General features: G+C 41.1%; 1 protein-coding gene, 1 long non-coding RNA gene and 1 pseudogene across 9 annotated transcripts; all 3 read left to right on the top strand.

Annotated features, from left to right (window-relative positions):
* Positions 1–56,978: 56,978 nt before the first annotated feature.
* TLE4 (TLE family member 4, transcriptional corepressor) lies at positions 56,979–208,147 on the top strand. Of its 8 annotated transcripts, none has more exons than XM_020903218.2 (20): positions 56,980–58,024; positions 58,860–58,957; positions 60,018–60,081; positions 61,295–61,339; positions 96,229–96,291; positions 110,409–110,483; positions 136,848–137,049; positions 138,284–138,300; positions 187,536–187,655; positions 188,632–188,685; positions 189,180–189,332; positions 190,767–190,899; positions 191,273–191,466; positions 191,967–192,043; positions 199,823–200,072; positions 201,509–201,756; positions 203,124–203,271; positions 203,987–204,137; positions 204,501–204,577; positions 206,453–208,147. In XM_020903218.2, the coding sequence occupies exons 1-20, from the start codon at positions 57,980–57,982 to the stop codon at positions 206,558–206,560; spliced, it is 2,322 nt and encodes a 773-aa protein (XP_020758877.1). In that variant the 5' UTR covers positions 56,980–57,979; the 3' UTR covers positions 206,561–208,147. The 8 variants fall into 8 exon arrangements, with proteins under 8 accessions (XP_070336413.1, XP_020758886.1, XP_020758877.1 ...); XM_020903214.2 differs by having other exon boundaries at positions 136,845–137,049; XM_070480311.1 differs by lacking the exon at positions 56,980–58,024 and adding an exon at positions 58,366–58,568.
* Positions 208,148–242,158: 34,011 nt separating this feature from the next.
* On the top strand, positions 242,159–249,339 carry LOC139039484 (uncharacterized). The gene is made up of 4 exons (XR_011492758.1): positions 242,159–243,263; positions 246,184–246,336; positions 246,489–246,604; positions 249,148–249,339. It is a non-coding gene; the product is annotated as an uncharacterized lncRNA (long non-coding RNA).
* Positions 246,613–247,379, top strand: LOC110143647 (coiled-coil-helix-coiled-coil-helix domain-containing protein 2 pseudogene; annotated as a pseudogene).
* Positions 249,340–288,358: the final 39,019 nt, after the last annotated feature.

Below are 288,358 nucleotides of genomic sequence, written 5' to 3'. Positions count from 1 at the left end.
ATGCCCAAGAATGGGATTGCAGGGTCATATGATAGCTCAAAATAGTACCTACTTCTGAATTAGCAGCATCACATGACTTCCTACCAATGTTTTGGTAAACAGAATAACTTCTTTCCATTAGAAAACTGGCATCAGTGCTATGTCTCATAAAATCAAAGGCTTAGATAAACATGAGTGAATATAGCTGAGAGTTTGATGAACTCTCTTGGGCTATGGATCTGCATAACAGGATGTGGAATGGAGGGAGGCGCTGGCTCTGTACTTTGTGGCCATGTCTGTGAACCTGCAACTGTCTCTTGTTGATGGGTGTAATAAATGCATGTAATGTTCTGCCTTTAAGATAAAGTCCATGGCTGAGTAATATTCCATGGTGTATATGTACCACAGCTTCCTCATCCATTCGTCTGCTGATGGGCATCTGGGTTGCTTCCATGTCCTGGCTATTATAAACAGTGCTGCGATGAACATTGGGTTCTAATGAGATGGATGAAACTGGAGCCCATTATACAGAGCAAAGTAAGCCAGAAAGATAAAGACCATTACAGTATACTAACACATATATATGGAATTTAGAAAGATGGTAACGATAACCCTATATGCAAAACAGAAAAAGAGACTCAGATGTATGGAACAGACTTGTGGACTCTGGGAGAAGGTGAGGGTGGGATGTTTCAGGAGAACAGCATTGAAACATGTATATTATCTAGGGTGAAACAGATCACCAGCCTAGGTTGGGTGCATGAGACAAGTGCTCGGGCCTGGTGCACTGGGAAGACCCAGAGGGATCGGGTGGAGAGGGAGGTGGGAGGGGGGACTGGGATGGGGAATACATGTAAATCCATGGCTAATTCATATCAATGTATAACAAAAACCACTGTAATGATGTAAAGTAATTAGCCTCCAACTAATAAAAAAATTAAAAAAAAAAAAAAAAAGATAAAGTCCAGACTCCTTGACACAGATCCAAGGTCTGTGGGGCGCTGGGGTCTACATACCTCTCACCTCACATCTCACTCTTCCCCTTAGTTCTCCCCTGCAATCCTCTTGCAACCTAGGTGTGACTCATTCATATTGACTTCCTTGCAGTTCCTTCAGGATGCCAGGTTTTCACTCATCTTGCCGGCTGCAACTTGCTTCTTTCCTCATAGCAACTTCATTTTCTATTCACGATTCAGCTTAAGTTTCCTCTCTTGGTATGCCTCGTTATACAGGGCTATGACTGGGATTAGATACTTACCTGAGTTTTTGGTCCTATAAACTTGAGCAGCATGTAAGAGCCAATCTAGAAACATATTTATTTGACTATATGGATAAAAATGTATATACTACCATTATCTCACATACTCATCATCTGATCACATGACCTTATGTCTCCTTATCTTCTCAGTATAAGAACTAAAGACCAAAATAAAAGTGCAAAAAAGAAAACTAACCACTAATTTATTCATTGCTTAAGTCAGCAAATAATTATTGAATACTGACTCTGTGCTAGGCACATGCTACACATGAGGGATATAACAGAAGACAAGAGAGGAAAATTCAAGAGGTTTATTCCCTTGTGAAGGAGACAACCAAGTCAACATAAAGAGGAGGAAAATGGGGTAAATTTTTAAATTACAGTTGAAATCAACTCCATAAAAAAACAAAAACAAAAAGCTTACAAAACTCCAGAACACTGAGAGTGGAGAATATTTATCTCAGTGAGAATTGTCAGGGGAAGCCTCTTTCAGGTGGTGACAATGAAACTAACTTTGGAAAAATTGAGAAACAAGTCAAGATTCTTACCCTAATACAGTTCTGAACCAGGATACTTAAACCAATCATTATTCTATTCAATTTTGTCTATCTCATCAGTTCTCAAAGTGTTATCCAGGGACCAGTAGACTCCTCCCTTTCAAAGGAGCCAAGAAGTCAAAGCTATAATACTAAAAGATCATAATTGTAAAGTTATCTTGCCTCTTTCACTCTCATTACATCGTGATAGTGTGAAGACTTCCAAATGCTATGTGACATGTGATGTCACAATAGATTAAATGAAGAAGCTATCTTTTACTAAAACAGATATAAATAAGATTTGCAAAAAATGTATAACAATGCCATTTTCTCACTGAATATTTTTATTTTAGCCAATATGGATGTGTTGATAAAATATGTATTCTTTATGTTAACATGTAATGAGTTTATTATTGCTATCTCATAATAGTTTAATAAATACTTTAAAGATCTGCCAGTTTAATTTCTCTTATGGTAAATATTAACCCACATAAAGTAGTTCTCAAACTAGTGTAAAGGGGTCCTGAGACCAAAACATTTGGGAACTGCTGGTTTAGTTGGTAGAGTAAACGTCAGTTAAAAAAAAAAAATCAGTAGATGAAATGAAGATACTTTAGATGACATATATAAAATGATTCCTTACAGCTCTCCAACTCTGAACACAAAATGACAGCATGTGCCTGGGAATGCAAGTGTTCAAACATCTCCAGTGTTCCTAAAAGTCCAATGTTTAGCAGGCTGCAGACAAAAGACTCTGGGTATTTGAGTAAATGTGGTCAGGGCTCCACAGGGAGGAGGGTTCTCAGCTAGTTATTTGGTGCCTTGTAAATCCAGCCTGAGCATTTTCTATTTTAATTGGGAAAAGTTGTAGCCTCTTGCTCATAGCACAAGGGATAAGAAACCAAGCATCCTTAAGGGAAATAAAAATAGAACCAACTCCTCAGTTTAAATTTCTGGAGTCTTTTCCTTGAAACGTTGCCTACAAGTTTCTCCCAGCCAATTACTCTGCACCAGGAGTGCTAAGTCACTGTCCAAGATCAAGCCTAACTCCATGAAATAGTCAATCACTCCATGCCGCTGCCTGCTCCCTGGGCTCCATGGAGCAGTCTCTTCATTGTATTTGAGTCTGATTTTCACTTCCATTAGTGAATCTAAACAGCCACGAAATAGCCAGCTATGAAACTGAGCCATAAGATCAGTAATGGATGAAATGTTTCTTCAACATTCATTTAAAAAAATTTTTTTCAGTCTTCTGTCATTCCAAAGAAAAATTATCTATTTCTCTCTGTAAAAGTCATATTTACATTGTACCTGAAACTAAATGAGAAACAGTGAACAACAAAATAAAGTATCCCACCAAAAAAAAAATTAAAAAAAACAAGAAATAGCAATGTGTTTAATTGGCAGACTTGGGGAGAGGCTATTCTTATAGCCTTGTTTAATGTACTATACTCTAAGAAACATATTTGCACCAGATTTGCAAGTAGAAATTTTCATATTACTTTGAGAACCCTTCTGTGTGAATTTAACCTTTTGCTAGGTTTAACTTTTCCTGTAGTAAATAATCCCATGCAGATTTATAAAAGGTAATATACATGAAAAGTGCCTTCTATTGTAAAGACATATACTCATATTTTGGATTGTTATTGTAACTAAGGAAATGAAAATAAACTACGATCTCTTTAAAGAAAGGCTATTGACAGTATTTCTATTTAATTCTTTCCATCAGTACCTAAAGTGTGCCTTAATGAATCCAGAGTCTCCTTTTTCTTGACTAATGGAACATTTCTAGACTGAAACCTTGGAGTATATATGCCATCAAGTAAACAATTGTAATCAGGAACACTCTTTGTTTAAAGACTTTCTAAGTCTTCCCTCAATACTAATTAATCTATTTCTGAAATATTATCTATTATCGAAGTTCTACAATATGCAACCCCCTATGTACCTGAATACTAAAAAAAATAACAGTTTGTAGATCTTAAGACAGAAAATGAAAAAACTTTACTACTATATAATTCATATATATTTTATATAAATTTGATTATATATTACATATATAATTATTACATTATAATCACTTGAATTCTATAATTATTGTTTATATCAAGAGATACAGTTTATAATTATAAACTATAAAAAGATAGTTTATAATTATTTATATGAATTTCTTTGAGTGCATTGATACATTCTCCAGAGCCAGACTTTCTAATTCAGATAACCAATGGGTTTTCAGAATTTTAGGGGAAAAAACATGAAAAGGCAGGCATTAGAATACAAACTCAAAATAATTGTCATTGCTATTCTGAGGATTCAATTTATTTGAACAAACTTGACTAGTAAAAATAATATTCAATGAATATGAAGATGTGGCTTCCTCATTGTGTTTCCCTGAAATAGATTATTAATAATAGTTTGGAAGACATAAAAACACTGTAAGATGAAACTACATCAAGTGAAATGACTCTGTTTTTAAAGACTATGAACAGTTGAATACAAATCTGTCAACAGAATTTTATAAAACTTGTCAAAAGTGGTATAGATGGTAGGTATGCAGATATATAGATAGATAGATATGGCAAGCTTCACCTATTAGTTCAGTTCTGTCACTTAGTCGTGTCCGACTCTTTGCAATCCCATGGACTGCAGCAAACCAGGCTTTCCTGTCCATCACCAACTCCTGGAGTTTACTCAAACTCATGTTCATTGAGTTGGTGAAGCCATCCAACCATCTCATCCTCTGTCATCCCCTTCTCCTCCCACCGTCAATCTTTCCCAGCATCAGGGTCTTTTCTAGTGAGTCAGTTCTTCATATCCGGTGGCCAAAGAATTGGAGTTTCAGCTTCAGCATCAATCCTTCCAGTGAATATTCAGGACTGTTTTCCTTTAGGACAGACTGATTGAATCTACTTACAGTCCAAAGGACTCTGAAGAGTCTTCTCCAACACTACAGTTCAAAAGCATCAGTTCTTCAGCGCTCAGCTTTCTTTATAGTCCAGCTCTCACATCCATACACGACTACTGGAAAAACCATAGCTTTGACTAGAATGGACCTTTGTTGGCAAAGTAATGTCTCTGCTTTTTAACATGCTGTCTCCGTTGGTCATAGTTTTCTTCCAAGGAGTAAGCGTCTTTTAATTTCATGGCTGCAATCACCATCTGCAGTGATTTTGGAGCCCCCAAAAAAAATAGTCTCTCACTGTTTGCATTGTTTCCCCATCTATTTGCCATGAAGTGATTGAACAGGATGCCATGATCTTAGTTTTCCAAATGATGAGTTTTAAGCCAAATTTTTCACTCTCCTCTTTCACTTTCATCAAGAGGCTCTTTAGTTCTTCTTTGCTTTCTGCCATAAGGGTGGTGTCATCTGCATATCTGAGGTTATTGATATTTCTCCTGGCAATCTTGATTCCAGCTTGTGCTTCTTCCAGCACAGCATTTTGCATGATTTGCTCTGCATATGTTAAAGAAGCAGGGTGACAACATGCAGACTTGATGTACTCCTTTCCTGATTTGGAACCAGTCTGTTGTTCCAAGAAATGCAAAAAGGCAAAATGGTTGTCTGAAGAAGCCTTACAAATAGCTGAATAAAGAACGGAAGTGAAAGGCAAAGGAGAAAAGGAGAGATACACCCATTTGAATGAAGAGTTCCAAAGAATAGCAAGGAGAGATAAGAAAGCCTTCCTCAGTGATCAATGCAAAGAAATGGAGGAAAACAATAGAATGGGAAAGACTAGAGATCTCTTCAAGAAAATTAGAGATAACAAAGGAACATTTCATGCAAAGATGGGCTCAATAAAGGACAGAAATGGTATGGACCTAACAGAAGCAGAAGATAGTAAGAAGAGGTGGCAAGAATACACAGAAGAACTATACCAAAAACATCTTCATGACCCAGATAACCACCATGGTGTGATCACTCACCTAGAGCCAGACATTCTGGAATTCAAAGTCAAGTGGGCCTTAGGAAACATCACTACAAACAAAGCTAGTGGAGGTGATGGAATTCCAAGTGAGCTATTGATGATGCTTTGAAAGTGCTGCACTCAATATTCGAGCAAATTTGGAAAACTCAGCAGTGGACACAGGGCTGGAAAAGGTCAGTTTTCATTCCAATCCCAAAGAAAGGCAATGCCAAAAATGTTCAAACTACTGCACAACTGCACTCATCTCACACACTACTTTTGAACAAAGTAATGCTCAAAATTCTCCAAGCCAGGCTTCAACAGTACATGAACCGTGAACTTCCAGATGTTCAAGCTGGATTTAGAAAAGGCAGAGGAACAAGACATCAAATTGCCAGCATCTGTTTGAACAAAAAAGCAACAGAGTTCCAGGAAAAAATCTACTTCTGCTTTATTGACTATGCCAAAGCCTTTGTGTGGATCACAACAAAGTGGAAAATTCTGAAAGAGATGGGATTACCAGACCACCTGACCTGCCTCCTGAGAAATCTGTATGCAGGTCAGGAAGCAACAGTTAGAACTGGACATGGAACAACAGCTCTCCTATAGTGAACGGAAAACCATCTTACAGTAGAATGCTATATACGTAAAGGGCATGATTGAATTTATGAAATCACATTTGCCAGCTATTATAGAAATAATTGATTCAGGCAAGAGTCATCAAAAATGCTAATACTGGCAGATCAAAGTTTGATTATAAACAGTATATTTACATAGTCTTAAATGTTTCTCCACAAATTGCTTTTACTCATCAATTAACAGGAACAAAACACATATTAACTAAATTTACAATGAATAAACCTGGAAAATATCATCTAAAGTAAGTTATAAAAGTTAATGGCACTAAGAATATGGATATCTTGTACCTGCAGAAATGATGCTCTGAGAAGAACAGACTTCAGTTCTATGATACTTCTGACAAAAATGCACCAGAAAACACTGGACAAATCAAAACTGTGGGACATTATACAAGATAATTGGTTTTTAGTCGTCCAACATATCAGGGTCAACAAAGACTAGGGAAGACTCACAAATTGTTTCAGATTGTTTCAGATTGAGGAAGAATTAAGAAGTATGAAAACTAAATGCAATGTGTGGCCTTGGGTTAGATCTTATACTTTGTAAAGGAAATTAGTAGGACAATTGGCAAAATTTGAATAGATCTGGCTTCCCTGGTGGCTCAGATGGTAAAAAGTCCACCTACAATCCAGAAGAGAAAGCAATGGCACCCCACTGCAGCACTCTTGCCTGGAAAATCCCATGGGCAGAGGAACCCAGTAAGCTACAGTCCATGGGGTCGTGAAGAGTCAGACATGACTGAGCGACTTCACTTTCACTTTTCACTTTCATGCATTGGAGAAGGAAACGGCAACCCACTCCAGTGGTCTTGCCTGGAGAATCCCAGGGACGGGGGAGCCTGGTGGGCTGCCGTCTATGGGGTTACACAGTCGGACACGACTGACACGACTTAGCAGCAGCAGCAGCGATCCAGGAGACCCGGTTTGACCCCTGGCTCAGGAAGATCCCCTGTAGAAGGGAACGGCAACCCACTCCAGTATTCTTACCTGGAAAATCCCGTGAAGAAAGGAGCCTGGCAGGTTATAGTCCACATTGTTGCAAAGAGTCAGACACAACCAAATGACTAACACTTCGTGTATAGATTAGCTTAATAATATTTTTATCAGTGTAAATTCCTCGAATTTAAAGATTTGACTATGATTATGTGGGAGAGTGTTCTAGGAAACATATATTGAAATCTTAAAGGGCAATAGGGTATCATGTCTGAAACTTCATCTTAAAAGGCTCAGGAAAATATAATATATTATGCACACCCTCTTGGTGCCTGTGTTATGTGTATATGTATGAGGGTGGGAATGGTAAAATAAATGTCCTAAATTGTCAGTATTTGTGAACCTGATTGAAGGATACACCAGAGATTTTTGAACTGTTTTTTCACCTTTTCTGTAAGTTTAATATTATTTCAAAATGAAAAGTTAAGGTAGAAACTCAATTCTCCCCCACCTTTTAATAAAAGGACATGAAATCATGCTTTTATGATCATAAGCACACACAAATACAAGAAGCTATGGTCCAGAGAGTCTAGAAAAATGATTCAGGATAGTATTAAACTATCAAAATATAACAAGGAAAAAAGTCTATTTCACCCAGTTCTGTCTCTCAGGAGATGGATATCAAAATTTGGGTTCCAAATTTATATCCACTTTTCTCAATTCAATTTATTGATTTCTAGTCTCTCAAAGATTCATTTTGGCAGATTGCATCCCTTTCTAGTATTTCTCAGTGAGGCCACCTTCCAAACAGCCCTCTTCAGTTTTATAAATGTCCTCTACATGACCACATATCATTTCCCTCTTCTGTAGAAAAGCAGAGAGATTTCTAAATTCCTAGGAAATTTCTAAACAATGCCTAGTACTTTAATTTGAGGTATTGTGCCTAAAAATGATCTCTTTTCTCCCCTAGATTTTGGAGTTAAAGTAGAGAAACTTCAATGTTATGCAGAAAAGATACTGAGTAGATGCTGAATATCTACACCTCTGTTTCTTTACAAGATAGGAATGTAATGCAGCCAATTTCATGTTTTCTCTCTGATTTTCTCTAATTCTAGATATTGAGTTTCATGATTAAAGTTCCTCTGGGTATGATGTTTTTAAGGGAATCTTCGTAAATCTTAAGTTTGTTGGTGTTTTAAACTACAGTAAGTAGTATTTTCTCTGTGCCACTTTCTTCTAAATTTCAAAATTCCTGATCAATTAAATTAGAACTTGTGTTTTAGAAGGTTAAAACCTTCTCACTCAAGAGAAACTACATAGTGTTTTTGCTGTGTTGGGAAGATAAAGTCATTGAGTGTTAGTATAAATCTGGTCCCAGAGGTCCCAGTTAGATTCAAGTTGATGATGATGATAATGCTGACGATAATGGTGGTGATAGTGAGGGTGATGATGTTGATGAAAGAGGAAGGAGGAGAAGGAAGATAAAATAATGATGCTAACTGTTATAAGTGCTAACATTTGAGAACTTACTTAGGCCCTCCTTTAAATGTCTTACACGCCCTTGACATGGTCTTTAAAATAATCCTATGAAGTAAGTATTATCATTATGCCCACTTTACAAGTGAAGAAACAGGTTAAGTCGCCAGAGGTCACAGAACCTAAAATGTGGAGCCAGATTGCAAACCAGGTCAGTAGGTCTCTTTCACCTTGACATGTTGAATTAGGAGTTCTTGCCTCCTCTATCAACACTCACCTGCTAGATTTCCTGACTTTTCAAAGAACCCAGGAGTTGACTGTTAAGAATGTTAAGCCTGTCCACTGTTGCAGTTCAGATATAAGTAGATAGGTCTGACATACTTCTGAGGAAAGGGGACTACGGAAGCAAGATTGTAGGGAGGGTGTGTGTGTCTTTTTGTGTCTGTGCGTGTAACAGACAGAGAGACAGAGGGAGGTTGAGATTCATAGATGAGGGTAAACTCAGTAACTGCTTAAAGGGAAAGGCAGCAGTGCTTCTACATATAAGGGCACTGTCCTGGAATCCACCCTAACGTAAGAGTCAGGAAAATGTCTCTGCCTTGGGAAGATGAAAACTAAATTGCGAAACTGAAAGAAGAAAGAAATTCAGGTGAAAGTTCAAGCAGTTCTGCTGGGTGGTCCTCTCCGATGCCCATTGCAATTGAAGAGGGGGACACGAGAGGGGACAGGCATTCGCCGAGGACAGAGGGTAGAGCAGGGAGCCCAGTTGTCTTTGAGGTAGAGGATGCGTCAGCTCCACTGTCTAGGCAGCAGAAGAGAACATTAGCAGCCAGGTGGCATCAGAGAAGCTCAGCATTCAGCCACCAAGTGAGGCAGGCTGAGCAGAACCACATGACAAACAGCTGAGGAGCAGGTGCATTGCCTGGCACTTTTCACATGAGGAAAGCTTTCTTGGAGCCTGAACTGATGCCCAAGAAAGCAGAAGGCCTGAGTTCCTCTCTTTGAGAGGCAGAAATTCTTGAGTTCTCAGCCTTGGGAGTAAACTCTTAAAATGACTCGTTCTCAGACTCACAGCTCTTGGCACCCAAGGACATTTGAGTTAGCACTAACATTAAGCAGACTCTTTTATTAGATTGCTTCCTATTATTTAGTTCTTAAGATCGCTGATTCTACTTCATAATTTTCTGTTATAAAGACGATCCAGGAACAAAGAAGCAGGCAAATTATGAGCCTGTGCATTTTCCTGACAAACCGGCCAACCATCTAAATGTAACTGATGATTTGCTATCTTTCATGCTTTTTTCCCAACTATAGGTAAAAATTTGTTTAGACATTTAAATAGATCTGGAACACTACCATGACTTCATTCTTTCACTCATTCGGCAAACATTTGTTGAGTGCTTACTCTATGTCAAGTAGCTGATACATACTGTGAACAAAGTTTGTAGTGTGGGGAGAGAGATCATTAACTCAGTGCATAATTAATAAGTTAATTATTAGGGTTGTTAGAAGGCACAACTGCTATGGAGAATAGAAAAAGTAGAGCAGAGTAAAAAGAATCAGGAACCACAGGCAAGGGGAGATTGCAGTAAGAAATAGTATGAATAGTTTTAATTTTTATTAATGGGAAGGCTTCCCTGGTGGCTCAGATGGTAAAGAATCCTTCCACAATGTGGGAGAATGGGCTTTGATCCCTGGGTTGGGAAGATCCCCTGGAGAAGGGAATGGCTACCTACTCCGGCATTCTTGCTTGGAGAATTCCATGGACAAAAGAGCCTGGTGGGCTACAATCCATCAGGTCGCAGAGAGTTGGACACAACTGAGCGACTAATGCTCACTTGCTCACTTAGTAATAGGAATAAGTTACAATTGTTTAATCTGACTCACTCCCAGCCTGTCTCCAAACGTGCTGCCAACAACCCATTGTGAAGTTGTCCAGATCGGAATTTCCATTTGGGATAATTTAGCTGGAATCATTTAACTTATTAAATGTAATTATTTAACTTTGTATATTGTGGTAAAAATGATGATATGTTATAGAATTGCCTAGTTCTAGAAATTAAACAGTTTAATTAGAAAACTGTTGACTGCTCTTCTCACAGGTAGGAAAAACAGATTCTGAGATTCTGAGTGATTTGCCCCAAATCATTCAGTCATTAAATGGCATAAAGAGAAATATATCTTCATCAAAAAAAAAAAAAAGTCTTTTTTGTAGACACCATTTTCAAATTCTCTGTAATAAGATTACTCTTCTATTTCCTGTTTAATTTTTATTCCTCATTCCCACACCATCTCTGATTCACCCTATTTCTCCCAGCCTTGGCCCTTAGTTAAGTAGGGGTGGTGATGGAGGGGTGTGTGTGTGTGTATTCTTTGGGTATTTCTTTACATAAGTACTAGAAAGTATGAATAAATTATTCAATCCCTTTTAAACACAAAAGCAACATATGGACACCATTCTGTACTTTGTTTTACTTAGTGGTCATCCTAAAAGAGATCCCTTAGGTATTCCCCTAAGTTCTCCTGTTCCTATCTTGCAGTGAAGGACATAATACTAGCAGTGATATTTTCTTGGCAGAGATTGGGACTATGGAAGGGTTCTTGAATCACAGTTTCAGTTAGAAAGGCTGCAGTTTAATTCCAGACAACAGAAACCTGACTTACAGAGACTCGAACAAACTGGCGTTTTATTTCTCTCTTATAACAAGAACTCCCCAGGCAGGTGGTTGTTGGCATCAAGTCAGTAGCTCAAAAATGAATCAGGGACCTGGATCTTGTTTTTTCATGCTACCACTCTTGAAAGTTGGCATTTATCCTCTTGCTGTTGCTTTGCAATTGTAAAAACCTATTGCACCTTTGGGCATTATCTACATTGGAGGGGCGGAGATTAAAAGGCCACTTTCTCAAGCAGCTTTCAGGGAGGAAACTCTCTCTGCCAGGCCTCCGTTATACCCCAGAAATGACTGGCTCTGTCTGAGTCACGTGCCCACTTCTAGACCAATCACAAGCCTAGAGTAATAATGTCACCTTGGCCCATATAAACCCGTCAACCCTAGGAGCTGGTGGTGGGATCCTAACCTCCCAGAGATGCAGGGTGGTTTTTGTTTCGTTTTGTTATACCTCCTCCTGACCCAAGCGCTTCCCAGGTGGCACAGTGGTAACGAATCCACCTGCCAGTGCAGGAGATGCAAGAGACATGTGTTTGATCCCTAGCTTGGGAAGATTCTCTGGAAGAGGAAATGCAGCCCAGTCCAGTGTTCTTGCCTGGGAAATGCTATGTCCAGAGGGCCCTGGAGAGCTACCGTCCACAGGGTCGCAAAAAGCCAGACACAACTGAGCATGCATGTGTGAACAAAGCAGGGTTCTTTTAGCAAAAACTAAGAGGGATCAAGAATGATTATTAGGTGGGCAAAAGCCAATATCTATCTCTAGCAGTCACTGCTTATATATTTTAGATCTTAAGAAGTATGAGGTTTCTATTAGCTATTGAAGGTCTATTACATCTTCTCACACCCCACTCATTGTTTCATTAGGAGTCCTTACTTTAATATATTCTTTCAAGAACATAGATTTAAAAAAATTAAAAGTAAAATTGTATGAGAACAAGAAAATGAAAACAGATGGGGGAAATTTAATTTCTTTTGCTGTCTATGATGAGAGGAAAATAGGAGTTCTGTACCTGGATAGATTGAGAGTATGTCAGAATAAAAATCCATGCTCTATTAAGGCTATCCCAAACTACACAATAAATACAGATCAAATAAATATATCCATATCCTAGCTCTGTCCTTAATATGTACTAATTGCAAAGGGAAAAATGATTAACTTTACAGTAGAGAAATCTGACAGACATCACTGTAATCAAGGGACCAAAGTTAACAACATTAATAATGGGATCAGTTGAAACCCCATGTCACCTGAAAGGATGCATGAGCAGAATAACTTGCCAAATATGTCTAACCTATATCTAATCATCAGGAAATAGCTGACAAGCCCAAATAAGAAATATTCTACACATTGCCTGGCTTGCAACTATCAAAAATATCAAGGTTGTGAAAGTTAAGGATAGACAAAGAGGAACTGTTACAGAGTGAGCAGAGACTAAAACTCAGTGACAGCTAAATGCAACATGTGATTCTGACTGAATCCTTTTGCTGTAAAGAATGTTATTAAAATAATTAACAAAACTGGAAAGGAGACTGGGGAGTAGGTGGCTGGAACAAACTGATTTTAATTTCCTGATTTTGATGTTCGTATTAATGGTATAGCAAGAGAGTGCCCTTTTGTGGGGGAAGGAGGAGGAAATATACACTAAAAGTATTTAAGTGATGGAACATTATGTCTGCAACTTATTCTTGAAAAGTTTGGAAAGAACAAGGTTTTCATATCATCTTTGCAGGTTTTCTGTAAGTTTGAGATTGTTTCAAAATAAAAGCACTCCTCTTTTGTTTTCGTTTAATGATATATAGAGATGCCAGTTCTTTATAATGACTGCATTATAGGGCTTCCCAGGTGGCGCAAATGGTGAAGAATCCACCTGCCAATGCAGGAGCCACAGGATATGCTTGTTCAACCCTGTGGGTCAGGAAGCTCCCCTGGGCAAAGAAATGGCAACCCACTCTAGTATTCTTGCTGGGATAACCCCACGGACAGAGGAGCTGTCTGGGCCACAGTCCATGGGGTCACAGAGAGTTGTATATGACTGAAGCGACTGGGTGCGCACACACACACACACACACACACACACACACACACACACACACAGTATTCTGTTACAGGGACATAGCTAGTTTTCTATAGACAGACATTCATGTTGCTTCAATCTGAGGCTATTACATCCTATGCTGCAATGAATATTTCCATACCAATACTGTTTTGCTTTGCACATGTGCCACTTTATAAAATAAATATCTAGAAGTAGCAATTAACTTATTTTAAATGGAAGCCATGTTATAAGATATATATCGTTGTTTTTGTTAGTTCCTAAGTCATGTCTGACTCTTGCAACCCCATGGACTGTAGCTCACCAGGCTCCTCTGTCCAAGGGATTTCCCAGAGAAGAATACTGAAGTGGGTTGCCACTTCCTTATCCAGGGGATCTTCCGAATCTAGGGATCGAACTCTGTTTCCTGCATTGGCAGGCAAATTCTTCACCACTATCTGAGCCACTAAGGAAGCCCCAATACCTATATAGTGAAGTGAAAGTCACTCAGTCATGTCCGACTCTTTGCGACCCCATGACTATACAGTCCATGGATTTCTCCAGTCAAGAATACTAGAGTGAGTAACCATTCCCTTCTCCAGGGGATCTTCCCAACCAGAGGTTGAACCCAGGTCTCCCGCATTGCAAGCAGATTCTTTACCACCTGAGCCAGCAGGGAAGCCCAATATGCATAGTGCACAATGCAAAATGATGAAGTATTAGCTAAATGTATTTTTAGGCTGGTTAATTTGGTTTAATAATACTTTCATTTATTGCTTCAACAAATATTTTTTGGTTCACTGCTGTAGAGTAAGTTCTATATCAATTCTAGAAACAACCCAAATCTTTTGCCTTCAAAAGGCATGAAAGTTTGAGAGATCTAGCAGGACAAATTTCATTAATTTAAAAAATTTTCCAATTTAAGATATGTCTTTATATTGATAATTTTTAAGTGGAAGAAAAAAAGAATTAGTAATCTTTTTTTGCCCTTGAGGTATATAGAAAAGTTTTGCCAATGTGGAAAGCAAACCTTTTTAAAAAATTTGGATACTTAACTAAAATTACTTATCAGCCATCATTTTACTATTAATATCATATTCATTAATATTGACATTGTTAAGTCATTTCAAGTAAGTCCAGTTAGACATTTGACACACCTATTTCTCTATTTTTTTTCCTACATTTTAAGGTTACACTGTGCTTCCTTAGATATAAGTTTTGTCAACCCACTCATAAAAGATTGAGAACAATACCCATCTCTTCAAGAACAAAATATTGTTTTCAAGGTTGTTTTTTCCACATCTTCTCAGAAAAGAATTCAGAAGTAAATACATTCATAAAAATGTTTCAAGCATAAGTGGAGGCCACTAAAGACACCACTCTAGGAAACTGACACTCACAGAGCTGACAAATTGCATAAATGGCCTTTTATGGTATTGATACCAGCTGTGCAGACAGAGGAGGCCCTCTGTCAAGAATTCATCAAGGATCCACAAAATAAATAATTGTGCAAATCTCAGACTATTCTTAGCCAGCATGGTTAAGGAGCAAATAATAACAAACAATTAAGCCTCCAATTACAAGGAAATAATTCTCTTAAGGTCAAAAAAGTAATTCTTCTAAATTGAGGACCTCAGTGAAAAGGTTTTGAGTTGGATCCAGAGTTGTAGTCCAAATCTTAAGTCAAGCTCTGATTTTTAAAAGATAGTCAAATCCCTGGTTGCGGAAGAATGTAGTGGTTAGGAGTATGGCACTGGCTTGGAAAGGTATCTTTACAATTTTATAGTGTGAACATCCCATGGGTCAATGATATACCTTCTAGGAGTTTTAGTTTCTTCAGCTATTTAAGGGAGAAAATAACATAGCTCCTCTGTCCAAGGAATTCTCCAGGCAAGAACATTGGAGTGAGTTGCGATTTCCTCCTCCAGGGCATCTTCCCAACCCAGGGATCAAACCGGGATCTCCTGTATTGCAGGCACATTCTTTACTGGCTGAGCAGCCAGGGAAGCCCATTTCTAAGACCTAAACAAAAACCTAATGTATCTAGTCTTAAATTTGCATATGGATGTGCAGCTTGATTTTTGTTGGACATTGAGCAAGTCATTAAAGAACCGCCCTGAGCCCGCTTTTCCAGCTTTACCTATCTCCACACTTCCCCTAGTAACTTAAACTTCAGAAAGGATCCCCATTAGTTCATGCTGTAGTTGCCCCTACTGTCTCACGTCTGTTCCTCTTCTATGTTCTTCATGATCAGCTCAAGGGTGACATTCACCAGAAGTGTCGTCTGGCCACTGGCTTTTCCACCTGGCCAAGTTCAGCATGTGCCTGTGTGTGTTGTAAGCTGGCTTCTGTTTGGTTTATTTAAAGTCCATGTTTTTTTCCCCTTCACTCTCTTTTTCCTCCACATCCATCCTGAAACCTTATGCAGGACAGAGGGAGCTCCCAGCTGTTTTCTTTCCATCAGTGTCCCAATTGGGCGTGAGGAGAACTGAGGCGGGGATAGGGAGAGGTGGGGTATACAGGAAGTGAGAGATGCATGAGGATGAAGAGGCCCATTGGGGTCAGACTGTGAACTGCCTTACATATAAAGGAGTTTGCCTAAATCTTAAGGGGAAAATCTTATGGCGCCTACAGAGGGTTTTTTTTTTTTTTTTCCATTTATTTTTATTAGTTGGAGGCTAATTACTTTACAGCATTGCAGTGTTTTTTGTCATACATTGAAATGAATTAGCCATGGATTTACATGTATTCCCCATCCTGGTCCCCCCTCCCACCTCCCTCTCCATCCCATCCCTCTGGGTCTTCCCAGTGCACCAGGCCTGAGCACTTGTCTCATGCATCCAACCTGGGCTGGTGATCTGTTTCACCCTAGATATACATGTTTCGATGCTGTTCTCTTGAAACATCCCACCCCCGCATTCTCCCATAGAGTCCACAAGTCTGTTCTATACATCTGAGTCTCTTTTTCTTTTTTTGCATATAGGGTTATCATTACCATCTTTCTAAATTCCATATATATGTGTTAGTATACTGTAATGGTCTTTATCTTTCTGGCTTACTTCGCTCTGTATAATGGGCTCCAGTTTCACCCATCTCATTAGAACTGATTCAAATGAATTCTTTTTAACGGCTGAGTAATATTCCATGGTGTATATGTACCACAGCTTCCTCATCCATTCATCTGCTGATGGGCATCTAGGTTGCTTCCATGTCCTGGCAATTATAAACAGTGCTGCAATGAACATTGGGGTGCATGTGTCTCTTTCGGATCTGGTTTCCTCAGTGTGTATGCCTAGAAGTGGTATTGCTGGGTCATATGGCAGTTCTATTTCTAGTTTTTTAAGAAATCTCCACACTGTTTTCCATAGCGGCTGTACTAGTTTGCATTCCCACCAACAGTGTAAGAGGGTTCCCTTTTCTCCACACCCTCTCCAGCATTTATTGCTTGTAGACTTTTGGATAGCAGCCATCCTGACTGGCATGTAATGGTACCTCATTGTGGTTTTGATTTGCATTTCTCTGATAATGAGTGATGTTGAGCATCTTTTCATGTGTTTTTTTGCCATCTGTATGTCTTCCTTGGAGAAATGTCTGTTTAGTTCTTTGGCCCATTTTTTGATTGGGTCATTTATTTTTCTGGAGTTGAGCTGGAGGAGTTGCTTGTATATTTTTGAAATTAATCCTTTGTCTGTTGCTTCATTTGCTATTATTTTCTCCCAATCTGAGGGCTGTCTTTTCACCTTGCTTATAGTTTCCTTTGTTGTACAAAAGCTTTTAAGTTTCATTAGGTCCCATTTGTTTATATTTGTTTTTGTTTCTAAAATTCTGGGATGTGGGTCATAGAGGATCCTGCTGTGATTTATGTCGGAGAGTGTTTTGCCTATGTTCTCCTCTAGGAGTTTTATAGTTTCTGGTCTTACATTTAGATCTTTAATCCATTTTGAGTTTATTTTTGTGTATGGTGTTAGAAAGTGTTCTAGTTTCATTCTTTTACAGGTGGTTGACCAGTTTTCCCAGCACCACTTGTTAAAGAGGTTGTCTTTTTTCCATTGTATATCCTTGCCTCCTTTGTTGAAGATAAGGTGACCATAGGTTCGTGGATTTATCTCTGGGGCTTTCTATTCTGTTCCATTGATCTATATTTCTGTCTTTGTGCCAGTACCATACTGTCTTGATGACTGTGGCTTTGTAGTATAGTCTGAAGTCAGGCAGGTTGATTCCTCCAGTTCCATTCTTCTTTCTCAAGGTTACCTTGGCTATTCGAGGTTTTTTGTATTTCCATACAAATTGTGAAATTATTTGTTCTAGTTCTGTGAAAAATACCGTTGGTAGTTTGATAGGGATTGCATTGAATCTATAGATTGCTTTGGGTAGTATAGCCATTTTGACAATATTGATTCTTCCAATCCATGAACACGGTATATTTCTCCATCTGTTTGTGTCCTCTTTGATTTCTTTCATCAGTGTTTTATAGTTTTCTATGTATAGGTCTTTTGTTTCTTTAGGTAGATATATTCCTAAGTATTTTATTCTTTTTGTTGCAATGGTGAATGGTATCGTTTCCTTAATTTCTCTTTCTGTTTTCTCATTGTTAGTGTATAGGAATGCAAGAGATTTCTGTGTGTTAATTTTATATCCTGCAACTTTACTGTATTCATTGATTAGCTCTAGTAATTTTCTGGTAGAGTCTTTAGGGTTTTCTATTACAAAGGGTTTTAGTAGAACAGTGGTAAGGATCTGATATTTTATTTAGGAAGATGGCCGGGTGCAGTGAAGAGGATAGATTGGAGAGATGGAAGGATGTCACAAGTGCAGATTGGACCCTGAGAACAATTCTTGCTGCAAGAATTCTTCCTTCTCCTCTTCTTTGGGTTTGACAGGAGTTGGTTGGATGGTGTATGGGCACAGGGCAGTGGCCTGTGTCAGGAGCGCTGGAGACTTCCAGAGCATCAGGGGGTGGGTGTCAGGATCCGTGAGGCATGAGTCAGACTCAGCAGTGCAGCCTCTCCCCAAGCTCCCCTCTCAGTCCTGCTTTCCTTTTAACAGAGAAGGTGCAGGTAACACAAAAATTCTAATGAAAAAATAGAATTCGAGAAACAAGGAAAGACAACAGATAAAGAAGGAGCATGCCTATAAAGCTAGTTACCACTTTGCACATGGACTCCATGCAAATAGGGACTTCTGTCTCAGTGGTTCTCAATTTTTAGTTGTGCCATAATCACCTGAAGGACTCATTACACCGAAGAATCCATAGTTCAGATTCTGAAGGTTTCGGGTGGGGCTAGTAATTTATAACAGTGGCTCAGACAGTAAAGAATCCACCTGCAATGCAGGAGACCTGGGTTTGATCCCCAGGTTGGGAAGATCCCCTAGAAGAGGGCATGGTGACCCACTCCTAGACAAGTGTTCCTCCAGGACAAGACAGAGAAGCCTGGAGGGCTACCACCCACGGGGTCACAAAGAGTCGGACATGACTGAGCGACTAAGCACACAGTACATTTACAAGTCTAACAAGATCTCATTTGAGGCCGATGCTGCTGGTCCAAGAGCCACACTCTGAGAAGCTCTGTTCTGTTTTACTCTTTTTGATCCCCTCCATGACCTGCATTATTTCAACAGAAGAAGAAACAGTTATTGGAAGACTAAATAACCTATCCCCTGCCCTAGGTAATAAGTAGAAAACAAAACTTTGGAGCTAGGTTGTGTTTGGCTGAAAAGCCCACATTTCTTCCCCCCTCATGTTCCCCTTTCCTCCACAGCCATCCTAAGACCTTATGCAGGACAGAGGGAGCTCCCAGCTGTGTTCTTTCCATCGTTGTCCTAATTGCCCACAGCTATTAGGAAAGAAAGAAAACTATTCCTTCTTTCTGTGTTTTGTACAATATGTTCCTTCCTTGTAATTATAAAGAAGGCTCATTGCCCTGAGATATTTCTTCTGCATTATATTTTTTTCCTGAATTGTTATAAGCACCAACAATAAATTTTGCCCCAAACAGGAGTTGATAACCCTCCTGAATTTCCAAAATTATCTCTTCAGTATAGTTCTCTTTTAAAATGGAAGTACAGTTGATTTATAATATTGCATTCATCTCAGGTATACAGAAAAGTGATTCAATAATATATCTCAGTGTAGTTCTTATTGGCATAGTTTAATATTCCTTGAATCTAGCTAGCATTTTTATCTCTGTATTTTGTAATAAATCATCAAAATTTAATTTCATAAATCTAAATTTAAAAAACCTAATGTATTCTTCCTCTTCTCCTCGCTGTCTCCTTTTCTTTTCCCTCTTTCTTCCTTTCATTTCCCCCTTTTCATGCCTCCCCTCCCCCTTTTTTTTTCATCAGGTAGGGCTGAGCAAGGCAGATAGAGTGGGGGAGAGAGTAACCCAGCTTGGGATGTTAAAACTCCAGTGAAGTGAGGAAGGTTCCACACTGGGTCCTGATGGGTGGCCCCATATGTGACGTTGCCAAATTTAGCAAATAAAAATGGAAGGCTAGTTAAATTTGAATTTCAATTAATCTATGAATTATTAATATTTTTAATGTAAGCTTATTGGCCACAATATTTGGAACACACACTTAAAAAATTGTTCACCTGAAATTCTAATTTAACTAAATGTCCTTTATTTTACCTGCCAATCTACCAGTGTGAGATGTCAGAACCCAAATATCAGGGATGAGAAGGGTATGAACATGGGGGAAGGACCAGTAGGGACAACAGCTTAGAATAGAGTGTCAGCCAGGTGAGTTGACAAGGATGCTCCTAAAATAGAAGGAAGATGGCCCAAGAGATTGCTTATTAAGATTGATGCCTACTGTGAATGATGTTGTGGATGGAAGCTACAAAGTTGAAAAGGAGAAAACTAGAATGAGTCCTATATTGTAGGATTGATATTGGAGATGCAAGTGTGAATTCAAGGTTGATCATTTGAAAACGTCACATAAGTTGGCTTTATATGCATAGACTGTCACTGGAATATGCACATAAAAGTGCAGCAGAATTTACCTTAGGGAGTAGAAGTAAGTGGTTGGGGCAATAGATGGAAAATTGCTTTTCTTTATATTTCCTTTGCTACTTTTTAAATTTTATGCCACGTGCTCATATTACCTGCACTGGACAGTATTTTTTTTAGCTATTTAAACATTTAAAAATAAAATTAGATCTATTTCAAACCTGAATATTAGAGGTGACCAAGAACTTAATAGGTTTGTCTAGCCAAATTCATGAATTTAAGATGGTATAACTGAAGACAAAAACAGTTAAGTGACCTACACATTCTTTTTCATGTTCTTTCCCAATATCTCAGGATACTGAATATATTTCCCTGTGTTCTACAGTAGGATCTTGCTGCTTACCCATTCTATATATAATAGTTTGCATCTGTTGGCAACCACAAATCTGTTCTCTATGTCTGTGAATCTGTTTCTTTTTCATAGTTAAGTTCTTGTCATATTTTAGATTCTACATATAAGCGATATCATATGGTACTTGTCTTTCTCTGTCTGACTTACTTCACTCAGTTTGATAATCTCTATATGCATCCAAGCCACTGTAAGTGGCATTATTTCATTCTTTTCATAGCTGAGTAGTATTCCATCTTATATATGTACCACATCTTCTTTACCTATTCTTCCACAGATGGACATTTAGGTCATTTCCTTGGGTATTGTAAATAGTGTTGTTAAGAACATAGGGGTGTACTTATCTTTTTAAATTATAGTTTTGTCTGGATATATGCCAAGGAGTGGGATGGCTGGATCATATGGCAACTCTATTTTTAGTTTCTTGAGGAACCTCCATGCTATTTTCATAATGGCTGTACCAACTTACAGCCACCAACAGTGTGGGAGGGTTCCCTTTTCTCCATACCCTCTTCAGCATTTGTTATTTGTAGATATTTTAATGGCCGCCATTCTGACTGGTATGAGGTCATTGTAAAAACTCATTGTACAAACTGCAAACTTTTCATTTGTTATAACTATATTAGCTTTATTTCATCAAATCTAGGAACTCTTTATGTTCCATAAAGAAATTTTAAAAGTGCTATAGCTAATGGAAAGATGGCAACCACTGTGATGTGCATGGTGGTTTCAGACGTGTTAAAAACATGAAAAAAATACACATCTTACAGTTAATGTAATATGATAGAATTTACCAAAAGGAAAAGATACAGAATATAAAAGGTCGTCCAATGGTAATTGAGAAATAAATGGGCATAAGTGAAGAAAATGAGGCTGACATTTAAAAACCTTACAAGAATGGGAGGGTGGGGAAACAGGAAGATATAATGGGAAGTAAATAGCTCAGTCTTTGTATAATTTGGAGCAAGAAAGCATAGACAGTTTGCACACACTTGTAAGTACACAAAAAAACATAAAATAGAATTGGAGTACTTCTGAGGAAGACATGCACTGATGTCAAATAATTTGGCCAGAAACTGAAACCCACTCCCTGTTTTATAATGACATGTCAATGGGAGGTGGCAGATGTGCAATTCTGCATTGGACACAAAGAGGTAGGCAACACCGGGGACCACCCAGGTGGGATAAGTGTAGAGACCACCTCTGGGTCAGCACAGGAGTGAAGTTGAAGGGACAGCAAAGTAAGAAGAGGGATTTATGAGGTCTGTAGATAGCTAAGTCTGAGCACGAACGCCCTAGAGAACTGTAGACCTGTCTACTTCTTCCATTGACCCTGATGAGATACAGAAATTGAAAAATAATGTGGTTATGTATTCAGGTAACTTCCCCCATACCATAAGCTAATCAGCACCATGTAACCAAAGTTGAATTCTGAAAGGAGGGAACCATGTTTCCGGAGGGATGCAGAGGCTTTCCCTAGTGTCCCAGTCTGGGATGAGAGGGGTCCAAGCAGTCTGTGGATTAGATCCCCAGGAGAATGAGGTTGGAGAGTAGGGTGTTCAAGAGGGAGTAAACACTTCATTGAGATGTTGAAAGAATTAAGTGAATGACATTACCACATCTGGCATGTGGTAAGTGTTCAATGAATATTATATATTGTTAATTTTTTTTAAAAAAGCTTTGTCACCCATAAAATACTATACAAATACTAATATTGTATAGCCTGTTTTAAACATCATCAGGATTAGATTCTGATTCTTGATGCTCACAATCTAGACCTCTTTGCAGCATGCCACATTATGCTTATTTCATGCACTATTACTTTAAATTGAACCCTTTTTCAATAAACTGCATCATATAAACTTGTTCATAAACAATAGTTTTGTGCATGGTGTGCTGTGTATCTTTCAGATATTTCCATAATACATATACACAATGTAATATAAGAACATAGATTTTTCTTTTAAAGAGCAAGACTTAACAGTTTCTCCTGAATTTTATTCTGTCATTTGACTACATTATATTTCTGATGTTCAATTTGTACTGAGTACATTATGGACTTCTCTAGGGAACAGAAAGAAATTTTTTAAGTAAACATAAAACACTGTGATAAATCAAAACATGTGAATGAGATTTCTGTTAAAAGAATGTTCCACTCAGTTTTGAGACTTGAAATAGACCTCTGTCTTTAGCATAATAAAAACCATCCACCCAAATGCAACAAAAAATTATAACTTATTTGTTATAGAAATAATGCATAGGCTTATTTTTAAAGGTTAGTTCCTATATAAATACAAAGGGAATCTTGCTATAAACTAATTGTGATGAAATTTAAAACACTGTAAATTCTGTGTAGTCTGATTTAAGCTGAAAATAAGAAGTGAAAATTTTTTTAAATCCATACATAAAGACTTGCATCATAAATGAGCCATAGTGTCTCTCATGCTGAAGACTCAACTGTATTCTAAATATCACAGAATATCAACTCCATATCAGGTCTATGGAAGTATGACCTTGCCTAGCCCACTCACAGCTGCATTCCTAGTAACTAGAGTAGTGTCTGTCATTACAGGGCATAAATATTTCTTAAATGAATAAATGAATGAACAATTCACATACACACTCAGTGATTTAAGAAATCCCAATCATCAGGAGATTGGGATTAGCAGATGTAAACTATTATATACAGGATGGGTAAATAACAAGATCCTTCTGTATAACACAGGAAACTATATTCAATATCCTCTGATAAACTATGATGGAAAAGAATATGAAAAAGAATATATATGTATAACTGAGTCACTTTGCTATACAGCAGAAATTAACACAACATTGTAAATCAATTATATACTTCAATAAAATTACACACACACATATATATACCTCCTGATTACTGATTATCAAAATACAAAATATAAAAACAGATCATTAGGGAATGATAATTTAATATACAAAAAAGTCCCATGAGCTTATAAGTTTGGCACAGGTCAAAGTGCATCAGTGTGCACAGAGGTCTGGAAATGTCAACTCAGCCAACTAACCAATTAGATTTAGGAAGTCACACAGCTAAGCCATTTACCTTCTCTGGTTTCAGTTTCTTCACCCCTAAACTGAAGGGCAGACAGACTAGAAATATGATTCTGAAGACTCTTCCAATTCTAAAATTCTGTGATGCTATAAGTATAAAAGACCCATCTCTAAAGCATTTATGAGTAGGTTTACTAATTTTTTCCTTGAGATGAAAACAGAGAAACTTGTAGCTAAATCACTATCAAAATTGGCAATGTGGTAGAGACTTCAGGGTGTCCTCCAAACCTCTTCTCCCATTTCTGGGCACAAAGTGTGACTGCATTTCCCATTCTTCCTCTGCAGTGTAGTGTGGCCATGTGCCCACATGTCCACACTTGAAGGACAGACTATTAAGAAGTGGTGTGCACCACTTTGAACCGTGGCTCAAAAAACCATCCTCATATGCTCCGCCACTCCCTTCCCCTTCCTGATGTCTGGAATCGTGACACCGATACCCCGCACTGTGCCTCAGACGCATGTCTAGAGAGTCACCATCAGTCTGAGCTCTGAATAACTCTGTGGAGTAGAATATCTACTCACTTTCTTACCCTGAAATGTTGGGAGACAATTCTCCATGGGTCTTTCATGTTTCTCCATGTCCTGTGAGCAGAAGCACTGGCCACCGTTTTTTCAGGCTATCTTTCCAAGATGTAAAGACAGTGAACAGCCTCAGAAGATGGAGATAGTGTCACCCATAGAAGCAAAGCACAGGTTGCTTTATTGTCCAGTGTAGTTAATATAATATCTCCCTCTAGGGCAAAGAGCGTCTTTGCTTGCAACTCACTATGAAAGATGCACGTTGCCTAAGCTGAAGGATTCTTTCCTTGACTCAGACTCACTCTGTGTGCAGTGTTCACTTGGGACACTTCACATTGCCCCGTGGGACTTGGAGAACATGGAAAAATAACAGAAACATGAAGCTTACACTGCTTTCTGTGGCATGAGTAATCAAATCATTTGTCTCTGACCTGGACATTTTGTGTCTTCTGCCAGCTTCCAGAAATCTGTGGTAGGCTAACTCGTGAGCTTGTGAATAGAGTAGGATCTCAGACTTTCACAGTTTTTGATACTTACCCACCTTAGAAAAAAACCTGGTGTCTTATCGGAGCAAGCCATTACATTTTGGGTGTTGTTTTGTTTTGTTCTGTTTTAGTTTTAACTAATACAGCAGCAGTCACTTTCCTACTGAAAAATCAACAAGAAATTAGAATAAATTCCCAGGTGGTGCAAGTGGTAAAGAACCTGCCTGCCAATGCAGGTAGACATAAGAGACATGGGTTTAATCTCTGGGCTGAGACCATCCCCTAGAGAAGGCCACAACAAACCACTCCAGTATTCTTGCCTGGAGAATCCCATGGACAGGGGAGCCTGGTGGGCTACAGTCCATGGGGTTACGAAGAGTCTGACACGACTGAAGTGACTTAGCATGCGCCTTATCTTTAGTCAAATAAGATGATGAAAATAAACTATATGAGTCTGTTAGGTAAGGAATTGAATTAGGTAAATATTTTCAAAATGTGTTCAAGTAGACACTAGTCCTATCAAAATAACTTGGTGAAAATAATGCACTGTATCCAAATATGTTTGCAATACACTCACAGTTTGTAATACACTCCAGCTCGCGCTGGAGCATCAAGCGGTCGAGAGGAGAATACACCACATCCAAGATCAGGAGTGGCAGCTGCACTTCGCTGGACTGGTGGCGTGGAGATAATCCAGGTCCAAGGTCAGAGAAACCCCAATAAGACGGTAGGTACTGGAGCAACTGTGAGGAGATACCCCACGTCCAAGGCCAAAGGAGAAGCCCCAGCAAGATGGTAGGAGGGGCGAATTCACATTTAGAATCAAACCCCATTCCTGCCAAAGACACTCAGAGGGCTCAATCAAACCTTGTGTGCACCAGGATCCAGGGACGCCACAGAGACTGAGACAGAACTGTGTTTGAGCGTCTCCTGTGGACGTGCGGGTAGACAGTGGTCTGCCACAGGCATAGAGGCTCTGGGCGCAGCAGACCTGGGTATGGCATAAGCCCTCTTGGAGGAGGTCACGATTAACCCACCATAGAGCTGCCAGAACTTACACAGGACTGGAAAATAGACTCTCGGAGGGCACAACAGACCCTTGTGCACCAGGACCCAGGAGAAAGGAGCAGTGACCCCACAGGAGACTGCCCCGGACTTGCCTGTGGGTGACCAGGAGTCTCCAGCAGAGGTGTGGGTCAGTGTGGTCCTGCTACAGGGTCGGGGGTACAGAGTGTAGCAGTTCATCCATGGGATCTTTTGAAGGAGGTCACCATTATCTTCATTACCTCCACCATAGTTTGGCCCCAGGTAAAGAGCAGGGAGGGAACACAGCTCCACCTATCAACAGAAAATTGGAATAATGATTTCTTGAGCATGGCCCTGCCCATCAGAACAAGACCCAGTTTCCCCCTGAGTCAGTCTCTCCCACTAGGAAGCTTCCATAAGCCTCTTATCATTCTCCAGAGGGCAGAGTCTGAAAACCACAATCACAGAAAACTAAACAACCTGATCACATGGACCACAGCCTTGTCTAACTCAATGAAACTGTGAGCCATGCTGTGTAGGGCCACCCAAGACAGATGGGTCATGGTGGAGATTTCTGACAATTTGTGGTCCACTGGAGAAGGGAATGGAAAACCACTTCAGTATTCTTGCCTTGAGAACCTCATGAACACTATGAAAAAGCAAAAAGATAGGACACTGAAAGATGAACTCCCCAGGTCAGTAGGTGCCCAACATGCTACTGGAGATGAGTGGAGAAATAACTCCAGAAAGAATGAAGGTATGGAGCCAAAGCAAAAACAACACCCAGTTGTGGATGTGACTGGTGATAGAAGCGAGGTCCGATGCTGTAAAGAGCAATATTGCATAGGAACCTGGAATGTTAGGGCCATGAATCAAGGCAAATTGGAAGTGGTCAAACAGGAGATGGCAAGAGTGAACGTCGACATTTTAGGAATCATGAACTAAAATGGACTGAGATGGATGAATTTAACTCAGATGACCATTATATCTACTACTGTGAGCAAGAATCCCTTAGAAGAAATGGAGTAGCCATCATAGTCAACAAAACAGTCTGAAATGCAGACTGTTTGGATGCATTCTCAAAAACGACAGAATGATCTCTGTTCATTTCCAAGGCAAACCATTCAATATCATGGTAACCCAAGTCTATACCCCAACCAGTAATGCTGAAGAAGCTGAAGTTGAACAATTCTATGAAGACCTAAAAGACCTTCTAGACCTAACACCCAAAAAAGATGTCCTTTTCATTATATGGGACTGGAATGCAAAAGTAGGAAGTCAAGAAACACCTGGAGTAGTAGGCAAATATTGGCCTTGGAATACAGAATGAAACAAGGCAAAGACTAATAGAGTTTTGCCAAGAGAATGCACTGGTCATAGCAAACACCCTCTTCCAACAACACAAGAGAAGACTCTACACATGGACATGACCAGATGGTCAATACTGAATATCCATTGGAAGGACTGATGCTGAAGCTGAAACTCCAAAACTTTGGCCACCTGATGCGAAGAACTGACTCATTTGAAAAGAGCCTGATGCTGGGAAAGATTGAAGGTGGGAGGAGAAGGGAACGACAGAGGATGAGATAGTTGGATGGCATCACCGACTCAATGGACATGAGTTTGGGTAAACTCCAGGAATTGGTGATGGACAGGGAGGCCCGGCGTGCTGCAGTCCATGGGGTTGCAAAGAGTTGGACACAATTGATCGACAGAACTGAACACAGTTTAAACTTTTTCCCCGTCCCTCCCTGGAGAGTCACAATGCACATAAGTTTATTACAGACTCTGAGAAATCCTGTAGTAAAGAAAATTATTTGCATTATTTAACCAGCAGTATTTCCTACATTTTTTCAGCATAACCTCTATTGACATTCTAGGAGATGAGCCTTCCGTGGAATACACGGGGGGAATGCAGGGCTAGATCATTTCTAAAATCCTTTTGCACATCTATGATTCAAATGTCTGAAAATAAGTAAGAAACACATTGTTTCATGTATTAGACAAATGTGAAGTACAATCAGTGCTTCTTAAACTCTAATGTATCCCAGGGAATCTTGTTAAAATGCAGATTCTTATTCAGATCTGTGTAGTGCCTGATATTCTAGATTTCTATTGCCCAGGTGACCTCAGTGTCACTGGTCCACAAACCATTTTCGAGTAGCAAGGAACTAGCAATACAAAATAATAGTCATACTCATGATGATTAAGGCATTAGCAAATTGGCAGATAAGGCAATGCTACTGCAAATTTTTACTATATATTTTAAGTAAATGGTCCACACTTGTGAACAATATTAGACAATTTAGGGATGCTTTCAGAATTTCTCAAAATTACCTGATGAATTTAGAGACCTGTTTACTTACTAGAACAGCGTGTCAGTGTGGGGTTCTGCATCAATGTATAGCTTATTTCCAATATAGAAGTTCAAACACAGGCTCAGGCTCTTCAATAAGGCCGCTAACAGTTTGTGATTCAACCCAGGAGAAGGGATTTATTCGGCCAGATTTCAATCTATATACTCTGGATTAAAGATGACAAAAAAATTTTTTCCCAGAAAAATTTCTTTCTTTGTTTTGTTTTCTCCTAGCTCAGCTTTGAATGTTGTTGACCTATGTTTCAAGAATCATTTTCCCCACTCTGCTCTAACGGCTCTAAAGCAGATTTTTTTAAAACAAAATATAAAGGCAAAGCATGTGAGATCAGGTGGAAAGGTTATAAGGAGATGTGCTTATAGGAGCAAAAAAAACTTAAACCATCAGTGAAGTTACCTCCAACAACGAAAACGAGAGAAAGTTTGACATGTGCTAATTAGGGAATTTGATATGTGTGAATTTGTTTCCAATTATGAGATCTGAGTCCAATAATGAATTCTTTGAACCTGTTTCCAAAGTAACATATTTGGTCCTATAATAAAATTTCATCCCAGTCTCTAAGTAAAAATAATTTGCCACCTTCATGATAGTGAGAGGGAAAATGTCAAAGAAGGTACACTGCATGCTTTCAATGGAAAAACTAATTTTAAAAAAATTTAAATGATAAAGGTCTGTGTAAAATGCATGATATTACATGAAATAAGAATAAAAGAACGTGCATTGATCCTATGAGTAGACAATAAGAAAATGAAAGCAGTTTAGTACATGGGGTGATTAAAGCTTGAATGAATTTTTCTTTCATTTTTCTTTCTCTTAATACTGGATTTTCACTATTGATAGACATTATGTTATTTAAAATGGGCTTCCCTGGTGGCTCAGAGAGTAAAGAATTTGCCTCCAAGGCAGCAGACCAGTTTGATCCCTGGATCAGGAAGATCCCCTGAAGTAGGAAACGACAACCCACTCCAGTATTCTTGCCTGGAGAATTCTATGGACAGAGGAGCTTGGAAGGCTACGGTCCATGGAGGTCACAAAGAGTCAGACAGAACTGAGGGACTAACACGTTCCCTTTTTTTCACTTGTTAAGACAGCTCTTGCTGATAGATCTGTATAAACAGTACCAGTTACGTTAATGGAACTTGGAAAAACACTGTATTTGTTTTGTTAATTTTTTTAACAGTCAATGGGAGAAACATTGAACTTTATGCCAATGTGCTGTGTAAGACTAAACTATACATAAGGAATAGACAAGGAAACAGCAGAAAATGGATGGCCCAGCTAAAGGGAACTCAGTTCACTTTACAAAGGTACTTGTTTACAAAGGTGCAGTTGGTCAGGGCTTGGGGGAAGCAACGGGGTTTAAGGCAGTTCTTTGGGTTGGGGTTTATCAGACAGGGAACTAATGTCACCATTGGGCTTGTCTCTGGGACCCCTGTGGGTGGCTAAATGGAAAGGACCACTGAAGGAAGGAGGCGTTCTGGCCGGGGAGGTCGGGGGGGACCAAGGAATAGATAACCCAACATCCTGTTCCTCCTGCCCTCTCATGTGCTGATGCATCCTAACTGTAGATCCCAACCAAAACCAAAAGACAAGGGAGCTGGTTGGTGTAGGTCAGCTTCCTGAGCCCAGAGTAAGAAGGGTAGATTGCGGACCTGGAGGGATAAGTGAAAGAGAAGTAGAACAAAGCGCTATACAGCAGGGCAGGAATGGGGTTTGTCCATTTACACATGTGTTCACATGAGGGCTCATGCTAAGTGCTGCAGGCTAACGCTTATGAAGAAAAACATGGCTAAAGGCATTTCTGAAAATCTGGAGCATTGCATAAGCATGTTTATTTCTCCTCATGTGCCAGAGTGCCCATGCTGTGTTTGCTTGGCTGAAATAAAATGTTCTAAGACATCCTGCACTCTCCTTTGCATTAATAGCAGGAGCTAATGGATCTTAAAATAAGAAGGCTCTCGCTCTGACCTTTGCTTAAAAATCACTCCTGATCACACCTTTATAGCAGATTGGTGGTAGTTTAATTACTAAATCATGTCCAACTCTTGCAACCCCATGGACTGTATCCTGCCAGGCAAGTCCATGGAATTCTCCAGGCAAGAATACTAGAGTGGGTTGCCATAACCTTCTTCAGAGGATCTTCCCAACCCAGGAATTGAACCTAGGAAATGGCAATCCACTCCAGTACCCTTGCCTGGAAAATCCCATGGACAGAGGAGCCTGGTAAACTACAGTCCATGGGGTTGCAAGAGTCAGACACGACTGAGCGACTTCACTTGCCTGCATTGCAGGCAAATTCTTTACCGACTGAGCTACGAGGGAAGCTCTAGCAGATTATACATGCATATGTGTGTGTATAAATATGAAAATGAATAAATCACTTTTATTCCCTCAGGAGACCCTCCTGACTTCAAAATTAGCATCCCCCCTCTAAAGATACTTTACAAATTTTTTTTGCTAGAAGTGTAAATTAATGATAATGGTGATGATGATGATAGCTACCCCTTATTGAATGTTGACTATGTGTCAAATTACCTGCTGGTTAGTTACTATTATTGTCTCTTTTTTAGCATCATATGGATGAAGAACTGAGGCTAAAGGTAGTTCCTTATTTTTTGTAAGTCACATGACCAGAAATAAATGACTAGCGTTTGGGGGGCCATCAGACTACAGAGCCCAAGAATTTTTATTTATTTATTTGGCTGTTTTGGGTCTTAGTTGCAGCACACAGTATCTTCAATCTTCATTGCAGCATGCAGGATCATTAGTTTCGGCATGTGAACTCTTAGTTGCGGCATGTGGGATCTAATTTCCTGACCAGGGGTTGAATCTGGGGCCCCTACGTTGGGAACACATAGTCTTAGCCACTGGTCCACTAAGAAAATCCTCAGAGCCCAAGATTCTAAACACTCTTGCTTCTTTCTCTGAAAACAGTGCATTATTAACACTTTAATATTGAAAAAGATGACTAATGTTCTTTAAAACTTTTGCTTGAAAGCTAATCACATAAAATGCAAAAGAAAAGACATCAGAGGCAGGGTGAACCGAGGTGAAGTGTCAGCCAAGGAAGAAGGTTCTACCTTGATCTCTGTCTACTTGCAATCCCCTGCCAGTCACAGATGTTCTCTGTTCTGCACCATTCCATCTAAATTGGAATATTTGTCCTCCCCTTTCCTACATGATTGCTCTGAACACTGGTAGCTAAGTTTGATAATTCCACTGAATCTATATTAAAGTCCTGAAAGGTGCTAATAGAATGGTTTTGCTGTAGGCCTTAAACTTATTCCATGTCAACTTTGTTCAATGAAATTCTGAGAAATGTGATAGAATTGTGCAATGTGCATATGGGCATATTGCATCTGTCAGTGTAAACCAGCTTTACTAACATGTTAAGCTGCTTTTATAAAACATACTGATCCACCAAACCAAATATGGAGAGCCAAGTATTATCCATGTTACTGCATAGATTTCAATGCTCCAGATATTACAATATTATAAAGAACTAAATCATAATTCTCACTCTACTTTGGAATACCCAGGATAAATAGACAATTATACATTATTGAACCTTGATACTTCTCCAACTCTGGATGACTTGGCCAGTTTCTGTATCAGATGATAGCCCAGAAAAAGATATAAAAATGGAACCCCTCAGTAAGCCAATTTAATGACTTGCTAACAACTTTGACAAAAAGGTTAACAATGAAATTAAAATATTTATGTAAAATGACATATTGAGGTTAACAGTGGAATTCAATTATCCATGCTATCCATTAGCATGGAAGGCTGAGATGTTGCTGTAAATTTCCTGAAGCTTCGACTGCCCCATAGCGTAAGCCATATTTAGCAGAAGAGATGAGAAAGAATGCACTGGCTCCAAACTGATCAGATTTGCCTTGTGGCTGTGTGCCACTCTGTGCTAGTGCAGATGTGTGAATTGTAGGCTGCTGAAGACAATTCTGTTATGTTCCTTGTTATTGCCACAGGCTAGAGGAGACTTTATCTGGGCCAGACCTGCATTTCTGAAACAGCTTCATGTCGTGGTGACGTGTGTAGTAAAGTTTTGCCACATTGGTATCTGCTCTCTTTTCCCCCAGGTTTCCTTTGGGAAGCTACTCCATGTCTAATCTCAGATCATGTGGTTGAAATGGAGCATATGACCCACATTTTGACTACCAAAGCAATGAATTTCCTTAGTTGTGTTGATTCATTTGAGGTGGACTCATATACTGGGCCTGCCCTAACATCAAAATTCCATCCCTCTTGGGCACATTGATTGGCTTAGAGATATGGGCATAAACCCATGTTAATCCAACCATGGTTAATTCAGAGTCTTGGAAAGGTACACCCCTCAAAAAGTCTTTTCTGCCAGAATGACTGGCACTATAATAATAATATATAATTATTATATATCATTATATATATTATTATATAATTATTATAAATATATATAATATATAATATATAATCTTACAGTTATGGGGCACCTGTATGGAGTTTAAGAATGAAGCCCATGAACATAATGTAGAAAAACTGGAGAATCTAACACCTGATAATGTTGTTTGAGCCCCTGGATCAAAATAGGCCTGAAGAAATGAGTATTGCACTTTCAGTGATATTAGTTACTTTATCCTTCTTTTTGAGATTGACTTGAGGTTTCTGTCACATGCAACAGGAGAGTTCTAAATAATATGCCTCCTAACTATATTTAGTCTCATCTTCTAGTTCTTCTAGAAAAATCCTATTACTTGATCTAGCACTCCCTTGTGAAAGAACATTTAATGATGTCCCTTCAGAGCTAGTCCGACAGGCATGATCCAGTCTAGGGCTTGCCTTGGCTGGCTCGAGCATGTGGCTTAGCAACATGAGGCCAGTTGGGAGGAAGAACAAATAGGACTCAATGCAAGTGATCAGGAGACCGTAGCCTGCTTGGGAAAGGAGAGTTGTGGCATCTGGGAACAGTGCCCTGTGGTCATTTCTAAAATCAGGAGTGAAATAAATATGGACAACTGAGGACATGAAACAAATATTTCAGAGATGCAACTCTGGGAAATAGTCTCCAAAAGGAGCCGTGGCAGCCCTTGGGCTCGGTGAGCTGCCCTTGGTCCGCTGGTCCCGTCCGGTGGCCCAGAGCTCACTTTGGACAGCAACCATGCTGAGCCTCACCTAACTCACCCGGCAGGCGAAGGCAGGCCGCTTACATTCCCCCTGTGGACAGTCACTCAAGAAGTCAGATGGTTCCGACTCCGCCCCACAAGCCCTTTAGTAGCTTCCACTAGAAGTAGCAGAGGCCGGAAAATAAGGTAGCTGCCAACAGGTGCAGCAGGCCTTCCAGCCCCCGGAGTGGAGTTGTATGCCTTGGCTTGGAAAACAACCCCGACCTGGGCTGAAATCCCAGACCCGCTAGGAGCGAGTAGTACAGTCTTAAGCAAGGGTTTAAATTGTCTATGCCTCAGCCTTCTCATCCACAAGATAGCTCTTCCCTCAGAAGTTAATTGTGAAGATTCGTGGAGAAAAATGTATAAAATGCCTCACACGGAGAAGTGCTCTAAATCCTCTCTCTCATTACACCCCTACACTGCACAGAAACTGGATGTACCATTTCCTATCCATGGCTGGTGCTCTCTGTTTTTCCACATTCCATTTTTTCCCCTTATGTTTCCCTCCTGAAATTCTACACTTCCATTAAAATTTAATTCAAAAGCCATCACTTTCATGACGGCTTCCTTCCAACTAGATGGAATCTTTCCTTTGGCTCTTGCTTTTCTGTAAGAGATAGAAACTTCCTTTATATAGGACAGGAGTTCTTAATCCTGGCTGCATATTAGAACCACTTGGAAATCTATTAAAAAATATTGATGCCTGGGCCCCTATCCCAGAAATTCTGATTTAGTTGGTCTGAGGTGAGGCTCAAGCATCAGTATATTTAAAAAGCTCCCTAGATGATTCTAATGTACAGTCAAGATTCAGAACTGATGGTTGAATGAGTATGTGCTTAAATAATGTTTGTCAATGAATCAAGCTAAGATATTAATGGCTTAAAGTTTTAATAGACTAAACTTTAAAAACTTGCATTTTTATTAAAAGCAATGCAATACTATGCCTGAAGAATACAAAGGTAAATAATACATTTTTTAATGTTTAACTTAAAGGAAGGAATCATAATTTCACTAAGGAGGTACATAAGAGCTGCGAGCATAGAATATGATATATGAGTAGTCACCTAGAAATATAGTTATAGTATTTTGGAGCATGAAGCAGGGAAATCCCCTAATTTAAAAGTAGCAGAAAAAGAAGAGTAAAAGAAGCCTCAGTGTAGGTGACATTGGGCTGAGTGTTGAAACATGAAAACAGGTTTGCAAAGTCAGGGGTGGAAAGGCTTTCCAGGCCATATAAGGAGGTGTCAAAAACCATGGCTCATTCCAATTCATACACCTTTCTAAACCAAAAATTGAATTGCTAGTAGAGAAAATGGCAACTCTCTGGCTAGTTCTTAGTTGTGAGAGGATGAGAGGATATTTTGAGGGCAGAGGTCTATGTCTCAAATTATGCCTGTAGCAGACCACCTCAGTTGCAATGGACCAGCTCCAAATGCAGTTATTTTTTCCAAAAACAGAGAATGAGCTGCCTCATAGGAAGGATGAGTGTGACATGGTTCTGGAATAACTGTACCAGGAACTGGGGTTCCCTAACAACTCTATCGTCTTCCTTTCCTCTTGCTTCTCTCTGAATGTCAGTTTCACAGTTGCAGGCTTAATTGTCTATGCTGCCATGGCTGATGTCAACTCCTAGATTCACAAGTTCCTAGCTCTTGCACCTATATAAGCATTTTGAGTAACCTTAATTAGGTCCTGTCCTTTGTCTAGTTGTGGACAAGGAGGTTAACCTCTGATTAACCTAGCTGGGTCAGGTGCCCATCTGTCTGATCACTATGGCCCAGGAAGCAGAATCAATAGAAAGATGTCAGTTCAGTTCAGTTCTGTCGCTCAGTCATGTCCGACTCTGCGACCCCATGGACTGCCGCACGCCAGGCCTCCCTGTCCTTCATCAACTCCCAGAGTTTACTCAAACTCATGTCCATTGAGTCTGTGATGCCATCCAACCACCTCATCCTCTGTTGTCCTCTTATCCTCCTGCCCTCAATCTTTCCCAGCATCAGGGTCTTTTCAAGTGAATCAGTTCTTCGCATCAGGTGGCCAAAGTATTGGAGTTTCAGCTTCAGCATCAGTCCTTCCAATGGATATTCAGGACTGATTTCCTTTAGGATGGACTGGTTGGATCTCCTTGCAGTCCAAGGTACTCTCAAGAGTCTTCTCCTAGAACTGCCATATGACCCAGCAATCCCACTTCTGGGCATACACACCGAGGAAACCAGATCTGAAAGAGACACGTGCACCCCAATGTTCATCGCAGCACTGTTTATAATAGCCAGGACATGGAAGCAACCTAGATGCCCATCAGCAGACGAATGGATAAGGAAGCTGTGGTACATATACACAATGGAATATTACTCAGCCATTAAAAAGAATTCATTTGAATCAGTTCTAATGAGATGGATGAAACTGGAGCCCATTATACAGAGTGAAGTAAGCCAGAAAGATAAAGACCAATACAGTATACTAGCGCATATATATGGAATTTAAAAAGATGGTAACGATAACCCTATATGCAAAACAGAAAAAGAGACACAGATGTACAGAGCAGACTTTTGGACTCTGTGGGAGAAGGCGAGGGTGGGATATTTCGAGAGAACAGCATCAAAACATATATATTATCTAGGGTGAAACAGATCACCAGCCCAGGCTGGATGCATGAGACAAGTGCTCGGGCCTGGTACACTGGGAAGACCCAGAGGAATCAGGTGGAGAGGGAGGTGGGAGGGGGGCTCAGAATGGGGAATACATGTAAATCCACGGCTGATTCATGTCAATGTATGACAAAAAACACTACAATATTGTAAAGTAATTAGCCTCCAACTAATAAAAATAAATGGAAAAAAAAAGTCTTCTCCAACACCACAGTTCAAAAGCATCAATTCTTTGGCACTCAGCTTTCTTTATAGTCCAACTCTCACACCCTATACATGACTACTGGAAAAATGATAGCTTTGACTAGCTAGACCTTTGTTGGCAAAGTAATGTCTCTGCTTTTTAATATATGCTGTCTAGGTTGGTCATAACTTTTCTTCCAAGGAGTAAGCATCTTTCAATTTCATGGCTGCAGTCACTATCTGCAGTGATTTTGGAGCCCAAGAAAATAAAGTCAGCCACTGTTTCCACGGTTTCCCCATCTATTTGCCATGAAGTGATGGGATTGGATGCCATGATCTTAGTTTTCTGAATGTTGAGTTTTAAGCCAACTTTTTCACTCTCCTTTTTCACTTTCATCAAGAGGCTCTTTAGTTCTTCACTTTCTACCATAAGGGTGGTGTCATCTGCATATCTGAGGTTATTGATATTTCTCCCAGCAATCTTGATTCCAGCTTGTGCTCCATCCAGCCCAGCATTTCTCATGATGTACTCTCCATATAAGTTAAATAAGCAGGGTGACAATATACAGCCTTGATTTACTCCTTTTCCTGTGTCAGGTTCCTTTTAAGTGAGGCTAGTGGTTAAAATAAACATTTCTTAGAAGACAGGGTGAGTGTTGCTTGTAAAAGAACAGAAGAGTATGGGCACATCTTAGAGATAAATCTCTACCACTATCCATCTCTTGGTCAATCAGCTCTCTCATATACCATCTTCTCCCTATGTAAATAATTCCCCCACAGCTTCTGTAGAGGACTGGTTGCAAAATTACTCTTTGCCCTCTACCATGCCTTTTGAAACTACTTCCATTAACAGGTAGAGTCTATTTCCCCATCCTTTGAATCCAGGCTGGCCTGCGACTTACTAAAGCCAACTGAACAGGATAGAAGTGACAGTGAGCTACTTCTGAGCCTAGGCTCGAGAAAGCCCCTGTATACTTCTGCTCTTCTATTAGAACTCTGCCGCCAACATTAGTATGAACCCAGGCTAGTCTGATGGAGGATAAAAGAGCCTGGAGGCAGAGCCAGATCATTCTAGGTGAGGCCATTTTACCTGGCAAGCCCCCCACAATCCCACCAGCTGAGGCTGGGACTCATGAGTAAGCTCAGGCAAGATCAGTCAAACCCAGCCAAGACTGAAGAGATGCCCAAGCAACCCACAAATTCAGGAGCTAAATAAATGGTTGTTGTCTTAAGCCACTGGATTTTGTGGTTGTGTGTTAACAGAATTTTTGTGGAAATAGATAACCAATATCACCACCAGTTTAATTCAATAATCCCACATGTAAACACAGATGGTATTCAGCTCACCTTGAAGCAAGTAGCTGAATGTCTAGTATCACAGAGTGATGTCTGTTCTTGTCTGTTAGGTGCAGATGTGATTTTTAAGATATTAATATTTAGTGGTATCAGAAAATTAGGAGAATGACAATCAAAACTTGCCACTTAGAAATGGGAGATGGAGAAGCCACATGTAGGGGAAAATGCTAACCCTAGCACTGAGCCTTCCTGTTGATTTTTGCCCGGGAATGTTCGATTTCCTTTCAAAGTGGCCCTCAGGCATTCTACACGTGTGGCCTTGGCAGAAGAGTGATTCCAGCATCCCCCATATACACACACACACATACACACACACACACACACACACACACACATCCCACTGGTCAGGGATAATAAGATAAATGATGACTTTAGTAGGTCTCATTGGTATCTATGTATTGAATCATTTCCCTGGCAGTATATTGAGTTCTTTAAATGGCCAATCTGGTGGCTCTGGTTCTGCCAGCTGGGAAATTTTCCTTTTCCATTTCCATCAGCAGCAACCGTGAGAGAGGCTTCGGGAAGTTTCAACACCTCAACCATCCAGCTCACCTACAATGCATGCAGATGGAAAGTTCTAAGGATTTCCTCAGGGTTTAAACTCCTGTGTTCATATTTGAGATTTCTCTGGCAACACCATAACTTTCTAGGTGCCAGAAATGTGGTCCAGAAAACAGAACATGACTTTTACTTCTTTCTCCAAGCCTCTGTCTGTCTAGGCCTCAGTTTAAAGAATTAGATCTCTGCCTCTGTCTCGTGCTTGGAAGGGTAGATGGAGAAGGGAGGCAAAACTAATCTCTCTTCGAACCCCAGCTAATGCTTGGGAGGAGTCTGCGACATCAGACTTTCTAATTCCCCTGGCATTTTGCCAGTATGTCACTTTAGCTTGGGCTGAGAAATAGATTTTTGCAATTTACCAATGCCTGGATATCAGTCCTTCAGCCATATAGGAACACTAGAGAAGGACAGGAAAGAATTGGTTTAACAAAGCCATTTCTCTCTCCTGCTGGTCAGCTTTCAACAGAGGCCAAGCATATCTTTCTCTTGCAGCCCCATAGAGTACCCAAGAGGCAGCCCCGACACTCCACCATCATGACATTTTCTATAACATCTTCCAAAACTTCAGTCTTGATGGAGATGGTGTTTGAATTCCAAGAGACTGTAACTACAGCTTAACCCATAGCTTCAGATCTGCTTAACAAGCCAGGATTTAGGCCACATTCTTGGAAGATTTTTTGGAGGAAGAAGGGTGCTTTTCCTAGAACTTCCAACATTCTGGGAAAACAAAAGAAATCCTTGACTACCAGAACTCCATACTGAACATTACTCCTCTAGGGTTGCCCACTAGGATTGATTGGTAGGACTGCTTTCAGTGCTGCTTCCAGAGGGATTCTGAGGAATGAATGCCATGATTGATTAGTTATGTCTGGGAAGGTCAAGAGATAGGCAAGTAATAGGACATATGTCATGTTTCGCTCTTCTTGTTTTACATCAATTAAGTGTAAGATCAGGTCGGCTATGTGGCTTTGTCTTTACAGGATAAGAATTAAAAAATTTGATAAGCCTTTGAGATAAAATTTGAGAATAGGCTCATATGAAAAAACCTTCACTTCCAGGTAGAATACCTTCACTTTTTGGAAAAACTATTTCATTTGCATATATAAATCAACACTGTCTACAGAAGATTATATTTGCACTCCAGATATGCTAATGCCATCCCCAGTTGAAACTGTCACATACTTAAAGGTTACATATTTTTTTCTTTTTAAATAAAAAGTCAGATAATCACTGTACACCTCGAGTTCTATTAAAATAATTTCATCTCTTTGAGGCTCAGATAAAACACCTGTTCTGCGTGCATCTCAGAACTTCCAGTATTGTGATGATCAGATATACTTTGAATACTTTAAAATACTGTATGAAAGTTATTTTTATTGTTTTCTGCCTTGAAAATTGTGACACTCTCTGTAAATTATTTTCACCCTCATGAACTTTAAAATTTTGGCTACCTAGCTTTGGTACTTCCTTCTAGACTGTTCCAGTTTTCTTTTGGGGTAGCTCTCATATGCTGTGAAGATGGCCTTGGCAGGAGGGTGATTCTTGCTCTCTCCATCCACACAAAACTGGACAAGAGTGGAGGCACCACTCATTCCTGAGACTGTCGACATGCAGGCAGATGAGGAAGTTCAGCAGAATCTGGTGCTTACTTCTGAGATACTGGCTCTAGAATATGGGTGGAAGTCAGCGGCAGCAGCAGATGTGGTCCAGCCTTCAGGGAGGCTGTGATGGAGGCCATGGCCTCATTCTGAGTTGACTATTCTTGGGAGTAACTGTGGCCATGGCTCCTGATGCCCAGCTTGCCTCCTTGTCTTCTGTCCATTTTCCAAGTCACATTTTCCACTCTCCCATTAAACTCTCAATATCTATGAGTCCCTGTCCTCTTTTATTTTACATTTTCATATATGTATTGCAGTCATTTCTACAGCAAAAAGGAGCCAAGAGTGATGTAGTGCCTGAGAGGAGCAATAAATGTGGACCTCAAACACAGGTCAGTGTCTTGTTTATTGAGCCTGAAAGGTAGTAAGTGCTCAATAAATATGTGTTAAATAAGTAAGAGTAGGGGATAAAATGACCTCTGACTTCTGTACTCTAATCAGCCATGTGCTGATCCCAATTCAGCTCCAGATAATGAGTCTGAGATCAAGTTGGGGACAGCCAAGCTGGCTGCATCTGTCCTCTTTGATGAGGGAGGGAAATCTTTCCCACAAACCATGCTCCTGGCATCTCCTGCTTCCACCTCTTTCAGCACCTCCAGTTTCCAGGGTAGGTGAAAAGTCATGTATCCCCCCTGGGGCTGGGTACTACGTTGCCACAGATATGGGGTTTTGTCAGTAAGGAAGACATGGGTGACTAGATATTGGTTAAGCAACAAATGATGTCTTCCAGGAAAAAAAAATCTAACACAAAAGAGATAATAATCCTGGCCCTCTGAGAGTTAGAAACCATGTGAATCTGGACCAAGGAAATGGGAAACCTTCCTAACGAACATGATCTCTCATCCCCATGGTCCAACCTCTCTGCTCCAGGCCAAGCAAAATGTCCTTGCATAGGATGTGCTAAGTCTAAAGATGGGGCCCTACTTTCAGACACAGACATGTAAGCTCTGGCTGGGGAGGAGGACTTATTTCTTCAGAGGAACCAGAATTACTATAGCTGACCAAGGTCTTCTAAGTCTCAAGGTTTCTACCTGTCAGCAGTGATGACCCCAAACTGCTCGGCATCGAAGGCTCCAGTCTGTGGTGTGTTTTCCGTGATGCAGCTCTTCTGGCCAAGTGTTCTTTGGGCTGCCAATAGTCCTGCCTAATCCTTTCTGAAGGCCTTAAAGGGCTGCTGCAGATTCCTGTCCCTTCAGCATGGATGATCCCAGGGGAACCCCACTAACCCAGCAGTGACCCTTGCCACTCTGACCTCTCCCAGAGTTCTGTGCCTCTGACCACAAGAACTAAACAGTCCCATACTATGCCCTGCAGATGCCCCAGACACTGGGCCCAGGGGGCGGCTAATTGGTTTTTTACAAGCCTAAGATAATTCAGACATTTAAATATTGATGTTCATTTCTGGGCAGCTATAAACACAAAAAGGGGAGAAGAATACGCTTAACTATTTCCTCTCAGTCGGTCTCACTGTGATAACGGTTCTCAGTCAATAAGACCAGCTTTCTAAAAAGGGGACTCGTTTGCATCAAAAGAGATGTTCACTGTGCTCCATCTCATGACAGAATGGTCCATCGCTTGGTGTCTACTCTGCCCTCCCATATATTGGGGTGGCAGGAGGGCTATAGGAATCCTGAGCCCGGGGCTGAAGGCAGAATAAATATATATAGCAGCACTCAAGGAAGCACTTCCCAATAGGCAATGAGACTCAACCGAGGATGGGGTTATTAGACAGCAGATCAAGAGTAGGAGCCACTGTCTTCCTCTCTTTGCAGCACAGCTATGAGGAAGGACACAGGTGGGACTTAAGATGCCAGGGGTAGATCACAGAGCTGACACATCCAGAAAGGAACCATAGTACCAGTTCTATCCCTCCTCTCCGATGAAGGCATTCTGCACTTGTCTTTTTTGTCAGGCCCCCAAAACCACTTGCCCATATGTCCCTAGCATCTGCTCACCTTTTTTTCTTCTACTATTTTGTACTGTTTCATGAAAGTTCCCCTCAACAAGCAGACAATAATTTATTCCAATGCTGAGATATCTGTTTTCACGTGTGTTTATTATATTAAAAGCTCATAATCTACCCATAGGATCCTCTTCTTCCTTAACCAGGATCAAGGAATACTATTAAGATGAAGAAACAGTGTTAATGACAGCATCCTTTGGTTCAATTAAAGCACCATTAATTTGACAATATAGGTCGTAGAATTGCAATTTGCCAATTTTCGCATGATTGAAAGATGGTCTCTCTCTCACAGACTTATGTTAATGGCTACCTTATATTCGCTTTCCTGGTGGTTCAGTCAGTAAAGAATCAGCCTGCAATGTAGGAGACCCAGGATCAATCCCAGGGTCAGGGATCTTCCTGTATTCTTGTCTGGGAAATCTCATGGACAGAGGAGGCTGGCGGGCACCAGTCCATGGTGACCCAAGAGTCAGACATGACTTAGCGACTAACCCACTGCCACGTTATATTTTGTACAGTTTTCATATTATCACTCTCTAAATTCTAGGCTTCATCATTCTAGAGTTCTAGAGTCACATATTCACTTATAGTACAAATCAGATGTTAATAGAAAGCACAGTTTCTTTCATTTTTCTGTTAACTGATCCCTTTTATAAATGCTTAACTGGGTAGCAAGGGAAAAAGAAAAAGCTCAGTTTCTTTTAACAACCCAGAAGATTTCATCTTCTTGATTAATTTTTATACTCTTTCTACCTAAATGCTCTATTTTGGAAGAAATACTCCATCTTTCAGATTTCTGCTTTCCTTTCCCTGTTTTCCCTGGGAGGGCCTCTCAGCAGGCAGGACATGGGGAGCGGTGGGGCTCTGTGGCTTTGTGGTGGTTTAGGGTGACCGGGTCTTTGGGTCAGCAGAGTCTACCCTGGATCCTCACGAGGTTGGCTGCAGAGAAACTGGCCTGGGCTGCCCAGGAACCGAAGACCACGGAGGCTTGGTGGCTCTCCTTCTGGGAGGTTCTGCTGGGAACTGATCGTGGAACCCAGGGCTATCGGGACTGCTGGTCAGCATTCTCCTCCATCTGAATCTGGAGCTGGTCATTTCCCTGGTGACTTAGTCCCACGTTGCCCTTGCTGGCGCTGAGGACTCCCAGTGGAAGCTGACTCAGGCAGTCTTCTCCGAAGTCCTCACTGATGCCCCTACACAGCGATTGCCTTCCTTCTAGAAAGTTCCTGTCAGACTCTCCTTTAACTTTCCAGACTCCCCTTGGCTCTTCTGGGTCTCATTCATGCCATGGAGAAGCAGACAGCAATTCAGGAGGCCCGCCTTCTGCCTCATTTGGGGGGATCTGTGAGTTTACTTGGCTATGGTTGCTCTTGGTTGCTGAGGGTAGGTGCAAGGTTCAAGCCTCACAGAGCCCCAGGTAGAAAGGAGAGCAGAATCCCCTCTCTTCACCTTTTCACTCAACTTAGTACATTTTATTGAGTCAAAGATGCCATTGCTTTTAAGATCTACCACTGTTCTATATGCTGCTTAAAAAGTAAGTGTCTAGGAAGATCCATGTACACGTCCTGACGCATTCTGATTTCAGAGAGGTGAAAACGCGAAAATCTGTGTACATGAAATGAGTGGATAGTTCGTGCATAACATGTGTTCCTGTCCAAAGAGCGTTGCCCCCAGGAAGATGGAGGCATCTTCTAACCCCTACGAACCTTCCTCCCTTACCTCCTTTTCTCCACAGCCCCTCCACAGTGAGAGGAGTATGGTGCGGGCTTTTTGTTTCTTGTCCCTGCATCTCTCTGTTACTCCAGGGCAGAAAGCTTCATCACCTAGGTTCCCCTTTCCATGGACGAAACTCATCTACTCAGTTCTGCCTAGCTCTCCATGAGATTAAAACAGTGAATCTGGAAAGTCTTCTGTTTTGACAAGGCTTGACTCTCGAGACTACATTGACTTTTGACCCCCTCAAAAAAATCCTTTTTTATATCAGAAATGAAATATTAGATTTTTTTCCCCCCTTTCTGAACCATTTCTATAGAAATCCCTAAACTTCTAGGAGGCATGCTCTTCGGATGCCCCTGGCAGAATGAGGAGGAGCTCAGTTTAAGAAAACATGGAACAATCAAACAAAATCAAGCACATCAAACTATTATTAAAAAATTAACCTGTTCCATTTTTATCTCACCACAGGCCTAGCATGAATCAACAGGCAAAACTGAACATGTAGTAAATTCTAGCAGAAAAACAAAGAATGAAGATAGTTTACTTGTTCCCATAGCCCCTTCTTGTGAATACTTCTGAAGGTGAAATTTGTATCATTGATTTTCCTGGCAATTTCCCATCAAAAAAACTAAATTTTTCAAGGGACCCACTGTGGATGTTGACTTAGTAGTTGACCTCTTTGCCGTTTCCAAATTGATAACATCTCCCCCACCAAAATAACCCCTGAGCCCTGCACTTTTTGTATTTCTTCATGTAGCAATCTTTGGATGAAGGTGAATATTTGCTTCTTTTTGCTATTCTAGTATTAGTATTTCATAGGCAGGAAAGAGGTTACACGTGAAAACTGTTATTATTATCTTGTGTAAATGTGATTTTTTTAGTGTTATTTCAGAGCAGGCCAAAAGAGAAATTCCAGGGGCAGGATCTGCCATAATGTAGGGGTTTTGTGCTGCCTCTGAAGCTTTTTTCTTCCTGGCGTTCTTTAAAAAGAAACTTTATTGAGATGGCTGGTGAGATAATAGGAGTGGTTTCTCTGGCCAGGTCTTAGCTGGCTATACAAGGAACAACTACCTCTAAGGGCCTTTCTCCTGGCTAGTTTGTCCCAAGACACTGCCAGAAGATCTAAATATAAACTTAAAGCAGTTGTCAGGTCAAGAGCTGATAGTCCTATGAGAACACAAAAGAGGTCACAATATGATGACATTTGCTTGTAAATAGGCAGCTAAAAGAAGTGAAAAACCACAGAATCACAGGGATGTTTTCCTTCATAATTTTTGTTCACCAAAAGCTCATTAATTATTTCTCTTTTTTTCAGTTACAGTGTTTTAACCACATGACTGTCATTTAAAACATGATTTTAAGGGAAACCATCATATTCCTTTAAATATATTCCTTTATATATTTTGAAGTGTAATTTTTACCATATTTAGGGCAAACGTGTGTGTGTGTGACACTAAATCTCTAGTACCCTTGACTTTAATATGGAAGTCATCAAAAGTGGAAGCAAGTGAGTGTTGCTGAAATGTACATCACCGAAGTTTGTTTTGGATAGTGACAGTGAGTCAAGCTATGAGCAGTTTTACAAACTGATCTTTCGGATCCAAAAATGAATGGAAGGTTTTAGTTAAAAGACATTTGCATTGTATTGGAGGGATTACTAGAGATGGAACATCTTTATAGTATTAACTGTTAATGACTTTTTCTAGCTGCAAGTATGAACCAATATTTTCTCATCAGTTTTTAAATGCTGCTTGAAATGACTCCGATGCCTTACTCTGAGTAGCATTTCCCACCAGAAGGTTAATAGGCTGCAACAAACAAAAAAGGCCAGTGAATCTGTTTGTTACAGTCTACTTACTAAAGCTGTGACTACAATACTCCAGTGCTGAAGTCAGTGAAAAGGCATCATCCAAATACAATCCAAGGAAAATGCAAGCTGATACAGCACAAAGATGCTTTGTTTAAGAATGGCAGAAATTTCCAGCAACTATCTGTAAAAAAAAAAAATGCAGGATGGGAGGGAATGTAATCAAATAACAAAACAAGCCCAAACTAAAAGAGAATCTTTATAAACCAGCACAAGGACACTTTGTTTTTAAGTGCACACAATGAATTTTAAAGATCTTTGTTCAGAAGGGAAATAAAGTATTATGAAGGACTGACACATTTGATGGATGGATGGTTTCTGAAAAACCACATTATCAATTACTTTTTCCTTGTTTGGCTCCAGTCCAGTAATTTTTATTTGAACAAGCCACATGCTAGCATGGTTTTGATTGCAGGAAGTGACTGGTTGTTGTTAAAGACTACTATTTCACTGATGAGCTTATCTGTTCCTCCCCCTCCCCGTTCTGATGGAACTCTGATATGAAAGGCACAGCTTCAGTTGTTATAAACAGAGTCGGGGATTGTTTGGCAGACCCACCCGTGTTTTGCTTTCAGCCTTCCGTGGTACAAACTGGACAATATATTCAGCAGCGCTTCAGAAAACAAACACTTGAATTTGGCTTATTTCTGTCTTTGACTTTGATATGAAAATTTGGATTTTTTTGACATTCAAACCCCTTGTAAATCTAAGTTGTTAGCAAAAACAGTTCTGAAAAAAAAAATTTTTTTTTTCATTAGACATCTATCTCAAGTGAACCTTTCTGAGAAAAAAAGACTCTTTATGAGACAGTCAACCTAAAATGTGTCAAGGATCTTCTCAAACAAAGGGTGTCTTGTTCTTGCTTCACATATTTTTCATCTAATCAAAATAAGTACATTAGAACATTGCTCATTGGTCTAAACATAAGAAACATAGCTAATTAAACTATACTATTAGGTATTATCAGTCTTGCTCTGTAGTTAAAGAAAGATTTGGGAGTAGCCATCAGCAGGCAGGAAATTATCTATGAAATCAACTGTTGATATTCATGGGGTGTGTGTGTGTGTGTGTGTGTGTGTATCCGCTATTCATGATAACTTCCTTTATGATTAGATTTTTTGCATGTTACCATGCCTGAAACTTAAACTATTTCTAAAGTCCCAGGATAGTATTTTGACAATAGGCTGTGGATAGTTGCTTGAGTATGGTTCCTAGTTCTTTATTTTAAATGCGAATTTTAGTGACTACTTCCTCTAATGAGAATTAAAAAATAAAGGATAAAAAATAAAAAGATGGGCTTAGCAACTGGGTCATTTGATTAATCGGAACATGAAAATAATTTGAATGAATTAGGACTTAATCTTATTCAGTGGAGGAAATATAAATTTAGCAACCATTTGCTGATTCACTGGTTCATATCAAAATTCTCCTAAAGAAAAACCCCTAGCATAGCAAGATTTACCAAATGTATTATTAACCACAACTTATTCCCTGAAAACAAAATATATTTTATATCAAAATGATGTATCTAAGTGTCATACTTCTCTCTGACTTAGAAAAGGATTGTTTGAAAATGGCAAATATAAAACAAAAAACTCTTCTACAGAAATAATCTTGGGTTTGAAGCTTTTTTTAGAATGTAGATTTAAAAAAATAATTTATTTCATTTTGGCTATGCTGTGCAGATTTTCTGTAGTTGGGCAAGCAGGACCTACTCTCTGGTTGTGGTGTATGAACTTGTCATTGCGGTGGCTTCTCTAGTTGTGGAGCACAAGCGTTAGGTGCACAGGCTTCTGAACTTGCAGCACATGGGCTCAGTAACTGAGGCTCATGGGCTTTGGTTTCTCCATGGCATGTGGGCATGTGGGATCTTCTGGGACCAGGGACTGAACCTAGGTTCCCAATATAGGAAGGCAGATTCCTATCCACTGTACCACCAGGGAAATCCCCTGGGTTTGACTATTACTCTGTAGTGAGCAGGTTGGGTGGGTTTATGCAAGTTAGGGAACCTGTCCAATAGTCCATGGGCTCACCGTTAAGATGAAGATGAAATAGAGGTAGATCATTTATATGACAATGTCTGGAACACTTAGTAAATGTTCGCTACCAGTGGGGTTGATTACATGTAACCTAACTGTGAAATAAATACAGGTCCTTCACAGTACATAATTGAAGGCCATGAGGGAAGGTTCATAATAGAAATTACAGGCTTTCCAGTCCCCTAAGTCTTGACAATCAAAATGTAAAAAACAAAATCACACATTCCTTTTTATCACTATTTAAATTTCCAGTTGACTTGACTAGTTAGTACTTTATTTGGCAATTCTTTCTCCCAAGGGAACATTTCATGCAAAGATGGGCTAAATAAAGGACAGAAATTAGTATGGACGTAACAGAAGCAGAAGACATTAAGAAGAGATGGCAAGAATACACAGAAGAACTATACAAAAAAGATCTTCACGACCCAGATAAACACAACGGTGTGCTCACTCACCTAGAGCCAGATGTCCCAGAATGTGAAGTCAAGTGGGCTTTAGAAAGCATCACTATGAACAAAGCTAGTGGAGGTGATGGAATTCCAGTTGAGCTATTTCAAATCCTGAAAGATAATGCTGTGAAAGTGCTGCACTCAATATGCCAGCAAATTTGGAAAACTCAGCAGGGGCCACAGGACTCGAAAAGGTCAGTTTTCATTCGAATCCCTAAGAAAGGCAATGCCAAAGAATGCTCAAACTACATACAACTGCACTCATCTCACATATTAGCAAAGTAATGCTCAAAATTCTCCAAGCCAGCCTTCAACAATGCCTGAACCATGAACTTCCAGATGTTCAAGCTGGTTTTAGAAAAGACAGAGGAACCAGAGATCAAATTGCCAACATCTGCTGGATCATCAAAAAAGCAAGAGAGTTCCAGAAAAACATCTGTTTCTGCTTTATTGACTATGCCAAAGCCTTTGACTGTGTGGATCACAAAAAATCTGTGGAAAATTCTGAAAGAGATGGGAATACCAGACCACCTCACCTGCCTCATGAGAAACCTGTACGCAGGTCAGGAAGCAACAGTTAGAACTGGATATGGAACAACAGACTGGTTCCAAATAAGAAAAGGAGTATGTCCCCGTGCTTATTTAACTTATATGCAGAGTACATCATGAGAAATGCTGGGCTGGATGGAGCACAAGCTAGAATCAAGATTGCTGGGAGAAATATCAATAACCTCAGATATGCAGATGACACCATCCTTATGGTAGAAAGTGAAGAAGAACTAAAGAGCCTCTTGATGAAAGTGAAAGAGGAGATTGAAAAGGTTGGCTTAAAGCTCAACATTCAGAAAACTAAGATCATGGCATCTGGTCCCATCACTGCATGGGAAATAGATGGGGAAACAGTGGAAACAGTGGAAGACTTTATTTTTTGGGCTCCAAAATCACTGCAGATGGTGACTGCAGCCATGAAATTAAAAGACGCTTACTCCTTAGAAGGAAAGTTATGACCAACCTAGACAGCATATTAAAAAGCAGAGACATTACTTTGTCAACAAAGGTCCATTTAGTCAAGTCAATGGTTTTTCCAGTGGTCATGTATAGATGTGAGAGTTGGACTATAAAGAAAGCTGAGTGCAGAAGAATTGATGCTTTTGAACTGTGGTGTTGGAGAAGATTCTTGAGAGTCCCTTGGACTGCAAGGAGATCCAACCAGTCCATCCTAAAAGAAATTAGTCCTGAATATTCATTGGAAGGACTGATGCTAAAGCTGAAACTCCAATACTTTGGCTACCTGATGTGAAGAGCTAACTCATTTGAAAAGACTCTGATGCTGGGACAGATTGAAGGCAGGAGGAGAAGGGGACGACAGAGGATGAGATGGCTGGATGGCATCACAGACTCAATGAACATGAGTTTGAGTAAACTCTGGGAGTTGGTGAATGACAGGGAGGCCTGGCTTGCGGCAGTCCATGGGGTCGCAGAGTCGGACACGACTGAGCGACTGAACTGAACTGAAGCTATGACTTTGTATATATTTGGGCTTTTAAAAATTTATTTATTTTTTATTTATTTTTTTATTTATTTTATTATTTATTTTATCCTTACAATTTATTGAAGGATAATTGCTCTACAGAATTTTGCTACTTTCTGTCAAACCTCAACATGAACCAGCCATAGACACACATATATTTTATATGTGTATTTTAATAATTAGTAAAGTTCTAGTTGTGTATGAAGTAGCTTTATAGATAATAAAAATTTAATTAAACTTAGTTTCATGCAACTTTGATTATAAATTTTCCTAAGAATTGCATAAATAATTCAAAAACATATGTGACTAACATACTTCATTCAACAAAAAGTGAACTGTCAAAACTTAAGTGTCAGATGTGTTTGTGTGAGACTGTTGTCAACACTCTGCCCTTGAATGGATAAAAGACGTACAGTTAGGATATTTTTTGCCAGTGCAGTTTTTACTCTCTAGTGTTTACTTTTTTTTTTTTTTTTGATCTTCAAGGAGATTTCTGAATCTGACTAATTTTTACAACATGATTCACATGTTTACTGTTTCTGGAGCAAGATGTTAGTGAATACTGATTGCTGCATAGCAATCTAAATGTTATATAAATGTTTCTAAATACAACTTGCAATAAATATTTGACAATTCTTTATTTTACATTTTCAATGTCTTATTAAAATATATATGACATTACAATCATAATAAATCATTTCTTACATGATTAATACATATCTTACAATTTTTCAAGAATATGGAATCCTCCCAGGACTGAAAAACAAACTGTTTCCTTTCAAGAAAGCATAAGCACCAAATTTCTTAAGTGTGTAAAGGAGAAATGGTTGTCTATGCTACTGTTTAAATCCTTGATGAACGTCACTCCTGGAGGTTATAAGATTATTTTCAGCATGGTTTCCCTTTTAAAAGCTTTAATTTCTATTGAAATTCTCTCTGGCTAAATTATACAAAAATGCCTTGATTTGGATTATAAACTGAGAATGGAGAATAAGTGAACAAAAATTAGATTCAGAAATCAACCCTAAGCTACAAAAACACTGCAGTCTAGTAACTGTGCTGGGAAAAGGTATGCCAATTATTCTCTTGTTAACTGTGCTGTGAAATGAAGGGAGATGAAGAAGTGTGGCTAGACTGATCAATGGACGGGTGGTGTCTATGACTGAGCCCTTCAGAGGTCAGCTCTAGTGGAGTGGAAAGAAGTGGAATCTGAAAGCTCAGGTTGATTCCAACTTGCTTGTTTACTAGCTGTATAATCTTCAAGAGGCCATTGATTTCTCTGAACATCAGTTTCCTCATCTGTAAAATGGGATTTTAATACCCATCCATTCTATCTTCTTGCTCCTTTGCATACTGCTAATACCAGAGGTAATAATGTGTGGCAGTTGTAGGTAAACCCTCATGGCCCATACAGAGATAAGGTATCAGATGATCTCTCTTATGGATCTATTTAATAAAAATCATACAAATCTTTTTCTACCTAAAACCAAGCAGCAAAAGTGGGGGTGTCTCCATGAATGAAAACTTCCCAGAATATCAGTCTTTTCTAAGCATAGTAGTGCACTGGACCGGAGTTTACACTGTGGATGATGGTTCATTCACACTATTTTACATGGATTTCTATTAAAGGAAGTCATGTGATTTATCAGAATTGTTCCAAGCTGCATAATAGTTGAAGACAAGTCCTGAATTGAATTATGGCAGTGGGAGCCCACATAGACTCTTATGGTTTTGCTCACTTTATAAGACAACTGATCCATTTTCAACAAAGTGAACTGCTTCTACTTCTTCCAAATAACATTCACCCCAGATTGCTTTGGAAGAGGGAAAGAAAAGGTGATCAAGCTTGGCAGATGATCTTGAATGTAGACCTGTTCTATATGACCAATGCAAGTCCCAAATTATAAAACAAAACATTTTTCGAGCTGCAAATGTTTGCATTTAGCATGGAGGGAGCATATACCTCCTTTATGGATGAGATACCATATGGCTGAAATCAGAAAGGTTAAAAGAATAGGCAGAATTAACCAGATCAGGTTAATTGTGAATTTTCACAATTCCAGTGAAAATAATACTGGACTTTCAAGAATTATTTTCTCGAACAAAGCAGTATGGAATTGAGTTATACTTTCCTACCCCTACCCCATTCCCATGCTCCCATTTTCAGAAAGTAAATGCACAGTTTTTTCTCTGTAATATCTACCTGCAGGCTGTTGTGATAGTTAGCACCGGTGAGAGCCAGTGTGAAGACATGACAAGAGCAGCCGAATGGGTGTGAACCCTGCTGCTGTGAAAAGTAGAAGGACCCGAGCTTAAGCACAGTTCCTCTCTTTTGAACTGCGTTTCTCAAGCCTTCAGAGACTCTGAGGTGAGAGGCTGATGGGAGGAAGGGAGACAAATTAGCTTCCTGCAGCCTTGGGAGTCCTCGGGTTCAGCTTTTGCCCAGTGGCAGCTGCAACACAGTCATCTACCTAATTCACCCTCCACTTTTATTTTAGCCAGAAAACATCTGCTGGGAAAGGAGTAAACCATGCAGGTGGGGTGAGGTGTGCTTAAATTGCATAAATTCAATATCCACTTGTGGAACTCAAGTTTCGTACAGATATGAAATAAGGAGGTAGAAGACAGAAGTTGTGATCTCTGCTTCAGTACTTGCAAGCTGTATAACCTTTAGCAAGTAACTTCTTCCTGAACCTCAGTTGATTAGTCTTTAAAGTGGGTATAATAATACTTTATTTACTTAAAGGCAGAGGCTGAATGGAGCAGAAAAATCTCTTGAAGTTTTCCTCTAGACTCAAGAAAAGATAATGTGAGTATTTCTCAAGTAAGAGGGTTGTTTTCAATAGTGTGTTTCTTAAATATGATTTGCTTTATCAGCTTGGAGTATAAAGAAACTCACAGCTCCTTTTAAATATTCAGACTATTAATTGTTCAGACTAGCTCGAAATTCAGGATCTCTCCAAACACTCTGAACTATTGCTGACATAAGGTATGACTGTTAAAGACAGGATGCCACTCATCATTCCCACACACTCAGCCATTTTTCCTGAAGCACCGCATTAGTCCCAGGGTGAGTAAGGTGAAAGAAGCTTCCTATCATCAACCAGGGGTTCTTTCAGAATGAGAAAGACCCATACTCTCTGCCCCTGGCACCTGGGTCATCTCCTCCAAGAAGCCTTCCATAACCTCCCATCTAAACGAGTTATGCCACACCAGCCTCACCTACCCACTACCCTGCTTTATTTCTCTTCATACCATGTACCGCCACTTTCACATTTTGCTACTTGCTACTTGTTCAACTGTTTCTCTGCCTCCCTTGATCAGGATGTAAGCCCCAACAGGGAAGAGATTTTGCTTATGCTGTTTATGTATCAGTCTGAGTCCAGTTAGAGGAAAAACACATAGTAATTTGAGCAAGGAAAGTTTAGGATAAAGAATTATTAACTATGACGGGAAGTGGGAGTAAAGTGGGATTGGTGAGTAAGAGGTAAAGAATATAAAAATAGCAGATACACGGAACAGCCATTATCTCTAGGACTGAGATAGATGACTCAAGAAACAGCCTCCCCAAGACCCATACATAATCTACGGCTGAAATCAAGACCTTGCTCAAGAGGGCACAGCTGGAGTGGGCGGGCCCTGCTGGAAATCTTGCCTTTCTGGCAAGATCCAGAAACCCACATTCCAGACCTTACTGGAAACACATCCTCTGAGATGCCAGGGAAAGCTGTTTAGGAAGATGTCTCATCAGGGGCACTCAACTCCAGAACCAGTTAAGGAGGATCGTGGAGGAAGGTGCTGGCTGCCATGTGCTACTGATTTTCACCTGTGTGTAGGAACCTGCTGGGCTTGCACACCAGAACCAGAAACATCACTTCCTATGTCTTTCCAGTCCCCTCTATTGTAAAAGCTTTGGTACCAGGGGCAAAGGAAACTATTTTAAGGGCCCAGATCCATATTCACAGAACAGGCAAAGAGGATGGATACATTTGGAGCTGAGAGGCGATAAATCAAAACTAGCCACACTTACTGCTAAATTCCCTTATCCTGGCACATATTAGGTGTTCAATAAATATTTGATGGCAGAATAAATTATTTAGAGAATATAAGTGGAAACAATATGCTTGCTTTGCATATCACTTTAAGATTGAAAGCCCCTGGCTTAGCTTCTAACCTGAAAGCTGCTTCTGAGCCTCAACCCCACCCCCACTCCCCAACTGTGAAGTAGGGATAAGACAAGCCCTCAAGTGATGTCAATAACTTGACTCAACAGTTTGGGAGAACTGCAATGACAGAAGCACAGCCAGAGAGCAGAGGAGACACTCTGTGTTGGGACCTAGGCTGGGCTATGGGTTGCTTCACTTGGCATCTTTCTGAGACATCCCTGTGAATTATGTAGATCTGCAACATGGTTAAAATGTGAAACATATCCAAGTGATGCATTTTAAAATTACACTCAATAAAAAATAAACATCCTTATTTCTCCAGCCAGTATTCCATTGACACAAACTGTCAGAAGAGATTGGGACAAAGGTCCCTAATACAAGTATTTGATACTTTCAAACAGAGCATAGTTTCCCCTTTGTCCAGTGACCCCTTCAATGGCTTTTCAGGTTCTCTTATCAGGATTCTCATTCCCTGTCCTGGGAAATAACTCACAGAATTTCCATAAATATGGCCTAAATGATGCCGAATCTTTCTGTATTGACACAGCATGGCTTTCAGTCACTAATGCCATTAAAAAATATTTACTGACCACCAACTATGTGTCAGACATCATTCTAGGCATTTGGAGTGACGCTGTGAATATAACCAGGTCTCTGTTCTCATGGAACTTGCCAAGATTCTGGCTAGAACTTCCTACAGAGGCACTATGGGCAATTTAACAAACTACTGAAAAACTCCAGTGGGGTGGGAGTAAATAGCCAACCCTAGAATAATTGCTGATGTTCTTAGAAGATTCACTGTCCCAGTGTAGAAACCGTATCACCCAAGTCTTTTAATTTTTGTTTTTTGTGTTGTTTTTCAGTCGCTAAGTCCTGTCTGATTCTCTGCAACCCCATAGATTGCAGCACGCCAGCCTTCACTATCCTTCACTATCTCTCAGAGTCTGCTCAAATTCATGTCCATTGAGTCGATGATGCCATCCGACCATCTCATCCTGTGTCACCCCCTTCTCCTCCTGCCCTCAATCTTTCACAGCATCAGGGTCTTTTCCAGTCAGTTGGCTCTGCCCATCAGGTGGCCAAAATATTGGAGCTTCAGCTTCAGCATAAGTCCTCCCAATGAATATTCAGTGTTGATTTCCTTTAGGATTGACTGGTTTGGTTCTTGGGAATGTTTCAAAATAGTGCAGTCCAATGGAAATATGTGCGCAACATAAAGTAAGAAGGAAATGGCAACCCATGCCAGTTCTTTCCTGGAGAATTCCATGGACAGAGGAGCCTGGCAGGCTACAGTCTATGGGGTCGCAAGAGTCGGACACGACTGAGAGACTAAACACACACATATTGAGTTATTTTACTTTTTTCTTTTTTTTGTGCTCACCCTTCAAAGCTCCTTAAAGTGTAAGTGTAGATGCAGCACATCTCATTTTGGACTGGCCACATTTTAAGTACCCAAAAGCCACCTGTGTTTGGGTACTGGACAGAGGAAATTCAGAAAAGGCCCGTGGAGTCCTCCATGTTCTTAATTTGGGGAGGGGGAAGAGATTTGCTGAATCAAAACATTCTGTGAAGTCTAGTCGCAGGATTTTAGTTAAAAAAAAAAAAAATAGAGGAAGGTGAAGACCACCATAGACTTCCTTAAAACTAGTCCTTTAAAGTGCCCAGCGCGGAGAGAGGCTCATAGAACGTGCTAGGTTGGACAGTAACTAGTATATTTATTGGATTTGTCCACTGAGGCAAGGGATACTATTAAGAAGAATTCTTCATGAATGCGGAGCCGTCTCGGTCAATGTCTCAAATTAGAGGAGGGAAAGGACACTCAAAAATACACATCCAAAACTCAGACCTTTTAAGTTAGACACACACACCCTGCCCCCGCTTGATTTTATCTGAATTCCTCCCGCCCCTCTCAAAGTTGTAGGCTAGCTAGGAAAGATTGAAAGCCTTACGGCTTCCCCTTAACCCAGGGAGCTACCCCTCGCTGGACGAGGCAGGTGGAAAACCTGCAGGTCCCAGGCTGTCCCTTATCGCCACCGAGTCCACTCTTACTCCTTAGCTTCTACCATAGGGATGCCCTCCGCCAGGCTCCAACCCCCGGACACGCCCCCACCTTTCCAGCCCTGGTCCCCAACCGTGGCCGACCCGCCACCTCTCGCTTGGCTTCCTGCCCGTTTCAACCGCGACTAGCTCGACTTGCTCTTCCAAAAAAAAAAAAAAAAAAATCGGGAAATGAGGGGCAGTATTCTTCCTGATGATCTGGGAGAGGGAGCATCTTGGGGCGTGAAGGGCCGTTTTCTTCCCTGTGGCGGGGACCAGCATCTAGATGACACTATTTTCCCCGCTGACCAACTGATAGTGTGCGGAGTGCAGGTGGCTCTCTCGACAAGGTTTCTCTGGGAATCGGGCGACCCCTGCCCACCTCGGGCTTCCAGTCCCACCCCGAAACTCCACGCCGACGCCCCCGCGACGCCCAGTCTGAGCGTCCTGGGGAGCTTCCTTGCAGAGTTGCTTGGGGAAGGCGGCCCCACTTCGGGGTTAAACGGCAATCACAGCCCGCTCGGGACTCGGAGGGCAACCCCCACCCCCCTCCTCCCGCGTCCCCGCCCCCCACCCAGGTCAGCGTCTTGCAGCTCAGTCTCGGGCTCTGAACAAGAACAGGGGCCCGAATCCGCGTTCACACGGAAAATTATGCCGGCTCCAGCGGCGCGTAAAATTGATGTGAACCGAACGAAGTGGGATCGGCGTGATCCTCCCTCTCTTGTCTCAACAGGGGTTCCGGAGCGTTACACAAGGCCGAGCTTGTCTCTTTAAGGAGACACTGGACCCTAATTAGTCCGCATTCCTGGCGCGGACAGGAGCAAGGGGCCGAGGATGTTTGGGTTGGTGGGGGGTGGGAAGGAAGACGAGACTCGGAAGATCTTCTGACTAACTTCCAGTCTTACCGCCCCCTGTACCCTCTTTATTTTGCCGCCACCACCGCCACCAACATCCAGTTCTGAAGATGCAGCCAGGGCAGCAGCAGCAGCAGCCGCCGCTGCTCCCAGGCCCACGTTACTTTGATTGACAGCCGAACAAATGTTTCCCCGGTTCGAACGCTCGCGCTAAGGAACGTCAGCCAAGGCTAAGCTCCGCCTTGGGCGTGCCATCTCCGCCCCGCCTCCGCTCACCCTATTTCGTTGCATTCATTGGTCCGAGCCACGGACGACGCCCAGGCCCCACGTGGGTTCCAGCCCGGCCGGCTCCTCCCCTCTAGCTCGCCATTTGTTAGCAGTGAAATGATGGGCAGTAACACAGAACGGCGATTAATGTTCAGCCACCTCTGATTGGTTGTTGGAGACGCCTACCGCGCCGGGGGTGGGCGGGACGCTTGGAGAACCCCCTAAAGTGGTCGCGTGGCCGGCCGGTGATTGTAGTCAATTTGGCTGAATCCTCACCTACCGTCGCTGGAGGCGGACTACATCTCCCGGGATGCTCCGCGGTCCCTCCAAGGACGGTTGTGAATATGTATCAGAATGTTAATGATTAGCGGCTGCTAAATTTGGTCAAAGAAGTCACCTACACAGAGTGTGTTGTTAGAGCTGTTCTGAGCGGGTGTTTCAGCTGTTGGCTGCTTTCTTCCCCCTCTCACACACTTGTATATTATTTTGAGGTGCTGTTCGCAGAGTTTGAAAGGAGAGAGAATTAAAAAAAAAAAAAAGCCGCAAGCGTTTCACTCTTTTATTTTTATAATCCCCTTCAATTTGGGGTTAAAAAAAAAAGACAAGAAAACAGGAAGGAAGAAAAATAAGGAAATGAGATGTGGTAAAAGAAGCTAAAAGGTGCCTTTTAAAAGATCGTTGCTGTGAGGTGAAAAAAATCTCCAGAGAAACCAAAAGCACCGCCGAGACCTCTTCCGAACCAAAGGAGTTTGTGTTTGCTTTTAGGAAAGAAGAGAGAGATCATTCATTCGGAGGAATAACAACCAATTAAAAGACAAATAAAAAAAAGTTTGGAGTGGGACGCCGAGCGAGCCAGCGAGCGAGCGGGCGGCGCTGCCGGCGGGCGCTGGGGCGCCGAGCTCGCACTTTCCCGTCCCGGGTGAGCGGCGCGGCCGCGGCGCCGGGCTCGGCGGGCGCGCCTCAGCCGAGCGAACGTCGGAGCGTTGCCGCGGGAGACGCGCGCCGGACAATGCCCGCGGCGGGCCAGTGACGCCCGCGGGGAATGCGGAGCGGTTCAGCCGCCCGCACCCAGGCGCCGCCGCCGCGCGTTCTTGCTGCCCGCGTCACGCGAGACCCAGCGGGGTCCGGGACCGTCCGAGCCGCCTCTCGGACCCGGCCGGCCGCCGCCGCCGCCTCCTCCTCCTCGGGGCCATTAAAGCCAATGAGCCGCGCACCTCTGCCCAGCGCAGCCAACTAAATCGGTTTGGATGATTCGCGACCTGAGCAAGATGTACCCGCAGACCAGACACCCGGTGAGTGCGGGCGGTGGGGGCGCGGGCTGCCGGGTGCCGGGGGATTCCCCGCGTCGCCCCCTGCGCGCTGAGTTGTGTCTTTGGCCTGAGGGGCGTGGAGGGCGGCCCAAACCCCGCACGCAGCTCGAGAGTCGCCCTCCACCCCCCGCCCCTGCTTTCCCTGGGCGCGGGGGCACTTTCGGAGAGGGGGTGCGGAGAAGCAATTGAGTTGTAGCCATTTTCTTATTGTTGTCTTTGAAGACCCTGGAAGCCGCGCGGAGCTGTTCGCCGTCCCCGCGCCGCGACTCCTGGAGGAGGGGTGGCGAGCGATGGAGGAGGCGCGACTCCGCGCCGGGGCGGGGAGGGCGCCCTCCGCGGCGGCGCGGCGTGTCCGGCGGCGGCTCGGGAGTGCGGGGCGCCGGCCCCTCGCGCCGCGGGCCCCGGGGATCAGCGAGCCAGCCGACGGACCGACCGGGAGAGTGGCTGCCGCGTGCCCCCTCCCCCGACTTGACCGCGGCCCGACGCCATGGCGCGCGTCCCCCCGACGGGCCAGTTTCGATTCCGGGTGGGGAGGCTGTGGGCGCGGTGCGCCGGCCCCGGGGCCCCAGCCGTTGACGTGGGAAGGGAGCGGGGTCTCGAACCCGCGGGGTCCCGGGCTGGCGCGAGAACGGGGGGCCCCGGAGCCAGCCTCGGCCCGGCTGTGTGGCCAGGGGAGGGGGCGGGAGGAGAGTTTTCCTGGTTCTTTGCCTGCGATGACACCCCCCCCACCCTCCCGCCAGTGCCGCGTGGTGTTTTCTCCATCTCTCTTCCTCGCTTCTGCCTTTGGCTAATTAAATATTTTATTGTTGTTCTTTAGGCACCGCATCAGCCTGCTCAACCCTTTAAATTTACAATTTCCGAGTCCTGTGATCGGATTAAGGAAGAGTTTCAGTTCTTACAGGCTCAGTACCACAGGTAAAGATATTGACTTTAGCTGATCCTTCTGTTTGCTTAGCTCTTGTCTTCCCCCAACATACACCCTCCCCCCGTGTTTTTTTTTTCCGCCACCACAAAGGTATTACCATGTTTCCTTGTGGGCAGAAAGGGCACGTCAAGGCCTCTTTTCCTTAGGCAGGTGTAAAGAAATGAAGCGTTTCCTCCTTTTCCCGTAAATTAAAAAAAAAGGCCGAACAATCGAAACTGGGGACACTTGGAAAACGCTGAGGCCAAACTTTCAATATTGATTTATTGGGGCCAGGCGAATGGACAGTTGGGAACATTCTGGGGCCTTTTGACTTTCTTGGTCCTTTATTATTCCGGGCTTGATTCCTTCTTTCTGCCATTCCACTGAAACCGAGAGCCCAGAGCCTTAGGAAGTCGCCAAGTAGACGATTTCATTACTTTTATGCTGAAAAGATGTTTTCCTCTGAAGAGACAATCATTAGATCTTACAGTACCTTTGAAATATTTTTCTTTCGCTGAATTTTTAATGGCTTATATTTCTTACTTCATAAATTACGGAACCAAAACAAGCCACTGAACCTGATCCACGCCTTGCCCCTGGGTGGTGGTATTCAACTTGTCTCTGTTTTGGAGGGAAAAAATAAGACATCATTCATAAGACATGGTTGATTCATATTTTCATTAATCTTTTTGTGGAACATTAAAGAAAAAACTCCCTTGTGCATTTTTAGGGGACTTACTCTTGCTTGGAGATGTAGGCATTATTGATGTTTATTTCCTCCTTCATGTTGTATTTAGTGAATATTATTCATTTCTGAATGAGATTCTGGAGTTAATTGGCTAGAGGGTTTTTTCTTAAGCAAAAACCCCCACATTTGATCCTTGTTGAAAGGACAAGCCCGGACTGGTTCCACTCACCCTTTTCTCTCCTGCCTGTTTTTCAGTAATGAGGGTGGTACTTAAGATAGTTGATATGGTATTTTGTAGGTGATGATTTAGAGGCGGGAATGTGTATTTGAAGGATGTAAGTCAAGATCTGGGTTGTACTTAGATTTCCTTATTTCTTGAACAGCCTGAAGCTAGAATGTGAGAAACTCGCCAGTGAGAAGACAGAGATGCAGCGGCATTATGTGATGGTAAGAAAACTGTGTTGCAGATTCAGAGTACCTATTAGTTTCGGGTACCAAAAGCTAGAAATACGTTCAGATTGCTGGAGGCTGTAGGGTTAGAGGATAGTTGCTGTGCAGTGCAGTTGAAGTTGTGGGAATGTGACCATTAGCAACCTGTAATTCGAGGATGTTATAACTTGCCTCTGACAACCAGCTTTGATTTGAATTTTCGAAAAGTTTAGTTGCACAGGGTATAATTTTCTGTGCTTTGTTTTTACAGATTGAAAAAAAAAAACCTCATTTACATTTCGTTTAGAGTCATAGGCAAAATGTTTTTGTGTTAGTGGTTTTCTTTGTTGTTTATTGCTCTTGCTTCAAACAGCTTTTAACCAGGGAATTTTTCAGTAAACTGTTAGTTTTAAATGTTTTAAAATGTTTTATTTCTTTTAAACAATGGTGAATAAGAAAAGACACTAGACATCTTTTCAGATTTTCCCTCCCCATTCTTCCTCTACATTGTATATTCCTAGTGTGTGTGTATTTGCGTGTGTTTTGTGGGTTTTCAGTTTCCCTACTGTTGAACTGTGGATTGTTGTAGCCTCTGTATAACCGATTCGTTCTGCCAGAATTTCTTTAATGCCAGTTATACTACATGTTTAAAACAATCAGATCTGCTTTTTCAGAAGTATTACAAGTGTATTTTTACGCTTGTTCATAAAGGCTCTAGAGTAACTCATTCATTTCCTATCAAGCCTTTTTCCTTTGAATGTATGAACATGAGTATAGTGTCCTTAAAATGAGAAATGAAACTCTGAAGTAGCATCACCTTTTCAAATAGTTCGTGTCAAAGCCTCTGCATTTGTATGAGGTGTGTTGTTTTTGTTATTAACTTGCCCGCTGTGCCTAGGAATTAGAGTCCATAGAGTACCACATTTTCATCAGACCTTTGTGAGTCATCTGCTTGTGATGTATAAAGATCATTGGAGGTGTTAAGAATACTGTGTTTGAGCTTGTTTTTCTTACTTTTGTGAGTTATTCTCTTAGATTCTGTGTCTTAAGGTGGCTTTTAGTTTACTAAGCTGAAGATACTCAAAGAGTGTTCTACCTGATGTACCACCATTGGAAGGATGGATATTTTGGTTTAGGCAAGGCTTTTATGTTTACTTGGGGACATTTTGAACAAACTAGGAAGCTTGTTTGATGAAAGGCTCAAAATTAATTGCTTTTCCTTCTTTGACAGTATTATGAGATGTCCTATGGGTTGAATATAGAAATGCACAAGCAGGTAAGCTATTATTTCTTTGTATGTGTTTTAAATGACAGTAATACTGTGCACTTTAAAAAGGAAGTTGTATGTTTTGCAGTTTGATTCTGCATGTTTTTGTGGCCACCTTTATTTTAAAAGTCCGTGTACTGGAGAGAATGCTCTTTATTCAGGTGTGGTTCCTCCTCTGTTTAGGATATTATCTTCATTTTAATCATTTAACAATGTAATTTAAGGTGTCTGAATGCATATTAAACTTTGTACACTTTCAAAAGCAGGGTGCTGAAATTTTAAAATGTTTTCTTTTTGTTTTGAAAGAATTAATTTATGTATTTTGAACATTGCAGACTTGCCTAATGAAAGCTTTTCTTGGAAAATATTAAAATGTAAAATTGTAAATTCTCTGGAGTTTTCCTTGGGTTGGTGTGAAAGAATGGGTAGAGGGTGAGCTGGGAGGATCAAAATGAAATCTGTGGCACTACAAAAGAAACTGATGTAAATTCCTTGTACTGGCCCCCAGAGACAACTTAGTTGGGTCTTACCAGGAACTGTAGCTGTTTCTGCCAAAATTTGCACAGACTACATGAACCTGATAGGAGGATGTGATAAGGTTCAACCCTGGGTCTTGAAATCTAACAATTAGTTCTGCCAGAAAAAGAGAAAGAGGGAAGAAAAAAAAAGGTTAGTCCGAAAGTGTTGAGAGGTATGACTGAACCAGACTTTTTTTGCAAGAGACTGAATAAAATGGCTTGGTTTAAGTTTCCTAGAAAGAAAAATAGCATATATGTATAAATACTGTCTGGCAATAATAATATTAAGAGACATTTGTTTTAAGTGTTCAGTGAAAGTGCTTCAGATCTGTGTCATCAGCCATTTCGGAATAGGTGTGTATGTGTTTACCTGCTGGAAAAAGATGAGGGAAAAACAGTGCTTTTCTTCTCTTATATTCATGGATTTCATTACCTTCTAAGATGAAAAAATGTAAAATGATCACATACTGTTAAGCTCTACCATGTATGGATTCCTTTTTCAATATGGTTAATTATTACATACTTAAAACATACTCACATCTTTAAAAGATGACTGTTAGACAATAAAAGCAGTCAGATAGCATTTGAAAACAAAAAAGTTGGGGGAAAAAAATTGTCGTTACATTGATTATTTCAGATACTTTTTTTTTTTACTTCATGTGCTGTTTGGTTATGTCAATATTAGCATTATAGTATAGTTTGTTGCATGTTAAAATTCTTTATTATTTTAGCATCCTTGCCATGTCTGTTCAGATAAGTCATGTAAATAACTCCTGCTTAAACAAAATCCATAAAACTTATGCTTGGGTTAGCTTGAAGCCCCTTAGCTCTACCTTACATAAATAATTCACATGAAAGATACTGTTTGTTAATTATGCTCAGTACATGATGACACTTTAGATCTGGATCTTGTGCATGTCCGTCCCCCCCCCCCCCCTTTTTTTGGTCCTCATCCACCACCCAGTACTAATTAGTGTCTTTTTAAAGATTGGACCAGGTGATTAATATCCCTTTATTTCTCCTCCTGTATCTTATTACCACTTAGTTTCCAGATCTCTTTATACTGTTTACAATTCTGAGAGGCACAGAGCTTGTATTTGGCTGTATGTATTTCTTTTAGGGGGCAGGAGGTGCTCGATAAGATCCCTTAATTTTGCACATTTTATACTTCTGTAATTCTGTCATCTTCTTGTCCAGCTGGCCTCAAATGCCATCCATTTAAAATTGAGAATGGACTACATTTTCCCTTTTTTTCTCTTGCTTTTAAATTCAATCATATCAAGAATCCTGAGGGCAGTTTATCACATTATGAAATACAGACAGCCCTGCAAACCACCTACTTATTATATTTTCTTTCTTTCCCCCCTTAAGCACAGAGGCATATCTGTCTTTATTTGTTTTCCTAGGCAGACAGCCTTGGTTCCTCTTGGCCTCTCCTCCAGATGCACTCGCTGGATACCCTCGTAATGGAAAGCAGCAATAAGGCAGGGAAGTTGCCCTGCAGCATAATTGGGCCTAGTTCTCAAGATCGGGTTAGGCTTATTCACTTATTAGATTTATGTCTCTGAAGGGTTCAAGAGCAGGAGTCCCTGGAGTCCTTGGAAGTACCCTAGTAATTGGTGGCCCTGATATTTGAAACCTTTGTGTATTTTTTGGTTAATGCTCCTGTTCTTGGCTGCTGCCAGCCACATAGTATTTATTTTTAGAGAAATTTTTCTCTGGAACAGAAAATGATGGCTGTGCTGGAGTCATGACTCTGTGACTTAGCAGATTGATAAAAGGATAAAAGCCCAGAGCAGTGACAAGCAGGGTGGGGGGTCCAGTATTTATGGTCTCTCCCCTTTCTGTATGATGTTCATCCTCAGTCACCCTGTGCTGATTCTGATGGAGGACTGTAAAGTGAAACCTATGGGGAATTTGTCATTCTGAAATGAAAGCTAATGTAATTAGTACCAATTAAAGTACATTTAGTAAATTGGATTTAATCTTAATTAAGCCTGCATAATGTTGCCAATTTTTAACAATTATGTTTGAGAACATAATTAATTTAAATTTTGGTAACTGAGTAAATAGCATTAGTCTGGTAGAATTAGTTAATTTTTTTTTTTTTTTTTAAAGGGGAACTCAGTGACATGACATGGAATTAGAGCATAAAATATGAATCTAATTTCTGGTAATCTTTAGTAGGATCAGTAGAGCTGAAGTTGGGAGAAAACCCAAAAAAGTTAGAGTGGAGTGTTCTAGGCTATAAAGTGAATTAATGTTTTGCCACTGTCTTTAAGTTCTAGCATGAAAGTGAAGATGATAAGTGGGACATGGTTGGAAATGGCACATGTTTTGTTGTGATTTCTTCATAATGGGATTTTTTAAAATAAAAGAACATTGGCCTTCATTCCCTAAGGATTTCCCTCAGTTGGGTATTTTTGTTTTTTTGTTTTGAATGGGACGGGTGGTGGCCAGTGGTTTAGTTGTTACTTTTTTTGTCCCCTCCTGCTGATTGTTCCTTATACATACAGAGTGGCTTCTAAATGGGTCAGTGACCGTGGGCAGAACTGGGTGGTGCGTTCTGTTGATAACATTGCTAAATGCTGCTTGTTGCCATCCTTCACCTGTAACGCTGTAATTAAAGAAGAGGCCCTGATTTAATCTGACAGCAGGCAGTTACCACTTTAAAAAGTGAATATTGGATATAGATTAGGGACAATGGATATGTAAATTCGACCTGTAGGAACTGTAAATGGAGATGAACATACTACATTTTGAGAACATCTATGATTTTCTCATAGTTAATAGTCTGCAACCTGCCAACCTCTTTGCATTTAAAAAATCAGCTTAGTATTTGAATTTTAGAAATCGGAAAATATTAGAAGTCTGCAACACTTAGAACTTGCATTCTTATGTACTACACACGTATATGTACATGTCTCTGTCTTTGTATGTGAATATATACATGTTTTGGAGAAAGAAATGGTGACTCACTCCAGTATTCTTGCATGGAAAATTCCACAGACAGAGAAGCCTGGTGGGCTACGTCCATGGGGGTCACAAAGAGTCGGCCACAGCTGAGCAACTGAGCACCCACACGTGTTTAGGTTGCACATATATGTGTATATATACAGTTGTTATTTTTTTCCAATCAGAGCAAGCAAACTCCTGTTTCACTATAAGCCATGTAAATTTTATTACAAGACTTGGGCCACAACCATTTGAGTGCTGCTAAAATATTAATTGAATAGAAATGAAAGGGCCTTGCCAACTGATAGGATATCATAATCATAGCCTCTCTGGTCGATGGTAAATGATGATAAATGACATTAGGAACCTTTTAGCAAATTGTAATAACTACAAGGAGGGAAGCAGTATGGATTTGCATTATATCTGATACCCTCTAGTACCAAGTGGATTGCCAATACTGCTTGTTTAGCATTTTCTAAGGGCAATAGGATATTGATTTCTGACTTACAAGGAACAGCTCTATTTTCACCATTGAAAAGTATTGCAGGTTGTTAAGAAGAAATTGACTTGAAGAGGCCGACTGCTGCCCATCATGGAGCAAATAAAGCAAAACTGCCGAAGCATGGTGGAGCAGCGAGACGGGCCCTCAGCAATTTGTTGCTATTAATTTACCATGCTCGACAGCAAATCAATCGGCATCTACTTCATCTGCTGGAGAAAATGCTGTCCAGGGCAGATAAAAGGCTCGGCATGGTACAGAGAATAGACTGGATTGGCCAAAAGGAGGCTGCAGTTAATGTGTAAATAAGTGAAATCAAGGCCACAGTTGCAGAGGAAGCTGTTGTTAATTAGGTTGGTGCTTTTTCGTGAACTATTTTAGAAAGCAGCCGAGGATTTGGAGAGTAAAAAGAGATTTATTGAGGTTGAAGTAATACACAACTGGCCTGGCATTCCAGCCTTGAGTGTACTTGATTCTAGGGCGCAGTAAATTTATCTGGGGACAGTGCTTGCAGTGGAAGCAAGCACTTTGTTTAAAGTTCTGTTTAGACCAGGTTTCCCATAAGGAAACTTTATTTATGGAGCTTTACTAATTTCTTGTAGGTGTCTTGTCTTAGACTGTATATGCTTGGATTGGAGTAGACGCAGGAGTAGGCAAAAATGTGGCTGTTTTCTTCTTACGTAGTGACAGTTTTTCAGGAATGAATGTGATTGAACTCTTGTGTAATAATGAAAGGGAATTATCGAAGATGGAATGTTTCAGCACAAAGCAACTTAATAAACCAGTGAAAATTTTGCCGCCAGAACTTTCTTTTGCTGTATAAACCTTAGGAAATAATAATCTAGAGGGGCTGAACAGTGGTGGACACTGCCGGACCAGAAATTCTCAAAGAGCGATTACAAGTGAAATTTCGATAATTGTGTGAAAAGCTCCAGATATAATTAGGAGAGCATGGAGGGGAGGAGGCTTGTGTTTTTGTTTTTCATTAAAGGTTTAAAGCCACCTCTTCTAATTTATGATTACTTATCCTTCAGTAGTATTCTATAATTAACATTAACTAAAGGGAAGTCATTGGTGATAATTTTTCCCCTCCTCTCTGATTGGACATTTTGGGATGAGGGCTAGCTTCAGTCTTATTTTGTAAGTCTAGATATATGTAGATTTTGAGTAAATTTTTTCCCAAACTGAGAGGATCTAGTGTTTGGACAGTTGAAACCGAGTGTGTCAGTGCCTCGGGCAGGGCACTGGAGCTGTTGTTTCACATGTCACAGGACCTTCTAGAGCAGGAGGTCTGGAGGAGGAAATTTAACCAGTCAGCGTGTGTGCATAATTAGCATTTTCTGGATTGTGTGGGTTTCCCTCTTTTCTCTTCTTGCATGTTGGGTTCTTAGTTTTCTTTCTGAGGTTTTATAGAATATCTGAAGATTTTTCACCTGAAGCAGTGATTGTTGAGTGGAATTGGAGTTTCCTTTCAGTAGACTTGAATGTTTATTACCTATCTGGCTTGTGCTTACAGCTGATCTGGGCACATTGCCAAAATTCCTTAATTCTAACAAGGATCCTAAGAAAGGGATTATGACCCATCAAAGAGTGATTAAACAGGATCAGATCTGCACGAGGTGATACAGTTATTAGGTGGTGGATTCTGGGTTTGAGATGAATTTACCTGGAAGGGTGTGTGTTGGGGGATGGGTCTGCCTTTGTTTGGAGATCAGGCCCCAGCTCTTTTCTGGAATGGAGAACTCCTGGTAGGCTGGGCTAGTCCTTGGGTTTGCCCTTGAGCCACTGCACTTTGGGCTTATACCCAGACTCCTGGAGTGTGGGGGCATTCTCTGCATCTCTGCCTGGAGTCCGGGCCAGAGGCTTGGCCTGAACTCTTTCTCCATCTAGATTGCTTTCAGTGGGTGAGAGGGCTAGGGTCGCTTTCGCTTGGAGTCTCCCACGCATGGGGGCGAAGAGAGCTGCTTATTTATCAAGATGAGTTTGCTTCCTCCCTGGGTAACCTATTTCTCATTTGTTTACCAACTTGCTTTTCCATTTAACTTTTATCTTTTCCTTGTGGCCTCTAAAACTATGCCTGAAGACAACCGGCTGTTTGTTAATCACCATCTTGTGGGTTTTTGAAGGGGGAAGCTGGGAGGGGAAAATGTGATGTTTTGTGGCCTCTTTGTAGTTCAAAAAGAGGTTCTTAGATGCAGGAAATCGCTCACAACTCAAACTTTTAAATGAAGGCAAATGTTTTGCTTATACTGTTAAAAGACTTTCTTTGCAGCATTCAAACGAAGGGATAGTTCCTTTCTCACTGCCCCTTAGTCCCTACTGGATGGTGCTTGTTTTTGTCCCATTTGCTTTATTTGCTGGACAGAATTCCTTGTATCCTAAATGATGTTAGTTTGAGCCAGGTTGAATTAGTGGACTGAGGGATAAGATGCATCTTTTTTGATGCTGTTCCAGCCTCAATGAGGCCAGGATAGTGCAGGCACTGGCCCTTGGTTCTTGCCTTCTTCATTTTGTCTTTCCTTTCCTAGAATTGTGCTTTTTTTTTTTAACTTTTTGTTTTTGCACCATAGACTAGGTAAAGGCAATTGTGAATTAAATGTTTCAGATGTATGGTTAGAAGCAATTTGTGTTTGTTTTTAGTGAGAACGTTCTTATTTGACATGACTGGATAGACTGGCTTATGGCTTCAGGACAATAGTGATCCCTTGATGGCTCCAGAGCCAGTGAAAGGGATGTGATATTTAGATGTTTTCCCTTTCTCCCTCCCCATTCCTCCTCTTAAAAACCTCTGGTACTTTAGCCGTGGTGGCAGATCCAGTGGTCTAGTGGCTCATTTACCATCAGTTCTATGGGCTGGGCTGTTGGAGAGAAGTGGGAGGCAGCACGTGTAGGTGCGAAAAATGAATATTTACACTGATGATGACAGTTCGCAAGACTGAGGACTTGACTTCAGAGTAAATTCACTGAAAAGAGAGTTCATGAAACTGTTCACTCCCAAGAGGGAAGGGCCTGAGAAGTTTTAGTTAGAAGCAAAAATTAAGAGTCATTTTAATGTGGCCTTAGTAACAGCTGTCAGTGGTAGTTGCTTTCTGTCTGTAAAGAGGGATTTGGCTGGCAATCATCAACGCAAATCTATATGCCCTCTCTGTTTTCATTGGACTTGACCTAGTGTTTATGCCAGGCTTTGACAGCTTCTCTACCACCGAGCCCAGCTTTCCTCAGAGTTGCTGTCTGTAACCGTACTCCATGCAGGGGGACAAAGGGAAGTGTGAGTTTTCTTAGCTGGATTGTCAAGAAAGCAAAAGAAAAACATTCCCAGATGCCGCTCAGGTCCTCTGCCATCTGGTGCGTGGGTCACTTTGTCATCATTTTTGAGGATTTTGCCCACAAATACTTCACAAGTTGTATTGTGGAGGGAGCTTCTGTGATAGATCGAGAGAAATGCTGGCAGCCCTCCTGGGCTCCACCTACAGCCTGTCCGGCCTGCTGGGTCTCGGCCCCCATACTCACCGCGCAGCTTAGGCAGGAGAGGTGGAGCCGAGGAAGATGGATACTGACTTTCTGATTTCCTTGCGAGCTTCACTTCATTGATATCATTCTAATTGGGATTGTGTTTTTATTTTCGAAATAACATATTCTGCTTCTGAAAGTCTGTGGGTTATTTTGGATAAAGAGTCTGAAAATGCAAGGAAATATAACTGAAAGAAGAATAATTGTAGAAATTACAAGCACTAGTTCCCCGTAACACCTTTCTTTACAGAGAGCTTAAGGCGTTTTATATGTTCTCCTTAATCTTCCTGATGTTCCTGTAAAGCAAGTAGCAAGCTTGGATCCCTGTATTTAGTTTTCAGTGGAGTACCTGACAGTTTGCCAAGCAGTGTCATTCCACTGGCCTCCTTGAACAGATGACACCGGGGCTTAAGGGCTTAAGGGACTAGCCCGGTGTCACAGTACAGGAGGATCAGCACGCGGGCTGGTAGTCCAGGGTTCACGCGGGTCAGCGGGCGTCCAAGGTGCTGCTGGCAGAAGAGGAAACAGTAGGTTTCTTGACTTTCCTCTCAGGGCTCCCTGCACTGGCCGCACTGTTTCCAAACACCAAACAGTGCCCTTGTTTCTGGGATGTTCTTGGCTGTGTGCAGCATGAGAAGATGGGGATGCTCCTGGCCCTCCAAGAAGTGTTCGAGTGTTGCTAGAGACCTGATCCCTGTGTGTGTGTGAGCACAGAGCCTCCCTCTCCTCTCTGCTGTTTCCAGAGTCTTGCCCTGCCACAATGAAGGCTTGGGGTTGCAAATTAAAATAGGAAGCCTTTTTCCACTGTGAGCACAGCGCTTAGTGAAACTGGCTGTTTTCGCATTCCTTAAGTGTACTGTGCAAACACTAGGTATGAACTCGTTTCTGCCAGCCTCCTCGCTCCCACGTGAAGTTAAGGCTGTGTGACCACAGGGGTGCTGATGGCCTCTGCTGTGTCCCTGGTGCTGAGAACTGCGCCTGCCACACAGTAGGTGTGCATGAAATATTTGGTAAATGAGGGAGTCCCTGCATTCAGAGCGAGGGAGCCAAGAACGTGTACGGTATTTTTAAAGGTATATGGAGGTTGTAGGATAACGAACGTTGAGCTTCCAAGCCTAGTAAGGCCTAGTGTGCCTACTTACTAAATTTGTGGAAAAATGACAGGAAAGATAAAGTAAAAAGCACCTGAGTTTGGTTTGCTTTTTAGAGCAGTTAGGCTAGTTAAAGTAGAATACATATATTTTAGCATGTGGGATTTGCCTTCTTAAAGATGGAAACATGAATCTTTCCTAACTGAATTTAAAATTCAGTTTGAACATCCCTCTATCACTTGTCAGAGTGTATCTGAAGAATTCTTATACTATTAATAGGTCTGTGTACTTGTGGTTTGAGTGAGTGTGGGGAGATACTGATCTTGGCCATAGTGTGGTATGCTTAGCTAACTTCTTTTCAAATCAGTAAAAATGCAAGCTTTTGCTTCTTTTCAGGGGACAAGGAAATGAAGATATCTTAGTTTTTTATTGGTGGGGAGGGTACCGTGTCATTGAAAGTATAAGAATCCTAATCATAACAATAAGTGATTTTAGAGAGCTTGTTTAGAGGTAATATTTCATTTATTCTCACAATAACCTTATGAGGTTACTGCTCTATATTATCATTGTTATTTCCATTTTGTATTTGAGGAGGCTGAGGCACATAGAAGTTAAATAACTTCTTGAAATCAGCCTACCAGTAAGACAGATCCTCAGTTTGACTCAATTTCAGATCACTGGTGTGGTAGGTATTTCGGTTGAATCTCCAAACATTTCAGATGCTCTGTTTGGAATACTCTCCTACGTCCACCAAAGTACTTTCCTGAATCAGGGGATTCAGATTCCAGTTCTGACCTGGCCAGTACCCAGCTGTGTGATGTTGCTATGTACCTTAACTTCTCAGCACTTTGCTTTTCTTAGCTTCAAATAAGAGTGTAAGTAAACACTGAGATCTCTTAGTTCTTTTGTCTAAAATGGCTCTTCTGGTTATTTTCTATGACCCAATGGACAGAAATAGAGACTTCTTTTCAGTCTCAGAAAGTCCCTTTTAACACCTATTTTCAGAGGTTTTTGTTTTTTTAAACTCCAAAATTAACCTATTGTATTTTATATTTTATAGGATACTTTCTCATCCATGATTTTATTTAGATTCCAATAATGTTGCTAAAGCATTTCCCCATCTTTTGGATGAATAAAATAAGACTCCAGTGTTAAATGACAAAGTCACTCAGTGAATTAGTGGATGGTTCATAATTCACTGGCTTCCTGAAGGCCATCATTCAGTCCAGAGTAATGATGCACAACTAGAATAGTTATTGTAAAACGTTTAATATTAATGTCATATGGTTTCTTCTGGTTTTTTTTTTGGCCATGATACACATATTAATAGTTCTCTGATTGGGGATCAAACCTGGGCCCTGGCAGTGAAAAGCCAAGTCATCACAGCTGGACCACTTAGGAATTCCCTAAAATTAAATATATTTTGTATGTATATAATTCTAGTGCTGCTTTAAAGTGATTTGTTTTTATACTTTCCCTTTGGCATATATAGTGTTGGAAAAGTATTGGAAAATTTAATCATACAGCTTCTGAAATCATGTAAATTGAAGTGTGGTCCAATAATTTTCTCCTAAAGTGCTAGAGAAGAATTTGTAGTAGTTTATTACCTGTTGTGTGATTAGCTCTGGTGGCTCAGTAGTAAAGAATCCACCTGCCATTGCAGGAGATGTGGGTTTGATCCCTGAGTTGGGAAGATGCCCTGGAGAAGGAAATGGCAACCCATTCCAGTATTCTTGTCTGGGAAATCCCATGGACAGAGGATCCTGGCCAGCTACAAACCCTTGGGGTCACAAGAGTCAGACACGACTTAGTGACTAAACAACAGCAGCAATTAGCTCCTGGGATTAGTTGCACTTCCAGAATCCAGTGCAGATGTCAGTTTCTTTAGCTAAGGTTTACCTTGATGATACTCAGGGTAAAGCAGGCCTGTAAACTGGCTTACAGTGAATTTGAGAGCTTAAGTCATTGGGTTTCTTGCGTTGTCTTTTACTTAAGAGTTAAGTTTGGACTTTTCAACTTGACTTACAAGTTAACTGTAGGTAAAAAAAAATGGGGGGAGAGGGGGAAATGTATAATCTTGGCCTTTGATGAATGAAGGACATAGTAGAGATCAGGTTCCATCACTAAGGTATGTGCTCCAAAAGAGAAGGTGGTTTGTTCCTGCTGTGTCTCTGACACCTGAAAACAGTTTTTGGAACTTAGCCGAGGAAAGGCTGAAACAACTGAAGGGATGGTTTAATTTTTCATTTGTACTGCATCTCCTATAGTAGAGTGTCAACCATTAGTATATGAGCTTTGTTTCTGAGCTCTTAGGCAGGACTCATTTTTATGAAGAGCAACAGAGGTCTCGATGGGCTCTCCAAAGTTAGGAGTTGTCATTGCAGTTCTCTGTCACAGGCCCTTGAGCTGGTGAGGGGAACGTTTAAAATTGAGGGTTGGATTCATGTGATTTTAAAATGACCAGTGTTAGCAAAAGGTCTATTCCTAATTTCATTGCTTGACAGTAGTGGCTTGCTGTTCAGTTAAGTTAATGTTTTGAATCAATTTTATGTGTGATGAAAAAAAATTTTTTAAGAATTTTCCTTTGAGCAGTGTTAGGCTATTGTAGACAGAAAAAAAACAGAAACCAAAAAAATCCTACTATTGCCAATATTTTACAACCTAGAACCATGTGCTGTGTTGCTAATTTCATAGGTATGGCCACATCTTATGTGTCTTTCTCTAGGTTAAGAGAGTATCAGTGACTTTGTAGTTAGAGATTGTCCATATGCATTGTTGTTCCTTAGTTGCTGAGTCATGTCCAATTTTTTTGCAACCCCATGGACTATAGTCTGCCAGGCTCCGCTGTCCATGAGATTTCCCAGGCAAGAATACTAAAGTGGGTTGCCATCTCCTTCTCCAGGGGAATCTTCCCAACCCAGGGATCCCAGGATCGAACCCGAGTCTCCTGCATTGGCAGGCGGATTCTTTACCAGTGAACCACCTGGGAGGTCTGTCCATATGTGTACCTTTGACAGACATTAATGATAATACCAGGTAACAGTTGAGCACCTACTGCAAACCAGCAGGTGCGCTAGTGTTTCAGATGTATTGGTTTGTTTAAGTGACGTGAAAGTCACTCTGTGTCCGACTCTTTGCGACCCCGTGGACTTTTACAGTCCATGGAATTCTCCAGGCCAGAATACTGGAGTGGGTACCCTTTCCCTTCTCCAGGGGATCTTCCCAACCCAGGGATTGAACCCAGGTCTCCTGCATTGCAGGTGGGTTCTTCACCAGCTGAGCCACAAGGGACGCTCATTGGTTTGTTTAAATCATAGCCCTTAATTCAGGAGGGGATCTGGTTGCCACCATTGTATATGAGGAAAGTAAGGTAAAGAGAAGCTAAGAAATTTGCCCAGGACTTTACAGGGTATAAGCTGCAAGAGTCAGCCCAGCCTCAGACCCCCCTCCTAAAGGACTGTTTTTAATATGGTAAGCTTGTTTTGTTTTTGGCTTTTACATGTACCTAGCTAGCTTCTGTGTTCTGCACACAGTGAGCTTAAAAGTGTTACAAATAATAGTGAGTCTACTTTTGGGTGTATACATTTGTATCAGAAAAAGCTTTTGGTGTTCCCAGATTAGCAAATTCTTTGCTCCCTAATCCTCCTAGAGAAACGGTGTGGGGGGAGCAGTCTCCCCTTAACTCCAGCGGCTGTGGGGGGGAGCAGTCTCCCCTTAACTCCAGCGGCTTCTTCTGCCTCACTGCCCACTCCTGCTCTGGCTCTGCTTCACTAACCACACGAGTGGATGGAACACTTCTTTTTTTAACCAAGTGGAAATAGCTTTGGTCTTCAGATTCAGTTTTTAATTTGCAAAACAATTCCTTTATTTGCTTCAGGACTTTCTGCTATTGTAACAGTTGAGTGGAAACATGGGTTGAGGGTAGTTTTTCAGCCAGGGCTGCAGGGCCATGCACACTGCTGTGAATTGGTTAGTTATTCCAGGTTGGGGAAAAGTAGTATACTTTTTTGTGAAAAAGTGCACTGGGTCACCGAACCGATGGTTCATCTTTATTGTAGATTGCACTGCTGGCTTATGGCCTGATGACCACAGGCCTATATTTTTGTGCTTCTGACCATGACATTTCTAAAACAGGCACAGTACCTTTTATAACCACCTGGGAATGTCCAGAGGACTGAAAAATTATTGAGTGCCTGCCTGGGATGAGAGTTGGAATTGGGGGGGTCCTTGACTGGTTTTTAAAGTATTCACAGAGTCTTTGAATTTATATGCAAAACCATGTGCCTTTTTCTGTGGGAGAAGAGTTCATAGCCCTCATCGGTGCAGGGGGAAACCAGAACCCGAAAGGAGTTTGAGAACTATTTCTCTAGGGCGGTGCTCTTAGACAGAGCAGCTCCTTTCTCCCAAGGACGTTTGGCAGTGTCTGCAGATACTTCTGGTTGTCAGAGCTCAGAGGTGCTACTGGCATCGAATGGGTAGAAGCCAAGAATCAGCTTTGTCTGACTTCTCTAGCTCATTGTATCATCGCGAGAGAACCTGTAAAACTGTACTTGGCATTTTCAGGTGTTCTCCCTTTCTCATGATGATAAGCAGAGTTGAGTTGGTGGTAATGGGTTCTTATGTCAAGTTCAGAATGAGGATGTTACATGGTTTTCTGTAATCATCCTTTTCATTGGAAATTTCTTGTTTTTTAAGTGAGGCCAGTTTGTCTTCACTACCCATTGAGGGTCCCAGAATTAGTCACTTTTTAGTTCCTTTCTGTTGTTCAGTCACTAAATTGTGTCCACTCTTTGTGACCCGATGGACTGCAGCACACCAGGCTTCCTTGTCCTTCACTGTCTCCCTGAGTTTGCTCAAATTCTTGTCCATTGAATTGGTGATGCCATCCAACTGTCTCATCCTCTGTTGTCCCCTTCTCCTCTTGCCCTCAATCTTTCCCAGCATCAGGATCTTTTCCAGTGGGTCAACTCTTCACATCAAGTGGCCAGAGTATTGGAGCTTAACCTTCAGCCTCTGTTCTTTCAATGCATATTCAGGGTTGATTTCCTTTAGGATTGGCTGGTTTGATCTTGCTCTTCAAGGGACTGTCAAGAGTCTTTTCCAGCACCACAGTTCAAAAGCATCAATTCTTCAGCATTCAGCCTTCTTTATGGTCCAGCTCTCACATTCATACATGACTGCTGGAAAAACCATAGCTTTGACTATATGGATGTCTGTCTGCAAAGTGATGTCTCTGCTTTTTTAATCCGTTGTCTAGCTTTTCTTCTAAGGAGAAAGCGTCTTCTAATTTTGTGGCTGCAGTCGCCACCCGCATTGATTTTGGAGCCCAAGGAAATGAAATCTGACACTGTTTGCACTTTTTCCCTGTCTGTCTGCCATGAGGTGATAGGACTGGATGCCATGATCTTTGTTTTTTGAATGTGGTTCCTTCTAGGTAACAGTTTTTCTAAAGTATTGTCTTTCAGTAGCCTTCCTCTGTTCATGCTGAACGGTGCCAGTGTTTCCACCATTTTCTGGAGGTACCTGTTCGGTTATTACCAAGATAGGACAGACTGGGCCACCTGAGAATTCAGTATAACACCTTGGCTTGATCTATTCCAACTGAGAAATTAGGGCAGCTCTTGCTGCGAGATCGTCCTTCCGCTCTTTCCTTTAGCTTCTTGCTTAGATCAGTGTGTTGTGCCTGACTTTGTCTAGTTCTGATTGCATGTGGTAAACAGAAGGGAACCCGGAGTTCTATAAGTAGTCTATGCATTTAGAATATGAGTTTATTATATTTTTAAATGTTTGGGCACTGTTCATTGAACTTGTTTTATTTGGGCTTGTTTTTTCCCCTTGCATATTCTGTTGTGCCATGCTATGAATGTAGATGATTTGGGGGAGAACACAGAACTGTTTGGAAGTGTGGCTTGTTACTTCTTAGTATGTCTGTTTTGGTTAACCTAAAAAAATATTATAGTTCACCTAAAGTGGCCAATAAAAAACATAGTGGCAATTTCACAGTTATGTGCTTGAATATTTTTTGGCCAAGTTGGGGAATCCAGAGTGCTTGTTTGGGCTTTTTAATTTTTTTGGTCTGGACATTTTAGTAGAGAAAGTGTGTCCTGCAAAATTCCAGAGTGTCCTTAAATTTTTTCCTTTATGTAGGTTCCAGGAATGTGGAGATGACAGCTCTTCCTTGTAAGACTTTAAAAAAAAAGAACAACTTTTTTTTTTAAACATTTTTTGAGGTTTCAGATTTAGGAGACCCTGGGTCAGACATAGTACATTTTTGCACAGAAGCCTTCTTAAGTAGCAGCTCATTTACAAAGGCTTTATACGGCTGACCCAGGAAGGAGACCCATGGTTAGGACCTACTTTAACCAGATCTAAGCAGAGCTGATAGGATTTCCTTACTGTCTAAGCAAGAACTCATAGCATATTTTGCATCAGTTTAGGATGTATGTAGAAAAAAGTTTGATGAGGTCGTTGTTGAATTTGTTCTGAGATGGTGTTCATGACAACTTTACAGATTTATAACTTCCAATTTTCCTTTTTTACGTGTGTCATTTTTGTTTGAAGCTCATACAAAGATTAATTTTCTGAATAGAAATTTTTAGCTTCTCAAATTGAAATATTTAGAACTAGCCCTTACAAGGGCTTCCCTGATAGCTCAGCCGGTAAAGAATCCGCCTGCAATGCAAGAGACCCCGGTTCGATTCCTGGGTCCAGAAGATCCGCTGGAGAAGGGACAGGCTGCCCACTCCAGTGTTCCTGGGCTTCCCTGGTGGCTCAGCTGGTAAAGAATCCCCTGCAGCGCAGGAGACCTGGGTGAGAAAGATCCCCTGGAGAAGGGAACGGCTACCCACTCCAGAGCTCCATGGACTGTATTGTCCATGGGGTCGCAAAGAGTCAGACACAACTGAGTGACTTCCACTTCACTTCACTTCAGACCTTACGAAGATTAAGAAGATTATAACCTAAAGACTTAAACCTGAAAAAAAGAACTGAATTGTCATGACATCGTTTATTCTTCCCTTATTGATAGAGTTGCAGAGTTAAGTCAGTAGTGCTGGACACCCCAGATGGAAGGCAGAGGCGATAGTGGCTTGTAACTGTTCATTCAACACATGCTAACTGGAGGCATGTCATACTTTGTGGAGGCCACTTTGAGGGTTAGGGTGTTAGGGGAGATTGAATGCTTACCTCCATGAGATTCTAATGCTCTAATGGCATTTGGACCAGTGTGGACAGTACGTGGCAGTGTATGATGATGACACGCTTGTGACATAGGCAGAAGAGGAGGAAGTCTTCCTGGCTTGGAAGTGATTAAGAATGCTGTTACAAGGGATGTGGGGACATTTTAGTGGGACCTCAGAGGAAGAGGTCTTTTGGACAGGAAGAGAGGAGGATTCCAAGTGGAAGGCACAGAGACAGGAAAAGTGATGTCCATGTTCAAGTGGTGGTTACAACCATTCTCAGCCTGGTTGGTTGATAGAGGAAATAATGGTTGAGGAGGTGGGTTTGGGAAGCATTATAGAAGGTCTTAAGTGCTGCTTCTATTACATGGGCTATTGAAGGAAAGTGTAAGGAAGACAGTAGGGCAGGGACCATGTCTGTTTGCTAATTTGCTTTGTTCTCAGCAACTTGCATGGGGCCTAACAGCAAATGTTCAATAAATGTTGGTTGACATGATTTGAGTGGAGAGGGACATGAAGGAGAGAGGCTGGGCTGAAGAGATGACATGTCCTGGAAAGGAGGAATCCAAGTGACCCTGAATGAGGAGTGTGGAAATGAACAGAGAAAGACCTGAGACATTGACCTCTGTAAACTCTCAGAATCAAGGTACCCTTGAGAGAAGAGACCTTGGAGGGGAAACTCGGTCTTAATTATGCCAGTGGATGAGGTGCCTAGGGGGGAGGGAGGGATGGGAACAGAGAAGGAGGACAGGGAGTTTGTGGGTTCCCATCTGCCTCCATATTAGCACCTTCCCTTCATCTCCTGCCAAATCTGTTTTCCTGCCAGAAACCTCAAGGATTCGTTTTCAGCAAGATTTGTATTTGTGCCTTTATTCTATACCCAGACCACAATGGACTTTGCCAGGCAGCCCTTTGTGGGCTGTGGTTTTTGGAACTTATCATTCTAAGGAAGGTGTTAGACCTTTGTGTCAATGTATGAGAGAGAGAGACTCTTCATCATTTTGCTTGATTAACTGCCATTACCTTTATATAGATAGAATAGTGGGAGTTTGCAAATTATCTGATTTTGGCTTTTATCCTTTTTAAGTTTGGTGTTTTTTTTTTTTTTTAAGATTAAGAATAGGTACAGAATCCTTTAAATTATTCATCAGCCATGGAAACTCTTTGTTTCAGTCATTCTTCTGTTGCTTTTACATTTTTCTGTCATTCAGTCAACATCTGGGTAGGTCAATGATTCTTTATCCTTTTTGTGTTGAGAAATTTTATGTAAACATGAGGCTGAGTCTCTGTAATTGTCTTGAGAAACGACTGTATTTCCAAAGAAATAATTATTCCATTGTTCATTACATATGAGCTAAATACCCAAATTACAATGAGTGCTTTAGTTGATGTGAATTACATGTGTGTGGTTAATTTTCTTTTTTTCCTATTTTGAAGCGTATTTTGTATTTTAAAGCCTTCTCCCTCTTTTAGGACACTTGTCTTAAGCTGGTCTAGTTGAGTGAGAACAGCAGTGATAGTAAGGAAAGTTAAGTAAACATGAAATTAAAAGGCCATAGAGTACATTTTGGTAAACCAAAATATTGCTTGGTGGCATAAAGCCACAGATCCATTCCAAAAAAAAAAAAAAAAAAACATGCGGAAATGTGGTTTTGCTGTCTGTCATGCAGTCTGTTTCAACTGTCAGAAACATGCGTTGCTTCATGGGGTATTTTTTTTAAGTCTGACCGCAGCTTTTAATTTCCTTCACTCCACCCCCACCTTTCACCACACCCCCATGTATCTAGTGCTAATTTATGGGCGTTTTAAATGTAATGACATAATCATCAATCTCAGCAAAAGTTTCTTGTCTTAGGTATGCCAAGTATCACTTCTGTACTTTGGGGAACTTTTGTCAGAACACCGCGATTGTCCTTGGTTTTGAACTTTTCTTTCAAAGTTAAATTGGATCTTTATTAGGTGGTTTGGGGCTGCTTTTTACTTTTTGGTTTTTGTTTTTGCTAAAAAAAAAGTAATACAGAGATTTTAGAAAGAAAAAGACTCATTCATGGTCCTGTCTCTGACCTAGGCAATAAGCCAAAGAGTCAGTATTCACTCTGTCTCCACTGATTGCACTGTGACTGGTGGAGAATTATGTCCCCCCTACCACCCACCCCTGCTGTCGAAAAATACTGGACGAGGTTCAAGGGTTTATACATAAAATAAACATGAGCATGCTTTTATTTCATTTAAAAGTACAGGAGTATTGAGAAGCATATACCAAAATGAAACCTTCAGTTCAGTCACTCAGTCGTGGCCAACTCTTTGTGACCTCATGGACTGCGGCATGCCAGGCCTCCCTGTCCATCATCAATTGCCAGAGCCTACTCAAATTCATGTCCATTGCATTGGTGATGCCATCCAACCGTCTCGTCTTCTGTCATCCCCTTCTTCTGCCTTCAATCTTTCCCAGCATCAGTCTTTTCTAATGAGTCGGTTCTTCACATTAGGTGGCCAAAGTATTGGCGTTTCAGCTTCAGCTTCAGTCCTTCCAATGAATATTCAGGGCTTATTTCCTTTAGGATGGACTGGTTGGATCTCCTTGCTGTCCAAGAGTCTTCTCCCAGCCTCACAGTTCAAAAGCATCAATTCTTTGGCGCTCAGCTTTCTTTATAGTCTAACTCTCACATCCATATATGACTACTGGAAAAACCATAGCTTTGATTAGATGGACCTTTGTTGGTAAAGTAATGTCTCTGCTTTTTAATATGCTGTATAGATCGGTCATAGCTTTTCTTCCAAGGAGTGAGCGTCTTTTAATTTCATGGCTACAGTCACCGTCTGCAGTGATTTTGGAGCCCCCCAAAATAAAGTCTGCCACTGTTTCCACTGTTTCCCCATCTATTTACCATGCAGTAATGGGACCGGATGCCATGATCTTCGTTTTCTGAATGTTGAGTTTTATTATATGTGCTGCAGAAGCGAGCACTGAATGTTGAGTTTTAAGCCAACTTTTTCACTCTCCTCTTTCACTTTCATCAAGAGGGTTTTTACTGAAAGTGCTGCACTCAATATGCCAGCAAATTTGGAAAACTGAACAGTGGCCACAGGACTGGAAAAGGTCAATTTTCATTCCAATCCCAAAGAAAGGCAGTGCCAAAGGATGTTCAAACTTTAGCACAATTGCACTCATCTCATACACTAGCAAAGTAATGCTCAAAATTCTCCAAGCCAGGCTTCAGCAGTACGTGAATGGTGAACTTCCAGTTGTTCAAGCTGGATTTAGAAAAGGCAGAGGAACCAGAGATCAAATTGCCACATCTGTTGTATCATTGAAAAAGCAAGAGACTTCCAGAAAAACATCTATTTCTGCTTTATTGACTATGCCAAAGCCTTTGACTGTGTGGATCACAACAAACTGTGGAAAATTCTTAAGGAGATGGGAATACCAGACCACCTGACTTGTCTCCTTGAGAAATCTGTATGCAAGTCAAGAAGCAACAGTTAGAACTGGACATGGAACAACAAACTGGTTCCAGATCGGGAAAGGAGTACATCAAGGCTGTATATTGTTTATTTAACCTGCTTATTTAACTTATATGCAAGAGTACCTCATATAAAATGCTCAGCTGGATGAAGCACAAGCTGGAATCAAGATTGCTGGGAGAAATACCAATAACCTCAGATATGCAGATAATTTCTATGGTAGAAAGTGAAGAGAAATGAAACCTTAGATATTTAAAATTCATTTGATTTACTGGTAACTGTGAGGTTTCTCTGACTTTTTTTTAAAAATGGGCAGCACAATCCTAAAGATTTTTTAGGATCTACTGTTAATTCAGCCAGTAACTTCCTGTGATCTTGACAAATCATCTAACTTTTGTGGGTCTCAATTTCTCATCCATTTCCATAAAACGAGGGAATAGGACTGGATCAGTATGTTTTATAAGGTGCTTATTCCCAGGCTCCGTAACCTGCGACCTGGGCATCAGTATTTTTCTAAACGCTCTAGGGATGTTTTTGATTTGCGGCAGGTTTGAGAGCCAGTGAACTAGAGGAGTGCTTCCAGACTGTAATATGCCTACTAATCACTGGGGATCATGGTAAAGTGAGAATGTTTCTGTGGGTCTAAAGTGATGCCTCCTATTCTCCTTTTCTAATGCTCCCGTGATGCCCATTCTGTTGGTCCAACAACCACTTTCTGAGTGTCAAGGAGCCAAAATCTCCAGAATTTTTTTCCAAGTCTGTTAATTTTTATTTCCGTGGTATAGTTTTGGTAGTGCTTGGGAGTCCATGTGCTGCTTGATTAAAAGTCTCTACTTAGGATGTCAAGATTGATAGGCAGTGTGGTGTCTCTGTGTAACTTCTCATTGCTTAAGTTTAGACAAGCATCTCTGGAGCAGTTCAACAGATGGGAACAGTTTGAATGGTGCATTGCTTAGGTAACCTGACTGAGCTTCAGCTGGTGCCTGGGGTTGTTTCATGGCCGTGGAGATGAGGGGCACTTTTCACCTCTCCCCGCTGCTCACTGAGACCCCACTCTGATAAGCGCGTAACGCTTTTAACTGCTGTCTCCTTTCTTCTCATCCTCAGTGGCTGCCCTGCTCATATCGGTCTCTAGTTCCTGAGTGATATTTTGAGTGAATGGGCAACAAGAATCGTGAAATAGTTTATTTTGTTGTAATTTAGTTTCTCATGTTGGCACGTTCTTTGCAGAAAATGAAAATTAAAGCAAGCAAAACTCTAATTTTGGAGTGTATTTTGTTGTGAAAGATGGGCAGGCATCCTTAAGCTGTGACATGTGTCATGCTCTCCTTTAATCCTGTCATCTAGAATGAGGAATACAGTGTATAATTGTGGTGTTTTATCTTTCTTTGTTGTAGCGCAGCAGCAGACTAGCAGGCAGGGTGATCTCCTGGGAAGACCCTGTGGCTGGGATGTCTGCAGAACTGATTTTAGGCCATATGACTGTGGACGCTTGTGTCTCTACACAACCAGGCAGGGCATCAGGGAATGCCCCTTATTAGGAGCTGTGTTGGAGAATTTTTTGGCCGTGAAGGGTTAGGTTATCTGTCACCTATTTTTAAGTCACAGGCAGTAAGAAGTTACAGTCTGCATTGTAGGAGAGTTGATGCTAGAGCTGTGCTCCTCACCGTGGCCCACGGGCTTGTGCAGGTCCTTCAGCTCTTTGCTGATGGTGAGCTTTAAAGAGCTTGTGCACATGCGTGCTTAATTGCTAAGTTGTGTCAGACTCTTTGAGACCCTATGTACTAATACCTGCCAGGTTCCTCTGTCTGTGGGATTTCTCAGGCAAGACTACTGGAGTGGGTTACCATTTCCTCCTCTGGGAGATCTTCCCGACCTATGGATCGAACCTACATCTCCTGAATTGGCAGATAGATTCTTTACTACTGACCCCCCTGGGAAGTCCCAACCAGACTATAATCGGTGTACTCCTCCCTTCACCAGGAATATCTTTATTGTTGAAAAAACAAAACCAAGGAACAGCAACAACAAAAAACCCCCCACCTAGCTGACTTAATTCTGACATGAGCCCATTAGTTTCTTGCTGATAGGCAACAGTTTGGGGACTTTCAGTAACAGTGCTTTGGAATATTAAATCAGAAGGTTTATCAGAGTTGTTTTATAAATTAGGAATAGATAAATTGAGGTTCATACAATGAAGGAAAGTTTAACCCCCAGAATAAAGTAAATTTAAAAGTCACTTAGGTGAAAAGTAAGATCAAGTCCAACATGTTTAAAATATTAAGGCATCTGACACAGTCACAGTAAGAAGCTGAGACACCCTGCAGCTTGTGTTTTGGTTAATGCAAAACTTATTTAAATTCTTCTGAGTACTTCTGAATTCTTAAATTTAATGACTTGCTTTAGAAAGAAATTTTGTTTTTCATTTTCATTATTTTCCTAACACAATGTATTTCTGTAAGGCTCAACTATTATCTGTAGTCTTAAATTGCTAGAAGCTTTGAAATTAAACCTGTCTTCCCCTCCATCTCTTCTCCTCTCCCCCAGCCTCTTCTTTACTCTTTACTACGATATATAAAATTTACTGCATCCAGGGCAAGTATCTGTTTACCAAGAAAAGAGGAAGAGAGATCCTTTGCCAGTAGCAAAACATAAATACCGAGAATGTCTTTTCTGGGTCACAGTGCACAAAAGTGGAGAAACAGCAGATTTTCTGGGGCTGGGTCTTTGACCTTATTCCTCTTTTTCATCAATTGGAGGGACTGTCCTTTATTATTACTGTGCCTGGGAGTCTGTCCTCCCACCCCCTTCTCGATCTGGAACTCTTCCCCCGTGCAGGATAAATTAGTGAGTGATGTCTTCTTAATTGAGAGACAGGAAGAGCCCTAAGCTTCAATCGATACCTAACAATACAGCTACTCAATTTGTAGCACTATCTAATCTCAGTCTGTCTTAAAACAAATAGTACTACATACCTTAAGGGATTATATTAATAAGTCTACTCATAAATATTTCTGCCAATGAGATGTGGGGCAGCATTATTCTTCCCATTTCATGGTTGTAGAAACAGAGTCCCAGATCACTTAGGGTTTGCTTAAAGTCAGTGGTAATTAGAGTCTCCTTGGGATTTGGGACTCCACAGTTTGTCATTCACAGTATCTGGTATGCTTTGCAGAATGTTCTGCCACTTGAGTCTGGATTCTTCCTGTACCTTTCCATAACTGTCCCCCCAGGTAAACCTTGAAATCAACCTTGTTACTTCCCTATCTTAATGAATGGTGGCACCATATACAGGCTTTACACGTTGAAATCATGAATTCCTTACTTCCTCCCATTGCCCAAATCTAGTGATGTCACAGCGGGCTGCTGATTCTTCCTGTGTGGCCTGTCTCCTTCCTTGTCGTCCCATTATTCCCCATCAGACCCTTGCTGTCATGCCAGGGGGACAGCTGTGCTAGCCTCGAAGCTCATCACCCTGTCTGCAGCCTTTGCCTTCTCTGCTCCCTTATCTGGGCTTACGGGAGCTCTGGGTATACTTCTGTGTCTATCGGTATTGTGTCATTCTTTAAGGGCCCTTCTCCACTCCAGGCAGTCCAGCCAGTATTTCCAACATGGCTCTAGCCTTTACAGCCTTCACCTAGGTGATCTTGTCTACTCTCAGTAGATGAATCCTCATTTTTTCCCCTACAGTCTGGATCTTTCCTCTTAGACCATTGCATGTAACCTAGTCCTCCTTACCCTTGAATGTGTCACAAGTGCTTAGACTCAACATGTCCCCAGATGACATCCTCCCCCACAAACCTGCTTGTGGTCCTGTGATCTTTATCTCAGGAAGTGCCAGCACCAGCCACCCCATCTCTCAAGCCAGAAACCCAGAGGCAGGTAATGATTGCCTTTCCCTTTCATAGCCACACCTTGTCAGTCCTCTCGTCTTTTGCTGTTCTTCCATACTCCCACATTTGTCTCCTCTCCAGCTATCTGATCATGGTGCATGGCTAAACCAGTTTACTCTTCTGTGGCTTTTTCTGTAAAATGGGGACAGAGGTCATCCTCTTACATTGTTCTCCACTGAAGTGAAATACCTGGCTGAGAGGAAAGCATCTGCATGTTAGGATGCGGAGGATGATACTGATCATGATCATGAGTAGTAGTACCTTTACCACCGTATTTAAGATGACTCACCGTGAGTAATCCGGTTGTCTCCTAACTGGTCTAACCATTTTGGAGATAATCCCAGTACCTTGGGTTCCTCTGGACCTGCCTATTCAGCCTTATCTTGTCCCCTTTCCCGAGTCCTGTTTGTAGAATCTGAATGTCGAAGGCTGTTGGCTGATCCTTTTGTGGAATGTTCTTGAGCTTTTCCCTGCCCTCTCTCCTTTGTCTAGCAGACTCACTTCAACTTTACTCAGGAAAAAAGTGTCTCCTGTGAAAGCATTGAAAAATGCCCTGCATTTTGTTTTTTCTTGTGCTTGTCTCATTTGTTAGATTATGGGCTCTATAAATCTTGACTTGTTCTTCTCCTCTTTTTTCAGAGGGTAACATAGTGCCTGGCAGTATACAGATAAGTTTTGAAAAACTAGGGAATTACTGCGGCTCACATGGTGTTGCTCTCTCCCCGGAAAGTCACAGTAATGACTTCAGCAGGAAGGGGTTCCTTCCACCCTTCCCCATACGTTGTTGGGCCTCTCTGTGTACCTCCTAGGTACCACACGCTGTCTGTGACTGCGTTTATTTCCATTTAGTCTTCATCTGTACTAGATTATAAAAACTTCAAGTGAAAGTTAAGTTGCTCAGTCGTGTCTGACTCTTTGCGACCCCATGGACTGTAGTCTGCCAGGCTCCTCCGTTCATGGAATTTTCCAGGCAAGGATACTGGAGTGGATTGCCATTTCCTTCTCCAGGGGGTGTTCCCGACCCAGGGATGGAACCCGGTCTCCCACACTGCAGGCAGACGCTTTGCCGCCTGAGACACCAGGGAAGCAGAAACTTGAAAGGGTCCAGGTCAGTGTGGCTTCACCTCTGATCCCACTGTCACCCCCAGGCTAGGGCAGCAGTGAATGAAAGAGCTGATAGCTGCAAATGCCTTGTTGAATTTCCTACACTTGTGGTGCAGTGGGAATTCACACTGGTCCTATTCTGAAATTGTTTTTCACCCTCCATCTTGCCTCTTGTGGTATGTTTTGTGGTTATAAAATCTCTTCTGTCCTTCCACAGCCACTCCAACACAATCTGACAAGAAGCAGGGTGGAGAGCAGAAATGCCCTGGAGTGTCTTGACCTCCTGTCTGGTATTTATCATAGCTTTCCTAGGAATCGTCCTTGATAGGTCCTTGCTGCCTCCCAAATAAAGTTCGAGCTCTTTAGTGTGGCATTCAAGACCTTCCACAGCCTGACCCCAGTCAACCCTTTCTGTCCTTATTTTCCACTCTTTTTATTGCATGCATCCCATGCTCCAGCTTAATGGTTTTCAATGCTGTCTGTACATTAGAATCACCTGGGGGGAGCTTTAAAATAAAATGCTGACGTGTGGGTTCACCTCTCTGAGAGTGTGAGTTCATCGGTCTAGGGTGAGGCCTGGGCGTTGGTGTTTGGGAAAGATCCACTACTAATATTACTAATATTAGTGTAAATCTAGGGCTGGAAACCATTGACCAGCTTAGTGCTTCCCATGAAATATAATCTCCTCTAAGAGCTCTGAGAAGAAAGGATTCCACAGTCAAAGAAGCTTGATTAGTCCTGCATTTTTATATATACCTTTTCAAAGATTTATCACATTGTCCATTGAGAGGCTCTGGGATGTCAGCAGGAAAGAAACCTGTTTAACTTAAGCCCTATGTGGCCATCTGACCAAGGAGTTCTTTATGTATATAATGCCTGTTAAGAACATTTGCATCGCTTGGCATAGAACCTACTTTGGGCAATGCTGCTTCCAGCCACATTTCACTTCTTTATTTGTCTTTCCTTAACCTCTCAAGTAAACCAGATACATCCCTTTCCCCAGGCTTTTCTCTTCAAGCCCCCCCGGCCCCCCCAACACACACACTTTCATCTTTTTCCTAGCGTGGTTCAGCATCTGAAATTCCTCTCCATGTACTTGTGTTTGCTTCGGCCTCCTGCCTCCACCACCGAGTGTGAACTCTATGACAGCAGGAACTCACTCGTCTTGTTCACTCCTGTATCTCCCTCCCTGTGTCAGCACCTCACGTAAGCCTGACAGATTGTAGGTGCCTGATAAATATTTGTTGATTGGACAGAAAGGCAGTGTTATATTAATGGTTTTGGCTGTTCCTAAGGTTCACATGTTTAAAATTTTTTAACTCCCTGAACAATAAAGAGCAGCTAGATAAACATTTTAAAAGTGACTAGGAATATAGGAACACAAGTAGATGATAAGTCGTGTTCTACGTGTTTAATTTTCTCAGCTGCCTGGTAAAATATTAAAGAAGAAAACACGCAGAGGTGAGTGTGAGCCTGATGATAGGAAAAATACTGTTCTTTTTCTGATTATAGAGAGCTCTGAGTCTGTGGTATGGGACTTCTTTTTAAATTAATTTCTTAAGCAGCCTGTCACTGGCAGCTTCTCCCGGTTCATAGGAATCGCACCTGTGTGAGTCACTGAGAGTTTGGATGAGGAACCAGTGAGTCCTAGTGGACTTGTGAGTGTCATATACTTCACCAGTGACGGAAAAACTCCGCAGGAACAGGCAAGGCGTTAGTAAATCTGAAGTTAAAACTTGCTAAGTGTTAGAACCCTCTTCCAGTGAGCATATTCACCCAGGTTTGTCTGGGAGTGGGGGTTGGGTTTGTGTATCTAAATCCATACATGAGATCCTGTAAGTGTGGTGCTGCAGCAATTCCTGGACCTTGTTTGGAAGGGATTCCGGTGGCATCCTCTCTAAGGGGGTCTTCCTTCTGCCGCTGTGGCCACTCTCCCCAAGCCTGGCACTGAGCGTCTGACTTCTGAGCAGGTAGATGGGCCTGAGGTCATCTACGCTTGAGCTCGTGTGTATGACCCCTGTGACCTACTACACCTGGAACTGTCAGGAATTGCTCTTACTGTGAGACCTCTGAGGGGTGCTGATGCCCTGCTAGGGCCTTCTCTTGAGCTGTTAGAATAATTACTGGTTCACTCTGGAGATACCACTGGGGAGATTAATCATGACTCACCATACACGGTGCCCTCCTAGCATGCCATCCAACAAATCCCCCACCGCCAGCGGGTCAGGTGGTCACAGTCTGGTGTGAATAATCTCAGGAAGGAGTGCCATCTCCTTTGTGTTTCTCAGATGATCTTTTAAAACACACGTCCTGCCAGGGTTTCAGAATGAAAGCTTTAATCATTTACTTATCAGGCAGGAATTGTCCAGAGTGGATTTGCATTTCCTTTTGTGGCCTGCTGTGATTACTTATTATTCTTTCTGAGCAGTGTGCTGTCCTAAATGCCAGAAAAGTTGTGTGTTGGGTAGGTAAGCATACCAAATCAGTTTAAGCAGTTCTTCTCTAGGGTGGGTATCCCTTTATGGTTGAAGTGTTCTAACTATTCCCAGATAATGTTAGCATGCTTGCAAATTCCGGGAGATTCCAACCACCAGACCTAGATTGCAGTTTCTTCTGGTCATTCAACAAGTATTTTTGAGTGTTTTCTACAAATCAGGGTTGGGGTATAGACAGATCTGTCTCTACCCTCATTGATCCTCCATTCTCTGGAACCTTGCTACTCAGGGTGTGGTCTGCAGACCTCTAGGGCCAGTGTCACTTTGGAGTTTGTTTGAAGTGTAGACTCTTAGGCCCTACTCTAGCTTCCCAGGTGATTATTATGCACACTAAAGTTTGAGAAGCGCTACTGTAGTACATGTAAACAAAAACATAGCTGAGATAATTTCAGGTGATTATAAATGTTGTGAAGAAGACTGTAAATGAGCTGGAGAATGACAGGGAGAAGAAGTTTCCGAGGATGGTGAGTGAAGATGTCTGAGAAGGTGTTGTGTGGACCGAGACTGAAATGATGAGTAGGGAATGAGCCATGAGATCTGAGAAAGGTGGCTCCAGGCAGAGGGCCTCTCCCTTATCCTTCCCAGGCTTAATTTATCCCCGTTTTTGATGCCAGGGCCAGAACTCTGCAGCCCTGTGGATGGATGCACTTGCAGGCTGTGCCTGGACCTGGATGGTAGTGCACATGTTTGATAGGGCAATAGGAGTGCAGGCTGTGGAAGAGCACAACTCCGGTTTTGAAAAGAACCATTTTATTAAGTAGAGGAAACAGTTGAAGGGGATAGAAGGGTTATCTTGGCAGTGATGGCTTTGAAGAATTGGAATTTGATATAATTGGGAGGAGGAAGAGGAAACCGATGGGGGTCATTGTAGAATTGAAAGGACAAGAGAAAGGGAATTGCTGAGGAATATGGATGTAGAGAAACAGTCGGTGGAACTGGTCAGAGACCGGATGGCTGAGTGCAGAGGAAGCCTGTAGCCCAACCCAAGAGGGCAGACAGAAAAGTGGAGCTTGGCTCTTTGTGTATGAAAGGTGCCTTGTGGCTTTCTGGGGATAGGTGTACTTGAAGAGAACTTGGGAAGGCTCATCATTGTTCTTGGTTTTCTTGCTAGTTTTATTCCAATATTCAAATTCCTGTCTTCAGACATTTCTCACATACATTTGAATCATATAGATCATGCTGGGAAAAATAAAGGTGAACGATCTTGCCTTTGACTGTGTGGATCACAGCAAACTGGAAAATTCTGAAAGAGATGAGAATGCCAGACCACCTGAACTGCCTCCTGAGAAACCTGTATGCAGGTCAGGAAGCAACAGTTAGAACTGGACATGGGACAACAGACTGGTTCCAAATTGGAAAAAGTTCGTCATGGCTGTATATTGTCACCCTGCCTATTTAACTTATATGCAGAGTACATCAAGCAGAATGCTGGGCTGGATGAGCACAAGCTGGAATCAAGATTGCTGGGAGAAGTATCAATAACCTCAGATATGCAGATGACACCACCCTTATGGCAGAAAGCAAAGAAGAACTAAAGAACCTCTTGAGGAAAGTGAGAGGAGAGTGAAAAAGCTGACTTAAAACTCAACATTCAAAAAACTAAGATCATGGCATCCAGTCCTATCACTTCATGGCAAATACATGGGGAAACAATGGAAACAGTGAGAGACTTTATTTTCTTGGGCTCCAAAATCACTGTGAGCAGTGACTGCAGCCATGAAATTAAAAGACACTTGCTTCTTGGAAGAAAAGCTATGACCAATCTAGGCAGCATATTAAAAAGCAGAGACATTACTTTGCCGACAAAGGTTCGTCTAATCAAAGCTATGGTTTTTCCAGCAGTCATGTATGGATGTGAGAGTTGGAATATAAAGAAAGCTGAGCGCTGAAGAATTGATGCTTTTGAACTGTGGTGTTGGAGTACAGTCCCTTGGACTGCAAGGAGATCAAACCAATTAATCCTAAAGGAAATGAGTCCTGAACATTCATTGGCAGGGCTGATGCTGAACCGGAAGCTCCACTACTCTGGCCACCTGTTGTGAAGAACTGACTCATTGGAAAAGACACACTGATGCTGGGAAAGATTGAAGGCGGGAGGGGAAGGAAATGACAGAGGATGAGATGGTTGGATGGCTTCACCGACTTGATGGACCTGAGTTTGAGTAAGCTCTGGGAGATGGTAAAGAACAGGGATGCCTGGCGTACTTTTGAACTTGGGGTCTCAACGAGTTGGACGCCACTGAGCGACTGAACTGACTGATCCTCTCCTACTTTGGGCACAAGGACTGTTTGTCCCTTTCACTGTTACCAAGAATGAAAATGCTTAATCGTAAGTCCACATTCAAGGCACCTGTACATTTATGTCAGTGGGAAGTGGGGGGGCAAAAAAAAAGAAAACAGAGGGTAGGTGAGACACAGGAGACATCAGAAAATAGCTGGCAGGTCTTACTGTGTGATATGCTGGCCCACGAGTGCAGAGGAAATAAGCGTGTGCAAAACTTGAGTGTCTCTGACCAGTTCCACCTGATTCTGTGAAGGCTGGTCCTTGCCCCACCCCTCTGGTAGAGCTGAGTATAACCTTACCATTGGTTCCAGTATTTTTCAGACTTGAGAACTGAAATGATTTGACCTTGTGGAAGAAATTGGTGTCTGTCTGGCAAAATGATTGTCATTCTCAACCATGATAAACTATCACTCATCCCTTTAGGAACAGTATTTAAATATGATAACCAGAGACCAGAAGATGTTGGTAGGACAAGCAAATGTCTGGTAATTCCCTTAAAGACTTTCTAGGAAGCTCAAGGGGCACTTTTCTTTAAACTATTGCAGAAATGCATCAGTGAAATACAGCTTCACCTTTGGGGACAGATGGGAAGAGTTTCATGAAATGTAGGCACTCTGATACTCTCCGGGAAAGACATCATCGCCTGTGTTCCTGCACTAGCACCACACCCATGTGTCTTGTTAGAACACAGGAATGGGGAACCTCAGTGTATGCAGATAAGTGCTCACTGGGTACTTTAAAAGCACACTTAGCACGCAGTAAGTGGCGTAAACATGGGTTCAAAACACAAAAGCAAGTTGACCTTGCTTGAGTTATTACAATTAATAGACTCATTGCTACTCCCTAGGGGAGGGGAGTGAATAAAAAATATTTGATTATTGGCACTTTCATATCATTCAAGGTAATATAATTGAGTACTTCTATATAGTACCTCTTTTTTGTTAGAGGAAGTAGAATGATGAGAGCTTTTACAATTGTCTTAATACTTTTCAGAAGAAAAAAAGTCTTCTTAGTTTGAATCAGTCCTTTAGGGAACTCATAGATGTCCTGTTAAATTGATTCTTACAGTGTTACTACTTCATTATATTGCTTTATTGAGCAGTATAAAATATTTTGTGCAAAATAATCACATGTATGCATCTGGTTTATCAGCTTGCTAGCAATGCTGACAATACTTTCCATTTAAATCTAAATCTCTAAGCCTTATTCCAGTCTGGCTTTAAAAAAATACAGTTAATTTTATTTATTAACATGTTGTTACCTCTTTTGTAAAGTTGAATTTTGATAAGATAAACACTTGTTGTCAGTTTCAAGGAATACACAACTCACATGTTTTTTTCCTATGTTTATTAAGTTGGGAAGAATTTCTCTTTGGTCTTCTGACTTTAATCTGTGGACAGGCAGGATCAGTTCCAGAAATTGTACTGTTTCTCAAGTAATTTAGAACAGATCAATTACAAATCAAGGTAATTTATTTTCTGATTGAAATTTTAAAAAGTAGTCTTGGTTCTATAGTAGTAAAAGGGGCTTGAAGGAGAGAGTTGGATTTATTTGTACTTACCCTGAAAAACATTTCAGACATGTGGGGATTTTTTTTCAGTTTTTTTGTGTTTATGTATATGGTGTATGTTCTTGATAAACAATACAGTAAATAGATTCATCTTAAATTTTTTTGGCAGAGAAACTGCTGTATAAAAACAAATTAATTGTGAAATGTTACTCTTTGAGAATGTTTTCCTGAAACTGTAATTGTTTTTTTGCACCTCCCTCTCACCCCATTGGCTACTGAAATAGTATTGTTTTGTTGTTCTGTTTTACTTCAACAATACTATGTAGTAGTGTTGTTCCTGTTTTGATGAGAGAACAAAAACACAAACATTTTTTTAAACTGTTACTTTTGATGCATGTCTTTGATCAAGTAATCTGTACTTTCTCTCAAGTTTATTATGTCATTAAAGTAAGATTTATTTTTTCAGGACATCTTATAGGCAGAAAATAATCAATATAAAAATTAAATATTTTATTAGGACGATTTGAGGGGATGTAATTCAGTTCAAGTGTAGGCTTAACTAGTTTTTTGTCTTAAATAACTAGTGTAATTTGTTACAAGTAATAAAGGACTTATGTGATACAATGTGTTTTAGTAGTTGATACATTTTAAGGGATTGAATTGTGACATTCTTTTCAGTGCATGACATTGCTTTCCCATGATGCAAGGTAGTTAATAAATCTTGCAATGATTGTTGAATTGGAGTGTGAAGAAAAAGGGGCTAAATGGTTTCTCTCAGTGTTTTCTGTTTCATTACTACCTGGTCACGCTGCCAGTCTACTGGCCATCACCACTTTGGGGGCTTAGTTAGCCTGTCTGCATTCGTGTGTCGGGTGTCAAGTGCAGAACCAAGGGACTTTCCTAGAACGCCCTTTTGTTAAGTTGCCTTTTCCTAAAATATTTTGTGTAAGTGTTTTTTTTTGTTTTTTTGTTTTTTTTTTTTTTAGTGGACTGGTCATTGTTTTTGTTGGTTCTTATTGGAGGGTGGCATAAAGGTGGGAAATTATAGGAAGAGAAGATAGAATGGTAGTGAATTGAGGGTAGCAAAATATGTGTGGAATTTTTTAAAAAATATCTTGATGGATTGAGGAAGTCGTAATAAAAGTGTCAACATTGTTAATGTATTTGACAAACTATGGCTGCAAAAACAATAATTTTGTTATATTTTGGCATGAGCAATTGTTCTTTTATGGGGGCCATTAATGCTGTTTTAGAATATCACGGGCATCTGAAGGCAATAGTTAGCAGTTCCATAAAGCACTGAATACCATGATAACATCCAGAAAGCCCCACAGCAGTATTTCAGAATCTCTGCCTGCCTGTTTAAATGGGCTGTCTGTGAATGGACTTGCTCAGGGATGCATGAGCCGCTTCACCTATAAATTTGATTGGAAGCTACAGCGCTGGCATAGGCTGATGGATAGCAGATTAGAGCCCTGATTAACCATGAGATTTGAAGACTGGGAATATATTGTCTAAGCAAGACTCGTCGGATGCAATCAGAATTTCAAGTGGTCAGATGAAATTCAGATGTGTATGTGGCTTTTCCTTCCCTGGTGCTTTTTCTCCTAGGTTGCTTCTCCGCCCCGCCCCCCCCCCCCCCAACTCCCTTTCTTTCCACAAAGCTGAAAAATACTTCTTTGATGAATCTGCTCCTTACCCTAAAGCTGTCTGTCTGTTATTCATCAGAAAGCAGGTCGCAGTTCAGTGAGCAGAAGAAAAGATTTTAATAGAAGCTGTGCCAAGGGCTGTAATGCATCATTTTAGGGCCCTAATTACATTACAATGACAAATATCAATGGTGACAACAGCAATAACCTACATCCTTTAATGGCTGTGCTGGAAAAGGAGTTTGGGCCCCACGCCATTAAATTAGACTCAGTTTCAAAACATAGGCCATTAGAAGTGTGTGTCCACAGTATTATTGGCTGATCGGTGAAGCCCAGTGGAAAAGCCTGTAAATAAATGATGCCTCCCTAAAGCTGGGTCCTGTGGGACAAAAGAGGCAAAATGAGATGACCATGGAAGCAGCAGTGTTTCCGAGGCAACTTTAGCTTTCAAAGTGAGGAATGACCTGCTTAATTTTATGAAATCACACACACGCATCCAACCCCCCTGATTCCAATTAGCCAGACCAGGAAGATCCATTGGCGTGACAACTTAGAGAAATTAAGAAGTCTTTTAGACAAAAGGAGACATTTAAAGACAAAGTTTGGAAGGTTTCTGCCCCCGCCACCCCCCATTCTGTTGTGTATGTGTGTTAACATACATGAATCAATAAAAGAACTTTCTGACTTTTCTACATTTATTTTTGAGGAAGTGTAGATTTGCTTTTTCGTAGTTGCTCAGACTTAACATAGCCTCGGCCCCAAATTAAAGGAGTAAAATAAATACTTCTTGGTTTTTATTTTGCCAGATGAGTGAGTTTCCTTAGAGTAGTTTTTATTGCCTAGATTATGTAGGCAAACTAAAGAACTCAGTTTTCTTATGTGCCCACACATTTTTCAACCCTCCTAGCAAGGGACTATTTTATTTATGTAAACAACATAATGAGGAAAATATGCTTGGCAGATGGTTCTGAGCATTAGAATCATCAGTTTGGTCTGCCCCAAAGTGTCTCATTATCTTTTATTCTCTCCCCCTCCACCTCTCCCTACGAAAAGCTTAACAACCAAATGCCTCTGAGACTGGTGCTTTCAGTCTGGTGAATGCTACTCTATTTTCTCAGCTCGCGCTGGAATTTCACCCTATAACCACTGTGGTATGTTCATCCAGGTGGAGAGTGGTTTGGTGATTCCCACTGCAGCTTTTCATGGTGGTTTAAGCATTCTTAAAGGATAGCTAAATGCTCCACGGGGCCAGGGCAGTAAATTAAATCAGGTCAGCACAGTTGGGTCCTTATTCACTGCTGCTTATTGGTGCTGCGTTTTTGTCCATCCTATTAGGAATGCAGGCTGGAATGGAAAGCTGAGGTCTGAAACTTCATGGTGAATTTGTGTTTTCTCTTGGCTGGCAAAGTTTTTAAGGTGCAAGTATTTAAAAGGTCGCAAAGCCACAGAGTGAAAAGGGTTGCTGAGGAAAGAAGGAAACCTAGATTGCATAAGTAGAGTGTCGCTGTCATTCTGGTTATGACTTAGCAAGAAAAGGAGAATTTTTGTCCTCTTATAAAATGAGGAACTGGCTGTGGATGGAATTTATGTAAGAATGTCTTGGAGATAATAATTGCTTTTTGTTTTCTGTTTCCCATCAGTTCTTGCCTCTCCTTTTCCCTACTCCGTTATTTAAAAATAAGCCATTTTGATAGATGTTAAGTGAACTTAATTGCAGTCATCTTTTCACAGTTTATGTAAGTCAAATCATTATGCTGTACACCTTAACCTTATAGAGTATTGTATGTCAATTATATCTCAATAAAACTGGAAAAAAATTTTGTATATATGTGTATAAAAACCCTGTGTCTACATGTCACTAAACTATACAAGGAGCCATCTGCTAATATAAATTAAGGTGAAGATCAGTGAAGCTCTGGGTATTTTTTATAGAAAATGTATTGGTATTTCTTTTTTATTTTTAACTTACTGTAGCATGCTATTTGTCTAAAATTTGAACACTTAAAAAATTAATAGAGAGTAAGCTATTATCTGACATTATTGGAACTTTTGCAGCTCTATAGTACAGTGGTAATTGATGTTGCCGAGATCAGTCTCCATATATAAACAATTGCTTTTTTGCATACTGAAAACCCTGATGGGGCACATTTGGAAGTTTTAATGGTTGAGGAAAACATGGCATTTCCCAGCAGTGTATAACTAAGGATCTGAATTAATTAGGTCATGTGTGGGTGGGTTGGGTGCTGTTCTTTTGGAAGGTTGGAGACGTGATCATGACATCCCAGTGCCGATGTTTAAAGCAAAGGCCACAAATGTAGAAGTCCAGTGAGTTATTGAGAAAAGTTGGGGTGTAGGGAAGGATGTATCTTTACAATCTAAACTCCAATCAAGGTTTTATAAAGAACCACATAGAATGAATAAGGGTCCTGTTAAACGCTTTTGAAAACAGATTACAATTGTGAAAATTAAATTCCTTTTTATGTCGTCCTGCTGCTTGAAGATTGACTCTTTAAGATGAATGCTGGTTAATAAATTGTGGTATTAACGTGGCACTGTTGTCCCTGCCTCCTCCTAATGGGCTTGCTGATGATAGTTTGCCTCTTCCTTAGGAAATACGCCTACTAGAATATAAAGTGTGTTTTAATATCATCCTGCTAATATTTTGGGAATTTGTAACCAGCTGACTGTTCTCTTTATTGCTTTTTTTTCTTTTTTTTTTTTCTTTCTTTTTTTTTTTTTTCTTGCAGGCAGAGATTGTCAAGAGGCTGAACGCTATCTGTGCACAAGTCATTCCTTTCCTGTCCCAAGAGGTAAGGCAGGTGGTTTCAAGCATTGGGCTGGAAGGTACCGATTTAGTGTTTTTGCAGATAAAACTGACTCTTTGGCCTTGTCTGTCTCTTGGTGTTTGCATGCATATTTCTAAGATACAGTGTTCGCACTCCAACTTCCACACCTTATTAACATCCATTGGAATATAGTTGTTTTTATATAATGGAGTATTTTCTAATGTGCTAAGCAAAATTCAGTTGTTAAAATACTTTGCTGTTGTTGGACTACGTAGTGTTGCTCAGAATTATGATTTTGTCATAATGGCATCTAATAGGGCAGATTGAAAAATTGCCTAGAGAACAATAGCTGGTTCTACACTTTAGTCACTGAGCATTAAGAATTGGCAGAAGCTATAGCAAACAAAGGCTTTTCATAGTAAACAAGCTAGTGTAACTTTTGGCCAGCAGCTTTTCAGAAGTTACTTCTTACTACCTGATGAGCTCTTTACATGGTGGGTGCCTTTGGGAAAAGACACAAAGGATGGGCCCAGTGGGCTCACTTCTCAGTACCACGGCCTTCACGCCTCACCACGCCCCAGCGTGCAGCTCACCTTGCTTGCTTCTGCTCCTACTGGTGGACGTGTGCACGCTGCCCACAGGTGTGCACACCCACAGGTGTGCTCAGGGTGGGATGAGGAGGTGCATTTCTATTGCATTGTGGCTTCCTGGTGGCGCCCCTCCCCCCGCTTGCTTGCTTGCTTTTATTAGTTACAAAGTTTGGGTACATCCCTGGAGAGGGAATTTTTGCTTCTGGACTACTGAATTCTTCGTTTGCTCAGGTAAGATCAGCTGTGAGAAGGAAGAAGCTAATAAATGGAGTAGCCGTATGCCTTGCAGCCACAGTGCTTGATGCCGTGGGCTGGGAGGCAGCGAGGCACTTTGCTCCCCACCTTTGATTGGGTCACATTGCTTATCAGGAGGGCAGTTCACCTGCCTGCCTGCCTGCCAGCAGGCTTGCGCTGAGGTTAGCATGCAGCCGGTTTGTGAACATGCATGTATGTTAGAGGTATGTGGGTCCCCGCCTGACTTGTTATTCGGTCATTAATGGGTTAGATCTCAACAGCCATGACGACCATTCAGTGGGAGTATATCCTTTAGGGCTCTCGTATTCACAAACTGTGGACTTAAATTAACATCCTGAATTCAAATGCTTTTGTGGATCACAAACAACAAAGGATGTATTGTCTTTCTCATCCTTTAGCTGTGACCACAAAATCACCACCCACTGTATCCCCATTTACCTATTTCTACTCAAGATTTGCTTGTTGACCAGATTAAGTGGAATGGGGAAAGGCACTGAAGGGGCCTATTTGCATTTCTTTAGGAAGCCTGGCTGCCCCTTACCTGATCCAGACCAGCCCGAGTCTCTTCTTTAAGCAGCTCTGCTTTATGGAGACGGCCAGTGGGAAGAATGTGTAACCGATTGTGCTCTGGACAGGCTGAGGTGTTGTTCCCCAAGGCAGAGGGAGAAGTCTGAATTTTTCTCGGGGTGGTGTTAGATTTTAGACTTCCGCAGGCACAGACTCCTACACATAATTAGCAATACAGCTTATTCCTGTGGCATTTTTTGCGGGATCTGTGGGGTTATGTTCAGAGGTGGGAGGAGATCGTGGGGTGTTGGTGGAGCTAGCTCATTTGCCAGTAGGTCTTCTCCCACGTGAGTTATGTTGTTTGTGTGAGCAAGCCCGGTAGGAACAGAATGTGTAATGGCAATGGTGCTGAGCAAGACTGGACTGGAATTAATTGGCTCAGGAAGTCGTACCCTGTAGAGGAAAGCCGGAGGGAGATCCTGGCAACTCCTTTCTGCTTTAAGCTGGGAGGATAGGCGTCGTAATCTCACTGCTGTTTATTTCCCTAATACTTTTGACATTTCTTGGTTGAAATCCTTAACATGTGTCATGAATGACCTGTGTCACGGTTTTCTAAGTCCTGATTCTGTGTATGTCTTCTCTTCTGCTTGCTTTGGATCTGATTGGCTTTTCCTTTTTTAGTTTCCTAAGGTGTGTGTATATCCTTTAGTGTGTGGGCCTCTGACATGTTTGTTCCTGTCCATTCCAGGCCTCTGTGATGTTTTGTGTCTGAATACTGCCCACCTTGTTTCCTCTTCTGGGCATTCTCTGAGCATCACACTCCTCGCTTCTATCCTGAGGCCAGATGGACTGTAATCTGGAGGGTGGGGAGGAGACAGGTTATTAGAGGAAGATGAATTCTATTTCCTGTCTCTTCAGAGGCATGGAAAATCACTCTTGCATGGCTGCAAGCGTCACTTGGTGCTGGGACTGAAGGCTTTTAATCTGATCTCTTAACACCAGCTCTCTGTGTGACAGTCTTGCTGCCAGGATGGCAGCTGCAGTGTTAGAATTCATTGTGAAATATTATTATTTAAAAAGTAAATGAAACTAAAAGTAAATAAAAAATGGTTTTATTTCTAAAAGTGTTTAGAAAGAAAAAAAGACTAGTCCTGAAGACTATAGTGTGTAAGCTACAGGACAGTGATTGGAGCCATTTTTTGGAGTTTCCCAGGAACAGAAGGTAAATTTCCAGACATCTAAATAAGTCTATTTTTAATTTAGCTCCCCTGTGCTGATTAATGTACCTGTTTAATATCGCTTGTGTCTAGGGTATTGCATTTTCTAAAGTTAAAAAAAATATATATAATACTGGATGACAACTATTGAATAAATTTAGTTTTACCTGCAAGACTTTTGGGGGGAAATAAGTTGTATAATTACAGCTCAAAGATTTGGAGTATGTCTACGTATATAACGTCAGAGAAAATTATTTTCTTATTAGGTTTCACTAAAACACTTTAAAAAATTATAGCCCATCTCTACTTCAGTGATGTGCTTACGGCACTCACAGCTACTTCCAGAGTCCCAGAGATATTGCCAACTGTTTACATGAAGTGAGTAGTCATCTCTTACGACTCTTAAAAATTTCACCAGATCCTTAAATCAGAATTTCAAGAAAGCTATGAGTGAGTCCTCATCTACCTGAAGCTGCTCTTTTCTTCCACTTTCTTTTGGCTCTAGGTGATGGGTAAGACCTCTTTATATCCTGTGGCCCTCAGATTTCTTCTTTAAAAGGCAAATCTCAAAGTAGTAAATGGGAAGTTCTCTGTCTCACTTCAGGTCTTGTTCGCTGAGGAGGAACTGTAATCAGCTTCCTGTTGGCAGTTCCATAAGCAGGAGATGGCCAGGGATGATGATGGTCACGTCTGAGTGCAGTGCTGGGCTCCCTGTTTATAACCCAGTTAAGTTGGGTGACCTTAGCAAGTGATTTGCCTCTTTAAGCCTCCGTTTCCTCATCAATAGGATGATGTTAATAATAGCATGGAGCACATATGATTGCTGTGAGGAATACCTGGGATTGTCTGTGTGCAGCTTGGCACATAATAATAAGCAGCTATTGAGGCTGACTGGCAGTAGTAGCTGAGCAATAGCCGAGAAGCTCTGAGTTCCCTTCTAAGAGGACCTGGAGCCAGACCTCCTCCTCTTTTACTCACTGCTCTTTGGAAGAACGAGTATTGCTTATCTTCCTCTCTGATGTCCTTACAGAGGAAAAAAGTATGAATTAAAACAACTCAGGGCTGTGAACTAGCTGAAAATTCAGTGAGGTAGCCTCAAGGGTGATTCTCTTCTAGCTCCCAAAAATAGTTTTCCCATTTAGCAAACACCTGTCTCTCCCCAGCCAGCAAAGATCCAAAAGGGTGACAGCTCTTCAAGGTGTTCAACCTGTAGAGCTCAGGAGATGCAGTGATTTTGGATGGGGTCTATGTCCTACCCACAGAACTATCAAAAAAAAAAATTCTCAACCCTGTTGGGAGACTGGCTGTTTTAAATACCTGGCGGCTTAGCTGGAGTTAATTTTGTTTTTCCAAGTAGTTTCTGTGGATGAACTCTCTTTTTTCATCAGCGATTTCAGGATATAGCCTGAAGACCCTTAGGCCTTAGGAGCCCTCAGCAAAATTGAAGAATTCCTTTAAGTATGGGCTTATCTCCCATGTCCCCTTGCCCCGTTTCCAGGGACATACGTTTAGGGAGATTCTAACGTAGATTGAAAACTGTGTGCCACTCGTTACACCCTGGCAGCAGGGCACAGTGTTTCTGCTAATTTGGCGTTTGCACCAACTGTGCCTCTTAGTGGCTTTACACTGGGAGAGTTCATCTCTGTGAGTTGTAATATTCCCATACATGCTGAGAGGAACTCCTTTTGCAATGTGTATCATATGTATTAACATGTAAAGCACTGGGGAGAGTAAAGGCCAGTAGTTGTCATTGTTTCAACATTTTCTGGGAAATGAATTTTATTCCAGCTTATTTTGGGTCCCAAGGCATTTGGAGAGGAGGGAGGGACTTGATAAACTGGGAGGAGTTGTTGAAGGTAATGCTTCCAAAAGGGCTGGCTGGCGGTCTTCCTGTGAGGTGAGCTTGGCCTGCAGCTCCAGGGGCTGCTTCCAGCAGTGGGTGGTTAGCTCCACACAGACCATCTTTCAGAACAGAGGGAATACCATCTTTCAGAACGGAGGGAGTATTTTTTGGAAAACCAGTAAGTATTATCTTATCCTATTAGATTAAGCATTAAGTAAATATCGGGCACTAGCTAAGGATCTTACTTAGAAGACATTTGTGCTTTTTGGACTTTGCCCTCCTTGGATTATAAAATGGAATAGTTTATCTTTGAGATGGTTATAGAGTATGTTTCATGGTGACCAACAGGTGTTCTTAAGACATTTGAGAACTTCAAACCCCTAATAGATTATAGGTCAGTAGATGGTAATGTATTATGTGATAGTTGAAAGTCTCCTTTCCCTAGAGTAGTGTGTGTATTTTTCAGAAACTTGTTGCTCCCCTAATAAGGAGCAGAGTTCATTGAAAGAATTAGGTTATGCATGAAGGAGTGTACTAAGAGCCCAAGGACAGGCAGACTTGGGACGAGATCCTGGCTTAGTCACTTGCTTCTTTGATCATGTTGAACACAATACTTTTATTTTTTTTTGGATTGAAGTTTTCTCATCTGAAAAATGAGACACCTGTTCTGTGGGGTTACTATATGAGGACTAGTGATCATGTAAAAGACCTTGCTGGGTATCAGGCTCCTGTTAAAGAGACTAAAGGAATAGTGATTTGGGCAAGTTTGTTTTCCTCTCAAATAACAGTTTGCATAGAAGCACCTGTAGCTAATTTGGTGACTCCACAATATTGGAAAGTCAGCTTCCTTCTGTATTGATGTTCATCATGCCTAGCCACCACCGCATCCTCCCCCAGCCAGCAGGAAGGGTGAGACATGAGTTTTCTCTTTTTTAAGGACAGGTGTGAATGCTGCTCCCACTTGTGCTCACTTTGCAATGGCCAGTGCCTAGTTATGTGCCCGTAGCTAGTTGCAAGGGAGACTTGGAAGTGTAGTCCTAGCTGAGTATGCCCACCTAAAACTTACACTAATGGAAGAGAAAGGATTTCAGGAGACAGCTAGCCACTGTTTCTAGATACAGTGCTGTGCATGAAATAGCATTATTATTATTGCCAGTGTTGATTTGAAGGGAAGTTTGTTACAAACTTTATCTCTGACTGTATAATCATTACAACCCATATTTTAGCAATCACATAAAAGATAAAATAATGCATAGTTCTTGTTATAGAAATCTCCTGCAGGGTCTAAACTATAGGGAAAAGAGTCACCCATCAGGTATTGTTTGTCATTCATACGCCCACAGAGGGTGTAGAGGAACCTGACATGAGCAGTGATGGGCCCTGTGGGCTGTCTAGATCTAGATGCACAACCTGTGTTTATGCCCATACTTTATAAAAAGCACAGAGACTTGTGAAGACACCTCTCTGTTGAAGAATGGAATATAGGAGGTCACTCATAGGCCTGCCATATTTTATAGTAGCCTTGCTGGAAGGAAAATGCCACTTGAAACTGGAAAAGTTGTTGTTAAGGAAATCGCTTCTGATAAGTGGAACATTTGTGAACCCTTAAATTATATCTATCTCAGACATACCCCTCGTCTATCTCAGACATACTCTTGTACATACATCTTGTCCTTGAGCTGGAGAAAATGGGATCAAAATTTTTTGATAGTTTCCTTCTCCTCCAAATCATGGAAAATAAATTAGATAACTCATTCTTGGTTTTGTGGAATTTTAAGACATCTCAGAAAAAGTACCTCAGGTTGATTGTTTTGCAGCATCAAATTTGATCCATTTTAGTGTCTTGGACTTCAAGCCATTTGTATCCACAGCCTGAAGTAACCTGAAAGGTATGTTTGTACCTTACTGGACAGGGTGAAAGAACAGGAAGTGGTCCCTTAGGACCAGTGGCTTCCCAATTCCCATTTATTAAACCATGGTCATCATTAGATTTGGAGAGATGGCATTATTCATCTTTAACCTTGTTTTCGACAGGTTGTTACAGCTTGTTTCTAGGGCATTCAGTGCCAGTTCCCCTCCTCCTCTAGACGTCTGCAATTCCTTTGCTAAGGTTTTTTATTCCTCGAGCTCTTTAGGCAGAAAGCAGGCTTCCTGGAGGCGGTAGAGGAGCCCAGGTTGGAGTGAGCAGCTCTTTTTGCCTTGCGTCTGTGAATATTAACTTGGGGGGAGAAAAAGAATTCAAATCATTATTTTGAACACATTTTAACAGAAAAGCTCTCTGATCATTAAAACCTTTAGAAAAAATTTTAAGCCTTTTTACTTTTATTCTTATATTTATCTAAAGGAACGTTCTAACTTGAATGCTTTTGGGGGCAAATTTAATTTTAACTCAAAACTTTTTATTTCCTAGTTAGCTTTTCTAACGAGTAGTAGCACCAAGTAGTTGTGTTTGCTCCAGAATTCTGTAGGTTTATTTGGGTGATCTACCTTGCATTTAAATAGTAGAAAATAATACACAATTATATAGTAATTGCAATTGTATAGTACCAATACCACGCATTTAAGTTCCAGTAGGCTAAGATAGCCAGTCAAATCAAATGACACATGAATTTCTGTTTCGTTATTTCTACTTTCCATAAATTTGGTCCTTTTAATTTGATGAAAAACAAAACCTTTCACTGTGTTATGAGATAATGGTTGTATTTGTAGTACTGTTTTTTGTTTTTGTTTTTGGCACCCAGCTTAACATGATACTGAATTACTCTGAACTGCATTTTGCATGTATAGAATCATTGTAAAATAGAAGTTGAAAAATGTGATCAGTCACTTTCATATTGCGCCTTAGGGAGGAAATGAACTAAATGCAGTGGTTACATGCACTGGTGGCAGTGTTCTCGCCTCATAATGGCACCAGGTTAACTTGTCTTATTCCTTGTTAACTTTGTAAGGAATCAATGGCTTGTGGATAACACGGTTTGATGTAGGAGAGCTTGGCTGAAATCACCAGAGATCCCCTGATAAGTATGCAGTGACACCTGTAAGACCATCTTCCGAGATCATTCATTAAGTGCCAGCAACCTTCACTGGACATGTCTGCTTTGCAGTCAGTGCCATTTTATCAGTGTTGCTAATGTGTTGTGACAGTGCTGTTATGTCTAAGGAATGTCCTAAAATGACTAACACACCTGGATTGGGGCTTTAGCGGATTTGGACCAGTTTTCTACTTTTTACATTGGGCAACCTTTCATTTAAAAAACATTTTTTCTTAACACTGAGTGAGGCATCAGAGCATAATCCTGTCCCATGTTCCATGGTTGACTAATTGGCTTGTTCTGCATGGTCGTGTATTTGGATTGACAGTTGGATACTTGGTGAGATCCTTATGGTAGCATCATGACCTGCTTCCCCTTAGGAAATGAAAGATGGTTCTCAAGAGGGAGAACTTTTTTTCTGTAGGCTTTTCTTGCCTTGCATCTGTGAATATTAACAAGAAAAAAATAATTCAAATCATTATTTTGAACACACTTAATCAAATGTGGGCCTCCTTCCAAAGGCAGCAGTGCCAGCTCTTATCAATGTGTCCAAGAAAATTGGTGCATATTTGAGAACCTGACTCATTTCTTTGACTTTTTGTTAGGTAGCAGTTGGATTATTACTGGACCTAAGCTTTAAGGTACCTTAGGTTAGAGCTGCATTGTCCAGTGTAGTAGCCATAGCCGTAAGTGACTATCTAGATTTAAATTAAGGTTAAATATGAGTGGCTTTGTGGCTCAGACAGTAAGGAATCTGTCTACAATGTGAGAGACCCAGGTTTGATCCCTGGGTCGGGAAGTTCCCCTGGAGAAGAGAATGGCAGTCCACTCCAGGATTCTTGCCTGGAGAATCCCTTGGACAGAGGAGCTTGGTGGAGGGCTGCCGTCCATGGGGTCGCAGAGAGTGCACATGACTTGAGTGACTGATGCTTTCCCTTTGACTTTTCAAAGTTAAATATCATTAAAAACTCAGTTTCTCAGTCACAGTAGTCACGTTTCAGGTGCTCAATATCCACCCATATGTGGCTAGTCACTACAGCACAGATTAGAACATTTCCAGCATTGCAGAGTTTTGTGTTGGAAGGCTCTGGACCAGTAGGACTTATTGGACATATCAGTAAAGAACGCCCTGCCTGCATGTGAGTGAGAATGAAGACGCCAAGGCCACATGGTCTGTACGAGAAAGACACAGGCGACAGTTTCCAGAGTGTGTCCTGAGAGCCAAAGTTCCACAGCCGAAATTGTTTGGAAAGGCCTGCATACGTATTTGCCCTCTTCTTGAGATTTGAAACTGAGCAGATGAGCAGTTTGCCTGGTGTTAGTTGAGTTAAATCTTGTGAGTTTTAAAATTTTGTTTTGTGTAAATAATACCTAATTTCTTAAGGGACTAACATTTCTTGGAATAATATTTAGGAAAGACTGACTAGAAGGATTTTGGTTAAATTTAAAGCTTATTTGTGTTAGTAAACTGCTGAAGAAGACTCAGTGGGTTTTAGTCTGACTTAATAGACATGGAGTGACACTTTTACTGGGGTTTGATCTGCTTAGGATCCACTTGAGTCTGGATGGGCAAGTTGGGCACACCAGAGGAGTATCTAGAAGGATGGGCCTCTGAGAGACAGTGACCTCGAGATGTTTCACCTGGAATGGAGAAAATTGAAAACATGCATCATGCCATTCTCAAATCTTTGAGGTGCACTACTGTGGAAGAGAAATTAGAGGCAAATTGGGTGGGAAGAAGTTACAGGGAGGTCGAGTTCTACTCAATAGTAGAGCCCACTGCCCCAAAGTGGATAAAACTTGTGCATGAGGTTGTGAGTTCAGGCCCCAGTATCTTTCCCCTTAGAATATTGCATTAGCTCTCTCCCTCTAATCTGGTTCATCCCCCTGTCATCCAGCTTTGTCACTATTAGCAGATCCATCTGACTAAAATGCAGAACTGATAGCACTCAGCGGCTTAAAAATTTTAAATAAGAAGTATCTTCCCAGGGTAGAGTCCAGCTTCTTGGCCTGTCATGCAGAGCTTTTCACCGTTTGGCCTCCTCCTGCCTCGCAGAGTTCACTCCCCACTGGTATGTGGTTCTGTGGAGCATGCCCGCACCACACTCAGATGACTCCACATGCCTACTTCTGTTGTCCTTTTTGTGAACACCTCTTCCACGTGAAAGAGTTTTCCAGAAGTGTCTTTGCTGTGCGCAGGAAGGGCCTCAGAATCCTGCTTTGCCTTATGTTTGCAGCTTTGTCCCCTCCCCCACCGTCCTTCTGCAGCCACACATTCTCTCTGTTCCCTGATGGGCATGCTTCTTTATGCCTCGGGACCCTATCCAGGCTGTTCCGTCGACCTCCGCTCCGCTTCTCCTTGCTTTTTACTCACAGAACTCCTCCCCATTCTCCTAGTCTTAGTTGTTCGGTCCACTTCCTTAAAGAATCTTCTAGAGCTCTAAGGTTTGATAAGCTGTTTTTCTGATGAGCAGTTGTGTAGCATCCTGTAGTCATCTTTGTGGAAACTATCTTGCAATTGTAATTACAAAACCTCTTGAGTATTCACTGTCTTGTTCATTAATCTCGGTTCCTACCACAGTGCTTGACACAGTAGGTGCTTAATAAATAATTGAATGAATGAATAAGAAAACAAAGCCTTTCCTTGTTGCCTCAGGAATTGTTCTGACCATTCCTGCTAATAATCTTCCCTTGTTTAAATTCTTGTATTATAAGATGCTCTGTGTGAATTGTGTGTGGGGGGGAGGGACATGACGTGTGTGTGTGTGTGTGTGTGCGCGCGCGCGCGCGCTCAGTCATGTCCAACTCTTTGCAACCCCATGGACTCTAGCCCTCCAGGCTCCTCTGTCCATGGGATTTTCCAGGCCAGAATACTGGAGTGGGTTGCCATTTCCTACTCCAGGGGAGCTTCCTGACCCAGGGCTCAGACCTGCATCTCCTGTATCTCTTGCATTGGCAAGCAGATTCTTTACCACTGTGCCACCTGTGGAAGGTATATGTGTGTGGGGGAGTGGCATTATCTCTTGCTCACTTTTGCATTTCCACATATCTGGAGGAGAAACCTAGCTCCTTGTACATGTCTGTCCTTACTACCCCCATCAAAAAGAGAGATAATAAAAAAAATTTTTAAGTTGTGATATAGTTTTTTAAATTAAAGGGTTTTTTTAGATTTTTAAAATTTTTATTGTCATGGCCCAAAGTATTGCCATGGCAGGTATTGCCCTAATGGTGTCCTCTGAGAAACGTATGTTCAACATATAAGGAATTTATATTCTAGTGGTTTGTAAATGCCTGATTTTCAGTAGGCTTTATTGGACTTATCATAAGCTTGTATTATTTTAGTCTCTTTCTTGTAGGAAAAAATGTTTTCAGTACTTTAAGTGCAAAAGGTAATTTTATGATGATGAAAGTAAGTAGGCAAGTGATTTAATGTATAGAGTTTCATTTTACTAGTCCTTTTTTACAACCATGCATGTATTCCCTAAATCACAGAATTTATTGAGATGTAATTTACACATCATAAAAATCATTTTAGGTGTGCAATTCAGTAATTTTTAGTAAATTTCCAGAGTTGTGCAGCCATAATCAAAATTGAAGTATTTTTGTTTGGGCTTTTTTTTTTTTTTTAGAAAATGATAAATCACAGTATTTTAAAGAATAAATATCTGAGCCCCCCGCCCCCCTTTTCTTTTCTCTTCCAAATCCGAGTTGGAGTCTTGTCTCTCAGAGAGCCATGGCTTATTAATACATTCCTAGTGGCTCCTTACTTGGTGATACTGATAGAAAGTTCAGACTGGGAGTTTGTATCTGAGTGAGCAGCTTGAGCAGTGAGACTGGTCACAGGACTCTTCCTCCTCCAGATTTACTGGGGCTAGAGTGGCTGTCACCACTTGCGGTGAGGCCACAGAGGAGATCGGCAGGAAGTGGGAGAGGAAATGAGATGTGGGTGGAGTGGGAGGAGAGGAGCAGATGGGGAAGGGGAAGAGAAGAGAGAGCAGACATAATGGGAAAGCCATCACGGTTCTAAGATGTGAAAACTTGCTGTATCTTCTGAGCCAGAGAGCTTACATGTTAAAATTTGAAAATGGAAAAACAATGCCTCTTTGGGTGCACTTGTGAGAGTGTTCTGGGTTTTCTTCGTCCAGTGTTCATTCTTTTATGATCATTTGCCCTTCCTGCTGCTGCTTCAGGGTGTGATACAGCGTTAACCGTGTGCTGAGTGAGCAATGTCGGGGTGTTTCTGGTGCTTTCAGAACTCACAGGGAGGGTGCATTCTTTGTCTTAGGGAGCTCCTGTTGAAAAAGTCCTTAAGTGCCAGTGCCACATGATTCACAGTTGTAAGCAGAAATAGGGAAGTAAAATCCTGAACCTACAGGTAAAGTTCAGTTGTGGTACTAGCCCATGGCCATTGCCATGATAGAAAAGGAAGGAGCTGAATCATGACTTCCATTGTCATTTTAGCTTTTTAGCAAGTTTCTATAAAAGCATCTGATGTCAGTGTTACGGTTCACTGGTGTGTTTCTGGTTTTCTCAGTAAACGTACCTGATTTTAATGCCAAGTCAGAAAGAAATCCCCACTGCCTAAGGCATCTTTGCTCATCTTGGCAGTTGGAATCCAGTTTATGAAGCACGAGTTGAGTGATCGTCATGGTAGAAAGGCCCTAACTAGATATATTTTCTGCATTTCTCTCTCATGGAACTGTTCTTTGAATACTTAATGTGAAGGAGATGATATTTCAGTTACATGGAAGTAATGTACAGAAATGGCACAGGGTGAGTGCTTTTAAAAACTTAAGTTTAACGAATGGGTGCATGAATGGAATGAGATATGTGTGTTGGATAAGGGTCCATGTATTCCTTTGGCTTTCAGTTTCTTGGAAGTTTTGAGCAGCCATTGTTGGGTGTTGGAAAGTAAAAGGTAGAAAATGCCATAAAAATTTTTGTCCATAAATTCACTTTGAGTATTAGCTAATTCCCAGGATATTCTGCAGGGTTTTTGTTTTCTTGTTTTTTCTACTTTGTAAGTGCTGCTAGTTTTCACTATGCTGGCACCCAGATTTATCCTAAATCTAAATATGAGCTCTGTGCTTGGTACATGGAAGCTGTTCAGTAAACTTATATGATATGGTTAGGTAGTCTTCAGAGGAGAACTGTGACTGGCCATTTCTATCACCTATGCCTCTCTGTTCCCTCCAGTGTTTTCATGAATCTTCAGGATTTTTACTTTCAGAGAAGGAGGAAAGTGAATTATTTCACTTTGGCAAATATTTTAAAGATGGATGGAAATAGCTATCAAGATTTTGGGGATTGCTTCTGAAGCTCTTGTTTGGAAATAAACTCTTGCAATTAAAAGAATCAAGGTATAATGCACTGATCTATTACTTGACAGTTTTCTTTGCTTTATTCATGGGCATAAAATAAAGATTAGGAAATCAAGAGTGAAGACACCACATGTAGATAAACTGAAGCAGTTTTCTTTCCCACATCACCTCTCCCACTACCACCTTACACAGCTGGGAGATGGAAGTAGTGGTCACCAAGTTTATCCCAGTAACTGTGTATTTGGGGACTTTGGAATATAGTATTAGGTAGGTCACATATGACTGATGGCCTTGCTCTTTCTGTGCATTAAGTAGTATGATAGCTGAGCTTCATATGCACAGACCAGTAGAGAAATTAGTACATTTCTCAACTGGAATCAACCAAAAGGAGACTCTCCCCAGCCACACAGGAGTACCTGTTTCGTAGCACCGTCTCTTTGGCTCTTCGTTTACCAAACCGAGTTGAAAAAAGTACAGGAAAGACCTATTTTAGACTGAATTGAGTATGTACTAGAGTGTTCAAGTGTATTTAGTTAGGAATAATATTTACATTTTGGGGGTACTTGTATAAGTACTTGTGTATGTCCAGGTATGAGTGCCTCCAGGCAGAGACTTCTATGACATTTAATTTCTCTTATATTAGAAAAATTACTAAAATCAGATATTGCTCTTTCTCTTTAGAATTGAATTGTGGTCAGAGGGATTTTCCTATATTCTCCATCTTAAGTTTTCAAAAGAAAAATAACTTTAGGATTTTAGTTTTCCTATTGCATTTAAAAGGAATACCTGAAGTCCTTAAACTTTACTGTGCTGCTGGCAAGAGTTGTACATTTTTAATATCTTTTAAATATGCAGCCCTTCCTGACAGAAGTAAAAATAAGAGCACTGAAACATAAACATTGAAGTCTGTGTGTCCTTCTAGTGTCTTCTCTAGCAAATACCAGGTGGAAACTTAAAAATAAGTGCTTTTAGGAAATATTTTCAAAACATATTTTTTGTTGGTGGCAGAGAGTAAGGTGATATAGAGAAAGCAGGTGGGATGGGTGGTTTTATTTTGTTAGTATATCGGAAGATGTTGGGTCACAGTGTCCTACTGACTCGAAAGTACAATTTAATTGCTTCTATCACTTGTAAGCGAGCATCCTTCATGGGGGCACAGGGATGATCCCTGCGATTGGATGTCCAGTTACTCCTCAGCTCTGTAGACACAGAGGTACCCTCGACAGTCTTCCACCACTTGGGGCTTTTATTTGAATATGGAGACCCCTTGAATCCTGTTTTGCATGTAATTAAAGTTAGAGGACATGTTAGGAAAAGCTGTTCTTGACTGACCAGAAAGCAAATAATTGTATTCTGTTTCTGATCTTCATTTATAGCACCAGCAACAAGTGGTGCAGGCTGTGGAGCGGGCCAAGCAGGTGACCATGGCAGAGCTGAACGCCATCATCGGGGTACGTGGCCTTTCCGTCTTGGCTCTGATCATCTCAGTGTTTGTCGCTGGCTCTCTCGCGCGCTCTCTTTAAATTTTGTTCAGTCAAAGAGGCAAAAGGCAATAGAGGATCCCATAGTGAAATGGAGCACTTGGCCTTCAATCTCACCAAGTTTGATGGCTGCCTCCGAAACTCTGGACACATTCTCACCAATACCAGTTGACATGTTCCTGAAAATTCTCCCCGTAGGGAGACTAGGTAGTTCTTTTTCATAGTATTTCTTTCCTTCACAATCAGCCTCTATCGCTAGCCTATTGCCAGTCAAAAGACACAGATTGCCCTAATGTTAAAATGACCTGATTTCTTTTATCTTTCCTCAAAAATGGGTTGTCTTAATATCATATTTAGTGAAATAAAATATACATTTTCACATCTCTCTGCTACTCTTCCTCACCTTTGATGAGTGGTTCTTAAGGACTAGTGTCCATTTGTAGTAAAAATGATAGATGAATTGTGTAGCTTTTTGCAAAATCAGCGGCCCAGTTGGAAAATCCCTCCCAGTACCAGTAATGCTGCATAGAAATCTTGCTGGAATTCATGGGTTTGAGCAGCTACTCCAAATCCACTACATTTTTGTTCTCCTCAGTTAAGGTAACCAGTAATAAAAAAGGTGCTAAAACTTAGAAAGGCAAGAAATCCTAGCTGACAAAAAGCACAATATTCACATCTCTGTTTATGCAGCTGTTAGGAGTGGTTCTGTAGATTATTTTAATGAAGACATGTCAACTGTACTTTACTCTTTCTGCCCCCCGCCCAATACTTTCTTTTGTGTATAGATAATACACAAAAGTCTTTTCTCTTTTTTTGCCCTCAGTGTATCAAACACACTTTGAAATGCTAATTATTCCATTTACTTTCATTAAAATTCAAATTGCTGAGTGAAGATGCGGATAAGGGTCGCCTGATAATCAATCTGAAGTGAAGATATTGCTTCAATTATGCCTCTGTCTTTTAACAAGGAAATCAGAACTCTGGGATGGCTGCCGATGGTTGTGGAGCTATAGTCTGATTGCAACTTGTTTTTTAATGGGCTATTTTGAGCTCTATTTTGTGTCCCTCTGACCACAAGAAAATACTGGTAGTAGATTAGAAGGCATAGTAAATGGAGAAGAGTAACCTTTATTTCCTTGGAAGTGCCCGTTGGAAAGAAGAGGATGAATCACAAGCCATGTAGAGACTCGTTTCTTATACATTTTCTGTGTTCTGGGGGTAGGGTAGAGATGAGAGATAATTACATTTCACAATTAGTTTTTATTTCCAGAAATTCCAGAGAACGGCAGTGTAATAATTTTTTTTAAACACTGAGAAAGCTTATATTTTCACGTTAGCGTATATGTACATACCAGCTGTATTTGCTTGAAGCACTTGTTGTCTTCCTGTTGGAATATAGTTCGGTTACCAAATCTCTCAAGGTCACTCAGCATAGAACCTGTTTTTCTTACCTGCTATCCTGTCTCCTGTTGAAGGAGAGAATGTGTGGGTGAGGACCCATAGGAGAGCCTCCTGGGTCATTTCTGGTGTGGTGTTTATTTTTATATGAACTTCTGAAATACAGGTAGCTAGCCTACCTCATGTCTGGTGGGCAGCCTTTTCTGGAATGCTTTTTTGTTTCTTTTTGAGTCTTATTAGTTACTGTCTGGACAGTGGTGAGATTAATCTAAATCAAAACTGCATTGTTTTGTGTTGGATGTTGCTTAAAGATATGAGGGAAGATATAAAAGCAGAACAAGTTCCCTTTCTTTCATCACATCAAGTATATAACACTGTTTTATATCTCTTTCATTTTTACATACTTTGTTTTGAATGGGATGGCAGATTGCCTTTTCTCAGGCAGAAGATGACTTGTTAGACTGTAGCTGAGTAACTGACAGACATATTGTGCATATATGGGTTTAATTATTAAAGCTAATTTCATTTGGTGACCTAAAGACTTATTTGAAGAACTAAGTCAGTAAAGCTGCACGCTATCAAAGCACTGTGTGCTATAGTTTGTGGATCTGGTGGCAATTCCAAATAATTTGTATCTGAGCTGAAAATGGAATCAAAATCACGTAATCTGTTCTGAAAAACAGATTGCAGAAATAGAAAAACAAAACCAGCAGTTTTGGGAAATCACAAACCAAGTGCGAAGGGAAGAGCCCCATCACAACCGACTCACTTGATGCATTTCTGTGGCTGCTGTTCGTCTTCTTTGTTTCAGCCCCTCTTAGCACCTCGTGTCCACTACCTTTCAGACTTATACCATTGTGTCCCTCTATATGCACCTACTGTTCTGGGCCCTGTTAAGGCATGGCTGTGTTGTGAGGTGGTGATATTTTAACCTGCTGCCAAAAGTGACGAGGGGTCAGTTTTAGATTTTTGTGACTTAATTTTTAGGTAGTCAACAGTGATTTTCTGCACCAAGGGAACTTCCCCTCCTGAGAGGCAAAGGCCCATCTAAGCCCCTGCAGACCTTCATTTATTTGCCACTGCATATGTATCTGTTTTATATGTAGGCACACCATCCAGACAAGTGCAGATGTTCCCCAATTTAATGAAATCTGATGAAGCACCTTTTTAACTCTGCAATATTATTCTACCTTCGTTGGTAAATGAGCCAAACCAGTGATCCATGCAGTTTAAATGCAAAAAGCTGAAGTGAGCTTGAAACCTGGAGAGGCGGCTTGTTCTCTTGACAATAAGCTAGTTGTGTTTAATGGAATGAAACACAGTTATAATGATTTCTTTCACAGGTCATGTTCAGTTTAAAACTGTTGATAGATTGAAATAAGTTAAATATCATTTGTCTTTTATTTATAAGGAAAAAAAACCCAGGGAAAGGCCTGTGTTGTTTTCTATAGTTAATATTTCCTGTTTTGCTTTGAATTGTTCGTTTTTCCCATTTCCTCGAAGCTTTCCCAGAGTTCCTTCAAATGGGCTGTGGGAATGTTCTGCATCTAGTTAAATCATGTCATGTGTCCTGCTAGCCACTGTGTTTTTAAATTAGAATCTCTAAGATCACACTCTTGGAACAACACACAAACTGTAGTTTTAAATCAGTAATATGATCTAATTAGAAATGATGTTTTCATTTCCTGTATTATTAAATTGAGTCATCTGACTATCTTAAAATGTTCTTTAAATCCATTACACTATATAATCAGCACATGCTGTGTGAATGTGGTTATGCTTAATAAAGGAGGCTAAGTTGGAACCTCATAAGAATTTCACGAAAGAAACTAACATTAAGAGAAAAAGTTTTGTCACTATGGACATTGGAAAAGGAAATGTTTAGCCTGTAAAAATAGAAATTGGGGTTCCTCTGGATTCCTTCCTTCACTTTTTTAACCTCTTTGAGGAAAGAAATGATATAAATATGCATTTTTTTAAAAAAAGCACACCCCCTTAAAAAATCCTTAAGAACAGGTATGCCATGGTGTTGTAGGAAAATGCAGTTTAGCACAAGAAATGCTGAACTTCAATTTTTAGCAGTGACATTTTAATGATAGGAAGTCTGCAAAATTATTTGCCATCAATTGTGAAGGCAATAACAAGCCTTGGTGGGTTTTCACACTCTCTGTGTTAAGTGCTTTCAGAATGACAGCGTAAACTGTGTTAGAGAACTCCAAGGAAGTAAAACTGATTAAAATGTTCATGCTTGAATGGTGCTGATGGAATAGTTCATTTGGACTTTCTCTACCTCCTGCAGCTCAAGCTGAAATATTAAAATTCAGTGGATTTAAATCTCTCTCCTCTCAGCTCAGGAAAAAAACATTACATTTTAATAGGTTTTAAACCCATAATTCATTGGTTTGGAGCAGCACTATTAAATCTATTTAAATATTACTTGTATTACTAAGGAAATGATTTAAATGACTCTGCCTTTACCATTCTATGTATTTGAGTTAGTTTAAAAAAAATAAAGACAATGCCCTCGGGGTTTTTCCCTTCTCTTAGCATTTTGTGTTCTCGTCCTTGTCATGTGACTGGCTCTTAAATCACACACACACACACCCCATATGCATTTCAGATTGGCATTACGGCTCGACCCCTTGCAGTATGACAATTTTAAATGGTATGTCCTTTTTCCATTACAGATTTAAAAACAGCCATTTTAAGTTTCAGAGACATTTAGATCCACCATTATGATAGTATTCCTTGTTGTCTTTATAAACTAACTAGCCATTAGGCAACAAACACCCCGACAGATAAGAATATGTGTATGTGTTTTCCCCTTCTTTACATCATAGCCTCCAGTAGCACAAAATTTGAGATAGAAATACAACTACTCTTTTTTTCACAAAAGCAAAATTAGAGGTATCTGAGAGCCATACTCTTTCTCTTCTGTGTTTGCTAATAGAAGGCTTTCCAGAGGTACTGTTAGTCTCGCAGTGGTTATGCTGTTAACCCTTTGGGCACAGATATCTCCGCAGTGAGGAAGCCCTGTTACCCTTCCTGGGCCCACCTTACTCTCATACCCTGCTTATCTACCTTTCTCTCTAGTCATTGCCATCACAGGTTTTCCTGTGGCTTGGCAACACCTCTCCTCAGCTGACTGGGAGGCTCTTCTGTTTCCCCAGTCCTTACTGTGGGGATCCACTTTTCACTTCTGCGTGTGAGTGCGAGGGAGTTTCTCCCCACTGTGGGATCATCCCAGGCTCAGGCAGTCGAGTGCTCCCCTCCTCTCCGTTTGTTGGGTGATTTTGAGGTGCATTCTGCATACAGTGCTTCACTGAAGGTTCCTGCTGGATGGAGCTCAGTTGCCTGAAGTAGTGATCGACTACCTTGTTTTGAGGTTTCCTCCTTCCCTGATCACTTTGCCCAGAGCCACTCCCGTTCTGGAATCACTTCTCCAGATGCAGCCATGCCTTGTCCTGGAGGATCTAAGAAGCTCCGTATTTGACCTCATAGGCCTCAACCTCTTGAAGGGGACTTTTTGGTGTAGGCAGGTGATTGAACTGAAGTGCCACAGTCATAGTTTGTTTTCTGCTGTGAGTTCCATGCATGAAACTTTTTTTTTTTTTAACATCTCAGCTTTTACCTTATTTTTTAAATGACTACTTTTCAATGAACTGACAGTAACTGAAAGCTACTTTTCAATGAGCTTCCCTTTCTTGTTAATCTCCTATCTGATTACTGTTGGGTATTTTCTAAATGTATATAATACGGAATAAACTTAAAAACAGGCTATAAAATAGATTTGTGTTTTATCAGAAATTGTTATTCTAGCTTTGTCATTACTAAACAGGGTGCCTGGAGCTTCAAGTCTTTACAAAAGTGCTGGCCATTGGCTACTTGATGTTCACAGATTGATGGGATAAAGGTTGGGGGTAGGGGGTTGGTCTTCTGCAGTTGTAGGGCTTTGCTTACCTGCTCTTACAAAGCATGATAAACATGATTGTATTTAAGTCAAAGAAAGCAGTTTTAACATCATTCTACACATTTCTCCATCTTATATTGGTATGTCTGCCCTCACTTTTTTTTTTTTAAACTTGTTCATTTATTGTGGATCAGGGGATTGTGTTACTGAGTGATGTAGCTATAATCTAATCTTTGTGCTATAATTTGATGAGGCTCTAAGAGGCAGTAATTTCCTTTCATAACAAAGACTCTGATATATTTAAGTAATTTTTTAACTCTGTCTCTACTTCAGAACTCTCTAGAAAACCTAGGTACGGAACAGAATTTCTAATTTGTGTTTATGATATTCACTCTGTTGATTTCTGTTACAAAGCTTCTCTAGAAGAAATTTCTAGAAGTTAGTCAGGTTTGTCTTTATTTGTTGTTAACCTGACATGCTACTGTTCTGCTCTTGTTGCAAGAGAAGCCCTTCACTCCCTCCTTTCCCTAATAAATGTATTTCCATAGCTCCAGGTAGAGTTAAGCAAACAGTGTTAGAGGAGCTGCAGAATGTGTCTGGGTGGGTACATGCCACTTAGCTTAAAGCACTTGGGCTTTGGCTTCCACTAGAAGAAAGTGGAGTTGGGTATACCCACCTGCCTTTCATTCACACCAGTGCACAGCAGGTTGAGCCTGTGTTGGGGTCCAGAGTACTAGGTGGAACTGTTATACAGAAAAGATTTCACTCAAGGCAGCTTGCAAGCTTGCACACTGTTATTCCTTTTTTTATTGGTTGAGAAGTGAAAGTGTTAGTTGCTTGGTCATGTCCAGCTCTTTGCTACCCCAGGGACTATAGCCTGGCGGGCTCTTCTGTCCATGGAATTCTCCAGCAAGAATACTGGAGTGGGCAGCCATTCCCTTCTCCAGGGGATCTTCCCGACCCAGGGATTGAACCAGGGTCTCTTTCACTGCAACAGAACCTTTACAATCTGAACCAGTAGGGAAGCCTATCTCCACCCTGGATCCCCTCCTCCCCCTACCAAGTTTTGCTTCCCCTTTTCTAGTTCACTTACTGACTTCTTCCCAGTAATGTTTCTACAAGCAGCATCACCAACTAACTCCCATGTAGCCAGACCTGTTCCCTCGTAGACCCAGCCTGCTTTGTGTCTCTCACAGCTGGGAGAGAGAAGACAGGCTCCCCACCAAACAGGCAATTAGAGGATAGATGCCTTAGACTAAGTTTTAAGGCCTGTTGGTGTGTGTCCTCCTCAAAGCTCTCTAGGATATCAATCTACTTAAAAATGCATTTGTGATCTTATAAGGACTTTTGTGGACTAGTAAAAATAATTTAATCATTACATCAAGTTGTTCATTCATTGCAGCCTATCAAAGAGGCACATTTCATTTTTACTTTGAATATTTTTAAATGTTTTCTGGAACATGTTCTGAAAAGATCCTCAGATTACATTTAAATCATTTTACTAAGATTTTGGTATTTGTAAACTCTTTGGTTTCACATTTTACCACATGTAAATCAACTTTTATTAGCACATTTTAATTTCAATAAAATGTTAGTGTCCAAGGACAGCAAAATAGAGAAACAAGTAATAGAAAACATGGTAAAAATTAGGCTATATTTATTTATAAATTTGTATTTTTTAAAATATTTGAAATAGGGAGCATTACCTACTCTTATTAATATTATGTATATTTTTAAAATTTATCAAGATACAATTTATGTGAAGTAGAATTTACCCTTTAAAGCTTATCAGTTCAGTTCAGTCGCTCATTCGTGTCCGACTCTTTGCGACCTCATGAACTGCAGCACGCCAGGCCTCCCTGTCCATCACCAACTCCCAGAGTCCACCCAAACCCATTTCCATTGAGTCAGTGATGCCATCCAACCATCTCATCCTCTGTTGTCCCCTTCTCCTCCTGCCCTCAATCTTTCCCAGCATCAGGGTCTTTTCAAATGAGTCAGCTCTTTGCATCAGGTGGCCAAAGTATTGGAGTTTCAGCTTCAACATCAGTCCTTCCAATGAACACCCAAGACTGATTTCCTTTAGGATGGACTGGTTGGATCTTCTTGCAGTCCAAGGGACTCTCAAGAGTCTTTGCCAACACCACAGTTCAAAAGCATCAATTCTTCTGTGCTCAGCTTTCTTTATAGTCCAACTCTCACATTCATCCATGACCACTGGAAAAACCATAGCCTTGACCAGACGGACCTTTGTTGACAAAGTAATGTCTCTGCTTTTTTAATATGCTGTCTAGGTTGGTCATAACTTTCCTTCCAAGGAGTAAGCATCTTTAATTTCATGGCTGCAATCACCATCTGCAGTGATTTTGGAGCCCCCCAAAAATAAAGTCAGCCACTGTTTCCACTGTTTCTCCAGTGATGGGACCAGATGCCATGATCTTAGTTTTCTGAATGTTGAGCTTTAAGCCAGCTTGTTCACTCTCTTCTTTCACTTTCATCAAGAGGCTCTTTAGTTCTTCACTCTCTGCCTTAAGGGTGGTGTCACCTGCATATCTGAGGTTATTGATATTTCTCCCGTCAATCTTATAGTCTTATGCATTTTGACAATCCAGTACAGCCTTGTGACTACCACCATGCTCAAGATGCAGAATATTTCTCTCCTGCCACCCCAAACCCCCTTGTTCTTTGTGGTCAGTCCTTCTTCCTACCCTAGTTCTGGCAACTGCCCGTGATGGTTGTTTTCTCTCCCAAAGTGATCCCTTTTGATACTGTCATATAAATGAAATTATGCACTGTGTAGTTTTCATTTTCACTTAGCAAAATACGTTCGAGATTTGTCTGTGTGGTTTCCTATATTGGCAGTTTGTTTGTGTAGCTGAATAATATTCCATTGTATGAATATACCGGTTTGTTTTAGCCACTCATCCTTTGAAAGGGACAGTTGGCTTATCTCCAGGGTTTGGTGATTGTGAATGAAGTGCTAGTAAATTAGCATACAGAGTTTTGTAAATTTTGTTGTTTTCCCCAGAAGTTGTCATGGTTAGTATATGTTTAAAGTAACTGATACGCTGTTGTTCTTATGACTGACACAGGTTCCCAAAATGACCATCCTGTTTTTCTGTCTCACTAACATGTATGGAAGAACCTTTGCCCCCCATTCGCTAGCACTTGGAGTAGCAGCTTTGGGGCATTTTTAGCCATTTCCAGTAGGTGTAGAGTAGTACTCGTGTTTCTGTGCATTTCCCTAATGACTAAAGATGTTGAGTGTCTTTTTGTGCTTACTTGCCATCTCTGTATCTTCTTTGATAAGTATCTGTTGAAATCTTTGCCTGTTTTTCTTCTGTCCATTTTTTAAATCATTGAGAGTTTAAAAAATTATTCAACATAAGAACTTTATGTATTTTTCAAATGTTTTCTCCCAATCTGTAGTCATCCTTTAATTTTTTTTGTTAGTGTCTGTTGAAGACCAGGAATTTTTAACATTGTCTAATTTATGACTTTTTTTTTAAATGAGTCTTAATTTTGATGTTGTTTCTCAGTAAACTTTGCCTCATCCAAGGCCACAAATATTTTTCTCTTATGTTTTCTTGTTACTTTTAGAACTATGATTCAGTTTTAGTTAAGTTTTGTTTATGTGTAAGATACGGGGATTTGGGTTGAGTTTCTTTTCTTTTTCTTTTCCCTAGGTGACTATTTAATTCAATTTTTCCCACACCATTTGTCGAAAATCCGTTGACTGTCGTGTGGGTCCATTATATGGACTCTTACTTTGTTCTATTAGCCTGGGTGTCTCTTTTGGGGTTTCTTTTGCCATTGATGACACATTGTCTTGATTGCTGTAGATTTCACTACTGCTAATTCCCTAGTCCGTTTTGTGTTTTGTGTTCTTTTTTCTTGATTGCCTTCTTTCCCAGGACCCCTCAGAACTGTAGGCCTTAACTGTCAGTGTCTGAGAGGCTGGCTGATGGATGAATGGGCAGAGCCCAAGCTCACCAGCACAACTTGGTCTCCTTTTAAAAACGGCGTCTGCTGTGCCTCTGGACTCCGTCGCTGCGGTGCCTGCTTCCGCCGTCTGCCGGTCCCCAGTACTTGTGCTGGCCTCCTGCAGCTTCCTCCTGATCGAGTTTCTTGTTTGTGCATCTGTCTTTGCTTTCTTCCTCCTGCACACAGCAGCCAGAGTGGTCTTCTTCTAAAATAGTAATTGAATCTTATTGCTCCCCTGATTATAGTTTGTCTCTGATGGCTGTTTATTTTGGTTAGAATGAAGTCTGAGTTTCTTATCATGGCCTGCAAGTCTCTGTGTGAGCTGACATTTCACCCACCTCTTGGATTTCACATACTCTTCACTCTCTTCATGTGACTGTCTTTCAGCCCCGTTGGTCTCTTTCTTCCATCCCTGGCCACCCCAGGCATCTTCCTGACTGATCATGCATTAGTTCTTCTACCTTCTATAGAACCCCCATCCTCCATGTCTTGACAAGGTCTTCCTTATGCTCCTCTGTAAAATCTCAGCTTAAATGTCACCTCCTGAGAAAGGACTTCCCTATCTGGCAAACTGTAGTAGCTCTTTCACACCCAATTGATTCTCTGTAAAGTAGCCTGTTTTTATTTTCCTCAAAACTTTACCATTTATTTGTTCATGTGTGTTTGTGAATTTCCCTTCACTTGCAGGTGGGATCTTGTTCCCTTTTAGAGTTATGGTGCCTAGAACAATATGGAGCTTATTGTTTTCAATAAATATTTGTATAATTCTCATAACTGTTCAGTAAACATGCAATAACTTGTTTATTTAATAACTTCAGTAAATATTTGTTAAATGAGCAAATATTCTATTTTGACTTAGCATTTTGGTTTTTTTGCCCCATAATTTTGAGCCAAGATTGAGAAGAAGGGAGTATGGGCTCATTAAAAATACGTAATCCTGTGTGTCACTTGTAGGGACTCTTAGGAATTTCATTTAAGAATATTTTCATCTATAGAATTCAGGGCTGGAGATAATAGCCACAAAAGTACTGTCCAGTTTTCTAACATGGTATGGTTTGTAAGCCTGTTTATTTTGATGACTGTGACATTTTTATTTTAGAACTTGAGAGACTTTTGTGTCTTTTGTGTCAGCTATTTCTCTAGATTTACATCCCTATCCTTATGTTCTTCTCCCTCAAAATGTAATTACAAATAGGCATTTATGGAGTATTTGCTTTGTGTCAGTACTGTGCTTAGCATTTGCAGACGTGATTTTGTTTAAGCTTCATAGCCACCCCAGGTGGAAGGGAGTATTATTGTCTTAGCTTTACAAATAATGAAACTGAAGCTCTGAAGGTGTAAGTAGTTTTCTGAAGGCCACACAGGGAGGAAGTGGCAGAACCGAGGACCAAACTTAAGACTGATTTCAGAGCTCACCCATTTAACCATTCTGTTACACTTGTCCCTTAGTTGTTCCCTTGACTCTGTTCTTTGACTCTGGGATCAATAGGCTCTTTATCTTGAATCCAGTATAGTATTGTCCAGTCTTTAGTGTCCAGACCTCAATGAGGGAAGTGAAATTGGGTGTGCATGATGCCCATACTAATTGGTTAGGCTAAGTTGAACTGTGTATAGTTCCACATATTGGTTGAATACTCCTGACTCATATTATGTTTCTTCATGTCTGTTGTAACTTTAGTTCCAGTTCAGTCACTCAGTCGTGTCCGACTCTTTGCGACCCCATGAACCGCAGCATGCCGGGCCTCCCTGTCCATCACCAACTCCTGGAGTTTACATAAACTCATGTCCATTGAGTTGGTGATGCCATCCAACCATCTTATCCTCTGTCGTCCCCTTCTCCTCCCGCCCTCAATCTTTCCCAACATCGGGGTCTCTTCAAATGAGTCAGCTGTTCGCATCAGGTGGCCAACTTATCTACAACATCAGGTGTTGTAGCTTAGTGTCATATATAAGAACCAAAAGTTGTCATAAACACCACTACCAAGATAAATATTTTTAACCTAGGTCTTTGGATCTTGGATTTCATGCTTGGCTATCAAGCTGTCCATTAGCTCCCTGAAGTATTGGCAAAATTGTGTGTTGGGGGGTGTGAAAGATGTACATTGTCCAGAGAAGAAATTTTTGTCTTAGGTTCACAAAAAGTCTTTAACGACACAAAAAATGTTTGAGCCTGTGCCTTAGCAAGAATCAAAAACTGCATGAGAGCCTGATACAGTACTATACTTTTTTGATAAGAGTGTAGACAGAAGGCAGTTGTCTAGAGCATCATAAGGAGACATTGCTGCATAATTGTTCAGAAACTTGTAAATCAGAAGTTACACTTACTTTGTTTCTAAATAGTGCCCAGGGGATGAGGGAGTTTCTTGAACTATTGGTGGGTAAAAAAAAAACAAAAAATCTGCATTGTGTTGGTACTGTCATAGGTATTGTGGAAAATAAGTAAACCACATTAAACACTTAATCTTGAAAAACTAATGATAATAACTGTTTGGGATTTTTTTTTTTTATTAGAAGGGATTAACTGGAGCCAGCAGCTACCTTCACATAATTGTATCAAAAGAAAATGCAGGCATGTAAATCTTTGAGAATACTTTATTAGTCTCTTGTTCATACACGCATCTTTTAAAGTTCTGAGGCTCAATGATGACTCAGAACCGGTCCCTGCCTCTTGGCCCCTGCACTTGTGATCTCATGGGATGGTTAGATCCATAGACGGAGAAATCATGTTGATGCGAAGTTACAAATCAAGCACATGGGGACACCAATTAGGACAGCAGTTAATCACAAAAGCCTACAAATAAGCTCATCAGAGGAAGTAGTGGGTGAGGGAGGGGGATAACTTCTGGAGGACCACAGCAGAGGGCTGGACCAGTATTGTGTGTGCGTTGGTCCCTCAGTCTGACTCTTTGTGACTCCATGTGACCCCATCAGACTCCTCTGTCCATGGGATTCTCCAGGCAAGAATACCATGGTGGGTTTCCATGCTCTTCTCCAGTGGATCTTCCTGACCCAGGGATTGAACCCAGGTCTCCCACTTTGCAGGTAGATTTCTTTACCATTTGACCTACCAGGGAAGCCAGCAAGGGGGGATATAAGTAACTTAGAATGCATAGAGTTTGCCAGGAGAGTTGGGAGACTCCTATTTTTGAAATTATCTCATTCCTTTATGAGAAACCGTGTACTTTTTCTCTCATTTCTCTATCTTCAGAAAAATTTTATCCATCCTACTTGGGAAAAACTGCTTCACGAGATCTAGTAATATTGCAAACTTAAATGATGATGTTGATCTAATAAGCAAGGCCTAGAGCTAACCGGATCCCCTAAAGTAAAATTTAATGGCACGTTCTTGAATCCTTTTTAAGGCAGCTCCATGGCTCTTCTGTTCTGTGAGTCTCATGCATTTTTTTCCCTTGACAGAGTCAAGTAAAGGGGGAGAGTTTATCTCGGTGCCCAGGCTGTCTTCTGTGACTGACAGGGCCAGGGCCATTGTGACCCCGGAGCCAAGTGGCAATCATGTGTATATATTTTTTATTTCCCCAGATGTTGCTCTAGGTTGACCCAAAGCAGTTTATGGACACAGTTAATATCTGAGAAAAGAAACTGTTGAGGGCAGGAGTACAGTTCAAGCTGCTGCCTACCTGGATTGAAAACTCAAACTTTGTTTTGAGGTTTCTTTCAGCTTGTATCCTCAAATGGTCTACAAGCAAAGATAATGTCAAGGCAACTTTTTTGGTTGTTTTTTCAGGCTGAACCTGTCTCCTACTCTGGAAGCTAAAACATCCAGGTGCTCCATCCAGCCTTCCTCACAGATGAGCTGTGGGCATTAACCCTGTCCGAGGCAATGAGATGTAAAGAGATGCCTTTCTATTTTTTCCCTCTTTAACAGAAAGACCCATGAAGAGAAATTGCTTTCTCTTCTCTGGCTTGGCTGTGTAAGGGCAAGTTAATGTTCAGTGTGCGGCAGCCATTTTGGGGGGAATGGCCTGTGAGAGGGATCAGGAAAACCAGAGATGTTGACCCAGAGCCTTGATATTGGTATCATCCAGCCAACCCTAAACTTGTTATGTGAGAAATAAAAACCCCTGTTATTAGGCCACTTTCACCTGGGTAGTCTATAATTTGCAGAGGAACTGTCTTAACTGATATACTGTTGAACCATGGTGATTCTCCATACATATCAGACAGAATTGGCAGCCTAACCTTTAACCAGTTGGGGGACCACTTAAATGAACTCTAATATCTATACAATGGCATGTACTATACAGCCATTACAAAATGCTTTGATGTAGTCAAAGCATTATTTAGGGGTCTGGGAAAATGTTCTCTGATGCACTGAGTAGGAAAATAATAATTTTAAACTACAGATGCATGATATTATTTTTTCTCTGATGCTTATATATGCATTGAAAAAATGCTGGATGGACTCATTAACATAGTTTCCTTTGGGTGGTATGATTATATGCGACTTTAAGTTTCTTTCCATTCTGCTTGTTCACATTATACGTAAAACTTACCTAATCTTAAAAAAGCTATTACTGTGAGCCTAAAACTACTCTATAAAGATATTAATTAAAAATTGTAAAGATTGTACTTATAGGTTCATTTCTCCTCTCTTCTGACCCATGTGAATAAATAGTACAACCATCTACCCAGTTGCTTGGGGTCCATCTTTGCTTTGGAAGCCCAGGTGGCACAGTGGTGAAGAATCTGCCTGCCAGTGCAGAAGACACAAAAGATGCTGGTTCGATGTCGGGGTCGGGAAGATTCCCTGGAGTAGGAAATGGCAACCCACTGTAATATTTTTACCTGAGAAATTGCTGGACAGCAGAGCCTGGTGGGTCCACGGGGTTGCAAAGAGGTGTGCACAGCTGAGCACCCCCCACATATCTTTGCGAGGAATCTTGAATTTCTCCTCCCCTTCTCTTTCCACCTGTGTGTGTGCCTGCTTGATCAGTCATGCCCGACTCTTTGCAACCCCATGGACTATAGTCTGCCAGGGTAATCTGTCTAAGAAATTTTCTAGGCAAAAGTACTGGAGTGGGTTGCCATTGTCTTCTCCAGGGAATCTTCCTGACCCAGGGATCAAACCCGCATCACTTGGCATGTCCTGCATGGCCAGGTCGGTTCTTTACCAGTTGAGCCACCCAGGATGCCCTCTCCTTTCATAGCTGTGTCTTTTAGTGCTGTCTCCAGAAGAGCTCTCAAGTCCTTGCTCTCTCTGCCACTTGTGCTGCTACAACCCTGATCCAAATCACATTATTTTTCGGTTTGAATCCCTTTATTACCTTCTTGCTGATCTCTCCTTTCATCCTGACCACTGTCAGACCTAGTCTCCACGTACCATTATGAATGTTTAGGTTATGTAATACTCTAGCTCAGAATGCTTATTCAGCTCAGTGCAGTCACTCAGTCATGTCTGACTCTTTGCAACCCCATGGACTACAGCACCCCAGGCTTCCCTGTCCATTACCAGCTCCCGGAGTCCACCCAGACTCATATCCATTGAGTCCGTGATGCCATCCAATCATCTCATCCTCTGTCGTTCCCTTCTCCTCCCGCCTTCAGTCTTTCCCAGCATCAGGGTCTTTTCAAATGAGTCAGTTCTTCACATCAGGTGGCCAAAGTATTGGAGTTTCAGCTTCAACATCAGTCCTTCCAATGAACACCCAGGACTGATCTCCTTTAGGATGGACTGGTAGGATCTCCTTGCAGTCCAGGGGACTCTCAAAGGTCTTCTCCAACACCACAGTTCAAAAGCATGAGTTCTTCAGTACTCAGCTTTCTTTATAGTCCAACTCTCACATCCATCCATGACCACTGGAAAAACCATAGCCCTGACTAGATAGGCCTTTGTTGGCAAAGTTAATGTCTCTGCTTTTTAATATGCTGTCTAGGTTGGTCATAACTTTCCAAGGAGTAAGCATCTTTTCATTTCATAGCTGCAGTCACCATCTGCAGTGATTCTGGAGCCCCAAAAAATAGTCTGTCACTGTTCCCACTGTTTCCCTATCTATTTGCCATGAAGTGATGGGACCAGATGCCATGATCTTAGTTTTCTGAATGTTGAGCTTTAAGCCAACTTTTTCACTCTCCTCTTTCACTTTTGTCACAAGACTCTCCAGTTCTTCTTCACTTTTTGCCACAAGGGTGCTGTCACCTGCATATCTGAGGTTATTGATATTTCTCCCGGCAATCTTGATTCCAGCTTGTGCTTTGTCCAGCCCAGCGTTTCTCATGATGTACTCTGCATAAAAGTTAAATAAGCAGGGTGACAATATACAGCCTTGACACACTCCTTTTTCTGTTTGGAACCAGTCTGTTGTTCCATATCCAGTTCTAACTGTTGCTTCCCAACGTGCATACAGGTTTCTCGAGAGGCATGTCAGGTGATCTGGTATTCCTATCTCTTTCAGAATTTTCCACAGTTTGTTGTGATCCACACAGTCAGAGGCTTTGGCATAGTCAAAAAGCAGAAATAGATGCTTTTCTGTGTCTTGATATAGACCAGTGAAACAGAGTAAAGTACTCAGAAACTGTTCCAATTTATATGCCAAAAGGGCAGGCAGATCAGTAGGGGAAAAGATGGTCACTAGGGGGTTAATTGGTTATTTTTGTGGAAAAAATGAAATTGGATCCACCTGTCTCATTATATGCAGAAGTCAACCTGAAAAATATAAAAAGACAGAACTTTAAAACACCCAAGAAGACTTTTTATCTTGGGATAGAGAGGGATTTCTTAATGGGTCACAGAAAGCTCAAACCATAAGGAAAAGATATTACTCAGTTAAAAGCACCCGTTCATCAGAAGATGTCTTAAAGAAAATGGAAATATAAGCCAGAAAGTGAGAGGAAGTTAACACATACAATTTTCCAGGTTGAGGAGGTTAACACATAGAGTTATCCAGCTTACACCAGTTATGGACAACCTAAAAGTTCAAACTTAACAAACTCATTACTGCTTAAAGCTCTCATTATTCTTAGGTGAAAGTGTGAAGTCCTTTCTGTCTATTATCTAATTCCCATATGTTGCATCCGACCCCACTTCCTCCTTGCTCGCTGGATTCCCACCCGATTTCTTTTTCTTCCTTTGTCCCCACAGGCTCCTTCCCAGTTCTGGGCCTTTGCAGCCCTGTTTCCTCGCATCTCAGATTCTCTCCTCGCAGCTCTCTGCGAGATGCTCTCCTTCTCATCCTTCACGTCTTAGTTCAAAGGTCACTTCCTCAAAGGGGCTGTTTCTAATTCTTATGAATGAACCATTACTTAGCGATTACGTCAAGGCCCCCGTAGTGAGGGAAGGCCCTGTTGGGGCGGCAGGTACTTCACTGGGCTGGATGGTGAGGACTTGTGTTCCATACTTTTCCTACAGGTATTGGCCTGTAAAATTCTGCACCCAATTTCAATGTGGTTTAGTTGGTCAGATGGCCAAGCAATTCAGCACCAGCTGGGTGTGTCGTACAGTTCATCTGGAGATAGCATCACATCCCACAGGCTAAGGGCCAGCCCCACAAGAATGCCCCTACTCCCTACACCTCAGACACCAGCCCCAAATCCAGATTATCCTGTGTTTTTAGCAGTGTCCTCATTGAGTTTAATTAATTAGCCACAGCAGCTCACAGAACTCAGAGAAACATTTAACTTAACCAAATTGTGTGTGTACTCAGTTGCTCAGTTATGTCCGACTCTTCGCGACCCCCTGGAGTGTAGTCCTCCAAGGTCCTCTATCCATGGAATTTTCTAGGTAAGAATACTGGAGTCAGTTGCCATTTCCTTCTCCAGGGGCTCTTCCCAACCCAGGGATTAAACCTGTATCTTTTGCATCTCCTGCATTGGCAGGCAGATTCTTTACCACTGTGCCCCCCTGGGAAGCCCAAACATACCAAATCACCCATTTTTTAATAAAAGGATGTAACTCAGGAACAGTCACATGGAAGAGATGAACAGATCAAGACCTGAGGGTGGGGCGCAGAGCTTCCACGCACCTTCCAAGTGCTCTGCTCTTCCCACACCTCCCAGTGTTCCACCAGACTGGTAGCTTTCCAAACCTTGTCCTTCGGGTTGTTCTGGAGGTTTCATTACATATGCATAGTTGCCCAAATCAGTGGCAATGCACTGGTGACTAACTTCAATTCCAGCCACTCTCCCCTCTCTCCCTGAAGGTCTGGTGGGTGAGACTGAAAGGTCCAACCTTCCAGTTTAGTGGCTGGTTAGCTTAACAACCAGCTCCCACTCCTAAGAGCCCTCCAGAAGTCACCTCATTAACCTAAAAAAAAGCACCTTTTATTGTTCTCTTTGCTTCGGAAATCCCAGGGATTTTTGGAGCTCTGTGTCTGGAACTGTGACTAAGACCAAATATATGTTTCTTATTGTAAATCTCAGTATCACAGCCTGGTTCAGTTTTGTTCAAATTGCAGTTCCTAGATTGACTAAGTAGTGAAAGCTGTAGTGAACATTTTTTATTTAGAAAAAGAAGAGAATAGAAAATACAGAAGTGTGCCACACATAGTGTTTGGTATTTGTTAAACTGTTGTTTCATTTTCTTATGTATTCTGTGCAGATGTACAACATGCACACATACTAGTTGTGGTCAAAAATGTTGGAAAGCAACTAATCTGTCATCTGAGGTTCATTCTCCTTCTAAAGTTCTAATGTCAACTGCAGGGTTACTGAAGAATCTAAAGTAGATAGGCTTTTCAGATACAACTTTACTTTTAAAAAATACTCTAAAATAACTAAAGAAAACTTTTCTGAGCAGGATCCTTTAGCTTGATAACTTTAATGACTACAACACAAAATGGAAGCATTGATTTCAGTAAGATAATGTGTTAAAATCTCTTCAGAAAATTATTTTTTAAATTAATTTAATTGGAGGCTAATTACTTTATAATATTGTACTGGTTTTTGCCATCATTGACATGAATCAGCCATGGGTGTACATGTGTCCCCCATCCTGAGCCCCCCTCCCACCTCCCTCCCCATCCCATCCCTCTGGGTCATCCCAGCGCAACGGCCCTGAGCACCTGCCTCATGCATCCAACCTGGACTGGCGATCTGTTTCACATATGGTCATATACATGTTTCAGTGCTATTCTCTCAAATCATCCCACTCTCACCTTCTTCCACAGAGTCCAAAAGGCTGTTCTTTACATCTGTGTCTCTTTTGCTGTCTCGCATATAAGGTCATCATTACCATCTTTCTAAATTCCATATATATGTGTTAATATACTGTATTGGTGTTTTTCTTTCTGACTTTCTTTGCTCTGTATAATAGGCTCCAGTTTCATCCACCTCATTGGAACTGATTGAAATGCATTCTTTTTAATAGCTGAGTAATATTCCATTGTGTATATGTAAAATCTCTTCAAAAAATTCTTTAAGTAGTTTTTGAACAAAACCTCCATGAAATTTTATTTCAATTATTGATTTGCTTAGAAATACTTTTCCTAGTAAACTGTGGACCAATTCAGAAAAAAAAAAAAACAATTCTAATAAGATTTCTGATGGGGAAGTTAATATAACAACTCAAGTTTTTTTCCTTTCCTTTTCTTGCTGTTATTACTTTGTTGAGTTAAAACTGCAAGTTAAGAATCCTTGGCACAGGACTCATGGAATTTTCTTCTTTACTTGTTACCTATTTTCCCCTTAAAGGTCATTCCAGAGATTTTGAGGACAAGAAGATCTGTGGTTTCAGTGTGAGAAACTTACCCTTGCAGTGATAATCTTCCTTGGGTTACTGTAAATGCCCATCTTTCCCCTGCAGTAAATCTCATGTTTTAAATCATCAGGAAAGAATAAGCTTAGATTGTAAATTTCCTTTCTTTGTTTTTTTTTTATATTCTTACTTCTGTGTATTCACTTAACTTTTAGCTTTTGCTAGAGATATTTATTCAGAGCAGGAACTGCCAGTTTTCTGGCTAGAAGGGTGCACCCTATTTCCCCCACCTCTACAACTACAGGGGAGTGGAAAGAACAGTAAAACAAAGTGTACTCATCACCTGGGCTTCCCAGGTGGTTCAGTGATAAAGAATTCACCTGCAGTGTGGGAGATGTGGGTTTGACCCCTGGATCAGGAAGATCCCCTGGAGAAGAAAGTGGCAACCCACTCTAGTATTCTTGCCTGGGAAATCCCATGGACAGAGCAGCTACAGTTCATGGGGTCGCAAAAGAGTCAGATATGACTTAGCAACTAAACAACAGCAACAACTCATGACCTAGACCTGGACTCACCAATTAACATTTTGTCACTTTTGCTTTGTACATGTATACATGCAGACCGAAGACTTAATTTGTGTGTGCCGAATTGTTTGAAAGTAAGAGGAAGACTTGATAATATTCACGCCTTAAAACATCAGTGTGCATCTCCTGTAGTTTTCCAGCATGAGCACGATGCAGTTAAGACATCCATCTATGTAGTGTATAGTTGATATGCACATTTGTCCAGAAAATGTCCTTGATACCACGTCTTTCTTCACAGCACTTGTCCCTCCATCTGTCCCGCACGTTCAGGAGCGCTTTCGCTGTGCTGGCTCTGTTTCTCACGCTGCTGAGAAACAGTTCCCAAACATTTCACTTTATGACTTTGTCATTTTGAAGATTCCAGGCCAGTCTGTGTCCTACAATCTGGACTTGTGTGGTTGTTTTCTCATGTTTGAAAGTGAAAGTGTTAGTTGCTCTGTGGTGTCCAACTCTTTGCCATCCCATGGACTGCTGCCCGCCAGACTCCTCTTTCCATGGGATTATCTAGGCAAGAATACTGGAGTGGGCTGCCACTTCCTTCTCCTGGGGATCTTCCCGACCTAGGAATCGAACCAGATTCTCCTACATTGCAGACAGATTCTTTACCATCTGAACCACCTAGATTCAGGTTAAGTAATTTTAGTAAAAACACTCCCTGGCTGATGTTGTGTATTTCCCAGTTGTATCACATTATTGTTGAAGCTAATCATCTGTGTGGATATTCTTTGACACTGAATAACCTGTTCCCCAGCAACATTTTACCCAGTGGTTTCAGTGTTTCTTGATGCTGTGAATAGATTTGGAGTAATGAAGTGGTAAATTCTAAATTCTTTTCCTTTTAAAATAATAATCTTTCCTGCCTTCCCCCTTGCTCCTTCCCAGTGAGTGAGTGAGTATGTCTGTAAATATAGACTTAGGGATACTTTTTTCCAGTGATAGCAGCAATCATTTATTGGGCATCATGCTAAGGGTTTTATTTGCTCAATCTCATAAAATTTTCCCAGCAGCCTTGGGGAGATAGGTTTTATACCTGTTTCCACATTTTACATAAAGTAACTTGAGGTCATGAAGTGACCTGCTCTTGCTCACAGAGATGATGAGGATTCTAGCCGAGTGGCTCTGATGTCCCTTCATTATGGTGCATCCCCGCGTATCATCCAGGATCTCCTTTCTCAGACTCCTCTCAGCTCCCACAGACAGGGTTCCTGTGAAAGGGCATCTTCACAGCCCAGGGAGTGTAGATACCAGCCCAGTCTCAGGTGTTTTCTGAGCTTGCTGTTTGTTTCAGAGTTTGCTGCCTTCTCTTGCCCAGCTCCTGTGTCTGGTCCCTTTCTTACTTTGCTCACAGAATAAGGTCTTCTGGTTGGGTCAGGGCACACATGTTCAGTGCCCCCAACTTGGTCAGCTGGTTGGAAGCATGGTTGTGGTCCTGAGAACTCTTCTCTGATTCTTGGCCTCTTGGCATGACCGGTCCATTATTACACCTGTTTTCTTGGGGGCACCATGGACTGTACTCCTGGCAACTGTTTTTAAAATTGTGTTGCAATCTATTACAGTTTTTATTCTTTATGAGGCTTGAATTGTCTCGAGTTTTGCCAGTGGACATCCCTTAGGGTTGACCTGTTGTCCTATTTGTCACACCTTGTTAGTCTTGCTTTCTGGCAAGAGATGGAGCAGGCTCACTTTGTTTTTTTGTTTGTTTGTTTATTTAAAGAAGCCAAGATATGGCACCAGGTGTGGTCATTGCTGCTAGGGTGTCATTACTTCTGAGAAAGTTTTTTGGTTTTTTTTTTAATCTTTGCAGGATTTTCCTGTTGATAGCATTGTAGAGTGAAGGGTGCTGGACGAGAAAGCCTCTGCTTGGTTTCCAGTTGGAGTTGTCCAGAGTTGCCCGGGGTCTGTGTAGACTGAGCCTCTCCACTCACACTGGTCTTGCTCAGGCATTGATTGGTCAAGGAGTTGGGGACATTTGATTAAAAAGAATTTCTTTTTTTCTGGCAGAAAGACATTTCCTCTGAACTTGATCCGTTAGTAGTTCTTTTTTTGCCTTCATTCCAAACTTGAAACTGTGAGGAGATAATTCTTTGTTTTAGCTTCAGTAAAAACTGTTAACAGAATTGAGGCTGTATCTACTACCTCATTGCTATATGTTTTCAGAAATAATTACTGGTTCTTTTTCACAAATAAATTAATTATCCTAATGGAGTACTTAATTTGTTTAAGCTTAAAGTTCACTCCATTTTAGTGTTTATTCTCTTGAATGACCTATCAAGGGAAATGAAAAAAAAAAAAAGATTTTTATTTTGTATTGTGGTTTGAGATAAGAGGGTGTTTTCTTTTTAAAATAAGGCGCCCAAGATAGAAGAATTTTTCCAATGTGTATATCTTTCTCTGTTTTTTTTCAATTATGGTTACATAGAGTATATTTTATTTTATTTTAATGTTCAAGTGGTACTACAGTGTATTCCCTGCTCTTTTTTTATTGTTTTTTATTTTTTCCTTATAAAGTAAACATTTTTTTTTACCCTGTTGCTTTGTGATTAGAGTGGTGTTTTTATTTAAAGATGGTCGCTAATACATTGGTTTTATTGACTAACCAGGGGTCGTTATCATTTATACCTGTCACTCTACTGCTAGGCTAGTTTCTAGGGAGAGACTTACAAAGAAGCTTAAAAATGACCACTGAATTTAGAAAGTGATTTTCTTTTATTGATATAAACATTTAAAAACCTACTAAAGTATTTCAGTATACCTGTCTTACATTTTTATCATCCATCTTTTGGTAACTTAATCTCATTTTTATTTTATAGTTTTATATTTTAAACACTTGCTAAAAATAGCTCCTTTCTATAGGATGCCCCGAGTGTGCTTTTTTGTTTAATATTTTGTATGTATAATGGATGACTTACTTATAAAATGGGTTTATGGGTAGCACCCTCTCATTTTTTTTCTCTCCTAAATTCAAGGCATAATCTATTCAACATTACTATAATTTGGATGTTGTCATCCATAAAATCTTGAAAGGACTTTATAATTTTGGTATAAAAACAAGTGAAAAATTAAAACCTCAGTGCAGTGTGGCGTTCTGGAACAGAAAAATGACATGAATGGAAAGCTAGAGAAATTGGAATGAATTCTGTGTTAGATTAATAGTAATGTACAATGTTAATTTTTTTAGTTTGATGAGTTCTCTGGGTGTGTAATTTTTAAAAATTTTTAGTTTCGATAAAGTCTACAGGTATGTAAGACTTTTTTGCATTAGTGGAAGTTGGATAGAGGATATGTAGGAACTCTCTTTATATTTAGTTGAAAATTGATTTACCAAAAGCTTTAAATCTGCGGCCGTATGACTAAATAGTGGTGAGCCAGGTGCCAGGGTACAGAGAGTCCCGAGGCTTCTGTCTTCTCCCCAGAAGGTCACAATCTTGTTGGCAAGTCAAGGTTGTCTTCTCCATAAACAGATGAGTAACAGTACCTTCATGAGGCAGCCTGTGCCAGTGAGTGATACAGGGAGTCCTATGAGATAGTAGACACATGGCATGTTTGGAGAGGCCTTTGCAGAACCGGTGAAACATGAGCTGAGCAGGATAGCTGAGTACAACTTCGATAAGTAATGAAGAGGTGGTTCTAAGAGACAGGAGCGGCCATGGATTGAGGAAAAAAGTATTGGCAGCGATGATGCAGTGTGGGTTCATTGCAGTCCAAACGAGCCAGTGGAGATTTGTACTCATCACAGTATGGGGTGCTGAGGGTCTGACTGATACGGTGGGCTGAGAATTGACAGGGTCCCAGGATGATGGGTATAGAAACACAAAAGGAAAACAAATGGGTGGTGACTGGTAACTTGAGGCAGCGAAAATTACTTAGGGGAGATGGGTTTTGTTAAACATTTTCAGTAATGCTGGACTGCCAAGTAGAATTGTATGGGAAGGAGTTACACCAGGGCTACTGGAGCATAGGAATGCAGCAGAAGGCTTAGGACTGTAGTGAACAGAAGGAAAAATCTGGAAGGAAGTTTAACAGCATTCAGAGAGGTACAAAGAGAGGCTGTGGTGATCACTTTCGGGTTCCCAAAGCAGGTAGGGGAGAGTCTCGTAAGGAGGGTATGTCAGAGGGAAAAGTGACTATGAAACCTTGAAAAATTGCTATCTCAGTGGTCATCAGTTTTTCAGATTGATGGGCCTGAAATCCAGATTATGGGGAATTAAGCAGTAAGGAGTGTGTGTGTATACAGGAGGAGGCTGTTGACCTTAGTTTTTGAAGATGTTTGGCTCTGCACAGACAAGGATATATACTTACAGACCTAGCTGAAGAAAGTAAAGGAAGGTTATTTAAATTTAATAAACATTTATTCAGTGCCAGTTATGTGGAAGATACTGTGTTAGGGGCACTGGAGAACACAAAAAGTGATTAAAATATAGTGTTTTTTTCCCCCTCCTGAAAAAGTGCTACTTAAAGTTCCTTTAGTGTTAGACAAGTGTTAAAATGCTAGAGATGACGCTTGCAAGCAGAAGAACAAAATCAGTGACAGAACCAGCAGCAGAGAGCTGGAGAATCGATGGAGCTGCGAAGGGAGAGGAAGAGATGGCAGGTGCAGGTGAGGAGTCTAAGCTTTGGAAGGCAAAAGGGATCCTCTAAGATAGGCACAGTGGCCTTAACCCTAACCCTAATTGAGGAGAAGACCAGTGTGAGAGCTATTATGAGACAGGATAGAGCACAGGTGAGCTCAGATAGTATGTGAATGTCAGTGTCTGCAGTTAGCTAGGCTATGTGTCAGATGCAGGTTCTCACAAAGCGTAGAGCCTAGGAAAGGTGGTAAGAGGACATAAAGTGAAAGTGTTAATCACTCAGTCATGTCCGACTCTTTGTGAGCCCGTGGACTATAGCCCATCAGGCTCTTTTGTCCATGGGATTCTCCAGGCAACATGCAGGCTTTTAATAAATGCTTGCTGATTGGATTCTTGATCTGAGATAGAAAGTGGCTACATGCCCATCCTGTGCACACAAGGAAGTATTAGAAGATTTAGAGGAGAAAGTGAATTGGAGCAATTTTCTGGCTATTTCAGTAGAAAAAGGTTTTGAAGTAAATTTGCCATAGGGCCTTCTTTCTTTGTAGACCTGTTTTCCATACGTTTAGAAAATATTTTGTGCTCATATTTTTGTTCACAACTAAGTAACAGTACATAAAAAATTATGAACGTGATTTTGTCCACTCAAAGACAGACGTTATTTTGAACTACCCAGTTAGGTAGCACATTGGCAGGACTTGAGCGTGAGCCTTGGTTGTTGGGGTGTCTGCCTCACTGCTCTAATCTGCTACTTCATGGATGTAAACTGGCCTTGAAAATTAGTACTTAATTTCATTGACTGTATTTTAAATATAAATAGCCAGAAAATAGGTGTAGGTTAATAGGAGAAAAGAACTAAGTAGGGCTATACTTTGACTTACATAGCCAGACACAGGAAGAGAGAACAGGGGGAGGGGGAGGGAAGTAAGAGTATTGACGATTTGAGGAGGAGAGGAAACAACACTTTCTCTCTGAAGTCTTTTAAGATCATCCTTACCAGTGAAGGGAAGCAGGAGGTGCCACCCCACACATTTTTGAGAAAGCTATTTTGTGCAGTCCTGCTTGGAAAGAAAATTATAGAGAAGACTGTTTAGGTATTACAGGATAGGCCTGAAAAGTGATTCTCAAGGTATTAATTAAAATGTAATCACTACAGAAGTTAGTCTGAGAATTTCTCAACACTTGTTCTCACAGAACACTGTTAAGCAGAGTCTTGGTTGACGGGACTCCTGTTGAGGGACATGTTTAACTTCACTGCGCCCCTGCTCCTCCCGCTCGGAAGAGGCAGGGAGGCCTGCCCACTGAGGTTCCCAAAGCCTCACTTTGCTTCGGCGGAGGTCAAGCACCCCCCTTCCAGCCTCTTGAGGGCTTTCTCCATGTGTTGCCAGTGTGTGCTGGTAAAAATGACTTTAAACTCCTGTCAGCACAGTTACTGGTGCATGCATCACAGTCCCACTCAGATAAACCTGTCACAACACAGAGGCGGCCGCTGGAGAAGAGTACAAGGGCAGGCCTCTAGCTTTTCATTCGAGCATCACTAAACGTGCGCAGAGTGCCCAATTATTTCAGCATTATTGAGCAAGCCTACAGGAGGACCCAAGCCTTGCTACATTAGATTTTCTTTAGTAATTTGCTCAAGTACCGCTGAGGACACTTAAAGGGCTTAAAACGGTGGCTGCAACCAGTTTCCTTTTCTGGGTTGTTAATTCAGGTTTTCTCTTTCAAATTAACTCTGGCCGCATGCTGTGCAGCGGTTCTGGGAGAACTGTTTAACACTAATTTTCTCAATTTTCAGCTTTTTTTTCTTCAGCATAACTGCTTTAACAGTTAGTCACATATATGTTTTGATTAGAGATGTATAATAGTGAGGCTCTGTGTTTTTGGAGACCAAAATACAGACGCTTTGTTGAGGAAATCTAATTTCAGCTATTAAAAGTAACCTAGATAATTTCACTATTTAAAAATTAGGTTATTTACAGTGCATTGCAAACCCAACAAATCCAAGTAAAAAAGATAGCGTTTCTCTGTTATTCATCTCCCTCCCTTAAAAAAAAATATTATGTATATATATATAAATGGGATGTATGACCCTTTGTATGTTTTTATAAAGGATAGATCTTTCCTTCATGGGTGCTGGGCTTTGCAGGGTCTTTTTGCACCACTTTCCTCTCCTTCTGTTGTTGAGGGGTGACTGAGATACAAGGAACAAGTTCAATATCTTTGTCTCGTTTCTCACAGCAGCAGCAACTCCAGGCCCAGCATCTATCACATGGACATGGTCTGCCAGTGCCTCTGACCCCACACCCTTCGGGGCTTCAGCCTCCTGCCATTCCGCCCATCGGCAGCAGTGCCGGCCTTCTGGCCCTCTCCAGTGCCCTGGGAGGCCAGTCCCACCTTCCAATTAAAGATGAGAAGAAGCACCATGACAGTGACCACCAAAGAGGTGAGTGATTTTCTGAGTGTCTGTCTGGTATCACCTGCTGCTGCTGAGGGTCAGTCTGGTCGTCCTTCTTTGTCCTATTTCTGGATTTCATTTTCCCTGTGACTAAACAGGATTTCCCTTGGAAGGCAAATTAATGATCGGAAGCAGTCTTTGCGCAGTGATCCCCTGTTGACTGGCAAGAGTTAGTATGCTCCCCAAAGGCAAAGGGGGATGCATTTCCTGGTTATTGCCTCTGATCCTTTGCTGCATCCCCAAGTCTAAATTAGTAATGAAGTGCCACAGTGCTCTGTGTTTGAAATTGTGAGTGGCATTTATTAGCTAATTTTGACCAAATCCATTTTGGGGGAGGTTTTACTGATAAAGGCTCACTTCATAATTTGACAGACCTAATTATTATTTTTAAATCAGGTTAGTCTGTATAATGCAGTGAAAATCTTGCAGGTAAGAGAATCATTTAGGTAGTCGTAGTAATTGAGAAGTTGGTTTAACTACCTCTCTCACCCAGTCTGTTTAGATGAAAGTAACTCATTTCTGTGTATGAGAACAACACAGTTGTTTATGTAAATGATTTTAAGTTGTGTTCTTTCTACTTTGGTTTCTTCCCTCCACTGAGATAGATGATAATGCAGACACATTGTGATCTAACTATATGTTTATAAGGTGCTTGTTAGCTTTTATTATTTAATGACAGAAAAGTAAATGAAAGTCTCTCCCAGCATTTCTTTGTGGGAATTTACTTAGTCCCACAATGGGTGGTTCCTGGTCGGAAGGGTGTGGTTATAATTAAAACCCCGTATCTCTTCTTGTTTCAGTGCCATTACCATGAATTATAATCTTGGGTAAATGATTTTTATCACATAAACATAAATTCCCCTTCTCTGATGTTAGAAACTCTGTACTGTTTGTCATACAGTTATCTTAGTGCTGTGGTCCAGAACTGAGCGTGTCTGTAAACACTTAAGTGGAAAAGTCAATGAGGAGTATAAATAAGAAGAATGTCCAGCTTTGGTTTCTCAAATGATGTCAGAGGTAGCTTGGTGCTCTGTGGATCTGGCCAAGTAGTAATTAACTTTAATTAATTAACTTTACAGAAAAGTTGACACCCGTGTCATTCATTATTTAGTAGAGATCAAATTTGACAAGTATATGGTTTTATGTAAACTAACTGGTACTTTTCTTTTTTGCTTTCTTCCCCCCTCTTGACCTGCCCTTGCTGCTGCTGTTTTGCCTATAGACAGAGACTCCATCAAGGTATGTCTCAGAGTCACAAATGAAGGAGTGACTTACATCAGGCTCTAAAAAATTTGAATAGATTTAGTAGTGGATTCTTTGAGATTTACCAAGATAATTTGGTGGGCTTCACCGAATAGTGGTGAACTGCATTTTTAGATTCTTTCAGTTGTGCATTTGAGATTTTTGAAAAAATTGGTCCCATTTCTCTATCAGAATCAAGATTTATAGACTAAGATTGAATTATAAGATCTGGCTTTTGTTGCTCTTTTTATTATATCTTTGCTATGTGAAAAAGAATAACTGCTTTTCTTGAGTTAAGCTTTGGCTGTAAGATAGGTAAAGATGGGGAAAAAATTGGTTTGTAAGGAAATACACATTTTGGGAAACAGTTCCAGCCTGCAAAATTCTTTATTAAAACATTTAAGAGCATTTTTCTTCACCGGAAAGAATTGTTTTTTGTTTTGTTTCTTAGTTTAATGACATCTTGGTTTCCAGTATAGCAAGTTATTCTCCTTGGGTTTTGCATCTGTCTTATCTGCCTCCTCTTTATAGAGAAGTTATAGGGAAAGAGGAAAAGTATTCTAGGGCCTAATGATTTGGATGTGCTTATGTAATACCATAATGGGGTATGCTAAGGATACCTGAATTTATATAGTAAGCAAACAAGAAAAACAGGAGACTGTGGCAGGAAATGAGTAAAATATGAAACTGCTTGATAACTTTTGGATCATGCACCATGTAAATATGCTACTGTATTGTGGATAATTGTGTTATGCATGCCATTTATATTTTGTATAGATTAGAAAGCAAAGGAAGTTCTCAATCACAGATGCTGTCAATTGTTGAAGCACAGATGCTGTCAATTCGTTGTATTTTACAGTAGTTGAATGTTTTAGAGCATATGCAGTTACATCTCTTGGAGCTTTTAATGAAGTTACACATACAGAAACTAAACTCTTCCCTTGAAACCACCTGTGCTGTCCCTCTGAATGCTGCTTTATTCCTTATTTTTTTTAATAATAAAAAGGAAGTAGAGTTTTTCCCCGAAGCCATTAAATGATAGAAAATAAAATATATCTATTTTACCCTTAAAGAATCTTTGTAATTTGGAAGGGTATCTGCATACCCATAGAAATGTCAACACTGACAAATAGGAACTGCACACTTTGAATTATTTGATTTTGCATTTACAGTTGTGTACTTTGTTGTGTAGTATGAGCATCAATACCTAAACTCAAAAGCTTTCTTAATCAGAGTGTAGTAAGTTCTCCGCACATACGTACTTAGGAAGTAGTAAGTAAATGGCATTGACCAGGATTTGCTTGTAGCAGCCCTTGGAAAGCCTGCCTAGTTATTCTGAGGCCGGTGACATAACCATTCCCTGCCTTCATATGATAAATACATATCTTCAGGCAGGCCAGTGAGCTAAACAGAAGCCTCCTCTCATACCCCACTCCCAGAAGACTGAAAATATTTATACTCCAGCGCACACTTTTGTGTCAGTTTCATTTTATAGTTCCTCACGCCAGAGTAGGGTATATTTTGAAATCATATATAATCATTCAAGATGAGTCTGGGAGTAAGCATCTATGTAGCTTGGAAAGCAGGGGAAAAGCAAAAGGAAATAGAGGCGGATGATTTTGCCTTGATTTATTGTGGCATGGTAGCTATAAATAGATGCTTTTGTTGGGTACCGTTTTTGAATTGAAGTTTCACTGTGTCAGGTTTGGGGCTGTCCTGTGGCTTTGCTAGGTGAAATAGTTCACTAATTTTTATAAATGTGTTCTGTGACACTCAGAAAAGCAGTTAGTTGCTTGTTCCATCGATCGTCTTCATCCTCCCATAAGTGGTTCCTGGTTAAGAGGGGCTTTTTATTATTGTCTGCTGTGTGACTGGAGATGGTTTTTATCAGCCGGAGCATGCCAGTTGCCTGCAGCTGGAGTCAGGCTTGTATGAAATAATTTATTCATGCAGGATAATGCTCCTTAACATTTAACAGGTAATGAACGTGACATAAATTTCCTTCTTGCTTTTAATTTTTCCCTTTCCTCTTCTAATGTGCAAACAGGCTGCTCTGGTACTCTAAATAATAAGTAATTTTTGGCCATCTGTCAAAAGGAAATTTCAATACAAATTTAAATTAATGGTGCCTGAAATTTTTTATAGCTCTCTAAAAGCCTCTAATGTGCAGAAAATTCTGAATCTGCTGGTAGTAATTAGTGTTGCATGTAATGAGGATGTGGGCAATGTTATACAGTCCCAGTGTAACATTTTGATATGGTAGCAAAATTTTGATTTATATGAGGTTGTGGATGGGTTTAATTGTGAGAGACAACTTTAAAATGTTTTCTTGATGTTACAGATTATTAAACAGGACAGATTTCAGAATAGCTTATGAAATATAAATTTAAACTTACTGTAAAGATTAAGGTAATTAAGGTGCTTTACCTTTAGGTGGCAAGTAAAAATGAAAGAAATTCCCTTGTTAAATTGTTGGGCTTTTTTTCTTCCTTTTCTCCTCTTGAAGGTTCTGTGGCTACTAAACCAAGTGCTGTTGGCTTTATTGATCTTGTTTTCTATAGCTCCAGTAGCCAAGTTCATTCATAAGCCTGTTATTTGCAGACTTGTACCTGACGTTTTTCAACAAGGATCTGTAGGAGCCCAAGGATCATTTTATTTGGTGAGGAGAAACCAGAATGGTGTGTGTTTGGGGCTTTTATAGGAAGGATCCAAGGCACCTGCTTGTCACTTGGCCATCCAGTACCCACGTTCATGTGCCCATTGTAAGCCCTGGATTTAGAGGCTGAAAATGGCAGGAAATAAGACCATAGTCCACTCACACTCTTAGTTGGAAGGGTAGAAAGCACGAAAGAGGTTCCTACTTCTCCTTCCTCAGTGAGAACTTTTTCAGCATCTTCTGGAGTTTCTCTTGAAAAGATCCATGTGAAACCAATGAAATATTTTCTGAGGTGATAAAACCTTCCTCTGCCCCTCCCTCCTGTATGCTGAAGGGTAGAAGTTAGTGTCGCCAGAGTGGTGACAGAGCAGACATTCCCATCTGCTTCCAGGAGCTTCCCAGTTGCTGGAGGTCCCAGTTCATGAGGAGATAATCTTTAGGTTCCTCACATCACTCTGTTTCCACCTCATTGACTGATGTGTGAGGGTGAGGATTCAGAATTGTGAAGGCCAGATTGCCTAAAACTTAGTAGGAATCTGAAATTGAGAAATTCATTTTATTACACCCCAAATGTCTATACCTCCTAGCAACAAATAGCCACCAAAATCAAGACCAACTTGGCAAAATTCACTATCACCAGCTATTGATTAGCTCCATGGCCTCTCCCAAGTTGGTTTTTTGTGCTAACCTTATTACTTCCTAAGTCCTTCTTAAGTATATTATGTATTCTTGTTTTTTTTTTCCAGCATTCAGTAACCTCCTCAAGTCAGGCCCGTGATGAATTTGCAGTTTTTTATTTGTAAAATATAGCATAATTACATTGTTTTCCTCTTAAGTGGTGGTGTTTTTACTTTTATTATTTCATTGGATTGTCTTTCCCAAAGTACCATATGCATCATCAGAGTATGATCGTTTTTAGTGATTTTGTACATTGCCAAGTGAACCTCCAGAAGCGCTGCAACATTTAAAAATGCCAGATGCAATATTTGAGTATGTTTTCACACAATCCGCCAATCCTGAACTTAATAGCTTTTGTAATTTTTGTTGGTGTAGTAAGTATGAATAGTGCACTTCAAAAAAATTTTTTACATAAAGATATTTTTCAAGTGAAATGTTTTTCTTTGGGTCTCTTTGCTGTGTTACCCGGTCCTGAATGGATTTCTTGTTTTTGTTTAAGGGTCTTCATAATGATCTGCATATTAGTTGTATGTGTGGCAATGCCTTTTCTTCCTGTCTTCGCTAGATTTTGGTATTTATTCTGTGTAGATGACTCCAGCGTCACACTTTTCTTTTTTCTTTTTTTTTTTTTTCCTTGTCTCTGGTTATTCTCTGTTGCCAGTAAAGGTTTATCAATGGAGAATTAGACTAAGGCTGTTTTGTTCAAATTGAAGTATATGATTCAGGCCAAGAAAGCCCTTTAGCCTCATTAGTTGAGTGTTACAGGTGAAAGTGGGTTTTTAGCTTGAGTTAACAGAATGGTTACTTCTGTTGGCTGGTTCACTTTATGCATCAAAATTTAATGGTGAAAGATTCTGTTCCAGGGCCTTGTCTGACCTGTGTGACTTGGTTTTTGTTCCCTTCTGCCTCTTTTTACTGTTGCAAAGAAATATCCATCAGAAAAGAGTGTGCCTTTAATATGTTTAACCCCTTGGCGTGTCCTTTGTGGGAGAAAACAGAGAAGAAGCCACTTGAGGAGGAAGGGTGGGCCAGTAGGAGAGGGAATAACCATTTAACCCAGGCAGTTGGGGTTTTAACACTCACTTCCCTTCCCCATGCACCTGTGTAATCTTACCCTTCCTGAGAAAGCTTGGTGGAATTAATTGCCTATAGCCTTTAGAAGGACACATTGTAAAAAGACAAAGGCGTAAAGTTGAAATCCATAAAATACTATAAAGAGAGGATATAATTAAGAAACAAACATCACCAACAAACTAAACTGTAGCAGGGCTTGCGTTATAGCTCCTGCTGTCCCCTTAGACATCAGGAATCTGAGAGTGTGGCGTTAAGGGTTGTGACTTGGACTCTGTCCACTCTAGCCTATTGAAAGATTATGTGAAACCCTAGTTATGCAGTCAGCCCCACTGATCTCTGAGCATGCATAGCTCATAGTTCAGATTTCACTGTGAAGGTAGTTGGTGAGGAAAGCTTTGTTTCTTTATTATTTTGTATATGATTAAAGGTTTAGAGGTGTTGAGACCTTGCCCAAGGTTACATAGCCAAAGCTGTCCTCAAAGGAGGCAATTCCAGCATGCATTTTACCCTTGTGTACTTCAGTACTTAAAATGAACACTTTCTCTAAACAATGGACATTTTTTTTGGTAACCATAATGCCCTCAATCACTTGATAATTCCTTGATAGCTTCTAGCTTTTAATATCTAGCCTACAAGCAGATTTCTATGATTATTTAGAATAATTGGTTTGCAAGAGTTTCCCTCTTTTTAAATTTTTTTCAGTGCCACTAATTTGTTGAAAGAACCTGGGCCAGCCTTCCTATAGGGTGGCCCATATTCTGAATGTCTCTGTGTACTTCCCAATGGTGTCATGAAGACTTTCTGCTGCATCGCACCAAGAAGAGTCTTTCTTATGAGGGAATGGGTAGAAGAATGGCGCCTAGGTTTGCATGTACATGTTAGTGATAAACAGTCAATGAAGTTTACTAATAATCAAGGGAGTAAAATTTTTAGAAATGTATACTGATGATCAATTGATCGGATTCTATTTGTATGCTTTTACTTTCAGACACAGACTATCATGTATTTGCAATCCAACTCCACTTTCCAAACATACATGTGATTGCTTAAAATAGACTTTTAAACATATATTTCCAAGTGAGTAGTGTCCTAGGTGCCCTCTGCTCCAGCGGAGCATGTCAGCTCCTTAGGAGCAAGAGTTTTATCTTGGTGAACCTGTGTGGGAGGGCAAACCAAGGATGAGTCGGAAGGAAATTGTCATGTTGGGTTGGCCAGAAAGTTCATTTGGGCATTTCTGTAACATGGGAAACCCAAACAAACTCTCTGGCCAACTGGTAGAATTAGGATCTCTCTAGGTCAGCTATGTGTCAATGGACAAGTCACTTAACTTCTCTGGATTTCAAAGCAGTTAGTTACTTACTACTCTAGGTATTTTTTCTAAGAGTTTGAAATGTAACTGTTTTCTTAGGTTTTTCAGTCCTGTCCCAGAAGTGAACTTTACAATACAAATCTTATACCATGGGATGTATTTCAACAATAAAGTTGGCCATACCATTAGCCAAATAAACACAGTGGTAATTATATTTCATTTTGAGTATCGAGTGGTAGGGAAATAATTTAATGTTCTAAAGTTTACCTTTCAAGGATTTGATTTTCCAAAATAAGACAGTAATTTAAAAGTAAGTGTTTTAGCATTATGCTTGCTGTTTTAGTTCTTTGTGGAGACATTTGTTTCTACCATATTCCTGTTTGGGATTACCTTATCACAGAATAATCAGGAATTTAGTACTGTCTATGGGATTATGATGCAGTAATTTGTTCAATATTGAATTGATACCTGCCTCTGGGCATGTAAGCTGTGTGAAATGTAACAGGTGCCCTAATTCTAGAAAATATGTTGTAATTGTTTGTTTGTTGAACAGATGAATAAATATCTTTAGGGCATAGCTGGTCCTCAGGTGGTGAGCATGAATGGATTGGTGATGAGACTGGGGAAGCTGTGTTGGCTGCACCCTCCTCCACCAATCACTGAGGCAGAACAAATATTAATTAACAGGGGCAGACTGGTTGTGGGATCTGCCTTCCCCAGATGATTTTTGGCAAGGGCATTTTAATTCTTTTCCTCCATAAATCAACCCTCTTAGTTACCAGACAAGCATTTTCATCCTGAAGTTTAATGTCTATAAATTTTCTTAATTAGAATGCATTTCATCTCTTGCAGAAATAATCACATCATAAAGTTTTTATTCAGCATATCTTTTTTAAGTTTTAAGGGGGCTCAATATTTATTTGTTTAAACTGGCATTTGAATTTTAGAAGCTTTTGTTTCTCAGAATGTAGATAATTCTTCCAAAAGAATTATTTAAAAGAATGCCTGACCATCTTTTTTACATTCATATATAGTAAGATTTACCATAACCCACTCTGGAAAAATCATAAAATTACCTACAGGGATGCTCAGTATCCTCACTTCTCTATTTCTTGAGTTATTTCTGCTGCAACACTTACTTCTATCCAACTTATATATTTTGTTTTATGGTGCTTTGAAGTACTTCACATCTTCTGGGTTAAAGATTCTCTGCACCTGGGGGCCAGCCGCTAACAAGGGTTGTAATTTTGAACGTGAAGAGGAGTCATATCTAATAATTACCGTGGCAGTTGCCGTGGGACATGGTTGAGCAAAATTCGAGCTTCATGAAAGAGGAAAGGAAGTTTGCTGAGGGCTGACTAATACCTCCTGCAAGAGTTTTGGATTCTTTTAAATAAACTTGCTGTTAGATGAAACTAATGAAATCATATTTCAAAACTAAATAATGCTGCTTAGATCTAGCAAATCACAACTAAATCTTAGAGTTGAATACTTAGTTGTTTTACTTTGAATCTAAAAACTGAACAAAGTAAATATGGCAAACAGAATATGATTGTATCAGATTCCTTATTCAGAACCAGTCCAAATATGTATATATCTATGTGTAATAAATTTTACAACTTTAAAAAGGCATTTTAAGTGTCAGCTAATAGAACTTTCGGGAAGTCACTGGTGGTCCCATGGTTAGGACTCTGTGCTTCCACTTGAGGGGACACAGGTTCGATCCTTGGTCAGGGAGTTAAGATTCTGAGTGCTATATGGTATGGCCAAACACACACACACACACACACACACATACACACACAACAAAACTAGTATAGGCATTTTAATTCCTGTTTATGTGTGATAGTTGTAATTCCAGTTTATGTGTTTAGTTGTAATGGGTGGCTAATGGCTAAGCCCCGTCCTCCCCCCATCCCTAGGTTCAGTGACGCCCCTGGTTTTGCTTCACTAGAAATGGGTAAAGCAGCAACATATACTTGCGTGAAGTCTCCTCATAAGCAGTCTGCCTTCTTCCCTCACACTGTTTAATATTCCATCTCTTCATCAGCCACTGCTCTTCACGACAAGCTTACCCTTTCCTGTCCCTCACCATGACCGTAGGGTGAGCTTGAGGAATTCTTTTTCAGGAAAATGGACTCCCTATTTAATTGTATCACACCCTAAGGATTCTTGAATTTTTTTTTCCCTTCCAGATCGGTACTTTTCAAGTTGCTGAGTGTTCATATTTAAGAGAAGGGGAGGGGAAAGGGAGGTTAACAGGTTAGTGATGCCACCCAGTGAGAGAAGCCAGTAGGCAGTATAACAACACCTCATTTTTATTTATTCTTCCTTATGGCCATTTTAATTATTTTAGAAATTTTCGAGAATTCATTTATCTTTCTTTAAACTTCTGTTTTCTTGAGCGACATTTGGCCTTTTGAACAACAAAATAAAATTGGAAATGCTAATGTTTTGAGCCATCTAAAGGAGAAAAATAAAAATGTCTCCATGGTAACAAAGCTGCTTTCTAGATGGCTTCCTCAGATATGCCTGAGCTAGAAGCAGATGTCTGATTTGAGAATCTTGCCTCCTTCAATGTAAACAAATAACTTCTGGGCAGGTGTTAGAAATAATATGGAAATCCTATTAAGGGGCCCCGGGTTCCTGTCAGTCACGAAGCCCGTGCCACAAAAGGGCTGGTTGTCACATAAAGGCGCGGAGTAAATTCTCATTAGGCCTGAGCTTTTCCCAGGAAATGATTGTCTCGGTGTGTTCCTTCTCCTGTGAATCTGAATGTAAGCTGTTGCTTCTATTGATCTATTCACTGGCTTTATTTTTCTCCTCTTCATTCCAGATCCTCCCTCGCCCCCGCCAGCCTGTATTCTCCCCCCTCACCCACCCCTTCCCTTTAGATTAACACTTGATCTGTGCTACTGCTCTGAGACTTGTGACATTTGTGATTTTAACCTCCCACCCTGGGTGGGGGCGGAGGGAAGTCACTCTTCCATCCCTGGGGCCTGTGGGACAAAGAACCAGGCTGATGAGTACCAAGGGCTGTCTGGAGCCACACAGCAAGAGGCAGCCCCAGTCCTGAATGCTGTTCTGTGTACATTTACTTGTAGTTTGTGTGTTATGAATTAAGCAGGAACTAAAAGCATGAAGAGACAGTGTTTTTATGAACTTTTCAATACCTATGTAGTTGTCTGGTAAGCCAATAAAACTGTGCTGTACAAAATGGTAGCCACTAGCCACAGCAAGCTATTAAATTTAAATCAGTTAAAATGAAACAAAATGTAAAAATCTAGTTCCTCGGTTGCACTTGTGACACTTCAAGTCCTTGGCAGCTGTGTGTGGCTCTTGTAACTGCCATGCCAGCGCCGCCGTGGGAGAGTACCATCATTACAGAAAGTTCTGTGGGCCAGGGAGAGACTTCAGCCTGATAAAGGCTCACTAGTTCAGCAGTTTTATCTGGTTAAAACCGACGCTTGGTATTCAAAAGCAAAGCTTTCTCCTGATGCATAGAAAATAAGGGGCATGTGTGTACTTGGTTTTGTAGCTTTACTGTTCAGAAATGGTTGATATGGTCGACTGCATTAATATAGTGATCTTTTAAATGGTTGTAGGCCTTTTTTTTTTTTTCCTTTCTGGTGGAATTGATTGAGCAGTTTAATGTGAATCTTCCCAAAATGGAACCCCAGGAGATACTTTTTAATGTTTCTAAACAGAAAGTTGAGGTGGTGGTAGGCGGGGTTGAAGGCTGTGCATAACGATGCTCTTTATAATACTCAGAAGGTTAAATGTGGATAAACACTGAAAACAAGGCTTCAGAAAGCCTCAGTATTATTATGCAGCATTTCTCGGACTGTAGTCCCTGAGACGCACTTCATAAAGCCAATAAAGCGCGCACTGGTGGTCTCCCGTTGCCCTAGCAACGGGCCATGGGGCTCAGTGTATGTGAAATGCATGAACATCTGTGAATTAATCTTTTTTAGTTTGTTCTTTTCTTGGCACTGATTGGCCCACGTGGGCTTGTGCCTGTGACACTGTGTGTGGAGGGGTAATCCGGAGCGTTCCCCAGGGCCTGGCCCCAAAGTGGATGGTGGAGCCGCGAGTGAGGGGGCCGTAGCCCAGTGGTGCGTGAAGCCGTGCGGCCGTTTGGCCGACAGCAGGCTCAGCGCTCGCGCCTTCGGGTATATAGGGAAACGAGTGAAAAATGTCCTAGTGAGTCTGGGCATTATTGGGTTTATTGGACCGCCCTGAAAAAACAATCTTTACAGAAAACTGAAATAGTCATTTCTGCTTACACCACAGCTATCCGGACCTGAAAGGTCTCTGAGTTATTCCACATACTTGCCCCAGCCCCAGTCCCTGCTCCAGGGATTAGAACCAAACCATGTTGGATTCGTCGGAATGAGACTCCTGAATTGGACGTTTAGGCTGGAATCTCTTTTGATAATAAAACCTGGTGGTAACCTGGTCTGCCCTTATTTAGAGCAATTTTACATTGAGCTGATGACAGTTCTGTCCTTGGGAGAAGAGGGCAAACTGTGCGTAAATAGAGGCACACTGAGGAGCAGTACTTCGGTGCTGTTGGAGTTGCAGCTGCTCCCCCGCTGCTGACAGGATTGTCTTCAGTTCTCGCGCGCTGCAGCACCCTCCACAGACTGTGTATTCCCTTCCTCCTGTCACGACAGATGCTCCCTTCTAAACTGCTTTGCTCATCCTCATCATTTTCAATTTCCTTCTCTACCTATTTTTCTCCTACCCTTTTTTTCTCAGCCTCCATTCTCCCTTAGGGGTCAGCCCTCTTTACTGGGGATGAAGGAAGACTACTACTATAAAATGTCTCATGCTGGCTGTGGTCTGTCATGTATAACATGTGGAGTGAGAAATTTTGTTCATAAACGTCTTAAGACAAAACTCTGCTTCCTGCTAGTCCATTTGATTTGCTTGATGGTCATTAATGTTGAGGGGCATATATATAAGTAGGAAGAACTCTGTCAATTTGTATGTTCTCCTTTGACTTTTAAAAAGGCACAACTGTACCTCTGTAGCTGAGAGATTTTCCTGATTTCCTGTTAGACAACTAAACAAAGATTATTATTTTAATGGTTTCTGACTTCACAACCTGTTGGTCTCGACAGATGAACTTGAAAATTGAGCAATGCCTTCTAAATTATTTAGTTAGTAGGTGTCAGTTTGGCAGCTGGAGGGCAAATAAGCCTGCATTGGTTCATTTGGATGCATAGTAAAATTAGGTATAGTCCTGCCCCTCAAGTTGTTTTCCTGCTAAAGTATGCAACTTGAGATATGCTGCCTTCTGAGTAGAATAAAATGCACTAAAGAATCATTCCCCTTCATTTCTTTGAGCTTCCAGTTAATCCCAAATTCCCTTAAAATGTACATGTAGAACTAGTCTGTGCTGTATGGAGGACTAGCTTCTAAAGGCGATCTTCTGAGGAAGCTGCCAGGGCTAGTGTGCAAATACATGCAAAAAAGGAACCTTTGGCAAACTTGATGGTGCCTTTTACTTTTGTTCAGATACTGTTTTGTAGGAATCAGTGAAACAGTTGGACCATAGAGCTAAAATATTATCGTCAGACTTCTGGATATTTGAATTCCACTCATTTGCTTTTCAAGTAGTTTCTCTGATGGGGGGGGGGGAGCGGAGTTTTCTGTTGCTGTCTTCAGTAAATAGCCTCTTTTCCATTCAGATGGAATTTTCTTCTTTCAAGAGTCTTTTTAAAAGTTTATCAACTTTGTAGTTGCTACTTGAAGGCAGCCTCTGAAATACAGCAGTTATAGGAAATATGAAAGACCTTTAGGAGTGAGTAGAATTCATGTCCTGGACAAGTATTTGTTTTTTGAAAGCACAATTCTTTATGCCCCAAACTAAGAATTGTTGGATACTCTTGGTAAGAAATGAACATTCTACAGCAGTAAATGGCAGTGAGTAAGCTGGCTATAGTGAGGAGAGGAAATGAGTTTGAATGAGTTTGAATCTCTACTGTTTCCTTCATCTGTGTTTGACAGATGTTAAGTGTGTTAAAAGCAGTAATTTTGTAATCTGGATGTGGAAGGCTGGGAAAGAAAGAGAACACAAATAATATAGAAGGGAAAAGATTTCCAGCCTCCTGATATTTTATTCTTACTGTATATACTGGTCCAGCAATCAGGGATAGTCCTTGAATTTTATTTTTAACTTTTTAATTCTTATTATGTTTTTAAAGTATTAATAGAAATAAAATCATACTTTCATTACTGTTGATATATGGATCTATAAAAACAAATGGTACTTAAGGGAAAATTTTTCTCACAAGATTTTCTTATACACACACAGTATTGCAGTGGAATGTTTGGTGATGGGACAATCTCAAAAGATGGGGTTCCCAAAATTGTACATGATACTTTCCTGTTAGGCCAACCCCTAGCCTTTGTGGGATCTGGTAAAGATTACAAATAGAGTCCCTCAAATCATATGTTTAAGTATTTTAAAGTTATAAATTCAGTTACTAAATATACCTTCATAATCATCTGAAAGGCCAGGTTTGAATTCACAATTCTCAGGCTCCCTTAGGAGTTCATTGCCTGACACCGTGGGCCTTCACATATTTTCTTGTTGATGCCCCAACTCTCATCAGAGCTTCTGTACACCCCAGTGGCACCGCTTTGGTCTGGGTGTGCCCACGCTAGCAGTCTTTTCTTGGAGACTCTGAGAAGAAGATTGGTTAGACTTTGCACGTGGGCCTTTGGGCAGGAAATTTCAGGGTCCGGATACCCAGCTCTTGGTTTAGAGCGAGGTAGGCAGAGGGTGTGGGTGGGTGTGTCCTTTTGGTCCTAAGAGAGGACTGAATGAGTGCCCAGACCCTAGGTTAGTCCCCTCTTATCCAGCTGTTTGGTTTGTATGTGATTTCACAAGCCATACATTTAAGAGAAAAGAAAGAGAAGTAAGGATTTGAGACTGTTACATCTCAGAATAATTTTGTTAAATAAACATCGACATTTTAATCAAAATTAGGCCAGAGAATTGACATTGTCAAATATCATCTTCACAAAAGGTACTTTTAAACTTCGCTTTGTAGGTGGAAACAGCAGCCCATTTCAGTCTTCTCGCCTGGAAAATTCCACGGACAGAATTTGTGGTGGTGGGCTACAGTCCACGGGATCGCAAAGAGCCAGACACAGCTGAGCACACACATGCAGAACGTGCCTAGCGAGGCTTTTAAACACTTCATTAAAAGTCAGCAGTTACATTGTACCTGTTCACAGTGCTCCTGAGAGGCAGGGGGAAACTGAAAGCTGAGTGAGGTAGGAGATAGTGGAGCCCCAGGGTCAGGGGTTGCCCTGAATGGCTTTTCACTGGGCCCCACCCCTAGGCTGGGCCACAGGGACGCGTGGCTCTGTAGGTTCGACCTAAAAGGATTAGTTGTAAAGACTCTGCTTTCTTAGACTAAAGATGATCACTTGGAGCCAGCTCGGGGCATGGTTTCTGTTTTCATCAGCTCCTGTCCCTTTCATGTGCTTCCGTGGTGGGACAGCTGGACGTGCCACAGAAATACCTGAAGAGCCCTGTTCAGCAGTTTACGTGGCAAGTCGTTGAATAATTCACATAACATGATTAGACAAGCACTTGTCCATCTGACTGAATTATTCTACATGTTTGCCGAAGCAGAGAAGGAGGAGTGCAGCGTTTCCTCCTCCAGAGGGTATACACTGGCCGTATTGACCCATCTAGTTATTGGGTTTCAGCCTTTTGTTGACATTGTTGTAAATGAAAGCAGCCCGGAGGAGCTCTGAGCAGCTGGGCTGGATAATTGTGAAGAATTCCTGCTTGTTGCTGTTACCCCCAGTGTTTGCAGTGGGTTGTTTGCTTTGACTTTTGTTGAACTGTTGACAAAAGCATTAGATACAAATGGGAACAAATAAAGTGGTGAGATGCCAGGAGGGCTTGGCAGGAGTAGTGGTTTTCATTCTGACTTAAATAGAGGATGTCAGAACTTATCTAGATGGGAAATGGAAGGTCGTGTCTGTGTGTGTGTGTGTGTGTGTGTGTGTGTGTGTGTGTGTGTGTGTGTGTGTGTGTGTGTGTGTGTGTCTAGAACTGTTTTCTTTTCAGGTACCTGGAAACTAGCTAGATGGGAAGTGGAAGGTCGTGTGTGTGTGTGTGTGTGTGTGTGTGTGTGTGTGTGTGTGTGTGTGTGTGTGTGTGTCTAGAACTGTTTTCTTTTCAGGTACCTGGAAACTAGCTTGCTGTTTATGTACCTTGGCTTACAGAGGTGAGAGAATTAAGAAGGCCACCGTGTCTTAATAACCTTAAAAAAGCCGCACTGTACTTATGCCCTTCAGGTGTGTTGCTGGCCAGGAATGCTATAACAAATCATTTCTGGATTGCCCCTCCCCAGCTTAAAAAAAAATGTATTTTTAATAATGGAAGTATTTTGGGTTGGAGAGATGACAGGCATGATGTGGAGGTAGGGAGGATTAAGAAAAACAGTATATGCTAAAATAGTATAGCTAGCAGAATGGAAGTCATTTACTGGAACGCTTTTAATTTGGTTTAAACAAAATACTCTTTTGTATATTCAAATGGGGAGTAGTTCAGCTGTTGTGAAGCCAGAAAATTAATGGTATTTTTAGTGAAATAGCAAAAGCATGTCAACAACATAGCTGCAGATGATAATGCTGGCACTTTATTCATGAGGAATTATCAGTGCAGGTTAGTGGACAACATAGTGTGACTGAAAATGATTGAGTGTCGGGGAAGCCACTGTCCTTCTGCTCGATGATTTTATTTTGCATTTGGTCTTCCTCAGGCTTCATTTGTGCATGTATTTTCCCATATTTTCCCTATCATAAACCAAAATATAAGGTCTTTTTGGCTGAGGCTTGTATGCATATTCCCTCCCTTAAAATGCCTCACAGTGAAGGCTTCTCTCTTTGCCTATTGACTGAAAGGCTACAGAGTGTGTTTTCATTGCACAGATGGTCAGTGGAGGTGGGTGGCCTTTGGAGAAAGGTCCCTCTGAATAGGTCTCTGGGAGTTGTCTAAAAGCACCAACTGGCAAGACTTCCCACAATGCATGAGGTGGATAACTGTCAAAGAATTTGCCTGCCTGGCAAGTAAAGGATTTGGAATATGTAGTAAGGCCAGAAAAATGTTTATAAAACCTGGGCAAAGATAGACAGAAGCTGCATTTATTAGGAAGTTAAAACACCCTCTGGGATAGTGCATTTCCATGATATGATACTGGAAATTGTACTGAAATGTATTTGAATGGTTCTGCTAAGCCGTGTCTTATGTTTGGTCTCCATTTTGGCTCAGAGCACCCTGGGTACCATCAATAAGATGTCCTTTTGTTGGTACTAGTTCACCCAGTGTCAGGGCAGAAAGGCGGCCAGTGCTTCCTCTTCACTGTGTTCTGTTCTTCGGCATTATCTGTTGGATTCTCCTCCTCTGCCAGTGACAAAAGGAATACATATATGTTTGTGTAATTGTTCTTTGGTTTCAGTTGACCAAATCTTAAGGAGTTCTAGTGGAGAAGAATTTACTGAGTATATATTAATAGAAGGAATGTTAGATTGTTTTAATCTTTGCAACATTTCTAGTCCTAGAGACTAGTAATAAGTTGGGAGGTAGGTGGCAACTTCATGGGCAGATTTGTTAAAAAGAACTGCAACTCAAATGCTCTGCAAGTTGCAACTCAGAGTGATATTTTGTTTATCACTAGGTGATCAAGTAAGTGTAGAGACCTAGATCGAAGTTCATAAGGAAGAAATCCCTGAAAAGACTGAGTTGGGGATAAATGCATCTCTTTGACCAAGTAGGTGATGTCTGACAGAAGATGGTACCCGAGGGAGGTGGTAGTGAAATCATTCTAACTTTGCAAGTTAGAATATATGCAAAGACAGTAAGGCAAGAAGTCTTCATTGTTAACAGCCAGTAGGAGTGAGAGAGATTAAGACTTCACAGACTTGACTCAGCATGATGCCAAAATTATAAAAGACCCTGGGCAAAAATAGAGTAAAAGGCTTACTACCCGTGAAAGGAATGAGTTCTAGAGCACCTCACTTAGGCCAAGACAAAGAGATGGACCCACTGCACCCCTCAGGCTGTGGTCAGGGCCACAGGGTGAGCATGTTTTGAAAGAGACTCGTTTTACAGACAGATCTCTTCCCTCCTCCTCTTTTCCCACTCACTCCTGGAGCAGTATTCATGTTTGCTGTGCTCTTAAAGGTCAAATAACACCCTTGTAAAGGATGACTCAAGTCGTCTCTTTGTATACTTGGTTTGAACCACATTGCTCAATGTTGGGAAGCCGGTGGGTGTTGGGACCTCTTCACATCGGTGCACATGACACCCTATGAACCCCAGCCAACCTACAGGTGAAAGACCATGCAGGGATGCTGGTTAGAAAAGCAGGCTGTAGACTCAGGTCTCCTGGGTTCAACCCCTGTGTTCTGCCATTTACCAGCTTTGTGACTTTGGGCAGGCTAAATCCCCTGTGTTCTGTTTCTACCATGAAGAGTGGTAATGTACATTTTCAAAGGTGCTTGTCACTTAGTAGATGCTCAGTGAATCTTGCTTTTTTTTTTTTTTTTTTAGTGTACAGTATGGATAATTTGAAAGTAACTTGATTCCATATTTTTGAGGGGTTTCACATTTAAATTAACTTGCATTCGACAGCAAGCCCAAGACTTGACAGCAGAAAGCAGAAAACTAGAAATGTGCCAGGCTATGGAGGAAGGTATTCTGAGATTAAAATTTTGCTGCAGAAAATCTACAAAATGGACCTTTGCATGTGCAGATGGTTGAGAATTAGCTTTACCTGATCTGAGCACATATTTAAATCTAAAGGGAATTTTGTGATTCCAGATAGTTCAACCTCGACTGAGAATGTGACGTGACCTTTCCATTTTTTGTTTTTTTTTGAGAACGTGACTTTTATATGTTTTAGAGCCAAAACCACTTGCTACTCCTAATAGTTGAGATTGGAGACCAAACAGAGAGAGCCTTATGGGTTCCTGTCAGCCTATATCCTGGTTTTAAAAGCCATTCCCCTGCTGTGCCAGTTGGAGAAGCTGCTCCCTAGCCTGATGTTGACCTCCTCACTTACTAGCAGAGGAGTGACCTGAGGATCGTGGCCTCTGGTCTACCTCGAGTATTGCTGGGAGCCTCTTTTATCTTCGAGTCAGATTATCTGCACAACGGCCGTCTCCCTCCAGGGCTGTAGGCCATCCCGGCCCTGTGTCCCTCTCACTGTGTGTGTGGGGGGGACATACCCAACAGGCGCTTCTTGGGCAGCCAGGACTGCCTGCTCCTCAGGTCACTACTCGCAGACCTCATCCCTGTCAGAAGGCTGGCCGGCTGGGGAAGGAACCCCATCCCTGCGTGCTAACGCTGATTTGTCTGCAGCTCCTTCTCTCCAGGCTGAGTGCACAGCAGTGTCATGAGGTGAGAGTCAGTCGGTCTTGGGCTTGGCAGGGTGCGTCTGAGGGAACAAGGACACTTGGATCATCTGGATGCAGGGGGACACAGGCCTGGGTCCTGCAGAGGCGGCGAGGGACTGTGCCCCTCCCCTCTTTGAGCGTGCGCTTCTGAAGGTGACTGTTGACAAAGGATTCTCTCAGAGTGCTGCCCATCTGCTGTGTTTCCAATAGCAAGATTAGCCTCAGTTTCTCTATAAAAACGTCAGTCTGGAAGATGTCCTATGGCCTGTGCTATTGGGGGTGACAGGTGTGCTGCCACAAAGCTGTCTTCCAGGGGTTACAGAAATAAGGAACCCCTCCCTTTGGGGAGAGGGTGCCCAGAATGTGCAGTTAGATTACTCAAAGGGTCAATGCCAACAGAGCCCAAGGAAATGTTACGTTTTCTTAGTAGGAATGACAGGCCAGAGTTCTAGAAGCAGGCTCTCACCGGGCGTAGGGTGGTGCTTCCCTCCAGGGAGAGTGCTGGCACAGCTCGGCTTCGACGGGGATGGGCAGTGAGGGGCCCTGGCAGGTAGGAGTTCAGCTGCCCACGGGGGCCAGGGCCTGTCTGGCAAAGCCTTTGAGGTGTCTTTTCAGAATGACTCTTGTTTCCTAAGAATTACCTCTTCCGAATTTTTAGAACCGTCTTCCTGGGTGATCAGTGATCACCTTTTCTGTGAGAGAGAGTACCTGAAAAGCGCCAAGCTATATTTGGGGCAGCCCATTTTTACTAGTCGCCAGGCCTTTGTTTTTAGGAAAGTGACGTCTGCTCTGAAGGCCCAGGAAGCTTTCATGGGGTCAGCTGTGCTTGAGGATTCTGAAGTATTTGTTTCTTCTTTGCTGCTCCCACCCGAGATGCCATTTTGAGAGGGTATTAGCTCAGACTTGGAATCTCACATTGGTCTGGTTATCAGAACTAGACACCAGCTGTGTTTCTTTGTAGAGATTTACTTCTGTTTAAAAGATAAGGAAAAGGAATATACATCTCTCTAGCTCAAAAAACCCTAAGGAGGAGTAGACTACTAAGTGGAAAGTTTCTACAGCTACAATTAGAGTTCTGTTACAGAAACAAGTGCAAGTGAGGGCAGGTGGGCTGCAGAACACTCAGCCCAGGGACTCAATTAAAAATGCTTTAAAAATGTAATTCCAATCAATTTGGGTAGTCTTAGAACATTACAAGATGTGTGAAAACATACCTTAAATGCCAGCAACCAGTGAAAAGGGCAGTCTCAGAAACCCTGCTATAAATTATGTGCCTTTGCCTTTCAAAAATGTAGAGGATGTATCACTGATATTCAGAATAAATATGAGAGAGAATTGTACAGTCTTTGCATCTTACAAGAAATGAAATTTTTAAAGACCTAGATTTGTTTGGCCTAAGATTCCCAAATTTTTTTCTGATTGTCACAACATTTGTTTTGGGAGATGTACAAATCAGATCTGACTGTAACAAACACCATTACAGCAAAATATCCCTATAACCACACAATTTCTAGACCCCAACCAAAAATCCACTTACTTAAAACAATAAAAACAATATTGAAGGAAACCCAATTCCATTAAGGCAAAACAAGTGGGTTTTTCCTTCATGATTTACTTAACCTCCTGGAATCCATATACATGAATTGGCAATAAGTGACTTTAGAAATGTTTGTTTACCTTTGGAATATATTACATGATTTTTAAAGTGTTGTTTCCTTTTCAGATTATTTTCTGTAGAAGTCCATAAGAAGTATTTGCTTTTGTGGGAGCAGTCCACCCCAAATGAAATGCTTCTGTCTGATTCCCTACATTGCTTATTTTGGTTTCTCTTATTTTTATATCTAGAAAGTATCTCATATATAACTTTCCCCTAAGGAAAATTCTAGTGTAATTTACATTTTACTTACTGTCAGACTCTGAAACCACAGGCTCAGAATACAGCTATAGTGATTGGTCATTGTCACCTGTCCGTAGTGTTGGCTGGCCTCTGGCCCTGGCTGACAGTTGCTTACAATCCCGGCTGTGTTGCCTTCCCTCCGAGGGATGCAGCTTACAGACTGGGCACTTGCGGCTGGTGGCTCCTGCTTCTGCTGTCCTTGGGCCCAGCACCCTGTCTTCCTCTTCATTGCCCTCCGCTTCTGCAGTCCTTTTGCATGCCACGTGCAGGGTCTGCTGCTGTCCAGGAAGTTAATGAAAATCTCTAGAAGGCAGCTTAGTGTAGAATAAAAACGTGTACTTGGTAGCCACTGTCATGGGTTCTAGACAGGTCTACCACCTGCTGTCTTTGTGATCTTGGGCAATAATAATAAAAAAAAGTTAACATGGAGGATGCATTTATTCTGTGCCGACTGAGTCCTTACAACCATCTTTCTGTTTATTCAAGACAGCCTCCTAAGTGGAGTTTACTAGTATCTCCAAGTTAGATTGAGGAAAGTGGAACACGGTGGGTTAAGTGACTTGCTGCGGTCACCTGGAAGGTAAGCAGATGAGCTGATTAGAACTAAGTTAGTCCCCAGAGTTGTCCTCTTCATCTCTACACTGGGATCAGTGGAAACATCATCCTATGTATTAATGCCTCGCTTGGTGTAGGGTTTTTATAGAGAGGATTAGAGACACGTATGAGGAGACCCAGTGAAGTGTCTTCCACTCAGGAAGACAATTAATAAATTGTGTATGAGCTTATCTTTCTTGTCTGTCAGATCCACAAAAATTCAGACTCAATGGATGCTGATTTTGTGTACCTATAATACTGGTGTTGTGATATATCCTTTTGTGTGACTTGCCTGTCATATGTCCTTAGAATGTAAGCTCTTTGCATGGGTGGTGTGTGTTTTTAATACTTTGTGTGGACTTCCAAAATGATGCTTTGAGGCCATTTTTATTTCACAGCCTTTTGGAATGTCATCACACAATCCTGTGTGTGTTTTGTGTCAAATTTCTCATATCCAGCAGATGTATCCTCCTCCTCTTACAGCTCGGAATCTGTTGTCTGATTAAAAATTATGCAGATGAAAAATCTGACAAAGATTTTAACTTGCAGCTTCATCCACTTGCTGGAGATTAATAGGAATACTCTTATAGTAACAAAATTCCCTAATTTGGGTTTTATAGTTTGATATCATTGTCATTTCATGAAGAAGCAAGGGTAGTTTTTTTGTTTTTTTATAACACTGCATTTAGTGATAATACTTTCTACCTTTAGTGTCTATAATCATTTATGATGTTTGTGTCTATGCTTCCTGCTCTTCATTAATTGATGAAAAAAAAAATGCTTGTGCTTCCCATGTTTTGGCTGTTGTTCTTATCAGCTGACTTTTGGAGCTTTAGGACAAGGGTTGAAGAGGGACCTCTTGTGTTTCATAACTTAGAAGGCCCCTGTGTACTGTTCTGAGTTTTCCTTCCCAGTCTCTCTATTCTCTCCCTCTTCTGCTACCCTTCCCCCTCCACAAAGGACAGCTTAGTACCTTTAGAATAGAACAGACAGGATAGTTGGGTGGCAATCACAGAGGAATGAATGCTTGATTCCAGTGCTGAATCAATTTGTGGAGGATAACTTGAAACTTAAGTTGAAGCCTGCATGTGATGGAGATTTTTCTTTTAAAATACCAAATTGAGGCCCTGTGGCTTGACAAAAGCATTTCTTGCTGATTTGTGAGTCTACTTGAAAAGAATTAATACAACAACATCTATTTCTGCTTTATTGACTATGCCAAAGCCTTTGACTGTGTGGATCACAACAAACTGGAATATTCTGAAAGAGATGGAAATACCAGACAAACTCACGTGCCTCTTGAGAAACCTGTATGCAGGTCAGGAAGCAACAGAACTGGACATGGAACAACAGACTGGTTCCAAAGAGGAAAAGGAGTACGTCCAGGCTGTATATTGTCATCCTGCTTATTTAACTTGTATGCAGAGTACATCATGAGAAACGCTGGTCTGGAAGAAGCACAAGCTGGAATCAAGATTGCCAGGAGAAATATCAATAACCTCAGATATGCAGATGACACCACCCTTATGGCAGAAAGTGAAGAAGAACTAAAGAGCCTCTTGGTGAAAGTGAAAGAGGAGAGTGAAAAAGTTGGCTTAAAGCTTAACATTCAGAAAACTAAGATCATGGTATCCGGTCCCATCACGTCATGGCAAATAGATGGGGAAACAGTGGCTGACTTTATTTTTCTGGGCTCCAGAATCACTGCAGATGGTGATTGCAGCCATGGAATTAAAAGACGCTTGCTCCTTGGAAGGAAAGTTATGACCAACCTAGACAGCATATTAAAAAGCAGAGACATTTCTTTGTCAACAAAGGTCCGTCTAGTCAAGGCTATGGTTTTTCCAGTAGTCATGTATGGATGTGAGCACCGAAGAATTGATGCTTTTGAACTGTGGTGTTGGAGAAGACTCTTGAAAGTCCCTTGGACTGCAAGGAGATCCAACCAGTCCCTTCCTAAAGGAAATCAGTCCTGGGTGTTTATTGGAAGGACTGATGTTGAAGCTGAAACTCGCAATATTTTGGTCACCTGATGCAAAGAGCTGACTCATTTGGCAAGACCCTGATGCAGGGAAAGATTGAGGGTGGGAGGAGAAGGGGATGACAAAGGGTGACATGGTTGGATGGCATCACTGACTCAATGGACATGGGTTTGGGTAGACTCTGGGAGTTGGTGATGGACAGGGAAGCCTGGCGTGCTTCAGTCATGGGGTCACAAAGAGTCGGACATGAGTGAGCGACTAAACTGAACTGATTACACAGAAATTAAATCTTGTTTATCCAACCTTGAACAAACCACTTTAACTTAAAACAAAAATAAAGCATGATATTGGGCTATCCTGTAAATTCAGAGTGTATAGTCATTAACAGCTCTTTTGTGACTAGGGGGTGGGGGGGCTTCATCATCCCTCTCTCTTTCATTTCCTAAGCAGTGTCAGTACCACCCTGATTAGTCATTTACTTCTCTCTCAAACATAGTTCTTAGCTTTATATTATGAAGCTCAAGTGAGGTGAGAGAAATGGTATCTTAGACTCCTGTAACAGTCACTATGATCTCATTGGATCACAGGCATCATGATGCAGGATGCTTAAATCTAGATTGCTCTGGTGGACTGGCAGGAAGGAGACAATATTTTATGCTTATTTCATTCTACTGTCATATTTGGTAGTCTGTTAATCGCCACTGGTGTTTGCTTTAGATACTCTAATTAATAAGATGCTTCACTGTTTAGCTCCCCAAGGCCTTTCCAGCAAAGGACACAACCAAGAAGTAAATAAATTACTGCTTTTGTTACCACTGAAACCATTTTGGGTCAATAGTCTAACTTACTGAGTGCATTGCATTACTTTTTAAAATAAAATATATAGAAAGAGGAGGAAAAAAGCCAACTAGGTATATGGTAGAAAGAGCACCAGATTCAGGGGAATCTGCCGAATTATCTGACGTCGGCCGTGCCCTCTATTCTCTCTCAGCCTCAGGTTTCCCACCGGGTTGCATGACCACTCAGGTTTTTCTGAACCTAGAGTTTATGGTGTATTGTATGATACACCCTATGAAGTATTTTGTTTACTTACTATTTAACAGCAGTGCATTAGTGTGCAAAAGCCCCATTGTGTTAATTTGAGCTAGGTGTTATTTTTTTATACACTCAGGTGTTCTGAATGAAATGTTGGCGCTCCTTCAGACTTGTTGATCAATACTTGTTCAGTATTTTAATTTATTTCCTGTTTGAAGATGTATTTTCCACCATAAATCCATGATACAGTGATGGTTTTAGCCATGAATCAAACAGTGGTATAATGGAAGTAGAATGGATTTGAAATTGCATAGATCTAGGTTCAAATCAGAATCTTTCTTAAACTAGTAAGTCACTCCATTTCTCCCAGTTAGATTCTTTATAATAATAATATCCATTTCATTGGGTTATTACAAAATTAAATGTTTAAAGTACCTTGCAAAGTGTTTGGCTTCTAGTCATTTCTCAGTAAATGCTAATATCATGTATTCAAAATAGTATTCTATCTAATTCAGAATTACTACTCGCATGCTATTGTTGTACTGCCTAGAATTAATTAAGTTTGTGGCATCTTTTGAAAGATATCCACGGTGGAAGTAATAGCAATAGCCAGACCACTAGAGCATCCAGACCACGTGTTGCAGACCAGCATTAGGTCCATGTTATCTGCATTTCTTACCTCATTTTCAGGGTGTCCTTTCCTTTTCCTTCAAGATATTCATTTTAATTACCTGTAACTACTGAACTTTGATAACAGCAAGGGATAAGATGACATGGTAGGGACTCTTCAACTTGATAATCACAGGTCCTGATCACTTGTTGTTATATCTTCATTGGGCTTTTTGTAAGACACTACTGTATTTTGAATTTATATAGAATTATTGATAGATTTATCTTTTATTTCCTTTTCTGTAAACAAACTTACATAGAGCCTGTACTATCCCAGAAGTTTACAGATGAGGCATCCTTCCAATTATCCTACTTCTGAATTTTGTAGGCTTGTCATTAAATTTATACCTGTGTAGTTGTACAATTGTGGGTGCTCTTTTTGCCTGTAGAATCAGATGTGGGCAGTGTAAGAAGTTCTTTACATTTATGAAATTCAGAAATTTCAGAGGGAGGATTATTGAAAGATTAACCTAACCAGATGCTCTAAGTGAAATTTCTCTTTTGAATTCCTATTTGTATATAAAGGTGAGTATCAGATCCATGGTCAGAGAAGCCTGGCAGGCTACAGTCCATGGAGTCCCAAAGAGTTAGATACAACTTAGCCACTAAACAATAACAACAACAGCAGCAACGTCATCAGGTCAGTAATTTGTTAGCACAGCAAGTAGTGAGTAATACAGTTGTGATTATAAGTGAGAGAACTGTTTTGTACTGTATTCAGTCCCTGTGTCTCCTATAGAAATTAGTAAGAATTATGTGAAGTATATTCAGAAATACATGAAATACGATGCAGAGAAGAAATTATGCGTATTTACCAAAGATCCAGGAAACATCAAGTTAGAGGTATAAACTGGTGTCTTTGACAATTAGAACCTTTGTAACCTTATAATTCTGACTCTGTGAGGCTAATGAGGTAAGGCCAAAAATATTGTGTAGGCTTTAATCTGTATACATTGTCTTGGGTAAACATACTTATTTATCAGCAGAATTCAATTACAAATTTGAATGGGAAACCATCTGCAGACCTTGTTCTAATCCTAGCTTTTCCTGTTGCAAGCTGCAGTACCTTGGACAAGTCCCACACCTGCTTTTTTACTTTGTATTAATGTCAGAGTAGTTGGACCAGGAGCTCTCCAAGGTTGTGTCTACAGCTAAAAATTCAGATTCAATCCAGGGAAAATTGTGTGTTGATGAGTTAAAAATAAGTCTCTGAGTATACTTTATCCACTGTGCTGAAAGGAACTCATCTCCATAAACACTATATTGTTTTCCATGTTGAGGTATACAAATGAGAATAGCTTATATACTTGTTGGATTTTTAGGTTATCTGTTAGATAAAGTGTTTGCTTCATGCAGGGTGCTGTAGCAGAGGCAAAGGTCTCGGGCACAGGCTTTTTTCTTCGAGTGACAGGACATTCACACTGAGAAGGTCCTAAAATCTCTAGCTTTCAGATTACTGGGTGGTGGAGTTCTCTGGGGAATTGGAGGTGTAATGTCTCTGTTAAGGTGACCCTTCTAAAAGCTTATTGCCTTTTCTAGCCACATAGCCATAGGTATTTAGTGATTCAGTGGGTAATTTATTAAGAAAGTCATCCTGCATACTTTCCAAGGATTCATTAACTTCCTACTAGACATTATTTTATGTAATTTTTAAATTTTATTTTTTTTAAATGACTTTTGGGTGGCATAAGAAAGTGTTATTAGTGAAATCTTGGTTACTTTGAGCTCACCCTCCCTGGATCTGAGGTAACCTGTTGCTGTAAAGACAGTGCCATGAGGAAGGCCACCTCGTGCAGAAGCTGGCAGTTGCTTGGTTTGGATCAGGAATCATCATATTCTGTGGTTTTTATTAAATTAAAACTGTATTTTAAAAGAGAGGGCAAGATACAATGAATTCTCAGAGTCTTTAAGATTAGGCAGGCCCCCATTTCCCTATCCACTACTCTGAAATCCAAAAATCTATGGAAACAAAGAGGGTTTTTGTTTGGGGTGTGTGTTCTTTTGACTATGGAAATACTAATATTTAATTATGGGGTGCTGTCCCACATCCTGCTACAGTAAATGCATCTTACTGCCTTTCTCAAATTCCAGAAATACTAAATTCCAAAGCTCATCTGGCCCCCAAGAATTTCCTGACGTGCAGTGTCTAAGTACAGCCTTGGGACTCCTGTACTTATCTTATCTCTAACTTTTTCATGGACAGAACGCTTTGAGGGCGAAGACCTTGTCCTTTTCAGCTTTGAACACTCCTGTATTCCTGTCAGGGTGCCTCTGTTACAGTATTCATTTGTTATACTCTTGAATAAATCAGGGAGGGGAGAGAAGAATGTTTGGACAACTTTAGCCCCTTCTCCAAACCAGTCAGTCGGCAATTTCTTGTCCAGTGTTGTAAGCACAGGTTAAGTCATGAAACTGAGCCGAGTGATAACTGAGGTTATCAGATGACAACTTATGACCTTTCTCTTGCATTTAAAAATCACTACAGTCAAAATGCTCCAGCATCTGAGAGTGGTGCACTGCCTCTCGGGGTGGAGTGCAGATCACACCCTGAAGACCCTCCATTCTCCTCTTGGCTTTTTTGAGTGCACCCTGGGGAACAATACGGGAATACACCACATTTCCTTGCAGTTATATAGACCAGACTGAGTGGGTGGGCAAGCTTTGGCCCATAAGCCAAATCCATATCCTGGTTCTGTTTGCGGGGTTGGCAGGGCGCCTATGAGCTGTAAGGCTGGTTGGTATTGTTTAGTTGCTCATGTCCAACTCTTTTGGTGAGACCCCATGGTGGTATATACATTTTAAAGGGTTGTAAACAAAAATTATGCAATAGACATCTTATGTGACCTGCAAAACCTAATAAATCTGATTGCTGTCAAGCCATTTCCAGAAAAAGTTGGCTAACCTTTGATTTAGACCATTAATTTAACTCCCAGTTTACTTCTCCCTGTCTCTAGAAAGAATTCTCTCTTTCTCATCCCTGTTCTCCCTTTAGGAGTCTGCTGACTCAGTGGTGGTTCTTCTAGGTCTTAGGTGGTACTTGTTTTGGTACTTGTTTTCATGAAGTGATAACCCTTAAAGATAGTTTTTATCCACCTTTTAAAATCTCAGGAGGAAATTTAGATGAAGATAAGATGGAGAATTAATCTGAGCATAAATAAACGTGAAGTTGAGAGTTGTTTTAATGCTCTCATGTGGAGAGAACCAATTACAGAGCTTCCTCGGTACCTGTCCTGACTAATTACATGAAGATATAATTTCTTTGATCCCTTTATCTTTGAAATTCCTTTGATTCACAAAATTGTGTACATAATTTGAATACTGAGAATTATTTAATTATTTAAAAAATATTGACTTGGGAACATATTTATTGCTTTTTAAAGATAGGGCATTTTAAAAATAACCATATCTAAATTGTGTAATCCTGAAGTATCACTGCAACTTAGAATTCATACTGTGAGCCATTCTGTTTTTTTTTCCTAAATTATTTCAGCTGCATCTATATACAGTTTTTTATATCTTGTCTTTTTACTCCATGAATTGACTAAGTGTGAATAATCTCACTGACCTTGTCATAGTCTCCTTATTTTTTGTCAGGGTATTAGTGACAGTCACTTGAGGTCTTGAGTCAGAAGCCCTGTATTCTAATGCCAGCTTTATTTCTTTCTATCTGTGTGACCTTATGTAGTCACTTACCTCACTAGAGTTCTGTTTGCTCATCACTAACATGGTGGTGTTAATACTATCCTAACAAAGTTTAGGGGAGGGCAGATACAGTGATATAAGTAGAAATTACTTGAAAATTATAGTGTTTTTCATAGGTTAGTTGGAGCTGGTGCCACAATAATGAATTTATGATAGTTTACCATTTATGCATGTCAATTCATTTCTTAATTAGAAGTTATCAGGCTGAGAACCATAAAGGAATGAGTTTACTTTTTATTTTACATTATTTTCATTTATTCCAATATGGGTAGCTTGAAAAGGAGAAAGGGGCATTTTTTTCCTACAGTGCATATTCTCAGTTAAATGATTATGTCAGTTAGCAATGCTGTGTAATAAACCTTCCAAGACTTAATGGTATAAAGTGAAAACTATTTGTTATATCTCATTAGTTTTTGTGTTAGCTGTGGAGTTGGGAAGAGTTCTTTGACCTGTGCTGGGCGGATCTTGGCTAAATTTGCTGGGTAGTTTAGAATGTCTTCAGCTCTTCCTCATGTATCTCTGTACCCACCCCTCCAACAGGCTAAGGCTTGTTCTTTTGGCAGCAGCAGAGTCCAAGAGAGCCTCTCTTTGCACTGCATGCTACTGTACCATTGGCCAAAGCAAGTCGCATGACCAAATGTGGACACAGGGACATGTGAAAATCGTGGCCACTATTGTAGTCGGTCTACTCAGTGGTCTCAGAGGTAAAGAAAGATCAGCTCAAGTGGGAACCAGATGGTAGCCTGGCATTTTTGTCATGGTGGTTTCTGTTCTTGAGAACACCTTGCATAATTTCAGTGCTTACATACTCCCCATTCCTCATCACTGTACCAGAACTGCAACAGCCTCTTGATCTGACTCTTCGGCAGAGAATAGCCCACACCCAAATGTGCACCTCTTATGTTTTAAATAATACAAAGAATATTGTTTCCAAGACAACTTTGATGAAATGTCAGCTTTCTCTAGGTTCTAAATCCACATAAGAAGCATTGTTCTCCTCATTCCTGCTGGGTAATTTGTATACTGCAGTAGTTTTGTTTGAAAACATGCCTGTTGTTCTTTGAAATATGCTTAATGCTAGATTAGAGAGCAGTTGTTTTTTTTTTTCCTGTTTATGTAAGCTCATTTCTAAAGCATTTAAAATAAAGAGCTTGGGCATGTATGGTATTTAAAAACCCTTCACATGATGTTTTTAAAACAGATCAATTTCAGCATTAAAATGTTAGGAATTCAGCCAAGGAAAATTCAACTTGGATTGTATAGCTGTAATGATAATGTATTATAACCATCTTTGAAAGTGATTGTACCAGCAGAGTTAAACCTGGTGAATTACATAATTTAAGAGTGTTTGCCGGAGCACTGTTGTAGGGGGATTATTCAGACCTTTCCTAAACAATGGCAAAACGAAAGATGGATTGTAGTTTGAGGTATTTAAATTATAAGAAGAGTCACAAAATATCTAAAGATAACTCATTTGAATTTAACAGAAGGTCATATGTCTGAATGTCAGTTATCACGCTTAACTACTTGGCAGAATATTAGGATGTAAGAGTGTGATTTCTGTTTTTTAGCTACTTTGGCTTGGATTAAAAATGTCTTGTGTTTGCTTATTACTTATCCAAAAAGTGTTTTCAAGTCAGAAGCAATTTCGTGATAGAGACTATTGATTTCAGATGTGTACTTCTGAACAATGAAGAGAATGTATGTATCACATCATTTAAACTTATTAATCTTTTCAAAGCTTTGTTGTTGTCTTAAGGAAAAAACACATGTATTCTTACTTTATCTCTAACCCAGAAGCCCTGTGTCTCAAGGGACCACCCAGAGCAGAATGTGTGTGTTTCTGGGTCTTACATCCTATCTCCTGCTGCCCTCACTCATTCAGAGTCTTGAGTCAGAGAGAATGTTTTGGAGGGTCAAGTTCATCATTTCACATTATAAATATTTTTCCTTTGGATAAGGGCTACAGGTTGAATTCCCTGGTACTTCCAAAGGTGGACATGAGGCAGGATTCTGAAAGAAACGGAAAGGGAGTAGGAGAACTTTTGTGTGGAAATCTTAGCTTTAAAAAAGCCACTGCCTCTTCCTTAACACTGAGGCCACATGGATGTGGTGGGAAAGTCTTCTAGAAGTAGTTCCTGAGACACGTCAGTGACACTGTCACCATTATTTGGGTGGGGCAGGGAAATACATGGACTGAGAGAGAGAGAGACCACGTGGAGATAGAAGCAGAGATTGGAGCCAGCTGCCACAAACCGAGCAGAACCAAGGATTACCAGCCACTCCCAGAAGCTGGAGAGACAAGGAAGGGTTCTTCCCAGAGCCTTCAAAGGGAGCATGGCCCTGCTGACACCTTGATCCCACCCTTCAGCCTCCAGACCTGAGAGAGAATGAGCTTCTGTTTCAGCCACCTGGTTTGTGGGAGTTTGCTTGGCAGCCCTAGTAAACTAATATAGCTCTCAAGAGTTAAGTTTTCATCTGTCAGTTTTGTTTCATCATCAGTATAGTTAGTAATTGCCATGTAATATTAAATATAGTGACAATCTACATACAATAAGCCACAAAGCTTACCTGTTAAATGTTTTGTAACGATGTGTTATTCAGTGGCTAATCAGGTACAGTCCCTGTGCTCAGGCTCCAGGAATATAGTGGTGAAAAGGACAGAAATGTCTACCGTCCTGGGACTCACGTTTTATTGGGGGAAGAGACACATTCATTGCAGGATTAACAGTGATGAAATTGCTTCAGTGGCTTTTACGTAGCCTATGTTCTTGTTCCCCTTTTTGCATCCTCTGAAATCGTAATTGACCTTTGAATCCAGTCTTACGTGATGCCACAAGCCTGCAGTTCTTCCCACTTCCTCATGGACTTGGGTCAGCCTGGCCGCGCATGGTGTGCAGAAGCGCACTTTGCACTCCTTGGAGTACACTCAACTTGAGGTGGCCCCAGGATGCCACATTTTCTGTCTTGTCTCCATCGCCCTTCAGAAAACGAATTGGAGAACTCGGAACTTTCTCTTCTCTGGGTTTGGGGTTTTATTTTGTTTTTACACATTCTAATGCCCTTTTCATCTTTCCTATTTACAGAATTGGTGAGTTTTCACTTTACACGTGTCTGAGGGAATTCTTGGCCTAAGTCAGATAGGTGTGAAGGCAGCCTGATCTGTCAGATGGGATGCAGCAAGCCCCTTTGTCATCCCTTGAACCCCTTTTGTGTCCTCTTTTATTAATGATGTCTGGCTGCTCTGTATACAAGTTTGCTTTCTTTTCACAGTAAGCAGGCATCATTCCCTGTGCCTTTTATTAAAACCAGAAGATCATTTTCTAGTATCTGCCCTGTGTTAGCTTGCCTGAGTTACTTTGGCCCTCGGGTTTTAGGTTTCTTCATGTAGAAAGTGACGAGGTTGAAGTGGACAGGTGCTTCTCAAAACTGGTAATGAGTGCAGACTCAGCAGTGTCAGTAGGTAGGGGGTGGCCTGCAGTGCTGCAGTTCTTACAGGCTCTCAGAAGATCTCATGGCTGCTGGACAGTGAACTGTACCTTGAGTAACGGGGACAAGATGACGTCTCTGGTCCCTCCCAGCTAAAGTTGAGAGGTTTCCTGCTTTGTTCAGGGAGTCTGTTCATATCTGTGAGCTCACATCCAAAAGGCCTCCCGCTGATCTTGCCACCCAGTCTTCTTCCAACCTCTCCACACTGTGATCCAACAGAAAGGACCAGGGATGCTCCCTGCTTTCCGGTAGTGCTAGAAAGAGCCAGATGCCTGCAGTTCTTGGTTATAGCTTAACCTGTTTTCTTTTCTCTCTGACTGAAGCTAAACCCACGATCTAATGCATAATTAGCACCAGCCTTCAGGTTACATAGTCCTTTTTGTGGCTGTTTGCCTTGGGTTTCCCCCATTCTTTACTCTCACAGTAATGGTAGATTTATAACCATCCTCATAACTGTGATTAAATGTCTCAATTCTTTTGCTTTATGTGGCATTCTTGGACACTTAATTACACTACATTAAATGGTACGTTGTTGCTGTCAGTGCAGTTGGATTGCAGTGTGGATAGCATCTATGGATATTTTGAAAAATGTTCCTATCATACAATTTGAGTGAGTAAATAGAAGTGCTGAGCATGCATAAATGCGCTTTAAGAAATGATTTCTTTATTACTGTTTAGTTGAACTGATGGCGACACTAAACATCAAGACTTTGATGTTTTATATAGCATTCTTCCCCACTAATTAACTTCATTAGTGCAGTTAATTACGGGGGAAGAATACCATATAAAACATCAAAGTGTTGATGTTTAATCACAGCTTAAAAAAGAAGTTTTATACTCTTCGATTGCCAAACACATTCCAATTAACTGAGGAAGGTCAGAAATTCTGTTTTCCCTCCTCTGGTCTTCAAAGCTCTTCCCTACTCTTTTTCTCGTTGACCGTTGGTTACTGCTTACTTGAACCCAAGTGCTAATCTAGACAAGCTGACAGAGGCATGTGGAGGGTGAAGTCTCTTCCCACGAGCTATAAACCAGCAGAACCGGGACAGTCTCTGCGAAAGGCAGTGAAGAGGGAGAAGGCAGCGGACACAGAAATGAAGGCTTGGCTTTCTCTTGTGCCCTGCCATTTTATTGTTAGCGTAGAGCCCCTCCATTTTCCTGTATGTTACCACATGTTGCCCTCTGAGCCACTTCTCAGATGTCGGATAGGCCTTTTTCCTCAGTAAGCTCTGACTGCAAAGCTGAGGACACATACCTGTTTTAAAGGGGTCGGGTATAAGTGGAGGCGCTGCTAAGTTGATTATGTGAATTCTCAAATGACTAAGCAACATGGCAGCAGTCAAGCAACAGGAACAACAAGAACTCCTTCTCAGGTCATTTCCCTATGGTGTGCGCTGCATCAGTTTTTATTGTTTCTGTTTTTGTTTTAATCAAGCAGGGGTTTATAATAGCAATAATGTAATTCAGATAAGCAATTATTATAATTGACCTTGGTGATGAGTATCCTTGGCTTTTACCACAGTTTGCTTAATACCTGAGGTTGGCCAATTATCTCATAATGCCCACTTTATTGAGATTATTGTTTTAATTATGGCACTCAGAATACATCACTTTGTCAGCATTTGTAGAGCTGTGTGTGGGAACAGCACGTTCAGGCGTTCAGAGATGTGGAGAGCTCCGAGGCTCATCTGGTGACACGGTCGTGGTTTTTCTCCCCCTCAGCTCCAGACTAGGATTTTGAAAGACATAACTTTTTACCAGTTAAACGTGGTTCTTCCATGGATGAGCAGCCACAAGGAGATAAAGTCTAGGCTGCTGTCACTACTGCTGAGTTAATTGTGCTCTGGGAGGTGACTTAGCTAATGCGTAGGCGAGTCTGGTCCATTAGGAGTTCCAATCGCAGGAAGCACAGCTGCTGCTGATTTTCTAAAAGTCTCAACTTTAGAATCACCTGGGGGCTTTTAAGTTGCCTAGTCGCACCCGTCCAGTGAAAGCGCTGGGTGCAGCCCAGGTGGGGCGTTCTTTAAGCTCCACGGGTGATTGTGACACTGGTGATTGCTGCCAGAGGGGAGAACCACGCCAGACCCTGAACTGGTTGCTCCCTGCCCCTTGTCTCATCCCAGCCCATGACATCACCCCAGAGAGGACAACACCTTCTGGAGTCTTTGTGGCACTGTGCTTGTTCTCCACGTCGGCCTAGCCTCCTCACGTGCCCAAAATGGCCTTAGCACAGGTTTGGACCCTAACAGTGCTTTCTCCTCCTTCCCAAACAGTGCCCAGTCTCTCTCTCCCATGGGGCGTCTCAGTGGATACATCCTAGTCCTTCTGGAACGGTCACTGTGTTCTTGCATAATCCATTCTGCTGACCACAGAAATGGGTCTTACCTTCCTTCCTTTAAAGTTTGAGTTAAGAATCAGGATTTATTCTTTGGCATCTGTTTTAAATACCAACACTCCACCTCATAGGAATTTAGCTCTGATGGATGAGATCAGTTGTTTCCAACCCTCCCCTTTCCCTCACTGTGATAAGCCTGGAAGATGCTGTTCCTATGCCGCACGTGGGTGCTCCAGGCCCTTAAGGTTAGGAGCCTTCTCATGGTATACCTAAGACTGAGGCCTTCTTTTTCCAGTGCTAACCTTGGTCAGATTACAGATAGATAAGGATGACATCACTGTGTTAACAAACTTGATTCCATTCTAATTAGACACATGCATCTATCTATACCTGTGTACACTCAGAAATACACACATACTTAGGTGCACACACACATATGTGTTACTATGAAGTAAAATGCTGAGTTGGGTTATACCCCAGCATGTCTCTGAAATCCATCCTCTTTTTCCCTTCTTCAGCGCTCCCTCCAGTCCAAGCCACCAGCATCTCCCCTGGACCACTGTTAGCTCCAAAGCCCTGTTACCTGGCAGACCCATTGAAGCCCATCCATCAGCACTCAAAAGGCAGGGATGCCAAAAACGATGAGAGCTCAGCCTCAAGGGGGCTCCCCGGGTGACCCCTGTAAAGAACCCACCTGCCAGTGCAGGGGACTTAAGAGAAACGGGTTCAGTCCCTGGGTCGGGAAGATCCCCTGGAGGAGGGCATGGCAACCCGCTCCAGGATTCTTGCCTGGAGAATCACATGGACAGAGGAGCCTGGCGGGCTGCAGTCCACGGGGTCACAAAGAGTCGGACACAATTTAAGCAACTTAGCACATACACAGCTTTGATGATCTGATTCAGAATTATGCTACTTTAGCATTCATGTAAGGTTTCTGTTGTACACTTAGTATTGTTTTCATTTTTAATTACCGAGAGTGGAAGTAGGCAACATAATCTTTCTCCTCTTAAGTGCTTTTAAGAGTCTTAACTCTGGCTCTGGCCCCCCTCTAACACAGAACTTTTCAGAGATATCCTGAGCGATTTTTTAGACTGCGCTTCCCTTCGGGGGCACTTAGAATAAAACACTGGCTTCACCATGGCCTGCTGCGCCTTGCACAGGCCCACCCCTCCCTCCTCTTAACAGGGCCCTTCCCACGCTCCCTCCGCTGTGGGCGCCCAGCCCTCCGGTCCCTCTTTGGGGCCTGTGCATCTCGTCTGCCTGTCTGTAGCAGTATTCTCCTGGCTGTCACGGGATTGGCTCTATTCCCATGTCAGCCTGCATGTCCTCTCTTTTAAGAGGCTGTCCCTGACCAGCCTGTCATTAGTCTCAGTCTTAGCATCCAGTTTATCTCCTTTGTAAAACACTGCCATTTTCACTTATTACATTACTGATTTATTCATTTCTTAGTAATAATGTCTCTTTACTGGGAGTGCTCTCCGAGGATAGGGTCCTCAGCCACCCTCTCTGCTGTGTTCAAGTCACTGCTGTGGGGCCCAGCAGAGTGCCTGCCCCCTGGTCGGTAATCGGGTCAGCAGTAGCTGATGGTATTCTCTTATTAACGGAGGGGTGGGGGTGTCTGTGCTGTGTTCCCACCACCCCACTAGTCCTGACGCCTCAATCACTGGAGAGTCGTTTGTGGAGCTGCACTTCAGTTGGGATTGCAAGTCTGGTCTTTACTCTGTTAACCCTGACTCCAGGTCAGGCTGGAAGGTGTGTTTGGCATGAATTCTGCAGATCAGGGGAAAGAGTAGAACTTCTCAAGAGAGCAGCAAGCCAAGGGGGCAAGTAGATGCCCAAACTGGAGAATAGGCTGTCGGAAATGTTCAAATTTGGACAAATAGGGTGGCTTTTCCCCAGAATCTGAGGCTTGAGAAACTGCCCATAACTCTCTTTGAACTCTTTCAAAGGAAGGCAAGAGGAGACTTGCCCAGATTGGGCTGCTGACAAAGGCTTGGCCTTTGCCCTCTGGGGCAGATTCCAGAAGTAAGCATGAAAGAAAGGACAGTCTGCCGCTGCTGCCGCTTCTTCTGGTTAGCTCATCTAATCTCCAGTACAATCCTGTGGGAAAGATATCCTTATCTCCATTTTACAGGCTTGAAAATTGAGGTGGGATGGGGGGTGGTGGTGAAAGTGCTGGAATCAAACTGCTAGTGTGTCGTGGAGCTGAGACTTGAAACCAGAGCTCTCTCACTCTACAGCCTGTGATGATTTCATCCCCACTCGTCCCTCTAGACTCCACAGCACTCCGAGGCTGTGCCTTACTCCTTTGGTGTCCTCAGAGCTAACACAGAAGCAGCCATTCAGCTCAAGTTGTAGGATTGCGGCAGAGTCAAACTCTATAGGTTCTGCTTGTGAAGTCTTTTGTTATCCTTCCGAAAGAGGAGTAAAACCTTGTTTTCCGTACACCATGGAAGCACTTCTGCCTCCAGTGGTCTGGCTGGCTCTGTACACTCTCCTCTGTTCCCCCAGAAGGAAGTCCGTGGCTGTGTGTGTGAGCAGACTTTCTCAGTGGCTCCGCGGTGTGTGCCGTGACCTTTGATTAATCGCCTGCTCCTGGAGGCTCTCTGTACACACTCAGTGGTGGGATCATCCGCATCTCGGTTCCTGCGCCCTGGACGCCTGCAGCCCACAGACTAGCAAGGCGACAGACCGCCAGCTGTCAGCAGAGGGCTGTCCTGAGGTGGCCTTGGTGTGCTTGTGTGTGTGGGCACACGTGGGGAGAGGCGGGTGGGGGAGACATTCATCCACAGAAGGCATACTGCACTTCGAGTTAATTTTATCTTCATTCATTCAGCAAAAACTTTTCTGGGCCATTCTTACGTTATAAAGCTGTAGTTAGTATTAAATAGCAAAAGCATACTACTGAGATGCGATTCTTCCTTTTAATACAATCGTGACAGATAGAATTGCATTCTCCTCATGTCTCATCGTGATGAGGAAAAGTATTTTCTTCCGGTCTTCAGCATGCTGCTATTACCGCACCATTTAGTTCAATGCCAGATTACACTTGGCTCCATTCAGTTCTGTTTACCCGAGTAACGCTGTAGTGATTAAATGTCACCGGGTACATGAGTATACAAAAGTAATTAACCTAAAAGGACATGTTAGAATAAGGGTCAGCAGCCTCTTTAGCCTGTAGTGCCGTGGGGAGGACGGTGCTGACAGAGACACGCTGCCGGGGCAGGGCTGGGGGCGGCCGGGAGAAGGAGGAACTGGAAGGAGGCAAGGCCAGCCAGAGCCCCGGCGGAGCCCTCTCAGCTGTCAGGGGTGACAGGAGACGGGGCTCCGAGGCCTCTGCTGTAGTTCCCTTATAACTTAGCTCTCTGACCTCTGATCATTTGAGACAGGGTTCAGGATGGGATTACACTGGGGCCTGGCTCTCCTTTCAGCATCTTATCCCCAGTTAGTGGAATGCTGGTTCCTGGTCAGCCTAGAGAATTCTTAGCTTCGTGCATGCTGCTGCTTCTAGTGTTTTACATATTTGGTCAACCCTTGCATCTTCAGACCTGGTTGTCAAATAAAAGCTGCTGTTTGAAATCATGTCTTTGCCCCGATTTAAAGTTGTGTCTCTGAGTATCTGTGTCTCATTTGTTTTTATTCCTCAGTATACTGAAGTCAGTGTCGTAAACTGATTGATATTAATGTTTTATGTTGCTTTACACACTAAAAATTTACGTAAGACTCTAGGTAGTCATCTTTGTCTTAAAAATCAACTGATATAAAACAAGTATGATATCTGCCCCATATTTGGCCTTTTCTTTCATCACCTATGTGGGTACTCTTAAGAAAACAACAACAAAAATGGCAGTACTGAGGAGTTTTTTCCTTGACCGCAACCTCCTTAGGAGATAAACATTTCAAGGGGATCCCCAGGGATCGCTGTTCTCTAAATGAGTGGCCACAGAAGGAACTGCTGACGCCTGCGTTCTTCACGTGGTGGGTCTGTCAGGCAGGGTTCACTTAGACCCTGCCTTTTCAGCGGTCAGACTTGAGTGAGATGTGTTTCTCCCTGGCTGCGAACAGCTGATGAGCTCATGAGAGACAGGAAGAGGGGAACCAGCTGAAAAATGTCTCCCTTATGGTGAAGATTTATCTCTTATAGAATAAGAAAAACTGGTAGCCTTGTTGCATTTATGCAACAGCAAATACTTCTTGCTTGCTTACCCAGAGGTCAAGCCTCATGCTAACCTTGGAGGAGGGGGCCTCTGCCCTTGATTGGTCAGGGAGCAACAGGGAAAAGGCAGCACTTTTGACCATATGAGCAGGTCAAGTTTTTTTATATTTTCTCTTACTGTCTTTTTAGCATTGTCCTGAGAACTGTCCTGTCACTGTGACCCCTTCCAGGTCCTGAGAGTGGGCTTTTGTGCAATACTTGGAAATGAATTATCTGAGGAGACACACATGCTGACAAAGCAAGAGACTATATGGGAAAGGGGTGCCTGGGCAGAGAGCAGGAGGGTAAGGTAACAGAGAAGAGGTGGTCTGCCCCTTAACACGAAGTCTCACGAGATGGGATTCGTTTCTGGGTGGTCTCTAACCACCCACTCTGACTCGAGGTCCTTCCTGGTGGCACAGGCGTTGCTCATCCACGGTGGATTTCTGTGAGAAGGATCCTTGAAGATTGGTAGGACATACGGACTGGCATTTCCTCTTTGGACCTTTGCCAGATTCTTCGGGTTGGTGGTGACTTGTTAGTTCTGCGTTCTTACCAAGACCTCTTGTTGTACAATAACTCATGCAGGTGGTTGCTGTCGTGCCTGACAAGCAGGGAGTTTCGGTCATTGGTTCTCCTAACACCTACATTGTTTTCCGAATTATCACTTCCAAAGGCTACTTGTCTCCTTTGGATGTGCCTACTGTGTGCACCTGAACCAACCACCCCTACCCCCAGCTGTTGTTCTGACCATGGCAGTCATTATATTGAGTGCTGAGAATAAATAAAAACCAAAAACACACTGCCTTTAAGAATGTATAATTTCTGCTCTCAAGATGATAAAAATAATATGAAAACAAGATGTATGCATGAGTATTGATACTTGAAGAGATCAAGTTTTGCAATCGTTCATTTGTTCAGCAGCCTTTAATTGAGGCAACAAACCCAAGTGCAAAATGCCTGTCTTCATGAAATTTGTAGTCAAGTAGAAGAGACAAGCAAATAATCAAAATAATGGCTGTGAGGCTAACAGTTTTGCCAAGAGAACGCACTGGTCATAGCAAACACCCTCTTCCAACAACATAACAGAAGACTACACATGGACATCACCAGATGGTCAATACCGAAATCAGATTGATTATATTCTTTGCAACCAAAGATGGAGAAGCTCTATACAGTCAGCAAAAACAAGACCAGAGGCTGACTGTGTCTCAGATCATGAACTCCTTATTGCCAAATTCAGACTGAAATGAAGAAAGTAGGGAAAACCACTAGGCCATTCAGGTATGACCTAAATCAAATCCCTAATGATTAAACATTGGAAGTGACAAATAGATTCAAGGGATTAGATCTGATAGACACAATGCCTGATGAAGTATGGACGGAAGTTCATAACATTGTACAGAAGGCAGTGATCAAGACCATCCCCAAGAAAAAGAAATGCAAAAAGGCAAAATGGTTGTCTGAGGAGGCCTTACAAATAGCCAAGAAAAGAAGAGAAGCAAAAGGCAAAGGAGAAAAGGAAAGATATACCCATTTGAATGCAGAGTTCCAAAGAATAGCAAGGAGAGATAAGAAAGCCTCCCTCACTGATCAATGCAAAGAAATAGAGGAAAACAATAGAATGGGAAAGACTAGAGATCTCTTCAAGAAAATTAGCGATACCAAGGGAACATTTCATGCAAAGATGGGCTCAACAAAGGACAGAAATGGTATGGACCTAACAGAAGCAGAAGATATTGAGAAGAGGTGGCAAGAATACACAGAAGAATTATATAGAAAAGATCTTCATGACCCAGATAATCACAGTGGTGTGACCAGTCACCTAGAGCCAGACATCCTGGAATGTGAAGTCAAGTGGGCCTTAGGAAGCATCACTCTGAACAAAGCTAGTGGAGGTGATGGAATTCCAGTTGTGCTATTACAAATCCTCAAAGATGATGCTGTGAAAGTGCTGCAGTCAATATGCCAGCAAATTTGGAAAACTCAGCAGTGGCCACAGGACTGGAAAAGGTCAGTTTTCATTCTAATCCCAAAGAAAGGCAATGCCAAAGAATGTTCAAACTACCACACAATTGCGTTCATCTCACATGCTAGCAAAGTAATGTTCAAAATCCTCCAGGCTTCAACAGTACGTGAACCGTGAACTTCCAGATATTTAAGCTGGATTTAGAAAAGGCAGAGGAACCAGAGATCAAATTGCCAACATCTGTTGGATCATCAAAAAAGCAAGAGCATTCCAGGAAAACATCTGCTTTATTGAATACGCCAAAGCCTTTGACTGTGTAGAGCACAGCAAACTGTGGAAAATTCTTAAGGAGATGGAAATACCAGACCACATGACCTGCCTCCTGAGAAATCTGTATGCAGGTCAAGAAGCAACAGTTAGAACTGGACATGGAACTACAGACTTGTTCCAAATTGGGAAAGGAGTACGTCAAGGCTGTATATTGTCACCCTGCTTATTTAACTTTTATTCAGAGTACATCATGTGAAATGCTGGGCTGAATGAAGCTGAAGCTGGAATCAAGATTGCTGGCAGAAATAACAGTAACCTCAGATATGCAGATGACACCTCCCTTATGGCAGAAAACAAAGAAGAACTAAAGAGCCTCTTGATGAAACAGAGGAGAGTGAAAACGTTGGCTTAAAGCTCAACATTCAGAAAACTAAGATCATGGCATCTGGTCCCATCACGTCATGGCAAATAGATGGGGAAACAGTGGCAGACTTTATTTTTTTGGGCTCCAAAATTACTGCAGGTGGTGACTGCAGCCATGGAATTAAATGACACTTGCTCCTTGGAAGAAAAGCTATGACCAACCCAGACAGCATATTAAAAACAGAGACATTACTTTGCCAGCAAAGGTCCTTCTAGTCAAAGCTATGGTTTTTTCAGTAGTCATGTATGGATGTATGGAAAGCTGAGTGCTGAAGAATTGATGCTTTTGAACTGTGGTGTTGGAGAAGACTCTTGAGAGTCCCTTGGACAGCAAGGAGATTCAACCAACTCATCCTAAAGGAGATCAGTCCTGACTATTCATTAGAAGAACTGATACTGAAGCTGACACGACTGAGCTACTGAACTGAACTGATTATGGACGTGAGAGTTAGACTATAAAGAAAGCTGAGTGCTGAAGAATTGATGCTTTTGAACTGTGGTGTTGGAGAAAACTCTTGAGAGTCCCTTGGACTGCAGGGAGATCCAACCAGTCAATCCTAAAGATAATCAGTCCTGAATATTCACTGGAAAGACTGATGCTGAAGCTCCGGTACTTTGGCCACCTGATACGAAGGACTGACTCATTGGGAAAGACCCTGATGCTGGGCAAGATTGAAGACAGGAGGAGAAGTGGACAACAGAGGATGAGATGGTTGGATGGCATCACCAACTTGATGGATATGAGTTTCAGCAAGCTCTGGGAGTAGGTGATGGAAAGCTAAGCCTGGCATGCTGCAGTCCACGGGGTCACACAGAGTTGGACACAACTGAGTAACTGAACTGAGCTGAATGGCTGTGATACAGATGCTGGGAAAGAAGTAAACCAGGGACTATGATAGAGGTTTCTGGGAGGGATCTTGTTGTATAGTGTCCCCAGCAAGACCTTTTCTTGAGAAGGTGATACTTATGCTGAGGAATAAAAAGTTTAAAAATACTAGCTGCTCAGAGGTTAGGGAAGGGCATTTTTGGCAGAAGCCTGCATTGAGGGATAAAAGATTTTGGAATGTCCAATACTCTGAGAAGGTGACTTTCATCTGGATTGGAGAAGGTGACTTTCAACTGGATTGGAGAAGGTAGACAGCAGCCAGATCAGAAATTTGTAGTAATTGGGATTAATTCCTATTGTGACTTGAAGACATTCTAGACCTGTGTCATCTAATGATAGCCAAACGCCATGTGTGTTATTGAACACCAGGACTGTGGCCAGTCCAAATTGAGATATGCTGTAAGTATAAAATGCACATCAGATGTTAAAGACGTTAAAAAATTATATGTTTCATTAATAATTTTGATATTGATTGTAAGTTGACATACTTTTTGATACATTGGGTTTAATTAATCTGGTTAAAATTAGTCTTACCTGTTTTCTTTTAAATTTTGTAAAACTCTGGCTACTGGGAAAAAAAAAAGACATATATGTACATGAGTAAGTCGTGTCTGACTCTTTGCAACTCGTATGGACTGTTGCTGGTCAGGCCTGTCTGTCCATGGGCTTTCCTAGGCACACATACTAGAATAGGTTGCCATTTCCTTCTCCAGGAGATCTTCCTGACCCAGGGATGATATCCTAGTCTCTTGTATTGGCAGGCGAGTTCTTTACCACTGAGTCACCAGGGAAGTTGGAAATACATATATCTGTTCAGTTCAGTTGCTCAGTCTTGTCTGACTCTTTGTGACCCCATGGACTTGTTGCACTCCGGGCTTCCTTGTCCATCACCAACTCCTGGAGCTTGCCCAAACTCATGTCCATCGAGTTGGTAGTGCCATCCAACCATCTCATCCTCTGTTGTCCCTTTCTTTTTCTCCCTTAAATCTTTCCCATTCAGTCAGTTCTTTGCATCAGGGGGCCAGAGTATTGAAGTTTCAACTTTAGCATCAGTCTTTCCAATGAATATTCAGGACTGATTTCCTTTAGGATGGACTGGTTGGATCTCCTTGCAGTCTAGGGGACTTTCAAGAGTCTTCTCCAACACCACAGTTTAAAAGCATCAATTCTTTAGCTCTGAGCTTTCTTTATAGTCCAGCCTTCACATCCATATATGACTACTGGAAAAACCATAGCTTTGACTATACGCACCTTTGTTGGCAAAGTAATGTCTCTGCTTTTTAATATGCTGTCTAGGTTGGCCATAGCTTTTCTTCCAAGAAGCATATGGCTAACGTTAATGTTTCTCTTAGTTCTGTTCTAGAATACAGTTCATTTTGATATTTTAATGAAGGATGTTAACCAGATTGGCTAAGTGATCACTGAAACTGTTTTTCCCTTTTGAAGTGGTATGAAGAAGACCTAGATTTTGCATTTCTGATTAGCAACCTTGAAACTGTTAGGAAGCCTACCTTTAAATTGATACACTGTTGTTTCCTTTTCTGTTCTCGGTGAATTGCCCTCTGATATTGTATGGAGTATATTTGCATACATAATATATGAGAATATATATGAGGCTCTGTGGAGTTAACACTCTAAGGAGGAAAAAAATGTTTAGCCTTTCTAATAGACTAAAACACTTTACTGGGAAAAAAATGGCAACATGAAAAGATTTTCTTTTCCAATAAATTTTAATAGTTGCTTAAATGAGGCTTCTGGTCCATTAAGATACAGCTTGCCAAGTCTTAAATCTGAGTCACTTTTTTTCTCTGAGCACCTACCCTATTTCAGCTTCTTTCCATGCAGTTGTTACAAGTGTGTTGATATTTTGATTTAAGAACACAGTACAGGAATGGGTCTAAAGCCAATTCACCTTCCCAGAAAATTCAGGAAGGAAAATTTTGCCAACCACTTACCCCACGTTTGTTTTTAGGGCAATCAGACTCATGTACCACATCATATTTATCAGTAAGACCTAGTAACATTGATTATAAGGCATTTGGAGAATGAATGATTTAGGATATATTTTATAGGTACGATTCTGGAAAAAAAACCTCAGAAGAAGGTGGCAGTTGCATGTGACTAATTTATATACTGTTTGCATATAAGATGTATAGGATCTACATAAATGAGGGGAAGCAAATTCTGGGTGGAGGACGGATGCACATAGGAATATTAGGGTCTTGCAAGCCTTGAGGCAGTTCATTAAATCTGAAGGGCATGAAGTGATTTTGGGGTGATTGGACAGTTCAAAAGACATTTGTTACTTGTGTGCAATATTTGTGTGTACTTGGTAATTTTTATTATGGTTTCTGGGAGATTGTTCATCCTGTGCCATCTCTGGTAATAAATTCATCCCTTGCTTTGGATTGTTTCCATCAATGGTCATGGAATGTACTTGGCCCCTGTCATCTGCCCAGTTGCTTCCACATGTGACCTACAGTTTGGACCACATGCAGACAGTGGCTGTCAAGAGAGGAAGTTTAGGTGCCTGTATAAAACCTGTACCTTTGGTGTCAAAGCATCATGCCCCAGCAGCTTAGCTGGCCAGCTAAAGTAGCTGTCTTTAATGATATTTCTGGGGTGGAGCCAACAGCTTTATTCCAGGAAGAGGAAATAACAGTCCAGAAACCCCAAGAGGACATCAAGATAATGTTCTAATTTAAAATCAGTTTTATTGATACCTTATAAATTATTATGACATTTTTTTACTGACCAAGTAATACATAATGCTGAAACCTTGGAAGCAAAACATGAATGACCAAGTATTGAATTGCTGTAGATTTTGCTGCATGAAGGAGAAAATATGTAGGACTTCTGTGTATCCTAAGTATTTTTAACTCATGGAACCCTGCTGGAGGGCAGGGGAGGTATTTTATTTATCTTTGTATTTTGTACTTAGTGGGTCTTCAGTAAATAACTTGTCAAATGAGTCCATATGTGAACTGAGTAAAGATTGTGTGGTGTTTTCCGCATTACCAAAGAGGTAATAGCTCTTCATGGAGCTGCAGATGTTTCACAACACGTACTTTCCCCTAATCCTCATAGCCACCTTTTAAGGAGGAGCTCCTGTTATCCTCATTTTGCCCACTGGAAATGGAAGCTTGGGAGAGGTTCAGTAACTTGTCCAAGGTCACACAGCAAAAGGCCTCCAACCCATAGCTGTTTGACTCGGGTACCCATAGCATGATCATCGTGGTTACTGCCTCTCTTCTTACTTATTCCTCTGATTTGATGGAATTTTGATTATCTGCAAAAGAGTCTGGAATCGAGTTTTTCTTACCAGGAGAGAGGCAGAAAGACAAAGAGGGCAGTAGACCATTTTAAAAGAACGTGTTGTTCACAAAATGTTACAGAAGGTGAAACATTTTATTACGAACTGACTCATTACTTACATGGAGATTATATTAAATCTTGTTTAACGAGGGCAGTCTTCCGAAAGTCCTAGTCATTTTTGAAGGTGAATTGATTTATGTTAATTTGAAAAAAGCATGTTCCATAAGGGTTATGTACAGATTGTGTTTTTAATGACTTCCTTAATCAGGCAGGTTATGAAAAAAAAAAAGTCTTACTGTAATGAGCAGTAAACTGACAACCAATGACTGGCTTAGAGCCCTACCATATTCAGGCTTTTCACTACCAGGATGCTATAAATTTTAAGCTATTTTACATAAATTTGCATGTGTTATGAGTCAGTAGGTAAGACATGTGTTTTGATCAAATAAATTTCATTTTAAAGTTTTATACTTAATTTTTCCCATTTGAGGATTATTTTCTCTGTCTCTCTTGGTTATTTCTTTATAAATGAGGTAAATGTTAAAATATTAGTTTAAAAGAGCTCTGTGAACAGGAAAAGAAACATTTTGTATAATACTGTACAGTAAAACCTCAATCAGAAATGTGCTGAGAGATAGTATGGTTAGTTTGGTATAAAGTTTATTCAGGATATTCCCTTTGCTTCAGAACTTGTTGAAAATGTTTCACAACCATGAAATGCTCTGAGGACCAGGAGCCACGCTTAAGTCTGTGTGACTGGGATGGTAGGACTCCTCCTGAAGGCCCCTCTGCTTGGAAGGAGGGGTGGACGGAGCCCCTGCTGAGCTCCATCTGGCCTTTGTGTAGCCAAGAAAGTCACCGGTAATCTATTTCTGAGACATCAGTCTTCTTCAGAGGAAATGATGATTGAGGACATTGGTCATGGCATCAGTAAAGAGTCAGCAAGGCCCTGGGGCCTGATTTCTCTGTCCTCCCCACCCCTACTGCCATAAACAAACTTCCCCTGAATTGCCCTGACCTAAAACTAATTCCTGTTCTGAAAGAACTACAGTTAAGAGTAGCAGTATATTCATTCTCTAAAGTGGGCTGGTTTTGAGAGTAAAGATACCTGGAGAGCAGGTGTAAAGTGGGGACAGTCCAGGACTTGCGGTCACCCTGACCAGATTTTCATGGTTCCCTCTGCCCTGTAATTATCCTCCTTATGTGCTTGAAAGCGGATTTACCCTTTGGTACCAAATAGATGGGGCTATCAGCTGATGAGCAAACAAACCATAACATGAGTTTTAGAGTTCTTGATCATGTTTGTCTGCTCAACCTTTGGCATATTCTTGCTGGTTGGGATTTTGTAAGTTGGCAGGGACATCTGAGCACTGCACCTGTGCCTCTGGAAAGTGAAGTTAGCTTGAAATGCATTTGAAGTCAAATTAGAAAGTCCAGTGTGGAGGTGGTATTTATAGTCTTACCTGAAGTATTACACCAAAACAGTATTGTGATTGTTGAAAGATGTGTTTTAGTTAATAGCAGCCTGTAGGAGCCCTATCATTATGGGCCATCTTCATATCTATGCTGAGAGACAGTGCTCCCCAAATGCTTTTTGTTGTGTGCCTGGGTACTTAGTCTGTCTGACTCTTTGTGATCCCATGGACTGTATCCCACCAGGCTCCTCTGTTCATGTGATTTTCCAGGCACGAATGCTGCAGCAGGTTCCCATTTCCACACTCCAGGGGATCTTCCCGACCCAGGAAGATCGGGATTCCATCTCCTGCAATTGGCAGGTGGATTCTTCACCACTGTGCCCCCTTGGAAGCTCTACCCAAATGCTTAGAATAGTCCTTAGGTGAGGCTTCAAATAGAAGATCCACACTAACTCCACAGAAAATAATGTGGAGGCTCAGTTACATGCCAGGGACTGTGCCTTATACTTTATGTGGCTTCTTTCACTTAGCCTTCAGAGCACCCTGGTTGAGAAAGTGAGTGGGGTGTTGTTGACTACACATTGAGACTGAACAACATCCCCAAGGCTACAGGGCTATTAAGATTTTTAACCCAGGCAGTCTGACTCCAGAGAGACACTCTTGCCTGCTGGTAAAATCTGTGCTACCTGTTATTATAATTAGCTGATTATAACACCACCACCTCTTTGGGGGTGGAGGAATACTTTATAGAACTCTTTCTCATACTTGGTCATCTTTGATCTTGAGGTGACAGAAGAGTCATGATGAAGGGGTGGGGCCACCCTTTTCAGTTGCTGGAGGGCTTTGGTTGTGACATCAGTAAAGGGTCTTTCTGGCTTTAAGCCTGTCTTCTCTATCCACCCCCACCATCAGACAGATTCCCCATGAGTGTCCCTGACCCAGACTAATTCTGCACTGAATGAGCTACAGTTAGAGTAGCAGTTTTGCAACTGACTTGATCAATAACCTTAGTAAAGTCCAGGCTGGGTTTCAGACTAGGATCAAGAATTTTTCTCATTTTGAGCTACTCTGATTTATAATGTTAGGAATAACTGACTGTAATGCTTCTCTTTTATTACCAAAGCAGTTAGGATTTCCATGTAATAGGATTCATATATTTTATTATTTTTTTTAATTTTCATTTTGTTTCCCTCCTCTTTATCTTTTATTAGACATCTACATCCTTTTTTTCAATCTACCAATATGTGTTTACTTTTTAAAATTAAATTTCTATTTTTTAATTCTAGGTTATTAGTTTTATTTTTTAGAAGTTTTTACTAACCATTCACATTTAAGATATTTTGCCCTCTCCAAATCAGCCACTGCTTTCTCAGTGTGACTCTTTATTCATAACAAATTTGCTAATTTACATGATGCAACTGTAAGGAAAAAAGATCTGTGTTTAATGTTTCTAAGTTTGTAGTTTTATAAAGCATAATAATGCAACTCTGGTAAGTTTCTTATGTAATAAGTTAGGGAAATACCTAAACTGACTAAGCTGTTAAAATAACAGTAGAGAAAAAAAATAACAGTAGAGAAATAAAAATAAACTTTTGTTGTAAAATCCTGATTTTTGTCTTTATCAGTGTTCAATTTCTCCTGTTCACATGTCTAGCAAAAGTCCAAATGGCCTTCCAGTGGCAGAATGGTAGACTTGTTAGATTCATGATGAGAGTCCGTGCCAAGTCCAATTTGATTCTAGAGCAATTATGTTATTAGAACATTGCTGATTGCCCCAGTGCCTATTGTTCAGCATAACCTTTAAATGCTAGTGGTAATTAACTACTTTATCATTCTACTGGGAAACTCCAACATGTAGAACTCTGTTCTACAGTCAAATTCACAAATAAAGTGCTACCCACAGTTCCTGAAACAGCCAGTTTAAAAAGAAAAAGCTATTTGTATATGTGTGCCAATAAATAAACATTACCATTTAGTATTAATTTTTTTTTTATTTTCTTTAAAAAATTTTTTTTTAATTTTTATTAGTTGGGGGCTAATTACTTTACAACATTGTAGTGGGTTTTGTCATACGTTGACATGAATCAGCCATGGATTTATTAGTATTAATTTTTAAGAAAATATTTTATCATTGTTTAAAAATCAAGTTTTCCTTTTTGACCCAGTAACAGTAATGTTCAGTGGAGAATATCAAAATCAAAAGACTCGGTGAATCATACACAGATATACTCATTTTTCTTCTTGTTGTAAAACACCACATTAGTAGGATGAAGGGGTGTAGAAGTACATGATGGAGTAAGGTGAAGAAGGGTCAGAGCCGCCACGTTGCCAGACCTAAGGGGCATCATGCCTCAGATCCTACTCTACTGAACGACCTCCTATGGATTTGTTCAGCCAAGGGACCCTCTGGAAAGGAATGTACCACATGAATTTTGGATTACGATTGAGGTGTGCTGAGGGTTTGTACAGTCATTTCTGTTCGTAAAAAACAATTCTTGGCAGCTCAGTGCCACTCATTGTGCTGGGTGTGTGTCCGCCCGCCCCCCCCCCCCCCCATCGGGGGTCTGCAGCCTGGAGTGGGAAGGACCTGCCTGACAGTGTCTGAGGGAGTATCGAAAAGTGAAGCTAGAGCTGGTTCTTAAGAGTAATGAAAGAGGGTTTCAAAGGGAACATCTGAGAGAAAGGACATTCTTGAAAGCCAGAGGGAAAAGGCTCCCAGTGCAGTGACAACAGGCACGGGATAGGGTGAAGCGGCAGCATGCTGAGAGCTCTGAGACCAGGCCCGGGCTGAAGTGGGGCAGAGAGAAGGGCTTTGAAAGACAGCTACACTCAGAAGTTGGGGTGTTTTTCCCCTGTGGATGGTGGGACACCGTTTGTCATTTTTAAGGAAGGGTGAGAATCTCTGGAAAGAGATTTGTTTGAGTATCCCAGAAAAGTGGAGGATAGACTGGAAAGGGGAAAAACTAGATATAGGGGTTGGCATTAAATTGGTAGGTAGTAGCTCACAGATAGTGTTTGTGTGCATGATTTCAATGGCATACTGGTTGTAAAAGCCTGATTGCATTGGGTCGTGGTAGGAAAGCAAAGCAGAAGTATTGAAGCAAGTCTTACGGCCTGGGAATGAGGATTGGAATTCAGTGGACATAGATGAGAGTCAAGAAGCTATCAGTACACATTATGAAATTGTTTGACTTGTACTGTTTTGCTTCTGTCTTCAGCCTTTAATGGATAATGCCTGCCATCTTTTCTGCCACCAAACATAAGAGTGAATGTTTGAGTAGCAGTAGTTACCATGCGTGGTTCCTACATATAGAGTAATCATACAAAACCTTGAGATGGACTGATACAGGGAGGAAGGGTTTAGAGTTAGTCATCCCCTGTCAATGGGAACCCACTTACTGGCCCTCAGTCTTGCTCCTTTAAACTCCCACCCTGCACCCCTGCCTCTGGAGCTAGTGGAGGAGTCGCCATCGTCACATCTGACCACTGGGGAGTGATCTTTTCACAGCTGTACTGACCCAGGGCGGGCTTCCCAGGTGGCACTAGTGGTAAAAAGCCCACCTGTCAATGCAGGAGATGTAAGAGATGCAGGTTCAATCCTTGCATAGGGAATATCCCCTGGAGGAGGAAATGGCAACCCACTCTAGTATTCTTGCCTGGAAAATCCCATGGACAGAGGAGCCCAGCAGACTGCAGTCCATGGGGGCGCATAGAGTCTGACATGACTGAAGTGACTTAGCACGCACACGTGCATCAACCCAGAGTGGGTAGGGAGAGGCCTGAATCCTCTTAACAGCTTGGTGAGCGTATACTAAGAGCAAAAAGGAGATAAAGTCTCATGTGGTTTTTAAAAATGACAAGGTTAAATGACTGGTCATCTCTCAATTCTGCTTCCCTTTCTAATTCCAGAGCTCTTCGGTATCCCCATCAGCCAGTTTCCGTGGTGCTGAGAAGCACAGAAACTCCACAGACTATTCCTCTGATAGCAAGAAGCAGAAAACTGAAGAAAAGGACATTGCAGCCCGTTATGTAGGTTCACTCGCCTTTGCTTTGGGGGAGGCAGTTTATCCTGCTTTCTAATCAACAGCCTTTTTACCCTCTTAATGTTACCAACCAAAACTAGATCGCAAGATAACAACATTCTAGGAGAGAAAAGTAGTTAATACAGTTGTAGCTGAGTGAGTTGCCTGACTGAAGGCCTGTGTTTGCAGGTGAATGAGCCAGGAAACAGCGTATCATCTGGCAACTAATAGAGGACCTGTGTTCCGTATTACTTCTGTTAGGTGTATTTGCTTCCCTCCATACATTTCAAGGTGGTAGAATTTTCAGTGGCCAGCTAGAAATGTTAAAGGAAAATGTAAAATCACAGACAACCTGTTAAAATGTCTGGATGACCTCCTGTGCTGAGGAATGTAGCACATTTTGGTGGAATGTTACTTCCAGAGACATCCAGATGTGTTCCTATCATGGACCAAAGCTCATTTCCCTTCAGTGACTGCTGCTTCAGATCAGTGAAGGGAGCAAGTGGGATGGGACTCCCTGGTGTGGAGGCACGCAGACCACGTTCCACTTCTGGTGCCGGTGCCCTGCAAGACTGCAGGCTCAAAAGAAGCCAAGAACTTGAATTTTCATGTGAAACCTCCTGAATTCAAAATTGTGGCTTCTTACCCAGTCTTTGAAAGACACTGACAGAACTATCCCGCCCTTCTGTAGGCTGGATCATGTAGCATGGGCAGGCCAGGTGGCACCTGATACTCTCGACTAACAAGCCATAAGCTTTGACTTTTCAACTAAAATGGAATCATCCAGTTACCTGTCTCATAGCAGCATCACGAGGAGTAAAGAACGCAGTACGTTGTAGAGTGTTTAGCACTGTTTGGTGCAGTTCGTTTCTATAACGTGTGAGGAACTAATTACTCTGGACTTTTATCTAGGGTAAATCTGGCTGCTTTTTTTTTTTTTTTTTGCTGGGGGAGGAGATAATGCTTCTCAATTGTCAATGCAGGACAGCGATGGTGAGAAGAGTGATGACAACTTGGTGGTTGACGTTTCCAATGAGGTATGTTTGTGGCTCATTTGACTTCCTGCTCTTACCGGGTTTTAACAATGACTAGTGTCCCAACAATTAGTGTCCATAATGTTTTCTTAATTTCTAAAGGGACCCATAATTTGTTTATTTGAAAAATTTGTGTATTACACATCCTTTTTTATTGTTACTCTTGTCTATGAAGTGCACATACGTTCTGTTACCAACAGGAATGCACACCAGACATCTGTGGTCAGTCTACAGGTCTCCTTGACAAGTTACTTGCAAATTTGTAGAGTTTTTATTTTTGTTGCTGTTTTAAAATAAATATGATAAATTTTGTAGTATTTTTATTGACCTCGATACTGAATATTTTCTGCAGCAATTTAATGAGTCTTATGGTCTGTTCCAGAACATTTTTTTGCTCCTAAGCTATTGAAGACTTTTGGCTTGAAACGTCCACACCAAGTACTCTGGCACTGTGAATGTGCTGTGCTGTATTTGATACCCTTGATGTTCCTTTGTAGGATCCGTCATCACCTCGAGGGAGCCCAGCACATTCCCCGAGAGAGAACGGCCTGGACAAGACACGCCTGCTCAAGAAAGATGCCCCTATCAGTCCAGCTTCGATTGCATCCTCCAGCAGTACTCCTTCCTCCAAATCCAAAGAACTTAGCCTTGTAAGTAGTTGTTCATTTTTCTTGGGGTTTCCCAGGAGGCGCTAGTGGTAAAGAACCTACCTGCCAGTGCAGGAGACATAAGAGACATGGGTTTGATCCCTGGGTCGGGAAGATTCCCAGGAACACATGGCAACGCACTGCAGTATTCTTGCCTGGAGAATCCCATGGACAGAGGAGCCTGGTGGGCTACAGCCCGTGGGGTTGCAAAGACTTGGACACGACCAAGCGACTGACACTTTCCTCACTTTCACTGTCTTTCTTTGCATTGCCTATTTCCAGATGATTAGTTGTAATTAATTCTAAAGTTTTATTTTTCTTCATTTTTCCATAGGACTTTGATCACTAAGTATATGTATATGTTCAGTATTCAAGTTTAATTGGCAAAGGTACTTTGAAACAGAGTGGGGTCACTGACTTGGTGATGGATGTTTGTTTTGTGAGTCTTTTTGTAAGGATGAGGGAAGGACATGGGGAAATGTAGTGAAACATGTCTCAGCGAAGATGAAGATATACACATTGGGGTTACAGAGATGGTTTTGTCATCTGTGGTTTATGGTAAATTTAGTTTTTGGCTTGGATGTGATTTTGTCGCTAGCTTTGTTCTGAATTATCAAGCTATATGACTGCAATAATTTTCCCTTCCTAACTAAAAAGTAATCTGTCATTTATAAAAGACTGTCTTGAGTCACACCACAAATCACAAATGCAAAAAATGAGACTGCTTGCAAGTCAGGATAATCTCCCTGTAGCCCCATCTTTTGTGGCTGTGTAGTTAATTGCATTTTTATGTGATGTGTCTTCCTTTTTCCTCACCAGTTATTTCCTTATAACATAGTGTTTAAAAAAAAAAATCAGTTTTCAGATAGCCTTTTGAATTCACAGTTGAAAGAAAGAAAAGTCCTCAGTTTCTCTGCCATTTGGAGGCTGTGTCTGGCACAGCCTGGATTTAGTTTATTTCTGTTGTTTTCTCTTGGCCTTCCGGCCTGTTAATGGCAGCTCATCTGTGCTGACCTCTGTGATGATTCAGACTTGGTTCTCTGTTAAGGGGACCTGTTAACCAGGAACGCCTCTTGTGGCATGAACGATCCATCAGCAACCCAACGATACTACTCAGTCTTAAAGCAGCCAGCAAGTGGCCTGTCACATCAGGACATCGCGAACTGTCCGCCTTTGTCTGACTCAGGCCAGTTTCCTGGAAATGGCCTCCTCTGCCCCAAATTCAGCTCTGATTTATGTCCTCCCGAACATTGGTTTTGTGGTCTCAGGGAACACTTTTTGTTTCTTTGTTAGCTCTTCTTAACTAATAAAAAGAGAGGCCCATGCTGAAGAATCTTCCATTTCTTTTTTCTCTCCTTCTCTGCCTTTTCAAATGTTTAACATAATTGTTAAAATTGTGTTCTAATTACCAGTGTATTCCATTATGTCTCTTGTTAGAATGAAAAATCTACTACTCCTGTGTCGAAGTCCAATACCCCTACTCCACGAACCGATGCACCCACCCCAGGCAGTAATTCCACTCCCGGACTGAGGCCGGTTCCCGGAAAACCGCCAGGAGTCGACCCCTTGGGTTAGTCAGAAAAAAAGTTTCTGTGTACATATTTTTGCTTCCTGTTTTTAAAGAAACTATAGCAATTTAAAGAGTGTAATACATTAAGAGTACAGTGATCAGCATGGGCTGACTGTGAGTTTTTTTAGTCTGAATCAGGCACCTGGCACTTACCCTGTCTGACACATAGTAGGTGTTCAATAAATTAAGGCGAATGTTTGGACCTTGACGAAAGCTTGAATGACTTTTGCGAATATTAACATAAGCTTATTTGAATTACGGATCCTATTTCTTACATATGTAAGAACGTGTTACTCCTTGTATTCATTAGCCCTCATTATTATTTCCTGTGTGTGTCCTTGGTTTTTCTCCTCCCTTTTGTTTGGGTCTGTAGCTTCAAGCCTAAGGACCCCCATGGCAGTACCTTGTCCATACCCGACCCCGTTCGGGATCGTGCCACACGCGGGGATGAATGGGGAGCTGACCAGCCCCGGAGCTGCCTATGCAGGACTACATAACATCTCCCCGCAGATGAGCGCGGCTGCTGCTGCTGCCGCCGCGGCCGCCGCCTATGGGAGATCACCAGTGGTATGTTGTGAACTTTTTACAGAATAGAAATATTTCAGAGCTCAGAAAATGGCCATGCGTATTTTTACCTAGGGTAGTTTTTATAGCTTGAGGTATCTATGGAGCAACCTGTGCTTACTTATAAATTAAACTACATGTCATTATATTGTACGATTCATTTTCTTTCATAAGATAGGGGCAGTTTTTGTGTGTTATATTCCTTTAATAAAGTTAAACCTACAGAAGTAGAGCAGATAATATAATAAATATAGGTCCCCTTTATTTGCATCATGAGCTTCAATAATGATACTGTTTTTTTAATGTTTGTTCCACCCCCAAGTATGTGACCATGAAATCATGTACATCCTCCTGTCATCTCATCAATGAATACTTGTATATTTATCTCTAAAATCCTATTTAAAAGCATCTATTCTTCTAGGATTTGGAAAGGTACTGAGTAGGATGAAATGAGTTAATGTAACTATGTTTATTTCTGCTGCCTTGCTTGGGAACAATTTTAGGTTGGATTTGATCCACACCATCACATGCGTGTGCCGGCGATACCTCCAAACCTGACAGGCATTCCAGGAGGAAAGCCGTGAGTACCAAGCCCTGTGCCTCGTGCTCACTGTGTGTCTGGACCCTCACTGGCCCTTTAGACTCTGAGAGCTACTGGGCAGTGTTGGAAAGTTCCTTCAGCTTGCAGGGGTTTTTTGTTGTGGGGTTTTCGTTTTTCTTTTCAGAATATTTTTCTTTCTTTCTTTTTTTTTTTTTTTTTTTAGCACAAGGCAAGAAGGTAATAAGGTGGGGTTTTAGATTTTCAATTTAAAATCTCAAGCTTCTGATGTGGAAGTGCAAATTGCTGGGGCATCTCTAGTAGTCAGATCTTCTCTACATCGGTTACTGATTTCAAGGCAATTCTTTCATTGTCTTGGGGGAAAAAAGTCATCTTATATGCAAACCTAGATGCTCAAAATTAGAGCATGTTAGGGAAAGACATGCCAGGCTTCAGAGGCTGAAAGGAAAGAAGCTCGTTTGTGTTTCTGGAGAAGGTGGCTTGCTCAGCGGGCTCCTGCCCTGTGACCTGGGTGTCCGGAGCCTTGCAGTCATGGCCCCCTCCAGCCATGACGGTGAAACACACGGCAGTTGTTCCTCCTCTTGTGCGCGCTGATCTCTCCCGCGTGTCATTCCTTAGCCTTCATTTTACCCACTGCACCTGATTTTTACTACCGCCTGTGCACACTCCTCTGCTCTTGGGGGCTCACAGTTTATGCTTGTTCAAGAAGTGACTGAAGGTGTGTGCCGGCCTCCGCCCTCACTGGCCTCCTCTTGTTGTCACTCACTGCCGTGCTCTCAGGATTTCATTGGCACCCTGTTTCCCGCCTGTCTCCTCTGTCCCCGTGTTGCTGGCCCCACAGCAGTACACGTGCCTGGCCTTGCCGCGCCACCTCGTGTCTCAGGCTCTTGGCTCTTCCTCTGCAGACTCCACCCTGCACTTCCCTGTCGCATCATACACAGTGTTGGTTCCATAGCCAGATTGCTCAGTAAACATTTGACTGATTAATAAGTGAGTCAAGGCAAACTAGACTTTAAGTTCCTTGAGAGTTGAAGGTATAAATATCAATTACCATAAAACTCTGTGTATTTGTGTGTGTTCGGCAAATAGTTGTTGATTGACTGACAAGTCTTGTTGACCAAGAACCCTGGTGTAATTGAAGGTGAAAGTTTGGTGTATTTCAAGCAGTGACTAAACAACAAGGTCAAGGATTAATCAAATAAACTGAATGCCTACAAGTTTCATATAAACCTGTGGAGATGGAGAGGTTTCTCGAGGGGAGCAGTGTGGTCTGTTTCCAGGTACTGTGTGGAGTTACCGCCTAGTCACCAGGCAGGGGTGCCCAGAGCTGTAGTGTAACCACTTCCAGGTGAGGTGGTGCGTCACCCTTTCGGTAGGGCTGGTGGGTAACAGGATGGCTAAGAGTTTTTGTTCCTGGAATTACCAGGTCACACCTAATGCAGTTGGCAAGTGACATCAGGAAACCCCAAAGAGAGCATGGTGTGTTCACCAGGGGTTGGGTTCTGGAGTGTGATAGAGCCAAGGTTGAATTCTGACTCTGCCGCTTGACACTAGGAAGGAACTGACTTCATGCAGAGTTTCTCAACTTTGTGAGCCTCAGTTGGTTCATCTTTAAAAACAGGGTTGGCACCTTCCTGATAAGAAGGGCATGAGGATGAGATGATATGATAGAGGTTTAGTACAGTGTTTGGTTTACAGTGACTATTCAGTCACCTTCTGCATCATTTCCCCTTGAGCTTTGCCCAGGTTATTATCAGTTTTTCAATTGCTTATGCAATAGAACATAGTGGGAGGCAGAGATACTGCAAGAAGATTAGACTGAGTATATTAGATTCCCTCTTCCTATCTTTGTGTGTCTTTAACAAGGCACCAAGACATACAAATTAGCACTCAGTATGCATATAGAGAGAAATACTTTTATTGTAGATTTTTACAGAAGAGATAATGTAATATGGCTTCTAGATCACAGGATGGAGAGTTGTGACACTTGTGCATGTTTTTCAACAGGAAAACTATCTTTTGTGCTACAACATAAAACATAATAAAGCACCTAAAGGCCTTCTTCATCACATACACAAAGGAACTGCTTTTCTTTAGAAGGACTTGAAACATTTTTGCCTCTTTCTCCTTGTTTTGTTTTGTTTTTTTACAGAAAAAAAGCTAGATATTATCACAAATTATAATTAAATGTGTGTTCCAAACTAATGAATAAAATAGCATTTACTTGCCAGTTCACATTGGGTCCTCTTGTTTATTCTGGTGAATTAACAGAAGTTCCTCTCAATAAGTAACTGAAATGACAACAGAGTTTAATTTTAACATCAGCCAAAAGTGGGCTTTTTTCCTCACATGCTACTTATATGAGGCTTTTATAAATAATATAAAAGTATTCAATTAAAACCATTGCACTAATTACATTGTGAAATGGCATGTGACTTCAGCCATAACAAAAGGTCTCAGGTTTATGGGTTTTAAGCTGCTCACAATTCAGAAATTCTTCTCTGCTGTTGTTTTTGTTTTTATAAAGCAAGATTTTTCAAAATAGGAAAAGTTCCTGGCACACAGTAAACTCTCAAGTTTTATTTGTTGGCTGGTTAACCTACTACTAGTGGGTTCATGTGCTCCCAGAACCCAATCTTCTGTCCTACTGAATGCTACATGGAGTGCAACAGCCAGACCTTTCTTTGTGAATTTAGGGTCTAGTTCAGTCTTGTGAGACATCAGATACTTGGAGAAGGTGTCATGAAGCTTGAAAGTGGCGAGTGTGATGTTACGGAACCAGGCCCCTCTCAGAGGGAGGAGGAGGAGGTACAGGTGGGGAGGCCAAGAGCCTTCTGAGCTGTGCTGAGTTTTCATCCACATCTGATGATCCAAGTAAAATAGCATCCTCAACACACATGTTTTAAACAGGTCGATTTGCAGATGTCTGAATTGTTTGAAGTATAGTTCTGTCAGGAAGTCCAAACTTCCTTTGTCTTGACCATCTCCTTTGGAGACCACTTGTAGTAGCTCTTTGTAACTTCATCTGCCGTGAGGGAGAAAGAGAGACAGATGGGGTAGAGAGGGTGGGGGGCAGAGAGAGAGAGAGAGTTGAGTGTATGTATGTGTTTCTGTGGCTTCCTGCACCTGTTACTTCCAGCCCTGTATTTTCGTGATTTGTTGGACATTTCAGCTGGGCATCTTGAGTGTGTATTACTTGCAGTGCAAATGTATTATATTCACAGAGTGCTTCTCCAGATTTACCCAGTTTTCAGCGTACTCTGTTCCTTGTTCCCCTGTGCTCAGATGCGGTCATTATTGGCTTCTTCCTCACTTCTCTCCAGTTAAGTCCTATAGGATTTTATATCCACTGTTACTTCTCATGTGTCATCCTGCTACTTACCTGGTTCAGGTGCCCCATTGCCTCTCGCCTAGATTATTGGAATAATTGTCTCCTATTCCTCCTATCTGTTGTACTCCTAGCTACCAAATTTATTCTGAGTGGCTTTGCTCCTCCTCCTACAAGCATTCTTCAGTAAAATCTATTTGTGAAATTCTCAGGCTGACCTTCCGTACATTGTGTGTGTGAGAAAGAGAGAGATATTTTATCAAGCTGGCTCCTTCACCACTTAACTGTTTTGTGTCATTGCTGAATTTTGAATTCAAACCAATCCAGGACTTCCCAAAATCATTTCACCTCATCCTTTTAGAGCTGTTTCCCTCCACCTCGAAGGGTTTTCCCATCTTCCTCCCTCTTTGGTGAAATCCTTCCATTCTCTAAAATCCATCTCCAGTAGCATGTCTCATGAAACATAAACTTTATTTTTGCTTTTTGAACCACACAGAACTTCATCTTGCACCTGGTATTGTAACCAGTTTTATACTTTTCTCATCATACTTCCTAGATTATAAGCCACTTACGGGCAAGGCCAACATCTTACCCGATTTTATATCTCGGCATGACATCCGTATCAGAATATGTGAATAAGGAGTATTGATGCATTTAATTAGATAGAGAAAAAAATGGATTTTTAAGCCTGCACCTCTCTCATTTCTAGAAAGGTTGGCTTTCATTACACGTTCCAGTACTTGTTGCTAGCTACACTTTAGAGTTTGTTGAAATCTGATAATAAGTATGTACTATAGCTTTCTTTTTTCCAGTATTAAGTATCATTTATATATATATATATATACTTTTAATAGTAAACAGAGGGCTACATTATACCCTTAATGCAAGTAGACTCTTGAAATTCTTAATTCAGGGAGTTCCAAGAACATAGTAGGTGCTCACAGAGACGTTGGGGTTGAGTTGAAGAATGTCATGTTGAAAACCTCAAAAGAAATTATGTACCTGGTTTCTTAACTATTTAAATTCTCAAGGCTCTTTAAAAATCATTAGTTATTCTGGAGGGGAGTGAAGGGATATCTTTTCAAGGAGATTATCATTAAGAATGTATAACACCATCTCTAAACTTGGAATAATCTTCCTGCTTTCTTTCAGATTTATTTCATGGCCTCTTAATTGCTAAATCCATTAGCCTTTGTCTCCCCTCAGAATTTCTCTGCTGAGGAGACTCTCCGCCTGCCGCGCTCCATGGGCTTACAAAGGCTGTGCCACCCTCCCCACCTCCCGTTCCATTCTGGTGTCTTCCAGAACTGAACTCACTCTGCCTTCACATGAAAACCCAACCCATCTCAGATGTGTGCCTGAGTCTCCACCCCCGCTTCTGCCTTGTTGGGAGATATCTCCGTTATTAAGACTTTACACTTGGCTTGGGGTCTTCCTCCACTCAGAGGCTACCGTCATCCTGGGTGTCAGTGGTACGCAAGATCAGCCCTTCCGTAACCTCATCTCAGGCCTCAGGTCACATTGTCTATAATGAACTTCTGTCCTCTTTGACATCATTTATCTACTTAATAGAGCCCAGGGAAGACCTTGTCATCACTTTCCACTGTGTCACCTCCATGAGCCCCACATGCCATCGAGAACAGCGTTCTCTGCCTCTACGCAGCCACAGAAATCTTTGGAATTGCAAATCTCTTCTCAGCTTTCTTACTGTCTCTCAAACGTAGGATACCAGCTTCTCCCCTAGATTGCCACGTTAGTCCCCTGACTGGTTTTCCTCCTTCTACAATCCATTCTCATCCAGCAACTAGAACGATCCTTTGAAAACATGAATTGAATTGCATCACTCCCTGCCCTACACAGAAGTCTCCAGTGACTTCCCGTTCTGCTCGGAATAACAGCCCATAGTCCACAGCACAGCCTCTGAGGCCTTTCTAACATGTGTCCTGCCTCTTCCTCCAGCCTCTCACTCACAGTGAGTGCTTGCTGGCCTCCTCCTCACATGACTCTTCTTCTAGAACTTCAGATTTGCTGTTCCCATCCTGGCATACTCTCCTCCTCTCTATATGTGAGACTGCGTCCTGCCTTCAGGCCTCAGCTTGTACGCTATCTCAGACCTCACTGTGCACCTTTCGTCTCTTATCTGAAACCGTGTGTGTGTGTGCGTGTGTGTGTGTGTGTGTGAGTGAGAGAGAGAGGACTGCTGTCTGAGGTTATTTATTTATTTGCTTATATATTATCTCTCTTCCCTTCTAGGATGTAGGCTCTGGAGATAGGGACTTTATGTTGTTCACCTCTGATTCCCCACCATCTGATGGTACTTGGCACATATCGCGCATTTATTTAGTAACTATTTTCTGACTGAGTAGTGTAAACATTCTGCCTCCCTCTGGCCTTCAGTTGACCATCCGCTTCCTCCTCAGATCATCTTCCTTTCTTGGCCAAGGTAATTTAACACCTGTTCTTTATGTTGCAGCCCAATTGGCCCAAATGGGGCAATTTTCCCTGTTCTTCTCATTTTGTCAAATTCTCCATTGTTCATAGCACTGACCATATGACAGCTTTATTTATGTGAGTATCTCACTGATGTACCAGTGTATCAGCCCCTCAGTCCATCTGCCAACTACCCCAGTGCCCAGAAGGTAACTTTAGGAGAACAGGGGATATGTGGGGTTTTTTTCTCTTTGTTGCATCAAGTGCATCACGTACTGGGATACCTGAGAAATAAGTTATTGACCATCTATGCCACCTTTGCATGATATCATGTCTCCTGATTTTCTCTCTCTCTGACTGCTCTTGCTGGGGTCCCCTAAATGTTGTAAGCATTTTCTTAAGTTCTGTGTCTAGTCTGCTCATTGCATAATCTGCCCCAGGTTTACCCTTTTCTGCTCCTTTAGCTTCAGCTCTCCCCACTTTGTGGATGAGCATACAGTGATCTTTCTGACCTAACCTCTCTTCTGAATCACAGTACTCAATTTCCGGTTGAGATGTTTGATTCCTCACCTGCCCTCAAGTTGAAAAAAACCATACTGTTTACCTCCCCACATGTCTCCCCTTTGGTTATGCCTCCCTGTCACCCTCACTGATGCGTGTTGTAGCCTTGCTAGTCAGTTGGTTCCAAGCCTGAGCACCCTTCTCAGCATCTCTCTCTCCCAGGCCACACATCCAACACGTCTCCAAGTCCTGCTGCTTTGACCAAAGAAATATATTTCTTGGTTTCCCAGCTTCCCACCACTTCCCCCCTCAGCAATCTGACATATTGCTTCTCTTCCATATCCCAGTTCTCATTGTAGTCTACAGAGCAAGAGAAAGCCCTCTGCCCTCTGGTCCCTAAATCTTCCACAGCTTTGTCCTTTCTGGGGACTATCAAGATGTTGTTGATGATATTCTCTCAGTAATGGGTCAGATTTGGATGCGTGTGGCTATTCTGTAGACTTTTGCACTAAGGAACTAGAAACTGTTTTGATTCTGAAACTTCCTGATAGATCCAGGCTCCTGTCCTTTGTCTACCCATAAATGCTTTTCCTTGGTATGTCTTTCATAAACTCCTTTCCGTAAACAGAGCACATTCTAAAGCTCCATGCCAAGGAACACGACATCATTTCCAAAGTGGGCTGCTGCCCATGACGTTCCCTGAGACAGGCCCTGCTTCCTTCTGCTCACTGCCAACCTCTCCCGCCTCCTGGAACCCAACTTGCATCATAACAGGCTCACTTGTTATCTATTCCCTGAATTCAGTGCCTTAAGAATAGAGGTGTCTACTGAGGGAGGTGCTTGAACTTAAGTGAACTAAATGCTTTTACAACTAGAGGGTTTTCCCTGGAAATGATTTGGAAATGGAGCTGCTGATATGCACTAACAGGTGAGCATCTGGGGCAGTCACACCGGAGGCTTTTTTAGGTTCTGATTCCATTGGGAATTACTGGGATTTGTTATTGTCAAGTCTGATGGAACTTTATCCCCCAAAAAATGTTTTTATTCTTTTTGGTGGCTCATATGCTATTTCACCATGTAGGCTTAAAGCATTGTAATGTGTTAAAAGTTCATAATTTGAGCTTATTGATTTTCATTAGTCAGTTACTTGATTGGAGTGAGGTGATCTATAGGTTAAAATTTTATCACAGGCTTCTGAATCACCTGAATTACAAGGCAATGCCAGTTTGCAAAGTGACTAGAAGTGTAGATAGTATACTGGGCATTGGTAATCTTATTTAATTCTCTGAGAAGTATAGGTAGCATTCACTCCATTGTAAAGATAGAGACTGCGTCATCACTGATGTCATACAGCAGGTAGCTGACTTAGCTCTATAGCTCTGAAAGTTAAGTTCTTTCCAACATATTCATTAAATTTGACCTGTTTGCAAATCATAAGTAGCTCTGAAAATGTTTTATTTCTCATCTCATTGTAGTGATCAGTTAAGTAACATTTTTCACATTCTCCTTTTTCCTGTCTTGTCTCCTCCCCACTGTCTTAGGGCATACTCCTTCCACGTTACTGCAGACGGTCAGATGCAGCCCGTCCCCTTCCCCCCAGACGCCCTTATCGGCCCCGGCATCCCCCGACACGCTCGCCAGATCAACACCCTGAGCCATGGGGAGGTGGTGTGCGCAGTGACGATCAGCAACCCCACGCGACACGTGTACACGGGCGGGAAGGGCTGCGTGAAGGTCTGGGACATCAGCCACCCCGGCAACAAGAGCCCCGTCTCTCAGCTCGACTGCCTGGTGAGTGAACATAAATGGACATGCTTTACGCCTTCATTCACAAAATAGGCTGGGTGTACCAGCAGCGCGCAGATTGATCCCAAGTGGGTGGCTGTCTTCAGTGGTTCTTGGTTTTTAACTTGCCTCTTGTCTTCTTTGAGTGACTCCAGGTAGATTCATCTGGTTCGTCACATGTGGCATGTACTCCAGTAGTTTTCATTCACCCTCCCCAGTTCCTGGAAGCAGGCACTTGTTTTCCTGTCCGATTAAAAAAGTTTAAGAAAACTTAAGACAAGACTTCCTTGGAAGTCTGCACTAGACTCTGCACTAGAGGGATGGGTTCAGTCCATGGTTGGAGAACTAAAATTCCATATGCCACTTGGCGGGAGCCCCCAAAAAAATAACTAAGAGCCCATGGTGGTTTCTGTGAGAGTGCTCCCAAGTATCAAAATCTGTCACTTTTGAAGACAAGCAACTTAATACTTCATGTGATAAACGCTACTATTGCTACTGCTAAGTCACTTCAGTCGTGTCCAACTCTGTGCAACCCCATCCCTGGGAGTCTCCAGGCAAGAACACTGGAGTTGCCATTTCCTTCTCCAGTGCAGAAAAGTGAAAGTGAAGTCACTTAGTTGTGTCCGACTCTTGGCGACCCCGTGGACTGCAGCCTATCAGGCTCCTCCGTCCATGGGATTTTCCAGGCAAGAGTACTGGAGTGGGGTGCCATTGCCTTCTCCGGTGATAAACGCTAGCTATCCCCTTATGTGTCTCATGGGTATTCGTCCTTCAGTTCCTTAAGAAATTTCAGTTTGATTTTCTTCCTTGGGTAGACAGGAGAATTTTTGCAGCAGCACAGAGCTAGATCAGTTTACTGTAGTTACACAAGACTCCCCTAACCTCATGAGCTGAGGACTTGTCTTTTTTTCTGTCACTTAACACACCTTGGCCAAGCCTTGCCTCCGGTTGGGCCTGCTTGATTAAGCGCACAGTGTCCCTCGGCCAGGTAATGCAGGGCCTGGCGATCGGAGGGGACTGCAAGGTGTCTAAGTCCTTGGCGCTTTCTTGGCAACAGAGAAGCAGGGCCTTGCAGCAGCCAGATCTCTGTACCCAGTTCCCAGGCAGGCCTGGCTGCTCCAGGGTGATGAGGGCTGCTGACTCTGTAGGTGCAAATGACTCTGGCGGCTGGTTGACTTGCTGGTGGTGGGAGTGGGTCTAGATCTTTGTATTTTCATGCTAATTAAGATTAAATATCTCAGTACTAAATTTTGTAGATCAAGTTTAAGTACTTCCTTAATTTCATGTAATTTGCTAGCATTAATCCACTTTATCATTGTCATAAGTGAAAATGGCTCATTAAAGCCAGGAGGGAACACAATACTTTTATGGATTTCTGCTCTCATGTTAATGCTGTTTTCCTTTCCTCATGAGTAACCTCTTGATGGGTTTTGTCTCTACAGAACAGGGATAACTACATCCGTTCCTGCCGATTGCTCCCTGATGGTCGTACCCTAATTGTGGGAGGGGAAGCCAGTACCCTGTCCATCTGGGACCTGGCGGCTCCCACCCCGCGCATCAAGGCAGAGCTGACATCCTCGGCCCCCGCCTGCTACGCCCTGGCCATCAGCCCCGACTCCAAGGTCTGCTTCTCCTGCTGCAGCGACGGCAACATCGCCGTGTGGGACCTGCACAACCAGACGCTGGTGAGGTGGGTCAGCAGGACCCCGTGCCAGGGCCGAGGACTTAACTGTGCTGTACCAGGGAGCTGTGTGTGTGTATTTTCAAAAAGATGAAATACAACTATCTTACTCAAAATTGTTAAGAGGAGAGAGCCATTTTAAGATGCCATAAAATCTTGTTCTCTGCACCATTTGAACTTTATTGGATAAGGACTGCTTTGTTCTTTTTTTTTAAATTATACTAAGCACATCCAATTCACATTTTAAAATATGAGGTCGGTTTTACATAATTAATACATGTAAGGTGTCCATGAGCTCATTAGACACCTATAATTTGCCATCTGTGCGAACAAACCATCCTTGTTGGTAGATGCTTGTTGTGAAGGTTCACCGTGTGTGGCTCTCTCCTTGGTGCCATGTGTATCTGACACATTCTTTCCTTTTGACAAATAATCGTTGAGCTTCTACACTGGGCCCAGGTGTTGCGTCTGGTGTACCTCACCCTGAAACGGTGTAGATGATCTAGTCCCACCTTTCAGAACGATTAGAAGTAATTGTATTTGTGTAGAAATAAGGTGATACAGGATTGGCATTGATAGGAAAACCCCTGAAGCGCATGTGATCTTGAGGTGTCAGCACCTGGGAGAGCAGGAGACAAGAGGTGTGAACCGCTGAAGGGTCTGCAGAGATTGTAATGGAGCCCAGCAACAGGGTGAAGGAGAAGAGACCCCTGCTGTCCATATGTAACTTATTTTGCAGGATGCAACTCTATAAGTGATTCCAAAAACAAAGTAGTCATCACTTTTTTCCCTTTAGGGTAAGGGTCTCGTGAGGAACTGCTTCTAGTCCCCACCCCCAGCACCCGTTTCTTACACGTTTTACATGCTCCTTGGGCAGCCTCATATGGTCGCATTATTGCTCAATGGCAGAATTTGTCCTGCCCCTTCCTATGCCGCCCCCCCCCGCCCCCAGAGCTTTCAGAAGGGAAAGATCTGCTGCACCCTCCTACCTTCTCTCCTCCCTTCATATCCCAAGGATAGAGTAGGTCTCAGATGGTATATTTGATAAATTCATATTCATGTAGCTGTGTTCTCTTGTTTCAGATGGACATCTTTTTCCTATCAGTTATTTCAGTCATGTTTTAGCATATCAGTAATTTGAAGAGTACTTCCTAAGTTTTCATAAATAAAAAGTGCAGGAGATTCAGCATCTCAGTTAAACTTTAATCTCTCTACATATATGCTCTGTTATTATTTTGAATAATAGAAAACCTAATAAACCAAAAGGACATTTACCAATCAGGCCTGCAATGAAACTGATGACTGAGGAATTCTAAACTAAGTTCACCTAAAAACTTACAAAGTTCAGGGACTTTTCTCCATGTTGGCATGCTCAGGCAATTCCAGGGCCACACGGACGGGGCCAGCTGTATCGACATCTCCAACGATGGCACCAAGCTGTGGACGGGCGGCTTGGACAACACGGTCCGGTCCTGGGACCTGCGCGAGGGGCGGCAGCTGCAGCAGCACGACTTCACCTCCCAGGTGCGCCCGGGCACGTGCCGTCTTGGAGACTGGGCTGTGTGGGACATGGGAGAGGCTTGGGCCGCAGTTCGTTCTCCACGGGACCAGGTGGCACGAGGGGCAAAGAACCCGCCTGCTGATGCAAGAGACAGAGATGCGGGTTCAATCCCTGGTTGGGAAGATCCCCTGGAGGGGGAGGACATGGCAACCCACTCCAGTATTCTTGCCTGGAACATCCAATGGACAGAGGAGCCTGGTGGCTGCAGTCCATAGGGTTCAAAGAATCGGACACGACTGAAGTGACTTAGCACACACACGACTCTGAGATACATGAGAGACTCCCAACAATAGTTCCTTTACCATGTGACAGTCACTTTTGACACTGAATTAGATAAGAAAAATTTTATTATTTATTGCCAAAATACAATGGTGTATATTTTATTGACAGTTTCTTTTTAATCTTGTTTATTACAAGCTTTTTGCAAACATTTATTTCCATAACCATTACTCTGTAGACCTTTGACTTTCTCACAATTGATTAGTAAGTTAGATTGTGGACATCTGACTCATTACTTGGGGTTACACGTTTGCCTTTGATTTCTTCCTGCATATTTCACATTGTCTTGATGTCCTTCATCATCTAAGTAGTAGCCCCAGAGGAAGCAGCTCCTCGCCTCCCTGTTAAAGGAAGTGCATCCTCTGTGGCCACCGTCATTGTCACCTGTTTCCATTCTAGATCTTTTCTCTGGGCTACTGCCCGACTGGAGAGTGGCTGGCCGTGGGGATGGAGAACAGCAACGTGGAGGTGCTGCACGTCACCAAGCCGGACAAGTACCAGCTGCACCTGCACGAGAGCTGCGTGCTGTCGCTCAAGTTCGCCCACTGCGGTAAGCGAGCCCCCCGGGTCCGCCGTCTGCCCTTCCGCCTTCCTGCTGCTGCGTTTCAGGTCAGGTCTTCAGTTCAGGGCTGTGTCCCTCCTCGGAATTCTCCTCCTTCCTCACACAGGCCTACTTCCCTAATACTGTGTCATTTTCTGGTGTCTATCTACTTCATCCCTGTCCTGAGTATAAATAACTCATTTATACAGTGTGAGAGTGGGCTTTATTTTTCCAGTGAAAAGAAACTCTTACTTGTTTCAGATTAGGTAACAGATTAGGTAATTTCTGTGTATCATTGATGCTCTGTAACACAAATCTTGGGATTCTCAAAGAGTGATAAACACTGCCTTTTTTGAAACCCTATTTCTTCAGGCAAATGGTTTGTAAGCACGGGCAAGGACAACCTTCTGAACGCCTGGAGAACACCCTATGGGGCCAGCATATTCCAGGTAACGCTTCACATATGTAGTCTTCACTGCCAGTATGCTCACCGCATGGTTCTCTCTCCTGGTTACATGTTAGAAGTTCCGTGTCTTCTCTGAAATCTCAGTTTTTGCACTGTGGCTTTTAAAAATTTTGTGTAAAATTTGAGCATTTTGCTTGAATACTAATTAGCATCTTATTAATATTTCTGTCCCCACTACCCCAAAAAGAGTGCTATAGGAAACTAAGAAATTTGGACTAATTTTATAAACTTTTATTCTTAACTCAGTGGTACTTTGTGTAGTTTGTGGAATTATTTGTAGGAGAACTGGATTGTTGGCATGATACACAGACACAAGTCTCATCTCTCTTGCTAGTATGTGAGAATTTCATAAGCAAGTCAGAGATTTCCTTTTTAACTTTATGTATTTGGGATGCTATTTCCCTAGGTGGTTTTAGGAATAGCATAATAGATTTGCCGCCTTCTTGACCACGTGGTATTAAGTCATCATAGAGGAGATTAATTCATTTGAATCTGAAACTGCATATATTGAGTGAAAGTATTGTGCAAGGTAATAAAACAAAAATAGCATATTCATGCTGTTTTGGAGTTTATAATGTAATAGAGGAGTTTTTGTATCAGCTTTTGGATGGTCTCAGCCAGCACTTTTTTAAAAGATGTATTTATTTTTGGCTGTGCTGGGTCTCTGCTGCTGTGTGCGGACTTCCTCTAGTTGCAGTGTGCAGGCTTCTCATTGTGGTGGCCTCTTTTGTTGCGGAGCATGGGATCTAGGCTCATGGGCTCAGTAGTTGCGACTTTGGGGCCCTAGAGTGTGGGCTGAGTAGTTGTTGTACACGGGTTTTGCTGCCACAGAGTCTGTAGAATCTTCCTGGACCAGAGATGGAACTCATGTCCCCACATGAGCATGCAGATTCTTAACCACTGGACTACCAGGGAAGTCCCCAACCAGCACTTTTTTGAAAAATGAAAATATTTTAAGAGTATATCTTCTTATCATAAGCGTGTTGTATCTGCTGGTTTGGGGAGTAAAATGTATTTAATTCAGGTTGCGATCTGAACGTTTGAGAAATGCTGGTAGTAGGTTAGCATCTACATGTCAAATATTTATTTATTTTTTTTAACTATTCAAAGCCCCAGTAAAATCTTGTGGGATTTGTTTGTTTATTTAGCACAGTTAAAAGTTAACCGTGAATGCTTTGCAGTTGGTGTAGTTGGATGTGGTACTGGAATTCTGTGAGGGGTACATTTTTCCTCCTAACTATTGAACTCACTCCCACTTGCAAATTTATGTTCTGTTTTTACATGAGGGTCAACTAGGATTTATATTAGAAATATTTTTACCTTCCTTGTCTCAAAAAAATAGTCTTTTCAGTGCAGTTCCCCCTTATTTAACCTCATCTAGACTCTGAGACTAACCCTCTGAGGTGGCAGACGGGTAAACTAGGGCCAGACAGGTTAGGTGATGGTGTCTAGTGTTCTGCAGCTCCCATCTACACCCGAGCCGTCTGAGTGAGACCAAGGGTTTTCATACTGAGAGCACTGCCCTTAGCTGGAGGCCAGGATTTGAAGCAAAGCCTTCCTTCACCAGCAGCGGGGCTTGTACCTTGGACTTGCCTGGCGCTCAGCTCGCAGTCTTCCCCGCCCCCGCCCCAGTGCAGGAGCCTGCAGACCAGCAGAGGGAGGTGTCAGTGGGAACGCACCTGGCGCAGCCGTTCTAAGAATAGACCTTAACGGGACTAAGGGACTGTTTCCTCCTGGGGCTTCTATTTTAGTTAAGGGAACATGCTCTGCTGCTTTTTGCTCTGAGTCCTCCAGTCCTGCCTCAATATTCATGGGTTTTTCTTTCAGTCTTTAACGTGTTTGTGTGTCTCTTTCCCAGTCCAAAGAATCCTCATCGGTGCTCAGCTGTGACATTTCTGTGGATGACAAATACATTGTCACTGGCTCTGGGGATAAGAAGGCCACGGTTTATGAAGTTATTTATTAAGGACAAACCTTCATGCGGAATGGACTCCTTCTCCTTGTAGCACTTTTTTCTCTCATCCTTCTGTTCCCCCGCATCCAAAACCAAGGATTTCCTATTACTCATTGCAGTTGTGGAGTCAGCCCCTCCTCCCCCACTTCCTCCCTGCTATTGAATTGTGAATATTCATTAAGAACCTGTGATATCAAAATCTTCAGCTGTCTACTTGGAAGATCATGGATAACCCTACTTAACAGTGAAAGGAATCTTTAATTATGTATTATATCTGTAATATATTTATTTTGTTTAAAGAAGGCTTTCTAACAATGACTGACTAAATAAAGCTGTCTGTTCCTGCATTGGTAATGAAGATGCGTTGTACTTGATACCCGTCCCCCCCTTTTTTTGGCAAAGGAGGGGAAAGGAAGGTTTAAAATAACTGATTAAAAATGTCACTAAATGTAGACTAATGGCTGTATAGAGATGTGAAATGTATAATTACATATGGAAGCAATATGTTGCTGTGTTGTTAGATTTTTTGTTTTTACATATTTTAAAAGATGTTCAGAAATTTAAACAATTAGAATGTGACAGACCACATCATATTCATTTGAGTCTATTCGGACAACTTTAACAAATATATCTATAGCTTTAGATTATATTCGATAAAAGTACTTGGACTTTTTCTTTTTTTTTTTTTTCTTTTTTTGACTTGTTGACAAGTGTCTTTGTAATATGTTTTTAATTCCTTTTTTATTGTATAATAGACAGATGAACAAATCAAATTTGGCCTCAAAGGGAGAACTTAATCCCTTCTAGATATTTTTGCCACATTTCTTTGCAAAGGGAGATGTATGCCTTTGGGCAGTTTTGTCTAAGAGAAATTAGGGGCTATTTTTTGGCATGTTCTTTGGCGCAGATCCAGGGGAGGAGTCCTCCCACTGTGCAGGGCAGGTCTTTTACAAGACAAGGACAGCAGAGGAGGATTTGCAAGGGCCTCCCTCTGAAAACCAGGAAGAATGGACTCTCACCTGGGATGAGGACTTGCTTTCTTTACCTCCGGTTCTTTCCATGTCTTAGTTGGATGTCCCTGAAATGGACACAGGCTGTGCCATTGTGCCAGAAACATTGTTGTTATCTTTTATGTTGTTGTTGTTGTGTTAAACTATGATATGTGACTCCTTTTTTTAATTATTATTATTTTGTTCGAATGCTTTAAAAAAATCTTTTGAGTCTGTGGATCTGCTGATGTACAGTGCCTTTGCTGCTATGGATCAAAATCAAGAGAACTGTGTAGATAAACTTTATTGTATAAGTAGAAAATTACTTAATTTCATACTAGAAATGGATGGATGCTGCAAGTTGAAACGGACTGTCCATTGACGTTCCTAATGTGGTAGCAGAAAACAAAATGGTGTCTTAAGTGCTTCGTGTTTGATGTCATTAACAGTTTCGTAAAACTCTACAGTGTAGAAAGATTTTGATACTAAACTGTGCATTGTACATAGTTCTCATGCATTGTATTGACCACCAGTACTTCTATAATGGTAGATTGTGCATTCAGACTTTTAAGCATTAAACATAAGTAACTTCTAGTATGCTTATTTCTAATTCTTTGTTTTGCTGACTTTAGTTTTTTCTTTTTTTTTTTTTTTTTACTATGCCACTCCTATATGTGAAGACTTATTAGTTTTATTCAAGGGAGATTGTTAAAAAGTCATGTGGGCTTTTTATTGTTGCTCTTTTAATTCTCTTTTTGTTTTTACTTGAGAAGAGCTAGAAGGGAGAGTGGATAGAAGTTACTGATGACAGGTTGCTACCAAATATTTATTGATTGCCTCTTTAGTTTGTCAAAAAGTTGGCTTGTTGCTCAGAAGTCTTGATGTCCTAGAGCTGTGATGTGCTGTGCTGTTCAGTGTGGTTACCACTAGTTAGCCATTTGTGGCTATTTAACTTGATTAAAATTAAAAATTCAATTTGTCAGTCATACTAAGTACATTTCAAATGTACTTCAAATGTACTTCAAATGTACTTCAGCTTGCCACATGTGCCTAATGGCTATCATGTTGGACTCCATAAATTTGTAGGACATTTCCATCATCACAGAAAGTTCTGTGAGACCAGTGGTGCTTTAGAGTTAGCACATGCATGCCATTTCTAGCCTTTGCAAAACATTCCCAACATGATACACTGAAGTCTTTGAAAGCTTAAGATCCCTTGAGCTGCTCCTGGTTGAGTGTGTGAAGCTTCAGCATAAGAAAGCACTTAAAGAATTCTAAACTTTGGGACTCAAAAACATCATTTTATAGATCCACTGGGTAGAAAGAAGTCTGAAGATTGGGAGCCTCATGGTGGTCTGGAGTGTCTCAGTGATTTAGCTGTATGAGGTATTGAGTGGTCAGGTGCTAAGAATTCGGCAGTTTTCATCGTGGAAGTAACACTTCAAATGTGAGTGGTATGAGTGCTGCTATATCAGATATGGTAATGTTTTAAAGTATTCTTAGCTTAATTAATTATGTTTATCCTTCTTAAAATTTCTTTAAAAGTAATAGTGATTTTTTGAGTAAAAGAAAAATCATTTTGGCACAAATAATATGACACTTGCCTACTATGTTGACACTTGTAGAAGAAAGTACTTGTCTCGAGGAGTTAGAGTTCTTGTTTGGTGCCTGGTGGGTCAGTCTGTGATGCCTTCAATTTTTCTCTTTATAGGGAGCCAAAGCACTGGCCCTTATTCTGGATTAAAAATGGAGATGAATGCATAATCAGTCCTAGCTTTTTAAAATAAATGGGCATCTTTTTTTCTCATTGCTGAGGTCTTATCAGATTAGATTTTTATGTCTCTGATATCAGTCTCAGGCCTAGATTGATTGCATAGCAGTCTTGATGTTATTGATGTTTTAATTACTTGGTCTTCCATAGTTTTTACTCCATGTGTGGCCTTGCAGGGTCTGAAGAATGACACAGATAGAATCACCCTGAACCAAGGAAAACTTAGTTTCTGTAAAAGAAGAGAATGGACTAGAAGGTTGACTTACATAGAACTACCTAGAAATAAGGAAAATCCCAGATTGAAGACCTTTCAAGACTGGCAGGTCAAACATAAAGTGATAGATGCTCACATCCTCAAATTTATGCAGATAAACACCTCCCTTGTGGCCACTATTCTTCTGGCTTTGTAACCTGTGAGCTGCGAAAGATCTCTCTTATCCAGGAATGGTGTGTGCTGAAACTAACCACAGGCTTATAACACCCTGCAAGTGGTTGGTATTCTGCAGCCATGGGATATCCAGAAACCCAGTTTCAAGCTGTCTCATAACCATGAAGTCCTGGGACCCCACAGCCAAGAGCAGGAGATGTTGATGGCGCATTCAGAAGGCCGCGTTCTGGACAGAAGCACAGTACAGCAAGACATTGAGTAGCTAGACCACCAGCAATGCCCTCCGCTGTCAAGACAGCCAGTTTTGTATCCTCAGCTGAACACTCCTGGACTGGCAGCATATAACTTCAGGGATTTTTCAACTGATATTTTTGCCAGTTGTAAGGGAATTTGTACTGGAATACCTTGCCTGGCATTAAGTAAGCAGTTAAAAAAGTATAAAGATGTGGGTACCAAAAGAAATTCTTTTGACATCCTTTGGTGTACTTTTCCATAGCTACCGGCTCCTGGGTAACCTATAGAGTGATGTCAGCAGTGAGCCTAGGGTCTGACCACCCCTCAGTTTTCCACTGGGGCATCAGCCGCAAAAAGTAGTCTTGCCACCATCCATGTTTTTTGTTTGTTTTGAGCTAATTGCATTAATCTGCCTTTCAGTTCAAGCTTCCATTCAGAGCTGACAGTGGAAATACTTTCATTTTTAACAACCCAAGCACATCAGAAAGCCTCTCATGTGTCATAACATTGTAACACCAGGGCTGTTCTGGTGCTAGGAGCTAACTTTGCTTATAAGCTTGTGTGAACATTGTATTTTAGTCTTGTTTGGGTTTCTGGCAGCGAGTGACAGAATTTTTTGGGTCCCAGATAGGAACTAGTAGCGGAGCTGAGCTCTCATTTACCTCTCCCCAGGGAAGGAGGTTCTCAGCTGGGATCTTAGCTATTTGGCCCACAGGGAAGGGGAGTTCCCACAGGGCTGCCTTCAGTCCAGAGGAAAAGCGCAAGCAAGTGTTTTCACCAAAGTCGCTCTGACTGATCTCACAGCAGGCCTAGACAGGCTGGATGCTGAATTTACAGAGAAGGGCACAGAGCTTCAGAGGAGAAAAGTGATTTTCCCAAACTCTGTATTCCGAAGAAGATAAGTCAGTGTGAACCCCAAGGCTCTGGACTTGCAGCTGGGGCCACCGCCTCGTGGGGCAAGTGGGAAAGAGGATGGAAAGGGAGTCTTCCAGATGCTCTCACCTTGCTCCTCTTTGTCCATTTTCCCATGAGTTAACCAGCCTGGAGACTTCTGTGTCACAGCCCATCTTTAAAACTCCTGGAGTCAATCGCATACCGTCTGTTGAGGTCCTGCATGAGAGTAGTCGTTGTGTACCTGAGGCAAAGACCCACCGTGGGCTGGTAGATTTGCCCATGCCTGACCCCGATATCTTACTGCCTCAGGCAGAAAGCCCCAACCACCGCCACTGCCCCACCCCAGTTACACTTGACGTTGTGGTTTGATGAAAATATTTGGAACTAAGAAGTTTTCTGTTCTTTGGACAGAAAACTTAAACACATAAAAGGGATGATTTATTTGAATTGGGTGCAGCAAACAAACACATACTAAAGTACATATGAGGTGTTTGGGTGTTGAGAATTTAGGCAGTAATTTTTTTGACTCTGTTTAGATGGAGCCCACGCTAATTCCCAAATGGTTTCTAGTGACCCATTGTTTCTCCCCAGACCTAGGTAGTAGGGCCATTTCTCAATCTTTATTCATTTTCTCCACAGCATCTTCTAAAAGCTGGTGGTACCCTGGCCATGTTTTGTGTGGTGGAAAGAGTGAGCTCAGTTAGATTTTTTTGTTCTTCCAGGAGGCTGGGAAGTAGCAGGAGAATGAGTTGGTGGTGGGATTTATGTCAGAGAAAACTGTCAGGGCAAGAATGTGCCCATGGACCAGCAGCACGGGGACAGGGCAAGACCCTATCAGGAACCCCCTTGAGGAATGGAGTGAGATCCCCGACACCATGCATCAAGCACAGAGTCTTCCTTAAGACAACTTCCCATTATTTGAAGAACTTCAGTCAGACACCTTTGTGCCCCCAAAGAGTTCAGCTTCAATACTCCTCACCTTGTTGTTTACGGATCAAGCCTTAGCATCATGCATCCAACTCAGAAGCCTGGTGCTGCCAAGAACCAAACACCACCCCCAAAGGCTGTTGGGCCTTCCCAGATGATGAAAACAGCATTTACAGGATTTGTTGAAGTCTCCTATTAAGCTTTACTCTTCAATCTCCTGCAGACCCGCATAGCCTAGGTAGACACTCAGTGTTAATGAAATGTGATGTCAGGTTTTATGGCTGGGCCAGGAAGGTAGCGGTTTCCAAGCGGATGGTCAGTGAACACTACTGCGTGCACATGTTTAGGCCTCAAGTTCTCTTGTCAACAAGAGCAGCCTCCTGGGTGCAAGGGGGCGGTTGTGAAGGTTGCTCTGAGAGGACAGAGGCCTTGATTCACAGATACCTGTTCTGACTGAGTCTTAAAAGCAAACCATAAAGTGCCCCTAGTGAGACTTTTAGAGTGTTGAAGCTGCCTAAAATGGAAGGATTTACCTCCAGCCCCGGAAGGGCGGTGGGCATGTGTTCACATCAAGAGGCTCAGGCCTAGGTGGTCGCCCTGGACCCATGCCAGCTATGCAGACTTCTTCACGTGCAGGCAGCCTTGGGCCAGGAGCACCAAACGTACTTGAGTTCAATACCTACAGACTTGTGGCAGACGGCGTCTCCTCCCCATGGCATTTTGTGCTTGTTTGAATATGTCTTTTTCTAGCAGAAGATTTGTTTTCACATGAGTTACAACAGCATTATGGTGTCTTTTTCCTAATACATGCTGTTAGATTTGTGGAATTCATGCAAACCTGGAACCTACATCCCAGACCTGCAAGAGTGAATAAGATAAGGCAAGTTGGTGTTATTCAAGCTTATAAAGGTTTTATCTTTTTTCCGTTGCTTTATTGAGATATAACTGACACATAACATCGTAAGTTGACAACATATAATGTAGTGATTTGATACACATATAATGTTGCAAAATGACTACCACAATAAGGGTAGTTAACACACCCACCACTTGAATAACTGTGTGTAGTGAGAATATTTAAGATTTGCTCTCACAGCAGCTTTCAAGTACACGATTCAGTGCCGTCCATAGAGTCACCATGCTGAACATTGGAGCCCAAGAATGTGCTGTAACTGGAGGTTTGTTTCCTTTGGCCAGTGTCTCCCCTGTTTCCCCCCAGTCCCTCTTGCCTTATCCCCACATCCCTGGAGACCACTATTCTATGCTATTTCTGTGAGTTTGGCTTTATTTAGATTTTGCATCTAAGTGGAATCATAGAGTGTGTGTCTTTTTCTGTCTGACTTATTTCAGTTAGCATCATGCCCTGGGGGTCCATCCATGTTGCAAACATTAGAATTGCTTCCTTTCTCCTAGCTGAGTAATGTTTGTGTGTGTGAATGTACCACATTTTTGTAACCCATGTGTTGACGGACACTTCAGTTATTTCCATTTCTTGGCTATTGTGAATAATGCTGCAGTGAATATGGCGGTACAGATACCTCTTCAAGATAATGATTTCATTTTCTTTGAATATATGCCCAGAGGTAGGTTTACTGGAATATGATAGTTCTATATGATAGTTCTATTTTTAATTGATTGAACAATCTATCTCCATACTGTTTTAGTGGCTGTACCAATTTACCAAAAGCACGCGAGGGTTTCATTTTCTCTGTATGTTCACCAACATGTATGTGTTCTTTGAAAAAAATATTTAGGTCCTATACTCATTTTTAAATCAGATTATTTTTTGCTATTATGTTGTATGAATTTCTTGACTATTTTGGATTTGAACTTCTTACCTGATTTGTGAATTGCAAATATCTTCTTCAATTTCATGGGTTGCCTCTTTATTTTACTGTTTGTTTTTTTTTTTTTTTCCTTTTGCGGTACAGACAGCTTTTTAGTTTGAAGTAGCCCCACTTGTTTATTTTAAATGTTGTTGCTTATGTTTTGGTATACATCGAAAATGCCAAGATCATTGTGAAGGAAATTTTACCCAATATTTTCTTCTAGGAGTTTATAATTTGAGGTCTTGCATTTAAGTCTTTAATCCATTTTGAGTTAATTTTTGTGGGTGGTTTAAGATAGGGGTCCACCTTATTATTTTGCATGTGATTATCCAATTTTAACACCATTTATGGAGAAGACTACTAATGTCTTTTCCCCATTGTGTATTCTTAGGTGCCTTGTCATGTACTCGATAGCTGTATAGATACGGATTTATTTCTGGACTCTCAATTCTGTGCCATTGGCCTCTGTTCTTATGCTGGTACTATGCTGTTTTGATTACTCTATCTTTGAGGTGTAGTTTGAAATCAGAGAACATGATACTTCTAGCTTTGTTATTTTTTTCTCAAGATTGTTTTTGTTATTCAGGGTCTTTTGTGTTTCCATACAAATTTTAGCATTGTTTTTTTGATTTCTGTGAAAAATGCCACTGAAATTTTGATTGGGATTATGTTGATTCTGTAGATGACATTGGGTAGTATGGATTTTTTGACAGTGTTCTGATCTACAAACACAGGCTATCTTTCCATTCATCTGTGTTCTTTTCAGTTTCTTTGATCATAATTTTCAATGTAGAGATCTTTCACCTCCTTGGTTAAATTTATTTCTAAACATTTTATTGATTTTCATTGTCTTGCACCCAGAGGCACTCTACAATCAAGCACATTAATATTTCTGGGACAAAACAAATGTTCATGCTAAATGGAGTAAGTGACAACTGTACTTCTACACCTCAGTTCAGGGTAATTTTGCCCCAGATTCATCATGAAAAAATGTCTGGTATTCTTTGATTTTTCCATCTTGGAAATGGAAGTGAAGGATTTGTGGACCTGTACTCCTGTGTCATTGTGGACAGTGACTGCAGCCATGAAATGAAAAGACACTTGCTCCTTGGAAGGAAAGTTATGACAAACCTAGACAGCATATTAAAAAGCAGACATTAGTTTGCTGACAAAGGTCTGTATAGTCAAAGATGTGGTTTTTCCAGTAGTCATGTACAGATATAAGAGTTGGGCCATAAAGAATGCTGAGTGCTGAAGAATTGATTCTTTCAATTCGTGGTGCTGGATAAGACTTTTGAGAGTCCCTTGGACAGCACAGAGATCAAACCTGTCAATCCTAAAGGAAATCAACCCTGAATATTCATTGGAAGGACTGATGCTGAAGCCAAAGCTCCAATACTTTGGCCACCTGATGCAAAGAGCTGACTCATTGGAAAAGACCCTGAAGCTGAGAAAGATTGAGGGCAGGAGGAGAAGGGGGGAGGGGGTGGTGGTGCAGAGGATGAGATGGTTGGATGGCATCATCGACTCAGTGGACTTGAGTTTGGGCAGACTCCGGGAGATGGTGAGGGACAGGGAAGCCTGGTGTGCTGCAATCCACGGGGTTGCAGAGCCGGACATGATGACAACAATTCCTGTTGTCCCCATTTTACAGATAGAAATCAGAGCCACAGAGGTCAAGTGGCTTGAATGACAGCAGGTTATTCTATCGTGTCAGCATGTCAGTGACTGGGACAAGGTTGCCCAGGTGTTCTTCAGGCTCCCTCTATTATACTGCTGTCTCATCCCTGTATACCCTTCCAAACCTTCTGCACTTCTAATCAATTACTGAAAATTACCCATTATGCCTAAGAAAAATACCACATTTTTCCTTTAAAAAGAAAAAAATGGGGCCTGAACCACGTCCTCATCTCTGAGAAGCTTACTTCTTGGTTTGGTCCTATTTTTCTGTGTGACAGAATCTGACTTTTAGACAAAAGCCATTATTGAAAAAGCAATATACTTTAATGATAACAAAAACATCAAAACAGCAGCAAAAAACATGAAGCATCAAAATACCTTTAAAAGAACTTACTGATTGGAAATGTCCTAATCCATGTTTTGTTTTTCTCTTTTAAACCTCAAATGTCCATAGCTTTTTTAAAAAATATTACTCTTTTGATAAAATGGTGTATTTCATTTTGGCCTTGTTTTTGTTTTGTTTTGCTTTGTTTGAAAAGTACTTTGTAGTATGTACACAATAGTCTTGTTGGAAAGATGGGTCACACGGGAAGATTTTCTTTGATTACTAGTGTGTGTTTTGATTCGTGAGCTCATAAAAGCCCAACCACGGCGGTTAAAACAGAATTGTTTACAGTCGTGTTATAACTGCACTGAGATAATAGGAGGCCCTGCTCACAGGATAGATTGAGCTGCAAGGCAAAGGACAGAGATTGCTCGAAATCCTGGGAGCCACTATTCCGAATCCACAAAGGCGTTTGATCCAGTGCTCTAATTTGGGGACAGTTTGATTATGTACCCTGCCTGCTTGCTCTCAGATGCCTGTATGAAACACATTGATTCTCTCCATCACCAAGAAAGGAACTCTTAGGGAATTCAAAGAGATGAGTTTGTAGTATTTTAATTAGGGTCTCATCACAGAATTTGGGCCAAAAAGTTACTGTCTGAATTGCTTTCCTGTGAAAAAACAAGGGCTGCCCAGAGCCAGTGCAGGTATGTATAGCTATTAGACGATGTATAATTGATTTCCTGAGGAGAATTGCACAGCTGTGAATGTTTTAAGTGTGTTCTCAGGGTCATCTTTTAGGGATGTTGCAGAGTTGTAATCTTGTTCATCTATGTGGTCCTGACCAACCTCTCCTGATATCTCCAGCCATCCAGGGAGGTATCACTGTGTCCAATATTGAACACTGACGCCTTGCATCACCCTCTCTCTGGAGATGAGGGTTGTACACAATGCCAGTGACGGGCACATCAGGCAGTAGTGAGTGTTCACTCTTCCCTTGGGTAACCCACTCCCTCAGGCATTTCCAGTGGATATTTGCTCTCTTGACTATTATAAGACTAACTATGTGTACAGAAGTTTCCCTGTAAAGTGTGGCAATAATCAAGCAGATTAGCAAGTATGTTGACATTTTTTATAACTTTTTACAATGCAGGTAGAGACTTCTCTAAAAGAAAAACTTCTAATCCAATGTTTTCTAAGACCAAATCTTAATGTCTAAGCGAATACCCTATCAGACGTGTGTGGGGCTCCCAAAGTTAAAAGGATGTTGATGGGAAAGTTGGTCTCTTTTGCCACATATCTTTCTGAGATTTTTTTAGCATTATCCATGTGGCTCAAGTTAAATTCCTTAAAGCCCAAAGTTTGCTAATGCTGAGTTGTAAAAGTCCTGTTGCACGTGTGTGTACCATCATGGTGACTTAGGAAAATAGTTAGACTTTATAATTAGGCTGGTCGATGATTGAGAACAAATCTGAGAGGAGTTAAATATCTATTCATTTATTCAATAAGTGCTTATTACATAGCTTCTCTGTGTTTTAAAGAACTGAGTTAGGCATTGGGGATACAGACATGGTCCCTGACCTCATGGACTCCAGCGTGGAATAGGCCTGCATGTAGGCAGTTAAGTGATTACAGCATGGGTGGGTGGCTAGGACACCCCGCGGAGTTCAGAACACTATAGCACTACATGGAGGGAAGCGTGACCCAGACTGGTGTAGGGTCAGGGAGGCTTCTGGAAGAAGTGACATCTAAGCCCAAACCTGAACAGTACATAAGGATTGGTCAGATAGGTAGTTTGTGTATATGGGGGGTGGGGGGGGGGTGGGGTGTGAAATTTAAATTTAAATTTTAAATGGAAACAAATGCAAATGCCCAGAGGTGACAGACAGCATGGAGACTTCCAAAATCGTGGCAGTCCTTTGGTGTGGCTGGTGATTAGAGTGCGGGGTGGGGGTGGGAGCTCAACAACCAAAGGCAGCTAGACCCTAAGACCCTCATCAGCCATTTAAGGATCTTCAGCTTTCACTAAGGGCAGCGAGGACCTATAGGGGATTCAAAGCAGAGGAGTAACATTGTCAGGTACTTATTTTGAGAGGATCACCCAGGTACACATGAAAAATAAGGCAGGAGAATGGGCTGAGCCCAGAAACTACTTAGGAAGCTACAGCAGCAACTCGGCTGAAACAGAAGGCCAGCCTTGAACAAGGATGGTGACGCTGGGAGTGTGAACAGGTCCCCGGAACATTGAAGGGCATAGACTTGACCAGGCCTGGGTGATTTATTGAATGCTGAATTACGGTGGTTATTCAATTATTTTTCTGTTCCATTAGCACTCAACAGAAAGTGACCTTGACGAATGTAAGTGACAAAGGGATTTCCTGGAAGGCAATTGGGATAGGCCACAACAGCCTGGGGTCCAGAAAGCAGAGAACTTCATCTCTTCAAAGTCTTCCGAAGTCCAAGGGGCCACTTTTTTCCTAGAGTGCTGCCATAAGATGTGTTTGTTCTAATCATTTCTTGCCTCAGATATATTCACTCAGAATTCAATCTCAGGGTGCAGCCAGGGTTGGTGTGTTCTGTTAGCATCACAGTGGAAGAAAGAGGGGCAGGGCCATAGAAGTGGACAGCCCAGTGGCATGGAGGGAGTGATAGAGGGAGATGTCCAGTGTGGGCCTTGATCCCTGGCGTGGATGATGGGGATGATGGTGGTACCTCCTCTGAGAGAGGAGGAGGAGTGGTATGGGGAGTGGCGTTTAGTACTGGGCAAACACACAAAGAAAGTGAAGATACAAGTCTAGAGTCGGAGGAGAATGTCTAGGCTGAGGAGGTAGTCATCAGCATCACGTTGTCATAGAATCCAGGGGGCTGGAGGAGATGGTGGAAGGATGGTGTAGTATGCAGGGGAGGGAGGCTCGGCAGAATGTACAAAATTGAGGTGGGTGAGTCTACAAGGAAAGAGGTAAAATAAGTTGAACACGGGCCGTATTCCAGCTCTGTGATGGTGCCAATGATCCCCACTTCTTGGTTTTCACACCTGTGTGTAGCCTCCCTCCCACACTGCCAGAATCCATCTGTGTAACCCATAGGATGTGCCGGTTACAGGAGGTCGTGGAAGACACTGGCTCCGGTTTTGCTGTCATGTTGTGAGTGAGCACCTTGTAAAGAGGTCCGTTATGATGAGCACCTCAGGTCTTCAGCCAAACCCCTGTGTGAATGACCTTAGAGGCAGATCCTCTAGCCCAAGTCACACCTTGTTTGTAAAGTCGGGAGAGACCCCGAACCCTCACCACCCAGGTCAGCTGCTCCCAGGTTTCTGACCCACATAAACTGAGATGGTAAATTTTTTGCTGCTTTAAACCGCTAACTTTTGAGGGCAATTATACAGCAATAAATAACAGGCTCTTTGTAGCTTAGATCTTGTTGATTTTTTTCCTCCTCCACTGATTCACTTCCACTCTCCAGTTCTCATTGCAATATGTTTCATTTCTGATCTCCCTCAAAATTACTAATAAAAATCAAAGAAAGCTAACATTTTCCACCTATCAAACTGGAAAATACTTTTTCAAAATCCAGTGTTAGAGACATTGTCATATACTGCAGATGAGAGTTGAAATTAATACAACTTTTCTGAAACACTTTTGGGAAATGTACTTGAGTCATTTTAATAGTGTGTATTAGTTTTGATTCAAAAATACAATTTCTATGATTTTGCATTAAGAAAATACCTGAGGACATAAGGTATTTCTTGCTATTGTTGTTGTTTTGAAATCTGGATACAAGTGACAGAAACCCAACCTGAAAAGGCATAAGCAAAAATAGAGTTTATTGGTTAGGGGAGTCTAAAGGTTTTAAGAACTGAGGTACAGAAAGGCAGATGCAACCGGATCTCAGAAACAAGTGGAATCAGAGCTTGAATGTTTCCATGTCTTGTCCCATCACCCTTATCTGCTGTTTTCTGGGTGTTCTTTTATTTTTCGGACAGGCTGGCTTTTCCTCACAGTGGGAAGCATTGATCCAATGGATGTTCTTAACAAAGGGGAAGGTATGACTAATCTCAAACTTTGTGAGTTCTAGTACAAAACAATTCTGTGGAGAGACTCTGAAGGCTCAGTCTGGATCAGAAGCTCACCCATGGAACAGTCGGTTGCAGTGGTGGCAATTGGCGTCTGTTGACTTATGTACCCAATTTAGATGGATTGGTTGTGTCTTAGATGGCAAGGATATGAGAAAACATGGTCATTTCTGTCATAGCTGTGTGGTCTTGGAGAAGGAGGAGGGGTGTGGTGACTCGGCAGGCAGCCCCGCCAATGGAAACTTTTCCATGTCATAAGCCAAACACTAGATGGAGTATGATGTCCAAACTATGGAAATGGGGGGTGGGGATGAGCAAGTGGAGTGAAATCAGATAACCATTGGTGACTTCCCGTTGATGGCAGAAGATAGGACACTTGTAGGTGTATCACTGAATCTCCTAAGTTACTTTCTTGAAGTGGACTCTCCTGCATGTGAATGAAAGTGAGGAACTTTAAAAAAGATATATGTATGTTTATTTGACTGTGTTGGGTCTTAGCTGGGGCATGCATGATCTTTGTTGTGGGATGTGGAATCTTCAGTTGTAGTTCCCTGACCAGAGATCAACCCCAGGCCCTCTGCATAGGGAGCATGGAATCTTAGCCACTTTGCTACCAGAGAAGCTTCAGGAATTTTTATCACATGCCTGCAGTGTGCTTAACTCTGGGGAAGTTACCTATATACCTCAGTATCTGAATACATTGCATATATAAATATATAACATTCATATACACACATCTTATAGGTAATCTCATTTCTGATTTCAACTCAGTAGACCCATTATAATAGAAGGACATGGAAGGCTGAACAAATTTATCTAATTTACCCGAAGTTCTATAACTAGCAAGTACTCAAGCCAATTTTGAAACCCGGACTCGTATGTGCTATCTCCTTATATCATCTAACCTTTCTCAAAAATTTTACCCCAAGATATTTTAAAGATATGGCTTGTCTTTCATTTAGTGCTTAATACACCATTCTTTTTCCATTTTATAAAGCTTGAATTTATGATTTTCTTTATTTGATTTTATTCCAAATGTATACCATCATTTCTGCTTATTTATAAAAAAGTCAAAATAATTTGCAATGAAACATCTTCAACAATGTAAATTCCATACCTAAATTATCTCAGATGTCATTAGAGAGTTGACTTTTCTTAGGTGGGGGAAGTTTTCTCCAACATTCTAGTTTCTGACCATCCATTCCTCTTAAAGTTGTGATTATTCCCCAAGCGGTAGCTTCCCTACCTACTATTCCTTCTCTGGACAAGTGTCATTGAACACAGGCTAGGACTATGTTTGGGACTGGAGAGCACAGTGAAGGGTCCACGAGTGACTTATTTCTGTGCCAAATACACACCAAATTTCTGCTACCCAGTCCCCTCCCTGCCAACTGAACGCTGAAACCCTTGAGAGCTGTGCTTTTCAGTAAACCTCACAGCACGTTTCTTCTGATTTGCAGTCATCTGTTGATGAGCATATGGAAGGCAGATTCAAGAGCTTTGTAAAATTCAAGCTCTGTTACATCTTTTTCATCCCTCTGATCTACCAGGCCTGTCACTCTGTTTTAGAAGGAAATTAGATGGTTCTGACAAGACTGTTCTTCACAAAGCAATGTTGATTATTACCTAGTATTCTGTGATCATATGGGTGTTTGCAAATTGATTTTTTGATGATTTGTTCTAGTGTTTTCCAGGTATGAAAACTAAATTGACTACTCTATGATTTTCAGGGCTGTCCCTTTCTCAGTTTCAAATATAGATCTTATCTCTACTTTTTTACTGTTTAGTGGCCTCACTGATCCTTGTCGAAATTTTTAAATTGCTTTTGTAAAACATCATTAGGCTTCCTTGCTTGAAAGTTACATAAGGGGAAGCACTTAGAGGAAATGATGGCTTAAATATTTACAGTTTGTTTTTTCTTGTTTTTTTTTTTTTTTTTAAAGAAAACACAGTAATAAAAAACTAATATCTGGAATTTCTTACAGATGGCAAACTCTTAAAAGATTTACTAGACTACTACCCACAGCTCTAAGGTTAGCCTTAAACAAAATTTGAAATTTAGAAGGATACCATTACAGGGGCAAAATGGTAAGTACTGCTTAGTGAGATAGTGAAGAATGTTTAAGGATACTGATTCAAATATTTCTTCCCCTTGGCAAGTTTGCTTTGTAAAAGACATAACAGATTATAAGATAATATATACTTTTGAGATATAAAGAGATTTGTTGATTAGCAGACATTTGGTCCTGTCCAAAATGTCCATTGAAACATTTGGCCCATGACAAAAGGTCCTTGAAATTTGTCCCTATTGAAAATATCCATGAGTGTATTTGGCTCATGCCAAATGGTCCTTGATACTTGGTCCTGTCAAAACATCCACACTGAGAACATGTTCCTGGGTTGAAATATCCCATAATGTTTATTTACACTTCGGTTTATAAGATAATACATAAAAAATACTATCATGTTTTACGTGTCCGATAATTGCGCTGTGACTGTATTCCCAATAATAACGCTTCTTGCCTCCACGGTGTCGCTGGTAACGGCACATAGGCTCGGTCGGTGGGTCAGGGTCCAAATCTTGCAGAGGAGCACGATTGATGTTGACTGTGTAAACCGAGGAGGAGTCATAAGTTACAGAAATGCACAGAGGGCGAGAAGTGAAGGATGGATCTCACAAAAGCTATGTTGATATGTTTGATGCATTAATGGTCCATTAAGGGCACTGGGTTGAATGTGTGTGGGTTGTTCAGTGAGGGCAGAATTTGAAAGGAGGAGCTTGGTCAAGCTGCTTTGTAAAAGGAGCAGAGAACGTGTTGATATAAACACTTTGTGGAGCAGATAGCATGCTCAGGAGGAGTGAGAGCAGGTGTGCTTCCCTACCATATCGCTGTCGGGGATAAGAACCCAGCAGGAGGAGGATACTGGGCATCTGATTAACTCCCCTACAGCTATTCCATTGCCCAGGGCTAATAGGTGATGTTTCCCTTGAATCAATGTCCTATACAGTTACAATCTTGGTAGACCACAAGGAGTATGACCTCTCTTTGTATAGTTTTAATGGGAGTGACTGTCCATCAGCACGGACTACCACCACACCCTCAGCTGGTGCCTTCCTACTGGCTGATCCAATCAGCCACTTAATTGAATCCATAAGACATCAGTAAGATTTCCCCTGCCAATTAAACCAGTGGCCACTGGTCAGACAGTCACAAAAGAAAACACACACACACACTTGCTTGACAAAGTGACATCTTTGAAAATTCTCATTGTAACATGGCATCAAAAGTATACCCACAAAAAGAAAAGTCAGCATCACATTATAGTGGTTTTTTCCCATTTCTTTTCCTTTAACAGAGGAGACTCTGCGATGCCCAATGTACAACTGGTCAGGATTTGGATAGCATTGTCATCCAAGGTGAGATGGAAGAACATAAGCACAATATTGCTGTTGAAGGGAAAGTAAGAGAAACCCAGAATAGGTTGAAAAGATGTGCAGAAAAGAATGAAATAAAACATCATCACAGGTATTTTGAAGAAGTCTCCATGACATTAACAATGAAGCGGTCTTATTAATGCTACCACAAATGAATTCATTAAAAAGGCAAGTAAACAGAATTCAAAGCAGATGTCAATCCCCAAACCCAACTTCAGTGCATGAAATTGAAATGTCTGAGGTGCATAAAGACACCACATATGGAGAACTATTTCTTATGCACAGTTCTGGTGCTCAAGATAACATAAGAATTCTCATTTACACAACTTGGACAACTGTTCTTGTTGTTCTTTGTTCATTTGCTAAGTCATATCTGACTCTGGGACCCCATGGACTCCAGCATGCCAGGCTTTGCTGTCCTTCATCATTTCTTAGAGTTTGCTCTAACTCATGTCCATTGAGTCAGTGATGCCATCCAATCATTCCATCCTCTGTTGCCCCCTTCTCTTCCTTCCCTCAGTCTTTGCCAGCATCAGGGTCTTTTCTAAGAGTCGACGCTTTGCATCAGGTGGCCAAAGTATTGGAACTTCAGCATCAGTCCTTCCAATGAATATTCAGGGTTGATATCCTTTAGGATTGACTGGTTTGATTTCCTTGCTGTCCAAGGGACTCTCAAGGGTCTTTTCCAGCACCACAGTTCAAAAGCATCAATTCTTTGACACTCAGCCTTTTCCAGATTTAAAGGCCAGTTCCACGTTATTCAGCGATGGCATCTTTAAGACAGCACTGTCACAGATCAGTCATTTCCTGTGCACAGTGTGATACTGGGTTATTTTATATCATTTACGCACTAACAATGAAAAGTGAGAAGACACTTCAAGATATATCAACACATAGATGAAAAAGTACTTGTGTTTACATGGGAAAGAAATCTTGACCCTCACCCTTTGTTGTGCACGATGGATTCTGAGATTACAAATACCAATGTGATTTGATGACTCTTACCACATGCACAAGCAAAAGGATGCTTGTTTTCACTTTTCATCATCACTGTGCCAGAAATATATCTCCTTTGGGTCTAGCACACAAGTATAGGAGAATGGAAACTAACACCTACAAGTGTGTGTAAGTTGTTTGGACTTCTATTTTTACCTTTGGAAGATGTAAATGAAACTTTTGAGTGCATTGTGGAGAAGGCAGAAGAAAATTTAGATGACCATAGATTACGTTGAGAGAATGTGTGTTCACAGAAGGCATGGAGGAGGTAGAAGATCAAAAACTCCAAGATATCTGCCAGAAACCTGGAATGTTCATACATCAGTAGTGAACCACGGGGCAAGCAATGCACTGGAAGGCTGACATATCTCATTTCAAAAGCTGGTGGTAGTACATCATCCTTCATTTGGAGATTTATTGAAGTGTTAAACTGTAAACGGCAAAGCAGTGAACAATTTATCACCCAGATTCTTGGTGGTCGCACTCAAATACGGCCACCAACTTCACGATAATACACACACAATCAAATTGATATAACTGAGACAAATGCAAAGCCAGTAATCAGGTAAATATATAGATGGTAAAGTGTCTGCCTACAATGTGGGAGACCCGGGTTCAATCCCTGGGTTGGGAAGATCTGGAGAAGGAAATGGCAACCCACTCCAGTATTCTTGCCTGGAAAATCCCATGGACAGAGGAGCCTTGCAGACTACACTCTCCATGGGGTCGCAAAGAGTCAGACACAACTGAGCGACTTCACTTTCACTTTCATACTTAAGAGCAGTTGCTCATCGTTTAAGAGTAACCTTGCTGAACTTTATGATGAGGAAGAACAAGAATGAGTGTGAAATCTGAATTTCATCATCAATTACAGTAAAGATAATGTAAATAAAACTTTAACCAATTTAAATGTGGCACTAGAGGTAAAGAACCTGCCTGCCAATGCAGGAGACATGAGAAATAGAGGTTCAGTCCCTGAGTTGGGAAGATCCCCCGGAGGAGGGCATGGTAACCCGCTCCAGTATTCTTGCTGGAGAATCCCTCTTGCTGTTCAGAGGAGCCTGGTGGGCTACAGGGCACAGGATTGTACAGAGTTGGACACGACTTAAATGACTTAGCATGCAGCACACATGCCTTATGTAAGGAGTCATGGGCCAAATGTCTCAGTGGACATTTTGGACAGAACCAAGTCCTGCAAGGTATTTGTTTAGCTCTCAAAAGAATAATCTATACTGGAGATCAGTGTTTTCTCCTGGCATTTGGATAAGTTCAATATCATATTGAAAGTACATTGAAATCATCTAACTAAATTATTGTATTTATTAGTCAACAACCAGCTGACTATTACTATGTGGAAATGATATAAAGATGACAGTTATTTGAGGTTGTGCTAAATTAATAGGAAAACCAGAGTCAGCTGTTAAAATCTTCACCCCCCTAAACATTTGTGGGGAAAACTAGGTGAATATACCTGGGTGTGCTCTGGAAAGGGATTTCCTTCATTCTCTAGTTACTTTCTTGGCACCATCATAGGCTCATTGGTACACTTAGCTTTGAAGTCTCCAAGCAATAGTTCAGTAGAGAGAGCTTTGTGACTCCAAGGCAGACAGAACCATTTTTCAATTGCAGAAGCACTTAATTCTTTCTCACTTTAAGTGTGAAAGCCGTTTGGGCAATAGCCCAGGCAGGGTATTGCAGACCGGGAGTGAAAAACTCTTGGCCTCTAAGAAGAAAGAGTAGGGAAAAAATTCAGTTACCATTTAAGAGACTAAGGAAGGAAAAAAAAATACTGCTTTTAGGAAAAAAAAAATGCTTTTGGCAACTGTGCTTCAGACTCTCAAATTTGGAAGTTAAACATGGGAAAATGTTATAAACGAGTTGCACCATATTTGTCTATCACTCTCTTTTTGAAGTGGCAATCTGGGTGACTGGAAATTATGAACACATCTCTATTCTAGTGCAGCTTGCTGAGAACTGCAAGTTATAGACTGAAGCCTGCCTGTTGGGCTGCTGCTTATAAATAGAAGGAATCTGCTTCACACCATTGAGTGGGAGCTTTGGGTTGGTGTTTTGCACGTGTGTGAAGGCAGCTAGTGTGTATTTGATGGGACAGCTCAGCTGTCGGGAGCTGGCAAGTAGTGACAGAAGGGAAAAAAGGGGCCCAGTAAAGAGCCATTCTCTGATGAGTTTGAACATCTGATTCTCTGACGTTCTTGATGAGTCGGGATGTTTCCTGTAGCAGGATTCCTCATGCTTGGCCTCGGGTGCTGGGGCCAGCTAGAGTGTCACAGAGGAGGCCGAGGGCGTTCTGGAGGATCATAGAGTTTCACACGCACCTGTAGCTGTTTGGTAACAGCTCATCCTCCAAGATGACAGGCATGTACTTCCTTCTTGTTTTTTGGTGTTGGTAGTTATTTCATGCGATGAGGGGTCCATAGAAATTTTGAGAATTATGGGCTGTCCATATTCAGGTAGGAATACATATCCTTAGAAAAGAACAATATCTACTGAGTAGGTTACTGCCTTTGCAACATTTTATTTAATTCTTACAGTAACACAATTCTGTAGGTGGCATAGCCCAACTTAAATGGGTGGAAATGGAAGTTCAGGGAAGTGGAGGGATTGGCTCAGAGTCCAAAACCAGTGAGTGGTGTGATCAGTCTACCCAGCTTGACCCTGACTGCCCGTGAGCCGTTGCTTCCCCTCTTCCCCATGAGGAAAGCACACCTGTGTGCAGTGCTGAGCGCCTGCTCATCCTCGGAGACCAGTACCCCGCTGTTTGCCGTGTAGCTGGGGTTCACTTAGGTCTTCACACCTCTGCAAGAGGAGAGATGGGAGTTCGGTAGCCCGCGCCATCTGGCAGTTCTGTCCGGAGGCCACATAGTTCCACACCAGGCCTGCTTTATAAGGGGGATTATAAACCATCTGTCAGCACTTTGTGAGCCTTTTTCAATTTTCAGGCTGAACAAAAAGTCGTTATTCACCCCTCTGGGACTGCCGTCGTCTGACTGTCTTACGGTTCGTCCTGCTCACCTGGCCACATTTCTCACGGTGACATCTGTGCTCCTTTCTTTTTCCTTCCCTGGCCCCTGGTTCGACTGGGATGAATATACTACTGTTTTCTTACCCTTAGTGTCTAAATAAGCCAAAAGCATCTTGATTAGTTGATGCAATCATAGGGATGGTTTAAAGCTAATCCAATGACAGTATTCAATTATTTCTAGACTTCTGTCAGTTTAGTAATAAAATTCCTCACCAACCTATCAACAAACAAACCAAAAAAAGCATCTTGCAGAATCAGAACTCTGTAGTACCCTTCAGCAGAGACCTTACAAGAGCTCCATTGGCTCAACCTGGTTGAACACACCCAGGCACTGGATCCTAAAAGTTGGTCCAAGGACACGGTACTGTTTCCAGTGAGGCTTATACTAGACCTTGGCAATGAGTGAATGAACAAACAAATTAATAAGTGAACATAAGTTTTAAAAAATGAATCAATTTAAAGAAATCATCTTTATGTCCTTCATGACTGTGTACATGTGTATTAGAAATGTCTTTTTCCTGAATTGATGGAAATGATAGATGGTTGATGTTTGTTTTCAATGACCCATTTTACCCTTCCCCTTCAGCAAATGGTCAATTCCATATGATTTCCTATAATTACCCTCCCCCTCAAATTTCCTAATGAAATTTCAGGTTCCCTGAAATCCTAAATCTTGGAAACAGTCATGCCAAGTGTGATATCTGTGTCTCTACCATCCTAGACCTGCATCTCCAAACTGCATCAACAGAGAGAGTCTAAGGTTAAAGTAGAAGGAATTGGGAAGAAGATGAAAATCCCATTTGCTATAGAAATACATGTTTATATTATATAGCAAATATATTTTCCTCTTCAAGAAGAGAAAAAATATTTACATAGTCATGCCCGACTCTTTACAACCCCATGGAATTCTCCAGGCCAGAATACTGGAGCAGGTAGCTGTTCCCTTCTCCACGGGATCTTCCCAAGCCAAGGATCAAACCCAGGTCTCTCACATTGCAGGCAGATTCTTTACCAGCTGAGCCACAAGGGAAACCCATATATTTAAATTACATGTAATGTAATTATCTATTACATTAGTTGGGTGTGTCTGTGTGTGTACTCAGTCATGTCCAAGTCTTTGCAACCCTATGACCTGTAACCTGCCAGGCCAATCTGTCCATGGGATTTTCCAGGCAAGAATACTGAAGTGGGTTTCCATTTCCTTCTCCAGGGGATCCTCCCAACCTAGAGATCATCTTGAGGTTAGGGGCATTTTTTACTGAGACTATTAAGAGTAGAAGCTTTAATTTCATGGGGGATTGAGAGGTAGCTTTCAGTTCTGTCTCATCTGTTTTCTTTTAGTCTCTTTCCCTCTTTTCACTTCCCCTCCTTCTCAGTTCTGAGCTTGTACCTTCGCTGCCCTCACACTTTAGAGAGCCTAATCTATCACAGCCATTAATGAGCTCATTGAGAACCACGTGAGCGTCTCTGTCAACGGAGACCCAGTGGTCCGTGCTGGGGATGGTTTCACCCTAAACATCCACCCTCAGAATGAACACCGTTTAGTCCCCAGGAAATCACTTCTCACTCCTTGTCCTTTGTTCTTAAAATAAAAAAGTGACTTCATCTAAAACCATGAAGTCTTCCAGGCTGTCCCACTGCTGCTTACATTGGAGGCAAACACTGCTTTGGAGTAATGTGGGAAAAGATTTGAGCGGCAGAAGTGCTTAGGTAAGAAAAAAGACAAATTCATTAACTTGTCAAATAATTTTTCTCTGATAGCATGAATATGACAGAGTCTTGTGTGATCAAGTATCATTTCCCAGAGGTGCTGATCATCCACTTTCTTCTTTTTTTTTTTTTCCATCCACTTTTTTTTTTTCTTTGTGGTTCCTGAGGTATTTACAAATTAGCTCAATGTTCACAGCACTGGTATGTGAAGGTTGAGGAACATTTTCTAAAATTAAATAATCCAAATGACTACTAGTCTGTATGGATGTGGATCTAGGTACAATGTGAAAAGTATTTTTCTTTATACTATTATATGGCTCTAGATATTGCTTTAAAAGATGGTGAAAACCATGATATGCCAATTTATATACTGAAACTAAAATATTCTATAATTTTTTGTGGTAGCAATAATCTACCATACACATCTAAATACAATGTTTGCTTATCATATATAAAGGAATTTTATTAAAAACTCCCATTACTACTGCCCTCACAGAGTGAATGTTCTCTACATAGAAATTAGCAATTAAAAATTTGCCATAGAACTATATTTCAAGAAATGTGTCTATTTTATAATTACTGTCAATAGAACATAAAATATATAAAAACATTGATTATAACATAAGAAGGCAAATTTTACGGAATATCTTTGTGAGTTAATGACAGTGCTCTTACTTATCAAACATTGCTAGCACATCAAGACTCAAACATGCACAATGTAATTATATCCAGTCATCTATGTGAGTTGTTGGCTTTCAGTCATATGAAAACCATAGCTTTAAACACAGTTTTTCACCCTATTAACTGTGAATATGTACTTGTCCAGGAAGGGGGTGGACTATGTATTATCAAACAGGTTAACTTGTTTTAAGTCTTATAATTATTCAGATCTATGCCTGTGGGTTTCCATTTGAACACCTGCCAAGTTTTGTCTTGATTCCTTCGCTCTTCCTTCTTTTTGTGTCTCCTTTTGATATGCGTCTATTTCTCCTAATTTCTCTCTTCTCTCCTCTTTGGCTTTATCTCAAAGTAAGTCTTATTGAATTATCTCAGATGCTTAATAAATGCGATCTTTTATTTGGGGGAAATCAAAGCAAATCTATCTCTGAGCTCCCTATCTCCCAGATGGCAAGAAAAGCCCATCTTAGCCAGGGAGGAGAAGGCCATGAAGGTGCAATCCTCCTCTCTCTTTAGGGTCCTGTCGCAAACCAGGAAGCTTACACAGATATCAAAAGGCCCTCACACGACAGGACCTCAGGTCGATCACCGAAACTTTGTGTCCCAAGCCGAGGGACTCAGTGAAGGTAACCAGTTCTGCAGCTTCCTCACAAAGCTGGGACCCAGTCATCACTGCTCCTGGGAGGCTGGTGGTTGGAGTCCAACCCTTTCAGGACCCCTCAGTCATTCCCTTATGGGGTCCCGCCACCTGCCTCCTGCGAGGGTGCTGTGCATTTTACTCTTTGAGGAGTCTGCCCCAACCCCTTTCCAGTCCGGAGAAAGTCTCTCTGCTTCCTCTAGCAACCTGCAAATTCCCCCAGCCTCTCCTTCCAGGATGATTCCTTCAGGAATCCCATGCTTCTGGAAAACATACCTGAGCATCAAATTACCAACAGGCAGCTTCCACATTTATGAATTACAAACTCATCTAAAGCAAGCAACTGGACACAAAGACCAGGCTGTCTACTTGCAAGAGGGGGAAAAAATATAGGAAGTGTTAGTTGCTCAGTCATGTCTGGCTCTTTGCAACCTGGTGGACTATAGCCTGACAGTCTCCTTTGGCCATGGGATTCTTCAGGCAAGAATGCTGGAGTGGGTTGCCATTTCCTCCTCCAGGGGATCTTCCCAATCCAGGGATAGAACCCGGGTCTCCTGCATCATAGGTGGATTCTTTACCGTCTGAGCTACCAGGGAAGAGCAAAACAAATTAATGTTTTAAACAAATATTTAAACAAATATTTAAACAAACATTTGGACTTGGGGCATGAGATGAAGAGGGCACTGTCTACTTAGTTCTGAAGATCTAAGAAGGGCCGGGCGATAAAAACAAAGGCCCAGCCAGAATTAGAATTGATTTCAGTTTTTAAGGGCAATTTCAGATTTCTTTTAGGTTATCCATTCAGCTCACTAGAAAAGTGATGGAGACAAGGGCTCAAGATGGCCCTTGTCTGGCCAGGAATGAAGTCAGTGTACTTGGCTGCTGCATTCCTTGAGGTGTGTCTTGGAATTTAGTGATTTTTCTCAAGCTCTTGGTCCTGCCTCTCTTTAACATCTGCCTGTTGTCCCGTATGTACTAAAATATAGACACAATTAAACATGCTTAGAGGTGAGTTTTTTACTACTTTTACTCACTAATTCATTCCAGGAGTATTTGTTGTGAGCCTTCTAATTGCCAGGCATTATACAAGGTGCTGGGTGTGGGTGTGTGTGTATGTGTGCTTATTCACTCAGTCATGTCCAACTCTTTGGGGTCCCAAAGGTGCTGGGCATATATTGGTGAATAAAATAGACATGCGTTGCCTTATGGAATTTGCAGTTTAATAGATGAGATAGTTCCACTCATGTCACACGCTAGCAAAATAATGCTCAAAATTCTCCAAGCCAGGCTTCAAGAGTATGTGGACCGTGAACTTCCAGATATTCAAGCTGGATTTAGAAAAGGCAAAGGAACCAGAAATCAAATTGCCAACATCCCCTGGATCATCAAAAAAGCAAGAGAGGTCCAGAAAAACATCTTCTGCTTTATTGACTATGCCAAAGCCTTTGACTCTGTGGATCACAACAAACTGTGGAAAATTCTGAAAGAGATGGGAATACCAGACCACCTGACCTGCCTCTTGAGAAATCTGTGTGCAGATTAAGAAGCAACAGTTGGAACTGTACCTGGAACAACAGACTGGTTCCAAATCGGGAAAGGAGTATGTCAAGGCTGTATATTGTCACCCTGCTTATTTAACTTATATGCAGAATACATCATGAGAAATGCTGGGCTGAATGAAGCATAAGCTGGAATCAAGATTACCAGGAGAAATATTAATAACCTCAGATATGCAGATAACACCACCCTTATGGCAGAGAATGAAGAAGAACTAAAGAGCCTCTTGATGAAAGAGGAGAGTCAAAAAGCTGGCATAAAACTCAACATTCAGAAAACTAAGATCATGGCATCCAGTTCAATCACTTGATGGCAAATAGATGGGGAAACAATGGAAACAGTGACAGAGTTTATTTTGGGGGGCTGCAAAATCACTGCAGATGGTGACTGTAGCCATGAAATTAAAAGACACTTGCTTCTTGGAAGAAAAGCTATGACCAACCTAGACAGCATATTAAAAAGCAGAGACATTCCTTTGCCAACAAAGGTCTGTCTAGTCAATGCTATGGTTTTTCCAGTAGTCATGTGAGGATGTGAGAGTTGGATTATAAAGAAAGCTGAGTGCTGAAGAGCTGATGCTTTTGAACTGGTGTTGGAGAAGACTCTTGAGAGTCCCTTGGACTGCAAGGAGATCCAACCAGTTCATCCTACAGGAAATCAGTCCTGTGTATGCACTGAAAGGACTGATGTTGAAGCTGAAACTCCAGTACTTTGGCCACCTGATGCGAAGAACTGAGTCATTGGGAAAGACCCTGGTGCTTGGCAAGATTGAAGGCGGGAAGAGAAGGGGACAACAGAGGATGAGATGGTTGGATGGCATCACTGGCTCGATGGACATGAGTTTGAGTAAGCTCCAGGGGTTGGTGATGGACAGGAAGCCTGGTGTGCTGTAGTCCATGGGGTCACAAAGAGTCAGACATGACTGAGTGACTGAACTGAACTGAACTGAGATGAAACAGTAAGCAAGAAAACAAATAAATATAAAAGAACCTAAAACAATAGAAGAGTTGAAGGAGTTAGGAAGGTTTGGCCTTCTCCATAGAAGGCTCAAAAGAACTTCTTAACTCTGAGAAGAGACATGTTCTATATCTTGATAGAGATTTGGCTTACATAGTCCATATGCATTACCAATTGTCATACAATGATTTACTTAGTATTTGTTCATTTCACTATATATATTATATAGAAATACATAAGGCAGGAAGACAAAAAGTCAAAGAGAAAGGAAGAAATAAAAGAAAAACAACTGCTGAACTTTAATTAATGATATATGCATGTTGGAGTTTTAGGGGTGAATTGTACTGATGTCTATAATTTACTTTGAAATACATGAGAAAGTAACATGGACTGATGTATGGATATATAGATGGAAATGCAATAAAGCAAATATAATCAAATGTTAAGAATGTAGAATCTAGATCGTGAGTATATAGGGACTCACTCTATAATTCTTCAGCTTTTTTTTTTTTTTTTTTGTATTTCAATATATTCTTAATTAAATGTTCAGGAAAAAAACAGTCACCATTCATTGATAACTTACTACAATCTGTTAGTTACTGTGCTATGCATATTTGATCTATTACCTGAAGTACTAAAGAGAACAGTTTATAGTAGATATTGCATTTTCTTCTGTTGTAAATTACTAAATCTCTAAATTGTAAATTAGGAAACTGGGGCTAAGAAACGTCATACAACTTGCCTCAGTTCGGTCGCTCAGTCATGTCAGACTCTTTGCAACCCCATGAATCGCAGCACGCCAGGCGTCCCTGTCCATCACCAGCTCCCGGAGTTTACTCAAACTCATGCCCATCGAGTGAGTGATGCCATCCAGCCATCTCATCCTCTGTCATCCCCTCCTGCCCCCAATCCCTCCCAGCATCAGGGTCTTTTCCAATGAGTCAACTCTTCGCATGACGTGGCCAGAGTACTGGAGTTTCAGCTTCAGCATCAGTCCTTCCAATGAACACCCAGGACTGATCACCTTTAGGATGGACTGGTTGAATCTCCCTGCAGTCCAAGGGACTCTCTAGAGTCTTCTCCAACACCACAGTTCAAAAGCATCAATTTTTCAGTGCTCAGCTTTCTTTATAGTCCAACTCTCACATCCATACATGACCACGGGAAAAACCATAGCCTTGACCAGACAGACCTTTGTTGGCAAAGTAATGTCTCTGCTTTTTAATGTGCTTCCTAGGTTGGTCATAACTTTCCTTCCAAGGAGTAAGTGTCTTTTAACTTCATGGCTGCAGTCACCATCTGCAGTGATTTTGGAGCCCAAAAATAAAGTCTGACAGTTTCCACTGTCTCCCCCTCTATTTCCCATGAGGTGATGGGACCAGATGCCTAGGGCCATGTAATTAAGTGGCAGGCCTGTCTCCAAAGTCTGCACGTGTGCTGGCCAGTATGGCGCCCGCTGGTCGTACATGGCTCTTGAGCACCTGGAATGTAGACATTGTGACTGAAGGAATGAATTTATAATTTTGTTTAATTTTAAACTGAAACAGATTAAATTCAGTTCTTAGAAAACTCACTTCAGTTACTGGAAAAGTTTCAAGGATGTTTTATGGTACTTTTTCAAATGTAGTATTTATGGATTCTAGATTCTTACTAAATATTCCCAATAAAAATTTAGCATTCAAACTGGAATGTACGATGACTATAACAATAAACACACTTTTAAGACTTATTGTGAAAAAAAGAATGTAAACTATCACATTTATAATGTTTATATTGATGAAATGCAGAAATGAGGATATATTTTTTAAATATTTAAATATAATTTTTTATATTTAAATATAAAAATATTTATTTTTGGCTGCCTCTGGTCTTCATTGCAGTTATACAGTCTCTCAAGTTGTGGTGCGAGGGCCTAGTCATGTGGAATCTTAGTTCCCAAAACAGGAATCTGTGTCCCCTGCATTGGTGGATGGATTCTTAACCACTGGACCACCAGGGAATTCCCTGAAATGATAATATTCTGATGCAATGTGTTAAATTTTAAATGTTAAAATTAGTTTCATTTAAAAAATGATTACATGTGAATTATATTATATTTCTATTGGGCAGATTTGGGCTGTAGTCTTCCTAGTATATATCAGCATGTAAAATATTCATATTTAGGCTAAGGGATACAAGTTACCAAGAGCAGGGGTGGGGCGTGATGAGTTAGCCATGCACCAGTTCACTAAGGTCTTTTCTAACTATGTGATCCTGATCCTGAGAAATTTTATTTAGTGCTTACTATGTACCAGGGACTATTTTCAACTGTTGACATTTATAAATTCAAGGATATTTAATCATTACCACAACTCTATGAGGTAGGTACTATTATTATTCCCATTTTACAGATGGAGTAATTGAGACCCAAGGGTACATACATGAATATTTAGTTGCAGCTAAATCCAAGTAAAGGAACCACTGCCACTGAGATACACTCAGAATTTAAAACTTACTCTTTCAGAACTTGCTTTACATGACTTAGATTTAGAGATTTGGTTTCAATCTCTCAGACTCTTGAGAACATTTTCCTCCACTGGCCCCTTTTCCATGCACAAGCAGCTCTTTGAATTGTGCATCCCTTCCCAGAATTCTAAGACATTTATTCAAACAATGTGGATCAAACTAGATAATTGGCCAACAGGAGTATACTATAGCTGAGCAAATGGGTTATTAGAGGGGTCCCATTTGAGAATTCATCATTTTCTTTCAGTAGAAAGGGCAGTTTAATCTCTCTAAAAGCCTGCCACATCCTGTGATAATTGACTTAGCAATGGAATTGCCTTGCAGAAAGCTTCTGCATTTCTGCAGCAATGATGCTGATGGAGGTCTTGAAGAGGCCCAGGAACTGCTGGTTGTTCTTTCTAAATATTCACAGAGGTAGAGAAGGTGACTACTGCATTCAGAGGCAGTTAATTTCCTAAGAGCAAGGCTTTGTTCATTTTGAAGAGAACTTGGATTGGCTGCTGTTCTAGAAAGTGCAACAGAGAAACTCAGGTGAGTTGTCAAAAAGTTACCTGAACAGCTTTGGCAGTAGTCCCTGTTGGTTTCCAGGACCAGAGATCAAGTCTTTCCCCTCTTTTATAAGTATGCCTTAACATCTGGGTCAATACCAATGTCAGTTATAATCTGTGTCTATTTCCAGAAGGCATTGCCTGCTGTGGTTATGAGACCCAGCGTGTGTAGGCTGTTAGCACACTGGCAAAGATTTCAAACGGTGAAAGAGGAAGCTCTAGAAATTCAAGAGACTGTCACCCTAGTGCCAGTCCTCAAGAGAGTAAAAGGTGATAACCTGGGAAAACCTTAAAGAGCAGAACACTCTGAGGATGCCCAGTGGTAACTCACACTCTCCTAAAAGCACAGAAGCTGCCAAATATAAATATCCAAAAGGTGTTACCTTCCAAGACCACAAAGTTAAAGTGTCCAGGTTTGTTAATCACCAGTGACAGATGGTGGGGAACATGTTGCATTTTGATGGGTCTAGACTATTGCTACTTCCCCCCCCCCCCCCAATAATTTTATTTATCTCTGGCTGTGCTGGCTCATCATTGCTGTGTGGGTTTTTTCCTCCAGTTGTTTTGAGTGGGGGCTTCTCATTACAATGGCTTCTCTTGTTGCAGAGTATGGGTTCTATGTGGGCAGACTTCAGTGGTTGCAGCACCTGGGCTCGATAGTTGCATCCCCCATGCTCTAGAGCATGGCTCAGTAGTTGTGGCACACGGGTTTAGCTGCCCCTTGGCATGTAGGATCTTCCCAGTGAAGTGAACTGAAGTGAAAGTACTGGAGTAGGTAGCCTTTCCCTTCTCCAGGAGATCTTCCCAACCCAGGGATTGAACCCAGGTTTCCCACATTGCAGGCGGATTCTTTACCAGCTGAGCCACAAGGGAACTCCAGGATGTTCCCAGACCAGGAATCAAACGTGTCTCCTGCACTGGCAAGTGGATTCTTTACCACTGAACCACCAGGGAAGTCCTAGACCTTTGCTACTTAAAATGTGATCTTGACCAGCAGCATCAGCATCACCTGGAAGCTTGCTGGAAATGCAAACTCACAGATCTCACCTCACATCATCTGAGTCAGGATTTGTGGGACTGGTGGTCAAGAATCTGCATTTTAACAATACTGCTAGATCAGTGCTTTTCAAACCATCTGTGATGAAAGACACATTTTGTTTTAATTTGTCACTAACCAATCCTTTTGTATTCCTTATGAAAAATGTTTGGCCTCAGTTAAATAGCAGGGAGGGAACACAGCTCCACCCATCAACAGAAAATTGGATTAAAGATTCACTGAGCATGGCCCTGCCCATCAGAATAAGACCCAGTTTCCCCCTCAGTCAGTCTCTCCCATCAGGAAGCTTCCATTAGCCTCTTATCCTTCTCTATCAGAGGGCAGACAGACTGAAAACCACAGTCACAGAAAACTAACCAATCTGATCACATGGACCATAGCCTTGTCCCACTCAATGAAACTATGAGCCATGCCTTGTGACGGGTCATGGTGGAGAGTTTCAACAATTTGTTGTCCACTGGAGAAGGGAATGAAAAACCACTTCAGTATTCTTGCCTTGATAACCCCATGAACAGTATGAAAAGGCAAGAAGATAGGACACTGAAAGATGAACTCCCCAGGTCAGTAGGTACCCAATATGCTACTGGAGATCAGTGGAGAAATAACTCCAGAAAGAATGAAGAGATGGAGCCAAGGCAGAAACAACACCAAGTTGTGGATGTGACTGGTGATGGAAGAAAGGTCTGAAGCTGTAAAGAGCAATATTGCTTAGGAACCTGGAATGTTAGGTTCATGAATCAAGGTAAATTGGAAGTGGTCAAACAGGAGATGGTAAGAGTGAATGTCGACATTCTAGGAATCAACAAACTAAAATGGACTGAGATGGGTGAATTTAACTCAGATGACCATTATATCTACTACTGTGGGCAGGAATCCCTTAGAAGAAATGGAGTAGCCATCAGGGTCAACAAAAGAGTCTGAAATGCAGTACTTGGATGCAATCTCAAAAATGAGAGAATGATCTCTGTTCATTTCCAAGGCAAACCATTCAATATCACGGTAATCCAAGTCTATGCCCCAACCAGTAATGCTGAAGAAGCTGAAGTTGAACAGTTCTATGAAGACCAACAAGACCTTCTAGAGCTAACACCCCAAAAAGATGTCCTTTTCATTATATGGGACTGGAATGCAAAAGTAGGAAGTCAGGAAACATCTGGAGTAACAGGGAAATTTGGCCTTGGAGTACGAAATGAAGCAAAAAAGGCTAATAGAGTTTTGCCAAGAGAATGCACTGGTCATAGCAAACACCCTCTTCCAACAACACAACAGAAGACTCTACACATGGACATCACCAAGTGGTCAACACCTCAGTCAGATTGATTATATTCTTTGCAGTCAAAGATGGAGAAGCTCTATACAGTCTGCAAAAACAAGACTAGGAGCTGGCTGTGGCTTAGATCATGAACTCTTTAGTGCCAAATTCAGACTTACATTGAAGAAAGTAGGGAAAATCACTAGACCATTCAAGTATGACTTAAATCAAATTCCTTACAATCATACACTGGAAGTGAGAAATTGATTTAAGGGACTAGATCTGATAGACAGAGTGCCTGATGAACTATGGATGGAGGTTCGTGACATTGTACAGGAGACAGAGATCAAGACCATCTCCAAGAAAAAGAAATGCAAAAAAAGGAAAATGGCTGTCAGAGGAGGTCTTACAAATAGCTGTGAAAAGAAAAGTGAAAAGCAAAGGAGAAAAGGAAAGATATTCCCATTTGAATGCAGAGTTCCAAAGAATAGCAAGGAGAGATTTAAAAAAGCCTTCCTCAGTGATCAGTGCAAAGAAATAGAGAAAAACAATAGAATGGGAAAGACTAGAGATCTCTTCAAGAAAATTAGAGATACCAAGGGAACATTTTATACAAAGATGGGCTCAATAAAGGACAGAAATGGCATGGACCTAACAGAAGCAGAAGATATTAAGAAGAGGGGGCAAGAATACACAGAAGAACTATACAGAAAAGATCTTCATGACCCATATAATCATGATGGTGTGATCACTCACCTAGAGTCAGACATCCTGGAATGTGAAGTCAAGTGGACCTTAGAAAGCATCACTATGAACAAAGCTAGTGGAGGTGATGGAATTCCAGTTGAGCTATTTCAAATCCTGAAAGATGATGCTGTGAAAGTGCTGTACTCAATATGTCAGCAAATTTGGAAAACTCAGCAGAGGCCACAGGACTGGAAAAGGTCAGCTTTCATTCCAATTCCTAAGAAAGGCAATGCCAAAGAATGCTCAAACTACTGCACAATTGCACTCATTTCACATTTTATTAAAATAATGCTCAAAATTCTCCAAGACAGGCTTCAACAGTACATGAACCATGAACTCCCAGATGTTCAAGCTGGATTTAGAAAAGGCAGAGGAACCAGAAATCAAATTGCCAATATCTACTGGATCATCAAAAAAGCAAGTGAGCTTCCAGAAAAACATCTATTTCTGCTTTATTGACTATGCCAAAGCCTTTGACTGTGTGGATCACAACAAACTGGAAAATTTTGAAAGAGATTGGAATACCAGACCACCTGACCTGCCTCCTGAGAAATCTGTATGCAGGTCAGGAAGCAATAGACATGGACATGGAAGAACTGAACATGGAACAACAGACTGCTTCCAAATCAGGAAAGGAGTACGTAAAGGCTGTATACTGTCACCCTGCTTGTTTAACGTATATGCTGAGTACATCATGATAAAAGCTGTGTTGGATGAAGCACATCTGGAATCAAGATTGCTGGGAGAAATATCAATAACCTCAGATATGCAGATGACACCACCCTTAGGGCAGAAAGTGAAGGAGAACTAAAGAGCCTCTTGATGAAAGTGAAAGAGGAGAGTAAAAAAGCTGGCTTAAAGATCAACATTCAGAAAACTAAGATCATGGCATCTGATCCCATCACTTCATGGCAAATAGATGGGGAAACAGTGGAAACAGTGTTAGACTTTATTTTTGGGGGCTCCAAAAATCACTGCAGATGGTGATTGCAGCCATGAAATTTAAAAGACGCTTACTCCTTGGAAGGAAAGTTATGACCAACCTAGACAGCATATTAAAAAGCAGAGACATTACTTTGCCAACAAAGGTCCGTCTAGTCAAGGCTATGGTTTTCCAGTAGTCACGTATGGATGAGAGAGTTAGACTATAAAGAAAGCTGAGCACCGAAGAATTGATGCTTTTGAACTGTGGTGTTGGAGAAGACTTGAGAGTCTGTTGGACTGCAAGGAGATTCAACCAGTCCATCCTAAAGGAGATCAGTCTTGAATATACATTGGAAGGACTGATTTTGAAGCTGAAATTCCAATACTTTGGCCACCTGATGTGAAGAACTGAGTCATTGGAAAAGACCCTGATGCTGGGCAAGATTGAAGGCAGGAGGAGAAGGGGACAACAGAGGATGAGATGGTTGGATGGCATCACTGACTCAATGGAGATGAGTTTGAGTGAACTCCAGGAGTTGGTGATGGACAGGAAGGCCTGGTATGCTGCAGTCCATAGGGTCACAAAGAGTTGGACACGACTGAGCAACTGAACTGAATTCTTTTGTAACATATCATAGACATCAAGACAAATTCAGTAATCATTCCTTGGGCTGTTTCAGCAATATCCTTTGCTATATAACTTTTAAACACTTAGTTCTCAACTTGTTCTGTCAACTTTTTTTTTTTAATCGGAGATTGGTAACAGTTTGTTCGTGGGATGGTACTGGTCTGTGGACCACACATTGAATAACACTTACGTAAGCCATAGCTCTCTGGTACACTGGTATTCCTCAGGCCAGAATGATCACTGCTGATGCCTGGAATGCATGCATCTTTCCCACAGAACATCAGTGAGCTTCGTAGAGAATAAAGACATAGATATGAGAGTTAATCAGGAACCACCCCTTCTATTTAACTTGGTCATACAGGTATCAACGCTAAGCACACTTTCAAATAATGCATTTTAGCTGAATCATATCAGGCAAAATTTGTTCATGGGTGGATCACCTTCTCATGTTATTACATTAGGATGGTGAGTTACAAAGACTTGCTTTTCATAGAGCATTACTGTTGTGGTTCATGAAACTCACAGTTGACATGAACTTGTAGATGTTATAAAGTAAAGTATATTTATTTTTGTATCTCTCTTCCAATAGGGCTGAGTTTCTAATTTTCTGCTGAATTGTTGTATTACAGAATTTGGCTAGTCAGATGACATTTGGAGTTCATCGAATTGCAATGGGTGAATAAACACAGGGAGAATGATTCTTTCCTGGACTTGATTTTAGAGTTGTCATTGTCACACAAATTGAGGTGTTTAATAAAAAGTTTGCTTTAATCTCTACTCCCGTTTGGTTATCCTCATCCCATAGCCACATCTCTTAAAATTTCATTAAAATACATTAGGGCTTATTACATCTCTTGTTTATATTAGAGATTCTGTAACAGAAGGTGTCAATGATGTAAACATTACATAAAAGTAAAGGCTTCAGAAATGAAAGCAGTGCTTAATGGAACTGCTTTGCTAGTGGGAAATGGATTCAGATATTATCCAGAGCCAGTTCTTACTTTGAGATGCTCCCCACTTACAAAGAGTGTCAAAGAGCCTTTTAGCAACCTTCAAAAAAAAAAAAAATCTATGATTGTTTGCATGAAAGTGTTTCAAACTCTTCATCTGCTATAAATTGTGTACAGCCAAGTGGGTACATTAGGATTTATACTGAATCTCTTTATCTGGTAAGATAAAAGAAATGTTTATAATTTCCTTGAAATGTATTTGCTTTCCTCCTGGCTTTAGATAATACCGTTAACCTTCTAAAAGGAGCCATTTATGAAATAGCTGTTTAACCTACAACACAAACAGTAGCATAAGCCCTTTGGTATTTTCTAAGTCCAAAAATGAATAATTGTGCCTTTTTCAATTATTTGACCTCTTCTGTATGAAGGAGCCTGGTTTGTGAAGTTTATCCAGTTGTTAGGAATAACTGTGGCAAATCATTTTCAATGATTTCTCAGTTTGGTTTCTTGAATTCACATGTGATGAAAGTATACCCTAAAGAAACTGCAAACTAAAACCACAGTAAGATACTATTTTACACCCACCAGAGGGGCAAATGAAGAAAAAAGCTGACAGTCCCAAGTGTCGGTAAGGATGTGAGGCAAAGAGAACGCTCCCACAAGCTAGTGGTGAGTGAGAGCTGGTACAGCTGCTCCGGAAAACAATTTGATCTTATGCAGTAAAGCATGTGAATACAACTCAGCATCTCTGTTCCCAGGCGTCCACCTTACAGAGATGCTTACATATGTACACTAGGCTACACACCAGAATATTCTCCTTAGTGTGGTTTATTTATTTGTTTGTGGCTATGCTGGCCTTCACTGCTGCACATGGGCTTTCTTGAGTTGCAGCGAGTGGGGGCTACTGTCTAATTGCAGTACATGGGTCTCTCATTGTGAAGGCGTCTCTTGGTGCAGAGCAGGGCTCTAGGGCAGGCAGGTTAAAGTGTTGTGGCACACAGGATTAGTGGCCCGGAGGTATGTGGAATCTTCCCGGACCAGGGGTCAAACCCATGTCCCCTGCCTTGGCAGGTGGAATCTTAACCACTGGACCATCAGGGAAGTCCTCCTGTAGTTTCTAATGGCAAAAATTCCCAACAGGAAACTCAAGTGGCCAGCTACCAGGAGAAGGGATAAATTCATATTGTTACAATTCATCCTGAAATTCATACAATTGCAGCAAAAAAAAAAAAAGAAAAAAAGAATAAAATATAACTCTATGTGTCATCATGGGTTGAATCTTAAAAGCATACAGTTAGGTAAAAAAGCAAGTTCTAAGAGAATACATACAATACTATTTCATTTGAATAAAGTGAAGTGATGTGCAAAACCAAGCAATATACATACGAGATAAAATGATTATGAAATGCAAATGGATTCATGAACAGAAAATAAGATAATTGTCGTCTTTTGGGGAAAGGGAGGAGCAATCAGTGGAGGTGAATCAGTGAGTCAGTGAAATCTGGAAGTATTAGTAATGCTCTCTTTCTGAACTGGGGTTGTAGTTACATGGGTGCATTTTAAAAATCACACAAATATGGTCTGTATGTAATTTGCAAGCATGAACTTTTCATGACGAAATAAAAGTAAATGAAAAAAAAGTTTGTCCTAAAAAAAAAAATGGAAAAAAAATTTTTCCTAAAAAGAAACTACGAGACCTCCATCTGCCTGATGAGTTCCATTAGGTTAATCGGGCTAACAAACTATCTCCAGTTGGCTTAATAAAACAAAGTGTACTTTTCTCTCATGGCTACATGTCCAGTGAGAATCACCAGGGTCTTTGGTTATTGTGGCGACTGGGGTGACAGAGTTTCTCTGTTTCAGAGCCTCTAGGACTACTGCCTATGGAAAAAAATTATCACCAGATCATCACCAAGGGGAGGAGGGGAAGGAGGAGAAGGAACAGGACAAGTCAAGCACTTCAAATTGCTCCCTGGAAATGGTAGGTCACCTCCACTCACATTTTATTGACCAGGTCAGGCTCTGCTAACATCAAGAGTGTTAGGGAAGTGCTATCTTACTATGTCTCTGGAAAGAGAACCTGAATGTTTGTGAACAGATCTGACAACCAGACTGATTTCTATACAGCCATAGCCAAATGTTGAGCTCACGGCTGCTTCTCGCAAGGTCCAGAAGAATACACATTTCAGCTCATCTGCCATTTCGCCTCTATTAAGGATTCAGCACTTTGAGAAGGCTTCTTTCTTGATGGTCTTGGGAGAGAATCCCTTCTAAAGATAGGACATTTATTTCAAACAGAAGTCATAGCCTTGAAATAAAATCCTCTTTTCAAGATGAAGTTTGTGGGTCTTTTTGGTATCTGTGGAGGTAGAAGGCAAGGATACTCAGAGTTCTGCTTCCAGAATTGGAAAAAGGCATGTTCGGGTGGCAGTGGCTGCGAATAGGAAATGGCTGGCGGGGATACCAAGAGAAACCCAAACCTATTTGAAAAAAACAGAAACCAGCAGTAGCAAATTCACGGCCAAGATCTGCCCTTCCATTTGTGTCAGAATGCCAGTGCCGCATATGAATTGGACATGCCTGAATCTGGGCAATCTGGGGGAGTGAGCAATGATATGCCAGCCACCTCACCTGGCAGCCAGACCTCAGTATCTTGTCCCCAGGAGTAGGGCAGAGGCTGGCTCTTTGCTCTCCAGTCCCATTCCTCATCCCAGATACACCAGGAGACTGTGTCTCCCAACCTCCTTTGCAGTTAGGATTGGGCCATGGGATCTGGGATCTAGAAACTTTAGTGTGGTGGACATGACATGATCTACAGACCTGACCATAAACCAGTAATATGATATCCACACTTTGTCACTCCCCTTGTTTTGGGCTAAATGCAGAGGAACCACCCTAAAGAGTCAATCAGATGGTAGGAGCCTGGGTCCCCAAATCACCTCATTGAAGACAACTAAAAACCCAATCAGAAGATGATGTGAGCAAGAAATAAGTCTTTATTTTGTGAAACCAGTGAGATCTGGGGGCTGTTAGTTTTACTTTACCATAAAATAATATAAGGGATCACAGCCCCTTTCTTTGTAACAACTGCTGACAAAGGACTCAGCTGGGCTGAACTCAGATAATTATCTATGATAAGTCTGCTTGGCATAAAAGGAGGGATTTATCATCTTTTCCTACTACCCTCAAAATGGATAGACAAACCAGGTTGTGCCCCTGTGCTGGGTGATCATTGAGTTGCTGTTATAATTTGAGCACATATAAATGCTTCAACTGAATTAAAAAAAAAAATCATGCCACGTAAACTTTCTGATTGTCTTTGACTCTGAACACTGAATTACTTCTTCAAATGATATAAGAGCTGGATATTTTTAGCAGAAGGTGTGATATGATTTAAGAGATGATATAATCCTATAAATATCTGGACAGGCTGCTTTATATGCTTTAGGGTCATTTAGGAACAATAAGCCCATTGGATGAAGGAGGATACAAGATCCAAATGCTATTTTATGTATGTGGAATATGGACACAGAAATGCCCATAGGGAAAAGACTAGAGTCCAGAGTAGATGAGCAGACAAAAATGATGGTCAGGAAGGGAGCTGTCTGGTGAATTGGTTGGTGTTTTGGTTTTTATGTTGTTTTTTTTTTTTTGGAAGTAAGAAAAGAAGATAAAATGCAGACTGTAGTCACAGTGGTGGGACCTGTAAGTGACACTTTTGTGCTCATGATGGAGATGTGGTGGCCCAAAGTGGGTTTACCGTTCCTTACAGAAGGAAAAGAATAAGCTTGTACTTGGTCTAGGACACACAGTGACACTGGGGCAACTCTAATGGCTGGTTAGCCTCTCAAGAAGTGACACATCAGCTGAAGCATCTGAAGTGGTTGGGTCTTGTCACATGAGGCCTTGCATGTTTGCTTTTCAAATGCACATCCAAGAAGCAGCCTCGTCACTGGTCGACTCATGAGTCCAACCTAAGTGTTGATTCTATCACGTGTTACAGGTGTCACCCCGAGTAAATTCTATCACCCTTTGGAGCTACAATGTCCACCCACATCTATAAAATGAGGATTCCATAGAAACTTCATGAGATGCAAAGGATAAAACATGTGAAAACGACTACAGTGGTGCCGGGCATGTGACCAGCATTCAGTCATATTCACTCCCTTCATGCTTTCCTCTATTTGATAGTAAGTTGAAATGGCACCCCACTCCAGGACTCTTGCCTGGAAAATCCCATGGACAGAGAAGCCTGGTCAGCTACAGTCCATGGGGTCACAAAGAGTCGGACACGACTGAGTGACATGGCACATGTCCTTGAGGGAAGGATCAGGGCATAGTCATATGCGTTGCCCCAAGGGCCTGGAATACTGTCTAGAACATTGCAGATGCTTGATAAATGTTTATTAAATGTGCAACAGAAAGGGCTGAGGTGAAACTTTGGAGCTAACTCTTGGACCCTAGTAAATTAACATACTGACTTTTTTATGAATTTCCCTTAAGATGAGTGTGTTAGGAACACCTTAGTCTCAGCAGCATTTAACAGACACCCAAGTGACTGGGGCTGAAAAGATACAAGCTGACTTCTCTCTCTCATAAAAATCATGTAAAAGGCAGTGCAAGGCTGGTGTAGCGACTCCATTGTATGTCCTGGTGGCCTTTGCCCTCTTTGTCCCTGATGGAGCAAAGGGCATAAGGGGTGGTACACTACCACTGTCTCTAATGACACACCCAAGAATCTCTCGTCTCTCACCTCCTCTTAACCATAAGTTCTTGCTACAACAGTGGCTGGGAATGGAATTTTTATCCCAAGCGTCCAAGTGGCTTCAATTACTTGGAAAGGGAGACTAGATACTAGAAAACAGCCTGAAGTTTCTTCCATGGTCTTTCCTCTATAATAGTTTTTGAAAAATGGAATGATTGCTGGCCTACTATGCTGGGCCATGAGGATGGCAGCCACTTCCCAGTGACGGAGCAGCGAAAGTCTAGAAGCATCCTGACTCCCAGATAAATGAGAAGCATCCAGAGTGACTTCTTGACTTTTCCATTTATGGGTGAGAAATAAATTGCTTTCTTGAAATCCATATTATTTTGGATTTTTGTAATTCACAATTGAATGTACAGTTGAAATAATGCACAGGGCTGGTGTACAGATGGCTCTCTGTAGCTCTGTGTGACATGAAGGGACTTTTGCCTTCCTTCCCAGGGAGGAGCATGTGGTCCCTCTCTCTTCTGACTCGGCAGCTACACTGACTGGCAAGAAATCACTCTTTTCTCCACCCAGCTGGGACTTCAGTCTATGAGCTACAATTGAAGTCAGGGGTGAGTAAATGTACTGTATTGTACCCCAGTACCTCCAGTTTATCTCTTCTCACTTATTGGGTTTGTACTTGTGTTTTATATCAGCAGAACTTATTGTACAATACAAAAAAAAAAAATCAAGCCAATCAGAAGTAATCAGATTATAAAACACAGTTGTCCTTTCTGTAGGAAATCTCAGTATGTGAAAATTCAGATACATTGAAAGTGCTGCTCTCTTGCTCTTCTAGAAGCTGCACTTTCAGCATGGCCCCTCTGGCCAGCAGACACCACAGGATGAGAGCTGTGCCCAGGCCAGCACCCAGAGCTCAGCCACCAGCAGTGGCTCCACCATCTGCTGTGGGGTCCCCTACTGCTGCTCCCCAGCAGCCAGGTCTGATGGCCATGCCACTGCAGCCGGCGTGGCTGTGGGTTCTGTGTTCGGCCACACTCTGCGTCATGCTCTGGGTCATCACTGGGGGCTTTGGAGGAGGGGTCACACTCTGGGTCATCACTGGGGGCTTTGGAGGAGGAAGTTTGCAAGGCCTGCCGTCACTTACCAGGAGCCTCAAGGAACTCAGCTGTCAGAGCAGCAGTAGCAGCATGGCCCATGCTTCTTTCAGGTGAAACTCTTTTTGGCACATGTCCAGAACCAGGGTGACCTTAAGCTTTGTGAGGGTTTCATCAGGGTTCTGAAACAATGCAGATTGGTGAACAGATTGGCTAAGTCATGAAGTTCCAGTTGAAGACATGCAAAATCGTCTCTCATGATCATGTGGATTTAACATTAAAAATATAACTGATGGTGAAGACATACAGTGTGAAACCACCTCTTCTCAATTATTAATACCTTTTGTGCCTCAGGATTACAGTAAAAGGGTGTTTTCACTCTATAGAAGTTCATTGAGATGGTATTGAGTTTGGGGCTGGGCAAATGTCTGTGTAGCCTCTTAAACGTGTTTTTCTGATGTTATTGGTGTGAATTCATTCAAATAAAGTGATTTTTCTTTAAAAAATGCATCTGTAAGATGAAGCTCATTACAAAATAATTTGCTGAATACCTATATACTTTAAAATAGTGAAATTTTCTTACACATTTATAATACTGTATCCAAATTACTTCAACTTTTTACCTAATTTGTCTGTTACATAAAATGGGATACACAAACTTAAAGACCCATTCTGTGTCTGAATAAAAGAGATGGAATTTTATCAATATAACATTGTTTTCTACTTTGACATTAACAGACTGTATGAATAACTGGAAAGAATAGTAAAGAAATATTTTCTAAAGAAACAATAAAGGAATAAAATGTTGTTCTAGTTTGCACAAGATCAAGCCATCCTTATTTCTTCCTGCTATGCTTTACCATAAGCTTTAACACTTTTTTCCCTCACATTTTAGAATTTATACCTGGTGTACTTTATAGTTTATACCTTATATGTTTTTAATGTCATTAAAAAAATGTCTAGGCATTTCCCCTTCTTACTCTGTAGCTGTGACAGCACAGAAAGTTGAAACTAAAATAATTATGATCCCTTAAGGCAAGACCTTCAGGTTATGAAGTAGGCCAGGCTTCATCTTAACAGTTTTTACCTCTAATAACACAGAGAAATAGAAAAAGTGTCTACAAGGAGAAACCAGCCTCTTATCTGGGCTATCTTTTCATTATGAGTTCTTTAAACAAAACAAAACAAAAAGAAAACAGCAACAAACAACTGCTTTAACAATCAGTTCCCTTGCTTTTCTTCAGGAAGAACATTTTCTGGATTTGAATGTGACATATTTCATGAGCCTCTGAATCTATTTCCTGAGTCTATGCAGGAGTCCACTTTTTTGTGAGACATCAACTAAATAACTCATAAGCTTTGCAGCCTTCGTCCCATTTGCAGCTCATGCTGCCACTTCGTGGGGAGGAAAGGCCTTGGCAAATGTCCACGTCCCCATACCAGGCAAGAAAATCAATGTTTGCAAAGAGCATTGAGCACCAACTCTATTGGATCATGCCAGGACAAGTGGACCATTCAGAACCACTATTGGAGCTCAAGTTGAGGTGCATTATCTTCTTTTCCATTACCAGATAGTCAAGGATTAGAAAATCTTTTATCAGTACTCCAGTAAATACAAGTTTATAGAAAGAAATTAGCAGAGGAAAAGCACACATATATACAAGTGATATATGAGTATATAAACAACTCTTAACACCTGTAGGCACTTTTCTGCCTGGAATATCTGCTCTCCAGCTCTTTCTCCTCACTCTCTGCCCCTGGGAAGCAACAGGCTCCCTTTCCAGGGCTGCCTCACCCAAGGCTGGTTTACACTCCCAGCCCTGACCTGCCCAGAGTTCTCTGAGGCTTCTCCAAGACTCCTGTGGACATCCACTTCAGAGTTTTTGCTTGCCTGGTTTCTGGGTTCCCCATGTTTGGTGCTGAGCTACAGTGCCCTCCAGTTAGAGGAAAGAAGCAGAGAAAACTCCCTCAGATTCACTTCTGAAGTATTGCTTTACTTTTTCTTCTTGCCACTGTGTTGCCGGCCCATCTCCTGCCTCTATCTATCTTCAAGCCAGACAAAGAAAGAAATGAGAAAAATATCAAGCAACTCCTCTCCCTGCTTCAGAAATGACCAACAGAACTCCACCTAACCACGGACCAGGTGTTTCCGGCTCACATTCTTCTGCCTGACAGACCCCTGCAGGGGAGCTCTGGTAACCACTTTCTGTTCTGCCTTTTGTTTAGCTCCTGCATGAACCATAGGCACCCCCGGGGCTGAGGACAGTGTAGTGGAATGTCTGCCATTTTAATCCTCCTGGTTTGCAAGCTTGGTGTCTGTGTGATCTCAGATGTCATTTTACCTCCTTGAGCCCCCGTTTCTTCATCTGTAAACTGGATATACACATGCCCACCTGATGAGTCAGAAGGAGCCAACAAACCCTCAGACTTAGTCTCTGAATAGTTTTTAGAAGATTAACCACACGTGTTCTGTTAATAGCTAAAAGGCAGACTCACTTAAGAAAGCAGAACTGGAAGTATCAAAATCTAGAGATTTTCTAATGATGTGCTTCTGTGAAGTTCAGCTGCGTTAATTACTTTAGCTGGGTGGGGGTGGCTGAGGGCTCTGCCACGTGGTGGCCACTCCAAGAGGCTGGCCCTCCTCTGCGTTCCCTCAGAACAGTCCTCTATAGAGCCCAAGGGTCATACGGCGACCAATCTCCAGATTTGTGGTGGAAGTCCCGAGGAAATCAGGGGAGAAGGGCGAGAAGTATCCTAGTCCCAAGCAGGACATTTGGAACGTCGGATTTTTCTTCCTTGAGCAGGCTTGTGATGTGTGGTCCCTTCAAGCAGAAAGAGGAAGGGGTGTGACCACTCACACACCACGCGAGACTTCTCGAGACTTCCGGGGTTTCCTTACTGGTAGAGAGCTAGGCGACGGAGCATGCGCACACGAGGTGAGGCCTGCCTGGGGTGTGGTCCTTCGAGATGTTTTCTAACGTCACTGTGGTTGACCCTGCAACTGCTCAGAGCGACGGTTGTGGATGCAAGGTGACACAAGCTGTTGCTGACGAGGGTCCTCTCTTTAGAAAGCCTTCCCGTTTCTCTCCGTGTGTGGTTTTTGTTGACAGCAAAGAGGTGGCGGTCGAATTGTGCTCGGCCTCCACCATCCTGGGTGGCTTAGGCCAGGCAGTCTGCAGGGCGCTGGGTATTCTGCATCTAAGGCTGCCGCGGAGAGATTGATGGCTGACCTTTTATTCTTCTATCCTGTGTGTACGCGTACTGCACCCTTATTATGGGCCATGCGTTGTTTTCTAAGCGCCCTGCTTGCCTTAACTCATTTATTCCTCGCAGGACCGCTGTGAGGTGGGCACCAATATTATCCCCTCAGCACAAAGGACCAAACTGAGGCAGAGGGAGGTGAAGCCGTCTTCATGCCCTTCTATTACTAGGAATCGTTTTGGCTTTGCAGTTTTTGACTTGTGGGTGGCAGTTTCCAGAGGGTTTTTTCCTGAATTGTCTGGTCTGAACTATTTGCTCACTAAGCATTTAAGTGTTTCAGATGATGACAAACGAACCAGACAAGGCCAGGGAGAGAGCTGTGAGGCGCTGTCACTGATATTAAACCCTTCCAAGCCACGGAGCAGGCGGCCTGAGTGAGCCGCTTATAGGAGACACCTGTAGGTTTTAGCTCTTTATCGGTCTCCGACCTTAAGTCTGTGCTTCTAGAACACATTCCGTGTTTCCTTCCAAAGTAAAGGCATCAGCCTGCATCCCTTCCCAGGTAACTCTTTAAAGGGGTTTCAATAACCCCTGCAATTTGGATACATCTCTGGAGCAGTTTCCAAGTTGTATATTGTATCTTCAGTCATGCTTACCTTAAATAAGGAGAGATTAAGAATGCAATTAAATATCCAAGATCACTCCATTCTCAGACTGAACTGAGAACATTAAGCATTTCTAAAAATGCTAAGATTTGTATGATGGATGGAGGCCACAGCAGTTGAGTCCTCCCAGGGAGGAGAGACATTTGCAGGTTCAAATGTTTCTTGAAAGCCAGTCCCAGTGTCTTTCCTTCCTAAGCAACCGATGCTTCTCTTTTTTCCCCACTGGATGGTCTCTTTGTCCTTGCTTTTTCAGAGATTAAATAGCCTTCGTTGTAGGGGGTGGGGGGCGTGATTTAAAGGTCTCACTAGCATCTCATTTGCTCTTTGGAGAGTTGGGTTTGGCAGCAGAGACGGGAGGGCCTCTTTGGCTTCCAGGAGGAAATGTTCTCCTCCTCTCTCTCCCCTGTTAGCCTTAGTCCAGAGTACGGAGGCCAGCTCCTCCTTGTGAGGGAAGCTCTGATCTGACCACCAGGCTTGGACAGGCTTGGCCTGAGAGGATGTTGGGATAATGTAACCAACAAGTTACCTGTAATATCAGCTGGTCAATGAGCAGCCTCCCCAGCCCCAAGGCAAAGCTTGACATTGCTGTTTTAAAATAATAATCTATAATCATTTTTGTATATCTTAAGCTCAGGGCCCAATAGTTCAAAAATAAAAGGTGAGTACAGAGATTCTTCTTCTTGTACTCTATTCTAATTTGGGGCGAGAGGCATTTGTTTTCAAACTTAGGTGATGTTCTGTATCTATTAGGGCCCCCAGTTGAATAAACTATTAGACAAGTTTCTAAATCTTGATACCAATTTCCATCTCTACTTTCTCAAGACAGTCTGATTTTTGACTATTGAACAGGATGCTTGTGATATGTACATCTCATAAAAATACATGGAGATTAAAAATATGAGGGCCTGGGTACGGACTTTGACCTCACCTCCTGACACCTCAGCTAGGTCACCTGGATAGGGAAGACATGGAAGGGGAGAGGACTTTGGAAGTGAGTGGCGGGAGTGGGCGTATGGCACTCAGTCCATGTGGTCAGTAAAAATTTGGAAGGAGGCATGAAGTGTCCCCTAGTCTATTTTAGATCCCAATGTTTTCTTTGATTCCCAACAGTTCTGAACTTCTGCAGTCTCTTTCTGGTCACAACTGGAATCTAGTGACTGAAATCAGAAGAATTTCACCTACTCCTAAGTGTGGGCAAGACCGGAAAAAATGTATATCAATCATCAAGAGTCAAAAACTCGGCTTCAACAATATGTCGCTGGTGAGTTTAACAAGCTTCACTTTTGACATAAACAAAACACAGCATTGTAGTCTTTCCCTGTCATACTTTAAGCTTGATTCAGTGGGATTAATTTTCCTCTGAAAAATTAATTAATTAATTAATTAATGTCAACTCTGGCAGATCTTATGGTTTTGCCTCCAGTCTTATAAAAAAGATCCCCCAAGGTCACTTTGGGTTGCAAACACAATCTTAGTCCAGTAATTAGAATGTCACGGCGAAGATGTTAATCAAAACTTAGAACGTGGCAGCATTCAGTTGCTTGCCTTCCTTCAGCTCTGACTTGCTTCAGGCACGGTCCTCCTATCTTGACGCCTTCTCTCCTGCCCTCCCTGTTCACCCCGCCTTCCTCTCAGGCTTTTCCTGCCTGTTGGTTCCTCGCCAAGGTCAGAGATAGGAGAGAGAAGGGAACGTTGTGGTTTCACTAGGCTGGCAGCTTTGTTACTCCTGAGCCTACAGCTGCCTTCCTGAGTTAGTTACTGATGGTTAAATAGACTTTTTTCCCCATGGCTGCTTTTCTGCACTGTTTGAGGTACTCTGCTGAACTCTTCCTCCTGCAGCTTCCATGAGCTATCTGGATTCTTCTCTATTTCGGCTGGCCATTTGTAACTCCTGCCTCAGCCTGTGGGAATCCAGTGACACCCTTCCAACCTCTTCCACTCAGGTTTGCTCCCCTTCTGTGTTACCTTGTTGGGCAGGACAAGATGAGCTGGAGCGCTCTCTGGCATGGCTTACATCAATTCCCAGGATCTTTTGCCCAGTAAACCCTGAGGTTGCAGGCTCTTACCACCACAGAGCACAGGATGATGCACCTTGACAGAATTAAAACTGGTTGGAAACTAGCCTGTATGAAAACTAAGTACGCATAAATATTAGTTAATTTCTGTTTTTCTCAATTGTGTGCTGTGCTTAGGCGATCAGTCATGTCTGATTCTTTGTGACCCTGACTATAGCCTGCCAGGTTCCTCTGTCCATGAGGATTCTCCAGGCAAGAATATTGGAGTGGGTTGCCATGCCCTCCTCCAGGGATCTTCCCAACCCAGGAATTGAACCCAGGTCTCCTGCATTGCAGGTGGATTCTTTACCATCTGAGGCTTTAAACCAATATTTCTCTCTGTTAGAGATAATGATACAAAAACTGTATTTGATCCATCATATATTTCAGAGTTGTAAATTCTCCCAGAAAGATATCACATCAATCCTATCTTAATGTGGATTATTCAGACTTTGGTTCCTTGCTTTTGTTAAATGCAGTAATTTGACAGTTTTTTTTGATATTTAAGTTTTGGTTTTGTGAAAATAAGATTTGAGAGTTGAAAGAGTTGTTATTAGCGTGATTTAATTTTTCTTGCTTTTGAAGTAGCAAAAATTCATTGATTTGAGGGTAAATTATTTCTCTGGAGAAAAGTGTAGTATGCAATGAATGTGGGCTGATAACGTGTTTCCTTGACAAGTCCTTTTAAGAGGACTTTCTAAACACAACATGCTGAGTGAAATCTTGGGAAAGTGGTGCATTTTTTTTTTTTTTTTTTTTTTTAGTAAGTGAATAGGGATCCACTGCACCCTTTTGTTTCTTTCATACTCTTTAGGAATCCTTTCTGAATCTACTTACATTTTTTTTTTCCTGCTTTGAATGTTAATACTATATGGAACAGCCAGTTTATATATGTTTTAAACTCTTGCCTGGCTCGTTAAAATTCATTTTTAAGAGTTCCTATGTACCTTAGGTTTGTTTAAACGTTTAAAATCAATAGCATATCAGGTCTGGTATGGTTGATGGAATACAAAGAATTTTGAGTGCAAAGTACTGAAATTTAATAAGCTTTGACAAGAAAGGGTAAGATCTCTATTCTTTAGAAACTAATAGTAGATAATAATATCTTGTAACTTTATAGTTCATTATCTCAGTTGACTCTCAACCCTTATGTGACAAAGGCAAATCAGATTGTCATATCCTCATGTTAATGACGAAGAAACTGAAGCTCAGGGAGGTTGAGTGAACTGCCCAGTGTCATCCTGCTGGAATGTTGAAGAAATAGGGTAGGAATCCAGGTTTGCTGTCTCTGAGTCCTGACTTTTTAGATTATAGCATCATGATTTTCAAGACAGAAGTGATTGATTACTATTAGCACATGCAAAGTTGGATGAAATGGTTCCTCTTTCCAAAGGCTAGTTGGGAGGGGGACCTGAAAGACAGGCAAGTCATGAAATTCTTGCAATAAAATTTGGTAAAAAGGACAATGATAATAGCTATTAAATGAGGCACTGAGAAAAGGAGGGTCTAATTCAGTCAGGGGTGGGAGTGGGAAGGAGTTTAAGCTTTGGTTTTTGGTCCATGACATTATTTCACTGCCACAACACCTCTTTGGAAAAATAGAGGTCTCTCCCCTCCCCATCCTGGCCCCTGTGGTCAAGAGACTGAGTGAGGAATTAAGTTGATGGTATCGAATACAATAACTCCAGCTGAACACGAAAGTCTGTGGCCGTGGAAGAATTCTTGGTCTGGGAGTAAGGGCCCTTCACAGGGAAAGACAGTAGAATTCAGGCCTCTATGGGGAAGATGGCTCCTGACCTTCGACCTCACTTGCTTCAGAAGTCCTTGCAGCTCATGGTATTTTCTAGAGATGGCCACAGCAATATTTTGTCCCCATGCTCTTCTACAATAGTGTGACCCTCTATCCCCCTACCAAGAGGTTGAGTCTAATTCTTCCTCCTGTGACTCTGGGCAGTCTTGTGACTGCTTATACCAATGGGAGTGTGGGAGAGCTGCCGTGGGATTCAGAAGACCGGTCACAAGAGACAAGTCCCAGTATTTGCTGGAACACTCTTGCTTCATTCAGACTGTGCTGTGCTTAGTCGCTCAGTTGTGTCCAACTCTTTGCAACCCCATGGACTGTAACCAGCCAGGCTTCTCTGTCCACGGTGATTCTCCAGGCAAGAATACTGCAGTGGGTTGCCATTTCCTACTCTAGGGGATCTTCCCAACCTAGGGACTGAACCCAGCTCTCCCACGTTGCAGGCACATTCTTTACTGTCTGAGCCAGCCGGGAAGCCCAAGAATACAGGAGTGGGTAGCCTATCCCTTCTCCAGGGGATCTTCCCAACATGAATATCGAACCAGGGTCTCCTGCATTACAGGCGGGTTCTTACCAGCTGAACTACAGAGATTCCCTTACTCAGGCTACTTTCTATAAAAATGAAATCTATACTATTAAGAATGTACTTAAGCCATATGTATCTTCTCTCTTTCTTTCTCTCATGTACCTATGTTGATCTATCAATTATTGATTTATCGATCTGTGACCATCTATCTAGTCATCTATCTTTCTCAGTATAAGAGAAAATGTTTGATTGCAATTCATTCTGTTCTGCTAATATTCTTTTAATATTGGAGTCAAATTATGGATATGTGAATTTGTTTATACAAAGAATAGAATGAAAGTTGAAGTTGAAAATAGATCTATTTGCTTTCTAATAAGACTGTTTAAAAGGAAGAGAACTGGTGGAAAAGGGGGAAATGTCTAAAAATGCCTAAAATAGTCTGACCTTTACTCCTGTATAACCTCATGTTTCCTGAGGTTTTTTTTCTCTTTCTCTCCAGGTCCTCTTACTCAATTTTTTGGTAGCCTCCTTGGCTACCTCTTACTTACGTCTACCTCTTACTTTTTGGTGATTTCCACAGTTACTTCCAAGGACCACTTTCCCTTCCTTTGTCTTTTGATTTCTTCTTTCCTTTCTCCCTCTCCACACTCTTCAAGGATGATCTTATTCCCTTTTTTGGCTTAACTGCCATTTATTGTAGGCCATCATTAACTCCACAAACATTTATTGAGTGCTTTCCATGTGCCAGACATTCATCTAAGAGCTGGGGATATGGTTATAGCTTAACATATTTAGTGGTTTTATGCTTGTGAATTTTATTTTCAACTGGCAGTGATCACCACAGAAATTCAAATATTATTGTATGCATTTACATTAACATATGTGTCCTGAAGATGACGCACGTTTAGGAAAGAGTAAGTAACTGGTTAGCAGCCTGAGCCAGCAAACTTCTCCTACCTCTTAACTTGGAAACTATCTATTTATCCTTGGAATTAAGGTAGCATGAGTGATGAGAGCATACTTTTCTGTTTAGACGAATATTGCAGTGTTTCGAATGCAGTTGGGAAGTCCTCGATGATGATGGTTACTAATGGCAGAAAGCTTATTTGAAGTGGATGTCAAGAGGGGAAGGACTAGGAAGTGTCATCTTACTGTGGTCTCCTTGGTTCTCATTGTACTGGATCACTGTGAGCCAGTTTCCAGACTTGAGATGATCTTGGTTGTGTTCTCTCTCAGACTGAAGTTATTTGGTAATGGTAACAAGGACTTTACAGAGAAATAACTAGGGGAAATACCATAAAACCATTTATGGAGTTGAAAGCAGATGTCTTTGGTGATGTTCATATTGGGCAAAGACTGTGCCTCATTTTGGATTGTACAGAAGGACATTCTTGGCTTCCAGCAAATTCTAACCCTAATGGAATTTGCAAAATTATTTGGTTTGGAAAGATAAAGAAAAGTCAATTTGAAATCATCATGTACCTTTTACTTTCAATCTACTGAGGAGCTTAAAAGTCAACATGAAGCTACATTCACCCCACTGGTACTGTTTAAAAGCAAAACAAAACAATTCATTTAAAAATAAAAATAAAAAAGGTCCATCTGCATCAAAATGAAAAGCTACCATTTCCCCTAAACTTTGTGGGTATTTTTTATCACCATGGTGTTTAATCCTTTTCCTTTTGAATTCAAAACACTGAAGGGCTTTGTTCTAAAACTATCTTTCACCAAAGCAGCTGGTCTGTTACTCACAGAAAGAGTGCTTAACTTTTACAAAGCTTAGCATTCTCTTCTTATAGCCAAGTTCTCCTGTTCTCTAATGCCAGTCATTCCTAATTATCCTCAACTGTGTCCCACTGTCTCCCGAGGTGCTCTCTGATATTTTAATACCAGAGACCTGTAGGCCAATTATTTAATCACACCCTGACCTAGTCATGCGTTTCCTTTTGTTCTGCCTAGGCAAGAAGTTTCCTGTTAAACTGAAGAGAAACACAAGTCCCTTTGTGATAGGTATGGGATAAAACATAGACAGGAGAAATTAATAATATAGTGGAGTGCATCTTTGGGTGGTAGCACTATCAGAACTGATAAAATTTCTCTGAAGCATGGTAACTGCTGAGTATAGCAGATGGGAGGAAGTGAATACTTATTGAAATACCTACTGTGTGTCAGGCTTTGTGCTATGGTTTTCCTACGCTTTCTTATTTAAATCTCACAACAAAAATTAGGAAGTGGTTATTCTCCCTAACTCACAGATGAGAAAGCTAAAGTTCAAAGATATGAAAAACATCGATGCCAAGTCATCCAGGTAGTAGAAGACACAGCCAGTGTTTGAACCCAAATTTGAATCCAAAAGCTTTGTTTTTTGCCCAGTGCATTATGAAACTATATATGGTATCCATCAACTATTTTATTGCATGATGCCTCGAGAGAGAGAGCCAAGACAGCCTCACAATTGCTTTAAATATAACGCTTGACCTCCATAAGTGACAACAATCAGAGGGATGACCGTCACAGACGGTGAGGAAAACGGTTTATGGTCTGCACACATCAGCTCAGGAAACAGTCTTGACACTCAGATTGACAATCCCCATCTATACCATCAGAAATGAAAACCCAGGTCTCTCATTTTCCTGTTATAACCAAAGAAAAAGGGAAGCATTATGCTGGCTTTTCTCTGTGTTCAAAGGATGGGATCAGGTGCCTGATTGTGAAGATGCTACATGTTGATGATCCACCCCTTACCTTCCACTAATTGGCTTCTGAGTGCTTTTCCTCCAAGACTTAATTAGAAACACCTTACCTGGCGCTTTAATAATATGAAGATTTTCTTCATTGTTGTTAAGCCATTCTTTAAAAAAAAAAAAAAGAGAAACTTATTCAAAGTTTAATTTCAATATGCTTGAATTTTAATCTCATATTTCTTAGCTGAAGCACATTTTTTCTTTTGGATCAGAAAGCACTCCTGGCTGCTATCAAGAGTAAGAAATACCGTCCTGAGACAGATGTCTGTTTCCTCTGCCAGGCTGGTGTGGAAGCCGACCCATGTTTCCTCCCCCATCCGAATGCTGGGGAAGCAGCAAGGAGGTATCAAGCATTCTGCCTAAAACATGTTTTCTCACCCCAGTGCTCTTGCCACTTCCAACGTCTTTAAAAATAACAGCAAAATGGCTCTGGAAGTAGATGGCATTCATGTGAGGTAAGTCCCTAAGAATCATGCCTATCCTGAGAGTCAGGCAAGGACAAGCTTTGAGTCGGGTCAGACCTGGATTTGAATCTCACCCCTAATGGTTTATCAGCAGCTTTGTCTTGGGATAGTGATGGGTCAGGACCTTTCCTGGGATCCTGGAATTCTAATTAAGACTCATAAATGGAAGACAATGGGCTGTAAGTGCCTATAACCTTATAAAGGGAGTCTAGACATTTCTTTGTAGATCTTATTAGGAAATGGTAAAACTAGTCTTTGAATGCTTGGTTCTTGGCCCCCATTGTCCAGCTCCAGTCTACATCACAGAAAGTTAGTTGGTGTGGTAGAGAAAAGGGGGATTCTTTGAAGGATATGAACAGGGTTAGAAAATACTAGGTAGATAGTTCTCCTCTGCTTCCTTCTTGGCCTCAGACCCCAGAAAATGATTGTTAGAGACAGGGGCCATCTGATGGAAAAGAAAATTGACATTTCACAATCTTGCCATTTGCTTGATGACCTAAACCAGAGGTCAGCAGACTTTTTCTATGAAGAGCCACATAGTAAATATATCAGGCATTGCGGGCTCTTCCGTTCTAGATGCAGCTGTTCAGCTTTACTGTTGTGGCGTGAAAGGAGTCCTAGGCAGTAGGTCAGTGTGGCTGAATTCCAACAGAACTTTCTCTTCAAAATTCTGCCGGTCAGACTTGGCCTGTGGGTCACAGTTTGCCAACCCCTGACTTAGAGATTTACCTTTAGTTCTTTGGGTTGGATCACAAGTGAAATCCTAGAATAATTTTTGATGAGAAAATAAAGGCTAGGGTCTTCCATGATGATCTCATCAAGACAAATGGAGAAGGACTTTGAAATGGGCAAAAAAAAAAATAACTGGGTATTTTTAAATGAAAGTTAGACATTGCCTAGAACTCTCTTCTTGGTTATTTGAGTTACTTTATGACACTGTAAATTATAGAATATTGATAGTAATGGAAATTGCTCCTGTTCATAGAGATCCAAGTGAATGTTATCTGAGGGAGATGCAGTTGATTCCCCCCTCTTTTGTCTCCAAAGAAGCTAGTTTTATATAAACTAAGCAAATGCCTTATTTCATTCCAGTATTCCCAAGGTCCTAAATACACATCTGTACTTTGAGTGCTTTTTTGAACAGGTTCTGACACCTTACTGGTTCCCTCATTAGTTATTAAGTTTGAGGTCATCTTTAATAAATGTTCATTTTATATTTGCATGGGAGTCACAATGCTGTCTTTTAACATCCAGGAAAGGAAAGTGTTAGAGAGAGTGTGTTGGGCACCTTTCACGTATCGCTTCAGAGTTCTCTTGCCCCTCACCTCCTACTGAAATCACTGCTGGTGTTTTGTACGAGTATGGTGAAACAGGGCCTGACCCTGGGCCCACACTGCATCGCCTTCCTTCCTGCCCTAGGCTCTCTCTGATATAGCAGTTATGAATTCATTTACACGCAACGTGGAATTGTAGGGCGTTAGTACCCGTGTGGCCACACTTGACCAATGAAGGAAGAAAAATGGTGGATAAATGCTTCCTACTTTCCTCAGTGCCTCCGACTCCCCAACCCTGAAATGCATTTCTCACAGGTCTGCAGTCTGTCCTGACGTGATTCCCTACCCTTGTCCTCTGTGGCCGGCCAACTTGATAATGTATACGTGTGTGACTTTGCCTCCTGTTCCTCTTCTCCTGCTCTCTTGCTCCTTGGGATTACTACTCTTAAATAAACTACCTGCAGGCAGAGCTCTATCTTGGACCCTACTTTTTGGGAAGTTAGGCTAAGACAGGGAGAGACCTGTACGTTAATGCCAGACAGGCATTCACAGTGTTTCCTGGAGGCCATGTTGACCATGAACAGGATAGTTAGGAGTGAACTCTGCTGGAAGAAGCCTGTCCAGGAGGAGAGTTTGCTGGGATGCGGTAGCCCTGACAGAAAGAGAACGGGAATTCAGGTGAAGTTAAGGAGGTTAGCCTGAAATTGCATTCCCTATGCCGAGAAATGGTACAATGAGAGATCTCTGAGGAGAACTTGGAGAAATGTACACTGAACCCCATAGAAGAGCCAGAATTTGATGACTGCTTTGCAGATGTTATTAAACATATCAAAGAGGACTGGGAAAAGCATCAACTGAGAAAAGAACATCTACTTTTTCACTACTAGTCCACCTACTGCTCTTGACCACAGAGGAGGTAAGGCGACCATGAGTTGATGAAGAAGGCTTTGAATTAAAGGGAAGAAGAGACGGTGCCACTTTCCCCTCTTCACTGATAGTCTGTAAAATTGTGAGTTAGGATTAAAGGCACAGGAGGGGAGAAGTTCTTATTTGGTTGAGAGACTGAAGTTTTGATTTCAACTGGATTAGACTTCAGTTAGACCTTAGTGCCTTCTTAATACCTTCTTTTTAATTCTGAAAAATGATGAAAAGCTTTGGAATCTGTGTCAGTTATTGTCAAGGGGCAGGTAAGGAAAAGCTGGCAGTATGGAAAGGCTCTTTCCTGAATTTACCTGATTCAATGAATTAACTTTTCTGGTTTTATTTTCCTCATCTTCAGAATGGGTATATTAGATCTACCTTATAGGTTTATTTTTAAGGATTCAGTGAAATGCTTGGTGTGTATATTGAGACTGATCGATTAACTGAAAGAGGGAATGACAGTACAGAACTCAAGATTCCACTGGACAAATGATTTCACTCATTGAGTGATCAGACATTGCCTCTTTCCAGTCAGCCTTTAAAAAACTGTTGTAATCATCAGAGTGTCTTCTTCCCAGCTAATTGGGCAGGAAGATCTTTTATTTACTATTATGGCTCAGATGATATTGCTGCCCAGCACTTTCCCTGTCATCTTTTTCTGATGCTCCTCCGTGTAATTTTCCCTTTGTTACCTAAGAACATCAAGGCACAGTCTCATCAAATTTAGCACCATAATTAATAAGGAGACATGGGACTGAGATGCACAAGTTTTGTTTCAATTTTTTTTTCTCAACTGCTTTACCTTTAACAGTTTAATTCTGAACATATACATCTTGTGACTTAAGATGTTATTTGTCCCTCATCAAAATGAAGGTGTCATTTTCAGGGTGAAATTACAGAATTGACAAAACTTAATCTTCCCAAGCAAGGCAGGAGTGCTTCCCTCCTTGCTCCTTGGTGCTTCTGACTTAGGCTTTGTTCTTGTTATTTTATCTTGCCGAAAAGTATGTGTACAAAGCATTTGTCTAGGGACTGTGATCGGCTCTGACAGTATTGTCCAAAACGCCCCTCACGGTCTCCCCGAATGTACTTAGTAAAAATTTCCCAAAGAAGAGAACAGTGATATGTGAGAAAGTATGAAAAATTCCTTCTGTGGTACTGGTGATTATACCAACAGCCCATAAAATCTTTGCAGAGGAGCTGTAGGCATCCTGACCTTAGTCCAGGGCGTATAGGTCTTCTTAACACAAGCAGGAACATGTTTCCCACCAGAGTTGGTCCAAACATAAGTCTGTCTCCTCTGAGGAAGAGAGGTCTGGGGGACGTCTGTTTCAGTGGTTTTGTGGCAGGTCTCAAGCAGGGCTGGCCCTCTGTAAAACGTCTGAGTCTTAGAAGTTTGTTGGCTACTATTTTAGCATTCCCCCCCCAGCCCCACCCCCATTTCCATCTGCTCCGCGCTGCTCATGGTACCTGGTACTGTCGGTCCCTAAGGTGCACCATGCTTGGCAACGCAGTAAAGCTGCAGTGAGTACGTGCTGAGTGAATAAGTGACACTGAGGACTTTCATCCCTCCCTGTTGCCGAGGGGCTTGTATTTCCTGTGAAGTGGTTTCCAGTGTGTGGACCGTAGAAGTCGTGGAAGAGACGTGTTGCAGTAATACTGTGTCCCCAGACATCCAAATCCACCAGGATACCCAACTAAGCGCATTTCCATGATCTGTATGCTACTGTTTTTCCATGTATATAAAGGAAAGTGGGATTAATGAGTCATGATGTTTATAATCCTTACTGGACAGGGCTTAAAAATAAAGATGAAAAGGTGTAAATCTGTACTGATTGCTGTGACAGGATGTTGATAAGTAATTTTGTGAGAGAGCTTGGTGATAAAATAGTGTGCAAAGTGTGATATCATTCCTGAAAGATCATACATAAAATACTGGATAGATAAATAGATTGGTATAAATCAGGATACAAATGAATTGTCTGACAAGTGCTCCTCATTTTTAGTTTATTTCTTCATTTTGGTGGAATATATCATCCACTTGGTTTCTGGGAAAATGAGCACAGGGAGTTTAAATTTTTTTTTTTACGTCATTCATTTTTTTGCTGTCATATTTTTATTTTATAAGTTTTTTTTTTTCTTCTGATGCTCCTTTTTAAAAAGTGTTTTCTTCTTAGTCCACAGGTATGATTTTCCCTAATGTCTGGACGTGTAATTATAATTTTTAAAGTGTTTTTCTCTCTTATTTTTCCGCAATTTTTGTGTTGTTGTTTTGATCTTAGACTTTGATGTTTGTTTTTGGTGAACTGTAGTGACCATGTTTAAGAACAGGCATTCGAGGCGAATGAACAGTGTGATCTCTAGGGTGTGATGGAGCTCTGCCAACTGGTGGCCTTCTGTTGGCGGCTTCTCTGAGACCACCACTGGGTCGTGTGCATTTCCCTAGCTTCCTGCTAGTGTGGAACAGTTTAGGAGTCTACGTGTCATCATTCGGAAAGGTAACCAGGAAAGGGGCTGGAGGTCACTGTTTAGAATGTACATTTTCACTGTAATCTCCCACTTTTCAGCTTTCTGCATGACCCCAGTGCTCAGCTATGCCTGGCCAGTAACTCCAGAGCTGCTTGTTTAAGTGCTCAGGATAAACCTCTTTGTTCTTTCCTGGTTAGAGAAGGTGAGAGCTGAATACCTAGGGTAGAACAGGCATCTAGGTTCTAACTGCTGCCTACCCAGACTTCAACCATAAAATATTTTAAGGTATAATTTGCAAACTGTATAAGAGATATATTTGACTTGTAAACATACATTTTGATGTATTTTAAGTCTACTTAATATATTCAAAATAGAAATGTAATATGTTTAAATTAAATTTGTAGCTATATTTAACTCAAAAAAAAAATGCTTTGACTATAATGTTAATGTATGTTCCTTGCTGGAGATAGCTAATTACTTACCCAGGCAATTAATTTATTTTTACAGTTGGTCATGCAGTTAGTTAAGTTGAACAGGTGATTATTTTTCATATACCCCTTTCCTTTTCTTTTTATAATCTTACATTGTATAATATACGTGTTTTCTATAAAAAACTGATGCAGAAGGGGGGACACAGAAATTGAATATTCCTTCACTGTCTCTCTCACTCCTCAATCATGCATTCCTTCCCAGAAGTAATCAGTTTTAAAAACTGGTGTCAATAGTCTGTACTGCCTTTGGGGCTATTATCTTAGACTTCTCCCTTTAATTAAGTTAACATCTACTAGCATGCCTACTGGAAAATGAATGCAGAAGTTCAGGATACCACCTTTCAAATGCATATAATTTACTTCAATATTGGAGCAGGTTTGGTGGAAGGTAAAGAGCTGTGCCTACGTGAATTCTGGTTCCTTTCAAGAGCTTTCAATTAATTATAACAGGCCACTATTTCCCCAGGGTCCATGGCTAACTGAAGAATGACTATCATACAAATTGATTCTCCAGATCATAACATTGGGTATCAGACTTTAAGAAAGATGGTTTTAAAGAGTTTCCTTGTATTCCATATGAGGAAAGAGATCCAACTGGGAGAATCAGAATGAGATGAAGAATCCGAGCTGATGCCAGAATCAAAGCCTATGTGCTGTGAGAGGCATTCAAATAATTTTTTAATGAACTGGTTCTTTTGACTTATTTTAAGATCTATATGCAGGGGGAAGTAAAAGCATGACAGGAATAAAATAGATGGAAAAAAATTAAACAAGGTTCTGCCCCATTAGTTATGACTGACAAGGAAAAGATAATAGCCAAAGAGCAAACGGAGTTTGTTAGCAGAGAAAGATAATGATAATGGAACTTTCACAAATATATCAGTGAAGAAGTAGATAAAAGTTTTTTAAAAGTTCAGTAATCAGTAGAGATATGTACAATATGAATGACTCAAATATGGTTGAGATATTGGTGTTTAAATCCTGTCACTACTAAAATAAGAAGTGAAGTTTAGAGCACTAATGACTAATGGAGGAAATTGCAAACATGGCTACTAAAAATGCAGATAAGTGACTATTTGTACTGAGAAATTTTGAACTTCGATTTATCAGCACATGCAGTTGACATGCCTCCTCTTGGGTAATATGAGAATCAGCTAATGTGCTTACCAAACCACTTATGATGCATAATTTTTATAAGATAATTGTGCTGATTTAACATGAACTAAATATTGAAATACATTGAAGTCTGGAGCTGCCAATTTTCAAATAAGGAAAGCAGAGAAGCTGAAATAACAAATTATTTGAAAGCTCTGTGGTTTTATTCTTCAGATTGACCTCTCCTCCCGTTTTGCTCAGAAGGCCAGTAGTCACAAAAAGTTACTCATAATCCCTTTTCTAATGTGAATTTAAGCTAAGGAGATGTGCATACACTTGTGTTTTCATTTCCTCTTCACCTTTATTTTCAAAGGAAAGAATAAAACCATGTTTGTTGATTAAATCCTGGGAAATCCATCTGTGTAGTAGACTGGTCTACAAACTGTATCTCCACACAAGTATCCATTGAGCAGTGGGAGGAAAACAGTAGAAATCTATTTGTCTATTTATTTACTGTTAATATATTATCTAAAATTAGAAAGCTTACTAATGTTTAATTTATTGGTTGACATTTATTTTGGGGTGTTTTGCAAATGATTGGATATTGGTAGATTGTTGACTGCTCTCTGTAGCCTGTGAACTTTTATAGTCTGTGGGCCTGTTACAGTAGTTTTACAGAGGATATTATCTTGTTTGCATTTCAGTCTTTAGGCGGAAAGTGGACTAAAAAAAAAAATCTGTCAGAGACACAGAGATAAAATATAATGATAGCAGTGATTAGGCATAGGCAAGCATCTAGAACATGGCAGTACTGACATTTTACCCACCCCTAATATGAGTTCATGTTTAGCCATCTAAGAGGCAAAAGCAATAGCAATCTAGTCATCATATTATTAGATGTAAAGCTTGGAAGCTATTAAGAAAGCCTTTTTACATGTGAATTTACACCCACAACAAAGGGATTAGCTACTGATGGTGTGAAGTCATCATGGTTCACCAAATGCTTAAAAGTAGTTTTATTTCACTTTATCTCATTCTCTAAATTGTCTAAATCTGTTACGTGTATAAACAAGTTATCTATATTTTGGGAGTACTTGCCAAAATTTATTAATAGCGTGCAAAATTTAAAATGCCTGGAGATGTATGTGAAAATGTATTAAAAAGAGATGGTACAGAGATTCTCAAAGGGGATGCTCTTTAATGTTTACATGTGTTTCTTGCCTTGTATGTCATATACATAAATTCCATGATACATACTTTGCAATAACTAAATGACTTTGCCTTTTTATGAATTCTTTTACAAGTTGGTCCTGGCATTTTCCTGGTTCTTCTATGGTGTGGAAATAAATGAAAGCTAGTCAAGTGAGAAAAACAAAGGGTATTTGTTTAGAGCTTGCTATATAGTAAGGGAGTTAGTCACCATCGCTTGTGTTTGGTGGTGACTCAAATGCAGGCAGAGGAGTGGGAAAACCTTATAGTGTAAAACAGGGAAGGTTTCAGGTATGTCCTGCCTGGTGGTTGCTGGGATGGGGAAAGCTGGAGGTGTGGGATAACTAGAAGTAGGGCATCATGTGATGTGACTGGTTAGGAGTATGTTTTTGACTTTCTCTGGTTTGTCCTAAGTTGTAAGCAAGGACAAAAATGAGGGAAACTGTCAGTTATCTATCAAGTCCTGGCAGTTTTGGACTGATTTTTGCAGGTGTTACTGTCTTGATTCCTGGATTATTCCTAAAGATATTATAGAGCTAACTTCCTGCAAGTATGACTTATAGCAGTCTGGTTTTCTGGGCTGATTATTGTAGATAAAGGTTTGGCATTCTGGGCAGGTTTCTGAAGGTTGTGGGTCAGAGTTCTGCTTTTGTTTATGGTTTGGTCATTGTCTTGTGTATTTAGTCTCTTAATGGCTATTTAATTTTATGATGTTCCTTTTAGTATTTCTCTTTAAAGAAGTCCCTTCTGGGGGATGCTGTGCTAATATTTCCTGTTTTGATAATTTATTGAAAAGTCTGCAAAATGACTTTAAATAATTAGATAATCCCTCCTGTATGCCTCTTGAATGTTGCAAAATGAAGACAAATAGCAGAAATCACAGCTCTGGGTATTTTCTAGGTATATCTTATTCTTTCCAACCTTTGGGAAAGGTGAACTGTGGCATTGAAAAAGGGAGAGTATGTTCTAGAATGCCTCTGGGATCATTCTAAAAAATCTCTCTCTCTCTTTTTACATCCTTTGCTTTATTGAATTTTCTTAACACCCCCAAGAATTAAAAACATTACGTTGAGAGATGCCCCTGGTGGTTCAGGGATTAAGAATCTGATTGCAGGGGACTCAAGTTCAATCCCTGGTCAGGGAACTAAGATTCCACGTGCCTTGGGGCAACTACGCCCACAGGCTGCAACTAGAGAAAGCCTGTGCCAAGACGAAGACCCAGTGCAGCCAAAATAATAAAAATAAATAAAATTTAGAAAGTAAAACTTAATCATGATATAGAAACAACCGCAAAACAATCTGTCAAGAAGGACAAAAAGAAACTTAAGGCAAAACCAATGTGAGATCTTGGGGCCAATGTGAGATTAGGAATTTGGAGGTTGGGTACTTAATATGCTATAGGTCAGGAGTATAGGGCAGGAGTTGGACTATAAAGAAAACTGAGCACCGAAGAATTGATGCTTTTGAACTGTGGTGTTGAAGAAGACTCTTGAGAGTCCCTTGGACTGCAAGGAGATCAAACCAGTCAATCCTAAAGGAAATCAACCCTGAATATTCATTGGAAAGACTGATGCTGACGCTGAAACTCCAATACTTTGGCCTCCTGTTGCGAAGAACTGAGTCACTGGAAAAAACCCTGCTGCTGGGAAAGATTGAAGGTGGAAGGAAAAGGGGACAACAGAGGATGAGGTGGTTGGATGGCATCACCCACTCGATGGACTTGAGTTTGAGCAGTCTCTGGGAGTTGGTGATGAACAGGGAAGCCTGGCATGCTACAGCCCATGGGATCGCAAAGAGTCAGACATGGCTGAGCAGTTGAACTACTTAATATGCTGCCTCCCCCAAACTGTGAAAAAGAACTTTGGAGGTGATGGCTCGTTTGTCTCAAAAACAGTGGTGCCTGAACAACATATAGGTCAGGATATCCTGGTGGTTGTACTGCAGGAACGTCCCATGGTAAGGCTGTGGCATCTCATAGGATCACTAACCACCATTTGATTTCAAGATCATTGAAATCCCATTTATGCTTGATTCTTAAAAAGGGCCCCTTCTTGATAATTCTAGAAACTCTTCTTTTCTTATACCATATCTATACAAAGTAAAATAAGCATGCTAAAAAAATTCAGTATTAATATATTCCACTTAGAAGTTTTCAGTTTAAACTACAAAGACATTCATTCCAAGAGGCAGAATTCATCTCAGTTTCTTAAAGTTAAATGTATGAAATTCAGATAAAAATTACATTTCTAAAGAAAAAAAAATTAAAACACCAGTTTTAAAAAGTCTATGCAAATCACTATAGAAGCTAGTTTTTAAACAAGTGTTTATTAAATTTTATTAAATATATTCAATGTAAGTAATCATAGAGAATCTGGAGCAAATAGAACAATGAAAGAAGATAGAAAATGTACCCAGAGACTTAAGCCCAAAGAAAACTAGTGTTATCTGGATATAATTCTTTTCAGTCTTACTTCCCCTAGGAAGAGATTTTTAAAATAACATCTATTTAATTTGAGTATGATGTCATTGTGTGAATTTTGTTTTGTTGGCAGTTTAAATTCATTCATACCTCCTCCCTTCTTTGCTCCTTAGGGTTATTTCTAGCTATTCTGAGTCATGAAAGCAGGAGTAATTAAGAAATACTGAATTTACTGTATTTGCTATAGATTTGTCCATCACCTGTGGATGGATACTCCTCAACACTCTAGGGACTGTGGCCCTTCATAGAGTGGTGTCCTTAACCATCTTCTAGAGTGTGGTCAAGATTTATCGGTCGCCATGGATCCCTGGATCAGGAAGATCCCTTGGAGAAGGGCATGACTACCCACTCCAGTGTTCTTGCTTGGAGAATTCCATGGACAGAGGAGCCTGGTGGGCTCCAGTCCACGGGGTTGCGAAGAGTTGGACAAGACTGAGCGAGTAACACTAACTAATAACTATTGGAGAAAAGGGAACATTATTGTGGGCTAGATATTTCCTCACCAGCAGCTCTCCAAAAGCAGGGGTTTAGGTAGTGATTACTGAAGCCCTGTAGAGGGAGAGTGGGGCAAAATGAGGTGGAATGATAGATCAAGTATTATGCACTAGCCCAGATACTTTAACACAAAAACCTCAGTACCAAAGCACTAGGTAGGGAGACTGCATGGAAGGGAGAGATCCTGAAGATTCCAGAAGTGAATTTTGTGGAAATTTTGAATAAAAAAAAATTATTTATATCTGGTGGCACTGGGTCTTTGTTGCTGTGTGGACTTCCTCTAGCTGCCGTTAGTGGGGCTGTTCTTCATTGTGGTGTGTGAGCATCTCATTGCCGTGGCTCCTCTTATTGCAGGGCATGGGCTGTGTGGCGCTTGGGCTCAGTAGTTGCAGCTTGTGGGCTCTAGAGGATGGGTGCAGTAGTTGTGGCACGCGGGCTTAGCTGCCTGCAGCAGGTAGGATTCTAGCTCCCAGACAAAGGATGGAGCCCATGTCCCCTGCATTGGCAGGTAGATTCAACCACTGGACCACCAGGGAAGTCCCAGAAATTTTGATTTTTTTTTTAATTATGCACAGATCCTAAAGAACTTACTGAGTTATGTTTGACCCAAGAGCTGATTAAAATGTCTGAAGAAATTTGGCTTATAAGTCTTAATAGCAAAAGTCAAGTGTCCACTCCAGACAGTTACTAACTAAGCAGTCCACAGCTCCCTACACTTCCCTTCTCTGAGTCTGCCCTCTCTCCTTCTTTTTCCATTGTCCATAGCTTGTTCCTTTAAAGTGCTCTCTCCTCAGCCCTCAATGCTCCTTTCTCCCCACCTCTTGTGTTTCCAGAATAAGATACCCCTCAATACAGAAATAGTGATGTTTAGATAATGCTGTGGTACTTTGTCAATTTTACAACCTCTGCCTGCCCAAAGAATGTCAAAGATTCCCACTCTCTACTGGTTTCTGCTACCTCTACAAAGGGTTTGGTGGGGGTGGAGGAATGAAAAAGAACTTTTGACTCTGGACTGCAGTTAGAATTTTTTAAATTAATTAATTTGTTTTTGATTGGAGGATGATTAATTTCAATACTGTGTTCACTTCCACCGTGTATCAACATGAATCAGCCATAGGTATACATGCGTGCCCTCCCTCCTGAACCCCCCCCACCTTCCACCCCACCCCTCTGGTTTATCACTGAGCGCCAAATTTGAGCTCCCCGTGCCATGCAGTAAATCTCACTGGCCATCTGATTTTATATATGACAGTGTATATGCATCAGTGGTACTCTCTCAATTCATCCCACACTCTCCTTCCCCTCCCGCTGTGTCCACAAATCTGTTCTCGGTCTGCATCTTCATTGTTGCCTGCAAATAGGTTTATCAGTACCATCCTTCTAGATTCCATATATGTGAGCTAATATATATCTGTCTTTCTGACTTGCTTCACTCTGTGTCATAGGTACTAGGTTCATCCGCCTTATTTGAACTAAGTCAAATGCATTCCATTTTATGGCTGAGTAATATTCCATTGTGTATATGTACCACAACTTCTTTCTTCTGTTGATGGACACCTAGGTTGCTTCTCTATGTCTGAGCTATTGTAAATAGTGCTGTGATGAAAAATGGTATGTGTGTGTCTTTTTTGCAGTTATAATTTATTTAATTTTCAAATTTTCTCTTATGGTAATGGCAAATTTTCCTCCTTTTTCCCAATATTTTTTACCTTACTCAATGTGAACTGGCAGTATTGAATTTGACATTGTTACTGCTATAAGAGAGTGTTTGTAGTCTTCATGCTCTGGGTATTTGTAGAGCAGAGTTTTTGTATATGAATATACCCTAATCAGCTCTCATTTTACCAAGCCATAGAGGTTCTAGAATGCTGCTCTAGACTGGGTAATTATGCAAAAAGGTCCATGAGTAATTAGGATAAGTATCCCACAAATATAATGTTCATCATAAATATTTTATACATTAAAAGAATATAGTTAACATTTTTCTGGTTATACACCATTCCATCTCTGTTAAATAATGTGTTTAATATTTTAAACCATAACTAATATTTAGGTCGTGGTCAACTAAATTATAATTATAAATCCTACTACTGTGAACAACTTTGTATATAGTTTTCTGAATTTAAGATTGAGGTGGTATTCCAGAAGAAAAAGTTTTTTCTAAGAAGAAGTTCTCTCAACACAGAGTCTTTTTATCATTTCCTTTTGTTGATTTTTTAAAACTCTACATAATTTTTTGGTATTTTGTAACTAAAAATGATCCAACTAATATTTCTTCTTTATAATACCAAAGGATAATATGTACTTATTCCTACTGTCTTTTCTATTTGTGTGTTACATCACAATTTAGTAGAACATGTTGCTGAAATTAAAATTTTTGTTTGTTCAATTCAAAGTGCATTCTTTTAATTGAAAATTAGTCAGATGATACTGTATTTTAATAGTTGTGGTTCATTTGCTCAGTTGTGTCTGACTCTTTGCGACCCCATGGACTGCAGGACGCCCGGCTTCCCTGTCCCTCACCATCTCCCGGAGTTTGCCCAAGTTCATGTACATTGCATTGGTGATGCTATGCAGCCATCTCATCCTGTGACACCCTCTTATCCTTCTGTCCTCAATCTTTCCCAGCATCAGGGACTTTTCCAATGAGTCGGCTGTTCATGTCAGGTGACCAAAATATTGGAGCTTCAGCATCAGTCCTTCGAACAAGTATTTAAGATTGACTTCCCTTAAGATTGACTGATTTGATCTCCTTGCTGTCCAAGGGACTCTCAGGAATCTTCTCTAGCACCACAGTTCAGAGGCATCGATTCTTTGTTCTGCCTTCTTTATGGTCCAGCTCTCACAACTGTATGTGACCACTGGGAAGACCATAACTTTGACTATATGGAGCTTTGTTGGCAGAGTAATGTCTCTGCTTTTCAACCCACTGTCTAGGTTTGTCATTGCTTTCCTGCCAAGAAGCAATTGTTTTCTGATTTCATGGCTGCAGTCACCATCCGCGGTGATTTTAGAGCTCATGAAGAGGAAATCTGTCACTGCTTCCACTTTTTCCCCTTCTGTTTGCCATGCAGAAATGGGGCCGGATACCATGATCTCAGTTTTTTTAACTATTTAGTTTTAAGCTGGCTTTTTCCCTCTCCTCCTTCACCCTCATCAAGGGGCTCTCTAATTCCTCTCTGCTTTCTACCATTAGAGTGGTATCATCTGCATATCTGAGGTTGTTGATGTTTCTCCCTCCTGTCTTGATTCCAGCTTGTAACTCATCCAGCCCCGCATTTCTCATGATGTGCTCAGCGTATTGGTTAAACACACAGGGTGGCAGCAGACAGCCCTGCCATACTCCTTTCTCAATCCTGAACCAGTCAGTTGTTCCATACAGGGTTCTAACTGCTGCTTCTTGACCCACATGTAGGTTTCTCAGGAGACAGTTAGGATAGTCTGGTATTCCCATCTCTTTGAGGGCTTTCCACAGTTTGTTAAGATCCACACAGTCAAAGGCTTTAGTGTAGTTGATGAAACAGAGGTAGATATTTTTCTGGAATTCCCTTGCTTTCTCTATGACCCAGCAAATGTTGGGTATTTCAAGTTTAATAGTAAAATGCCTTAATTTGAAAAAATAAACTGAATTATATGGTTGCTTTGTTGAATACATTTTATGAACTGCTAACAAACTAATATGTGTTATATTCAATTTTTCCCCCAAAAGATGAGTGATTTCAAAATATAATGGGAAATTCCCTGGTGGTCCAGGAGTTAGGACTCCATGCTTTCATTGTGGAGTGCCTGGGTTTGATCCCTGGTCTGAGAACTAAAATCCTACGAGCCATGAGCCACAGTCAGAAAAACAAAACAAAAACCAAAATATGAACCAATTTGTGTAAAGATAAAGATTTTATTTCAAATTATCTATAAAAATGAATTATTGTCCTTACTTTAATTTTTTGATACTGATAAACATTTCTAATAAAGGTGCTTTGATCCCCACATGGTTCTTTAGTTCACTTAATTTTAAGTTAAATAATCAGTTAGTTTTATTGAGATATACTTGATTAAAAATGTTGTGTCAGTCTCTGCTGTGGAGCAGAGTGTCTCAGTTACACAGCAGACATTCTTCTTTTTTAATATTATCCATTATGATTTGGGGGTGGGAGATGCAAGCTGTTACATTAGAGTGGATAATTAGCTTAATTTTTTGGAAATCTTATGAATAAATCTAGATTGGAAATTCATTGGGAAAGTAAATCATTCTTAGGTTTTAATTTGTTATCTCACCAAATATTCAATAATCATCTGTGGTGTATGGAATACAAAGGAATACAAGGTAAATGCATTGCATTCAAAGAATAATTTAAATGAAAAAGTTCAGAATATTAAAAAAAGTTAAATACTTTATCTGAATCACAACTGAACTGTAGAGTTGAACCATCTGCCCACTCATTACATTTAGTCATAAGGAATAGTCCATTTCTGAGAAGCTGCAGTTACATCTGGGCAAGATCAGTGTCTTTGGTTAAACTTCTGGGACAGTCTATACATCTTACCTGGTTCTTACGAGTTTCCTTTTGAACTAGGTAAATTTTGGTCTTCTCTAGAAACTTTCCAGGATTTTCCTGTGACCTGGGAAATGTACTTAAATGTAGCCTCTTACCTTGGGATCTTTAAATCTCGGATTTTCTTTTCTTTCTTTCTTTTAAAAGATTTCTTCTAGTATTTCTCTATTTATTTTCGGTTGTGCTGGGTCTTCATTGCCGCACGGGCTTTTCTCGAGTTGCAGGATACTGGCTTCTCGTTGCAGAGCATGGGCTTCGCGATGCCCGGGCTTCAGCAGCTGCAGGATGCTGGCTCAGTAGCTGTGGCGAGGAGGCTCCAGCTTGCAGGAGCGGTAGTTGTGGCACAAGGGCTTAGCTGCGTGTGGGAGCTTCCTGGACCAGGGATCAAACCCGTGTGCGCTGCATTGCGAGGCGGATTCTTAACCATTGGACCACCAGAGAAGCCCCCTTCCTCCCTTCTTCCCTTTCTTTTTAAAGTTGTCCTGTAATCTGTATCATTTTAGCATCCAGAAAGTATCAGTAGCTACAGCTAGTGGTTTTGCCAAGCTTATTCTAATTAGTCCTGAGTCTGGGTGGTTCTTGGGATGATTGTCCTGCATTTTATGTTGTGGAAGGAAACCAGGAGTCTGGGTTATCCTTGTACTAGGTGTCAGTAAGTTGTTCTTCCCCACTGTGTGGGTGGTTATGTTAGGCAACTCGAATTTCGCTTCCCTAACCTTGCGTACCTTCTGTAAGCTACTGTGATCACCTCAGAAGTAAGGTCTGAGGCACCACAGGGAAGCCCCATTGGTTCCTGCAAGGTCTAGTACTCTTTCTGAACTTCCTCCTCTCTGCTTTAGGTCTCTGGGCTACACAGATTTTGCTCCACATAATCTGTGGGGTAGATACCATTGTGCTCTCACATATGTCCTTGGTTTGAAGTCCATGAATTGACTTCATTTGTTTCCTGGCTCTCATGATGATAATTTTCACTGTTCTTTTATCCCTTGTGTTTCTTCAGTTAAACAGCCCTCTTTGCTAGATTTCAATCCAGTTCAAGAACCTGTCTCCAGTCCACCTGCGTCTTGGGCTGTTGGAAGCACAGTATTCACAATAGATATGTGAGGTGGGGATCTGTGGAGAATGAGATAGTTCTTTCACAATTTTCTAATTAGTGGTATTTTTTCCTAACATAAAATACATACTGACTTGTGGAAAGTTTAAAAAATAAAAAACAGTTTAAAGAAAAAACAAAACTTGTGATCCTACCACTTGGGGATATACTTTGTTAGTATTTTGGTGCATTTACTACCTGAAATTTGTGTCTCTGTGTGTTTGCTCAGTTATGTCCAAATCTTTCTGACCCTGTGGACTGTAGCCCACCAGGCTCCTCTGCCCATGGAATGTTCCAGGCAAGAATACTGGAGTGGGACTGGAAATTTTTATGTATATGAATGACTGAATAAATTTGTAAAGAAGAAGTGGATTATACTCTATATTCAGACGTTATGCTACTTTGTTTCTTAATGTAGATAAATATTATGCCAACCTCATAAAAATCTTTAAAAATGCAAATTTAAGTGATTGCATAGTATTTCAACAGATGGGTGGCTTCCAATTTTTAATTTATGCCTTTTTTCCCCTGGAAACCTTCTTTTCGTCCTGATAAAACAATGACATTTGCTAGTATTATTTATTTCCTAAGATCATTACATTTTTCTCAAGTCAATATATTATGTTTCTAACCATTATTTTTTTAAGCAAAGAATTATGAACAATGGGGTTCTTAAATGCAATATAACTTTACCTTTATGAAAAGGCTCAGTATTTTTTACTTTCCTTTTTTAAGTGAACTAGCTTTGGGTATTTTTTTTTTTAAAGATTTGGAGTCTTATTAACTTCATAGAGTAACAACTAAATCTCCAAGTTCTTTAGGAATGGACTTTGAATGTCTGAGGAAGATGCACAAACCAGAATTTCAGTTTCACTTTCCTTTTCTAGGAAGAATAAAGATTGTACTTCTAAAAATGTCCCCAATGATTTTAGACCAATGAACATCTCCTTTTATAAACTATTAGAAACTTCAGAAATAGAATTATTTTGTTTCATCTCTTTATTGCCACAATATCTAGCCCAAGGTCCACCACTGTCTGGCTATCGGTTTTTGGACAAATGTTGAACCTTTCTAATCTTCAGTTTCCTCATGATAATTGTACCATTCTCATTGGGTTATGGCAAGGGCTAAAAATATCCAGTACGGTGTCTAGCCTGGATCATTAAAATTTAGGTATTATTTATACTGTTATTATGCTACTGGGGGAGATAGCATAACATGGTGGACTTTGACGCTAACCTACGTAGGTTCAGACCTTGACTGCCACTTACTAGTTCTGTGGCCTTGGAGAATTACTTATCTTCTTTTGCCTCAGTTTTCTCATCTGTAAAAGGGATATAATAATAGGATCTACCCATGGAGTTTTTATGAGGATTAAGTATTTTAATATATATGAAAAATATTGAGAATGGTGTCTAGCAAGTGCTGTATGTGTGATTCTTTAAATCAAACAAAATACTTGGTCCATATTTTAAGTATTAAGTGGATAAAGTAGTTATAGAACAAAGCCAAGCCATGTCACTTTTGTTTCCTTATCTGTGTTAATATTCCTTTTTCTTTGGAGTGTTCAGTAACCAGAGGAACTGCATGCATTCAGATTGTTGGCTGAAGAGTGCTCAATTTGACCAGTCCCCAAGGAGGTACTTGCCAGATTGCTAGAATGGAAAGTTAATGATTCAGAATCATCAAAATCTGAAATGAGTCAACTGATGTCTATCTTACTGTCTTAGGTAGAGCCCAGCCAGGAACATGAGAAAAGTATTATGAGTAGGTAACCTTCTCTATATATGTTTATGGGACTATTGCCATCCTTTCTAGTACAGGAGAGTAGTTGTGGGTTAGAGAGACTGATCTGCTTTTAGAGATTAAATGTCTTTGACTATCCCGGGGCAAAAAGAAGCTCACAAAGAATTAAGAAAATATAAACACTGTTATTCTATTTCTCTTATAGTAAAACTCTTCATAAAGAATGACCCAATAGACCAGAAGATTTTTCAAGCAAATTAAAATTATTTTCCACAAGGCACACAAGCATTTTGATTGCTTCCCTATGTTTTAGAACTCTTAAGAGTTCTTCAGATGAGGTCCAAAGTGCAGCAAAACATAATCATCCAACTTGGACGGCAGCCATGGAATGGGATGACTGAATAAATATTACCATCTAACATCATTCATCTCAGGCTTTAGTGGGAATAGGAGAGAGGTTGGGAGAGATTTCCTGCCAAAATCCAAGGTTAAACCCAAAGAGAAGTTAGTATCCCCCTGAGGCCATTTTTTTCTCGATTATGAGCCTTGGCTATGATTTCATTTCAATGATTATTTTTTTTTAAATGTATTTTGAGTAGGGGTAGGCAAAGCTGGTTTCAGACATCTGTAATTTGAAAATTCATCTAGCAGTGTGATGGTCAATTTGAACAGATATGAATATACTTTAGCTGTTGGCCTGTTCCTCAATGTGCTTTTTTTTTTTTTCCTGCTGTCAAGTTAGAGCTATTAAAAATTCCTTGCGATAGAGGCATTTGATTGTTTAAAGTGAGATTGTGGATACCTCCACCAGCCTTGACAGGGGACGCAAACCTTAGTTTGGAAACTAATGTAAACCTTGCGACAATGAAGTAACTTAACAGACCTGAGTCAAGCATAAACAATGAAATGGTTTGAAAGGGTTGGTCTCCCCGGAATGTCACGTTCCATGGAAGAATGCTTTCTCTATTTGATCTGTCACTAGAGCTCTCAAAATATGACACTCCTGAACATAATATACTTTGATGATAAACTAGATTAACTTTCCCAGTACAAGGGAAAGGCCACCTGTTGCCAGAATGGCCATATTCCTCGTTGGCTGTCTTGTAGCTGTCATCACTTCAATGCAATCTGCAGCCGACATGCTGGAATATAATGAATATGTCAGAAGTTGGAGGTCAGCCATCGAAGTACATGAAAACTTGGCTCGCCTGCAGTGTCAGCATGGAGGCCTCCCCTATCATCGTGTGCAAAGGATTTCTGCACCACTTGATTTGTTTGCACAGGGTTTGTTGCTGTTGGATGGGACGTATTTCTGAGAGGCTTTTTGACAGCCCATTCAAATATTTTCAGTGTGGAAAAAATAGGGCTTCTGGTTTCATGCTCTTCAAATAATAATAGATGGTGTGAAATGCCGAGATGTACCCAATGGTGGCGGGGGTCAGTTGTGGCTTTTTAGTGGAAATATCCACAGAGACTGTTAGAAGTGTTTTGATTGGAATGGAGAGGACTGGTTGGAAGACCAGAGACACTGAAGAAATCGTGGAGGTGCTCAATTTCTGCCTTCTCCTTACTCCTCCCTACTAACATACATGATGTTAGGTCACTTGGGCCACAGACTCTTAATATCGGGGAATATAAAGTGATGCATCATATTTATTTATGTCAAATATTTATATATCATATACAATATACTATTAATCAGTTTTCCAGGTTACAATATCATGGGCCAATATGAGATTCTTATTTACCATGGAATATCTCTTCTTCTTGAACAGTGAAGTCTGTTTTCGCTAATAGCATCAAGAAGAAGCTTTCTGAAGTCTTGGTCAGTATGATGAAAGATTTATGAATAGTTCCATTGGCTGAAAGTAAGAGAGCTTAAAGTCAGTCTTAGCTATTGTTAAATGCTTTCTCCAAACCTTTGAAGGCCAAATGAAAGGGGAATTCTGTTCTTGGCTTTGGCTTGGGCAGAGTTTTTCAGCCTTGACACTATTGACATTTTGGATTGGATAAGTCTCTGTGGTGGGGACTGTCGTGTGCATTGTAGGACTTGAGCAGCATCCTTGGTCTTACCCACTAGATACCATAACACCTTCCCAGTCGTGACAGCAAAAAAATGTCTCCCAGTGTCCCCAATTGCCAGTCGCCCCCTGGAACCCAGTTAGGGGCAAAACTGCCCCTGCTGGAGAACCACTGTGTGAGTTGCATGCTGGGCCTCTAGAAGTATCTTACGCTGCAGTGTCGTAAAGGAGCCAGTCGTGTGCACAAGCCCATTCCCCTAGCTTTACCGCCCTAGTTTTAGTAACAGAATACCAACTGAAAAGGAGTCGGGGGTTTACTGCGCTCCATGCAATAATTCACATTCAGCCGTTCTTAAAGTATTGTTTGGGTCGCCAAGGGCCTGAGATTATCTTCTATGGGTTTTGATAATAACAGCAGTGAAGGAAAGTGTTAGTCACTCAGTTGTGTCCAACTCTTTGTGACCCCATGGGCTTGTAGCCCTCCAGGCTCCTCTGTCTATGGGGATTCTCCAGGCAAGAATACTGGAGTGGATTGCCATGCCCTCTTCCAGGGGATCTTCCCAACCCAGGGATTGACACAGGTCTCCTGCACTGCAGGCAGATTCTTTACCATCTGAGCTACCAGAAAGTTTAATAACAGCAGCAATAGCTCTTATTTATGTGGGGGTAATTGCAGTGTCACACCTTGTGCTAAATCACATGCTGTTTCACTTGATCCTTGTAACACATGTAGACATTAACTGTTTTCATACTCTTATCAGATGAGCATGTGGAAGCTTGGAGCATTTAAATACTTTGCCTAAACTTGCACCCTTAGTAAGAAACAGAGTTTGTGTTTAAATTCAGGTGATCCCAGCTAGAACTTGTATAATGAACTGCTTACACAATTTCTTCCTTTGTGGACTGCTGGTTACGGCTGCTCCCAGGGATGGCACGGTCCACAGCTGACACTCAGCACATTTCTTTCCAGCACTTTCACATAATTTAGGTCTCAGTGAGTCACATCCTATAATCGTTTTATGAGAACAAACTGGCAAATGGCTAATTTAAAATTATCCCTGTCAAAAGAAGATAAGAAAATTACGTGTGGGTTTGATAAAAAAAATTTATATCTCTTCTAAAACACTTGTTAAATTTTATCGAGATGTGACCTTTTAAACTTAGACCTCTCATGTCTCGGCAAGCTGTACGCTCCATGGGAGTTTGAATCCCCATTCAATATGGAATTTGTATTAATTAACTCAGTGTTTAATTTTTTCTGTTTGTTTTTGTCATCTTTAATATTTTCTACATGATTTGACAAAGGGAAATATCTGACTACTACATCCCTTTTTTTTCATCCTCTCCTGCCCTGCTGGTAGAGGTTTAGAAACAAGTGAAATTGTCAAAAGTCAGACCAATTGAACAGAACAAAACAAAAACAAAAGCAGAGATACTTGTTAAGCCACAGCCTGGGAATAAACTGACACATTTGTCCTAATCTATTTTTTCTTAGTCCAGTGTCATAGCTCCTTTGTTCCTCTTCTTTATTTATATATTCTTTTAATCATCACTTTACTTATTCAGTTATCATTCCCCAAATTGATGATGATATAATACAAAAAGAGCCTTTCCCTTTAGTTTTCTTTTTTTTAATCAGTGCCTTATACCATTTTTTTATTAGCACTTAGCAGACAATGAGTAAATATTTACTGTATTATGAAGGCCAGGAGACAAATGAGAGTGGAAAACACAGAAAAATAGAGGATACAGGCCAAGTGTAGCCACATGGAAGATAACTATACTGTCACTGAATGATGGGCACAGGAAAGACAATGAATTGCTATTCCCATATTTTCAGTCAGTTCATTTCTCAGTCGTGTCCGACTCTTTGCAACCCCATGGACTGCAGCACTCCAGGCCTCCCTGTCCATCACCAACTACTAGAGCTTACTCAAACTCATGTCCATTGAGTCAGTGATGCCATCCAACCATCTCATCCTCTGTCGTCCCCTTCTCCTCCTGCCTTCAATCTTGCCCAACATCAGGGTCTTTTCCAATGAGTCAGTTCTTCTCATCAGGCGGCCAAAGTACTGGAGTTTCAGCTTCATATCAGTCCTTCCAATAAATACCCTGGACTGATCTCCTTTAGGATGGACTGACTGGATCTCCTTGCAGTCCAAGGGACTCTCAAGAGTCTTCTCCAACACTATAGTTCAAAAGCATCAATTTTTCACCACTCAGCTTTCTTTATGGTCCAACTCTCACATCATACATGACTACTGGAAAAGCCATAGCTTTGACTAGGCAGACCTTTTTTGGCAAAATAATGTCTCTGCCTTTTAATATGCTGTCTAGGTTGGTCATAGCTTTTCTTATAAGGAGCAAGCGTCTTTTAATTTCATGGCTGCATTCGCCATCTGGAGTGATTTTGGAGGCCCCCCGCAAAATAATGAAGTCTGTCACTGTTTCCTTTGTTTCCCCATCTATTTGCCATGAAGTGATAGGACCAGATGCCATAATCTTTGCTTTTTGAATGTTGAGTTTTAAGTCAGCTTTTAAACTCTCCTCTTTTACTTTCATCAAGAGTACTTTTGCTTTCTTTAGTTCTTCTTTGCTTTCTGCCATAAGGGTGGTGTCATCTGCATATCTGAGGTTATTGATATTTCTCCTGGAAATCTTGATTCCAGCTTGTGCTTCATCCAACCCACCTTTTCACATGATGTTAAATAAGCAGGGTGACAATATACAGCCTTGACGTACTCCTTTCCTGATTTGGAACCAGTCTGTTGTTCATGTCCAGTTCTAACTGTTGCTTTTTGACCTGCATATGGATTTCTCAGGTGGCAGGTCAGGTGGTCTGGTATTCCTGTCTTTTGAAGAATTTTTCACAGTTGGTTGTGCCTCATGCAGTCAAAGCTTTGGCATAGTCAATAAAGCAGAAGTAGCTGTTTTTCTGGAACTCTCTTGATTTTTTGATGGATCCAATGGATGTTGACAATTTGATCTCTGGTTCCTCTGCCTTTTCTAAATCCAGCTTGAACATCTGGATTATGGTTCACATACTGTTGAAGCCTGACTTGGAGAATTTTGAGCATTACTTGGCTAGCGTGTGAGATGAGTACAATTGTGCAGTAATTGGAATATTCTTTGGTATTGCCTGTCTTTGGGATTGGAATGAAGACTGACCTTTTTCAGTTCTGTGGCCACTGCTGAGATTTCCAAATTTGCTGGCATATTGAGCACAACACTTTAATAGCATCATCTTTTAGGATTTGAAATAGCTCAATTGGAATTCCATCACTTCCACTAGGTTTGTTCATAATGATGCTTCCTAAGGCCCACTTGACTTCACATTCCAGGGTGTCTGGCTCTAGGTGAGTGATCACACGTTCATGGTTTTCTGGGTCGTGAAGATCTTTTTTGTATAGTTCTTCTGTGTACTCTTGCCACCACCTCTTAATATCTTCTGCTTCTGTTAGGTCCATACCATTTCTGTCCTTTGTTATGCCCATCTTTGCATGAAATGTTCTCTTGGTATCTCTAATTTTCTTGAGGTGATTTCTAGTCTTTCCCATTCTATTGTTTTCCTCTGTTTCTTTGTATCGATCACTGAGGCAGGCTTTCTTATCTCTTCTTGCTATTCTTTGGACCTCTGCATTCAAATGGGTATATTACCCTATTTTACTGATTGCTTTTGAAACACTCTTTATCATGGAGAAGTTTTAAACATATACAAAAGTAGAAAGCCTGGTAAATGAGCCTTCATACACTTTTACTTACCCCCAAAAGTCATCAAACCATGGCCAGTCTTGTCACATACTACATTAGTTATCTACTGAGGTAAAACGAATGATTCCAAATTTAGCAGTTTATAACAGCATACATTTATTATCTCAGAGTGTCTGTGGAGTAGGTCTCCTGATGGGGCTTCTTTGGATCCTCTGGCTCTGGATCTCTCATAAGACTCTGGTCATCGCACATCGCACATCTCACCTGAAGGGTCCACTTCCAAGCTTATTCAAGCAGTTGGCAGGATTCAGTTGCAAGAGCTGTTGGTAGAAGGCCTCCGTTTATTGCCTCCCATGTGGACATCTCTACAGAGCATCTCACAGCACGGAACTTGCTTCATCAGATGGCCCATAGGATGAGAGCAAGAGAGGGAGCAAGAAGGGAAATCACGGTCTTTTAAAAGTTTAGTTTTGGCTGCACTGGGTCCTCGTTTCTGCACACTGGCTTTCTTTAGGCCAGCTGGGGCTCCTCTTTCTTGTGGTGTGTAGACTTCTCTTTGCAGTGGCTTTTCTTGTTGTGGAGCATGGGCTTTAGGGTGCTCAAGCATTAGTGGTTGTGGTGTCTGGGCTCAGTAGTTGTGGCGCCTGGACTTAGTTGCCCCAAGGCATCTTCCCAGACCAGGGATCAAACCAGTGTCCCCTTCACTGGCAGGTGGATTCTTAACCAGTGGACCACCAGGGAAGTCCAACACAGTCTTATTGAACTGAATCATAAAAGAGATACCCCATCATCCTTGCTGAATTCTATTCTTAGTGAAAAGAATCACCAAGTCCAGCCCACACTCAAGGGGAAGGAATTACATAAGGGTGTAGTTACCAGAAGGTGGGGATTACTGGAGGCTGTTTCAGCAGTCTGCCCACCACACATACACACTTGCATTCCTTCTACACTCACAGAGTACTTTGAAGCAAATCCCAGATTTCATATCATCTCTTTTGTAATTGTTTCAACATGTATTCCTTAAAAGATAGGGGTTCTTTCAAAAAATACATAACCAGGGCACCATTATTACACCTAAAATTTAATGATAATCCTCTAATATTTTCAAATATCCCATCAGTGTTCAGATTTCCAATTGTCTCATTAATTTGTGTGTGTGTTAATGGCTCAGTCATGTCTAACTCTTTGCTACCCCATGGACTGCAGCCCACCAGGCTCCTCTGTCCATGGGGATTCTCCAGGCAGGAATACTGGAATGGGTTTCCATTTCCTTCTCCAGGGGACTTTCCCAACCCAGGGAATGAACCCAGGTCTCCTACATTGCAGGCAGGTTCTTTACCATCTGAGATACTAGGGATATAGTAATCCATTAAGATAGATTGATATATTTTAAAATGTCTCATAAATCTCTTTTTAATCTATTGTTTTCCCCTTCTTTCTCCCTTTTTCCTTCCTTGTAATTTATTTGACCTATAGTATTTCTTGCAGTCTGAGTTTTACTGATTGCATTCCTGAGTGAAAGTTTGTACTTAGTCACTCAGTTGTGATCTGACTCTTTGCAACCCCATGGACTGTAGCCCACCAGGCTTCCCTGCCCATAGGGATTCTCCAGGCAAGAATACTGGAGTGGGTTGCCATATCCTTCTCCAGAGAATCTTCCCAACCCAGGGATCCAACCCAGGGATCAATCCCGAATTGCAGATGGATTCTTTCCTGTCTGAGCCACCGGGAAAGCCCAGGTTAAAGTTTACCACATTCGTAATATTTCTCTCTATATAAGTAAGTGTTGATCTTAAGATGGCAGTTTTTACACATTGAAATCAAGGTGCATCTTACCATCAAAGGCATCATGTAATTTTTCAGGTGACAGTTAGGATACTGTTGCATTGCTTCAGCAAGAGAAATCTTGTCTTGACTATTTTATCACTTTAATATCTTGACTGTATGGTTATAACTTGAATTGTGTGCATGGTTCCTATTATGTGTATTGAGTTTAATTACTATTTAAATATTTTTTCCCCTAAAATATTACATTCTAATTCTACATTGAAAGAAAAAGTAACTGTTAGTTCAGGAAGCACAGAAACAGAACAGAAGGGAGTGAATTTGATTCATTCATGACTGTACACTAAAATCCCTTCATGTTTCAGACTGCAAAGCAGATGATGACTTTTGGAGAAGGACTCAAGTCCTGATGTTTGGAGTGGATTACAGAAACACCACCGTCAGCATTTGCCAATGGAGCGTCAGTTCCTTGGAAGAAAATTCCATAGTCAATAGCAGAGCACCCTTTCAAGTTATATTCAACATATATATTATCCTTCAATAAAATACTGTGGAGAAACACAGTGATCAGTGGCTTTGAATATAAAAGTGATTCCTGTTGGATACCTTTTTCTTTGTTTTTATTTTTCCAGAATATTCTTCTGACTTTCGGAAATACTAAGTGAAAACAATGCTAAGAAAATTGAATCACTAGGATTAGTCTAGTTAAGGCACAGGGAAAGGACTAGAAGGAAATATGTCAAAATGCACCAATATTGGTGAGATCAGGGACATATATTTTTTCTCTGTATTTTGTTATTGATATTGTTTTCCTGAATTGTTTGCAATGAACAAGAATACCTTTTAATATCAAGGGGAATAAAAGCCCCAGTGAATATTATTAAAGCGCTATGTCAGAGAATTGACAAGCCAGATTGTGTGATGGCTTCTGTAGGGGAGGCTGTGAGATTTTCAGGCTTGTAGGCTGCAAGATGAGTTTTAGTTCCTGACCATGCAGGCTCTTGGCAGTCTTCCCATGGATAGGCTGCAGCCTTCTCCCTTCTTCGGGAGTGCCCCAGCCACCCCTGACTCTGAAACTGTTTTGGTGCTGTCTGTGAGGGATATTCTCCACTTGTTCATTTTTACCTTAAAGTGCTCAGGTATGATATTCTCATGATGACCTTGGAATTCAGAAAGGTCTATTGGATTCTTTAGGTGATGAATTTTTTGTGGCATCTTAATTATAGGCATTTTTTACTAAATTTCTTTTTTTGTGAATACATGGGAGTAATAAATTACATAAAACACTATAAAAATAAGTTTAAAGAAATCATTCCATTAAGTGAAAATTTTCTAAATAATAAGATACTTGTATCAGTCTAATTGGCAGGGTCTTTTTTTTTTTTCCTTAGTTGCTTTGAAAATAATTGTGTGCTTTTCAACTAAATTATCAGATTTGATGAAATGTATTGACCCTGATGCTAGGAAACACTGAAGGCAGGAGGAGAAGGGGATGACAGAGGACGAGATGGTTGGTTGCCATCACTGACATCAGTCGATGCCATCAACTCAATGGACATGAGTTTGAGCAAGCTCCCGGAGTTGGTGATGGACATGGAAGCCTGGCATGCTGCAGTCTATGGGGTCACAAAGAGTTGGACATGACTGAATGACTGAACATCAATAATAAAACTAGAAAGAAAAAAGAAAAACTCTGTCTTCCAGAGCTAAATTTAGGAGATTAGGGATTTGTCTTTTCTTATAGATCTCTTGCTGATAATCTCTTATTTCCTTGATACAAGGTATCATAAATTGATAGATACATCATGAATTTTATAACAACTTTTCAGAAAAAAAGAACCTATAAAATTATACTTTTTTTTTTTTCCCCTGGTAGATGTTCACTGTTCAGTTTATAAGTTTGGCTTGAGCCTAAGCTTTTTTCAAATTTGAAGTCTAAATGTCCTCCTGAGTCTATTTTGGTTTGGACACTATCAACAGCACCATGGTGACCTTCTCCACTCCACCTCAAAACCTGTCTTTTATAATCTGTTCCTCTTTAGTATATTTAAGATCAAAAGACATTTCAAGATGTATCATAATATTCCAGGCTTGATGAACAATCCCTGTGTGGTTCAAATCATAATTAACTTTTATCTCTTAATTGAATAACATACTAATGGACATTAGACAGTTCTTCAGACTCAACTGTTTTTGATAGATGGATACTGGTGCCAGAATGATCACTGGAACTCAAGAAAATATATCATCGACTCTTCATAGTTTCAAAAAACCTATGCCTATTCCAAGAGACTTGGCAATTTCTGTTGCTTTTAATTGTATTGTGTAGAGCGTGACAATATTCTGCAAAGACAATTATTGTTTGTTTCTCTATTACATTTTAACATATTCTTTTTTGATGACATTTTCAATGACTATTGGAACCCAAACTTAAAATAAGGTTCAACTACATGCCATGCAAACAAGGCTTATTTCCCAGCTTAGGTGAGACTTAAATGAATCTATAACCTTCTACACACATGCTAATTTGCACATGTGCAGGCATTGACATCTATGTCACAACACATTTCTCTGCCAAGTTTCTTTTGGCAAAGACTATAAATTACATACGAATTTGAGATATGTTAAAATGTGAAAAGCTCTGCATCTTAGACTTGATGAAATACAGTAATAAATAACATTTATCGATTGTGTGTAATATGTTAGATACCTTGCCTATATTATTTCACTTATTTTCGTAATTACCCTATAAAACAGTACTGTTACTCTCTCAATTTTACAGATGAAGAAAACTGAGTCTTGGGGAGTTTAAGTCATTAGTCTGAGGAAAAGGCAGAATTGAACCAAAGCTTGAACTTGAAGCATATACAATCTTCCCTACTTATCTCTTGGTAAGCCTTATTATTATTATTTTTTTATGCACTGTTAGCACTGTCCAATAGAACTTTCTATTATGGAAATGTTCTGTATCTGTCCAACATGGCAGTCACTAGCCACCTGGGGCTATTGAGCATTTGAAATGTGGTTAAGTATGACTGAGCAGTTAAAATTTTAATGTTGAGTTTAGTTAATTTTAATTTAAATGGGCACATGTGTCTGGTGGCTCCCACACTGGAGAATGCAACACTAGAATGAAGGTCACTGTGGTCTCAGGAAAATTCCAGAGAGTTGAGGACACAGGGTTCCCTTTTGTGCTTGCAAAGTTCAGGTCTACACAAGTGCAAATACCCATTAAGTAATTATTTCTCTGGAACACCTTGACTATTCTCATGGTTTTTTGAGATGAGAAAAAACTGGTCAGCGAATCTAAAACGAAGGGGAAGCTAGAAAACTGTCTTACCACTGTATGGGGTACTTAAGCTCTAGTTAGGTCCCTTATAAGGTTCTTCTTAGGTCTGCTGTGATGTGTTTTTGTTAATGTTGTTATTAATCTTATGTGTTTGAAAATTTTTCAATCATCTTATGAAACTTTCCCAAGTGTTCTAGAAGGTAACTAGAAGTGGTATTACCATTCCCATTTTACCTATGAGGTAATTAAGATTCAGGTTGTGTGATTTGCCTAAGGTCACACAGATACTGGGTGACTTACATGGGACTGGTATCTAGACCTTTGAACTTCTAATCTGTTGTGCTTTCCATACAAGGAGGTATTTCTCTACCTTTTGCATTCAAATATATTTTATTTAAAAACAAACGCACATACCAGACAACCTCTGCAGGAAGAAACTCTGACTTTGGGTGGAGATGCTTCCGGGCAAGCTGGTAGAATAAGGTATCTCCCCGTGGGCATTTGACCCTTCCAAAGGAAGCCTTTGCCAGTGGCTTGAGTGATGTCAGTGTTTTCAGGGTGACACTGCAAGCCGGATGGTTGTGGTAGAAGATCCGTCACTAATTCTGCTTCTTCTCAGTGTGGCCATTTTTGTTCCTTTTGTGCAGTTTGTAGAGAAAATGAGTGGATCATAATATCAATTCCTTTTTGGATATTTTGGTTGACTTCAGGTATCATTCCTTTTGTAATTAAGTGGGAAAGGGAAAACAGATGGTCACCTTGTCAAATTTTGTTTTCAAGTCAAATACACACAGCCCTCTTTTCTAAGTAGGCTAATTCCCTTTTAATGGGACTGCTTTAAGATAGAGAGTCCCTGGTGGTTTTGCATAGGATCTAATGAATATGTACATAGTGTCCACCTGTTTGGACAGTGTACTTGGAATACATGTCTTAATTTGTATAGAAGTGCCGCCTATAATCTTTATTGTCTGGAACAGTCATCTTTTAGCTTCTCTGTGCTTTAGTCTCTTCAGGGCTATACCTTCTGTATATATAGCCAGAGCACACACAGGGAGCCTTGGTATGATCTGGACACTGTAAGCTGCCATTCACTTGGAAAATAAAGGGATAGCAGATTTCTGCAGATGGTCCCACTGTCACCTCATTTTGGTTCCTTTTTGGATCTTGAGAAGGATTTGCAGA

This window comes from Odocoileus virginianus, chromosome 18 (assembly GCF_023699985.2).
Source record: "Odocoileus virginianus isolate 20LAN1187 ecotype Illinois chromosome 18, Ovbor_1.2, whole genome shotgun sequence".
NCBI lineage: Eukaryota > Metazoa > Chordata > Mammalia > Artiodactyla > Cervidae > Odocoileus > Odocoileus virginianus.
Note: the sequence above shows the minus strand (reverse complement) of the source record. Positions and strands in the feature narration are given on the sequence as shown.

Bases quoted from the DNA above. Each gene is read 5' to 3' on its own strand.
- TLE4 (XM_020903214.2), top strand. From the start codon at position 57,980: ATGATTCGCGACCTGAGCAAGATGTACCCGCAGACCAGACACCCG. The intron at 58,958-60,017 runs GTAAAGATATTG...TTTCTTGAACAG, and splicing joins TTACAGGCTCAGTACCACAG to CCTGAAGCTAGAATGTGAGA. The intron at 60,082-61,294 runs GTAAGAAAACTG...CTTCTTTGACAG, and splicing joins TGCAGCGGCATTATGTGATG to TATTATGAGATGTCCTATGG.